General features: G+C 35.3%; 4 protein-coding genes and 2 long non-coding RNA genes across 9 annotated transcripts; 3 read left to right on the forward strand and 3 right to left on the reverse strand.

Moving 5' to 3' along the window:
- The first annotated feature begins 30,867 nt into the window (after positions 1-30,867).
- LOC127957726 (zinc finger and BTB domain-containing protein 43) lies at positions 30,868-36,077 on the forward strand. The gene is made up of 2 exons (XM_052556372.1): positions 30,868-30,971; positions 32,242-36,077. The coding sequence occupies exon 2, from the start codon at positions 32,264-32,266 to the stop codon at positions 33,515-33,517; it is 1,254 nt and encodes a 417-aa protein (XP_052412332.1). The 5' UTR covers positions 30,868-30,971; positions 32,242-32,263; the 3' UTR covers positions 33,518-36,077.
- Positions 36,078-36,836: 759 nt separating this feature from the next.
- LOC127957723 (ras-specific guanine nucleotide-releasing factor RalGPS1) lies at positions 36,837-164,956 on the forward strand. Of its 4 annotated transcripts, XM_052556369.1 has the most exons (21): positions 36,837-37,106; positions 51,280-51,407; positions 51,995-52,065; positions 56,240-56,344; positions 57,970-58,020; positions 66,117-66,200; positions 73,029-73,118; positions 75,099-75,191; positions 88,493-88,619; positions 128,692-128,829; positions 128,930-129,023; positions 136,438-136,505; positions 151,449-151,575; positions 152,522-152,673; positions 154,751-154,799; positions 155,692-155,772; positions 157,183-157,288; positions 158,236-158,328; positions 158,484-158,589; positions 158,712-158,803; positions 162,813-164,956. In XM_052556369.1, exons 3-21 carry the CDS (start codon positions 52,042-52,044, stop codon positions 162,840-162,842), a joined length of 1,710 nt encoding a protein of 569 aa, XP_052412329.1. In that variant the 5' UTR covers positions 36,837-37,106; positions 51,280-51,407; positions 51,995-52,041; the 3' UTR covers positions 162,843-164,956. The 4 variants fall into 4 exon arrangements, with proteins under 4 accessions (XP_052412329.1, XP_052412327.1, XP_052412330.1 ...); XM_052556367.1 differs by lacking the exon at positions 51,995-52,065; XM_052556368.1 differs by lacking the exon at positions 36,837-37,106 and having other exon boundaries at positions 51,992-52,065.
- LOC127957725 (angiopoietin-related protein 2-like) lies at positions 91,627-105,465 on the reverse strand. The gene is made up of 5 exons (XM_052556371.1): positions 105,079-105,465; positions 101,394-102,378; positions 96,832-97,025; positions 93,779-94,049; positions 91,627-92,888 (listed from the first exon to the last, which is right to left on the reverse strand). Exons 2-5 carry the CDS (start codon positions 102,352-102,354, stop codon positions 92,689-92,691), a joined length of 1,626 nt encoding a protein of 541 aa, XP_052412331.1. The 5' UTR covers positions 102,355-102,378; positions 105,079-105,465; the 3' UTR covers positions 91,627-92,688.
- Positions 164,957-171,612: 6,656 nt separating the features above from the next.
- On the forward strand, positions 171,613-172,922 carry LOC127957728 (cystatin-B-like). Its single transcript, XM_052556375.1, has 3 exons — positions 171,613-171,980; positions 172,345-172,452; positions 172,690-172,922. Exons 1-3 carry the CDS (start codon positions 171,912-171,914, stop codon positions 172,825-172,827), a joined length of 315 nt encoding a protein of 104 aa, XP_052412335.1. The 5' UTR covers positions 171,613-171,911; the 3' UTR covers positions 172,828-172,922.
- Positions 172,923-214,353: 41,431 nt separating this feature from the next.
- On the reverse strand, positions 214,354-224,777 carry LOC127957729 (uncharacterized). Its single transcript, XR_008153833.1, has 2 exons — positions 224,257-224,777; positions 214,354-214,731 (listed from the first exon to the last, which is right to left on the reverse strand). It is a non-coding gene; the product is annotated as an uncharacterized LOC127957729 (long non-coding RNA).
- Positions 224,778-235,590: 10,813 nt separating this feature from the next.
- Positions 235,591-246,301, reverse strand: LOC127957731 (uncharacterized). Its single transcript, XR_008153834.1, has 2 exons — positions 245,966-246,301; positions 235,591-236,169 (listed from the first exon to the last, which is right to left on the reverse strand). It is a non-coding gene; the product is annotated as an uncharacterized LOC127957731 (long non-coding RNA).
- Between the last annotated feature and the right edge of the window lie 42,057 nt (positions 246,302-288,358).

The following is a 288,358-nucleotide window of genomic DNA, read 5'->3' on the forward strand; positions in this document are numbered from 1 at the left end:
TTGCACGTACATGATTCACTCTGGCCTCAAAATATGCTTTTAATTTCACATTTGAGATATTTGAACTAAATTAAAACTGAACAAAAGCTAATGTAAATTTAAAATAGTTTCAATCTTCATTCAAAATGATATTTGTATTAAAAATATTTTAAGTTGTAATCTTTTCTTTTAAAATATAGTCCATTTCACATATATATGGTTCATTTTAATAAAAATAAATTCACATTTTACATTGATATATCTGAAATTAAAAATAAAATAAGAATAATGTGAATATAGCTTCAGTATGAGGAGATGTCTGTATTTAAAAAAAAAATATTTTAAAATATTGTCTATTTAACACATAAAGTTCATTTTGGCCTCAAAACATGCTTTTATTTTACATTTGAGAATAATGTGAATTGAAAATAGTTTTAGTAAGAGATGTGTGTAGATGCTCTGTATTCTGATTATGATTATTCCGTGCATAAACCAGTCTCTGTTATTCTGAACTTCAGCAGGTTTCCATGTCTCATGAGATCCACATTACAAAGAAACTTTATTGAACACAATGTTGAACTTTTATTATTTTTAAATTTGTACATTTTTGTTTATTTTAACATGTTATTTTCTGAAATTAAACAAATTATATTTATTTTTATATTTTTGAAAATGCCATACACACACACAAAAAGAAAAGACTAAAAGTAAACAAAACTGTATTGTACTGCAGGGTCAACAATTTATTATAAATATTGATAAATATTTGATTAAGAATGATTTTAGAATACACTTTAATTTTGTCTAACAAATTTGGTTATTTCCTGTTCATGTTGCTGACATCATAACCATATTTGCATAAATAATTATCCATTTTGTTCCTAATGTTTTGTAAGCTGCCAAAACGATCTTCCTAAAATCCTGGAAATTATTTAAAAAACTGCAAACTATTACAGTTTAAAGTTGACCCAGTTTTAATAGAAAATATCAGAGCTGTTTTCTTAAAATGTTAAAAAACCAAGCACTGTTAGGGAAAAAGACATTTAAATTCATATAAAATACACATAGGGTGATAATGATTCAAACATTATTCTAGATTTTAAATCTATCAAAAGTATTTAATCTTGACCTAAAACATAAAAGTTTGCATTTATTTTATAGCATGAGACAATTGCTCATAATTGCTGGTATAACAAGCTGTTTCCGTGGAGTTTATTGAGCAAATTGAATATGACACACAACTGTGATTTTTTTTTTGTGTGTGTGTAACTATTGCAAATTATATAAGGTAATATTTACCCTTCACCGAGCCAATATCTTCCTGAGTTTTTGTGTCTCAGCGTGATAGGAATAACCTAATTTGTCACGCTTGGTTTAAGGCAAACAAGCACTGAGTAATGAACTATCATTTGCAGACTGCGTTAAACAAAAAGTGCATACATCCACGCCGAGCTTTACGTGCATTCAGCTGGAAGTTACAGTACAAGACAGATGTCAACGTGTTTCTGCTTCACAGAACACAGCAAATCTACACAGGTCATACGGATCAGATTGAGATTCATGAATGGCAGACTCTTGATTTTGACAGTGTTCCAGCATCATATATAGTTTTATCATTGCGTTTTTTTAAATTTGTATTATTATTATTTCTTGAAGCAAAAACATTTAATTTATTAAGGTCTTTGCACACTGCATCCAATATTTTTAATGCATTTTTTTTTTCATATTCATCACCGTAACACACAGAAACCTGTCCCACTGCGTCCAAACTGCTTGCGACAAATGCAGAAAATCAAACCTGATCCAAATTTTTCTATGACGGATGATGAATATTTCTGATTCAGTTTGCTAAGACCTTTAATCTTATTGTTTTTGTTGCTGTGCCTTTAAGACTTCTTCTGTACATAAACACACTTTTAAAGTTATAACCAGCATCATGTCTTTATGGTGGTGGATTTGCTCTGCTTAGTAGCCGTTTAATAGTTTTTAACTTAATAAAGTTATTCATAAATCAATCCATGCTTAAATATGTTCCTGTTGAAGTTGAGGAGAAACTATCAGTTGTTGATTTTGCTGTCTGTGTTATAAAGAAGAAGGCTCTTTTTAGAGAGCATTTGATTGGACGAAACACTTGTTAGTTCTAGATGATGTCATCAATATAGCAGTCTATTTCTCTGGAAGGTTAAGAGAGTCAAATTGAAATGCGTATGTGCTACAAGTTAACTAGAGGAGCATATACACGTAGATGACCTCAAAGCTGCAGAAATGGACTTAAAAACGTTGTTTACAATAACAAAATAAAGGAGTGTCTATTTACACCAAGTGCAAATAGCCCGACCTGTTTTGGCAGAGGCTATTGACACAAACTCCGGCCACCAACGTATGATAGGGTCAACACTGCAAAAAAAAAAACGCCCATTAAACACCAGCTTTAGTTGCAGAGGTAGAAAAGCACAGAGTATTTATTGTATTTGATGCAACTGACCTGAGTTCAAATCTGAAATCGGATTAGATAATGCCTCATTCGCATATTTTAATGTACCAATCAAAGAAAGTACGGAATACAAAATATAATGTCCAAAAGTTAGTATGGTGATATACTGTATATTCATCTCATTAACAGTTAACGTGGCAATAAATGTGCAAAACACAACACCATGTCAGTAAATAACACACCTGTGCACAAAAATACCATCTATTGTGTATTTTTTTTTTAAAACATTTTTGCATTATGTCATTCTGTTGCACTGTGGAAGCTTCTGTCACAAAAACATATTCCTTTCCTGGCAATAAAGCTCTTTCTGATTGTGATTAGTTATAAAGTTTACCCTCGTACGCTGTGGTGGAAGAGTAAAACAGATACGTCAGCATTCATGCCGTGTGGCAGCATTTGCAAGTGTGGGAAAATGAATCTATTTTGTTTCTTTCAGAGACAGACGAGCGCTCCGGGCTGAAGGGGAATGAACCCGGCGCTCAGCGACTGACCCGGTCATGCTAAGTGCATGGGAGGGTTTTTAGTCTACTTCACTGAAGTGTTTTTAACTCTTATCGCTGTAGTTATCTGATTTCACAGGTGCGAAGACGTGCGGCCGTCCATCATGGAGCCATCGCTGTGGCATGAGACCCCTGAGGGCGACTCTGCTGATGTCACTTCAGAACGGCCGCATCTGATTGGCTGAGCAACGCTTGTCAGTCCTTACTCAACAAACCCTCTTAGCTGTTAGATGTCTAGAGGAATAACTGCCATACTTCTCCACACCTGCTGAACTACGGGAGGAGTCCGGGCGAGAAAATAAAGTGACAGTGAACAAAAACAAACTTGAACTTTTGACCTCTTGAGACCTCGAGTGTTGAAACTGATGCTGAAGGCCCGAAAACACTGGCGGCTTTAACTTTACACTCACTTACAGAAATGTCACAGTGTTAATATGATAGCATTTTCCATATTGATTTTTTGTGTTTTAGGGTCGAGGATATTCTGTCGGGACATTTTCCATTTCTTTACAGATTTTTTCTGACAGTGTATCTCGCAATGCACTGCAAAAACAAGTGTTAGGGAAAAAAATAAAAATAATTTAGTTTATGAGGTTTATGCTTTGGACAAGTGAAACGATCTGTCAGTGCAACACGGCAGAATACACTTATGTAATCTTATAAGTCTTTTACAATTACAATTGCACGTTAATTTCAGAAACAATTAAAAAGAAAGAGCAAGTAGTACAGCACACTGAACTAAACCAATACATAAATAAATAAATGAATAAATAAATAAATAAACTTTTTTGGTGCGTCTTAAAATAAGTTATTCTGGAAATAAATATGCTGTATTTTTCAAAATGTATGAACAATACAGCTGTAAATAATAATAAACATTTTAATGTCTTAATATATTTGTTCAATTATTATCATTTCCACATTAAATTGAACACAGGTGTATTTCTCTGCTATTTTTTTTTTGTTTTTTTTTTTGTCCTGGTGCTGCACTCACTTTTAACTCCAAATTCTGGCAATTAATTTAGAAATATTCCAGGTAAATTTTTTTATTTTATTCCAAAATTATTTAAACGAGTTTTATTGGGACCATTGTGTTAATTGATAATCAATCAATTAAAAGTTTTAAGCATCACATTTCATTTTGCAGGATACTTTAACTCACCAGCTCCTGTTGGTGGCATCATCTTCCAGGAAGTGACATCATTTTGGAGGGAAAACTATAGCACAGACAACAGGAAGTGTCAGAAATGGATCAAATGAACTGTGGTCTTTTGTGGTGTTTGTTGGTTTGTTTGTTTTGAATCACTCCGAAACATTCATTTCTGTTTGATAAAGTTATACACATCTGCCCCTCATGAGGATGAGGATGAGGACGGTTTGAGGAACAGGATGTTTCAGCCGTGTTTGGTCAGCTAACTGTAGCGACTACCGTTTACAGGCCTGAGGGCAAGTGACATGCTAATGGTGAGAGTCTCGACCTTTGACCTCAAACAGTCTTTCATCAGGTTAGACCAACGACACCCGCTGCTTTAATCAAATACGCCCAGAGCTGCCCTTCCCAAGAGCCCAGAACACAAAGAGCTGATGTTAGCTATGTTTCATAACTCTGTGATGTTTACGTTTGAATTATTTTTATCTTGTCATCCGAACAAATTCATTTGATTTCTGATAAACAGCTATTAGCATATTAACATTAATGACAAAAAAATGGAACAGCAAACTTATTTCCATCTGTTCATGTGACTAAAAGACGATTAAGATGAATCTTGCAAAATCTGAAAATTAAAAAAAACATACATATTTTACATAAAGAAAATGAAGTCTGTTTTAGGACTGTTTTGCATTGTGACATTAATTCAGTTTTATGAGAAAATATTCTTCACATCTTCATATCAGGATTTCCTCAATATTATAAAAGTCTCATTATTTTGATGTTTCTCATTAGATTCTCACAGAAATACCATTATACAATTATTTTTAATTCAAATTAAAATCAGCAATCAAATATAGTTAATACTGTAACTTTCTTACTTTCTTCCTTTATTCTTTATTGCATTACAGTAATGATAATGCAAGTTATTTCATTTTGTGCTCAGAAATGTGTTTAACTTTCATAAAAATAATATCACATTGCAAGAAGAATAAAATCGTAATAGTCCTAAAAACATTTATTTTCTTTAGGGCGAAACATAATTTCTTTCTTTCTTTCGAATTATAACAATAAATACTAGAAGGTATCAATACTGATGCAATATTGGCATATTATTTTTAGATTGACACTCCGCTCAATGAACTAGCTTCATGAACTGTTTGTTTCATTTTATAAAAACATTTCAGATTTTTTGGCCGGACGGTGCTCAATGCGTTTTCCCCCGAAGTTCATCTTTTAATTAAGATTGGAATGAGAAAGAGAACCAAAGTGTGAAAAGTTAAACCTGTCTGCCTGGGAAATGCTAACAGAGTGACAGCAGAGTCTTTGTATGAGAGAGATTACTGGTTATTTGGAGAGGATAGTATCCTCAGCCGCCTGAAATGATGCTTCTGCTCATGTAATCGTATGCTAGATTGTTAACTGAACACCTTTACTGTGTTTTTGTGCAGCCTATATAATCTAAAGAGTTTTATCTGGTGCCTTAGGTATTTGTAGGTCATTTTATTACAGTATAGAAGGCCTGAAGCATGAATTATCTTATGGTCCTGTTTCTCTTTCAGGACAACTATTGTCAAGGTAGAGCAATAGTTTAAAGGGAATCTTCAGTAAAAGTGAGTTAAACAGTCAATATGTTCATAGCCGAATCCATAATCTGGTTTAAGAGCTCAGATATTTGTCCTGTCAAGTTACACATTTTAGTGTATAAGTAAATAGTTGCATTGAGGCCTTACCCTGACTATATAGAATTAATCAAATTAACACGTGTTCAGAAACTTGCTTTGAAAACTTGCACTTATAGAATCACAAAGATCCTTAAAGACTCTGATAGACTACTGATCAAAAGTTTGAGGTTGGTTAAAATGTTCATTTGTATCATGCATTTAACTGATGAAAAAATACAGTGTAAAGTATATTGTGAAATATTATTACAATTTAAAATGACATGTGAATATATATTCAAATGTAATTTATTTCTGTGATCATGATACATTTTAATTTTCTTTCATAAATAGAAATGTATATATTAAATTGATTTGAAATAGAAATATTGAATAACATTTTTGATATTTTTTAATCAATATAATGCATCCTTGCTGAATAAAATTATTATTTTTTATTATTAATTAAAATAAATAAATAAAGTTGGAATTTATATATTCTTTTTATTTCTTGTATTTTTTTTATATTTTTTTTATATTGTGTGCAAAGAGAGAATAAAAAATTGGAATATAGGTCTATCCATATTGATCGTCGTTAATAGAATAACATAATATATTAATATTTCAATTTGCAACATTGTAAATATTCTTACTGTTAATTTTGATTAATTTAATGCAATGTTAGTGAAAAAAACAATAATAATAATAATTTCTTCCAAAAAAAACTTTGGATGGTACTTCATATGATAAAATGTGACTGAATTGAAATGAAAGTGCACTTAAAATATTGAAATATAGAAGGTGATTCAGATTCAGATTCCGATTCGTTTTATTTCATACATGCAACAAACATATCAACTTGCCAACATATCAACCTGAAGAATAGCTAAATAATGAAATAAAGAATAATTAATTTAAGGCCATATTGCACACAAAGAGAAAGAAAAAAATAGGTGAGTACAGTTAATGGCTATTACCATAAAAATGTTTACATCCACTACAAATGTTTTTTCCTCCTTCTAATGAACAAGAGACGAGATATCAAATAGGCTAATTGATCGTATTATCATCAGTTGCTGGATGTTGATATTTGGTCTCATCAGTCTGTGGAATGCTGGGAAGGGTTAAAGAGGCGCCTCAGGCCTTGCTGATGACCCCGTCCTGGCCTAACCTCGCTCCTCTCCCAGGAGCAGAAGAGGCGTCCCATCAGTGACCTGAGAAGCTACGAGAGCCTGATGTCTTTCTGTCTCAGTATCTCTTCTGCATCTTTATCATTATACCATATTACTTCTTGAAGCTCTCTTTAGGCTGTTTTATTCTTTTAGCTTAAGGGTTAGATTCAAAGATAGCTGTTTCCTCAAGAATTGAGATTTATGAGCGTTTTACCACCCCTGTCATAAATACTGGTATCTTTGGAGCATTTGCTGTATTTCACTACAAATTGCTCTGCCACGTTCAGTTCCACCCGCTCTGGTACAATACATGCTCTTAAATAATAAACTACTCATTCATTTGTGTTTGTTTAACATGTGCTGATTTGCTGCTTAGGAAAAAGGCCTTAATATTATTATCATCAATGTTAAAAACAGTTGTGCTGCTTTATATTTTGGTAGAAGCCAAGATACCCCTTTATTTTCATGATTCTCTGATGAATATAAAGGGAAAAAAATTAATCAGCAATTATTTGATTTTTTTTAATACATGTATTTTCAGTCACTTTTGATAAATTGTATACACCCTTGCTAAAAACTAAATTAAATAAATAATCACTGTTATATATACTGTACACATAACTGTTACATGTAGGTATCATTGTGAAAAAAATACAATTGAATTCATTAAATAAATTTAAAACATAATAAATTCTATAATCTAGTATACAAATATTATAAATAAATATGCATATTAATTACATACATGCATATGTATATGAATGAAAAAACAAAAAAATAAATAAAACTGTAAACAACATCGATATGTTACTCTTATTTAGAAGAAATGGGTCATAGATTTGATTTCCAGCTGCATGAATGCAATGCAAGTTGCATTAGCTAAGAGCATCTCCCGAATGCATGAATGTAAATGTACATCTTTATTTGTCCTCCCTCATTTCTTTAATTTTGCAATTGACAGAGACATTCAGTAAGTTATATCTCATCTCCATCAGATTCAGCCACGTGTGAAGTAATCGTGTTTCACACTGAGCAAAGTGTGTAGGCCTACTCTCTGTAGTTTACATAGCTTCAGCGCAGATCTGTAAACTGTGTTGTGAGAGATCTGTCTGATTATTTGCTCACTTGTTATGAAACTCCGGTTGGAAAGACCGATCCTCCGTCCATAAAGCTATACAGGAGATAACACGCACAGAGCTTGTTGGGTTTTCCCCTGCGAGCTGTTTGCTTTAGCACAATATGGAGCTATCATATCTTTAACAACATGCCTTATATGTGATTTTTAATTTCTCATATCAGCCAGATCTACAGAACACACAGAGAATGGTTTACACAATGTCCTCATCCTTAATCGCGTGTGTGAGAGACTCTGATTGTTTTTGTATACGTAGGTGAATCAAATTGCAGATTTAATTAAAGGCACACATTATAATAATCTAGAATTTTAGACTCGAGCTAAAACTAAGGTGTATTTACTGACATTCTGGGGATCTGCTCTCTGCCAAGCAATGATATTAGCAATGCCCGCCACTAATAAGACTTTTTAAAATAGAAATTATGTGAAATTATATTTGATATATTTGATAAATTACCGCATTTCCATTGCTTGATTCTTAGCAAATAGTACAAAATACACTCCTGAAATTTAATTAAGATTTCTTAATATTTTTAATAGTCTTTAATAATCTTAATAGTGTCTCATGCTCACTGCATGTATGTGATAAAAATATGGTAAAAAAATATGAAATATTATTGCAATGAAAAATAAGTGTTTTCTGTTTTAATATATGTTAAAATGTAATTGATTCCTCTCATGCAAAGCTGAATTTTCAGCATCATTACTCCAGTCTCCAGTGTCACATGATCTTCAGAAATCATTCTTAAATGCTAATAAGGGACTTCTTTAAAAAAATAAAATAAAAAACTTCCAAACTTTTTACCAGTAGTGCAAATGCAATGCAAGTCAATTAAGCATTTATCAAATGGATAAATGTAAAATAAACTTTTTTAAATCATATTTTTACTGTGAAAAATGTTTTAGAAAAAAAAATAGAGAAGTAATTAAAAATTTAAAAAATAATTATTTTATTTATTATTATTTATTTATTTTTACTTCTCTGGAGAACACACAAAATCTGTTTTCAAATCATGCTGGTTTCAGAAACCGCAGAAGTCACTCTCTCTCACCGAGATCAAGCCCATTAGGATATTATTGTCTCACCCTAATGGCATTTTTCACATTTGAAGTGAAAGCTGTGGTGATGGCAGAGTTTCCCTGAGGGCGTTGAGAGCGAGAGTGAGCGCTGGGCTAAAACATCAAGTGGAGGTTAAGGTTAGGCCGTGGGTTTAAGGGCAAACTTTGATCAGTTTGACAGAGGCAAGCATCACTATTGCTGTTGCTCATGCATTAAACCTAAAACTTATGCTGCACTGTTTTTCTAAACTATTTTGAATACCAGAGCCATATTTACAGACCAGAAATGACTTGAGGATCCTGAGAACGGACCACTTTAAAACTACCCAGAGCATCAACCACACTATAGTATTGCTGCATTGAGTTTTACACAAATGACTCACCGTTGTGCTTGAAATGACAATAACAGAAAAACAACTGGCTTATTAGTGTGTTTTTCAGCTCAGTTCGTCGGAACAGATGCATGTCATTAGCTCTGAAACCTTCACCCCTGTATTTTGTCATGTAGCATGACTGAGCTTAAATAGAAATTTCTTTGTCGCTTTTCATGTGTGATAATTGCATTTCCACCCATTCTAAAAAAAGCTGTAGCATGCGATTTGGACGTAATGTTTGTGGTTACTGGGGAATTGTTTTTCTCAAGGCTATCATAAGACTGCTCTGGAACCATCATTTCTTCTCCAGCCCAGTGAAAACAGTCAAACGCTCAGTGCTTCTAATGCTTGGAATACACGACATGACTTTCCCAAGATTTTTGCCCTGGTTTACAGTCTGCACAAGTTGATACTAGTGCTTAAAATGGTTCGTTCACCAAAATATATATATAAATTATATTACTCACCCTCATGTCCTTCTGAACCTGTAAGACCTTCCACGTTCATCTGTGGAACACAAATTAAGATATTTTTAAAGAAATCCGAGAGCTTTCTGCCCTCCATAGACAGCAAGGGTACTTCGATCAACGCACAGAAACTTAGTAAGGATGTTGTTAAAACAGTGCACAAAGAAAACAAAAATAACAACTTTATTCCATGATTTCTTCTCTTCGGGGAGAGTCCTTCACCATTAAATCTGTTCAGACTGTAAATGTAGGCGATTGCAGCCTTTAATTAATCTGAAGGCTACAGTACCTCAGACCTCACAAACAATAATGCTGGATGTGGTTTATAACTATCTGATTTTAAAGTTTTTCAAAAAGAATAACAATATAAAAAAAATTGATTTAAATGGTAATATACTATGCCTATGTAGAAAAAAATACAATGGAACAAGAACAAGTTGTCGTATAATTTACAGTAAAAAAACTGTAATCAACTTGCAGAACACATAAGAGATTGTTTTTTTTTATCAGTTATGTACATCAGGGCTGTCTGTTGTTAAATTAATGTTTATTGCATTATTGCATTTTGGGTCGTGGGTTTGTTTTATTTACTTAAAATTATAACATTACTATTATATAGTTAATCAAGTATAACTTTTTTCAGGTTAGATAAAACGTAAAATGTTGCTACTGTATTTTTTTTAAACAGAGAAACAAAGTCATGCATATTTAACTGCTTTCCTTTATAGTTTTTTTTTAATGCATTTCTCCATATAAATCAGGCATATATTGTGTGGGATGTTTTGTGCACTATGTATGTGATTCAAAGGCAATATCAGGGTGTATGTTGGTGCTGTGGCTTTATGAAGCAGACTCAGACATTATTGTTGAGAAAAGCCAGATCTGTCTTACATCTGTCCTCTTAAACACTTGTGTAAAAGTGGTTTAATGTGTCCGCTGGCAGAGGCCTGGTGTGACCAGTGTGCCGCCCGTCTGATATTCTCACATGTGGTCAGTGTGATTTAATGAAGGTGGCCCTCTTTAGCTCACAACATGACCGTTTCCTCCAGTAAAAGGAAATGTCACAGTAACCTTTGATTCGGTGGTGTTCCCACAATAACTCACTTTGCATGCAATATCTTTTTCTTTCCTCAAGACATTAACACTGGCCGTTTTTACAATGTGTTGTTATGTTGAGATATCACATCTTGGCGCTGCATCTCTGGTTTTTCTCTATTGAAAGCAAATTAAATCTTAGTTTGCACCTTGATTGTCCGTATCACTTACTGTCAAGTTTCAATTATTACTGTAGGATCCTATATAGACCACTGAGAATGAACCTTATAAGGGATATTAGTGTAAACTACTGTAAAACTAACACCATAAAGAGACATGTTCATTACTTGAAAAAATAACAGAAATAAAATAAAATCTAAAAACTTGAACCTATTTCATTCCAGCTAACTGCCAAAGCAACATATCTCGTCTGACTTAAAGGATACAATAAAAAAAAAATTATTCAAAATTTTAATAAAAACTGTTATGGTAAATCGAATTGGGATACTTTTAATAATGCTGCGGACTGTTTTATTCCCCTGTGGGCTAAAACTTTGACTTATTGTATAAATTGTATTTGACTGAAATGCTTGTATTGAAATATTTTATGAGATGTTTTGTAAGAGAAGGGCACTGGTAGGGAGACTGTGAGATTCTTTATGAAAACATACTTTGTGTATAATTACTATACAGTCATTTTAATGTTGGAATTGTGTATAATGCTGCATAACAGTGACTGTAAAATATGTATTTTAGGTATGGAAGTGGCATATTTCACATTTTAATATCTGTGATAGGGTCAAAGTTTTGGACTATTTTGATTGGGAGGTCAAAAATGTATGCACATATGAAATGTTCACATCTATAATATGCATTTAGAAAATAGAGGGTGATTTTTATTTTATTTTTTTATGTGTGTGTGCCATGTGAAAATTCTTCTAAATGTCTCCTTTTGTGTTCTACAAAAAAAAAAAAAAAAAAAAAAAAAAAAAACAGACAAGTTTTGAAATATCACAAGGGTGAATGAATGACAGGAAAATGTATATTTAGTTTTGACCCACACATTCGGACTGAAAACAATAAAAACAATTTCCAACTGATTCTGTGTTATTAGAATCCTATACTGTTTTAGGTTTTTAGATTTCTTGATTGCTATCTGAACAAGTTATTTCAGACTGTTTCCATCTCCGGCCGCAGACGAACATCTCTCTCACTCAGTAATGTGTTGAGGACAGGTGGCACACATGCTGAAGGTTCAGCCTCAGGAATGATGTCATTCCAGCTTTAACCTCATGAATGTGGGGTTGAGTTTCAGAGCCAGCCTCACGTTCACACTAAGCCCGTCTGCATTTTAAAACAATAAACTAATCAACAAGAAAAACAAAAGAGCAAATGGCAGCTGAGAGTCAAACAGAAGTTATGGAAACTTTGTGACGACAAGAATTTTGTGACGATATTCTGGACTTAACCCTTTCCTATAGCTCGTACATTTGCTTTTCTTTCTTTCCTGTGGGTGTAATATTTCACTACAATAAAAAATGTGGATATTAAATGCCAAATCCACAAACTACCACTAATTGAGAATGTAAAAAAAAAAAAAAATGTAATGGCAGGAGAAACATCTTTGAAGTCTGGAAAAGGTTCTCTCAAAGTTATGGACAAAATTTCTTCCAGTAATGTTAACAGAATGTTTGTTCAGAATGTTCAACGAACATTCAAAAGTAACATTCCCAAAATGTTTACAAAATTATAAAATGGAATGTTTCCTTGATGTTTGTGTAACCATAAAACTAGACGTTTGGAATTTTCAGAGAACATTCTGAAATGCTCGCCAAAGCATTAATTTGATTTAAAAAAGTACAGAAAAAGACAGTAATATTGTGAAATATTAAAGTTTTTTCTTTGAATATATTTTGAAATGTAATTTATTCCTGTGATCAAAATTGAATTGCTTCAGACTTCAGCATCACATGATCTTCAGAAATCCTTCTAATATGCTGATTCACTGCTAAAGAAACATACCCTGTTATTATCAATGTTGAAAACACTTGGGCTGCTTCATATTTGTGTGGAAACATGTTGTTGTTGTTGTTGTTGTTTTGTGCAGGATTCACTTGAAAGAACAACTTTTATTTGAAATAAAAATCTTTTCTAACATTATAAATTAAGCGTATAGGGTTGGTTCTGGCAGGTCACATGAGTGTTAGTGGATCAGGAATACAACACCTATCACAGAATTCCTATATAAGCTCTTTTCCGTGTTATTCAGCAGCTTTTTCACTTGCTCAGGAGCAAATTACCCTCCTCCATCCCAAACTCCTCCTTTCGCCCCAGTCAAGACTTGACTTTCTGACATTCCTCATTGAATCGGACTGTTTTAATCTTGAATAATGTGCTACACTTAAATGTAATTAAGTACATTAATGATATCTGCTTTGTTCTGTTCTGTTCTGTTTATACCCTTGGAAGTTATTATTGCTGCTCTCTCTTCATCAGTTTAATGCATCCTTGCTGCATTTATTATTATTTTTTTTTTTATATAAAAATAAAACCTGCCCCCAAACTTTTGAATGGTAGCATACATAGTTTTATACATTATGAACAAATTTTCTGCACCACTTTTTCTTTTAGTAAATTCACGATTTCTGTCAATTTCCAGTTCAACTTCCTGTGCGTTCTGGCCAGTTGAATTTAAATGGACACTCATGAATTGAAAGGGAGCCTGTTTCTGACCTCATTCAGTTGGGCACAAGCTCTTCTGATTGACATGATCCTAGTTTGTAAAATTAGCTTGGATCACGGCATCGTCTGCATATGTCCGTTTGATTTAACCAGTCTTACTTAGGAACGGCGAGGTCAGGGTGAGAAGCACATCTATCCCAGAATGCTTGTGGGTCTAATTCAGATGCGCGGCTCTGATTTCAGGCGGAGGATTACGTCTGTCTGCCCGGTTGAACCACACCTCGCTCTCTCATAACATTTAAACACTTTCCCGGCTGGACCCACAGTATCCGACAATCCCATTGTCTGTTCCTGCTCTGTCAGCGTCATAGCCCAAAGACTTGTGGGATAGACGGTTGATCTTGTTTGCCAGTATTGGAAGTATTCCCTGCAGGTTTTACGTGTTTGTGCAATTAAATCAAATTAAATACAGTCACACATCTTGACCGCCAGATTCCCTCACAGCTGCTTATTATTTGTCGTGGAAAAAATGAGGTCTGAATTTAGCAGACCTAGACTTTCTTTTAAGCGGTCACTGAGTCAGAAAGCATGTCACATAATTGTTTTGAATGTGCACTTGTAGTAATACTAATACTTGTAGGAATGGTTCACCAAAAATAAAAATTTGCTGAAAATGTCCTCACCCTCAGGTCATCCAAGATGAGTTTGTTTTTTCATCAGAACTGTTTTGGTGTAATTTAATATTCCATCACTTGCTCACCAATGGATGCTCTGCAGTGAATGGGTGCCGTCAGAATGAGAGTCCAAAAAGCTGATAAAAACATCACACTAATCCACAAGTAATCCACAGCACTCCAGTCCATCAGTTAACATCTTGTCTGATTCCAAAATGTGTGTGTTTGTAAGAAACAAATCTATCATAAAGACATTTTCAAACCATAGCTTTTGGCCAAAATACAAGTTCATAATCCATAATACACCCTCCTGTTATCCTTACATCAAAATCCAGCCACATATTTGTTCAGAGTTGTTTTGGCTTGTAAACGGAGCTTGATCTGTGCAGATTTCTCTCCTGGTTCAGACCAGGCAAATTTTGCCTTAATTTGTTTACTGGAGGAAGCAATACTATGGATATAGGAATCATATTTTAGCAACAGTTAGAGGTTAAAAAAGTTGATTGCTTGTGGATTATTGTGATGTTTTATCAACTGTTTGGACTCTCGTTCTGACGGCACCCATTCACTACAGGGCATCCATTGGTGAGCAAATGATGTAAAGCTATTTCTCTAAATCTGTTCCAATGCTCATCTACATCTTGAATTCTCTGATGGTGAGAACATATGCAGCAAAATTTCATTTTTGGGTGAACTATTTCTTTAAGTATTTTCTTTCAAAGTAGGAAGTGAAGTTCTTTTTCATTGGTGTTTGAGCAGAGATTGATGAAAAGCAGGAGGGCGGGCACCAGCAGCTGTGGGGCGACACCAGAGGGTCTCCGTGTCCCACCCCATAAAAGAAGAAAAGCGAGGGGCTGGATGAACCGATTCATGGTTAATCAGAGAGACGTCTGCCAGAGTCTCGGTCTGAATGAGGGCCGCTGGTCCTGAACACACCCAGATACATGAATATGGACAGACTCACCCAGAGAGAAACGAGTTTGCACTTTCATACCTCAGGAGATTTAATGAATATTAACTTAAGTTTCTGCTGAAATGAGTAGTTATTGTACAGTAAGAGTATTTAAAATGAAGCTTCAATCACTTGAATGAGTAGAATCGGTAGAATATGATGAGGAAATATAAAGTTCATTTTCTGATCTCTGACTTTTGATTTAAGATGTTTCTGAGACTAAGATGGTGATAATGATAGATTAAGTTTTACCAGTTATATGCTTTTGTTATTTTTATTATTGTGCATTTAGCTTCAGTTTATTTGAATTTTTATTTCACTTTTGGTTGTATTTTAATGTTAGATTAAGTTTTAGTAATTCTCATGTGCTTTTTCTCATTCAAAAAAATAATATATTATTTTTTAATTTGGTTTTATTTTAGTTTCAGTCATTTTAATTTAGTGATAATACTTGGGTCTCATTCTTAGGAGAAAAATCTGAACAGTGTATTATTACTCTTATTATTACTAGTGTTATTATTTTGAATTAGCTTTTATTTTATATCTCCAGTTTTTGTTATAATATTAGATTAAGTTTTAGTAATTTTGTGCTTTTGTCATTTTTATTATTTTTTATATTTATATTTAGCTTAAATTTGTTTCTATTTCACTTTTAATTTTACCAATATTAATGTAGTGATATTAAAGGGGGCTTACTCTCACGAATCATCTGAACAATGTTGTCTTAATATTATTTATATGGTATTTATGTGTTTGTTAATGTTTTGACTGAGATTTATATGTTTGCATATTTTCTATATTTAATTTATTTTTAAGTTTTAATTTTAGTAATTGTAAGACTTCAGTTTGCTATCTAAGAGAATCAACTGAGATTCATATATTTGAGATTTACCCTATATAAAGTACAATAGAACAAGTCTTGAACCCAATGCAACTGGTTCTTGAGAAGAGAAGCTAAAACCATAAAATTATGTTTTTTGTTTAATAATGAATACGTCATTTGCAGAAAACCAAATCTGTATAATCATATGCAAAAGATGTCATTTTTTCCCCCTAAATATTTTAGTTCAGCCTCCTCTAATGATTATTTTGAGACGGGCCGCTGGTTTGCCGGACGCTGATGAATGTGCAGCTTTTCATCTGCCGCTCATGCATCATTGTGCATCAGTCTACAGCTTTACAGTGAAACTCTTTGGCTGTCCAGTGGGACTTGGTGAGGACAGAAATGCATACACACACGTTCATCCACAAAACACACAAGCCTTTGACTAAACACAGTGCTGAAAAGCACCAGACACCTGACGCTGCTGCGCTCTCGCTGCCATTGAGTGTGCTGCTGTTGTTATGGCTCTCAGACGCGGATAGAGACGTGTCCAAAGAGTCAAGAGCAACATTAGACACACAGTTTACATGTTTACAGCCATAGATGATTCGGAGAGTTCATGCACTTGATTCGTGCTTTCGGCAGTGGGACTGTGAAAGAGGAGATGCTCTGTTTATGTTCTCATGATGCAATCTAATGGAGCGACTGCATACTTTCAGATTGAAGATTTTAGCTTTAGCCTAATGTGTGTTTAAGGAAAAGCATATGCTTTAATATTTTTCACAATGTTTGACGTCATACTGAGACATCATTGGGATCTTTTCTGAAACTCCCACACAGTGATAAGGCGAATGGAGCAGAATCTGTTCCTCTGTATTATTAGCTGAGAGTAAACTAGAGGCTGCAGCAGCTGCTGTGAGTCATTAGACGTCAGATGAAGCTCATCTGTTCAGATGTGATGATGATGATGATGATGATGATGGCAGATCTTTGTCCTCTTTTCTCTTTCTCTCCTGAATCACAATAAGTGGGTCACTGTGTGAATAAACTGCAGCCTGAGGCACCACATCACGCCACAATAACACACCTGCCAAAGACACACACAATAAATGTGCAAAATATCTGCAAACACAAGAAACATGCAACCACAGCCTGCCTCGATCCACACACACATAACACACACATGCATGTGTCTAATTGTCTGATCTACACAGACAGAGAAATGTGTTCACAAAAGAATTGTTTATATAGTGTGTGCACACACATACAATTATTTCTTTGTGTTGAACATACACCAACACAAATGATGTAAACATACAAAGGTTTTTTTTTTTTTGTTGTTGTTTTTTTTGAAGAAGTAAATCTTGTGACCACTTTACATGTTATAATGATTATTTGTAAATCAGAAGGGCCAAGTATTGCTGCTGTATATTTTATCATATTAAAACAGCTTTTTTCTTAACGTATAGCTACTATAGATGTATATCATTTTAAAGCTTTTTTATTTTAAACACTTTTGTATTCATTTTTGTTGTTCATTCATATATAAATTATTTATTTATTTATTTATTTATCCTGAAGCCATAAATCTTATGTGACCACTTTACATTTCATAATGCTCAATTGTAACTCTGCAGTGCCAAATATTGCTTATATTACAGTACATTTAAGCAGAAATCATCCGATTTATTTTTTCACTTGTAGCTAGATGTACAGTATACATTTTCAGAACGTTTTTAAACTTACATTTATTAATTTGTGCTATACACATATAAAATCTCTAAATGTAAATATGTAAAGTATTTGTTTTTACTTTGCAAATGTACACATCTTTTGTGACCACTTTACACTTTTGTAAATCAGTAGGTGAAATATTTATGTTTTCTAAAATATATTGATCTTATCAATTTCCATTTTTTTTTCTTATTGTCATATTTCATTAAATATTAAGCTTCCTTCACAGATAAGAATGTAAATTGCTGTAATGTACTGTGTGCTGTGTAATCAGATCAGAGTTAATGTAAAGATGTAAGAGTCAGAGAATGGCAGTGGGTGACATGAGCTAATTAATATTCATGAGGTCATCCTTCATTCAGTTCAGTCATCACTCCTTTCGCTGTTTAACAGCGCCATCTGCAATCTTGTGTTCCATTCACCTCCTCATACACATTATAGTGAAGTTTGTCTTAGAAATGTTCTTGATGCAGAATATTAAAGTATTTTAATTTAATATAAATTGTTAATCTGGCAAACATGATAATGAATAATCAAAAACTGCTTTAGATGATCTGTAGTTATTCACGGCAGCATGCAATCTGTTTTTCTAGTCCCCTGTCAATCTGTAGTCAACTTTAACAGAGACACTCGTCAACAGCACTTGTGTCCTATCATCACATGACATCAGTTTAAAGCACATTTGTTAATGGAGCTTGTCATCAGATGGTCTTTTGCTGAGAGATATGGCTGCTCTTTTGACTGGACATTATTTAGCACATAGATAGCAGGCTGATTTTACTCGACAAGCACTCAGAAACAAACGTGATTTATGGGTGGATCCTATTTCATGAGTTATGGAAGTTGTAAAGTTTAGTTTCACTTATAGCCTTTGCTTTTTGCAACCCAGGAAGGAAGGAAGGATCTCAGAGTTTATTTAATCACCTGTTTATTTATATATAAAAACTGTTTCTTTAAAAACATCCATAGGGACAGGAAAGCTCCCTTTAAAAATCACCTAATTTATTTTAATCACTTTTTTTTCTGTAAAAACATCCAAATGTATATAAAAGGTCCCTTAAGATTCACATAATGCATTATATATATAATTTATTTTGCTTTTGCTTTCTTTCTTTTTTTTTCCTTTAAAAACATCTTAATTTATTTAATCACTTTTTTAAATTCATTTTTCTTTTCTTTTCTTTTCTTTTCTTTTGGTAAAAACATACAAAGGGATATAAAAGGTCCCTTAAAGATTCACATAATATATATATATATATATATATATATATATATATATATATATATATATATATATATATATATAAATATTAAATTCTTTCTTTCTTTCTTTCTTTCTTTCTTTAAAAACATCCAAGGGGACAGAAAAGCTCCCTTAAAGAATCACTTTACTTTGATTTTTCATATGAACACATAAATCCTCAAAATCAAGAAGAGAAAAAGTATGTATATTCATAGTTCTGGCAGATGCTTTTTCATGAGATATTATTGTGTGTCAACCCACTAGTTAAAGTTAAAGTTTAAATGTGTTTTAACCACTACAGAAACGCTTGAGTGTTGCCAGCGGACTCAGACAGGCTCGGATAGTTCCTCATAAGAAGGACTTCCTTTCTAGCTGTGAGCTTGATCAGATTCCCATCAGGAATTCCAGGCATTTTTCTGCAGCGTTCCTGGAGTTCCTCGCGACAGAAGCTTGTGGATAGTCCGCGGGCGGCGTGTAAGCGGCTCCACACCACAGACCCCCTCCGTTCCTCCTCGGCCTCACTGTCTCGCTCTCATGCTCATTCCCATCCCGGGTTGCCAGGGCACTGGCCAGAAATCCCTGCTCTCTGTAATGAGTCTGTGAGCGCCGGGATCAGCTGGGAACTCCAAGGGCCTTCTTGGGTTCATTTAGGGGGCAAAGGTGAGGCGTAAAACTCACTTTTGGCTTTAAAGGGTTTGATTGTCCTCAAGTGTCCCATTATTCAAGATTATTTATAATTTCATTTATATTATATACATAAAACTCCATTTTGGCTTTAAAGTCTGTCCCATTTGCAGCAGGATTCAGGAGAGAGCATTTTGGCACAGTGATTGAAAATCCACTGACCTGTTTGTAATCAATTCAACTCAATAAAATAAAATTACGTTTTTGTATTAATTTAATTAAATTGCTCTTTTAATATCTTTATTTATCACATATTTATAGAATTTTAAATATTTGTTTTCATGTATTTTATTTTTATTTATTTACATTTACATTACATTTAGTCATTTAGCAGATGCTTTTATCAAAGGGATTTACAGATGAAGACAGTAGAAGCAATCAAAAACAACAAAAAGAGCAATGATATAGAAGTGCTATAACAGTCTCAGTTAGCTTAAATGCAGAACACGTAACAAGGGCTTTTAAATAATATAATTAATAAAAAGAAAACAGATAGAATAAAAAAAGAATATAATATATATATATATATATATATATATATATATATATATATATATATATATATATATATATATATATAAATTTATTTTATATTATTGTATAGAAGCTGCATTTATTTATTTATGTATGCATTTATTTATTGGTACTAGAAGATTTGTTATTTTAGTTTACTGAGAGGTTTTGTTTATATAATTTAGTTGATTTCTATTAAAGTTTATATACATATATATATATATATATATATATATATATATATATATATATATATATATATATATATATATATATATATATATATATATATATATATATATATATACGCACACATGCACACACGCACACGCATGCATACATTTTTATTTTATTTATATTTACTGGACAAAATAAGAAAATCAAAAGGTAAACTTACTTAAGGTAAAGTTTTGCAGAATGTTGCTCACCAAATATTGATGCTGAAGCTTATGAACCGAAGAAGTGATACAGTAATAGTCAAATGCATGAAAAATACTAAAATGTTTGTGTATTGGCCTCTTGAGGACGAGATGTTATGCTTTAATTCTTTCCACTTCTACAGACTTGAGTAACTTTCATGAGTTACTTTGGTTTGACTGACGGAGAAATTGAACAGTGGAATCGATAAGGGTTCACAGGCCACAGGATGACATTATGGGAAAGCAAGCGTTCTGCCGATGATAACGCAGGGAAGAGAGCAGAGCGTCTAACTGTGTGAGCTTCATTAATTCCCTCAGTCCAGAAGCAGAATATCAATAGCCATTTGAGAGGTGCGGAAAGATCTGCCAAAAGCATATTAACAACGATTTGTGGAGGAAAAACTGTTGTGAATTCTTATGAAATCGGCCAACCTTTCTCAAATCCGCACAAAGGCCACGCCGCAATACCAAACTAATTTTTCACTTAAGGCACTTGTGAATCAAGCCGGCAAAGGTCGGCTCCCAAGGCAGCGCAGAAGAATGAAGACATTAAATGTGCTCTATGTATTGATTGGTTTGTTATTAGTTGGGGAGAGAGGAGGAGAATCAAGGCAGAGTAGTTGTGTGATGAACACCTGAGGTCTAAAGAGCATTCGACAATAAAAGCAGGATTTTGGATCTACAAACAACTGTTGACTGTTGATACTGAACTCATCATGGAGGCTTCCAGCTTGAAGTCCTTGAGTAAGATGTCTACAAAGAGACGATCACTGATAAAAGTGCTTTCTGAACAGCTGTGTGATTCTCTACTAGAGATTTCTATTATATTTCTATATATTTCAGATAAACGGTCTCTAAGCGGAAAGCAAAAGCCAATGGTCTCCTGTCTGAAGGAGCTGATTTGGTCAGAATAAGCTGCAAGGTGGAAAAGATCATGTTCGGGGCAGATATGGGACATTATTAATGCTAGACCTAAGCAAATTAAATGAGAGTTTTGCTTAGTCAAGTACCATTCATATACCTGTAACAAGGAGTCAGAGGCGTTCGGATCCAAGTGCAGAATTTTATTAAGAGAATGGTCATACAGGCAGAAATCAGGAATGGTGTCAGGTGTGTTAGGGATATCCAGAATCATGAACGGTAACAAACGGAGGTCGGGGCAGGCAGCAGAGAATCAGAGTGGGTAACACAATCCAAGATCAGACACGGGAAAAACAAACACAAGGGAAACTGCTCAGAAATGCTAGACAGGCTAAACAAGACTTTGCAGTGAGTGAGAGTGATTGTGCTGCTTTTATGTGTGTCTAAATAAGGTGCAGGTGTGGCAAGGAAATTGGCTGATGAATGAGGTGCAGGTGTGGCAAGGTGATTGTGATGCAGTGACTCATGGGGAATGTAGTTCGGGTGTGGTGCAACAGTATGAGAGGTGCTAGTGTCCAAGTGACATCTGGTGGTTGATGGGTGGAATGGTCCTGAGTGGAGCGCCCTCTACTGAAGTTCATGGGCACTCCATCTAATGATCGTAACAATACCTCTATACAATTTGTTTGCATGTACTGTATAATAATTGTACAAGAACTGTATTCATTTATTTATTGTTTACTTTTAAAAAAAAAAAAAAAAAAAAAGGTTTTTAATGATTTTTATTAAGCTTTTTTATTTGACCTGTTACTGACCTGTTAGTAAATAAAGTTAAACTGATTCAAAATGAGAAATGTGTCTTTGGTGAATAGCAGAAATAAAAAGTTTATTTAATAATATATATTTTTAATGACCTGTTCATTTGATTGCATCTATTGTGATCATTTGTACGTCGCTTTAAATAAACGACTATGCTAAATGATTAAATGTAAATGACATTGTTAATATTTTATTTCAAGCAATGTATTTTTTCTAGTTTTTTAAGATTCTGTTTTAGCTTTCATTGACAATATATCCTGAAAGAAGTCAATAAAATGATAAATAATACATAAAAAATTAATAATAATAATTTGTTAAAAACATTATTAAGCAGCATTTGTTTGATTACAAATACAGTAAATGCAGCAATATTGTGAATACTATTTTTATACTATTATAATATATTATTATAAAATACATAATTTTATATTGCATTATAAATTATTATAATATTGCAAAAATATTATATTATGCGATTATAAAATATCAATTTTAACTTTATTTTACAATAATAATATAATTATATTAAAAATTAAAATATCATTTATACATGTGATGGAAAACACACACTGTTTTGTAGACCAATTCTAGTCATTTGTATTTATTTATTTATTTTATTTAGGTTAAAGTTATTTTTTTACTTAAACAAAAAAAAAAAAAAAATGGAAAAGAAATAAAGAGATCCAAATGAAAGATTGATCTGATTCCAGGTGAGCTAGGAACGCTGTTATTGAGAGAATGGGAGACAGAAAGCCTGTGGTCTTGCGGTATCAGCATCCACATGGTTTGCATTTCTCCAGATCCCACCAAGAATCTCCTCAGACAGAACAGGTCGACACGGAAATCCACATCAAGATACTGCAGGGGACAGAGTGGATTCCCAACTCTTATTAAAACATGCATTATATGCTGCTGGGATTACTGCAAGCTCGGATGAAGGAAACATTCTTCTGTTTGAGGAAAAGCAATGCAGATAAAAGATAATGATGGAGTCAGATTTATGACTGATAACACAAGCATGGTCGCTGCCTTTTTAAACAACATCACTACAGAAGAGACTAAAACATTATATGTCTGAATCATGATGAGCTGAAGTCTCTTCTCATCCTCCACTGAAGCTTCTGCTTAATTCAGTTCAACTCTTAACTGCGTGGAGAGTCTGGGTAAATATTATCCTAAACTTCTCCACCTTCCTACAGCGCCAGACATCACCATGTTCACATGAAATGCTCTCGTGGTGTTCACCAAATAATGTGCAGTGTTCAGTTCATGTCACGCTGAACAACCAACACCTGTCATTTGTAGATGTGTGGAGGAAATAGAAAAGAGTCTTGTTTTTTAATAGTTAATGCATTGACTAACATGAACTAAAGATGGACAATATGTTTTGCAGCATTTATTTATCAATGTTAATTAATGGAAACGTTAATTGTCATGTTAGTTCACAGTAATTTAACCAATGTTAACAGATTAAAAAATATATTTTAATAATGTTTTAGTAAATGCTGAACTTAACGTTAACTTGTGTGTGTGTGTAAATACATCAAACATTATAAATATATATATATATATAGAGAGAGAGAGAGGGAGAGAGAGAGAGAGAGAGAGAGAGATTTTGTTACATTATATTGCTGCCTGTTTTTTAGTTTGTATAATTTTTTATTATTATTTTAATTTATTAATCTATTAAAAAAGTATAAATAGGTATATTTTCACTTGCAAACGCCAGATTTCTTTTAGTAAATACTTTATTAATTAACCTCTTGATAATTTCTTGACTTCAGGCTAATTTTATTTATTTATTTTTTATTATTATTATTATTTTTTTTTTTTAGGTTTATGTAACTTTTAAATATGTGACCCTGGACCACAAAAAAATAAAAAAAAAATATTGATGTGTGGTTTGTAAGGAGGACAATATTTTGCTGAGATACATCTATTTCAAAATCTGGAATCTGAGGGAGCAAAAATATCTAATTATTGAGAAAATTGCCTTTTAATTTGTCCAAATTAAGTTCTTAACAATTCAAATTACTAATCAAAAACTAATTTTTGACATATTTACAGTAGGACATTTACAAAATATCTTCACGGAACATAATCTTTACTTAATATCCTATTAGTTGGCATAAAAGAAAAATGTAAACAATGTTTTTTTGGCTATTGCTACAAATATACCCCAGTTACTTAAGACTAGTTTTGTGCTCCAGGCTCACATACTGTATATTATACAAATGTGTGCATTTTAATAAGGTGGTCATGATACAGACATGTTGTTATATGTATATACAGCTTCAGCTGTGTTTGCTCCTCTGTTTTCAGGAAGATGCAGTATGATGTATGTCCCGTTGTTCTGCTGGTTTAATGAAAGGTGAGTTCTTCAGGCCCGAGTCATGTTTGCCTCCCGCCGCCGCTGCGCTGGGGGCACAGACAACAATCCCAGGATTCTGTGTGCTTTTGTCCGGAAATAACAGACACAAACCGGGGGTCAGACGCTGAGCTCTGGAATTTAGATGAAAGACGTGGTCTGCTGCGGCAGGTGGGGATGCTTAGCTTTAATCAAAAGATGATTGCTTTTGTTTGACTTCTTGTCTTTCAGTCTTGTGCTTCAGGTCAGACGTTCCACAGGTGAACCTGCGATCAAATTGAATTTCTTTTCCCAATGTACACTGTACAAAATGTTTGTGATTTTAAAAAATGCAACAGTAAAACACATGGTAAATATCTTGATATAACAAGACAATACACTAAATTATATGGTAAAATATTAAAATAGATTTTAATGTGAATGTTTTAATGTTTTGTGATGAAATTGATGTACAGTGTACCTAACCAACCAACATTTTTTTAAATGTTTTTGAAGGAAGTCTCTTTTGCTCAACCCGGCTTGATTTATGTGATCACAAATACAGTAAAAACTGTAATATTATGAAATATTATTATTAGTATTTAAAATAACTCTTTTCTTTTAAAACATAATTTAATTATGTCATGCTCAGCTGTATTTTCAGCATCATTTCTCCAGTCTTCAGTGTCACATGATTCTTCAGAAATCATTCTAATATAATGATTTGTTACATTTGTTTGAAACTGTTACATTTTTTTTTTCAGGATTCTTTGATGAATAGAATGTTCAGAAGAGCAGCATTTATTTGAAACAGAAATCTTTTGTAACATAAATGTCTTTTCTTTCACTTTTGAATTGAATGCATCATTGCTGAATAAAAGTATTTAGTCCTTTAAAAAAATGTAATGATGAGTGCAGCTTTTGTGCTTGCATTATCATACTCTAGTCCAAACTGGGCAAGACATGGTTTTTATCACACCCTTGAGATGTGCTGCTTGTAATTGCTGTTGTAATCTGTTATAAATCTGTTATATCTGCATGCACATATAGCACTTGTATGTCTTGAGTTCCCAGGTGAATGCGTGTTTCTTTCCCATGATCCCAGATCTGATCTAAGGGCTCTATATCCCTGACTGAACATCCAGTGAGGCCTCTCTAGATCCCTGCAGATGTTCCTCTCTCTATCCTCTTCATCCAGGGCTCTCAGGTCTAAAAGTCTTGGCTATAGATCTGCTTCAGTTGAACAATGGACTATATTTTTACCACAAAAAAAAAAAAAAAAAAAAAAAAAATGCATCTATACAGACAATTCACTGCAAGTTCCAGCTGAAATGAACACTATAGCAGTAAAATGGCAACAACTTTTATTCTTTACACACAAATTATTATTATGGTGGCAGACTGCTAGTTAATAAATACTTAATTAATTTGCACAATACTAAATCATGACCTCAAAATGCTTTATTTTCACATTTCTGCATTTGCATCAAAGCTCCATCTCTGATTTATTGGCAAAAAAAAAAAAAAAATAAATAAAGGTTTCATAAGGAAATTTTCCATTGCACAAAATCTTCTTTATAGAAAGAAAAAATTTTTTTTTTTTTTTTGATTATTTAAATGTTCTACACTCTTAAAAATAAATGTTCTTTATCGGCATTGATGGTTCCATGGAGAACCTTTAACATCCATGGAATGTTTCCATTGCACAAAAGGTTCTTTAGATTATAAAAATTTCGAGAATTCGTTCCCTGGAAGGTTCTTTGGGCAAGAAAACTTTTTTTCCTATTAAACTGCTGTGAAAACCCTGTATTTGAACCTTTATTTTTAAGAGTGTTCATACTTGTTGCCATACGTCGTTTTGCAGAAAATGTGAGCAAAGGCACATATTTCCAATGATAATGTGTTGGGATTCCTCTAACCGGCCTCACCGAAGCTTCTGTAGAATACAGAAAGAAGAACAGAATTGCCCAGAGGTCAGTAGCGTTTGTGAAGCTCCAACCTGAACTCTGTGAAGCTTTTGCCAAGGTAGTAGGTTTCAATCCAAGTTTTCTCTGTGCCAAAAGCCCCAGAGTTCCTTCATTTCAGAGCTTCCCGAGTTCCTGACCCCAAGCCCATCTCCACCTTGAGCTCACGTGAGACAAGGCCCCGGTCTTATCAAACAGGCTTTTGTTGTCCATGGCTTGGCTTGGTCTCTGAGGATGAGAGATGCAGTTAATACCCAGGGAAGTGGCCCTAATCGCCCGGCGCTATTACTGCGGCCAATATCAGACGAGATGACAGACTTATTGATTCCAGCGCTGCAGGTGGACACAGGTGACTTCCCCCCTCCATGGTCTCAGGTTTGATCTCCGCTCGGCTGGGCAGGAACAGCTCCGTCTCACCTGCGCCGTGGCACGCTGAGTCCATCTCTGACCATTAGCTCCACAACTGAACTTAAGCCCTCAAGTGGTCTGATGACTCCTGAGTGTACAGCTGACTGAGACGCTGCTGCAGTCTGGGCATTCAGATTCTTCTGAACGTCAGGATTGAAAGGTGCACACTGCAATTTTGTGCTAATAATAATAATAATAAAAAAAAAACATGTTACAAAACATTACACTAAACAGCACAGAAATTAACGAGTAAACATGAAACATAAAAAACATGATAAAAAAAACATGGTCATCAACAATAATCCTCATTTTTGTAATTCTGATATTTAAAAAGGGATAAGAAGACTAGTAAAAAAAATATAAAGTAGTTAATCTGTTTATTATGTTAGTTAAATTAAAGTGATTTTTTTTAGAAAAATAATTTTAATTATAAAATTTAGTATATTAAAAACATGTAGTGATATGTCAAGGTAATGCATTATATATCACTGTAAAAAAAAAAAAGAAAAAAAAATATATGTGTGTGTGTGTGTGTGTGTGTGCGTGCATGCATGCGTGTGTGTGTGTGTGTGTGTGTGTGTTTGTGTGTTATGATGGTGAAAATGATGAAAGACAATGTGGCGACCAGACAAGTGATAAATAAAATACCTATGCAAGTAACCATTCCCAAAAGAAAAAAAAAAAAAAAATTTATAAATAATGAGTTGTGAATAAATGATGAAAATAGACTTTAGAATAAGTTTTTATTTATTTTGGGGGTTTAAAAAAGTGTAAAAATTATTCAGTAAAAACCTGTTAATATGATAACTGTAAGTGATCTTACCATATACAGAGTGGTAAAAAAAAAAGTTGTTTGCATATAAATTGAGAAAATTTTGACAGATTGTATTTCTATTGTTTTATGCTGAAACCAATGAATGTGCAGTGAAAGCAATGGATTCAATGTTTGCATGTAATTATGGGATTTGTGTGATGTCTGCCAGCTTATGTTATTGCTTTCCTCAAAAAAATGCAATACAAATAAGAAGAAAAAAAAACAATGAAGAAATATATATATATAAATTTACTGTGTGAAGCAACAGTTAGTAAGCAAACATCATGCTGACAGTTGTAATTACAGGGTCATATTGGGATGGCAATAGGCCATAATAGTCAAAAGTTGGCTCTTTTTTTAGATTTAACATTAAAATAAAGTCATCGAAATATGAAGCATCAAAGAAAAATGGTGACATTCATCAACCAACTTTATGAACTTTTACAATATTACTATCTTCACAAGTGTTTTACTTGTTTGTTTGCATAGAAATTCATACACAGGCACAATAACATCCACAAAACTAATTTAAGTTTAGACATTTAAGTGAAAGCGTTTAGATCATCATGATAGACATGCATTCAGTCAAGTTTCTCCATAGCTGAGTTAGTTTAATGCATCTTGCATCACTTCGCTTTAACCTACAGTAACACAAGAAATAAAAGAATAAAGAGAATACATTCAGTAGTCTCCTTCTACACTAAAGTAGATGCCAGCTTCACGAGGCACATGTGTTTCTGATCAAATCACTGTGTAATAGTGCCATATTAGTTCTCCAGAAGAGGTGTTAGTGACCTGCGGATCAGTAGGATCTAGCGTGAGCAGTCTGGGCGAGCGTGCACGCTAAGTGTTGGCAAGGTCTCTCTTGAGCTATGCCAGGTTTTGTGCTTCACTCGCTGTCTGTCAGTAAGGGTGAGATTGCCGGTAGGAATATAATCATACACCATTGTGCTTCCCTGAGATCTATAATGGAAGCCCATTGAGTTTTCTGTCACCGCTGGCCTTGATAGTGTGTCCATCAAAATATTGATTCAGTGGGATATGTAATGGCACATTGATTTTCTGCTGAAGGTGAGGAGTGATGGACAGAAGCCTTTTCGTTTCTGCCGCACGACTCAGTCAAACCTCTGGACGCTCATTCTTTGAGTTGAGGGAAGGGATTTTTATTGTTTTATGGCTATTGAGCTTCAGAAAAGGTTATAGTTGGTGTTATATTAATCTTTAAACCAACTTTGAGAATGGAGAGACAGAATCTGACTTCCCCAGAGAAGAAGATATTGCTCATCAGGAGGATTCACAATCAAGTTTGTCTGAGATGTTTCTCCTAAAATTCCTTAGTAGAAATAAAAACACAAGGAAACAGTTGATGTGCAGAAAAAGTGTACTTATGAAATAAACGTGGATTGCAGCTCAGATCATTAAGTTCAGAAATGTTTGAGTACAAAGGGGATCGGGGTAAAACTCAAATGTTGAAAAATTAAATTTAAATAGTATATTTCATTTCAGTTTTATATAATTAAAATATATTTTAGCAACGTTTCCTACTAAAATCTAATTAAAATGATTAAAGCTCAAACAACTATTAAAATAATAAATAAAAAACTAATTAATAAAATGAATATAATGTTAAAAATTACAACAACAACAAAGAAAGAGCAGTTTGTATGGGGTAATTATTATTTTTTTTAATCACAAAGTTTAATAGCAGCAGTTGAAAATATATGTGTTGACCATATATAAAAATAATAAATAGTCACCTTTGTCCTAGTTCCAGAAATTTTCAATATAGTGAGTGAGTGAGTAATATCAAAGTCCTTTTATATTGTCTCTGGTAATATGCGGGGCTTCTGATTCATAATCAGCATTATCAGCTGACTTAATCGTTCTATATTTGAAAACTAAATGAGTTCAGTTACACTCTGACAGCTGACGATTTTATTAGACATAAAGCTATATTTCATAACAACTGCAGTGATGTTAAAAGTCAAAGTCAACATGGACAGCGTTGTTTATATTAGTATCGCCATATTATATTTATTTTGCTTATGTTAGTTTCTCCATGAACGAAGAATAGCATAAATAAATAATGCTTTTTTAAAAATCTGTTTAAATTTTTTAGCTGTTGAATTTTTTTTTTTTTTTTTTTTTTTTTTTTTTTTTACTGATTAAATTAATTTAAACTGATCACACATTCAAACTGGCTGTTGCTGTACTGATGCGCTTATCCTTTAGCGCCACCTGCTGAGCATTTTTTTAAATACATAAATTCATAATTTTTTATTAAGACCACAGCAACCTACAAAACCTGAAGGACCAGTCTGAACATGTTCAAACATTATTTAAATAGCACCATAAGGCTTGCTGTGGTTGATATCTCAAGAGAATATCCTTACTGAAGGCCTTTAGGAGTATAGCCCACCTGAAGGTTTTCTACTTGTTATAGCAGATTAATACTAACATTTAAGAAGTAATTTTAAAATAAAAGTTATAATAATAATAGCAACAATAACGAGTATTTTGTTGTTGTTGTTGTTTTATTGATACTTTGACAAAATTACGTCTACAACAATGACCACAAACACTATGCATAGCCTAGCTTTTATTTCTTTTTAGTATTATTATTCTTTTTTTCATTTTATTTTATGTTTTGCATCTCATTGGTGTTTATAAATTTAAATGAATATAAATTATTTTAAGTTCAGCCTTTTTGTAGTTTATTTCTCGCTCCTCTTTTGTGTTCTTTCCTTTTATTTTATTTTCTTTTTAATATTTTTTTGTAAATGTATTTGATCACACCTCCGTGTCACTGTTTTTGTTGTCTACAGTACAGCTGCACTGAAAAAAACGTCAATCTGGCACTCAGCGGAAAAGTAGGCGTGTTTGTTTACATTTCTTCCTGCACCACGCGACTGTGCGTGATGACGTTAGCTGCACGCAGCGCTCGGGCTTTCGGAAGAGAGAAGGCAAGTTAGCTTTCAGAAAACCGGACTAAAATCATGCAAAAAACGGTGAGACGGAACTTTTTATTATATTGCGAGTGAGGCAGAACACTGTACTAATATTTACGCGTCTCCTTCACGAACAACAAGGTCTCTGTCGCCTGTTAACATCCATAAAGTCTCTTGATACGCTAGCTAGCAGTATAGCAGGTTAGCCTGATCTCTGACACACTGAACTGTGAATTTTGACAGTTAACTAGTTTCAAAGACAACGTTAGCTTATTTCCAAAATGCGCTTAAAAACAAACTTTGAGAACCGTGAACTGGATAAGCTCAATAACTTAATGAAATAACATAGGCTGAATAGAAATATTTACATAACATTATTGCATAAACAGCAGCAGCCTTATGATTTTCCTACTTAACACGTAGATAACACTGGGATAAATATTAAAATACATTTTATATTCATATTTTCTACTACAGATATTTGCTAGAACAGTATGAGTTTGAGCAGACTATCCTGACGGCACAATTATACAATCATTAGCAAACAAAAATTTTATAAAAGTTTTAAATAAATGTTAATAAAATCAAACACTGAAAATAATACTGAATAATAATGCCATACAATTACATGGAATTGAACAGAAATATTTACATAACATAAATGCACAAATAACAACAGACGTGATTATTCTGTTAAACAAATAGATAACATTGGGATAAATATTATATGTGACCCTGGAGCACAAAAGCAGTCTTAAATAGCACAGGTATATCTGTAGCAATAGCCAAAAATACACTGCATGAGACAAAGTGATAGATTTTTCTTTAAGCCAAAAATCATTAGGATATTAAGTAAAGATTATGTTCCATGAAGTTATTTAGTACATTTTCTACTGTAAATATATCAAAACTTAATTTTTGAGTAGTAATATACATTTCAAAGGACTTCATTTGGACAACTTTAAAGGCGATTTTCTCAGTATTTAGATTTTTTTGAAATGCTCATATTCCAGATTTTCAAATAGTCGTATCTCGGCCAAAAACCATACATCAATGGAAAGCTTATTTATTCAGCTTTAATATGATGTATAAATCTCAAAAACTGACCCGTAGGACTAGTTTTGTGGTCCAGGGACACATATTAATGTTTGTTATATTGCAAAGTGATGTATTAGCACTGAGTTTGACCAGACAGTGAAGCTTATTTATGTGGCTTTCCAATTATGAAATCATTTGCATTTTGTAATTTGCATGTAGCATAGTTTTTTTTTTTACAGTATAGATGATTTTGACTCGTAAGCTGATCAACCCTGCCTTTCTCACATCTCAGAGTGTTTAGATTCTGCATAACCATGGAGACTGATGCACACTCCTTCCATGTGGAGTTCCCGGATTTTTCCTGCTCGCTCCTGAAGAAGCTGAACCAGCAGCGGCAGAGAGGGCAGCTGTGTGACCTCATCGTGTCCATCGGCGGGCATCAGTTTCGCGCCCACCGTGCGGTTCTGGCCGCCAGCTCTCCGTACTTCTGCGATCAGGTGCTGCTGAAGAACAGCGCCCGCGTTGTGCTGCCAGACGTCATGCATCCGTGCGTTTTCGAGCAGCTCCTGTTGTCGTGCTACACGGGAGGGCTTTCAGTGCCGGCCGAAGATGTGGTTTCCTTCTTAACAGCTGCGAGCTTCCTGCAGATGTGGCACGTGGTAGACAAATGCACTGAGCTTCTGGAAGTAGGGAAGAAAAACCGGATCGACCATGGATCGTCTCCAAAAGGTGATGGTTATGCCACTGATAGTGAGGACGCTGGTCAGACTGCAGGTCAGGGAGAAGATCTAGCCGATCTAGATCCTGCTTCAGGTCCAGGGGCTTTAGAAAGCACTGGCTGTTCGTCTCCAGATGATCCGAGCAGTGAGAATGGATCAGATGCAATGGAAAACCAGTGCTCTAGACCAGCCTACGTGCCGCAGAGCATAATGGGACACAGAAAGAAGGTGCATATAAAATCAGAAAGGCAGAATCGAGATGCTTGCGGCAGCTTGTTAGGCGCCGAACACGGCGTAAACGATCCAGACGATCCGAACATGGCAGAGGATTGTTTTGACGAGAAACTAGTGGAGTGCTTGGATCGAGACTGCTCTTATGAAGAGCCGTTAGACTTCTATGGGACCTCCATGGAGAGCTTTTCGCAAGCCTCGGATGAGTTTTCCAACCCGACGTCCAGGGAGAAACTCCAGCTCGAAGGAGGTGCTGATGTTTCTAAAGAGGAGACGCCGGATGACGGCGGCTTAAAGGAGCAGACCTCTCACTCAGGCTTCGCTTCGGTGGTTTACAAGCTCTATCCGTGCCAGTGCGGCAAAAGTTTCACGCACAAGAGCCAGAGGGACCGGCACATGAGCATGCATCTGGGTCTGAGGCCGTTCGGTTGCGCCGTTTGCGGCAAAAGCTTCAAGATGAAGCATCACCTGGTGGGCCACATGAAGATCCACACAGGCATCAAACCCTACGAGTGCAGCCTGTGCTCCAAACGCTTCATGTGGAGAGACAGCTTCAACCGACATACCTCCACGTGTGCACGGGCCCATCAGACCCGACGGGCGTCTCAGATCTGCTAGAGGAACCTCAGCATGCAAGCATCCTTTACCTGAATGCCAAACTAGCCACTGTACACTGCAGAGTTATTTTAAACAAGCACCTCAGTTTTGAACAGAGGCCTTCTGTTCAGTTCATTTGTTCAGGTGTAAAGTATCGGACAAAAGTTGGGAAAAACTGCATTTTAGGTAATGTTTTTAGAAGATACTCATGTTCACCAAGGCTGCATTTAGGAATCAAAACAAATACAGGAAAAGCAGTACATTTGTGAAATATTATTACATTATTTTATTATTTAATATGTTTTAAAATGTCATTTATTCCTGTGATGCAGAGCTGTATTTTCAGCATCATTCCTCCAGTCTTCAGCGTCACATGATCTTCAGAAATCATTCTGATATGCTGATTTGTTGCTTGAGAAACATTTCTGATTATTATCAATCGTGAAAACAGTTTTTTATATTTTTGTGGAAAACGTTATAAATAACCATTCAGATTTTTTTTATTATTATTGAAATTAACAAGCATGCATTCCAGTATATTGATTAAAAGTAAAGACATTAAGTAGATTAAGATTTTTATTTCAAATAAATGCTTTGAACTTTTGTTCAATACAGAAATTCTGAAAAAATGCAATGTTTTCCACAAAAATCATAACTGTTTACAACACTGATAATACTATTATTAATAACTGAGCAGCAAATCATCATATTATTCTGATTTCTGAAGATCATGTGACACTGAAGACTGAGTAATGATGCTGAAAATACACCTCTGCATCATAAGAATAATAATTAAAAAGTATGCATTACAATAGAAAACAGTTGTTAAACAGTTGTTTTACTGTATTTTTAATGAAATAATGCAGCCTCGGTGAGCAGAAGAGACTTCTTTAAGACAACATGAATTATTTCAGACTTTTGACCGATCGATATTAAGTCAACAGATCTTCTTAATGGAGGTTGTTGTAGTAAAATTTCGTGTTGACTTCAATGTCATTCTAAAGTCTCCACATTCTACACTAGTCACAAGTCACCAGTCGTAATATTCAGGGTTTAAGACTCACGAAGCGCTTTGGAGTTTAAACAAGGTTTATCTTCTGTAAATAGAACTGTTCCCCGATGCAGCATTATGCTGGATATCATTTGCTTGATTTGAGCTGGATTCAGTGTTTGGCATCAACTCTATTGTGGCCAGAGTGTTTCCAATAGGATTTCACAGAGACCAGCGCTGGTTTCAGATGCTAAATCTGTTCTAATCCATTTCAGGCTCTAAAAGTCAACAGATTTATTAGGAGGATTTTGAAGGGAAAAAGTCAAATCAATTCTTACATAATGCTGCATTAATGGCATTGACATTTTCATCTCCTTCTGCAAACACTGTTTATGTATGTGATTTTCATTTTGTCAAATGTTTTATAATGTGCCATAATTGTAAAATATTATTAATGTCATCTCTATATGGGTGAATCTTGTTAAAACATGTCCAGGTCATATCACACACACACACACACACAATATTTTGCATAAAGATATTGAACCTTATACAGCACTTATATTATTGTAATTTGTTTCACCGTTTCATTTGTTTGTAATTCTCAGTATTTTAAATGGGGATTCTCATTATAGTCTTATTACTGTAATACAGTAATGGAGATTAATCCTTTTTAGTCGCAATTTTTTAATATCTTATGATCGTTTTGCTAGTAAAAAAGGCTTTTTCTGTATGCAAATTATGACTATATATTGCCATCAGTTAATTTTTGTTTTTGTTTTGGTGGGGGGGGGGAGGTGAAATATGACCTTGAATATGATCTTGATGTGTTTTTAAAATGAATCTGTATAGTATTGAAGTAAAGTGTATTTAAGAGAGAGATCTCAAAGCACAGCCACCTGTAAATAACAAATGTTAGTGAAATGAACAAGAAAACATCTTTATTGTTTTACTTCACAAAGCCATTTCATGCAAATGTCAAAAAAGAGCACAAGAAACAACCTATAAAAAGTGAAAGGGCTGTAAAACTCGTGTTCAGGAGGGTTGGGTGTCTGGCTTCGTTCAGTAGTCTGGTATTAACTGCAAACCTCTGTCACAACGATAACCTCGGATGCTGTGGTATTCAGTAGTTTGAGATGGTGCATGGAATTCAGTCAGTGCTTAATTAGAACAAAATGTAAGCTAATTATATTATAGTTTTAGATCGAATTTAAATAGGGGTTTTCTTAGAATATTGAATTCTACCTGAAAGTGTTGTAAGCTAGTAGAACACTCTAAAGAGCATTTCAAACATGTTGTTTCGGCAGTTCCCAAGTATTTGTGAATTGTACTATAGAAATAATGTTTGGATTATGTTTTGTTAAATTTTTATTATGAATGTGCAAATTTCTATATGCCTCAAACAGAACAAACAAGTGACAATCATGGAAGCAGAAACAGAATATTTAACAGTTAAGTAAGCAGTACGGTTAAAAATCACCTCTCAGTAGTCAAAGTCAATCAGACTGAATATTAATGGAAAATAAAATCAGCCATGTATTAAATTCTTTGTCAGTTTTTTTTTTCTCAATACAATTTTAAATAATTTAATACATGGTATATGTGTATGTATCTTATACTATAATGTGGTAAAATATATGTGATTATTATTATTATTATTTAATTAGAAATGGTTATATAAAACTATATATTCTCAAGTGACCAAATTTTCTTAATTGAAAAAGTTTTAGGACGACGGATCACTACCTCAACAGGACTGTCATGATTTCTGGTGGCACCATTTCTGTTGTGGTCTCTTCTTATAGAAGAACTTTGTGAAACTTTGTGAGATTTGTACAAAAATGTGTTTAGCAATAAATGTTCTATTTGTACTGGACATCCTGTTTTGTTGCACGAAAAACATTTAATTTTGTGTTTGAGTTGCAAGTCAGACACTAGATGGCAATCTCAACTGACTTTTTATATTGTAAACGTAAAAACATTTGAGGTACTTTGATGTTATACACACACAAACACACACATCACGTAAACACCGAAAATATTTAGCTTTTATTTTAAAGAGTATCTGGCGTTAACGTACTGCTTATAAAGTTGACTAAAAAAGCATCACAAAAATTGATTATTTATTAAATTATGTAATTTAGTTAAAACTATAATAGGATTGGTTAAATGTTAAAAAGTGTTAAATTACAGAGGAAGACATCACTGTTGCTCAGATGCACCTGCGCGTCCTCTTCAAATTCACATAGACCCCCTATGCTTCAGCGCGATTGGCTAGCGCTCCGTGGTGGGCGGGGTTTAGTGTCGGTATAACGCGTGTGATTGGGTAGTTGACCTGCCCATCAGATCAAAGGCACGCACCTGACACTTCCTGCCCATGAATGTTTCTCTTGTTTTGACAGTGTGATGATGTCTGTGTATCTCTGCCATGTTTGTGTTCATCTCGCGCAAATGTCTTTGCATTTATAAACATAGAACACAGCTCTGACGCTCTGGAATAATAACCTGACGTGCTGTATTGGATTATATGCGCAGTTGAGCTCGTTTAACGGATGACTGGAGGCAAAACGTGATTGTTTCTTCTCATTGATCCAGGATCACACAGTGCGCAGATATAAGGTAGGCGAACCAGATTTGATTTGATTGATTTTATGGATGAGTCGAAGGAGTATTGATTAGGAACAGTCTGTGCACGTCATTCATTAAGAAGGGTTAGTAAAGGTGAAAGGTCACAGCCCTGTGCGCGTGACCGTGATACATGTTGCGCGTGTGATCAGACAGCAACAGCTCGCTTATTTAAATATATTTTTTACATGCTTTTATAAGAATTTTGTTTATTACTTTCTATAATTATAATACTAATATATATATATATATATATATATATATATATATATATATATATATATATATATATATATATATATATATATTAGTGTAGTACTAACATTATTTAAAATAAAAATATTTATGTATTTATATGAAATGTAGTAAAAATATAATACAATTTCTAAAGTAATGTCATTAAAATAAATTTCTATATTTTTATAGGAAATATATCTAGTTACTTTAAATTTATAATGAATTACTGTTCTTATATCATTTCATAGTTTACACATTTTTTTCTTATTAGATTTATTATATTATACCAAACACTTCTGATATTGTGTTGTGGGAGCACAAAAACAGTCCTAAGTAGCACAGGTATATTTATAGCAATGATCAAAAATACATAGTCAAAATTATAGATTTTTCTTTTATGTCTGAAAAATCTAGTGACGATCATGATTCATAAAGATATTTTATAAATTTCCCACCCTAAATATATCAGAACTTAATTTTTGATTAATAATATGCATTGCAAAGTTGAAATTCATTCGGACAACTTTAAAGGTGATTTTCTCAATATTTTGATTGTGGTTTATTTTTATTTATTTATTTTTTGCACCCTCTGATTCCAGATTTTCAAATAGTTGTGCCTCATCCAAATATTGTCCTATCATAAGAAACCATACTTCAATGGAAAGCATATTTATACAGCTCAATCTCTTTTTATTATTAATAGTTGATGCAGATGCGATATAAACAGCACATCTCTGGTTGGTCTGTTCCAGTGTTCCATTGTAAAAAAAAATTAGGCCATTTCAGTATCAAAGCATCTTTTTGTTGTTGAGAAAGCCATTGTTTCCTCAGATGCTGATGTCTGTTATACTTGCTCCTGCGATGCAGGCGATGTGAGATGTGTGTAATTGACCAGGATGAAACTTAGAGAAAGTGAGGGGGAGTTCAGAAGCCCTGCTCAGTCCAGGTGCTCATTCCTGATGGCAGAGAGCCAGAGCATTCCTCAGCTCAGGAGCCGGTGTAGTATTCGTGTGTTGTGGCGTCTGCTAATGTGGCTTTAGTTGACCGGGACACCCGTGAATAGCCTTGTCCTGAGCAGATGTCATGAATCTGAGTGTTTCATCTAGAAAGATTCAGAGTAGTAGCTACACCTACAAAGGCAGATTGTGTCATCATTTACAAACTCTCGCGTCGGCTCATAACCTGTTCTTCCATTGAACGCAAACAAAGATATTTTTCAGGAGTACTTTCATAACTGAAACTAAGCTCCAAAAAACACCATAAAAGTCATCCAAATAATGTGTGCACTTTTAAGTGTTATCAAAATCATTGTATATATATATTGTAAGCAGTATGCACCTGTTTTTTTTTGTTTGTGTGTGTGTGTATGTATGTATATAAAGTACATATGCTTGTGAAAGTGAAACTAGATAAATCAATGGCATTGAATAAACAATAGTGTATTGAAGGAATGAAAAATTGCTGAAAATGTCCTCACCCTCAAGTCCATTCAAGATGTAGATGAGTTTGTTTCTTCATCAGATTTGGAGAAATTTAGAATTTGCATTACACAACAGTTGATGCTCTGCAGTGGATGGGTGCCGTCAGATTGAGAGTCCCAACAACTGAAAAAAACATCACAATAATCCAATATTGAAGCTTTTTGCACCATATACATGCAGCTTTTATCTTCAAAAGATGTGAACTGATGGACTGGCGTGGTGTGGATTATTGTGATTTTTTTAGACTCTCTTATTCTGATGGCACCCATTCACTGCAGAGCATCAACTGTTGTGTAATGCAATTGCTACATTTCTCCAAATCTGAACTCATCTACATCTTCTATGGCCTGAGAGTACGATTTCAACAAATGTTCATTTTTGGGTTATTTTTATTTTTTTAACTGTGTAATGAAAACCCGCTTGCCCGTGCGTTCCAGCATAAACACAGTTGTTTCTCACTGCTTCAGGAAGGAAGAGTACATGCTCATGTGTGTGCAGTTATGTCAGTCTGTAGAGTTGCAGTCGAGCAGTGGGGGGTAGATGAGGGCGTCCCGGACCCCTGCAGCTGTCTGAACGTCTGACATTACACCAGCATTGATCAGGAAACTTCTGCCAGCTGCCCATGTTCACAAGACTGTATTAATATCTCTCACACACGCTCCTCACGTAGCACCCACTGTCATTTACTGAACTTTAACATCTGCATTCACTCCAGTGAGCGTCATTGACAGATATACTTTAAGGCCTGCTTGTTGTTTGCTTGTGCTGAACTTGCATGGTTTTTAATAGTGCATATCCCAAAAAATGATGGTAATGTTATTGTACATGTCTTTTATCCATGTTGTGTTTACTCCGCCATTCATAGGTATGACAGCAAGATATTAAAGGGGTCATTAAGATATTTTATATACGTTTTATGTAATATGCATCACTTTATTATTCCACAGTGATGCATTTAATTGATCCAAAGTGACAGTAAAGACATTTATAATGCATGAAATATTTCTATTTTAAATAAATGCTGTTCTTTTGAAACATAAAATGCATGACAAAACTATGAAGCTGTTTTCAACATTGATAATAATCAGAAATGTTTCTTGAGCAGCAAATCAGTATATTAGGAAATTATTTCTGAAGATCATGTGACACTGGAGTATTGATGCTAATAATACAGCTTTAATATTTATTATAAATTGTTATAACATTAGAGATTTTACTGCACTTTTAATGGAATAAATGCAGCCTCTGTGAACATAAGAGACTATTTTATTTAAAATCTTACAGACCCCATAATGTATGACCCCAAACACACTTTAAACAAGAGTTTTGGTCACACTTTATATTAATGTCCAAATCTTGCTTTTAACAAACCGTTTTTGCTTCAATAAACTCCTAATTTGCTGCTAATGGTTAGTATGGTAGTTGTTAGGGATGTAGAATATAGTCATGCACAATATGTGCTTTATAAGTACTAATAAACAGCCAATATCTTTATTATTAAAGTTATTAAGTGAGATTGGTCCCTGTACTAAAGTGTAAGAGATTTATTTTTCACACAAACATGCTTTTTAAAGAGTACGAATAATTGAAAGCTGCACTTTTGAGTAAGCGTGCATCAGTAAAACAGCCTGGAACTGAACCAGGAAATGTACGTGTGTTGTTGATCTTTCCAGTTTGTACAGTAAGTCTCTAAAATCCAGTCTGACCATCTTTTGCTTACAGTACATACCACAAACGGTCTACATAAACAGTCATTCAGTGTTATGGCTTTCTCTGATGAGGGTATATGATAGTATTAGCATAACTGTGTTGAAGAATCATGACTCGTTCGTTATTTTAATCGAACAAACTCTGGCCCTTTCAGCGCTGATAATTATATAGTGCCATAATAATAGGCCTAATGTTACATAAGACTCCTCCAGCCTGGATCAGCTTGAGCCCAGAAACTGCCAGCTACACTGTTAACAGATGCTGTCTAATTAATGCTTTTAGAGAAACACAACTCTGACGTGCATGATATGAACAAGGCTTCAGAGATCAGTGATCAAGAGCTGCGTTATCTTACAGCTTCCTGTTGAAGGCGTCGAGTTCTGCTGACATTGAATCAGTGGCGCTCGTTTCACAGAACTTGATTAATTACAGATAATGTACTTGAAGCGCTTGCCTAAAGATCTCTTGTTGCATGTGTACAGGGAGAAATTCGGAGCAGTTGTCATCTTTATACTGTAGATCGATCTCAGTCAGGGAGATCCTAAATGAATGGTGCAAACTCTGTTTTCAAATGTGTTTGGAGTTAAATTTGTTCATGTAGTAATTGGCAGTATTTTGTAATTGTAATAGAAATAAATAATAATATGTTACCTCTAAATATTGGCCATTTAAAAACACACATCAGCGGAGCAGTAGGTCCAGCTATTTGCAACCTGAATTGATATTTGTCCAAGTTTTTTTTTTTTTACTCTTTGGCCTGCTGTGCTGCTATTTTTAGGTGTTGAGCCGTCAGTTCAAAGGCGAGCTCGTACAGATGAAGTTCTCGCCCTCAGAGCCACACAGCATTAAAAATGCACAGAATATGTTGTCAAAGTGTGTGAAATATTAGATTCTGACCCAATTATTTCTTTCCATGTCTGGATTTGTGAAGCAGCGAGCATGTGTGAGACATTTGAGATGTGAGCACCTGCTCCGTTCCATTCTGGTGATAATAGCAGCCCTGTTGCTGCCTGACATAAATGTGACTGTTTTATCACGCTACGAGTTATTTTATCTTTGCAATACAGTTATTTGTTGTTATTATTATCATTATTTTTATTTTGTGGAATTGAAAAGCAAAGAAAAAAGATTTGCAATAACACACTTTGCAAATACAAATGAAAAGTGAAAATATGTATGTGGAATTTGACAGGAACAAAAAACTCTGTTTGTTTTATCTACACCAGTTAAAAAATAAGAGCCAAAACCGTAAAAAATTTTTTTATGTTTATGTATTTACACTAACATTCAAAAGTTTTTGAAAGCCTCTTATGTTCACAAAGGCTGCATTTCTATCGGTTGTTGTCAAAAATACAATACAAACAATAACTATAGCAAATACAGTAAAACCAGCAATATTGTGAAATATCAACAACTGTTTTCTGCTGTCAGATATTATGTCATTTATTCCTATGATGAAAAGCTTAAATTTTTTCAGTATCATTCCTCCAGTCTTCAGTGTCACATGATCTTCAGAAATTATTCTAATATGCTGATTTGCTGCTCAAGAAACATTTCTGATTATTAGCGCAGTGTTGAAAACAGAAAAGTGCTGTTTCAGATTTTTGTAGAAACCATCAGGTTTTTACAGTTCTTTGAATAGAAAGCATTTATTTAAAATAAAAAATATTCTTAAGATTCTTACAGTAAGTGTCTTTCTTGTCACTTTTTTTTTATTCATTTAATCAATCCTTGCTAAACTTAAGTTTCTTAAAAAAAAAAAAAATCTTATTGACCCTAAACTTAAATTCATAGTTCGGACTCTAAAGTCTGATTGTGTGAATACATTTTAAAGCTTTTGAAAACTAGACACGTTAATTGTCTAGTTTTCTAATAGAAAAACATCAGGCGTTAATTGAATTCTATATTATTGTGGAGTTAAACAATTAAACTTGTCGTTGACTGTAAGAACAGTTCTTCCTCACCGTAGCTTGTTTGGAAAATGTCCTGCTCTGTATTTTCATATTAACCCGTCACTCTCAGAAAAAAAAGGTTAAAAAGCTGTCACTCGGATGATAATTTTTCAAAAGCATCACCTTTGCACCTTATTTAACCCTTTAAGGATGCATTTGATTAATATTAGTAAACGATAGTATTTCTTGACCGCCTGCCCACTGAGTGTCACAGTCACCTCCCTGCTCTTCTGTCTTCCTCTCTTACTCCCCTGACGATGACACTGGATCCATTAGAAACAGCTGCACTGATCTCAGATCAGATCAGATCAGATCATCTCTGCGGTGCATCTGAGGACGCGTCCATCAGTGCTCCAGTCATCTGAGAAGCTCTGGGAAGTTCTCTTCTTCTTTTATCTGCACGGCTTCACAGCTGGGCCTTCGTTTTGGAAGAGGTTATGATGAGCACAGTGCTTATCCTTACCATCTGATGCTGACATACAGCATGCATTCTTAGTATTATTTATATACAATTAAAATATTTTTTACAGATATTGAATTGTTTTAATTATGTGCTTTTTGTATTTTTTTTTCTATATATTTTTTTTATTTAGCTTAATTTTTATTTCAGTTAATAACATCACTTTCTTTTATTTTAGCACTTTCCATTTTAGTAATTTTAGCACTTAAATTTATTTCAGTTAGTAGTTTTAATTTTATTTTTAGTAATTTTATTAAACATTTATTTTCAGTTAGCATTTCTAATGTTTATTTATTTTTAACTTTTCTGTTTTAGTCGTTTTAGCACTTAAATTTATTTCAGTTACTTGCCAAGGCTTTTTTATTTCTGCTTCAGTCATTTTAAAACCTAAACTTATTTATTTCAGTTAGTTGCCAAGGCAAAATTGTATTTTTTATTTATTTTTTGTTCTACTTTAGTATTTGTAGCATTTAAACATATTTATGTAGTTAGTTTCCAAAAAACATTTATAATTTTCATTTTCGGTTTAAGATTTCGGTCTAATATTTGTATTTTACTTTATTGGAGCTAACAAATCATTTTGAATAACTTTTGTAAGTTCACTATGTTTAAATAGATTTAACAGTAACCCGATTAAATCTACAATTCATTTACAGTCAAATTATGCAGTTTTATCTTATATATTGTATAATGACTGCTAAACGTGGGTGTGTGTGTGTATATGCATGTATGTATATATGTGTGTGTATATAATTTATACTTTTTTTTTTTTTTTTCATTTGTTATATAACTGATAAGTTGAATAATGTACAGTCAGGCAGTCATTATCACAAATGAAGCACAGCTCTGAAGCAGTATGATTCAGAACAACACATATTCTTTCAGGGAGTCTCAGATAAAACTTTCTCCATGACATCCCGGGTGAAGTATCCCTGCTGCGCTCAGGGTTCGGTTTCCATTCAGAAGCTCACAACCGCAGCCAGCCGGCCCGCATTCCAAGTGGTTTGCTGTTGCCATGGTGATGGTCTCCTGCAGCCGAGGATTGTGGGAGGGGTGAGAAAAAAGCACTTTGTTGCCAAGTATGATCCCTGGGATAAAAAATGCACACATCGTTTCTGCTGTAAATATCTCCATTGAGGGTGGATGCCTTCTACTAGTCAAAACGCGTTTTCATCTTATGTGTCATGCCATCATCCATCTGGTTATCAGTGCTCAATCTGCCAGTGTGTACTTGGTTCTGGTAAATGTTTAGGGATTTATTTAGTATTTTTTTCCTCCGGTTCGGTCCAGCTAATATGCATGAGTGTTCTAGAGCTGAACTTGACCTGTGAAGTTAAGAGTTCATTCTCACGGATGACTAGCGAGAAATACTGCAGATGAGTGCGTGAGTTTCTGCTCTGATCAGACTGAAACTCACATGCGTGACGCAGGAAGTAGATGTAGAGCGGTGATATTAAAGCAGCACTGCACTTACAGAAGCTGCCAAGGCAACATTTAGAATTTTCAGTCAAATTTTAGAATGATTAAACGCCAGCTTTGCCCGTTTTCAAATATTTCGTATTGTTAAATTGCTATCTGGGGTTTTTCCTCTGCATTTTTGTAACCCAGTGCATTCAGGTTTTCCTAAGACAATGATACCACAGCCAATTTTTCTCTTAATTCAGTTAACAAAATCACTTTTTTACTGCATAGACAAGTTTGATTTAAAAGCCCATCTTGTCAGTGGTGAAATACCCTTTCAGTTAATTTTGTAATTAAATGTTATATACCGTTGAGGTCAAAACTTTACAAACACCTTACAGAATCTGCATAATGTTCATGATTTTAACAAAATAAGAGGGGTCGTGCGAAGTGTATGTTATTTTTAGTACTGTCTTGAATTTGGTATTTAAAGATGCATAGTCCACAAGATAAAATAATAGCTGAATTTATTAAAAAAATTACCATGTTCAAAAGTTTATATACGCTTGATTCTTAATACTGTGGTAGGCCTTTTTTTTCTTTTTTTTCTGATAGTTGTTCGAGCCTCTTTGTTTGTCCTGAACAATTAAACTGGACACCATTTAAAAAAATAAATAAAATAAACCTGCAGTTCCTGCATATTCTTTCCTTTTGTAAACATTTCTTATTTTGTTTAAAAATAAATATTTGTTTCATTTAGTACCATTCTTCAGAGTTTACTTTCCCAGAAGACCAAATTTACCCTGATCCTTAATTTCACTTAGTTTTCATCCCCTGGCTCTTAATTTCATAATACATTTTTATCCTTTTCTTATACTCTATCCACCATCTTAGACTAAACTTTTCACTGTTCTCTTCAGGACATTCTAAGATTACATTATCCATAAAAATATAAGTTTGATGCTGTCCATAGACTTCTATCAAAAATGGTGCTTAAAAGACCAATTAATATTTGGGTTTTCCTGTTTCCAGTTCTCATTAACAAGCTCTGAATAATACAGAAAATGTGCTGTCTCTCTACCTGATGAACTGGTTCTTGTAGAATTACTGTTAGAGTAACTTAAGCCTGTTTTGTGTGATTATAGTTATTTGAATGTGCAGTTTCTTTTAAAGGGATAGTTCACTTTCAAATTAAATTTGGTATGTTTTCGCTAACCTCAAGGACATCCAGGATGTAGGTGTCTTTGTTTCCACAGTATTTCCCATTTTGATATTTTTAGGTCAAACCGTTCTTGTCCGTGACTCATATAATGCAGGTCTATGGTCACCACCTCAAAGAGCATGCACAGAGAAGTCCAAATTAAACAATTCCCCATCGTAAGTACACATTGATGACCTTAGACACGAAACAAGCTGTTGCATCCTTAGCATACAGTCTTGATTGAGTCTGTATTGGGATCAGTCATGTCTAGAAACATTTCGATATCAAATGAGTCATGAGAGACTTTGTATGCATTATGCATGCTGCACCAACGTCTGTATTGCTTAATGCGTGCTTTAGTGTGTGTGTGGAGGACCGATCCTGGAGTGAGCTTAATAGCACTTCAGACCGAGCGTATAATTACAGCACCTCACAGCTGCTTTAATGGACATGACCGAGAGATGAGGGATAATTAAAGAGATCCAGCGTTTATTTGCGCAGCTTGTCAGTTAACAACGGCTCCGTGTAGTAACAGCTGCTCTATGTGAAATCACACACCTGATGGACTTTACCGCTGATTAGAGAACCGGCTTTAGTGACGAGATGCGCATTAATTATCGGACGATATTTATCGCGCACCCCTAGTGTGATTGAAGACAAAGGGGATGACTAATACACAGCGGAGGGAACACGAATATATAAATATAGCTGTTAACAGAACTCTCTAACACCTGACCAGGATCCTAAATTAAGTAACCTGTGTGTGTGTGTTTTAACCTTGCTTAAGTCTGAACACTGAATATGTGTCATTGATGTGCATGTTTCTGCTTGACACAATAAAGTTGTGAAAGTTCGTTTGTTCTTTGCAGTTGAGTTTGAAGAAATCTTTGGACTGGGCAGAAAGTTTTGCACTGCTGAAAAGCAAGCTTTTTAATTACCAATACATACACCATCAAAATAAATTTCAAGGTTACTGAAAATTCAAGTTAGCAAATAAGTCAAAATAACAAAATATACCATACAGTATTTAAAAATGAAGAAAAACAAAATGATTGTAAATGCATGGTGAAAATATACTATGAGAAGAACGCTATCCATTGAAACCGCTACAGCTGTGGAAAGATGCATGGGTATTAATTTGCATTATGTTAACATTATTTAGTTTTTACCTAAAGTAACCTACCCTGTAAAGACGGTAACATTCAAATACAGTCATGTCCTCATTCAAGCATTTTTATACAATCAGCTTGGTCTTTTACAGTTTCTTTAGTTAACAAATAACTTAAAGTATGACATCCATTAACAACAAATTCTTACTTTTTCGCCACATTTTGATTTCACAGATGAAGACTCACTCTGAATGAATCATTGAATCAGTGAGCTGTTGACTCAAGAACAGCTATAATCAAATCAGTTCAGTTCGGGAATGAATCATTCAGTGTGATTTGTGAACTGATTCAGCAGGTTCATTATTAAATCAGTCGTCTCGTAACCAATCAGACAGTGTTGTTGCTGGGAGTGGGTGGCAATTTCTTCAGCTCAAAATAAGAAGGAATGATATGATTTTGTGAGATGTAAACGTATGGAAATAATACTCTGAAGTACAGATACTTGAAAAATGTATAACCACTGGAACGGAGTAATCTTTTAATATTTCTAAAATGTTTGTTGTGTTGGATGTGATATGTAAACGTTGATTCAAATATTGTTTATTTAAATATTTAAATTACCATACTTTCTTAAATGTCAATTTGAAAAGCAGCTGAATAAAATAAGTCTTCGTTAAAATATTAAGTTAAAGTTTATCTGTAAATAACCACAGTTTACAATACCATTTTAAATCTTCATAAAATGAGAAGAATATAGAATATAGTTGTTTAGTTTTTAACCAAAATTTAAAAAAGCAAATAAACTCTTATTCCTGGACTATACTGTACTATACTATATTATGTGACCCTTTACCACAAAACCAGTCTTAAATCGCTGGGGTATATTTTTTGCAGTAGCAAAAAAACATTGTGTAGGTCAAAATTATAGATTTTTCTTTTATGCCAAAAATCATTAGGATATTAAGTAAATATCATGTTCCATGAAGAGACTTTGTAAATTTCCTATTGTAAATATATCTAAACTTAATTTTTGATTAGTAATATGCATTGCTAAGAACTTCATTTGGACAACTTTAAAGGTGAATATTTGTAATTTTTTTTTTTTGCACCATCAGATTCCAGATTTTCAAATAGTTAAATTAAAATAGCCAAATATGGTCAGATCCTAATAAATCATAAATCTATCAAAAGCTTATTTATTCAGCTTTCAGATGATGTATAAATCTCAGTTTTCGAAAGATGTATATTTTTAAGACTGATTTTGTGGTCCAGGATCACATATTATAATATCTTTTATAACCGTATGCTATAATATGCATACCATGCTATACTACACTGTATATCACTAGTATATACGCTATGCTATGCTATACTATGCTGTGCCTTGCTTGACTTTACTATACTATACTATTGTGTATCACTGTATGATATTCTATGCATACTATACCATGCTACACTGTTAGAGTAGTATAGTATATTACTATATGCTATGCGATACTACGCTGTGCTATACTATACTGTACTTTACTATGCTATTCTATACTATACTTAGGTATATAACCATATGCTATACTACTCATATTATACTATACCATGCTATACTACACTGTACTGTAGTATAGTATACTATACTTTAGAATAGTGTATCACTATATGCTTTGCTATAGTATACTACTATACTATACTATAACATAACTTGGTATATCTCTGTATGCTATACTACGCATACTAAACTATACCATGCTATTCTACACAGTTCTGCTTTACGATACTATACTCCACCACTATACTGTAGTATAGTATATGCTATATGCTAAGCTATACTATGCTATGCTGTACTATACTATACCATGCTGTACTACGCTGTACTGTAAGCTGTGCAGCTTGTCAGTGACCAGCGGCTCTGTGAAAGCCGTGTGAAAGCACACAGGTGATGGAGATTAACCGCTGATTACAGAACCAGCTTCACTGACAAGATGAGCATTAAATATTGCATGAAATGTATCCCGCAGCCCTAAAACTACACAGTATTATAAGAAATAATTTGCTATGCTACACTATACTACAATAGGTGTTCTGTATTTGCTGAACACTTTGGTTTAAGGATTGAGCAGGTGTTCATGCTCAATTTAAACCCTTCAAGTGAAGTTCATTCTTCAAGCCTGTATTGTGAAAAACAATAATAATCGAGGCTCCCACTCAATTGAAGTGGACCAAGAGAAAGCGGGAGATGAACTAATGTGCGTCTCCTTGGAAACACTTAATAGCTTTCACACCCGCTCTCAGTCCAGGTGGCGTCTCAAGCGGGTGATGACTGCTGCGCTGGTGATCCGCTGTAATACTGATGTGTGAGCGAGTATTATCACTGACTCATGGGGGATTACAGTGGCTGATATTATCAGAAACGCTTTCAGATTATAATCAGACAGCTCTGGTGTGAGAGAGATGGAGGGGTCTGGGGTGTGGTTTTGAACGGGTTAGAAGTTGCAGCGGAGAGAAATTTGAGCCATCTCCAATTCAGCTGAATCGAGAAGACTTTGTGCTTCACCCTGATTGTGTGCCGCCCAGGGTCACACTGGAAAACTGAGATTATTTAAATCTATACCGTTTTCACTCATATTGTTATGTTTGTGGTTATTTTAAATTAGAAAAAGCATGCAAAAGGACCTCTCAGATTCACACAACACGTGTTAATATTATTGAAATATACAGTAGATAAATATCATTTTCCATCTTACATGGGGATGAGTTGAATATTGATGTGAATTGTGTGATTTAACATTTAAATGGATGTTTGAAACAAAGCTCTTACTGTACTGTAGTACAGAGTCATCTGTAGTTGTGCGCTGCCATCTTGTGGTGTGACTGAGTGTTATTGTTTGCATCTACTGTATATATTAAGTATATTGTTTCTATTTTTTGTTAGTAGTTTATTTTTAGTATGTTATTTAGTATGCAACTTGAAAGGCACATAACAGCAATCACTATCAAGACACTTTTTTTAACAAATTAAAGTTTGGTTTTTAAATCATCAAATTTTTTTTATTTTTATAATGCTGATCAGTCAACAGATTTGATCATGCATTAAATACACTACCATTCAAAAATATGTGGTTAGAACTAGTGTTTTGTTTTTGAAAAATAAATGATTTTATTCATTAATAAAGATGAATTAAATTGATCAAAAAAGTAAAAACATAAAACAATCCTGAAAAGAAAATGCATCATGGTTTCCAAAAAAATGTAAAAGCAGTACAACTGTTCTCAAAATTGATCATAATCAGAAATGTTTCTTATGCAGCAAATAATCATATTAGAATGATTTCTGAAGATTGTGTGACACTGAACACAGGAGGAATAAAGGAATAAATTACAATATACAGTATTCTACTAGAAAACAATGATTTTAAATTAAAAAAAAAAAAAAAAAATATATATATATATATATATATATAATTAATTTGTCATCCCCAAACTTTTCACTGTTTTGTGGGCTTTCCATAAAGGATTTTATGGATTTTAAAAAGGTATGCTGTGCAGTCAGATGAGTATATTGATAATGAACCAATAATGTGTGGATTTCACATTGAAAAACTTTCATAAACTATTATAAGAAACTCATATGACCACTAGAGGTCATCACAGCTCCTCTGAGTGCTTTGACTTCGGCAACAGGTCAAATCAGGCCTTAGTCTTATAATGCAAGAGGCCATAATATGCACTTTCATAGTGGTTTATATTTACAATATCAGTCAAGCATTCTTGCATCAAAAACAGTATTTGATAGCGTAACAAACACAATGAACTAGATTTTCTTTCAAATTTTGTGAAGTGAAATGTTCATAAGGCTGAAGATGTTGAGATGTTAATGAGCACCTAAGCATGATTTCTGACAAACATGACAGTTGATTTGCTATAGATTTTCTGGTTGACCAGACTTGTTTTCTTCAGAAAGGATGCAACTGACGCTGCTGCTGATCCTTCACACTCATATCTGTTTGTTGATGCACGTCGTGTTGTGAAATGTTTGCATACAATTAGTCAGAACATAGCAACAGCTCTGTAGTTCAGATAGTGTTATAGTGCTATACTTGATAAAAAAATCACACCGTTGGAGCGGAGAATAAAAAAAAGCTTTCATTTACAGCAACATGGTTTTCATTGTAAATGCAATTTCCCGATTCTTAAACCGAAGTGGGGTTGTATTGCTATTTGCTAATGGATTGACTGTTTCAGATCTCCAGCTGAGTGTGGAGAACTTTCCCAAAACCCATTAAGTGTTTTGATCACTGTGTGCATGATCTGAGAGGATTTCCATTGTAAAAGTCACATTCTTTCCTACTTGCTGTGCTCTTTCCCAGCCTGGGCGGTTCATCGGTCAGTCAGGTATGCTGGGGCTTCCTCTGGCCATCTGGGAAAGAGACCAAACCAAGTCCCTGTGGAGCTCCTTAGACGATTAGCTTCAGTTTTTCTTATGAGCACACACACATAAACCACCAGTCAAACGATTGAATCCACTTCATCTGTAACCACAAACTCCCTTGAAGCATCCGAGTCAGATATTCTATACAATGTATGTATCTTAATATTTTTAATGTTTCTCTGTCTGTCTTCAGGTATGGAAGATTTGTCATATGTGGGGTCTGGCTGAGGGCCGTCTCTCCACCCCATTGGCTGATTCTCCAGCATGTACCGTAGAAACGGCCTATCAGATGGCACCAGCATTAGCTCCGCCTCCTCTGAGGTAACCGCTCCCCCTTTCTTAACAATTCAAAATCAAATATAATAATATTTTGAAATTAACTGATGAATAAAGATTTACTCATCATTGGGAATAAAATGTACTTATTTCAGCAGTATGACAGGGTAGGATTTATTTGTAGTGTTTAGTTATAACTGTATGGTTCTTTAGTGACTCGTGCACAAGGTTATTACAGCTAACTAAAACCATAAAAAAAAAAAAAACACTAACTGAAATAAAATATTTTAAAAAATGATTTTATTTCAGATAGTTGGCAAAGCAGTGTGTCTCATTTTCATTGTTATTTATGTACTAAAATATCTACAACTAAAATAAAAATGAATAAAAGTGATTAGACATTTTCATTTAAAACAAAAAAATCTATAACTTATAAAAATGACAAACACACAGCAAAAATTACAAAAAAATGTAATATTAAAATACACTAGTAGCTCGCTGCTTATGTACACAGGATTTTTTAGCACATACAATGAATTAAAAAAACCCTTAACTTGCTAAAATAATTGAACACAAATAAGTGTTGATGTACACAAAATTGCATCATTAACATACATTGCATCACACAGTAGATGATCTTGGGAGTCAGGAGAAGGATTTTACACTCTGAGCTTTAACAATGGCTCAAGCACCTGTAACCCTGGTAGGCAAAACATTTTTATATTTTATACATCTGTTAATAATATAATCTATTACAATCTGTCTCTAACACTAGTGTTCTCTGTTCTTTTTCTATAGTATCTACTTGTTTTCTATTTTCTTTAATATTAAAAAATAACACACTGATATGAATACTGTGTTAGACTAACTGGGACTTATATATCATTGCTCTTTTGTTGGTTTGATTGCTTCTATTGTCCTCATTTGTAAGTCACTTTGGATAAAATCATCCACTAAATTTCTAAATGTAAATATAAATAATGTACAATACTTAATTTTTAAAAACATAACAATTCCAGCCTTTTGGTTGCTCGTGAGACGTTTCTATTTACAATATGTGTTGAGCATTGTAGCCAATCTCAAACATGTTTGTGAAGCACCTCAATGCAATGGCCAGAGGCTTTTAAGTCATAACCGCTAAATAAATTTGTTTAGGAAGACCTCAGTATAGCGAAGTAGCTATAAAAGTGCAAAGATTACATTGTGCTTTTTTTTTTTTTTGCCACGTTGAAAAAAAGCGTTCATTTTGATTTTGCTGGGATGAGGAAGAGTCAGCTTTAAGGACTCACGGAAACCGCTTAATATCAAGAATATGATATTTATTAACAGACTGAACAGGAACAACTTTTTATCTTAACATCAGCTCACACACCCAATCGACATTCCTTTTGGGGGGGGGCACTGTAGCTCCCTTATTTAACGCTTTTTTTTTTAATACACTACAAATATATGTGGGATTATTAGCAGAAATCATACCATGTGTCATACTCGCGGGGACAGTATGCTTGGAAATAAAATTTCATATCTTCCATTGCATTCACTATTTGTAGTGCGGCATCCACCCAAAAGCAATAAGATTCATGCTTTTAATAGACCTACCTTTAATGTCTCAGCTTTCAAAATCTTTTTTTATAGCGAAACACTAATAATGTGTCTTACAAAGTTTTTTTCAAGTTCTTTAATGATCAGATCGCTGTATTTATGTGAAACATTTCATTAAATTAAACTGTTTTCTTTGAGAAAATTCCAAATATGTGAAAATTTAGGGTTAGGGTTATTCTCTAATTATTTCAACTTTATTCTTGTAGTATTACGACTTTATTCTCTAAACATTTTGACTTTATTTTCTTATTACGACTTTATTCTTGTAGTATTACGACTTTATTCTCAAAACATTTTGACTTTATTCTCGTAGTATAACGACTTTATTCTCTAAACATTTTGACTTTATTCTTGTAGTATTACGACTTAATTCTCATGTATTTCAACTTTATTCTCGTAGTATTACGACTTTATTCTTTTAGTATTACAACTTTATTCTCTAAACATTTTGACTTTATTCTTGTAGTATTACGACTTTATTCTCTAAACATTTTGACTTTATTTTCTTAGTATTACGACTTTATTCTTGTAGTATTACGACTTTATTCTTTTAGTATTACAACTTTATTCTCGTAGTATTACGACTTTATTCTTTTAGTATTACAACTTTATTCTCTAAACATTTTGACTTTATTCTTGTAGTATTACGACTTTATTCTCTAAACATTTTGACTTTATTCTTGTAGTATTACGACTTTATTCTCTAAACATTTCGACTTTATTCTCATATTACGACTTTATTCTCAAAACATTTTGACTTTATTCTCATAGTATTACGACTTTATTCTCAAAATATTTCAACTTTATTCTGGTAGTATTATGACTTTATTCTCTAAACATTTTGACTTTATTCTTGTAGTATTACGACTTTATTCTCTAAACATTTCGACTTTATTCTCATATTACGACTTTATTCTCAAAACATTTTGACTTTATTCTCATAGTATTACGACTTTATTCTCAAAATATTTCAACTTTATTCTGGTAGTATTATGACTTTATTCTCTAAACATTTAGACTTTATTCTCAAAACATTTTGACTTTATTCTCGTAGTATTACGACTTTATTCTCTAAACATTTTGACTTTATTCTTGTAGTATTACGACTTTATTCTCTAAACATTTTGACTTTATTCTTGTAGTATTACTTCATTCTCAAAACATTTTGACTTTATTCTCGTAGTATTACGACTTCATTCTCAAAACATTTTGACTTTATTCTCGTAGTATTACGACTTTATTCTCTAAACATTTTGACTTTATTCTTGTAGTATTACTTCATTCTCTAAACATTTTGACTTTATTCTCGTAGTATTACGACTTTATTCTCTAAACATTTCGACTATTCTCATATTACGACTTTATTCTCGTAGTATTATGACTTTATTCTCTAAACATTTTGACTTTATTCTCGTGGTATTACGACTTTATTCTCAAAATATTTCAACTTTATTCTGGTAGTATTATGACTTTATTCTCTAAACATTTAGACTTTATTCTCAAAACATTTTTACTTTATTCTCGTAGTATTACGACTTCATTCTCTAAACATTTTGACTTTATTCTCGTAGTATTACGACTTTATTCTCTAAACATTTCGACTTTATTCTCATATTACGACTTTATTCTCGTAGTATTATGACTTTATTCTCGTAGTATTATGACTTTATTCTCAAAACATTTTGACTTTATTCTCGTGGTATTACGACTTTATTCTCGTAGGATTACGACTTTATTCTCAAAACATTTTGACTTTATTCTCGAAACATTTCGACTTTATTCTCGTGGTATTACGACTTTATTCTCGAAACATTTAGACTTTATTCTCGTAGTATTACGACTTTATTCTCTAAACATTTTGACTATTCTCGTAGTATTACGACTTTATTCTCTAAACATTTTGACTTTATTCTCGTAGTATTACAACTTTATTGTCGAAACATTTTGACTTTATTCTCATAGTATTACGACTTTATTCTTGAAATATTTCGACTTTATTTTCATAGTATTATGACTTTATTCTCTAAACATTTAGACTTTATTCTCGTAGGATTACGACTTTATTCTCGTAGTATTACGACTTTATGCTCTAAACATTTTGACTTTATTCTCGTAGTATTATGACTTTATTCTCGAAACATTTTGACTTTATTCTCGTAGTATTACAACTTTATTCTCTAAACATTTTGACTTTATTCTCATAGTATTACGACTTTATTCTTGAAATATTTCGACTTTATTTTCATAGTATTATGACTTTATTCTCTAAACATTTAGACTTTATTCTCGTAGTATTACGATTTTATTCTCAAAACATTTTGACTTTATTCTCGTAGTATTACGACTTTATTCTTGAAATATTTCGACTTTATTTTCATAGTATTATGACTTTATTCTCTAAACATTTAGACTTTATTCTCGTAGTATTACGATTTTATTCTCAAAACATTTTGACTTTATTCTCGTAGTATTACGACTTTATTCTTTTAGTATTACGACTTTATTCTTGTAACTTTTTGACTTTATTCTCGTAGTATTACGACTTTAATCTCGTCATCTTAATTTTTTTTTTTTTTCAGTGTGGCACTAAAACGCTGTCATATTTTTTGTCATTCATTGATTGACTGAAAAGATTCTGTAACTAATTTTAAAGACTAATAAAATCCATGTTCGTGGCCAAACCTCGGTTTTCCATTGTGCAGTTTTATGGTAATACCACAGTACTCAGGCCCAGGTCTTTTTTAGTTTATTTTTGGACATTTACACATCCAATGCATAAAAGACATACGCCCATACACTCACAGACATGTCCTCATGCAGATACTGTTATCATCAGATCAAAGATTGTTTCAATCGAGATCCAGGAATGTTTTCATGTTTTTTCCATCACTGGCAGTCATCCCCGTGAGAAACATATACCATGTCTGCCATCCAAAACCTCACGCTAACCCGACAACTTTGCTTTCCAATGGAAAGAACTGAGCTGACATTTTTAAATGATTGGTTCAGCTGTGGCTGATGTTCAATAAATGAGAGCCACACCAAAATAAATTAAAGATAATATAAACTCATTTTCACAAATTGAACCCCAGCCACCACAGTAAGAGCAGGAACATTTAGGAGGACAGTAAATGTGGTCAATTTTGATTCTTTAATTAGATCATTGTTCGCACCCCTCCCTCTTTTCTCTCTAATTGTTCTTGCATTTATGAGCATGTGTAATATTTCATGCTTGACATGTTGGTATATTCATATCGCTGCTTTCTCATATTCAGGGAAGTGACAGCTCTGTGTCTGTGGACGGCCCGAGCGCTGACTATGCGAAGAGCTACGATGCTGTCGTTTTTGATGTGCTCAAAGTGACGCCAGAGGAGTTCGCAGTGAGTAAAACTGTCAGCGTCAAAATTGATGCGTTCTCTGATGGAAAACAGAGATGGCCTTTGATTTTTATGTCGTTTGTCTTGTCCTGTAATGATGCGGTCTTATTTAGAGCAGTCCTGGTCATTCGGGAGTTTTCCGTTTGGAAACAATTGCTCCGGTCCAAACCGAGCGATCAGCATCCTGACTGACAAGCTCTGGATAGTGAGCGCCTCCTCACACAACATCCCTGTGGCGGCAGTGAAAGGGAAAATACTTGTGGAACAAAGGCTGTTGAACATGTCATCACTCACTGTTGTGCTCTATGGAGTTTGATGCTGCTAAGGGAACATGTATTAACCAGTCTTAGCTGATCTTTTCAGGGTTTAGGGCAGTTGGTCAAAACAAGCAAAGACAAGTTTAACGCCAATGAACCAGTTTAGATGGGCTAGGGTTTTCTTTATACATTTTTCTTTACTCTTTTTATTTTCTTTTTATATTTTCCTTTTTTTTTTGTATGAAGCAGAGACAAATTAACCTGTTAGGAACCTGTTTTTTTTTATTTAATTTTTTTTTTAAGCAGGAGCAGCAGAAATATTATACAATTATTTTATTATTATTTCATATAATAATAATAATTAATAATAATAATAGTAATAATAATAATAATAATAAATAAAATGTATATATTCCTCTCTTTTCTTATTTTTAATACATTTTAATATTTTAATCTTGTATATATTATATGTTGTCTATATTTATATACTGTATATTTTTTTTCAGCTGAAGAATCAGAAACCACACACACACACACACACACACACACACACACACACACACACACACACACGTATGTATGTATGTATGTATGTATGTATGTATATATATATATACATGTGTATATATATATATGTATATATATATATGTGTATATGTATATATATATATGTATATATATATATATGTATATATATATATGTATATATGTATATATATATATATATATATGTTTATATGTATGTTTGTATATGTTTGACTATATTTTGGTTGAAAAAAATCTTTTTTTTTTAATTGTTATATATAATTAAAATCAATACTTTTCCTTATATTGCACTTTAAAGTGTGCTATATAAATACATTTGTAATATTTAAATCAACAAAAGACGCATGATGATGCCTCAAATAGAGATGTCCATTCCATAATGTTCCTACTTTTCGGAACAGTCTATGCATCTGGATTGGCCTAATGACGCCTTATAATGCTGTCTAGGTAGGCAGCTCACTAGGATTTGGAACAGAGCTGATGATTTATGATGCTTAATAACGTCTGAGAATAATTTACCGAATGCTGGTGGTGATTTAAAATAGGACTGTTTCCTGTGAGTTGGCCTGATCGTGGGATTCGAGAGAGTCTGTTACCCATAATTCACTTGCATCAAGGTCTTATTTAGACATCTAAGGAACTTTGAAGCACCCTGTGGAACCGAGTTGCCTCCTTGTGGTGATTTTTATGATGAATTGTTTTCATTCATTTTGTCCATTCCCATAATGTACCTCGTAACTCAGTGCTGGAAAATGAGCTCATGGCTGTGATTGCTGACTCTCTTTGTGACGAAAATGTGATTTTATTTTTGTCTGTGTTCCTCAGAGCCAAATAACCCTGATGGACGCCCCTGTGTTTAAAGCCATACAGCCAGAGGTAAGACAGAGGTCATTTTTAAAACCAGATACCATGCAGACTAGAGAAAACACTTCATATCATTACACTGTTGCATTTAAAGCTTTTTTTATTTAATTTGATTAATTTAGTTCCGGATGATGATTGGTCACATTAACACATTAACAGATTAACACATCATGCTAAAATGCTTTACATTGTAATACTACATTTAATTTTATTTAATTTTTAGTCACGTGTGATGATAATTTGTCACATTTTGTAAATTTTTAAATGTTAATTAATAAAAAAAGGGGTTATGTATTTATTTATTTATTTATTTTGGTCTCTAAGAATATTATTTATTTACTTTAAACAATTTATTTCACAAGTTGGTATTTATTTATTTATAGTTTAGTTTGGTTTAGTTTTGGTTTCAGTCCTGGATGACGATTGGTCACATTTCCAGAAACACTAAATTACAGTACATTGCATTATTGTAATATTTATAGCTTCTTTATACTTTATAATCGCACTTTTATCCATTTAAGAGGAACATTGTAATGCAGACGACATAAACATTGTATGCACATGATTACCTCACTGTCCCAAATGAGAGGAGCATGCCTTTGCTGAAAATGTTGCATTTCCCACCGTGTTAATAATGTAATGCATGTGTACACCTACTGTACTTCTTTATTTATGGAACTATCTTGATCCCAGGGTTAATATCTAACAGCCATTGTTTTGATTGAGGAACAGCGGCCGGTAAAATACACACCCGAGCGTGTGTTTAGACCGTCGTTTGCACCGCAGTGGACGCGCACACTTTGCCAGACTGTTAGAATATTCTTTTAATTTAGCAGTTTTTCATTGGTGATGTTTATAAACTGTTTGGGGAAGAGAATAACATTTCGGTATCAGTTGATTATCTTTGCCGCCGTAATGAAAAACTGTTGGAAAACATGCCGCTGGCTTACAGCGCTTGATGGATGAGACCACCTGTGACCCGTTTCTATTAGTTTGACCAGCTCCCCTTTCACTAACGCTCAATTCAGGCTAGTTATGAAGCACTGCTGTACATGTAATGCTTTTAACTGTTTAGTGTTGTCTGTACAATCCTAGACATACAGCAGGCTTTATAGGGTTAAGCTGAATCATTTGATATGCAAATTTCTACTGCTTCTAAATGATAAACCTGATCAAAACCAGCTGGAAATCCAACTTTTCACAATCTACTACATCCCTTCTGTCCTCAGATTGATCGCTTATACATTTTAGCAAATAAAAGGGCTTTTAGTAGAAGCTTGTGCTTCATGTGTATTTTTATTTTCAAATCTTTACTGATTTTATAAAGTAAACATGAGAATACTGTAGCTTTGATATTGTTAGTAATATTTTCAAGATGATATTTCAGTGGTTACTGGACTGAAGCAAGGTTTACTTGATTGTCCATACATCATCTTTTAGAAAAGTCACGTTCAAATATGATCATCAGTCTTTTGAGGAATCTCTCAATCATCATTTTATTGCTGTGATCATTGCTTTGATCATAAACTATGCATTTAAATGTTGAATTACTAAGACACATTATTAAGGGATATGGAGCGAAAACTGATATTTCTATGCATTTTATAAAAGCAGTCTGCTGTAGTATTATAAATATCTCATTGATTAACTTTAATAGATTTCAACTTATTTTTGTGCCATATCAGTATTAGCATTTGCCCCAAATTGCATATGTTTGCTCATTTTCAGTTCAGTAATATTCAAAACAATGATGATTTGATTGAGAGATTAACCTTTTTTTTAGTTTTTTTTTTTTTCTAAAAGCATTGTTAGCTAACTAAGTTCCGTCATTACCAACAAAGTTCAATGCATCTGTTTCTCGAAATCATAGTTTGTGCGAACATTGCAAAAACATTACAGGGAACAAAAAAAAAGTAAATGAGTCATGAGGTGCCACGTTCAGTACAGCAGCATCTTAGAGATCCCGAATCAGTTTAATAGTAGAAGTTTTCCACTGTGTGTGATGTCATTAACAGCAGCCTTATATTGTTGTACTAGCGTGGTTCAAATGATAGCGACGTGACCAATCGTGTTCGGGAAGCAGTCATGACTAGTTACATCATTGTACCAGATGATGATTGGTCACATTTCCAGTCACACTAAAGTGCACTCTATTGCCATATGATTTCTTTGAATCATGTGTTCTCCATTTAACGTAATATAACATTTTACTGTTTTTTTTATATATATATATATATGGAAGCCTGTTTCTGCCACTGAATAAAAACAAGGTAATAGTGTTTTTTTATCACTCAACTGGGAGTTCATATCTTGCAATGCTGACATTATTTTTTTTTTTACTTTTTTTTTTTTTTTTTTTTTTTTTGAATTTAGAAAAAAGTCCGAATTTTGAGATGAAAAAGTCACAATTACCTTGTTTCATTTTTAATTTAGTGGCGGAAACGGGCTTCCATAGTTTGTCAGGCTTTACATGGTTAAATTATTGCTTTATTGCATAAATACTGCACTTCTCTAGACGCCGAGGGAACACACAGGATGACGTGACGCATCAGAAGATCTCGCACATGTAAAATCTTTTTTTCTTTTTGGAAAGAGATGCTGTAATGTCTGCTTCTCTCTGTGTGTTTGTGTATGTTCAGGCTTTTGGGTGTTTGAAAGTGTGCAAGAGAAATTGTTTTTCTTTACGGCATTGTACAGGCTGTAATATGTGACGTGCATGTGTATACAGTATATGTGTCGAAAATAGAGTATAATAGATGCGAGTGAGCTATAGTTGTGGATTTGACTGGATGTGTTTGCTGAGGTCAATCATCTACATCTGGAGTCAAACTAATGAACTGAGGCTGATTACCTCAGCGCTGTGTTTATAGCTAAACATAAACGCGCTTCGTCATTTCTCTCTTGAATAGCGGAGAATTATGAAGCCTAGCAGAGAGTTTGTAAACCGACTCGCTCCAGCTTTCATCTGTCTGTCAGTGGCCACAGATTCAAGCTTTCATTAGTTTCGTTCAGCGATTGTGTGTTTAATGCATTCAGGCTTTAAAGTGAATAGAATGTTCTGGATTATGATGTGTAACTCAGTTTGTAAAATCAATACAATGTGTTGACTGAAATGAAAGTCTATGGGGGAATCATTTGCGCAACGGTGATTCATTGTTCGCTCATAATGCCCTTGTTGAAAAATCTTAAACCAGCCTTAGACCCTTTGCTGGTTTTGAAGCAATACTTCTTAGATGAAATGAAAAAAAAAACATTTAACTTTTTTTTTTATGCAATATATATATATATATATATATATATATATATATATATATATATATATATATATATATATATATATATATATATATATATATATATATATATATATATACTTTCCATAAATTGGTGTTTGGTATTTGTCAAAAGTTTCACAAACATTTTAAGGAAATACTAAAATTATTATTTTTATTTAAGATTGCAAATTATTAAAGATTGGAAATGTAAAAATAATGTAAATAATGTTATTAAAAATATTTAAAAATAAGCCATCATAGAATATATATATATATATATTTTTTTAGAAATGTTTTAATCTTTCTTAAAAAAAAAACTTTAAGTTAAACTAAATTAAACTAAGAAATGTTGCTCTGGCAACTGGCTATATATTATTATTATTATTATTATTATTATTATTATTATTATTATTATTATTATTATTATTATTATTATTATTATTATAGTATATTAAGTAAAGGAAATGTTTTTTTTTTTTTTTTTTTTTTTTTGGTTGTAGTTAACTTTAATAACCCAGGAACCTATTTAACTAACTATTTTACTATAAAAGTGTGAACTCTCTTTGTCCAAAAAAAGCACTAGATTGTCATTTCCATTCTTAATTCTACAAGAACCTCTTGATTACTGCATTTTTTGTGGTCTATTAGCTGTCATTAGAGTTCATTAATCTGTTTAATGGAAGCTAGATTTAGAAAGCACTGGAAAAACACCCAAACAGCAGTTTTGGCAGGAAGGAGGAGTTGCGTAAAATGAAGTAACTTTCCGTCATGTCTGAAACCACTGGATGTATGTTATTCTCCGTCGCTGTGAATCATCATGTTTATCTAGATTCTGCTGTGGTGGGTTAGTTAGTAGCGCATTAATTCACTCTCGTTACGTTACTCAATGTTATCATGTTCGTTTTGACTATTGTTCAGAATTCGGCCGCCGGGTTAGCTGCCTGAAATGGCCCATAATTCCTTTCCTGACACTTTTACTCCGTCCCTCAGAGGAGCGTGACCTCTGACCCTCCCGAAAGCAGACTGCCCGCTGATGCACAGGAAATGAGGTAACCACCTCCAGCTGGGTCTGGTTTTGCCATCTCTGCCTCCTCGTTTACTCGTGTGAAGTCTTGGCTGAAGTGTGTAATCTGTAGGTGTTTGTGGCTGACTCTAAATGAACTTCCACTAATAATGCTCCTGCTGTAAAGGAAGTTGAAGTAAGGTCTGACCGTCTCGCAACCTTTAACCGTCGCCACTTTCCATCTGAGATAATGAATTTGTCTTAGTAAACTAGCCATTAGTGACAAAAAATTGTAGTTTCAACAAAACTTTTTTTTTCTTTTATTTGATATCTGAACTGTTATCAGTAGTGATACCCCATTTTCACCTACACATTTCTCAAATGCAAATTTAAGCTATTATTATAAAATGTGAAGAGAGGGATTTGCATTTTATTACAGTTTTATAATAAATAATGAAATTAAATGTTCTCCTATAAGTAAATAAAAATCTATGTTTTCCAAAAAGAGAAATATTTTGCTAATATATATATATATATATATATACACACACAATTACACTAACCCGATTCCAAAATAAAGTTGGGACCCGTAGCAATAAGAGGCCGGAAAAGTTAAATGTACATATAAGGAACAGCTGGGGGACCAATTTGCAATGCATTTATCAATTGGCAACATGATTGGGTATAAAAAGAGCCTCTCAGAGTGACAGTGTCTCTCAGAAGTCAAGATGGGCAGAGGATCACCAATTCCCCCAATGCTGCGGCGAAAAATTGTGGAGCAATATCAGAAAGGAGTTTCTCTGAGAAAAATTGAAAAGAGTTTGAAGTTACCATCATCTACAGAACATGATATCATCCAAAGACTGAGGCAAAGTGGAAAACTGTTCTGTGGTCAGATGAATCCAAATTTGAAGTTCTTTTTGGAAAACTGGGATGCCATGTCATCCGGACTAAAGAGGACAAGGACAACCCAAGTTGTTATCAGCGCTCAGTTCAGAAGCCTGCATCTCTGATGGTATGGGGTTACATGAGTCTGTACACATCTGGAAAGATGAGCACCATCAATGCTGAAAGGTAAATCCAAGTTCTAGAACAACATATGCTCCATCCAGACATCGTCTCTTTCAGGGAAGACCTTGTATTTTCCAACATGACAATCCCAGACCACATACTGCATCAATTACAACATCATGGCTGTGTAGAAGAAGGATCCGGATACTGAAATGGCCTGCAGTCCAGATCTTTCACCCATAGAAAACATTTGACACAACATAAAGAGGAAGATGCGACAAAGAAGACCTAAGACACTGAGCAACTAGAAGCCTGTATTAGACAAGAATGGGACAACATTCCTATTCCTAAACTTGATCAACTTGTCTCCTCAGTCCCCAGATGTTTGCAGACTGTTATAAAAAGAAGAGGGGATGCCACACAGTGGTAAACATGGCCTTGTCCCAACTTTTTTGAGATGTGTTGATGCTGTGAAATGCTGTGAAAGTCATCTTATTTTTCCCTTAAAATTATGCATTTTCTCAGTTTAAACATTTGATATGTCATCTCTGTTTTATTCTGAATAAAATATTGCAATTTGTAACTTCCACATCATATCATTTTGTTTTTATTCACAATTTGTACAGTGCCCCAACTTTTTTGGAAATCGGGTTTGTGTGTGTGTGTGTATATGTATGTATGTATGTATGTGTATATATATATATATATATATATATATATATATATATATATATATATATATAATTACATTTATTACAGTAATGAGAATAAAATGTAATTAAAATGTAATTACAGCGATTAATATGTATTATTATCATACTTTAATGATAGAATACAAACATATACAATAATGTAATAATAGAATTAGAGTTACTGTAATATGACTATATGATCATGAAAATTGGGTGTATTATGTTATATAATAAAATTATATACTTTTTCATTACTGTAATTAAAAATAAAGTTTCGTATTTTTTTCTTTCATTTTTAAAAATATAGCGTATGTATTATATTAATAATTTGATTTTATACAATTTATGCAAATTATCTTATATAAATAAATGCATTTATATAATTTTATAAATTTAATATTTAGAATTTTGTTTGATGATTCTCATTAAGTAAATAACCTATTTAGGGCAAAAAATGGCATGTTTAAGTCTGGTTCATAGTATTGTTCAACAAAAAATGATTTAATTGTAGAACTGGATTATAACTGCTTGTGCCTCGTCTAGTGAGCTGTAAATGACACTGAAATGTCCTCGAGCGCACTGATGTGGGGACAGGAGAGACTACTGTGGCCTTTCAGAATACCCACAGTGCCGTGCGTCCACTTTAGTGCCAGGCATTCTGGGAATGAAAGTGAAAACACGAACTTTTGACCTCTCACATGTCGTCTTTTTGATTGGTTGGGTGTTCTTCAAGTGTTCACTGTGAGCTCATATGGCCACCTGCAGAGCCCAGGGCTCCTTCACTTCATCACACCCTTTTGTGTTTGTTTTTGTCTCTCTTCATCTCAGACTTAACCATATTTACTCTGGCCAAACCCCCCCCCCCCCCCCCCCCCCCCAAGCAGTTATGAAACGTTTTATTGAGTATTAGGAAATTGCATGAAGATTTTATTAATGTAACATTTTCAGCAAAGCCTCAGTATGAGAGGATCTGGTTTGATTGTACATATTTCATATTGCGCATGTGTCTCTGGTTAGACAGCTTACGTTTGGCTCCAAATGTTTATTTATTTCATTCAGCGCAGGCTTAAGTCTTTACATCAAGTCCTGCGTGGAACATCTTTTGTTTGTACTGAAATATAAAATCTGGTCACTGGAAAACAGAACTGTGACTCCACACGGTTTTAATTATTAATCCAAATCTACATATTAGTTTATTAACCCTAGTGTCTTACTTAAATAATGGCTTATTGTCATTGAAATTATTAATGTGATGATAATAAGGACAAAAATGACCTTAAATTATATTATTTGTGTGGGTGTATTTTCTAATTGACTTGTTTTTATTTTCCATTTTATTTATTAAAAAAAATTATTATTTACTCTTTATTTATTTATTATGTAATTCATGTAATTTTTAAAACTTGTTTTCTTATATTATTTTTTTTATTTTATTTTTTACATGTATTTACTTAATTTATGTTGGAAGTACAGATTGCTTGAGTATAGTTATGTGTGTGAATACCTAGTAACCTAATAACCCTAGTGTCGAATAAAAATATTCCTTTTCCCCAAAAATGTAATTTCTTTTAAATGGACTAAATAAGTGACCATTGTCATGAGTTTCAACCCTGACTAAAAACTAGAAGACCTTTTTAGAGACATCTGGAAAATGACAGATGATCGTTCTCTAATTGTCTTTTTTGCAGTGTCAGTAATCATTTGTGACAGTGTATAAATAGAGGATAATTGCGAACAGATTAGTTTAGCTGAACTCGTGGGTAAGCTGCAAATGAAGTAAACTCACAGAAAGTCTGTCACATCCAGTTCACTTGGGGGGTGTGAGTGTTGAAAAAATAATCTGCATAATTCTAGATTGACCCAGGAAACTTGAGATCTTCCACAAAGCTGGAAGAACATGAAATCATCACTGAAACAGGGTTCAGTTACACTTGGTTTAAATAACGGGGCTCCACAGTGAGATTATTCTGCTTCCTCTAAAGCCTGCTGTCAGTCAAAGGCTCTGAATGCTACAGCTTCTCATTCCCAAGAGAAATAAAAAACACCTTCATACGTTAACATTGAAATTAAGTCTGTTGACTGTATTTACTGTCTTAATTGTGATTGTTTGTGTCTGTTGTGTTGTAGGAGCTTGCTAGCTGTGGCTGGAACAAAAAGGAGAAACACATTTTGGCTCCTAATGTTGTTGCCTTCACACGGAGATTTAACCAGGTAAGATGATTGGCTTTTTTTTTCTTTCTTTTTTTCATTGGTAAGGGTTTTTATTTATTTATTAAATTATAATTAAATATATTTTTATTTTATTGCACTATTTTTTTTTATTAATTTGCATTTATTTTGTGTTAAGTTCTGTATCTTTATTTTATTTATTCAATTATTTATTCTAATATTGCCACTAGTGGTGCACAAATAAAAATAACAAAATTCTGACCACAACATAAAAAAATATTTAAAAAAAATCCTATTATATTATATTATATTATATTAGATTAGATTCCAATCTAGTATTGCATATGCTTCAAAATCAAATTGTGTTTTTATAGATGTATAAATGTGTAGCCCTATTAAATCATTAAAGCAAATCAATTAAATCAGCTTGTAATTGTGACACAGTATCAGACTGAAGCAGATCATTTAATTAACACTGATCTTGAGTAGGGTTGCAAAGGGGTGGAAAATGTCTGGTAAATTTCCAGAAACTTTCCCAAAATCCCTGGAATATAAAAAAAAACCTGGAAAGTTTCCAGAATGTCTAGAATAGATCTGAAATTTACTGGAAATGTTCCACCCTTTCTGCAACCCTAATCTTGACTGATACTGATATGATGGAGGTATGGTTCATCCGAGCTGTCATCTCAGTGAAATGCCGCACTTAATCATTTATAAATTAATTTAGTTTTCCAGACGTGAAGTGGATATACAGTGTGTTTTTGGCTGGGATGTAGCTGATATAATGCCAGCAGACTGCGAAGTGTGCCACAAAACCATTATCAACCTGATGACCCGCAGCTTTGGGACTTAATAGGTGCTGGAAATACTGTTAACAGCTCTCACACGGGCAGATGTCCCACTTTTCCACCTCTTTATCCTGTTTAAGGGAAAATAGGGATGCATTGTTGGCCAAGCGTTGCTGTGCTGTTACATTAAGTCAACATTCATCTTGTTGTTCCGTATGTTCTTTGTCATGATTCTTACATTTTCGCTTTAACAAATCATTTACCACCCTGAACAACCGCGAAATCACATTGCACTTATAAGAATAGTTCACCCAAAATGAAAATTTGCTTAAAATGTACTCACCCTCAGGCCATCCAAGATGTAGATGAGTTTGCTTCTTCATCAAATTTGAAGAAATGTAGCATTATATCACTTGCTCACCAAAAGATGCTCTGCAGTGAATGGGTGCCGTCAGAATGAGCGTCTAAACAGCTGATGAAAACCTCACAATAATCTGCAAGTAATCCACAGCACTCCAGTCCATCAGTTAATGTCAGACAATCCATCTCCTGTTGTCTCTCACATATAAAATCCACCCACATATTTCTTTAGAGCAGTTTTGGCTTGATCGGTGCTGATTTCTCTCCTGATTCAGACAAGACATCTTTTGCACTGGAGAAAACAATATTATGGATAGAGGACTCCTATTTTAGCTGGAAGCAATTATTTAAAGTTAAAAACATATTAATTGTGATTTGTTTCTCATAAGCATTCAACTTTTCACTACACAAGATGTTAACTGATGGACTGGAGAGGTGTGGTGTGGATTATTGTGATGATTTTATCAGCTGTTTAGACTCTCATTCTGACGGCACCCATTCACTGCAGAGCATCCATTGATGAGAAAGTCATGTAATGCTATATTTCTCAGAATTTGACGAAGAATGGACTGAGGGAGAGGACATTTTAAACAAATTTTCATTTTTGGGTGAACTATTCCTTTAATAATTATTAATTTAAATGTATTGTTTTGAAATGCATCAAGTAAATGAATGCACTGTGATATTTTCGATTTTACCTTATAGCTTGGGGTGACAAATCAACTTCACTTCCATGTTTTCTTACAGTTTTTTTTTCCAATGGGCTCTTTTTTTGTGTGTGTTTATGTGCAATTGTCTGTTTTTTGTTCTCCAAAAACTGTCTCCAAGTTCCCCAGCCTTCAGCTCCAGTAGTAAAACTCAACTCTCACGCCTCATAGGAATCCGTTTTGTTCATGGAATTAATTTTGACATTTAAAATGATGTTTGATATTCAAACTCGGTCATGCTGTTGGTTTAGAACACTTAAGAAGCTATTAATTATAAAACCAAAAGGAAGTTTGGTCTTCAAGATAATTTAGAAGCATTTGGCTATAAATTAATTTGAACTAAATTTGCGGTTTCAATGTACTGCTTACATTTCTGCTTATTTATGAAGTTTCAGCCTGGAATTAATTTGATTTAAATCAGAAAACTTATTAGATGTTGTGTACCAACTTTTCATAATCACAGTTTTGTGAAAGTACTATAAAAGTGCAAAGACATTAACATTTCCCACTTGACACCGTTTTAGCTTTATGGCACACATTTAATGAGAAGATTTGTGTGTGGAAATTACATAAAAGCATCAAGTTCCCTGCTGCACATTTTCCGTTTGAAACGGTCTTCGCGTGTGCAACTCACCTCAGTCAGTCTCACAGAATTTCTTCTGTCTTGGCTGTTGACGGCGTTGGGTTCATGACATCATTAAGCCAAACATGATGAGCTGGCTTCCAGACCTTCGGAAAGATGGAGCGGCTTTGAGACTCATTTCTTGGCCACCCAAGAGTGCGTCTCGCTTTAAACAATGTCTGTCGTTTGATGTGCTGTAACCAGCAACCCCAAACCCTATAGTTCCTGTAAAGACTAGAGAGTGTCCCGTTTCAGTGATGAGTCAAGTATCACCATTACTGTTGCTCATATTAGGTTTAGATTTGAACAAATCCCTAACTCTGTCATTAGTATAAGATATTAGTGACAGCATGATGAGTTTTGCCTGCTAAAGCATGGATGCACAATTAATAGAAATAAATTTGGATTGCAAAAAAAAACAGCAAGCCCGGATTTATTATGATTATTATTATTATTATGATTATTATATTTTATTGTATTGCATTATATTTCTTTAATATTTTTTTTATTTTACAGTGAAATATTACAATAGTAATTTATCTTAGTTTTTTAGTAATTCTTTTTATTTTGTATATATTGTTTTTGAATGGCATTTTAAATCACAATCTCATTTTATGTTATGTAATGTAAAAATGTTAAATCAAATTATTGTTTTATAATATACAATAGTAATTTATTTAGTTGTAAAAAATAACAACAACAACAATTATTATTATTATTATTATCATTATCATTATCATTATTATTATTATTACTATTATTATTATTATTATTATAATAACTATATTATTATATATTATTTTTATTATTATTTAATTTGGGGCAAATTTTGCAGCCCTGAAAACAAGCATACTTTTTTTAATGGCATTTTAAATCACAATCTTATTTTATGTTATGTAATGTAAAAATGTTAAATCAAATTATTATATTATATTATATTATATTATATTATATTATATTATATTATATTATATTATATTATATTTTTTATTTTGTTTTTAATTTTGTTTCATAGTAACAATAATAATAACAACAACCATTGTTGTTGTTGTTATTATTATTATTGTTATTGTTATTGTTATTATTATTGTTATTATTATTATTATATTATTATTGTTATTATTTAATTTTGGCCAAATTGTGCAGCCTTGCAAATTTTTTTTTTTTTAAGTGATCTTTTAAACTGACGTCACATTTTGAACAGAAAGTCCTGCATCCCTTCTCAAGACCCCTGCTAAAAGTCCGCTCTATATTTTTAGTGAAATCAGGTGAGCAGGAACTGTACATGGAAACATTGTGCTCCGTTGTCATGGCAACTGAGCAGAAACTCCGGCACTAAAAACATTGTAGCACTCAGTTCATCATTTATAGAGCAGGAACAGATGCTTCTAAAGGCATTTTGAAGGCATTATGGGTAGAAATGAACCAGATGAGCTCACCCTCTTTCATGACGGGGGTCGCAGCTTTACGCTTTGGTAAAACCCACTTTACAGCCACTTTAGACAAAGAGCCGTGATCTCTGAGCCAGTTTCTCCACAGGTTTCTATTCCAACCAGAGCTCTTATAATGTGTAAATGATTTGATAATGAGCTATAGACTATGACATCATTGCACACGGTCTAGCTAGCGAAGCGGTGTTCGTATATATGAAGCTAATATGATATGCCTGTGAAGTTCCCTGGAAAACTTGACTTTTTGGCCTACATTTTTGAAGCTCATTTTCTTTAGATCGTAACTCATTGACTATGACTCGAGCGTTGCATGTTTATCCTAATAAAGATGACACTGAAGAGTCTGTTAACATTTAGAAAATGAAGGAGCAGGAGTTTGGAAATTATTTCAGGATTTGCACAATGTTTTCTCAGGATAACCAGTGCGATTTATTCTTTTTAAAATGTTGACATGAGGGGGATGACATTAAATAATCCAATGAAATAAGCATTTTTCCCCCTCACACTAAAGGTTTTTTTTTTTTTTGGAGCCACATTGAGATCCTAATATAGATCCTCTGGAACTGAACCATGTATGGTCTTAAATTGAGATACCTAAAGAAAAGTTTAAGAACCAATTCTGAAAGATATTAATAAACATTTAAAGGCATGTCAACTTAAAAAAAAAAAAGAAAAGAAAAAAAGAAGATTTTTAAGGTTTAACTAACAGCCCCACCAATGTCTGTGTAAAAAATTATGCTATCATTTTTCTAAAGTCATTATTTTACGGCCCATGTTTGCCTCCAAATCTCAGAAAGAAAAAAATAAATTTTAACTCTTCTCTGCAAAATACTTTATGTACTTTAATACTTTGGCTTTTCATCAGTATCTATGTGTCATTCTTGAGATTAAATGTTATCAAAATCAGAGAATTTTAGACAGAAAGTTTCTTAAATTTGGTTGATTTGCCACAGAATGACAAAAGTCACTCAGTTTCACTACAAATATTGAAGTTTGCAATTTAATACTTTCTAATGTAATTACATTAAGATTCAGATATCTGCAATTGGACCATGTGTGGATTTAAAAATAGCAAAAGAAAGAACCAGAATCCAAAGGGTATTAGGAAATATGTAACACGTCTTGTATTACAGACATGCCAACATTTGGGGGGAAAAGGTGCTTTTATTTTTCCTGTATTTGAACTGTCACCAGTGGCATATAAAGCATCAAGGATGGCTTAAGTCAACATATTTTGCTAATAGACCTGCCAATATCTGTCAAAATATCAGTGATGCTGCCATATTCTTATTCGGCTCCAAATTGCATGTTAATTGTCACTTTGACCCCCCCAAACCACCTTATAAAATAGCATCTTTAAATATTCAAATATTTTGGCCTTTGTCACTATTTACGTTTGTCTGTCTTTATAAATTTTTTTTTTTACATTTGGATGATTCGACACAGAATGACCCTATATAGTAGTAACTACAAATATTTAAGTAATTGAAACCCGTCTTTAATTAATTTATTTCCATCGTCAGACAGCATGGGCTCCAGGCATTAACCTTGCTGTACTCGCTAGCTTTAATGTGTTCTTTGAAGGATGAAAGTCAGGGGTTAAATCATGTGCCCTTTTTCTCCATCATGTTGTGGAAGCTTTGACTTCCTGAGCGTCGATGGAAAAGACATCACTTGCTTGGACGGTTCAGTCCATATATTCTTTTAGTACAGATATTTTTACTGTTCCTCGGGGAGTTCTGCACCCGTTTGCTGGTTGTGAACAAATTGAATGGTTTTAGCGTATTATTTTTCCTCTGATAAAGCAGCAAAAGACAAGAGAACTTGACTTGAAAGTAGACTTAATCTTAGATGTCTCTGCAGTTTTTATTTAATTGCATTTTTTAATTGTGTCTAAGGAGATTCCAATCCTGATGCAGTCAGTACACATTTTAGTTTATTTAGGATTTACAAAAATGTTACAAAAACACCTATTTCACTCACTATTTTCGCTAGTAAACTTCACAAATAAATAAATACAAAGAAACTGTACTTTGAATTTTTTTACTTGAAATACTTTTTTTCTTGTCAAATGTTTTCCAATAACCTTTTACATTTTAAAACTTGCAATATCTGTATAGTGTACCTGCAATGACCTGCTTTGTTCAACAGTGCCAGATTCTTTCAAAATATTTGTCAGACATGAAGTAGTTTCTCGAGTTTGATTCCCCTTGCGTGAAATATAACCGAGGCAGCTTTTGAGGAAATTGTTAACTGACTCCCGTTATGTTGCAATAGTTCCCTGAGGTCGAAATCTTAAACTATTTACTATGGTCCGAATCACTCAGGCTTCATCTGCTTTCTACTTGAGTTATTTTCTTTTTTTCTTTGGCATCCGCTTGCATTGGCGTGAAGTCTGTGCACTCTGCGTTCTGTGTTTGCCGTACAATTATAATCAGAGCGGAGTGTCTCATATTTCAGTCATTACATAACAAGACTTTTCCTCCATCTCATTTCCAGCATTTTTGTTTTTGTCTGTCAGAAATGGTTTTTCCACAAGATATGGTTTGCCTCCAGTTGAGTTTAAACCGCAGATGAAAACTTGACTTATTGCTGTCCTGTGACGTGACCTCGGCTGACCTCTGCTTTTCTCTTGCATTCTTTTTGAGTCTGCTTCTCTTTTGATCATTCATTTATTTATAAATATTTAATATTTATTTATTTCCCTTAAATTATTTATTTATTCACTTCAAATTTCTGTTTATTTATGTGCCATTATTTGGGAAGATCACGTTTCTATCATAAAATGCATTTGAAAACTTCTGAAGCCCAGCATTTTAATGCACGTAGGCATCATAGTGGTGCATTTTATCGAATGACATGCTCATTGTTTCCAGCTGTTTATTAAAAGTATTTATGAGTCGTCTTTTGCACAAGTTTTGAAACTTTTCTCATCTCTTCAGGTGAGCTTCTGGCTGGTACGGGAAATCCTGACCGCTCAAACACTGAAGATCCGTGCCGAGATCCTGAGCCACTTCATCAAGATTGCAAAGGTACATTAATGAACAGCTGTTTGTTTACACAATCATAATCTTATTGCATAAATAAAAAACTTAAAAGATTGCTAATCAACCAAATTCTGTTTCAAGTACATCATATACAGTATGGTGGTCATAATAAACGCCACAATGTCAAAGATACCAAAAGAATATTATTTGAAACTCTTCAGTCATTTGTGCAGCAACTACATTTCCCATCATGCAGTGCGACCTTAAAATTTGTTCATAACTAGGTGTCTTTGAAGACAGCCTTTCTATGTAGGCAGATCTCCATGATTTGGAACAGATCTGAAGAGCAATCAAAGCTTTTACAGTGAATTTGCTTTAGACTAATGATGTTTAATGTTCTAGAATAAAGCTGGATGTGTGTTAGTCTGTCCAGCTTTGACGGTTCACCTCATTAGTGTGCACTAGAGAGGGATCTGCTTTGAAATTAGGACAGTTGGCACACTAAACAGTTAACATCAAAACATCGCTTCCAGTTAAAACACAAGTCCTCTATCTGTAATACTGCTTTCTCCAGTGGAAAGGTCATCTGGTCTGAATCAGGAGCGAAATCTGCACAGATCAAACACTGTTTACTTACCAAAACCGCTCCAGACAAATAAGAGGGTTGATTTTGATTTGAGAGACAACGGAAGATGGACTTTTTTACAGGAGGAAGTGTTATTGTGGACCTGTATTTTGTCCAGAAGTGATGGTTTAAAGTTAAAACCGTCTTCGTGATGTTTTTGTTTCTTTCAAACATGCGGCTTTGCACTTGACAAGACATTAATTGATGGAGTAGTGTGGATTACTTGTAGATGATAAAAATAAAAACCTATCAATTATGTGTGAACTATTCCTGCAAAGGTGACGTGCAATTTTCTCAAAGGAATTTATTTTTAGCAGTTTGATATGCAGATACTAAAACATTGTTATTATTTTTGGAAACATGCAAGTGGCATAGAAATCGGACGCTTCACTTTTAATGCAGTTGAACACAGTGTGAAGAGTTTGGTTTAGTTTTTATCTTAAACTTGATAAGTACTCTGACAAATGTTTGCCCGTCTCTCATCTGGATGAAGACTGCGGTCGAAGAGCCCTTCGCTGTTTGTCTTCATCTCAGTAAACTCATCAAAACAAGCCACGTCAGTGCAGCGGCTGGAATATCATCCTTCAGAAATCCCAGAGGAACACTTTTGACAGAACAAAAGCTGAAAAGCCCCTCAGATTGTAGTCATCATGAGTCGATCTGGGTGTGCCAGGTTTACTGAAGGGAGCACAAAGCAGTTTTCCATCATTCTAGAGTTTGTTGGGTCTTCATTGTGGGAGTAATGATGAAAGCAGGTCCGAATCTTCCTGAAGGTCAATGTCTTTTAGTGGACGACGTCCAATAGGAGAGCAGTAATGGGAGTTTTGAGTGTGGGCGGTAGCTGTGACATCATCTAACCTAACAAACAGACAGTAGTACATGTCTGCTTCGCTAAAAGTGCATTTTTCAGCATTTTCACAAATTGCAAACTAATTTAACCTTTAAGAAGAAATTTTGGTTACATAGGTTAATGGCAAAACATGATGAAATGCAACCAGTAAAATCGAAGCAGTTGCATATGAATGCAAACAATTATTTTCTTCTTCTGTATTTTTGTGTTGCTTTGCTATACAAGCATCTAATCATTCTTAAGTTACAGTTACTTCAGAAACAAACTGACATAACGGGTCAAGCCCACTTTGTTTCTATTGCGGGAATGTTGTGTCACAGTAAAAAAAAAAAAATAACTTTACTTCTCAAATAAATGTTTCTTTAAGTGATTTATGATGATTTAGGAAGGTTTAGATATTTGTTCTGGAAAACCAGATGAAATACTAAGGAAGAAATATTTTTTTGCAGTGAGTGTTGACTCTCTCCTGTGCTTTAAAAGCCCTTAGTGGTTTGTGCATTGAGTTTTCTGAACTCTATATCAATTCATCACTTGCTTTCTATGTCTGCAGAAACTTCTAGAGCTGAATAACCTTCATTCTATGGTGTCTGTGGTGTCGGGATTGCAAAGCGCTCCCATCTTTAGACTCAGCAAGACCTGGGCGGTAAGAAACACACTCAACATTTATTGGCAAGCTGTCTGAATGACAAAATCCAAACCTGCACCCTAAGAGACACTGTTTTTTTGTTTACTTGATTTAATGAATCAGACTGTCCTCAAGAAACAGTTCTCTGTTCACTTTCGGCTCACTCTTGGGAATGGCTTTCTCCCCAGAGTAAAGCGAAATAAAGCCAGACTCGTCACAGACCTCAACCCTTTGGCTGTTTAATCATAATGTCTGAATTATACAAATGTGTTGCTCATACATCACCATAATTACACTTTCCCCACTTTGCCCACTTAGTCCTGCAATTATTTTTCCCTGCTCACTTTGAAACTGATGGTTTTTAACACAAGCGTCTGTCATCTAAAATGGAAAGTTGCTTTTTAAAATCTTAACGTTGCGGAAAGAAACATGGCATCCAAAAATAACACTTTTCTCATCCTACTGTACACTGTATGGCTTTCAATAAGTGTACATTGCAGAAAACATTAATCCTAATTAGTGATGATCCCAAAAGAAAATTTTGGATGAAATCAAAGTTATGTAGAAACTGGGATGAAATCTGAAAACAATCTCAAACCACTGTTTGAAATGCACTATACTTCAAAAGTTTGGGGTTGGTATGAATTTTTGATGTTTTTGAAAGTCTTTTCTTCTCACCAAAGCTGCATTGATTTGGTAAAATAAAAATACAGTAAAATCAGCAAAACTGTGAAATATTATTACAATTAAAAAGAGCTACTTTCTACCTTAATATATTCACACATGTAATTTATTTCTGTGATCCAAGCTGGATTTTCTGCATCATTACTCTAGTCTTCAGTGTCGCATGATCCTTCAAAAGAAACAGTTTTAAACAGAGTTTAAAAGATAAGCATTTATTTGAAATTGAACATTTGTGCAAACATTTTTAAATTATTCACTTATGATCAATTCAGTGCATCCTTGCTGAATAAAAGTAAAAATTACTTTTGAACAATAGTGTAAACTACATCAGTTTGATACAAAAGCTCAGTAACATATCACACAAAAGAAGGATGGACTGAGACAGTTTGACTGTACATTAGTATTTCTTGGATTTTATCCTCTTGCATCAGATTAAAACCGGGATTTCAGACCATCATTTCTGCACAGTATTGCTGTAAATCATTTTGGGTCACAGTCAAAACGTCCCATTTTGGTGTCTGCATCAAATAAATTTTACGAAAGTGATTTTATACACATTAAATTAAAATAATGTGTCTACTTGAATATTTAAAATAGCTTCCAATCAAAATAAAATGTCAAAATATTTGTAAGTCAATGTTAATCCGCATACACCATTTATGTAAAAATGAAACAACATACTTATTATGACCTGTACTTTCTAAAATGTATAAAATAAAAGTGGTCATGTTACATGTAACTATATTTTAAATGATTAAGAACTTAGTGACAAAGATTGGTAAAGATTTAAAATGTCTTTTAACCTGTGTTTTTGAATATAAAGTCATGCATTATGTTGCAGTTTCCAGCTGGTCAGTAAAAAACTTGCCGAAACCAGTTTATTTCTCACATGTTGTGCTTAGTGAGTCTCTGGTTTGGAAATCTGACTTCTTGATAATGACAAGTTTAGTGACGGACGTCTGATCATGCCGTTCTTTCTGCCAGTATTGATCAGGATGATCATGAAAACAGAAGGGTGTCACCATTTAACTTTTTACTCTGGAAAACATTGAAAATGATTTTTGCCACTGCTTCAAGAAATGAGTGTTTAAAGCCGGATTGCTGGGTCACGCCAGCGACATCCAGTGCTTTTCTTTGAGTCTGGAAGTATGGAGGAGCTTGTGAGCTTGAGGACTGAACGTCTGGGTGTGTGTTTTTTTGCCATTGGATCCTCTTACTCTTCACGTCTGATTCCAGATGACCACTTCCCTTAACAATTAACAGATGTTTGTAATATGGAAAGAAATGATGCTCTTAGGATGTGTTCATCATTAAAGCAGCAGATGAATAATTTCCTGCACTTTCATCCAATGGACAGTATGACCTAGAACTAGAAATGTATTTTCCACTTGATTTTGGTCTCTGCTTGAGGCTGTGTTTTAAAACCTCACTGAATACTGTCTATACTGCCTTTAATAGCAGCGTCCCAACTGAACTGGAATTAAAGCCTTTTTAAGTGGCCCTCAGGTTTGTGCGCCATTCAGAACTGAATTTAGAATTCCATTTCTGTTTCTGATTTTGAATTTGAGCTAACAGGAAGCAGAATTCAAAATTTGCAATTGAATTTAAGGAAGTGCAGTTAAAATCAATAAAAAAAATAAAAAAAAAACTTTTTACTAAAAGCATGTTTTGATTAAAATTTTGAAAAAAATAAAAGTTTAAAAAGCTTTAGAAATCTTTGTCTTTAAGAACAGAATTCAGTTGTTTAAGGCTCATTTGAGATTTTTAAGTTTCTCTTTTTTTGATCATTTATTTCTTAATAAAATTGAAAACCAGTAATATTGTGAATTATTACAATCCAAAATAATAGTTTTATATGTAAATATATTTTAAAATCTAATTTGTTCCTATGTTGCAAAGCTGAATTTTCAGCAGCTATTACTCCAGTACATAATAATAAATGAAATAAGGATTATTGAAGTATGATTATTAAAGTAATATAAAAAAGGTGAATTTTACTAGCGATTTTTATTTATTTATTTAAAGGGGGGGTGAAATGCTCGTTTTCACTCAATATCCTGTTAATCTTGAGTACATATAGAGTAGTACTGCATCCTTCATAACTCCAAAAAGTCTTTAGTTTTATTATATTCATAAGAGAAAGATAGTCTGTACCGATTTTTCCCGGAAAAACACGACCGGCTGGAGGCGTGACGTGTGGGCGGAGCTAAAGAATCACGAGCGCGAATAGGCTTTTGCGTTGAGAGCGTTTGGAAGCTGTGACATTACCATGAGGGAAAACCCATCATCCAAAACAAACCATGGCTAACAGTCAGATTCAGCCGTTTATTTATGATCCAGAATCAGATCCAGAGGCTGAAACTGAACGAGAGCAGCAGCAGCAATGACTCGCTCCGAGCGGGGCTCGAACCCGGGTCTCCGATGGGAGGCGGACGCACTAACAAGGAGGCAGAGAAATTTGAAGCAGTTTTACTCACCGCCTGCGGTTCCAACACACGATCGTGGCCCTTTTTCCTTGGGACTGCATTATCCTTAAGAAATAAACGATACGCAAATCCGGCGTCAAACTGGGCTTTGTGAACAAGCATCTTCGAAATGCAGGGAACAAACACAAACACTTGCACAACTCCGGTGATGCTCTGTAAAAATAAACTCCATCCACTGGTCCCTTAATGCTGTTTTTTTTTTTTTGGTAATCTGTGCAGGGTTGTCTTGCCCTGGCAACCAAAAACACACTTCTTTTGTGACATTTCGCGACGCTCTCGCTCTGATCAGTGAAGTCTGTTGTGCTCTCAGTGCTCTGCTATACGGGAGCGCTTCTCTTCCGGGAGAAGTGCGTCAGGACCCATATAAGGAAATTCCGCTCCATCTAACGTCACACAGAGCCATACTCGAAAAAAACTTTCCGAAACTTGTGACAAACCGGAAGGAGTATTTTCGGAACAAAAATACTCCTTTAAACGTACAACTTAATTTTTGAAACTTTGTCCATGTTTAGCATGGGAATCCAACTCTTTAACAGTGTAAAAAAACTCAGTATGCATGAAATAGCATTTCACCCCCCCCCCTTAATTGCATAGTATATTTATAATCATGTACATATAATTATAATATACTTATAATCAACATTTCTTTCACTCCATATGCCTTCTTTTATTTTTTATATTGTTTGTTTTATGATTGCTTTACTTTTTATGATGTGATATTTTACAGAAGTTTTCTAGATATTATGGAAGCTTGTTTCTGCAACTGTGTAAAACCGTTATTTCAGTTCAGTTTTTTTCCCCCTCACAATTTAAGCTTTTTATATTTTCTGAATTGCAAGATATAAACTTGGTATTGCAAGAATTCTAAGTTTATATCTTGCAGTTCAGACTTTTTTTTTCTCATATAAAAAGTCGCAGTTATACAGTATGTTATTGCCATAAAATTTAGCCAAAAGATATGACGTTACACTACCTGTGTTTTTAAAAGAACCCTCTGCTCACTGGGTTTTGGACCAATTTGGACGCATTGGTCTGATCAATAATGCGTCTTAAACTCAGTGACTCTTCAGAATGCAGTGTTTTTGCTTTTCCGTTAATGATTTTTTTAGCTGCAGATTTAGTTCTCTGTGTTGGCTGTGGATGATGCCAAGATCAACTATGCAGGCAGGTTTATGGCCCTGTCCGTCCACCCTTAGAGGAGCACCAGGGACACTCTGTCCTTTAAAAGCCGTTCCACAGCCGTCGAGAAGGTCCGTGGCGCCGGAGGTTTGGCTTCGGTCGAGGTGACGTGGGTGGGAGGGATTCGTTTATGTACAGCTTAAGAAATACGAACGTATCTGTTATAATATGAAGCCCATATTTATATATAATATGCAAGGGATTGCACATAAAATTTGATGTCAAGGGAACAGCAACAGAAAATGACTTTTTGAATTATTGTGATTCCATATACAGTAAATAATATTATACTGAAGCTGTTATCAGTATGTGCGAAGGCTTGCTTCACTGAAGTTGCTGCTCGTGCCTGCACTATGAGCTCACTATAGGTGTGATGCAACAGGCTTCCAAGGAAAAGTAATTAATCTGTCCACATTTGCAGGGAAATTCCACCCAGGAATGAAAATGATCATTTACTTGTGTTTGGTTAATATTACAGCTCATGTAGAGTGGCCCTAAAGTAAATCAGAAGACTATAGAACAAACAACCAACATGCATGTTTCAGCAATTCAGGACAGAATTTGACTTTACATCAGGATTTATCATATGCAATTCATGAAGTGCACCACTGTTCAAAAGTTTAATTTTTTCGAGAATTAATTTAATTTATTCTGCAAGGATGCATAAAGTTGATCAAATATGACATTTAAGTAATTTATAATGTAACAAAATAGTTTCTATTTCAAATAAATGTTGTTTGTTTGAACTTTAGATTCATCAAAGAATCTGAAAAATACAATGTAACGCAGTTTCCACAAAAATATAAAGAACCATTTTTTTTGTGCATCAAATCAGCACATTGTGCAGTTAATACCAGTTCCATTTGTTATTTTAGTATTTTGTGTATACTATTGTAGTTTTAATTAATATTTTGGATAACCTTTATTTTTTTATTTCAATTTTAGTAAAAATTTTTGTCAATCATATTTCAATGTGCTCTGGTAAAAAAAAAAAATATATATAGTTTTAATAGATATTATACATGTTTATTAAACATTAGTATTTAGATTAAATGTATTGCTATTTCAGTTCAGTTTAAGTAATGATTTAGGTTTTTTTTGTTTCAGTTTTATTTCAGTTTATTTCATATTTTTATAATGGTTTTAGAAATAATTAACAATAATAACCCTGACTGTTAGCCTTACTTTAGCTTTTTAGCTCAATATCACGTCTTGATTTGAACACTAACGGCTCGTATTAAACTGGCTTGTAACTCGTCACACACCATGTGTGCTACATGAATGATACCTCAGCCATACACAATGGTGAATGGTGAATCTTGGCAAGCATTACTGAAGAAAACAGGAAAGTATTACATGGTTAGCTAACACACTTTACGGCCCATCTGCAGGTATGAGCTGGATGTGATTTGACTGTTCTGTATTGAAAGCAGTCCATGTCTAATTAGTCTTGAGGGACCAGTAGCACTTGTTTTATCCCCTAGTTTCCAGTAACCGATGCGTCTTTCCTTGCACCTGCTCTCTCAGCCAGAGACCTCCAGATGCTTTTGCCAGGTCCTGCACACATTTTCCTGCTCTTTATAGCACCGAACACAAGCTTTTTCAGCGGCTATGTTGCAAAAGGGTTATTTCAGTCCCTTCTGTTGTTTAAAAAAGTAATGTCAAACGCAGAAGAAATATTACCCAGTGTTCCCCGGTAGGATTAGCCTTTCGTTCGAGAGCTTTTCAGCAGCTGGCACTGAGAAAATTGACATGAATCATAGATATTCGATGTTAGGCATGGTGAAACCAGCTGAAACATTGTATATATATCTGCTTTCAACAGCTTAAAGCCCAGAACCACCGCTAACAAGAATGTTTTCCAAAACTCTGATTTCAGTGAGCTCTGACTTTTACCGAAAGAAACTCTGTTAGCTGCTTTACTGGCTTCATTGATGGGGAAAGTCAGAGTTCTGAGGACACGTGTTTTATTCATTTATTTTTGCATGCAAGAAAATCTCACTTGCAGATACAAACGGTCCCATGACTGTAGTTGATTTGTCTTGGGTTTTGATCAATGTATGCTTCATCCCATATTCTCCACTGATTAAGTACAAAAACCAGACGAATCCCTTTAAATATATCATCTGATCAATGTCTTGAGGTGTGGTATAATATAATAGTATAATCGGAATAATTGACTCTGGGCCATTGAAACATTACAAAAATAATGCAATGGCCACTCCGCATGCATTATTTTTCTAATAATTCAATGGCCCGGAATAAATTGTTCCTTATATATTCCTTATATATAATTATGTTTTCTTCTTATGGAAGTCTGTATCAGATAGATCGATATATAGGTAATTGAACTGTAATTTAAAAAGCTTTCTCAATTCAGTTCTGAATGGAAACACATGCAAAGAGAAACAGACGGATGATTTAAGAGCAATGTCATCATGATGATGTCAGTCTCTCTCATCTGGACACATCTGTGAGAATGCGGTTTGTTTGTGGACAAGGGCTCAGTATTCAGCTCCATAGTTTGACACACAACTCCCTGAGCAGCTGGACTCTGGACTTCCTGTCAGGCAGATGTCAGGTGGTCAGACTTCTGGACACTGACCGTCCACTCGTAATCTTTCTACGACCACACAAAGGCCACATTCTCCAACCGAATTGAGTGCTGAAAAATTCAGGTAGCGACAACTGCGTCTACAGAAATTCTATGTAGTGTAGCCGGACTGGAGTCGAACTGAACAATCAGTTGTGTCTTTTCTGTATGTGCACTGAAGAAATCACATGGTACATTTGGACTCATTAGTGCTGCCAAATCTTGCTAGAAAATACATCATAAGAGCAATCCCATAATAAACTCAAATCCAAATTCGTTATTTTGGAAATAAGCTGTGTTACCACAACTTGCCTATAATGTTATTTGATTTAGGAGCCGAGCACAAACAACAAACCCAAAGACACGTACTAAGCATCACTTAAAATAAGTGGACATGGCAACCCTTCAAGAGTGGCTCTGTGGACGGTGGTTTAGTTAAAATCTCCAAACATATTTAGTCTTTGGTTGCTGTAAAAAACAGCAGGTGCTAAAAGTGCAAGAGTTCAGGTCTTTAAATAAATTTTTTGTATGAAATTTTTGCATGTTAAAAAAATTAATATGATTGGACGTAGTCAACACACTGCCTTAGAAACTTTCTCAACTCATAAAAAAAAAATCTACTCAGGTTTGATTTTTCAGCTTTTTCCGCATCCGTAGCAAGCATTTTGATAGGAAAGGATGACAAATATGGAAAGAAAAAGCATATTTTTTACTCTGTGCGTAAGGATCTTTAGATTGAAGTTCCAACAGTTAGTTCTGTTAAATTCACACTTGAAGTGATAATAAAAGGGATTCTCTGAAGTATTTAAATGCTGTTGGAACTTTCGAGTGTGTACTGTAACATCAGCATCAGATTGAAACATTCCATTCCTTTAAATTCCACTTCCCATTATTCTAATTTCAATTTCAAATCCGGTCCTGAATGTTGTAACCAGATCAATTCACATCCACACTGTACGGGAATTGTAGTGGAACTAATTCTTCAGCTCTGAACTTTGCACAAGCCTGGTTTTCGAGCAGAAAGCTGGGACCTGATCTTCTAATTGGAGCGATGTTTTCTTGGACCTGAAAGCACTCTGGCTTTTTAATTGACAGACGATCAAAGCTTGATTTGAGAAGCCTGGTTTGTAGCATTGAGACGTTACACTGGCTGTTAATCCATCTGACAGTGTTTCCACTGATCGTCTCGCTGGCGTGTCCACTTTCATGTGTGATGGTGGAATAAAGGCCTTTCTGCCAGGATTCTTTGTGTCAGTTCTTCTCTGCGTTAAACGTTAATGATTACGGTGGTAGCAGGCGTCAGTGAGGCATGTAATGACATAAACCATTTGTTCTAGACCGTTAAATAAAAACGCATGCAAATTTTTATAAGTCATTGCTTTTAATATCCTGATATTTGGACAATGTCAAAGAATGTGGCTAAATCTCACGAAGCCTGTCAAAAAATGTTCCAGTTATATTTCAGCCTAAAAAAAACATGAAAAAGAAAATTGCAGAAGAAATACACTTTTTTTTTTTTTTTTTTAAGTTTATCATGCAGAGATTAGATCATCTCTGAATGTGCTGTGAATTTAATGCACACTTGGGAATACTTTATGCGCTTCGTTTACTTTATTTACACATTCGTATGAATTCCAACATACTGTATTTATGAACAGAAGTTTATAGTATTTCACCTCTTCTGCCAAAATAAAATCCTGAAACTTAATTGTTAAAAGCTGGAGGGTTTGAACGTTTGATGGTGAAGGAGACAAATTACTTTTATAACTTGTAAAATAAAATAAAAAAATGTATAATATTATCACAATGCATTAATTTAATTTTTTTACACTATAATTGCAATTATATTAACTGCATATATAATGATGCTGAAAATGTCATACATATATTAGGGCTGGGCAAGTTAACACGATGATTAAGGCTCTGGACTCTGAGCATAACTAGTTTTTCTGTAACAAACTATAAAATATATGCATTGATAAATGGCTTATTTTATATTTAATTTAATTACATTAATGTTATAAGGTGAGATTTAAGCTACAATAATTATATTAAACTGCTAATATGTAAAAGGAACACTGCTGTAAAAAGCACATTATTTATTTAAAGTGTTTGCAAACCAAATGCTATTACACATTTGTTCATATAGCAGTAGGCCTATGTTTTTATAAAAAAAGTGCACAATACTCTACTTTTGAATGCATTATTATTTTTTTCCATAACGGTGCGATTAATTGCGATTAAACGATAGAGATAAAGCGATTATTGCGCCCCATTCCACCCCCTTTTTGCAGCGCTTCGCTTTCGTTCCTCCATAAAAGCCCAATTTCCCGTGCAAATCAGTAAAATCATGTTACATGACATTTGCATAGTGGGACATGCTTTATTTCTAAAAGTATATTTATTCATGATATTAAAAGCGTGAAGGAGAACTTTCGCTGCTCCTCAGAAGGAGATATGCGCTTCGAGACAGAACAGAACACGGACATGTAAAGTCATCTTTTAGCTCAAGGTGCGCGCCTGAATGCTCAGACACATGCAAAAATGTATGCTGCGCTTAGTGATTATTCATGTATACCTTCATCGATCATGTAATAAATTAATATAAAGAGTTGAGAATGAAAATGCATGTGTTACGGTAATTTGGATCCATGCAGCTCTTAAAGTGACAGCGGGCTATTTTCCTCCTGCTATGACTGTGTGCTTATTAATCAAACATCAAAAGACAAATCTTTAATCACACACTGCTCTCGAGTGAAGGACTTCTGTAGCTTTAAGAAACAAAAAAAAGTTTAATTCTTACAGTGAAGACTGCGGTTTTATTTTACATGTATTCATTTCTGTAGTAGGCTACCTGAGACTTGCATAAAATAAACATTAAAGCACGGTTTGTTTCATTTGTATCGTTTTATTCTATTGTATTTATCCTTGGCTTTTTATTACTGACAGTTTAATTATTTTCAATAATTTTCAATAATTTTGTGGTCTTTTTGTTTGTTTGAAATTCGTCTGGTCTCTACAATGTAGATGTCATAGCAACCTTATTTACAGAAAAAACATATTTGATATGTATCACTTTTTTTAAATAAATCACTCACATAAAGTTTTGGTCAAATGGCCCCTCATAATCGTGTTAAATATTCGCGATTACAATATTGACCGAGATAATCGTGATTATGATTTTTGTCATAATCCAGCAGCCCTGGTATACATATAATAATAGCTCAATATTTTAAGTCATATTGTTTATTGTATTGCATTGTTTTTGCTGTAACTGCAGCTGTCATAGTGCATCACGCTGTTTCAAATTCCAAATCAGAAATTAAATCATTTGTCATCATTTCTGTTCTTTTCGTTTGTGGTTACATGTGTTAAAATCATTTGGGTCTCTTTTTTCAGTAAGATCGCAGTTCATGTAAGCATATCTGATGATTCCAAGCAGCGAGGCCTAGTGTGTGTGTGTGTGTGTGTGTGTGCTTGTGTTTCCTATACCGTGCTTCCTCTTTCATTGCAATCCATCTGTATTCTCAGAGGAAATCACACACCATCTTTTCCCCGCCTCATTCATCCATCACATTTTCCATCTCAATCAAACCTGCTCACCACAAACATGAAACATGACACGGTGTCTTCCGAAACTTCTTATCCCACTGCCAACTATAACACCAAGATGCTGACTTTCCCGATTTCACATCCCATTCCTCGTATCCCATTCCATATTCCATTTTATCGGCTCACTCTTAAGTTTCCATGCTGGGTGAGTTGAGTTAGTGTATGTCTTTATAGCATCCGTCCTCAGTTTTCTTTTAGCTTTCTGACGTCCATCTAGCTTAGTCTGAAATCCCATCATAAAACTGTTCCTATGCAGCCACTGAAAGGATATTTGTCTGCTTGCTTGTTGGGAAGGGTCATGTCATTGTAGAGTGATATATTAGCAGGCTGTCTGCGCTGTCTGAACATGAACTGAAGGAAATTTCCTCTTGTGCAGTGTTTTTTTTTTTTTTTTTTTTTTTCAATCCCGCAGTGCGCCTTTTACAGAATACCCATGTAATCGACATTTCCACCTACCAAGTGAAGACTTTATTTTATTACACTTAGTTGCATTTGGACAATCATATCTATTCCTATTGTTCATACTAAAGGTTAGTAATTAGAACAAACATATTAATGGTTTCTTCTGAAAATGAGGTGCGTTCCTGTAGCTAATCATAGCATTAGAATCGCAGAGGTCATGGGTTCGATTCCTAGAGAATGCATGAACTGTAAATGAATGCAGTTTAATCCAGTTTAGATAAAAGTATCTGCTTAATGCATAAGTTCGAAGTAATTGTCTAGTATGATGTAAAATCTAAAATAATTGTTCCTCTGATCAGCCGTAACTATTTAATCTGCATGTATCAATCATTATCAGTAATATTCAATTAAAATAAGATTCAGTCACTGAAATGTATTCTTCTAGAAGATATTTTTGATACACTTTTTTCTATGTTTGTGAACTAGCTAAATAACTAAATTAAATAAACAAATAAACAGCAAAAAAGGTAGGATTTATTCATTTGTGTTATAGCAAGAATGCATTTAAATTAATCAAAAGTGACAGTACAGACATTTGTCACAAAAGATTTCGGTTTCAAATAAACGCTGTTCTTTTTATCTTTAAGTTTTATTTCATCATTCTTTAAGTTCATCAAAGAATCCTGAAATCCACACAAACTTCCACAACTGTTGTCAACATTACTAATAATCAGAAATGTTTCTTCATATTAGGATGATTTCTGAAGATCATGTGATACTGAAGTAATAATGCTGAAAATACAGCATCATTAAATCTTGCTGAGCATATGAGACTTCTTTCAAAAACTACTTTTGAACTGTATTTTATACTTAAATTGTATACCTTTTGCCAATAACATGTATGTTAGCATTTTTTTAATCAAACCTATATATTTGTTCAGCGGTTTGAGTGCCTTGACTTGTGTCTTGATGTTTCCTTGTCAGTGTCTTGAGCCCAAGTGCTCCACAGCTCTGTGGTTTGCCCACAGTTTTCTGTAGTAGTCAGTGGAATTTCAAATGTGTCTATTTCTTCCCATCATGAGGTATTTACCACTGCAAATCTACAAGCCTTTAGCATTGTCCCCTTGAGCCTCGTAAACCAATGAGATCGCAGCTTCCATGATCTCATGGCGTGACCAGCCGGAGTCATTCTTAATGAGGCACATGTATGGAGGCGCGAGCGTCTCCTGAGTTTTGCACCATGTGGCTTTGGAGTTGTTGGTTGTATTTTGAAACAAGCTGGGTGGCCAGAGGTACAGTATAAACTAATAAACCTATCGGGAAAAGCAAGCCCAAATGTTTAGTTTTTTGCAATAGTTGCACAGTGGAGATTTTTTTTTTTTTTTTCTGTCATTTAATTTGTCATCACCAAACAGTCCAAAAGAGACATGTTTGCGTTCACATGCCTGCATGGAGTTCAGTTCTGAACCAAGACGGTTCCCAAATATTAGCTTTATCTTCAGGACAGTTTGACCCAGATTTAGCGTACAAATGATTGACTACAGTATGTTACAGATCTTAAGGGCTTTAACCTCCAGAAATGATATGCATGTGTGTTTTCGGAGTGTTTAACGTAGGTCAAACTCTGGGCATGACTGCTAACAGCTAACAATTGGTCTGATGGTTTCCCTCCGCAGGCTGTTCATTCACCCGGGACGGGCTGCTAGAAACCGTTTGTTTGCATTTACTCATCGTGTTGAGAAAGTCCCTCTTTATGATCCACCAGCTGTGCATTGAAACGCTGTTTTAACCGTTTATTTCTTCTTGAGTTTTGTGACTTTCTTATTAAGGGTCATGAATGTGCGTGCAATGTTTTTGGAAATGCTGTCCGAATTTTGCTTACATCGATTGTGTTAGGGGTCAAATTGGAACTCAGTAGGTTTCCAAGCAATTTGCCAAAAATCAAGGCCTTGAAAAACAGAGAAGAGTCTGGTAAAAATCAAAAAACCTTTTATTGTAGCTTGCCAAACATAAAATATGAATTGCATGAGAGCTTATGAAACCTAAAACTCAAAGCTTACTTGAAACTGAAGACTTGTCTTCTGAATCATCCAAAGAGAATTGAATGCTTCTTCATCTGTTTGAGTTTCACTGTCAGAAATCTGTGAGAGGATGGTTTGTTGGATCTTATTCAATTGTGTGTCATAGGACTGAAAAGTGTGAGAAACCCATTGTGTCGGGTGTCGGATTTACTTTTCTATTTCCACTCAGAAATTGCTATTAAATTGAACAGATAATTAAACTGAAATTGCAAGTAAATAAACATGTAAACTTCAAGTAAAGCAGCTTCTGATCAGTGCCGCATCTTTCCTGTTTTCTTTCAGCTGATCAGCCGGAAGGACAAGGCCACGTTTGAGAAGCTGGACTATCTGATCTCTAAAGAGGAGAACTGTGCCAGGATGAGAGAGTACATCCGCTCCCTCAAGATGGTGCCCTGCATCCCTTACCTGGGTGAGTCTTCACCTGTCAGCTCTCTCTCAGTCTGGAAGAATGATCTCTTTAACATCTGCTGGAGCGAGGGATCAGGGTTTGTCTGGTTACTGCCGTCCGGTTTGCATCTGCTGGTAGATTCTGTAAATACATCATATCCGCCTACAAATCTTTCTACAAGTATTTCTAGCTGAATACAAATATACATTTCTTTAAAAAATCATATATATGCACACAACCGTTCAAAAGTTTTGTGAGTGTTTTTTCAATGTATTATGGTAGGTTTTATTCTTTTTTTAAAGATTCATAAAAGTTTGAAATTGACTTATGTCTATACAATGTATCTCATCTGGACATTTGAACATACTGAGATATTGAGTCATCATTTCATAAACACATTGAACTTAAATCTGATGCGAAATGTCACATTCAATTCAATGCAGCAGTTTGCGTAAGAATATAGAAATTAGTTCTGTTCATGTTTCGTGCGACCAGATGTTTGTACTTAATTCTGTTGTTTCATGAAATGTGTGGAAAGCTACAAGTGTACACTCTTTTCTCAGCCTTTAGATTTCTGATTCTGTCTTTGAGCTCTTGATTATAAAAAAATATATAATGGCAATTTTGGTCATTTTACAGAGTTTCTAAAACATAATGATAACATGCATAATGCATGCTTTATCAATATGATATCTTCCTTGGAACAAATATTATGTTTAAATATGAAACATGCAATTCAGGTTAGTTTTTTGTGTTGTTTTTATTTCAGGCATTTGTCAGTGTTTCCCATGTTCTCTCGCTCTAATGCACACTGAACTCCATTGTTTGTGCTTTGAACTCTATCTCTGTCCATCTCAGAGAGATCACAGACGTACGGTTCTCATTACCTCACAGATTCTCAGTTAGTCTGGAGACTCGACAATAAATTGATTCCAAACCCTCTGTTACAGGGATATCAGTAATCAGGGAAGACAATGGAAACTATGTCTCATATTCCTCAGCTTAGTCATTTACAGCTGCTCTTCTGATTTAACTCAAATTGGGTGAAGATGGAGGCAAGCGCTTATTAAAAGCTCATATCAGGTACTCTGGCTTTGATTTCTAGGCGCTGTTATTTTAGGGTTGTCTAAGCATTTCTTGGAGAGAATGTTCTCATGTTCTTGCAGTTCTTGGACATGGACAGGTGCATCTCAATAAATTAGACTGAAATTGTTCACAGACTGAACTAGTTTAGTCTTTGGTTCTTTTAATTGTGATGATTTTGGCTCACATTTAACAAAAACCCACTTCATTTCACGACATTCAAATTTATTGAGATGCACCTGTAGTTGGTAGATTTGTGCACCAAAATGCAATTTTCATTTTAAGGTGGCTAAGGTGGTTTGCACAATGTTATGCTCTAAACATAAACTTACTAATATACCTTCATGCGTTGATGTGACCCAGCACGTGGTGTTCAGAGTATGACCCTGAAATGACCCGTCGTGCTGAACAATCATCGTGTTGTTCTCTCTTTTATGCCCATTACTTGCAGTCGTGGGCATCTGCTTACAGTAAACATAGACAGAAAGCCACAGAAGCTCTCATTATCTGTTGGACACTTCTATATTATCTTAAATCCTCTTTATTAAGTTCATCTCAAAATGAAAATGTGCTGAAATTTGTAGGTGTGTGCGTTTCTTCATTGGAACAAAGTTAGCATTCCTTCACTGTTCACCAGTGGATCCTCTACAGTAAATGGGTGCCGTCAGAAGGATGAATTAAGCCAAACAGTACACATGTTTTGTAATGTTTTCACATTTAAATGGTAATGTGCGTATTTATCCCCTGATTGAGATGAGACCATGTTTTCATTGAAGAAAAATATAATTCTGACGGCACCCATTCACTGTAGAGGATTCGCTGGTGAGCAAGTGATGAAATGCTAAATTTGTCTTAATCTGATGAAAAACAAACTCATCTACATTCTGGAAGTAATTTAAATTGAGTACATTTTCTATTAAATTATGTTCCTGATCTTGATTCAACAGTGCATGTGATTGTAAGGACTTTCCCCTCTGATCACCAGTACTTTTTACAATTCAGTTTATATCTGATTAATAAAATCACTTTCACTGTTCTGTTTTTCCTCAAATTTCAGATTGGAAATGCTTTACATTTCAGAAATAAAAACGGCTTGCAAATGCCAATTTCATCTCATGCTTGACTTTAATATATTTTCCAGTCATTTACAAGGCTTTCCTCGATTGGAAACTAATGTTAATGACACCGTTTTCATTTATAATGATTGATGTTTGAGCAGCAAAGGTTTGGGTCTGTTCTCTCGCGCTCAGAGTTTCCCGTAAGACCCTTTAGAGCCTTGAGTTGCTTGTACAAGTGAAAACATAGAGGTTCGAGCTCAGTCTTTATGTAAGTGATGGGTCGTTCTTGAACAATCATTTTGAACAAATCTTTACTGTGACTCGGGAAGAACGAGTCGTCTTGGAGTGATGGAGTACTGGAATTAGTCAAGTAGTCAGTCAATGCAGTCTGAGCCAGAAAGAGACTCAATAATAATAATAATAATAATAATAACCAACTCTTTATTACCTTTGTTGCAAGATTCAGTGTATGGAAAATAGCCATCATGACAGAAATTCACACATTTATAAACTATAAGAAGTTAAAAGCTACAATTTGAGACCAGAAACACAGTAACTTTAAGAGTAAATCATTCTAATAATGGTGATGATGATAATAATAACTCAATAATAACGTGTGATCAACGTTTGCGTAAGTAGGCTACTAGTAGACATGATAGGGAAGTAACACATAAGATTTTAATTATATTTGATAAAATGAACGAAATTACTCCGAAAAAAGATTTGTTCATTTTGCTGAACGAGATTTCAGAAGATTTCCAAGTCAGTAAAATGATCCGAACTTCCCATCACTATCGGTCTTTTGTCTTTATAATGTATTGTAGTCTATAGGGCAACACTTGTGTGTTTTTTGCAGCTGAAACAAAAGAAATCTTCTTTACTTTGTCGTAGCTGTACATAATTTATTGGAACATTCTGTAAGTACACAACACTTTGCATAAAAACACTCAATAACAGTTTCTATATACAAATTGTTTCAAAACGGCACTCAGTCTAAAGGACCAGAGTGAAATCATTCATGGACATATGAATGCAGAGCACATTGTTGCACTAAAACAATAATATACCAGACAGACATGCTTTGCATTTGTGATTTTTGCAGAGGCTTTGCTTTTGTGGTTTAAATGTGTTCATTGAACCCAATCAGGCATTTTCAATTACAAATGAGTAAGAAAATAGATGCATACACACTGACTAGGCTAGATTTACCTCTGAATGGCAACAGGAATGTATTTTTTTGCATGAAAAATCCTATGTAGTCCACTTCAAGGCACAATTGCAATGTACTGTACCAATTCAAGTCTCCTAAGCTACATATATCTAGTAAATAGGTGCATAGACAATGACTAGGCTACATTAACCTCTAAATTATGACAGAAGGAAAAAAGTTTTAGATGTCCATAAATCCTGGGCACAATTGTAGCGTATCCTGTATTGGAAGTCAATAGAAAGGGGTAAAATGCCTCAGTTAGTACATAACAGGTCATGTTCTTTAGCACTAATGTAAACTTAAAATTACAGTTCTTCAAGGTTAGACTTCTTACAGTGAGAACAAGTTGACTGGATGCCTGTTAAGATCAGGTCGTATAAACATACAGACCATTGGAAGTACACTTGTAAGGATGCACATGATGTTGTTCAGATTACAAATCATGTGGAACCTGAGTTGCCAGGTTTGTAGACTGAGGTTTTTCTGATATTTTCACTTGATCTTCAGTGTCCACAGAACTGGGACACCATTGGGAAGATTCCCAAGACGACGTGAGTTGTGTGTCTCCTTCATGAAGTCATTGCACTTTCTTATTTCTGGATTTGTATATGTTTGACTGCATATTATGAATTTGTAACAAAGTAAACAATCAATAATTAACAACAAAAAAAAAAAACATTAACATTGCACTTTTTACAGTTATGATGCATTAGACTTGCGTTTTTCTTCACGTGGTATTCTAATGGAAAGTGTTGGGATTCGGTCGGATCATCATAGTGACCTTCTTCAAGGAATACGATCCTCCGCGGAACTCGGCCCAGTAAACTCCATCCTGGTATCGGCTGCGGTAATGGCCTCCGCGGTACCACACGCCGTTCAGGTTGGAGTGGGCGCAAGCGTTGTACCACCAGCCACCCTTCTGATAGTGGGCACAGTTTCCTGTATGAGAGGAAATTAGGTTTTTGAGTAAGTGAACTTTAGTTGCATTTCAAATGGCTCAAGTGTGCTCAACCGCGTAGTGTAGTCTGATAGCCCCGCCCCCTCCACTATATAATTAAATCTGCAACTTTTGAGTGCATAAAGCATCCAACATTCCACACTTCATTTTTTCGGTTAATTAACTGCATCATCAGGGTATTTTAAGTGCACTTTTTCTTTTTGGAACTTTCAGTGTGAACTCTCTACTTGCACTATTTTTCACTGGCTTTTGGAATAAGGCAGAAAATAATAAATAAAAGTTTGATAATCGTTACAAATGAACCCACCATGAATATTGAAGCCTAAAGTTAATAAAATCGCCAAAAGTGTATAGCTGAACGTAGGCTATTAAACAAACTACATCATGTTCACATGTCTTCAATGTCACCATTGGTAAGTTTCCGACAACACTGTCAATCTTTATTTAAAATTGTAAAGTTTGATTTGCAATTATTTTCAACAATGCGACTAAAATATTGTTGCATTAAAACTTAAACATTAAATTGTACTAAGTGACAACTTGGACATTTGAGTTGACTTTTTTTTATTTTAAAGCAACACAAACACTTAAAGATTATTTTTTTTTTTTAAAACAGTGCATAATAACTCTGTTACTGATGTATTTTATGTTGTAGAATAAAATGTGAAAATTGTGTTAACCACAGACATTATTTAACCCAAACACTTAAAAACAAAAAAAAAATCCTTTGATTTTGGGATGATGGAACCGATAATGGAACCGATAATGCAATAATAATGCGAGCTCAACAATGCAATTTTAAATCCCCTATTGGACAGTAAGCCTGTGTAAAGCAATCGGTTGTGGTGCTCGATCAGTGCTTGTTTGATACCTGTGTATACGTCGTGATCTCTGTCCAGCGTCGTGAACTGTTTCCCATTGTGCCAGGTGAGTGAATCCCCGGCGTTTCCATGGTAACGGCCCACCCGCAGCCTGTAGAAATCCGCCTCCGTCTCCAGTCGGAAACTGGCGTATTCTGCAAACGTCTTCCTCCCTGACCAGTCCTCCAGCGTCACCAGCAGCTTATAGTTGCCCTGATTGGTCAGCCAGTAGATGTTCTCCAAACCAAGCCAGTATTCACCATCAATGTTCCCAAATCCTTGCTAAGAAAAGACAAAAAGAGATTGTTAATCAAACACTTCCAGCTCAAAATAATACTATATATATATATATATATATATTGTACAATTATTTAACCATCTGATGCATGATTTCCACTGCAGTGAAAAGCTTTAAGATTGTAGGATATAATGTTACCTCCTTAAACATAATTCTAAATCACTGTTGTCTTGTTTTTATATATATTTATAAAATATGAGATATTTTTAGTCCTGTCAAATGATTAATTGCGATTAATCGCATACGAAAAAGTTGCAGGTATTTAGATGCCTATATTTATATTGCTATAATTTATTTTATAAATATATTTAATATATAAATATAACATTTTTATTAAATATATACATGCATGTGTGTGTATTTAAATGCACAATAAATACAATAAAAACAAAACACACACACACATACTTGTAAACAATTTTTTTTTATTTTGGATGCGATTAATCACGATTATTCCTTTGACTGCACTAATTTATTTACAACACAAAATATAGCTGAAGAAATTTGTGATGCATGTATTACCTCTGACATATTTCCTGTATTTTTTTTTTCTATTGTTATGTGTAGCTCTCTCAAAATACATTTATTTTAGCGAGTTTTTTTTCTTAAATGGTCATGCTCGTTCTTGTTTTATACACTCTTTGTCATATCTTGAATCCTGCCAGAACTCCAGTAATATCGTACACACGTGTTTGTATTTAGCCGTCTCAGCATTAGGAGTCATTATTCATTCAGAGGAAGCAGGTCTGACCGCAGCATCTAAAACACCTGAGAACATACTGCATGTAACTAGCTGATGGCAGACAGAAATGACACGTTATGTCAGAGACAAGCCAGCTGAACACCTAGTGTATCGTGAGGAGACGTGAACACAGCTTACTAATGCATGTGATAAATCACCAGCTAAGACTTTCACTCCAGATGGCTGTTGTGTTGCTCATTGTTTAAACAAATAGTTCAACCAGACAATACAATTCTGTCATTATTTCCTCCCAGCCACAAGTCATTTCAAACCTAAATGTGGTTAGTTTTTTCCATGCAACACAATGAAGTAATTTTAAAGAATCTTTATGCAACATTTAATTTTGCATTCAAATTCAAAAGTGGCATGGCATGTTGAGATCATTAATGTCAAAGGAATTTTATTCTTTTAACAGATGTTCATTACAACCTTTATAGAATTTATATTATTTTATATTATTTTTTATATATATATTATTTTTTTATTTGATGGAATTTAAATGAAATGCATTTCAAAATTGTAATTTATGTGCTTTCCGGATTTATAATGTCATTGGGACATTTCCCTTCACATTGGCTCTTCTGGTCCTGATTTCAGTTCTGGGCACCGATGACGTCAACGGTGTTTCCATCAGACAGTGTTTTTGTGGAAAACCCTGGCCCTTGTTTGAAAACCTTACCCATCTTGCATAACCAAATTTCTTTGACGTTTGAAAGTGACGTTCTGGATGATTTCAGAAAATACTAAAAGCTGCAGTTTGCTGTGAGGCTGACTGGTTAAGACATTTTGTCATGGAAGTCTCTGAATGCACGCATGGCATGGTTTCAGGACAATGTGTCTCTCATTACTTTTAACTAACTGTGACTAAGGGAAGTTCGAGGGGAGTTCCTGCTGTTATCCAATGATTGAGATCTGAAGCGTTGCATAGAGTTTTATCAGTGCTAAGTGGTGACGTACTTTTACATGATAACAGCATCTTCATTTGCAGGATACATTCCCTCATAGACCTACACTAGGGGCGTGATGATACACTTAGCTCAAGAGACAAAACCACTGGGTTCACAAGAACAAGAGGAGATTTTACACTTTAAAAAAAAAAAAATTACAAACTGCAAAACAATGCAGTTGCATTTTGAAATGTTTCGACATCATCTTGAAATGAATGTCACTTCAGTTCTTCGTTCAGATCTGCAGATTGGTTTCGTAAAGTGAATTGTTCGGAGATGCACAGCAGTTCGATTTGGAGCTATTTCGTTTGCGAAATGTACTAAAATGACTCAAATTTAACCAAATAGTAACTTCGCGATTAATGGACTATTTTATCAAATCACCATACATATTTTCAGTATTCAAGAAATATTGTCACGTTTTAATATTGTGAGATCTTGTCACACCCCTGTTTATAACACTGTAAAAATGTGTTTTGTTTTGTTTTTTTGAAGTTGTAAAAAAGATTATTACAGTATGTTTTACAAAAATACTACTTCAGGTTATCAGCTTTAAAAATTATTATTTCCGTTTTCAAATTTCCAAATTTTTTTCTAGACCTTTTTTTTCTCGTCATTTGGTTGTTGTTAATGCTAAGGGATATTTTGACATTATTTTGTATGGAAATCAACAAAATGTTAGAATTGAATCAACACCGAAATTAATCGAGCTGTAGAGCTTCTTTATAGTTGAATGACTGTAAACTTGCTTCATAAGAACTAAGTTAAGTTCTCAAGAACTAAAGAAGTTATGCAAACTTTGCACTTTGCTTAACTGAGTCAACATTGAACTATAAACTGAGCTGAATAATTGCAGCTATTGTTTTTCGAACTGCTTTACAGCTAAAGATCGTTTATAATTGAAGAACTTTGCAACATTAACCCTCTTGTTTTCCAGTTTAATCATCTGAAACTGCTTTGAAACAATCTGTATCATATAAAGCATTATGTAAATACATGTGACTTGACTTGGAGCTTAATTTGTGCTGAACCAAGAAAACATGTTACACTGGATCTGAATATAAACTTCTTTCTGACCTTATACGTCTCCCAGTTTCTGAAGAAGTTGACCGATCCGTCCATGCGTCGCTGTATGACGGTCCAGCCGCCGGGGTCGTGTCTCTGGTCACACCAGACCTGCATCAGTTTGTTGGTGTTTTCCGGCTTCACCAGAAACATGCCGCTGTTGGCGTGTCCTTCCTCTAGAGCCTGTAAACAGTCTTTGAACGGCCCTGTTTTGGAAAGCAAACACATGCGATATTTAAGTCATGGTTTTCTCTACAGCATCTCTTGAATTTAATGTCAAAAGCAGCCTAGATGTGGTTTATAACCGCTTTAGATTATTCTGTATAGGAGCATCGCTAGCCATGAATCCAGCTGTTTTTTAGGACCGATGATTAGGTTTGCTTTTCTAAGAAAACAGAATTGCGAAAGAGAGTCACTTATTGATGATCAATGCCTGGTCAGGACCTCCAAGAGCTCCATTGAATTTGATGCGTCCCAACTGTGTCATGACTATCGGATTGTAGTGTTTCATAGGTCAAATTAACTCAACATATTGAGCCTGTAAAATAAGTTTGTCATGCAGTTTTTGTCCTCACTGACCTCATACGGTTATGCCATGCACTTATGCAACCATTGTAGCGGAGATGTTGTTTTCTCATTTGGACTCAGTAGTTTCCAGCAGAACATTTGAGGCAATGCTGTTTTCATTATGGCTGCATGTTCTCCACACCTTTTTGGGCAACATACCGACTGCCCTAAGGAGATGGAAAATCATCTAGAAAATGATGACGCTGGCTCTGCTACTGACTGAACCCATCCTGCCTCCAGCATCCCTGTAAAGGAGACTAATGAGTTTGCAAACAAGCTTCGGTCTTGGAGCCAAATCACACCTCTGTTCTCAGACGGGATCCTTCAGGTTATTGTTTCCATGTTGTCTGGCCTCTCCGGGGGCTTTCTGTCAGAAGTCGGAATGTTAAACACTTTTTTTTTTGTTTGTTTCCGTTTGAAAGCTAATGAATTTGGTGGAAGATGTTTGGATGAGGGCATCTGTTGAAGTAAGACCGCAACATTTGGTACCTCTTACAAAACAGACACCGATTGCATTCAGATTTACACGAAAGAGGCTTGTTTTGTCTGCCATGGATGCATTGCAGGACATCTGATAGTGAGTGAGCTGCATTGCCAGGATGATTTATACAAAAACAAGCAGCTGTGAAAAACCTGTTGAACTGGATTAAAGGAATAGTTCATCCAAATGTGTTCAAGAAGTAGATGAGTTTGTTTCATCCGATTTGGAGTAATGTAGCATTGCATCACTTACTCAGCAGTGCATTCTTTGCAGTGAATGGGTGCCGTCAGAATGAGTCCAAACAGCTGATAAAGACATCACAATAATCCACAAGAAATCTACACCACTCCAGTCCATCAGTTAACATCGTGTAAAGCCAAAAGCTGTGTGTTAGTTAGAAATAAATGTAAACATTTGAACTTTAACATGTCGCTTTAAAAAATATGAGTCCATAATTCATAATAATTCTACCTCCAGTATAAAAGTCCCTCCCCCTGTTGTCTTTCACATCAGAATCCACAAACACATATTTGTTTAGAGCTTTTTTGACTTGTAAACTGTGCTTGCTCTGTGCAGATTTCTCTCCTGATTCAGACGCAGCAGTATTATAGATAGAGGACTCATATTTTAGCTGGCAGCGATGATTTAAAGTTCTGTGTCTTAATGATGGGTTTATTTCTCACTAACATGCAGCTTTTGGCTTCACAATACATTAACTGATGGATTATAATGGAGAGTGCTTGTGGATTATTGTGATTTTTTTATCTGATGTTTGGCCTCTCTGATGGCACCCATTCACTGCAGAGGATCCATTGGTGAGCGAGTGATGTAATGCTAAATTTCTCCAAATCTGATGAAGAAACAAACTCCTCAGCAGATTATAGTGAGACGTTCATGCATAAATCAGCCGCTTTCAGAGAACGTTGATTGAAGTTTCACCTTTTGTCATGCTTGTTGATTCTCCCTCAAAATTTAATAGAAAAATACAATGGAATTTCTTCAGTCGAATTTGATTCATTACAGTTTTTGTTCTCATTAGTCTCGGCCTTTTCAGTGACTGCTGTTTTTGACATTTCAATTCAGATTAGCTTTTTCTTTGCTCTCTGCTGCTGAATAATCAAGCATTAGGATCTCCTAAGGGTACGACTGGAATCAGTCTGCTTGTGACCAGATCATTTTCCAGACTATTAATGAGCAAGAGCCGTCTCATCTCATGAGTAAGAGCTACTCACAGTCTCTTCTGAAATCTGATTCTCTTTCTGAGAGCGCCTTCTGTGTTCTGTAAAAGGTTTTAGATGATTGTTCATCATCTCTATGCTGCAGCATCTGATAAATGACAAATGTTTTACATATGTATTTAGCTCCTGTTTTTTTTCCAAAGCGACTAAAAAAAAAAAAGGAACAAAGGTATTTTGTAATGTATATTTTGCGTATCATTATATAAAATATTTGTTTGCATTTGTAAATGGCATAATTCATCTGTTGCATGTAGAAACTAAGACTTAATGTGCTGTGCATATGATAAAGTAGCAAGTAGTAAGTTGTGTTACTGATGCAGTGTGGGATGTTTATTAGAACTGTGTCGTCAGCTGATGCATTATACTTGTTTAAACAGAGCATTTTAGCAAGCTGCAAGTGTTTGTAGTGGGCAAAAATCTTGCTAATAACTTGCAGAGGCGTGATTTAAGGGCATGTTATAAAGACAACAGGGAGACCAGATGGATTTACAGAGGACTGCAGTGGATATAGTAGAGAATCTCAATAGTTTTTGACTTTTTTTCTTAGAATTGTGAATCACTTTTTTATCCCATGTTTTAACTCTAACCTGCTTTAATAATATACGATGCATGTGTGTTTTGGTGATATTATGAGGGAGATTTCAGGAAAGTGAGAATTGATCTCAACCATGTACCGTCAACCTGTCATTACTGCATTTCATATACAGCCGCATTTAAAGCAATCACCAGTTATCACAAAGAAATGTCCATATAGCAGAATAGTAAACAACACTTAAACAACACCCTTCCGTCAAACCACAGATTCTCTGCTGAATGGTGTCTGGAATCCCCCGTTTAAGGACTTCAAAGTGCTTCATGTGTTTGAGGGTTTTCCTCCCGAGATTAATGTGCACTCTTGGTTCAGAGGATGTGTTGCCAAATTGTTTTGTTGTAATGGGACGCAGGCCAAGCTCCGAGTGATCAACAGCAGGGAAATCCACGTGTGGCCTGCGTGGCTGAACTTTTAGGCTGTTTTCTTTGGAAGCACTGATGTAACCAAACCATTTAGGCGTATCCATACTTATTTATCATACTCTGTGTGCAAAAGACAATTAACCTTGTAAATCTGCTGAAACACTGGAAGAAAAGGAAGATCGCTGGCTGTGCCGTGTTTAAATGTTTCTCGTTACTCACCCTGATCCTGTTGCGTGTACATAATGTTTTGCAGAAGGTGCGTGGTGTACTTTTGACGGGCGCTTGTATATGCATCATCAAACGATACCACTGTTTTGAAATTGCAATGGATGCAACTCAATGTGTATCTTCATACTTTGTCTTTATATAAACCAGTCAGTGATGACGCTGATTTAGAGGGATGGGTTCATCTAAAAATTAATATTCTGTCATCATTTTTGTGCCCTTTGTGTCATTTCTGAAGATATTTCAATAAAAATATTTTTTGTCCATATAATGAAATCCAGTCCAAAACTGCATTGAACCTCACTGGACAAAAATATATATATATATATATAAATATATTTTTTATGTTCCACATAAGAAAGAAATTCATATGGTTTTGTTTTATTACATGATTTTAAAAGGATAGTTCACTGAAAAATGAACATTTTCATCATTTACCACCGTCATGTCATTCCAAACCCATAAGATTTTGGATAATCTTCAAAACACAGAGATAATCACTTTATATGATGAAGAGTTTTTAATTTAGTTTTATTTGGGCACGCCTGTTTAGGTTTCCATGTTTACCATATGGGATGCTCTCTGCATATGTGTGTTTATATAAAACCTTCAAGTAAATCTTTTCATCATATGAAGCGATCGTATCTCGTCACAAGTCTTGGATTACACATCTCTGATTTGTTTTATGATGCCTTAAAGTTTTGGATGTCTGGATCTTCAGTCAAGTGAAAGAAAAGCTATTAGGTTTCATTAACCCTTGTGCATTCTTAGGGACTTTTTGTTTTGATCATCATGTCTGCGCTAATGCAAAATAATTATTTTTGTGTATTTTTACTGTAGTTTTAATATTTCACTCTTGGGGGCCTTAAGGAAAAAAAATAGATGGATAGATATATATGTTCAGAACTGATGTTCGTAAAAAAATTGATATTTTTGAATATTTTATCACTGTTTTATAACATAGACATTTTTGTCCTCTAAGGACTATTTTCAACCATGATGATGCACAATGGTTGTTAATATTTTAATATATCTGATGTTTGGAAGACTATGCAAAGTCGTAATGGTTTGGGACAACATGAGGGTGAGTAAACGGTGAAGAGACTCACCTGAGGGTTTATCTGTCGAGGAGCTGTGTGTTTCTGGAGGCACCGTCGGTAAAGCCGGTGGCATTGCTTTGACGTTCTGGTCGCTCTGGATTTCATTGGTGATCTGGTTGTTGTTTCGGGTGTAGGTCGGCGGGTGGAAAGGCCTGACGGGGGTATGGTGCACCGGAGGCGGAGGTGGCTGGCGATGTTGTGGAGGCTGTGGGAGGATTGCAGGTGGCTGGTAAGGTTGTGTTTGGCGTACAACACCACCTCCTCCTCCACCAGCACCAAGACCAACACCAGCACCACGTCCACCAACACCAACAAAGCCTCCTCTCCTGCATTGCTCTTCTAGCTGCACTATGATTGTGCTTTGATTGCTGGCAAGCGATGCAAGGTGCTGATATTTGTGCTCCAGATCCCGATAGCGTGCGGTTAACTGCTGCATCTCTGACGTGTGATTCAGCACGCGGTTCTCCAGCTGAGAAACCTCCAGCGCATTGTCTCTCTTGCGGATGATCTCGTGCAGCAGCTGCATGTAGAGCTGCGTGACCCGGGCGTTCATGTTGCGCGACTCCTTGCGAAGCAGCTTGACCTCGTTGACCACGCCGCCGTCCACCTCCACCAGCTGCTGCAGCGTCTCGATCTGCCGCCGCTGCTTGTGCAGCTCTCCGTTCAGCAGCTCCAGCTCCTGCTTGTTCACGCGGTTCTCCAGCAGGGCTTCCGGCTCTTTGGAGTTCACGCAGATGGCGCCCGTGTTCTTGCGCTGAGGCACGATGAAGGTGTAGGAGCATTTGTCAGGGTCCGAGGCGCTGGAAGGGGCGGCAGAGCGCTTGGGACGACTGGCATACATGAACTCGCTTTCGAGAACATCATCTCTGCTTTCAAACTCCTCTGCGAACCCAAGCGAAGCAGAGTCAGGTCTGGACAGGGTGATGGTCAGCAGGGCCAGAAGAAAGCGCTTCAGATTGAGGACACTCATGGCTCTCTGAGATGTGTCTTTGTGCTGGAACATGAAGAGATAAAAGGATTTGTACTATAGGAATATTTATTTAGAGAAAAATGTATTGGTTTCCACCAAAAATATGAAGCAGCACAACTGCTTTGAACTTTTATAATAAGAAAAGTTTCTGGAGCTGCAAATTTGAATGATTATTGGAGGATCATTTGACACTGAAGACTGGAGTAATGATGCTAAAAAATACAGCTTTGCATCACAGGAATAAATTGCACTTTAAAACATAATCAAATAGAAAGCTGTTATTTTATATCATAATAATATCTCACTTTTTTTACTGTACTTTAGATCGAATAAATGCATTTTTGGTGAGCATAAATTAAATGTTATAGAAATATTATAAATTGATATGACTTTTAACAAGGGTATAAAAATATTTAATTAAATATAAAAGACCAGCATTTATTGGAAATATTAATGTTTTGAAACATTAATGTACTTGAAACACCCTAAAGTTGCACAAAATGCATAAAATAAAATGCTATTTTTTTTTACACTACAGTTAAAAAAATGTAAGGGTCAGTAAGATTTTTTTTTTTTTTTTTTTTTTTTTTTGCTTAATAATCATTTAAAAAAAATCTTACTGACCTTTACATTTTTTAACTGTAGTGTTAAAAAATAGCATTTTATTTTATGCATTTGGTGCAATTTTAGGGTCAACTGGGCTTTTAGTTTTTTCTATTTTCTCTGGTCATTGAATGACTGCGTCACAGATTTACACCCCAGTACAGGAATGCTCTAATTCCCAGCTGGGAGAATCGGTCGCATGCAGTGCCTGGTTTGGTGTGTTGTGTGTACAGACCGTCTCCAACAGCAACAGACTCAGCGCTCCATGTTTCTCATTGTGTTCATTAGTAAGGAAGAGCTCCTTCCCACTCATGTCAGGGATTGTTTCCGAAGTAAGCATTGGACAGAGAGCTCTAAAACAATAGTACTGCCGCAGGGAGGAGATATAGTTGAGACAGTATTGTTTAACACTTTTTGCTATATTATTTAATGCTAATTTTTTATTAACTTATTTTTAATGTCTGAATCATGTGTCTTGTGTTTGGACTGGATGCACAAACAAACATTCATACCCTTGAGTCATCAAAGAAAAATTTCAATCAAGCAGAACATAAACAAGATTGCACAAGACCCTCAGCAAAGGTCCGTAACCTAATGCTGCAAACATGCATGATGAATAATATATTCCTAAAAAATTACATAACCGTGTTAAACTTTTATTTTAGAGCGTTTGTTTTTTGTGCAATTGTCTTGGCATTGCTTCAGGAAACCTGTTCACTGTCTGTTGGGAATAAGGATTTTTCCAACCCTGTTTTACAGTTCTGCACTGTGTTCACAGTTGTTGATTTTGTATAAACTTTTAACACATTTAACACATTAACGTTTAAAAATCTCTATTTGTGCATCATGATTAACTCTTGCGTCATGTAAAAATGACCATATTTATGATCCCAACTAGGAAAAAAAACATTGCATCAAAGTAACAACAATGTTATTTACAGTTCTAATACACATTTTAGAACTTGGACTTTTTGCTCTCTTTTTTTCTTCAGTTTTGTGATCTAGTCACAGATCAGTGTTCTAGACAGTGTTTTGGTGTCATCACCAATAAAACAGCACATGGGTCTGTTTTGCTGTATTGGGCACTGCCAGAATCACTTCCATAGTGTCATGCATGAAAATGCATTCAAAATCTGACTTAGATTTCATGGATTTAAAATCCGATTAGAATTTGAACCCGGCTGTGATGATGTCATATTGGACTGCCTGCTTGAGCCGCTGATGTCATCAGGGTCTCCGCTTCTCTCCAGCTCTGATTTCTCTGGCTTTCTTGGATCGTTTTCAGTATTCAATAACTGTACCTTTCTTTTTCTGTCCTGTGAGTGCTGGTATTCACTTAGAAAATGCAAATATAGTATTTACTTTCAGACCGAAAGCATGTCTTTTGGCACACATCCTCCTCACGGGATTGCTGTGATGATGTGCGATGAATTGATTTTCATTTCAGTTTGATGTTCTATAACACTATAAAGATTCAAAAGTGGGGGTTTGCGGTGATGCCATGAACCTTTTATGGAATGGGAATGTTCTCTGGAGATTAAACGTTCTTCATGGGACGGTCAAAAAACATTTTAAGAGTGAATGACAAACAAGTACCAAAGACAATAGATCTTTTAATCAGTAGTGAATAATTTGTAGATGCAACAAATGCAAAAAATATTCTGGACTGATTTCATGGGTGATTAACATAAAAGGGAATGTCATAAGCTCTTGAAAATAAAAAGTACCATCCTGTGTCTAAAGTCTAATTTTGTTGTAGTTATTTAAGGTCTAAAAGGTTTACTTAAAACGTAAAAATGTCATTGCTTGCTAAATAAGTAAATGCAATTGCCCTTTAAATATCAGGGCTTTCCCAATTTTGGAGAACCTGGAATCAGGCATTAAAAAAAAAAATGGAAGTAACAAAATATCATGCAAAATCATGCACATTTCAATAAAGCTATTCTGCAAATCCTGTAAATATAGAATCTGTGTTTTGAAATCTTTTCATTGCATGATTTGTGTGACAGTCTATTAATTTGTGGAGTATTTTTGTTCGTGGAATGACAATATGAAGGTGAAAGCCAGAGAACATGATTCATTTGACTTCATCGTGTTTCTAATCAAACAAACAGCTCCTACCAGGATAGTGTGCTGATGTTCCCCACTCTTTCTTTCTTTGCTTTATCCTTCCAGTCTCTCTCCAGGCAGGTTGGAAGTGAAAGTCATCACAGATCCACCACTGTCCTTTCTGTCCTTATTCTGTCCCTCTGTCCTGTTGTCCGTCCCCGGCGTGTTTCTTGTCATAGGACGATGGGTGACAGTCTCATTTTGTGTCCTGGTGTAAAATGTTCTTTAAGTGTGGTTTAAGTTCCCTCGGTGTGTCCCAGCATGTGTCTGCATGTCCTGCTGGAGTCTCTGTCCAAATGATCCTGCTGCTGCTTGCTGTTAAATGTTCACTTTGAGTGACACATTCATTTAGAGAGAGACGTCCTTAACCTCCACTCATCACTACTAAACACAGGGAACACTCTGCTGTCTCTCTCTCTCTCTCTCTCTCTCTCTCTCTCTCGCTCTAGTTTGTGGTAATGGTGTTGTTCTTGTTTGGCCCCGCCCCTTTCCCCTCCCCCGGTACAGAAATTATGGTCATCACTATTGATACATTGTAACAAATCACGTGATTGGCGTTGATTGTTCCGTAAAGGACCTTTTAAGATCCATGGGTATTTTCCATGACAAAAGGTTCTGTACAGTGGGGAACGATTGTTTAGATTGTTAAAATGTTAAAAGTAAAAATGGTTATTTTAAGAACTGTTCACTGATAGGTTCTTTGTGAAAACAAAGATGGCTCTTCTGTGGCTTTGATGGGGGGGAAAACGTTATTTTTGGATTTTGTCTATTCATATATGATTCCCACCCTCTTGAGACTGTAAAAAGGCACCTTTAAAACATAAATCATATTTTTAATGTTGTCAGCTAAAGGCATATCATTTGTTCTTGCTCATACTTGGTCAAAACTGTATAAAGATAAAACAAATATTATGAAATGTGTTTAAAGTTCAAATATTTCTAAAATGACAGCTGTGGATAATGTTTTGGCTCTTTTGAGCTCATTGTGTTCTCAGAGATGCAGTGCATCAGTTTTTAATGTAATGAGAACCTCCTGGTTTTTTACTTGAATGGGTCAAACTGATGGAAATTATAAATTACAAACTGGTTAATTACAACCCAACCATTTAAATGTCATAACTTTCTTGCACATCTAAAACTGAATGAACTTGAAATGACCTTAAACTTGAAATAATTCTGCTTTTAGCTTTTTAAGCAATTAAGTTAAAACCACCGCTGTGGACTTGACCATCAAGTCTGAAGAATAATAAATATGTATTTTCATGCAGTGTTAATTTCGTTGACTAAATATTTTCGTCATTATTTTCGTCACGAATATATTTTTGCGGACGAAAACGAAACGAAAACTAAAAAAGAAGGCACTGATGGAGACTAAAACTATGACTAAATTGACTGACATTATCGTCAACGAATAAAGGACGAGACGAAAATAGACTGTGACGAAAATCAAATCAGCAGACGGGAGAGATGCGAGGAATGAGCAAAAGAAGGTTTTCAGTTTTTAAATGAGCTCCCGGGAAGTCGGCATTCGAAGAGGTGATGTCTAAAAGAGCGACAAAATGTCCACAGCTCACTTCACGTTTGACGACGAACAAAACAAAACAAAGTGTAAAGCACACGGAGCGCTCATTCGTGCCAAGAACACAACCAATTTGAAAAGACATTTACAGACGAGCCACCCGGACATTTTCTCAAATGTTATTTCACAACGATGTTCTTTTGTTTATTGAGCTAAGCAAAATTGGAAGACTGCAGTGCGTAGATGTTGTAGCATTAAATATTACGAACTGAAAAGTAGTGTAAAATAGCCCCTTCTTCAAGTTAGATGAGAGCACAATACTAATACGTAATATTATGATACATACATTTGATTAATACTAATGTTTAGTATATTTTATAATGTTCTACTTGTTGACAATATCACAAATATTTCTATATTAGTCATGTGAAACGTGAATGTTCACATCCTATCATTATACATACTAATCTAGCAATATTGTAGTATTTAAAACATACAATATTGCTAGACAAATGAATACCTAATAAAATCTTGTTACTTTTTTTTATCCACCCAACTTATTAAATATTTACTTTAAATGTATGCACTTATTGTTCAGCTCAGCTGTAAGCTTTAAGGTCCTGGACCTAACGTTATTTTTCTTTTATTGATGGTCAATTGGCAGCTAGTTATTGTTTACATTATCATGACAGTGTTTGTTGCTGCATAAAAGCTTTTGAATCGAAATAAAGACACAGTTGTGTTGAAATAAAGTTGAATTTGTGTTTTATATATTTTGGTTAAGTTTGTTTCCTATACCAGCTGAAAAAAATTGTCTAGTAAATCTGTTATTTTTCTATCTATTTTAGTCTTATTTTAGTGGACTAAAATACCAAGCAATTTTAGTCGACTAAAATACCAAGCAATTTTAGTCGACTAAAATACCAAGCAATTTTAGTCGACTAAAATAAGACTAAAATTAAAACAAATCAGATGACTAAAACTTGACTAAAACTAAAAAGAATTATAGTCAAAAGACTAAGACTAAAACTAAATTAAAATTCCGTGTCAAAATTAACACTTTTTTCATGCTTATGTAACAAGTTTTTACAAGTAGTTTTTATTAGTTGATGTAAAAAAAAAAATAGTGAACTATGAATTTGTGAATAGATTTGATATAGAACTGTTTTGAAAATCTGGCCGTGTTTGTGGGCAAACATCACTTGTCTTTGGAAACTTGTAAATTTGCACCTGGTTAGTACAATACCTGCAAATCTGTCACTTTTTATACACTTAAATATGCGGTTCTTACATTGAAATAGACCATTCATGTTGTTTTTGCATGTTTTTCAACTTATATCCATATTATACATAATATAGCACTGCTTTACTGCATTTCTGCTTTTCCATAAGCACCACCTACTGTTAGAGAGTTAATTAGCATTTTTAGCCTGTTTGCTATCTATCTATCTATATATATATATATATATATATATATATATATAACTGTAAAGTTGTTTAAATAATTGCCTTTATAGTCATTTTACAGTAAAATGAAGTACAGGAAGATGTAATCACTGCAGCTGACTAAAGGTCTTTGTTGGATTTTTATATGGTGCATGTGGTTGTAAATTATCTTCTTATTATTTGCTGATCCCCATTAGATGTTTTTGTTCATGAATACAAGATGTTTCATTTCTCGTCACTTTTTGGCTGCACACATTTAGCTGATCTGTACGCTTGTAGAGTCCGGTATGTAAAACACCCTGTGAAGGTTTCTGGTTGTGATCGAACACCTGCCTGTGCACATATTACCTTTTCAGTGTTTGGTTGAGACATGATCTCACCCCGTCCTGTCTGACAGAGACCCTGATTGATGGGACACACAGGTGAGCCAAATAAAAGAGGAGGAAGTCGAGAGCTGATGTACTCTACTGAACTTGAAAAGCTCCTCCAGGAGGAGAGTGTTGTGTCTGTGGCGGCTTGCGATGTGGTCTTCATTATGTCCATCTTAAAGCCAAATCTTGTGACCGGCTGTGCCTGCATCAGCACATTGTTCCTCGCTGCTTGGGATTCCTGGGAAGTGATCAGCAGGAATGCCCACTTTGCTCATATGTTCATGTGTCTGCAGTCGCATTGCAACTGTACTAAAGTCATTTGGCATTTCAACACCATTTCTTCATTTGAAGCTTATAGGTATTAAGTTATTCATGTATTTCAATTTTTTGATTTGATTTGATTTAAAGCTTATGATGCATTGTATTAGATTATTTAACAAATCCTTTCTGGTGTTGATCATGTTTTTTAATGCATTATACTCTTTAAAGGTATATCAAAAGATAGTGGAGTGTTTATTTGAATTATTAATGTATTATTAAATATACTTTAAATATAATAATTAATTAATTATTAAATATAATTTGTTGTTACTCTGGTTACAGTTCACAATAAAACATTTTTTAAAAATTCAGTTGTATAAAGCATTATACATGCATTTAAAATTCTATTATTTTATGAAATGGATAGTTGAGTCTAAATTTGAATTAAATTAGACTGTATTATTATTACATTATTGTTGCAGTTAATTATATTGAACAACTAACAAGTTGATAATTAAAATAACATTAATAATACTTATCATAGGCAGTTAATTCATTAAGAACACTCCTTTTTTATTGGTGAAATCACATTAATATGTGCTTTAATACTGTATATACAGGCTTCATAGAGAGTGTTACTGTATAAATTGTATGTTTAGAGTGTTTGCAATGGGTTTATGAGCTGATTTGAATAGGAAGACCTGGGATTTGAGTTCAGATGGTTTGAGCTGATGGTCGGTATTTTGGGGTGAAGTGTGTCCAACTGTTTCAACACCCCCTGCGAACAAAAATAAGAGACCACCAATAGAGACACATGCCCACACACATTCACACGCTCTTTCTGCTCACCTGTCAGAACAAAGACCTCTCTCTGTAACAAAGAGGCCATTCAGTGAAGTATCTGAACGCTTGTGTTTACCATCTCTTCATTATACTTTATTACTGTTTCTCATAAATAAAGACGTGAACCGGCAAGAGCCTACATAGAAAACAACCAAGAAACTTCATAGAAACAGCCTGGCTGATTTTGCATGGGGCATGCATTTTGTTCAGAGTTTTGTTTTACAGAAATTGGTCATCATTCTGATTCTCATTCTGTCTCTATTCATGACAAGATTACTGAAGGAAAGGCTCTGTTCCTGCTGACTCATTGGTTTGTGCTGCTGTGTGGTCTCACACACTTTCAGGTGTCTGTCACTGTAACAATAGCATTTTAATCATCAAAAGGGGAGTTTGATGAGGGATGTGATGAAGGACAGTTCATGATATTTTTCAGTATGAGAAGATTTATGTTGAAATTCCACGTCTGAGCTGAACTCCTGGGAGTCACTTGGTTTGCAGCATGTCCTCACTTTGTTCGGTGTAAATCTGTTGGGGAAGACAGCAGGGCACTGCATGTCTACAGTAAATCTGCTTCATGTTGTTTTGGGTCAAACAAAAGCAAAGTGACTATTAAAGAAATAGTTCAGCTTAAAAATTAGAATTTTCTGAAAATGTGCTTACTCTCAGGCCATCCGAGATTAGTTTGTTTCTTCATCAGAATTGGAGAAATAAAGCGTTCCACCACTTGCCCATCAATAGATGCTCTGGAGTGAATGGGTGCCGTCAGAATGAGAGTCCAAACGGCTGATAAAAACATCACAATAATCCACAAGTAATCCACATCACTCCAGTCTATCAGTTAACATCTGGAGAATATAAAAGCTGCAACTTTGTAAGAAGCTAATCCATCCAGCCTTGCTTTACAGAAACTCGCTGATCAGATCACAGAGACAGAACAACAACACCCGGACTCTGTTTTAATCATTCTCGGGGACTTTAATAAATCAAATCTCTCCTGTGAACTGCCAAAATACAGACCGCACATCACATGTCCCACAAGAGACAGTATTATATTGGATCACTGTTACACCACAATAAAGGATGCATATCACTCTGTTCCACGAGCAGCTTTAGGACGTTCTGATCACTGTCTGGATCATCTTATCTACAGACAGAAGCTAAAATCAGCTAAACCTCTATTAAGGACTGTAAAAACATGGAATTATGAAGCAGAGCAGGATTTACAAGCTTGTTTTGACCTCACTGACTGGAGTATTTTTGAAGCTACTGCCATCGATCTGGATGAACTCACAGAGACCGTAACATCATATATCAGTTTCTGTGAGGATATATGCATTCCTACAAAGACTCAACTAACTTACAACAATGACAAACCGTGGTTCACTGCAAAGCTCAGACAGATCCGTCAGGTCAAAGAAGATGCTTACGTGAAGGGGGACAATGTCTTGTATAAACAGGCTAAATACACACTGGAAAAGGAGATCAAAGTGGCAAAGAGGAATTATTCTGGAAAAATAAGGACTCCGTTCACTTCCAACGACTCTGCATAAGTGTGGAAAAGTCTGAAAGAGATTACCAACTACAAGACACCGTCCCCAGTACTGTGGAGAATCGACGACTGGCAGACGATCTGAACGAGTTTTACTGCAGGTTTGAAAGAAGAAAACCCATCACCTCCTCTGAACGCCTCCCCACACAACCATTCACACCCTTCACAACTCCTGCATTCCCCCACTCCCCACACCTGCAATACAGACAAGCGAGGATGCGGTGCGCCAGGTCTTCTGGAAGCAGAAAAGGAAAAAAGTACCAGGCCCAAGATTGTGTTACAACAGCCTGTCTGAAATCCTGTGCTGACCAGCTGGCCCCCATCTTCACAAAGATCTTCAACAGATCGCTGGAACTGTGCGAAGTTCCTTCATGCTTAAAACACTCCTCCATCATCCCCATCCCAAAAAAATCCCAAATTACAGGACTAAATGACTACAGGCCTGTGGCTCTAACGTCTGTAGTCATGAAGTAATTTGAAAAACTGGTGCTGGCCCACCTGAAGGACATCACTGGGCCCTTGCTGGATCCTCTTCAGTTTGCCTACAGAGCAAACAGGTCTGTGGACGATGCAGTAAACTTTGGACTGCATTATGTTCTGCAACACCTAGACAGACCGGGGACTTATGTGAGGATCCTGTTTGTGGACTTCAGCTCGGCCTTTAACACGATCATCCCAAACCTCCTCCTGCCCAAACTAACTCAGCTCTCCGTACCCATTTCCATCTGTCAGTGGATCAACAGCTTTCTGACAGACAGACAGCAGCTAGTGAGGCTTGGAAAATACACATCCAGCACCCGTACAATCAGCACCGGAGCTCCCCAGGGCTGTGTCCTCTCCCCACTGCTCTTCTCCCTGTACACTAATGATTGCATGTCTAAGGACCCCTCTGTCAAGCTCCTGAAGTTTGCAGACGACACCACACTCATCGGCCTCATCCAGGACTGTGACGAGTCTGCTTACAGACAGGAGGTTAAAGAGCTGGCTGTCTGGTGCAGTCTCAACAACCTGGAGCTGAACACGCTCAAAACAGTGGAGATGATCGTGGAAAACCGTTCTACTCCACCATCATCGAATCCATCCTCTGCACTTCAGTAACTGTCTGGTTCAGCTCAGCTTCTAAATCTGATCTCAGAAGACTACAGAGGGTAGTCCGGACTGCTGAGCGAATCATCTATTCAAGAACTGTACTTATCCAGAGTGAGGAAAAGGGCTGTCAAAATCACTCTGGACCCCTCACATCCATCACACTCCCTTTTTAAACTGTTTCCATCTGGTCGACGCTACAGAGCACTGAGCACTAGAACGACCAGACACAGGACCAGTTTCTTCCCTCAGGCAATACATCTAATGAGCACTTGATTAATAACTGTGGAACACACAACACTATCTATATTTATATACACATACACTTATTTATCTAACACACATACTTAGTGTGCACTTAAATTTTTGCACAAAATATACCTGTACATACATAACTGCCTATTGTAATATACCTGCACATACAATTGCCATCTGTATATTGTCATTCCTTACCTACTTATTTGTATTTTTTATTCTTTTATTATATGTTTTATGTTCTGTCTCTGTCATTCTGTTGTACTGCGGAGCTGAAAACAAATTCCTCGCATGTGTGAACATACCTGGCAATAAAGCTCATTCTGATTCTGATCATTGAGATGTTTTTAACATCAAACCCTTGCTTCTGGCCAAATTTTGAGTTCATAAACAATAATAACACTTCCCCCAGTGAAAGTCCATCTCCTGTTGTCTCTCACATCAAGATCCAGCTACATATTTGTTTACGACCTTTTTTGGCTTGTAAATGATGCTTGATCTGTACATATTTATCTCCTGATTCACACCAGATTTTAACTGGAGAGTAGATGGAGAACATATTTTAGCCAGAAGCGACCATTATAATGTCTTGATGGATTTGTTGCTTACAAACACGCAGCTTTTGGCTTCACAAGACATTAACTGATGGACTGAAGTGGTGTGGATTACTTGAGGATTACTGTAATGTTTTTATCTGCTCTCATTCTGACGGCAGCCATTCACTGCAGAGGATCCATTGGTGAGAAAGTGATGCAATGTTACATTTCTCCAAATCTGATGAAGAAACAATGTCAGCTATATCTTGGATCGACAGAAAGCTAATATTCAGCAACTGTTTATTTTAGGTTAAATTTTTACTATCATTTCTGTATAAGGATATTAGAAAGTTGGAAAGTTAGGAGTTCTTTATTTACTGTAAAGAGTTAGATGTACTGGGACTCGAACCCACAACCTTCTCTGTACAAGTCAGACTTTCTAACCATTAGGCCACAACTGGGATATTTTAAATGGTATATAAAATAAACAGGAGTTAAACTGATCCGTCTTGGATTGCTAAAGAGCAAAGTTGTTTCAGAGGCAGAGCGAATTAGAGGCCTTTGTTGAATGACTGTGAAGAATTCTTTTTGCACTGAGTCATTCAGAGTAAGACCAGAAACTTGTATTATATATTTGATGTTGCATGCAAAGGGATAAGAAGTTTTGCCTTTGCCAAAACACTGCATTTGTCCATATGTTTTCCTCTTCTCCGTTCCTGTCTCTAATAAATAAGGTTGAAGTCAAAGGCAGAAGCTCAGGACGTGCTTGTAGCTCAGGCGGTGTTGTGAAGCTCCAAGTGTTGGATTGCGCAGCTTTTCCTTCGTTGTTCTGTGGATGGGATCATAATTTGGCAGCAGATGCTGTTGTTAGCCTCAGCTGTAAACCAGGATGAGGTAAGAGCTCAGACTTACAGTAAATCTAAAAACATTTAGGAAATTAGACAGAGAAATGGACGTTGTCATAAAGCAGGATTATTTTCTTTTTCCTTTTAATGTTGTGGGCCAGTTTTTTGGAGTCTGTTTCAGAGAGGTGTCGTTTAGCCCCTCACCTAACGGGACGTGGCTAATGTTGGTGGTCCATCCGGGACCACAGGGGTAAAAGGAGAACTGGTTAATATCCTCTTAAAAAGCCTCACCTCATCCCATCATTATTATAAATTATCCAACATGTGTGCCTGTATCATCCGGTGTTATTTTAGCATCATTTATATGCTGTTATAAATATAGCTGTTATTTTGATATTTTCAGTTTAAATTTTTATTTCTTGCTTTTTCTTTTTTTTCTCAACCACAATTTAAGATTTTCATTTGTATATTTATCATGTGCTTTTGATGTAATATGTATTAAATACATGTAGTATATAATGTATTATTATTATTATTATTATTATTATTATTATAACAATTGTATTATTATTTAAATTTTAAAAAGTTTGTTATATTTTAATTAATAATTATAGTAGGTCTATTTCAGATTAAACTTCGAATTAATTTTAGTTTCAACAGTTATTTGCCAAAGCAACATTTTGTTCCTAAGTTTTTTAATATTTATATTTTGTTTCGGGTTTATTAAATGCTTTGTGAAATTACCAAATAATAAAAAAGACTAAGTTTAAAATAAATACTTTTATTCATCAGTGATGCATTAAATTGTTCAAATGTGACCATTAAGGCTTTAATAATGTTACAAAAGAGTTCTGTTTCAAATAAATGCTTTTTTATGTTCTATTCATCAAAGAGTTTTATTTCAACAAAAATAAAAAAGCAACAACTGTTTTCAGCATTGATAAGAAGACATTTTTTTCTTAAGCAGCAAGTCATCATATTAGAATGATTTCTGAAGGATCAAAAACAATTCCTGATTTCAGGAAAAAATTTCATTTTAAAATGTATTCACATACAAAACTAAAACAAATTTTTTTGATCAAATGCCTTTAAATGCAGCCTTAATAAGCAGAAGAGACTTGTTTCAACCAACCCCAATTTTTTTTTATTAGCTCTACAAGTTTGTAGTTTAAGTGACCCCATAAGCCATCATTTGTGACGTCCTTCTTTATAAACTGAAACACAGAAGAGGAATGTTAGACCTAAAGGAAACTTGCCAGGGCCTTTATGTTTACAGGGCGACCCTTTCCCTGTGACCTCTGATCAAAGACGCTTGTAAAACAGCAGTGTACACACATCCTAATGAGCTGCTTTCTGTGTCCTCCTCCTCTTTCTCGCGCTCTTTATGTAGAAGTTCAGTTTCAATACACTCAGGACAGTTATGGTAGTGGTGGCCTTCAACTGCTTATTTCATACCGAAACTCTAAATTAGCTCAGTTTGGCTTTGTATGGATGAAGTGGTTGACCAAAATTTACCAGTAATCTCTATTTTGTCCTTTTTGTCTATTTATTCCTGCATTTTCCACCAAATTGTTGACTTGCAGTGAAAGTTTTTTTTTATATACCAGTCAAGAGTGAGATCTTGAAAGGGCACTCTTAAATTACAGAGTTTCTCTGCTTGCTTACAAACATCCAAGAAAATCAGAAAAGATCATGTGTGTCCAGGGAAACATTATAATTAAATTAAAAAAATAAAAAATGTAGACTTTGCAACTGTCCCATTGAGGACACAAACATTTGTGTTCATTTATCTTTTCCCAAGTCAGTCTATTTTAACATCACAATTTTTTTTATATATTCTACATTTTATTTTATTTTAAATTAATATTTAGGTTTTATTTTAATATTAGGAATTTTGTTTTGTCTGTGTGTTTCCATTTTTATTTATATATTTTTTTACGTCTATATAATTCAGTGTTTAGTTTTGGTTATTTTAACAACGTAAAGAAATGAGAAATGTTGCCTTGGGAACTAGATTATATAAAATAAATTTTATATCAGTTTGTTTTATTTTTTTCCAAGTAATGAAAATGTTTTAGGGAATTTCATGGAATCATTTCATGTGACATAACTAAACCAACTACGTATTTAATCTAGAAATATTCATTTATCTGTTCTGTTCAGAGAACTGCGAAATTAAATTGTTGAAATATTAGGCCTACCTTAAAGTCTTGGATACGTCAATTAAATATTTTACATCTAAAGAGGTTCAGCTGACAAAAAAGTTTGGGAAGCCCTGGTTTAAACAGCAAGCGATTGTCTTGACTAAACATTTTGAATGATTAACATAATAAGCTTCCAGTGTGATCCAAGAACATAAAGCAACGTTCATAAACATACTCTCTGCACATTAGACACGCCATATATATCCTTCCTCAGCAATTAAACGCCCAGTGCTGTGTTTATGTTTTGACTGTTAGCTTGGCTACTATTTCACCTAAATATATGTATATGTTTTTTATAGTGAACACTCAGGCGTGTTGAGGATTGGTTTATGAGTAGAGTCTCCTCTGGTTTCTGAGGACCGTCTTCCCTAAAATCCTCTCAATGTGCTGAGACCATCATACTTCGCTTTATTTTTATTGCCTCTCAACCGGAGTCCCAGTCGTCTACTGGTGCTCGTGGTGCGAAAAGCACAGTAAAACCCTTACCATGTAGACTTAGAGCAACAATCAGATCTCCATCTGCTATCCAGTGTGAAAATCAAGGTTTAACCACCTGAAATTACCTTTGGCTCTTTATTTAGCGAGCACTACTGTGCCTGCTTGTTTCTTAATGGCGAGAAAACCATCCAAGCATGATGTCAGCTCATTAGTCGAGCATGAGCCCAAACAAACCTGTGATTATATCCATCTTCATCGAACAGCGCTGTCCTTCATGCTGGAAACACTCGAGAGAACAAGCCATGTCCATTACGCCTTCAAATGGGGATAAAATTGCCCCTTGGCTCATTTGGCTCCACATGCCAGGCTAATTCGTTGCATGTGGGGTTTTTTTCTAGGTTAATTTGTTTTCGTATCTTGTGCGACAGGCAGAAAATCTGCGACTTATCACAAGCGCTTGGGCACAAATGGTTGTGCAGAGTCAACATTTGTGCCGTTGACCATTTCAAAGCAGTTTTGTACCCTTGACCCTCCTAAAACGCACTCAATCACTTGACAGCTCAGACGTATTACCCCAAACATCTCGCACCCCTGTAGAGTCGTAACACTTGTCATCTTGCTAATCGACACAGTTACACTGCTTCGCTCAAACGCACACACCTGTACCAATAGATGTTGTTGTGGAATAAGCTTTGATTAGGCTACACACAGGGCCAGATTGAATGTGAAATCTTTATGACTGACTGCTATTGGGCAAGTGATGAAATCATGACATCATGCTTGGATGGTTTTCGCACCGTTAACAAACAAGAAGGCACGGTAGTGCTTGCTAAATAAAGAGCCAAAGGTAATTTCAGGTTGTTAACCTTTGATTTTCACATTGGATTAAAGACAGGGATCAGATTGTTGGTCTTTAAAGACCTTTAAACTAAATTTTCTAAAGAGTCTTAAAAGGAATGAATTTCAGTAAAGACGTTGCAAAATGTAAAAAAAGTTGTTTTCTGTGTGGAAAGAACTTTCTCTGCTCGTCTTTTGTTGTCATTTCTAGTTTAAGGCATATGAGACAACACAAGCGTCAGAAACTTTTACTCATTCATGTGCATTTGAAATCACTCAAACTTGTTTCATAGCAAATTATATGCACAATTTAGAGAGAAGATTGATTAATTTTGTTGTATAGTCAAATTTTAAACGGCACCGATTTCTATGACATAGATCAGATACTGCGACTTTTTAGTCATGCAAAAAAGAGTTTGTCTCACAATTCTGATTTCTTGTATTTAACTCGCAATTGTGTGGGGAAAAAAGTCAGGCTTATTTCCACATCAGAATTATAACAATAAAAATGTTAATTGCTACTTTTTTAATCTCACAGTTAATAATTGTGAGATATGAATTCAAAATCGCAACTCAGATTTGTGAAAGAGAAAATAAATTCTGAATTGCGAAATGTTATGTTCGATTTTCTGGGAAAAAAAATGTAGTATGGCAAGAAAAGTCTAAATTGCACAGAAAAAAAATGGAGAATTGCGACATATAAATTAAAAATTGCAATGAAAGAATTTCAAGTTAATATTATAATGTTTATTTTTATTTCCCTGAAATGCAAATTTATGTCAGAATTGTGAGAAGAAATCTGAATTATGAAAAAGTCAAAATTAGCTTTTTTTAAGCTTAGATTTCAAGCAACATACAAGGATTGAGTTTAAAAGATTTTAGACAGTTCTTTCCCTGACAAATTGTTTAGACTACCAAAAAACTAAATGTATTTGAATCCAGTATCCCAAATTGATTCCTCTTGTTTTCTGCCAGCGTCTTGCAGTACACCGGCTAATTGATAGTATAAATGCATTGCATGTGAGTAGTTTAGGTTTTGCTCTGGGTATATCTTTTAGTTTTTCTGATTGTCATGATGAATTAAGTGTGATGAGCTGCATTCTTACAGGCCCAAAGCTGCCGGCCACAAATCCCAACAGCTGTCAGCTGATTTACGCAATTCCCACCACAGTCCCTTCAGACTAACTGCTATAAAGTCACATCTACCTTATCCGCCGCATGTGGGACGTCCAGCTGGAAGCACTGAGTGCTGATCTGTGTATGGTTATAAAAATCAGGCACAAATGTACAACAATTAGAAGCCGATCTTTGGAACGGCCTGCAGAGCTGTGTTTACGTGGCATGTCATTAACACGCTTTTTCCCAGCGGAGGAATGACTGCATGCAACATTATATGGATTAGCATTAATGAAATTTGTATGTTGTGGACATGATGATGTTTCGCTGCGGTGTAGCTGTTGTATTTAGACTAAATAGTTTTGGGATGATCACGCTCACAGCTGCGTGGCTAAACTGTAAGATTACTGAGAATTACGCCAGTTCTTGAGATGCATAAAGTAGTTGGCGTGGTGTTTTTGGTTTTAAGTTTCAAATTATTGTTATTATTATTTTATTTTTTTCAATTAAGTGTTAATGCAAGTTTTCCCTTTAGTTACAGCATTAATCCGCCTCCTTTTACTGTCCCAGTAATTCATTTTTTAAAGCAGTTTCAGCACTGATGAAGTTCTTTCTCAAGAGTTTGACTTCCTTTCGTTTCTTCAGAGGATTCAAAGTTTATTTGATGATTGACAGGTGCTTCTAGTAACCTCTATGACTGAGAGAAAACAAGCTAAGAAAAAGTTAAAATCCAAGATTTGGGGGTAATATAGCATAACACGACATTTACGAGCCATTTTTTGGAGGCCTGACATTTTTGACCAGGAACACCATAAGTAGGTTTAAGTACTGTGTGATAAAAGTATCAAGCAATTTTGGAGGGAAAATCATCTCCAGATCTTAATAACCAAGACAAAATATTCAGCTTGAAATTATTTAGTTGATAATGTGACTTTATTTATTCATCAGGGTTCGGTTAGATAAAAAAAAGCATGCAATAAAGGCCATGGATGTGGGTGAAAAGCATATTAATGTACAGTAACAACAAAATACTATAAAAAATAATATTCATGATTTTCCACTACATTAATGTAATTTATTCTTTATCAATTTACTGGAGCAGCACTGAATAACACTTGTTTTTTTTATGTATATTTAATAAGAATGTAATTTTCTTTCTGAACTGGCAGATTTTAGTTCACTTGTTTTTACATATTAAGATTAAATATAAGTTTTGAAAAATCAAAATAAACTTTCTTCTTTTTGCATTCGCAACCAATGAGCTCGCTGCTCACTATTCAAATACTCGGCTAGTACTTCCTGTAGCAGTTTCAGCACATTTCAGAAACACTTCCTCTTCCCCAGCTCCACCTATATAGATCTATGGGGTAATTTCATATGTTATGTGTGCAGCAGCAGTGTTTCTTACATGCAGCATGTCTGTGGATGTATTGGCAGAAGAAAGTAGCAATCTTAGTAATGTATGACACATAAACTGTTTGTTTATGTGGATCCCATTAGCTTCCATAAAAGTTTGGGGTCCACAAATTGGCTGAATATCCCTTTAAAGATTTGAAATGGACTAGATATACACGTGACTCTGTCCATTGTCTGTTTTACTCATCACCTTCTGTTTTCTCTCGCTTTTTTTCATTTTCACTTTCTCGTCAATCAGTTTTCCTCTGACTGCTGACCATTGTGTCAGGTATATGTTGTGGTCTGGAATGGACGTTTGGCAGAGCTCAGTCCTCTTGGATCAGAGCTTGTGTCCATTTATCTGCAGCAGGGGAGCTGTGTCCGGTCCTGGGCCGGCACATTTATTGGATTGATTTATGATTATAGGCCAGGGGCTTGCCAAGCCGAGCTGCCCCTGCTTGGAAAGTTTGTTTATTTATTATGTTTTAGTGGTGATGTGAAAACCAGCGGCGGCGTAATGAGCTACTTCAGAGGTCACTCAGATGCTTTAGTGTGGAGAAACTGCCTCGTCGTTTCGATCTGGTGTGGTTTCGAGTGATGGTTTTAGATGTATGATGCCACATGAGAAGGTCATTATCTGTGGGTAAGATCACTGGTGGTGTCAAGTATCTTAAAGTAACTTTCAGGAAATCTTAAAGATAATTCCTGCATTTAAACACAGATAATTGATCAAAACTTGATCGTCTGGATTAGTGATTTCTGTCAAAATCTGGCATTGCACTTAAAGCTGTTCTAAAAATGTTTTATGTTTTTAATGTTTTAAATGCCTTTTTTATATAAATATTTTAACAGGCAGTATATACATGATACTTTACTTGCAATTTTGCCATCATAAAAGGACAACAACAACAAAAACTAATTGGTGGCTGCTTTTAGCATTCAAACGTTTTAGATCTGTTATGATCTTTTTGAAAGAAAACTGTTTTGCTCGATAAGGCTTCATTTATTTGATCTATTATTTGAGCAAAATCCCCAGAGATAAATCAACTCTCCTCGGTGTACATATTGTCCCAATCTACAGAGTGTTAAAGTACAGTAACAATGAAGCAGAGTTCAAGTTTATGGGATAATTAAGCAATTAATCATTTGAAGAGTGAGCATTAGTAAAGAAAACCTGTTGTTAACAATGTTGAAGATGAACAACCACTGTTCAGGCTTTTAGACATAAAATGCATCACATAATCCTCAACAGAGGAAACTTTGTGTCAGTGTTACTTTAACACTCTGTAGATTGGGATAATATGTACCCTGAGCAGAGTTGGGGATTTTGGGGATTTTGCTGTATAAAATATAGCAAAATCAGTAATACTGTGAAATATTATTACCATTTTTAAATAAGTGTTTCCTATGTGAATATATAGCAAAACTGAAATGTATGTATTGTAATCCTTTGAAAACCTCTCCCTAGGCAAAGGGTTTAATGCCAAATCTTTCTTTCTTCCATCCTTTCTGAGAAACCAGTGAAAGCACTCTAAACTGCCTAGCAACAACATAGCAACATTCTAAGAACTCTCTAAACACCTTAGCAACTAATCCGTAAATGCAAAAAAAGGTGTGTTATGGATGCTTGAATCAAATTAAAGACTCATGTCATTAAATAGACTGTCTGAGAAAAATAACTTTAACTAGAACAATATGGTTCTTCTCGATCCATTTGGTGTGAGAAATGTGTTTGTGACTCATCTGATAAGATTGTGAGTGTTTACATGGAGATGTAACCACTACATCATATCCTCTTCAGTCCAAACATGTCTCTTCATCGCTCTCTCTCTCTCTCTGTCCTCATCGGGATGTTCGCAGGGACTCTGTCTTGGCATGTGATGCGAGATGAGCCGATAATTACACATGAAGATGATAATGCGTTCTGAAAGGAGCTCATGCTTTAAAATCATCCATAAAATTGGCTCACTTAAGATAATTGGCCAGAGAATAACATGATGTCCCTTCTGTCCGCTTTTGCTTAGATTGCAGTGGAGCGTTTGTCCAATTCACCATCCCAGAATCCACCGGCACAGTTGGGATTTATATGCATTTATGAAGCAATCGAATGCAGGACTTCTTCATATGTGCTGTAGTCTCCTCTAAAGTTGTGTGTGTTTCATAGTTTTACTTCCAAAACAGGGTTCAAAATGAACAAATTGTTCCTTTTTTGTAGGTTTGCCCTCAATAGAAAAACCCTTAAAGGTGTGCCTTAATACCTTAATGTAATAAAATGTGCCCTTTATTGGTAGAGAAGGTACGAAGGTGTACACTACCACATTTGTATTTATTTTCAAACAATATTCACACAGAAATTGTTAGTAGATTGCACTAATAATTATAAAGAAACAGCAAGTAAAATAGAGTTTTCTTGTACGCTCTACTGCCATAATGTTTTAATTACAACTTCACAAGCTTTTTTGTCAAGTACCTCTTTTACTAGTAAATTTAAACTTTTAGTAAATTATAATTATTTATTTTAATTTGACGTGTTATATAATTCATTAATTATTAGCATTAGTTTGCAATACCTGCCCTATATATTTCACATTTTTGTAATTTAGGCAGTATTTATCTGACACAGTACAATGAGGATTATTATATATATATATTTGTTCTATTTTACAACAACTGTGTAAAAGCGGTATTCCCAATTCCCATTTTTGTCAGCTAAATCTCTTTTACATAAAATATTTATTTAAAGTCCCCTTAAAGGGATAGTTCACCCAAAAATTAAACTTTGATGTTTATCTGCTTACCCTCAGGGCATCCAAGATGTAGGTGACTTTGTTTCTTCTGTAGAACACAACCCAAGATTTTTAACTCAAACCGTTGCAGTCTGTCAGTTTATAATGGATGTGAATGGGAATCGCTGCTAAAACATACAATAAAACAAAACAAAAAACATATACAAACAAATCCAAATTAAACCCTGCGGCTCGCGACAATACATTGATGTGTAAATACACAAAATCTTCTTCTTGCTTTACGGTGGATTGCTGACTTATAAGTGCATTACTGCCACCTATTCCAAATTGCGTTTTGCCCAACTCTTCCACACTACATTTCCTGTGCTAATGTTCATGTTTTAAGATGCTTCAGAGCTTATGAATTATCAAAACTTTCTATCGGTGGTTTATGTATTTTAGTGTTAGATTGCTTCATGCATGTGGTTAGAACTGCCAGTTTTTACTGATGATTAATTTGTATGCAAATAATTACGATTAACAATTTGAGCATTTCAGTTTGTGACTATTTAGATGTCACATGCATGCATGAGAAAGCATAATAAGATTGTCCCAAGTATATTATGAGGCTTAGAGTAAAGATGAACAATCCAGAGAGAGCCTGGATTGCAAGCCAGACTTGAAGTACATCATTTTTCAAAGATAGTAACTTGTGCAGACATGTAGCTATAAAACACTTCAGACAAAAGGCCGTTTCTCACAGCTGAGAAACAACACTGGATGAACAAAACCAGAGCTCGTCGCATGTGCTTGTGTTGAACGATCAGCCTTGGAAGCGAATCACAACTTTGTGAACTTTGCTTCAGCACGTTTTCACAGTCTCTTTGGGCACACGTCTCTGATTGTGTAATAGGAACAGCACATAATGCAGAGCTGTGCTGTCCAAGGTGAATGTTGCAATAGAAGAAAAAGGAACGATGATGTTCTCTTCGATCCGTCAGGTTTTCACCATGTGCTTTGAGACACTGTTATGTAAGATGCCACACTGCTGCCTTTTAAGGGCACCAGAGAGCTTCACCCTGATACTGTTCGGTCTGAACACCTTCATCAAGTTTTTACTGGACAAGCAAAAGATGACCTTAAACTAAACACACACCCCATGCAGAAGACAAGCAGTAAACTTTTGTTCAATGTTTTTTAGTTGCTTGTGCAGCTAACATTGCCTGTACCTTCCCACAACCTTCATCAGGTGCTGTCAAGCTGAGTTTCCGTCTTTATATTTAGCTCAAGCGTTTTAGTGAATCTCACGAAACCTGCTGATAACACCCTGAAACAGAAAATAATGTGTTGCAAGAGTTTCATGACTGTGTGCATGGATACAGGCAGACTTTGGTAATCCAATGGCAGAGATGCTGATTGTCGTGTTGAGCACTGATGTCATTGTGTGGATGAAGCCATGGAGTGACTCAGATTTCGTCAAGGCTGGTCGTCCAGCAGTGTGTGTGACTGAACTGGAGATGTGTTCACAACTGATCTACTTCAGTCATGTTTCTGGAGTTTTATTGCTATATTTGGACAAAAGCGAAGCAGTTAGGTTCATATATATTTAGTTACAGGCACTATTTTTATTAGCTGCTGACCAAACCATATTCAAGTTACAATTGTGCAATGAATATAGGCTTATATGTACACCCCACCCCCACTTTCAAGGGACCGTAAGTAATTGGACAGTTGACTCAAAAGCTGTTTCATGGACATGCGTGGGCTATTATTTTGTTATTTCTGCTTCAGTTAAACAGGTAAAAGGTCTGGAGTTGATTCTAAACGTGCTATTTGCATTTGGAAGCTGTTGCTGTGAACCCACTTCATGTAATCTGGATCTCTCCATGCACGTGAAACAGACTATTGTTAGGCTTCAAAATCAAAACAAATCCACCAGAGAGATAGCAGGGACATCAGTCGTGGCCGAATTAACAGTTTGGTACATTCTGAGAAAAAAGAACGCACTGGTGAGCTCAGCAACATAAAAACACCTGGACGTCAACGGTAGTGGATGATCGGAGGATCCTCTCCATGGTAAAGAAAAACCCTTTCACAACATCCAGGCAAGAGAAGAACACTCTCCAGGAGGTAAACGTCTCTGTCAAAGTCTACAATCAAGAGAAGGCTTCACCAGAGCAAATACCACAAACAAGGGTAGATTAGACTTTGCCAAAAAAACATCTAAAAAAGCCAGAGCACTTCTGGAAATGCATTCTTTGGATGGCTGAGATTAAGCTGAACTAGAATGACGGGAAGAAAAAAGTATGGAGAAGGTTTTGAACAGCCCATGATCCGAAGCACACAACATCATCTGAGAAACATTGAGCAGTGTGACGCATGAGTGTGCATGGCTTCCAGTGGCACTTGGTTACTGGTGTTTAGTGATGATGAGTGAATTCTGAAGAGTAAAGAGATATACTCTATGCCCAGATTCAGTCAAAAGTTAATTGGCCGGTGCATCATAGTACAAATGGACGATGACCCAAAACATACAGCAAAATCAATCCAGGAGTTTTTAAAGGTAATAAAGTGGATTATTCTCTTATAAGTCAATCTCCTGATCTCAACCTGTTTGAGCTGTATTTCACTCGCTGAAGACAAAACTAAAATAGAAAGAGCCACAAACAAATAACAACTAAAGTCAGCTGCAGCAAAAGCCTAGCAAAGCATCAGCCCAACTCAATGCTTTATTATCACCTTTCTACTGTCCTATCACATTAAAAAACATTAAAACGCCCATTTAAAAAAAAAAAAGTATGTCTTTACTCTGGCTATTGTTGCTTATGTCTGTGATTATCATTTTATTCATGGTAACACATCACCTCTTGTGGTCTCTGGCTGAAATGAACTCAGGGTTTAATATAATCTTTCATGCAGTGCTACTGCTATGGTCCATTTATTTAAATCTGTGTTTTGTTTACAGCACAGAAACACATGATTCTTTAGATGAACATCTCCATCTGTTTTGCTGAGGACCAGCAGCCTGCAGCAGTTTATCCAGAGCACCATAAATAGGCTGATGTATTAAACTACCTTTTTGGTCATTTGCTCAAATAATGCTCTTCTAATCACTAGCAGGGCACCACTATTTGACTGTATAGTTACGAGCAGGATTTTTGCCTTGCTTTATATATTAGTCTGATTTATGCTTTTATTAGATTGTGAGGACTTCCTTTCTCAGTTTAAATCCAGCCATGTGGTTTTCATTAAAACATTTATTTGCTAAAGTACCAGCCACTTTTTCCTTCTGCATGAATCAGTAGAGAAAATAAACTTTCCTTTTGTTTAATCTCATCTAAGAATGTCCAAAGAAAACTGTTTTACTCTTCCTAGACATTATATTTACACAAAGGCTATTTACAAATGCAGGTCCAAAAATAAGCTTGCAACATTTGATAGCTGAGAAAATTAGTCCCCTTCTATATATGTAATTAGATATATTGCTATATATTTAGATGGGTAGGTAAGTAGGTTGGTTGGTTGGTTCATTTGTTGGTTGATTCTTTGGTTTGTTGGAACTTCGTTCTTTTGTTGGTTGTTTGGTTTGTTGGTTGTCAGTTGGTTGGATTGTTCATTGATTGGTTGGTTTGTTGGTTAATCGACGGCCCATCATTTTATTCATTTGTTGGTTCATTCATTGGTTGGTTGGTTTGTAGGTTAATCCGTTGGTTCTTTAGTTGGTAGGTTGGTTGATTGATTTTTTTTTTATTTATTTTTTTGGTTGACTGGTTGATTCATTGGTTTGTTTGTTGGTTGGTTCGTTGGTTTATTTGTTGGTTGGTTCATTGGTTTGTTTGTTGGTTCGTTGGTTTGTTGGTTGGTTGGTTGGTTGGTTCATTGGTTGGTTTGTTGGTTGGTTGGTTGGTTTGTTGGTTGGTTGGTTTGTTTGTTGGTTGGTTCATTGGTTTGTTTGTTGGTTGGTTCATTGGTTTGTTTGTTGGTTGGTTCATTGGTTGGTTGGTTGGTTGGTTGGTTTGTTGGTTGGTTCGTTGGTTTGTTTGTTTGTTGGTTGGTTCATTGGTTTGTTTGTTGGTTGGTTCATTGGTTTGTTTGTTGGTTGGTTCATTGGTTGATTCATTGATTGTTTCACTCGGTTGGTTGGTTGGTTGGTTGGTTGATTTATTTGTTGGTTGCTTGTTTCATTGGTTGGTACCAAGCAATTTGCTGGAACAAACCAATGAACCCAACCAATGCGGTGTTCAATGCAATAATTTATAAATTAAATTTATTTTTTATTTATTTATTATCGTTTAATTAATTTGTTTATTTTGTTGTATTTGTTTATGAATTTATTTATTTTATAGAGCCAAGCTACTTTTTATCTGAACAATAGGTGTATGCTGGCATACTATAAGAGACAGCACTGTGTCGTGGGGGTCCCAGCCCTGTGCGGGTGTATATTACTGAAAACCATCTGATAGTTTGCAGGAGGCCATGACATCTCCTCCACAGTGATGCCACATGCTTTATGTTGCCTCACACATCTGCTCTGACTCTCCAGAGACCTCAGCTGTTCTGGTGGAAACCGCTTTTCATTTTTTCCACAGCTGAACTGCTGCAGTCACTCCAGTGGTTCTGAAAGAGGATCACTGAACACGTCTGAAGGCCTTTCAATCTCAATTAGTCTTTCATTTGTCTCAGCTTGTCTTTGGAGTTTAATTCAGATTATGGATTGTATTTGGCTGCATGTGTTTTAGTTCATAATGGAAGTTAAACTAATTAAAGTTTTATAAAGAGTTATTTACTCAAATGTATAATTTTTCATAATATGCTCACCTGCGTGTTATCACGGTCCTGTGCTATTTTCCTTCCTCTATGAAATGTAAAACTAGATGTAAGATTTATGCCACATAAAAAACATGTTTTTGTGAATCATAGTTATGGAAAATTCATAGAGGAAAAAGTCTTTATTGTGAGATAAAAAAAATTATGTGATACTAAGTCATAATTGTGAGTTAAACACAAAATTATAAAATAATAAATTGAAATTAAGAGATTTAGAAAATCATGATTATAACATGAAAATTGTGATAAAACATGAATTTGTGATAAAACTATTTATCATAAGACAAAATTCCAATATTATGAGATACTAAATCCTAATTTTGAATAATAAATCAAAATTAACAGATTTTCATTATTATGACATAAAACTAAAATATGAGAAGAAAAGCTAATTATGAGATATGAGAGTCATAGTTACCAGATATAACATTGAAATTAAAGATAAAAAGTCATAAATATGAGATAAAAAAGATTAGATACACAGTCCTAATTATGCAATACTTAGTCGAAAATCTAGAGATTAAAAGTCATTGTAACAAAGTATTTAATTATGAGACAAAAGTTGAACAGTCAAAATGATAAATAAGTAATAAAACTAAAACTAAATTCTAAAACTAATTTCTATAATTTTGATTTTCTCTATGACTATAATTATCTTTCATGCAAATAGATGGTGGATGATTCATAGTGTTAGATTAATTTTACTGTACTTTTTGGACTTTGGCTATCCAGCTCAGGCTTTTTGTCTAACTTCCCGTTTTGTGTTCCACACGAGAAAGAAAATCAAATATAGATTTGGAGCAATATGAAGGATCTGTACACTTTTTTTGGTTTGGATTGATTGATGAAGAGATTGTTCAGTGTGTACTGAGTTCTGCAGTGTACTTTAGTAATATGCCATTATCACAAACACACCCCGATGTTAAAGATACACATGGGAAATGTTAATTACCCAAGCAGGACTGCCTCAGATCTTCTTGTCTCATCAGATACTTATGTAGAAATCAAATAGAAGATTAGAAAGATCTAATTGCGAATGCTGTGCAGATGTGTAATTTCTGCCTCGCCTCTAAATCAAGATGCATTCTGGGATAAATTAAGGCCAATAGTGTCCACTTGTTCCTGCAGTACATGCCTGGTTCTTGTTAGTCAGTATTTATAATGTGTATCACAGCTTGACTGAGGTAATAAACTCTAACGGTGCATGGAGGTGCTTTATCTCTTTCTGAGACGAAATACAGCTTTACATGTTGATACATCACCCCGTGTCATTATATTATTGCTATCATATCAGCCTAAATTTCCATATCAATAAATCCATAAATAGCATGCATACTTCTAGTCCATCTCACTTCCATTTCTCACACACAGGGATCTATCTGCTGGACATGATTTACATCGACTCGGCCTATCCTGCATCTGACAGCATCATTGAAACCCAGCAGAGAACCAATCAGATGAACAACATCCTGCGGGTGATCTCTGACCTCCAGATGTCCTGCACATACGGTCAGTGCGAAGGACATTTAGTCGTGAAATCTGTAGGGAGATTTCGGATCCACGTGAATATATACATGCACTCATCTGACTCTCGACATCCTCCTCACAGATCACCTCGTGACTCTCCCACATGTGCAGAAGTACTTGATGTCTGTTCACTACATCGAGGAGCTTCAGAAGTTTGTGGAAGATGACAATTTCAAGTAAGTAGGTCTCAATGGTAAAATGCAAAGGGACTGTATTTACAGCAGAGCTCCTTCTTCAAACGGCATGATGACTTTAGCAGGACGCGTGGCACCGCCAGCAGAACCAAAGCGAGGGTGACCCATTGGCTGAATGATTTAAGATTTGGCAAACAGGAAAGATTGCATTTGTGTTTTTCTGGTTGCGACATGACAGCTGATATCCCTAGGCATTTGACACTGGGAATTCACCGGTCGCTGTTTTAATAGGGAAACAGTGAGCAGCAAAGTCAGTGTTTTGTTTTACAGTTGTGTTTTACACAAATGAAATGTGCTTTTGAGCAACATTGCTTAAGCTCAGCAGGGCTGAGTCCAAACACATGGTGGAACCAACAGTGAGGTGAGAAATAAATCCTTATACACAGTTGTTCCAAACCATTAATAATAATAATAATTTGAGGTGAAAGTGGTGAAATGTAAAACGTGTATTATTTGCAAAACAGTATTGTTGTCTAAATTCCAGTAATTGCATATTTTTTTTAGCAGAATGTGATGTTTTTAATTCTGTTATTGGTTATTATCAGATATTTCACAGAACCTTGCAGTCTGAGTCAGAATAATGCCCTGGTTTGAAGGTAGTTGCAACTTTTTCATAATCCAGATTTTTTTTCTTCTTCACATTCTGAATTTATATCTCACCATTTGAACTTTTTTCACAATTATAAGATATAAATTTGCTAATAAGTTACCTTTTTTATTCTATGACAGAAAACAAGTAGATGCAAACTTGGAATTCTACCAAAAAAAGTCATTATTATGACACGTGAACTTAGAATAGAGAGAGAAAAATCGGAATTCTGTGATGTAAACTTAGAATTTCTGATATAAAATAATTAGAATTATGAGATGTAAACTTTGAATACTGAGAAAAAAAGAAAGAATTCTGAGATGTAAACTTAAAATCTGAGACAAATAATCACAAAATAGAATTAAAAATGTCAGAATTCTTACATGCAAACGTAGAATAGAATTCTGAGGGGGAAAAAGTTAAAATTCCAAGATTTAAATTTAGAATTCTGGGGGGGGAGGTGATATGTATCATTTTGTGATGAATTGTGATATGTAAATTTTGTGTGATGTGATTTTTCTTCTGTGCAAAAAGTCACAATTACCTTTTTTATTACTTTTTTCCCCTTTTGTATACAATGGGCCTTCCATAGACCATGATAGAGGGATATTTCAAATGAAAAATGTCTTTTTTGCTTCAGCAAACACCAAAAAAATATAATTTGAAAAATACATGTGCTTTTTTGTGACCATTCAATGATATTTAAATCTTTTTGCTGTGCAATTAAAGTCAATGCAGTCTGAAACCACGAAAACAACTGAAACATACTTCAAAATATCTTCTTTTGTGTTTTGCAGAAGAAATGAAATCAAACAGTTTTGGAACGACATGAGGTTGAGTTAATGATGACTGGATTTTCATTTCTTGTTGAACTGTCTCTTCCAGTAGAGGAGTATGTCTTAAACATTGAATCATACTAGATCTTCAGCCAGAAGCTGCGAAGAATGCAGCAGATCTCTTTTTGCTTTAACGTGAACCCCTAAAGTTCTCTTCTCCCCGTCATACCATCATGCTGTGAAGTGAATTTGTGAATTAGCAATTCATCAGAGCCTGTTAAAAGAGCCTATATTTAAATGTTTATTCCACTGGATGAGTGAATATCTGTGGGACTCTCATCTCAGTGCAGTGAAGAGCCTGTTATTACTGGCACACACTGTATCAGAAATACATTCCCCATATTGATGTCTTAACTGCTGAAAAGCGTTCATCAACTGGTAAGAAGTCAACTTTAACAGAGTGTTGTTTAACATGTTTCACGGCTCTTTTCGTAGCTGTCTGAGAAGCCAGTCTTTTTGCTCTGCTTCCTGTGGCCGACCATCCGTGACGAGCATCAGTCTTTCATTCAGCTCGTCTGAGATGATTGTTTTCTTGGATTCACTCATAATTTGGAGTCATCAGGAAAATGTATTTTTAATTAGTCCTTCAGTCTGAAGTATGCAGTCCGAGTGAATACATCCTTTGCACATCACATGTCAGGTTTTGGAGAAACACAGATATAAAATCTCTTAAAATGTTGGTACGTAACCAAATACAAAAAAAGGAAGGAAGAAGAAAAGAAAAGAAACTCACTTTTTTCTGATGACCTGCTCATTTGTACTTGCCTTAAGCCTTGTTCACACTAAGAACGATAAGCATAAAGATAATGATATTAGCATCCACACCAGTGAAAGATATCATCTGTTTATTCTAAGCTCACGCTCGCCTGCCGCTTTAAATTCTCAAGCTCATGACAGCAAGATTGATTCTGATTGGCTGTCAATATTTTTTATTGTTCATCAGGTGGAAAGACTCTGAAAGTGATTCCAATGATATTGTTTCTCTGTGCCTTTATCATTATAGCTGTGGTATGGAATGATATTTAAAACTATATCTTTATTGTTATCTTTATAGTTGCTGTTCTTGGTGTGAATGGGGCTTTACAAACATTAGATTTTTCAATAAAAATAAATACGTTTATATTTTTATAAAAGTTTATATTTGTCATTAATTTTTTTGTAATTTTGCATAGTGTAAAATATATATATTCTATAATATGTAAATATTATTATAAAATATATAAAAGTATATATTTTTTATTTTAAGTACTGTTTTGCATATTTTAAATAGTAAAAAAAAATTCATAAAAAAAATGCAAATATATGTATAGTATTTTTATATACATTTTTTTTTTTTTTACTTTTTTCGTGCAAGTTTATATTCATCATTTAAAGTTAGGTTTTATATTTATGGGAAAATATCAAAAGTTAGGATTTTACACATTTTACATATGTTGAAAATATCTGTATTGGTAAGTTTATTTTTGCCCCATACAGTTACATTTTGTTTAATGAGAAAACAGTAATGTATTTTTGTTACTGCAAGCGATGCTGCATGCAGTGTGAAATAGTACAGACCTTTTCTGTAATTTTCAACCTATTTTAACATCCGTCTCAAGCCATTCTTGTAAATTCCAAAAAAACAAAAAAAAATTCAGTAGGACAACGTTACCTTTATGACTTAATTAATATGAACAACTGGCCACAACAATGTTACAATAAAAATGCATTGTAGAAATCTAAATATTTTATGGCTAATTGTGTGCTGTTTTGTGTTTAGGCATAAAACAACATGTACACTACACATGTAACCGTATTCTGTTAAAGTCATTAAAAAGCCTACAATAACCAGATTGCAGTTACGTTTAGTAAAAGTCACAGTCAGAGTTCAGTCAGGGGTTCATTGTGTCATTTTGTAGATAAATACATTTAGCTCTTCCATCTTTGTTTTTACAACAGAGGGGCTCTGAGCATCTGTCATGGTGTTATTTGTGTTTTGCCGTATCTCAAATCTCCAGGGTGTTTTTTGCACAGCTCGGCTCTGTTTTATAGCGGCTGAGATGGGCTCAGCTCGAAATTTAGATGATTGGCGATGGTTCTCATGTGGTCTCCATGGTGACGTTTCGTCTGTGACCCCTTCATGACCTCACGTGGCCCCAAACGCACTGAAACCATAGAGTGTGCTGTTGAAGTTCATCCAGAGCTGACATCATGCTGCTGGCTGTATCCGGCGTCCGTCGTCAGAGGTGGCCGTCACACTTTCTGATCCGCGGCCAGCACTCTGGATGGGTGGTGAACATGAGAGACGAGGGCAGCTCAAGGACTTTTGCATTGCAGGTCCACAGGTCTGGAAACACTACACAGGCACCAGAGTGGAAAATGAACTTCACCCACCAGACACAGAGACTACTGAAGGATAACTACCAGTTGATTTATAGGAATTTGAATCTTTTTCTCTGAAGTTTACATTTTGCAATTTTGACTTTCCTCAGAATTATAAGTTTACATCACAATATTACCTTTTTTACTCTCAATTCTGAGTTTAAAGCTGCGGTAGGGAACTTTTGACACTCTAGCGGTTAATAAACAGAACTGCTTGCGTCTTGCGGAAGAACATCGTAGATGAATTTCTGCAAATGGCAATAGGAGCACTGGGAGGAGCCAGAGGAGCTTGATTTTTTTTCACAGATTATCTGTCTCATATTCTACTGTCAGGACATAATGACAGGTTTAATAAATATGTAAAAAATATATTTTTACAAAAGTTCCCTACAGCACCTTTAAATAAATTTTTTTATTTTTTTTACTTTTTCCCCTGAATTCTGAGTTTACATTTCATAATGTTTCCCCTCTAAATTGAGTTTAAATCTCAAATTCTTTTCATTTTTCCTCAATATTACAAGTTTACATTTTACATGTACAAGTTTACATTCTGAGTTTACGTCTCACTATTTTGACACTATTTTTTCTCTGAATTTTAAGATAAAATTTTGTAATTTTGACTTTTTTCCTTGAATTCTGAGTTTACATCTCTCAATTTGACTTTCCTTAGAATTCAGTTTTAAATTTTCATTTTTTTTTTTTTTTTTACTTTTTCATCTGTTGTAAGTTAAGAATTTGTCATTTAACTTTTTCCTCTGAATTCTGAGTTTACATCTGAGTTTACATCTCGCAGGTTTGTCTTTTTTCCACTGAATTCTGAGTTTAAATCCCTTTTATTTTTTTACTTTTTGCTCTGTATTCTAAGTTCGGAATTCTAAGCTTATATCTCACAATTCGGGTGTTTTTCTTCATATTGCAAGAAAAAGGTCTGAATAATGAGAACTCATAATAGGAAAAAAAATCAGAGTTGAGAAATAAGTTGCTTTAAAAAAAAGTGTATTTTTTTTTATTCCGTGATATAAATTGGTGAAAAAATCCCTTTTTTTAAATTAGATGTGTGGTTAGTTTGTTGTAGTGCAACTCTGTAGTGCTCACAGAAATGTACAAAAGCTTGTTACAGTGCATTCTGGGATTGGTTTATCTGTGGATGCATGTGGTGGTTCAGTTTTATAATTTGTCTAGGACACGTCATTTTGCTGCCTACCATTTGGAAACAGCCGTTGCATCTTGAGCTCGTCTTTGAGACCTTAAAATGTTAAAATGTCTTGTTATGGTTTGGAATAGTTTGAAATTGTCTGGTTTCTGAACTCTCAACCCTTTAAGTCACTCCAATCTCATCGGTGAACATTTTTGTTTTCCTGACTGAGAACTGCTGTTATGCACAAAATAGCAGTGAATGATTGATTGCTGTGATTAGCGCTTCTCCAGGGATTTCTCCACACCCATATTTCACCTTCCTTAAAAACAGTGTGATGTTCTGAAGGAATCTGATCTTTTCTTTCACAAATCCCCTGAACGCTGGTTTAGGTTGTTCAGTTGCTGTTTTTGGCGATTTCATTTTGTTCTTTGGCTGTTAGTACATGCAATCTGTCTTGTGTTATTTAGTGAGGACTTTTTCTTCAGTGTGCCCATAGTGTTCAGCACCAGTTCATATGTCCAGGAGGTTTAAGATGTCATTTCTGCATATGTGTTATAATGATTTGAAAATATTCAATGAATTGATTATTACAGACACTGAGTCATTGATCGTTTGTTCAGTCATAAAGGTAAAAAATGTCCAAATAGCTGCATTTAAGTAAACTGACTGTACCGCATCGGATTTGTTTGTTAAAGGGATAGTTAACTTTGAAACTAAATGTTGGAATGTTCTAGCTTACCTCAAGGGCATCTAAGATGTAGGTGTCTTTGTTTCCGCAGTAGTTTCAATTTTGATATTTTTAGGTCAAACTGTTCTTGTCTGTGACTCATATAATGCAGGTATATGGTCACCACCTCAAAGAGCATGCATAGAGAAGTCCAAATTAAACAAATGAGTGACGTACACGCGCAAGAGATCACTTCCAGTGCTTGCACAGACTAAGCCAGAGCACACGTCACACATCAGGAAGCACGTGCGCCCTCAGATCAGTTGGACCTGGTTGTGTATAAGAGGTATAAACAATATAAATACTGTTTGTTTTCTTACACAAACCACTTGTTTCGTGTCTTAGACCATCAATGTGTACTTACGATGGGGAATTGTTTAATTTGGACTCCTCTGTGCATGCTCTTTGAGGCATTAAACTCAGTTCACCCATAAATGAAAATTTGCTGAAATCTTACTCGCCACTGGGATAAAAGATGAGTAGATGTAGATGAGTTTGTTTCTTCATGGGAACGGATTTGTAGAAATTGAGTATTACACGAATATTACATATTTTGCTCAGCAGTGAATGGGTGCCATCAGAACAAACAACTGATAAAAACAGGACGGTGATCCACAGCACTCCAGTCCATCAGTTAAAGCCTTGTGAAGCCAGATACTGTTTGTAAGAAACAGATCCAGCATTAGATTTTAACTTCAATCCATTGTTTTCAGCTAAAATATGAGTCCTCTGTCCATAATATTGCTTCCTCCAGTGCAAAAGTTATCTTGTCTGACTCAAGAGAGAAATCTGCACAGATCATGTTTTCACTCCAAACAGTCCAGAACCACTCTAAACAAAGTCTTGGGTGGGTTTTGATGAGTGAGGACAGCAGGAGATGGACTTTTTCACTGGAGGTGAAGTGTTATTGTAGATTATGATGTTTTGGCCAGAAACAACAGTTTGAAGTTAAAAGCATTTCTAACACAAACACACAGCTTTCCACGATGTTAATTGTGGACTGGACTGGTATGGATGACTTGTGATGTTTTAATCAGCTGTTTGGACTCTCATTCTGACGGCACCCATTCACTGCAGAGCATCCATTAGTGAGTGAAGTGAAGTGAAGTGACATTCAGCCAAGTATGGTGACCCATACTCAGAATTTGTGCTCTGCATTTAACCCATCCGAAATGCACACACACAGAGCAGTGAACACACACACAGAGCAGTGAACACACACACAGAGCAGTGAACACACACACAGAGCAGTGAACACACACACACACACTGTGAGCACACACCCGGAGCAGTAGGCAGCCATTTATGCTGCTGCGCCCGGGGAGCATTGGGGGTTTGATGCCTTGCTCAAGGGCACCTAAGTCGTGGTATTGAAGGTGGAGAGAGAACTGTACATGCACTCCCCCAATTCCAATAAAAATTTCTGAGCAAATTATACCAAGATAAAGAAAAAATCCTGTGTTCCATGATTTAATTTTTTTTAATGAAAAGTGACATCTCTTACAGTAAAATAAATTTTGAGTGTTTAACGTGGCACTTTTGGTTGAGACTAAAATTATGTGATGATTTCACTAACATGTCTTATTTGGGGTTTATGGCAAATCCGATTCAACTAAATTCATCCTCAAAGCCTGTGCATTCAGGATAACAGTAGTTGGATTTGAAATATTAAATGCACCACCCTGAAACTTCATGGAACTTGTGGGGTGTTCTTAGTGAAACTTCTGCATGTCTTTCTATTACAGACTGTCTCTGAAAATTGAACCAGGGAACAGCTCACCGCGCATGGCCACATCCAAAGAAGATCTAGCAGGTAAGACAGCCTTAATGTCATTATTTCTACAGTTTACTTCTAATATTGTAGATATGCATGTAGTTGCCAAAAGGGGTTTTGATGTATTATTTATTTATTGGCCATGAGGTCCATCTTGTGCAAAGCTTTTTCAATGTTTTTGAAAAAAAGAAAATATTTATATGGTAAAAAATAAATATAGTAATGGTGAAATCATTCTAACATGCTGATTTGCTGCTCAAGAAAAAAAAAAAACGATAATTCTCAGTGTTGAGTTGTACTGCTTCATATTTTTGGGGAAAACTCTGCTACATTTATTATTTTCAAGAATCTTTAATCAAAAGAAAGTTAAAAAGAACAGCGTTTATAAAAAATAAAATAAAAATCACTTTATAAATGTACTCACTGTCACTTTTAATCAATTTAAAGCATCCTTGCTAAATAAAAGTATTGATTTATTTTTTATTTTTTATTTTAAATCCCCTGACCCCAAACTTTAGAAAAGTAGTAACTTACAGAAGACATTGTAATCACCCCCAGTTAATTTCTCAATCAATGTGGTGAAAGCGACTTGGCAACTGGGACTCCAACGTTCTCCAAAAGGCTGATTTGGACTTTGGTATTGAACGTTGGATGGCTTGGTTCTGGACTTCCGTGCAGGTAAATACCCACGGGTAAGGTCATTCAGAGGTTTGGAAATGGCGGAATACTCTTTAATGAACCGGCGGTAGTAACCCGGAAATCCTAGAAAAGAGCGTAGTTCCTTTAGGTTGTTGGACTGTTCATCACATAATCATTAACTCTTTGGTTTATTCACTGCCAAAAACAGTTATGAGGTTATTAATGCACAGATATCTGAAAGTTTAAATGGTCTGATCTAATTTGTGAATGTTAGTCATGTAGATGTGGATTTCTAGTCCTCTAGACTCTTTGAACTGCTCAAAGTTGTTCATTGTAAATGCTGTACATTACATGTTTGTGTTGTAAAACGCTTGCTGGCTGATGCTCGTGAGGTTTAGTCACGCGACATGACGAGTCTAGTGTAGTTTGTAAGCTTTTCTTCAGAGCTGTGTAATCAAGTCTATAGGTTTCCATGTTCATAAAAGTTATTGTTTGTGGGATTTCTTTGGCAACTTCTCTCTGCATTTAATAACATCTATTCTTATTCCAAGGCCAGAAGTGAACATCTAGACCATTTTGATTGTTAAATAAAGACGTCATTATTTTTCCTCTATAAAGCATCATGCCCATCTGAATATCAGCACCAGATGATCTGACCGAGTGTAATGTAACACAGCGGTCTGGGATACTGGGACCATTTGGGTTTTGATGTGTCATTCTTTCCTTTTCATTTTATTCTTGAATGCCAGCATGTGACTTGTGACTTGAAGAAATGTTTGGTGTATGTATATTCAGTAATGTTCTCTTATTGAATGAGATGCCTGTGGCCACATCTGAACCGCATGGTTACATCACAGCGAGCAGGGCCAGACGAGGTCTTTCCTAGAGTTTCGGGGTGACTGGCTGTTATATAACCCCATAGATGTATTTGTGAAGACGTCCAGCCGAGGAAATGAGATCTTGCCACGAAACTCAGGCCAGAAAACAGAGCAAAACATGGAACAGCCGTTCAGACACACCTACTCTCTCTTTATTATGACTGCTTTCCACATTCAGGAATCATAGGATAGTCATCGAAAGTATGAAATAATAACACAAACTGAAGTCTGATGTAGTGAGCAAAGCACGTTCAAGAGATCGAAACACATTTCCCACTCGTCTAGATTTCAGCTCCGCTCGTTCTGTGTATTCATGGGATGTTTTTGAACGCTTTTGAATTGAGAATGTTCATAATTATTAGATAATTTTATTAGATTAAATTATTTATTTGGCCAGAGAAATTCACACGCTACATATATGGATGGATGGAAGGATAAACTAAGGAAAGAAAATGTAACCCAGGGTAAATATAAATAGAGAATAATAGTAAAATTAATTAATAAAATTAAAGTAAAATATAAATAGTAAAATTATATGGTTCTATTTTCCCAGTCACCTGAACACACCCTTCATTTATATCATCATGCAGGAGTCACATGGTAGGTTCAGTGAATGCTTTCAACCAATCATAGCATGCAAGCATGTTTTTACAAGCTGCGGTGAGTTTCCCCAATCAGTAGTGTGAGGGGGAAGCCACCGGAGCAGTTGCACTCGTGTCCACCACCGTCGTCTTTAGAAGCCGACTAGTGCCGCGGTGTGTCGAATATCTGTAGGAATTGGCCAGGTGCGGCCAGTTGCGGGCCGGTTGATGGCGAGCTATCATTACCTGGAACAGAACCTGCCTCAACAACATCATCGCCACCTGTGGGTTCGGTAGGAGGTTGTGCAGCTTTGCTCACCCCCTCACTCTCATATATACACGCACACAGCCATTCACTAGGTTCTGGCTCATGGACTAATTGCATATCACGGACCATTCACATAATTTGGACATGGTGTTCATCTTTTATGAGCAAAGAATATAGTCCTATACTGTGTAGTGAATTGTCTTTAAATTGAGTACTCTCCAGTTTTCTGAGTTACAAGTTGTTGTTTACACTTTGTGAACTACTGAACTTCTCTGCAGATTTGAAATATTTTGGGTATTGTTGTTATTGTTTGTCTTTTGTTTTCACTTAATACATGGTACCAACACAAAATCTAAATTATCTGTCTCTGTGTTATTATTTGCTTTTTCAACACCTCCCTCAGAAGAACTTTATCTTTTGTAATCCAATTATTAATTAACTATCTATAGCTAGATTTAACACACATACCCTGTGTATATGCTACATAATTGTGGCGAGCCAGCCTAGGAGTTCTTGAAAGGGTATTTAATATACACATTTTTGAACATTCAGTCTCACCAATATTAATTCGACCATGAATTTTTTTGAAACACTTGACATTAAAATACCAAATGCAGTATTGGTCACAGAGTCCAAGGTTGCTGCTGAAGTAGAAGGGTTTCTCGAGCAGTATGGTAGGATAAATCGGGCTCTTACTGTTGATTCGCCCGAGTCCGAGTTTCACGATATGCTCATTGTTGAATTTGAGTCTGGTCTACCTTTGACTCTATTGAATCCACTTCTACCATATACGCAAACTTCTGAGACTGGTATTGTCTATAATATTAAGAATTTATCTCAAGTATATACTGCAAATGTGGGAAGTTCTAAAACTCAGACATATTTAGCTGACTTAAAAGAAGTTGCTAAACTGACTGGACAAAACTATGCTGAAGTGCTGAATGAGATGATGGGCCAGATCAGTAAATCAATCTCAGCGCTGCGCCCAGATGTGGAAGCCGGTATTGATGTTAAGGCAGAACAGTCTTCAGTGAATACAACTCAGTCACCATATAAAATGGCTGTTCCATCTTCACTGCTTGCCACTGCTCCCATAGTTCAGCCGCAGGAGCGACGTGCCACTGTCAGTTTCAATGCTTCCGACCTCAACCCCCCTGAGTTACAGAGGTATGTGGTAGAACATATTGACAAGTCTGAGGATACTGCTGTGCATTTGCGCTCTTCCCACAGACTCTGTGTGTTTTCTGGAAAGGTGCCACGACCACAACATGAAGTGGACTATGACACCTGGCGGTCTAGTGTGGATCTGGTTCTCAGTGATTCTGCCATATCTGAAATCCAACGATCGCGACAAATCCTCGATAGTCTCCTGCCACCAGCTGCTGACATGGTGAAACATCTAAGTCCTGACATGTCTGTTAACATCTATATCCAACAGCTTGATTCCGCCTATGGGACAGTGCAGGACGTGGAGGAGTTGTATGTAAAATTTATGGATACTCTTCAAAACGCTGGTGAAAAACCTTCGACTTACCTGCAGCGATTACAAGTTGTTTTAAATCTTGCAGTAAAGAGGGGAGGTGCACTAAAAGCTGAAGTTAATAAACATCTTCTTAATCAGTTCTGCAGAGGATGCTGGGACAATGTCCTGATATCTGAACTGCAGCTTAAACAGAAAAAAGAGAAACCACCGTCTTTCGCTGAATTACTGCTGCTGTTAAGAACTGAAGAGGATCGTGAGGCTGTAAAGACACAAAGAATGAAACAGCATCTGGGAGGAGGCGGAGGCCGACAGAAAGTAACGTCACAAGCCCAAATGGCATATGGAGAAGAGGAAAGTAAATTATGCGAGACATTGACTGTTATTACCAAACAACTTACTGAACAGATGGCTGCAATACAGCGTCAACTGGCTATTTTGACTGCAAACCAGTCTCAGGGCCGACTGCCTTACATTCCAAGACCCAATCCAGTTCTAAAGTCACGTGGGAAACAGAACATGGCAGCTGCTGTGAGTGATTCCTCTGCGAGCCCAAAGCCTGGGTTCTGTTTCTGCTGTGGAGAAGATGGACACATCAGGCCGCAATGTGACAACCGGCCGAACCCAGAACTCGTTAGTGCTAAGAAAAGACAGTTCAGTGAAAAGAAACCAAAGTGGCAGAAGCAGAATCAATCAGTACGCGAACCTTTAAACTAGACTCAGTTCTTGTTGGGGGACAAACAAGAACTGAGGTGAACTCACACTGTCCCGCAAAGTTGGAAAAGTCTGTTCAGTGCACATACCTCCAGCAGTCCAACCGGGAGGCTATAGCCCATCTCCCCAAAGGCCTGGTGAGGTCAAAATGCACCGCTGAAGTTGCTGTTTTTGGTCACACCTGTCAGTGTCTGCTTGATACTGGTTCGCAAGTGACCACAGTATCTGCCTCTTTTTACAATGAACATTTGCAAGATCAACAAATTAATCCTTTACATAATCTATTATACGTCGAAGGTGCTGCTGGGCAGTCAGTTCCTTACCTTGGTTATGTGGAGATGGTGGTTGAATTTCCGAAGGACTTTATGGGTAAGGAGTGCGATGTCTCAACCTTGGCTTTAGTTGTCCCTGATGTCTATCCTGAAGCCTCGTCCACTGTTCTGATTGGTATGAATATGCTTGAACCCCTATATGAGAAATACCTGCAGAGCAACTTGCCCACATTTCAACCTAGTTCGCAAGGTTATAGAGCCATGTTAAAGACCCTCCAGTTGTCACACCAGCAGAGAGACAGTGACCGTGTTGGAGTAGTGAGGCTCCTCAGCAAAGTCCCAGTGCGTGTTCCGGCCGGCCGCACATTCATCATCGAGGGCTCTGCTAACGTTACCTCTCCCAGATTCAGCAAGTCTGTTTTTGTCCAGCATCCTGCATCCATCCTGCCTGGTGGTCTATGTGTTAGCAACTGCCTTCTTATTCTTCCAGATCATGCGCCCTACAAGGTTCCAGTGGTCATAACAAATGAGTCAGAACAGGACCTCTATATTCCCCCATTGAGTGTCATTGCAGAGCTTGGAACGTACCACTGTGTTCTGTCACCGCATCAGGTGAAAGGCTATCTGTCAGAACCTGCACTCACAGTTCTCAATTTTGATTTTGGTGACTCTCCCATACCATCGGAGTGGAAAGAGCGAATTACAAGGAGATTAAGCGACATGTCAGAGGTTTTCTCCCATCATGACCTCGACTTTGGATGCACGAGCAAGGTAAAACATCACATCACGCTTCATGATGGAACTCCGTTCAAACATCGGGCTAGACCAATCCATCCTAATGACATAGAAGCCGTTCGTAGGCATCTGAGTGAGCTTTTGGAGGCCGGTGTCATCCGTGAATCCACATCACCCTTCTCTTCTCCTATTGTTGTGGTACGGAAGAAGAATGGGGATATTCGATTGTGTATCGACTATAGGAAGCTTAATCTCCAGACCATCAAGGATGCCTATGCTCTTCCAAAGTTAGAAGAATCATTCATGGCGCTAACCGGCTCAAAATGGTTTTCAGTCTTGGACTTGAAGTCAGGCTATTACCAGATTGAAAAGCACGAAGCAGATAAGCCCAAGACTGCTTTTATGACACCCCTGGGCTTCTGGGAATTTAACCGGATGCCCCAGGGGGTCACTAATGCCCCCAGTACGTTCCAGCGGTTGATGGAGCGATGCATGGGTGATCTTCATCTTCGTGAAGTGTTGGTGTTTTTGGATGATTTAATAATCTTCTCCAAATCCCTGGAAGAACACGAGAAGAGATTAATTCGAGAGTTGGATCGGTTGAGAGAGTATGGCTTAAAATTATCACCAGAGAAGTGTAAGTTTTTCCAAACATCTGTCCGCTACTTGGGTCATATTGTGTCAGAGGAAGGAGTAGAAACGGATCCAGAAAAGATAACCACCATCAAATCCTGGCCAATTCCCAACAACCTAAAGGAACTACGCTCTTTTCTAGGATTTTTCGGGTTACTACCGCCGGTTCATTAAAGAGTATTCCGCCATTTCCAAACCTCTGAATGACCTTACCCGTGGGTATTTACCTGCACGGAAGTCCAGAACCAAGCCATCCAACGTTCAATACCAAAGTCCAAATCAGCCTTTTGGAGAACGTTGGAGTCCCAGTTGCCAAGTCGCTTTCACCACATTGATTGAGAAATTAACCACAGCTCCAGTCCTTGGGTTTGCAGATCCATCCCAACCGTACATACTTCATACAGATGCCAGTACAACAGGACTAGGAGCTGCACTTTATCAGGAACAGGAGGGGAAGCTGAGAGTGATTGCTTATGCAAGTAGAGGCCCGTCTAAGAGCGAAAGCCGTTACCCAGCCCACAAACTGGAATTTTTGGCATTAAAATGGAGTGTCACTGAAAAGTTCCAGGATTACATGTATGGAGCCACATTTACCGTTGTGACGGATAGCAATCCCTTGACTTACATACTCACTTCCACCAAGCTGGATGCTACTGGTCTCGTTCAAACTCCTGTACCGGGCTGGGAATCAGAATATAGATGCAGACGCACTTTCCCGACGTCCTCATCAGTGTCTTGACGAAGCACCTAAAGATCATGAGCTCATAGAACAGTTCCTGGAAAATCGTCTTGCCGATTCAACCTTGATTTCTTTAGAAATTGTTGATGCCATCTGTCAAGGTTGTCTCGTCCGAGCTGCTCGGCCTATTAGTCCTGGTTTTGAGGGCATTACGCTGGTTGAGTCCCTCTCCATCACGGAGAAGGCAGTCCCCGATAGTTATACCATTGAAGAGGATCAGCTACCTTCAGCCCTGTCTCATTTAAGCATCAAGGAGGAACAGAGGGCTGATGTCACCATTCAAGAGCTGATTCATCAGATGGAGACTGGAGAAATGATCCCTTCAATGGCAAGAGCAGAGTTGCCCGAGTTACCTCTCTTGTTGAGAGAGTGGGCAAGGTTTGAGCTGATTGATGGAGTCCTCTACAGGAAACGGCAAGACCATGAAGATATTTCTTATCAACTTGTTCTTCCAGAGTGTCTTCGTCCAGCTGTGCTAAAGAGTCTACATGATGAAATGGGCCACATGGGAATTGAGCGAACTTTAGATCTAGTTCGCACCAGATTTTTCTGGCCAAAGATGGCTAAGGATGTTGAGCACAAGATCGAAACGTGCGGTCGCTGTGTGCGACGGAAAACTCTTCCTGAACGAGCTGCTCCATTGCTTAGGATCAAAACATCTCGTCCTCTTGAATTAATCTGCATGGATTTCCTGAGTCTTGAACCCGACACAAGCAACACCCGTGACATCCTCGTTTTGACCGATCATTTCACCAAGTTTGCTGTGGCTATTCCAACGCCAAATCAAAAAGCAAGGACTGTAGCAAAATGTCTATGGGATAACTTCATTGTTTATTATGGAATCCCTGAACGGTTGCATACGGATCAAGGTCAAGATTTTGAGTCCAAACTGATCAAAGAATTGTGTGAAGTTGCTGGTATCCAAAAGTGTCGGACGACGCCATACCACCCAAGAGGAAATCCGGTGGAAAGATTTAATCGGACATTTCTGGGGATGCTGGGTACTCTGGAAGACAAGCAAAAATCAAAATGGAAGGACTTTGTGAAGCCATTAGTTCATGCATATAACTGCACAAGAAATGATGTAACCGGTTTCACCCCATACGAACTAATGTTTGGTAGAACCCCACGTCTTCCTGTCGACCTGGCTTTTGGCTTACCTCTGCGTGAACCACAACACAAAACTCATTCTCAGTACGTGCAAGGGCTTAAATTTCACTTGGAAGAAAGTTTCTATATTGCTTCCAAAAATGCTTTAAAAACAGCCGAGCGGAATAAAATACGGTTTGACAAGAGAGTCATTCCGTCAGTGTTGGAAGTGGGAGACAGAGTGCTTGTAAGGAATGTACGTCTCCGTGGAAAGCACAAGCTCTCAGATAAGTGGGAACGGGACATCTATGTTGTGGTCAGAAGGGCTGGTGAACTCCCGGTTTACACTATAAAGCCAGAGGATAGAGATCGACCACTGCGTACAGTACATAGAGATCTCCTCCTGCCATGTAGCTTTTTACCGGTAGCTGAGAATGTTCCATCGCTGGAGCGTGCCCATGTTGCCAAGTCGCGAACTCGCCAGCAAAACCAGAAATCAGACAACTTGATTGATTTTCCTGCTAGTGATGATCACATTGAAGATGTGGAGCCACTTACCTTTGACCCCTCCGTATCTCGATTTTCTGTGGAAAGATACTGCAGAGTTCCAACCGCCGTTCTTCCCAGTGATACTGCTGGTTGTAGTTCTTCTATTCCACCTTCTGTCAGTCCTCCAGCCCCAGTTGTGCCATCTGTGTTGGAATTCAGCAGCGAGTCCTGTGAGGAAGAGGAAGTTGTGGGAGAGGAACATGTTGTAGAAACTATAATTGAGACTTTACCTGAACCTGAAGAGACATTTACCGAAATACAGTTGAATGAAGATCCTCCTGTAGAATCCAGTCCATTGTCTGCTGTTCCTGTTGAGCCTTCAGTTGACAATGATATAGTTGACAGTAACTTGACTTTCAGACGTTCGACACGACACCGAGTACCGCCTGAGCGACTTCAATACTCGATTTTAGGTAATCCCCTAATCTCAGTAGTTCAGTCTCTGCTCCAAAGCCTGTCGGATGCTTTAAGTATTCCATCTGCGTCTGACAGTTTCAGCGGTTAGTGTCGTCTAGTGCTCTGACATGCGACGGGGACGTGCATGAGTTTAAAGGGGGGAGGATGTAACCCAGGGTAAATATAAATAGAAAATAATAGTAAAATTAATTAATAAAATTAAAGTAAAATATAAATAGTAAAATTATATGGTTCTATTTTCCCAGTCACCTGAACACACCCTTCATTTATATCATCATGCAGGAGTCACATGGTAGGTTCAGTGAATGCTTTCAACCAATCATAGCATGCAAGCATGTTTTTACAAGCTGCGGTGAGTTTCCCCAATCAGTAGTGTGAGGGGGAAGCCACCGGAGCAGTTGCACTCGTGTCCACCACCGTCGTCTTTAGAAGCCGACTAGTGCCGCGGTGTGTCGAATATCTGTAGGAATTGGCCAGGTGCGGCCAGTTGCGGGCCAGTTGATGGCGAGCTATCATTACCTGGAACAGAACCTGCCTCAACAACATCATCGCCACCTGTGGGTTCGGTAGGAGGTTGTGCAGCTTTGCTCACCCCCTCACTCTCATATATACACGCACACAGCCATTCACTAGGTTCTGGCTCATGGACTAATTGCATATCACGGACCATTCACATAATTTGGACATGGTGTTCATCTTTTATGAGCAAAGAAATATAGTCCTATACTGTGTAGTGAATTGTCTTTAAATTGAGTACTCTCCAGTTTTCTGAGTTACAAGTTGTTGTTTACACTTTGTGAACTACTGAACTTCTCTGCAGATTTGAAATATTTTGGGTATTGTTGTTATTGTTTGTCTTTTGTTTTCACTTAATACATGGTACCAACACAAAATCTAAATTATCTGTCTCTGTGTTATTATTTGCTTTTTCAACACCTCCCTCAGACGAACTTTATCTTTTGTAATCCAATTATTAATTAACTATCTATAGCTAGATTTAACACACATACCCTGTGTATATGCTACAAAAAGTCGATGGATGGAGAGAATGATGAATGAATGGGAGAATATAATGATGGATGAATGGAACAATTAAACGATGGATGGATGATAGAATGATAGATGAACATAATTGAATGATGGATAATGGAACAATGGGTGAATAGAGCGATGGAAGGATGGATGATAGAATGATAGATGGAAGGATGGATGATAGAATGGTAGATGGAAGGATGGATAAGTGGATGGATGATAGAATGATAGATGAAAGGATAGATGATAGAATGATAGATGGAAGGATGGATGATATAATGGTAGATGGAAGGATGGATAAGTGGATGGATGATAGAATGATAGATGAAAGGATGGATGATAGAATGATAGATGGAAGGATGGATGATAGAATGATAGATGAAAGAATGGATGGATGATAGAATGATAGATGGACGGATGGATGATAGAATTGTAGATGGAAGGATGGATGATAGAATGGTAGATGGAAGGATGGATGATAGAATGATAGATGGAAGGATGGATGATAGAATGATAGATGGATGGATGGATGATAGATGGAAGGATGGATAGGTGGATGGATGATAGAATGATAGATGAAAGAATGGATGGATGATAGAATGGTAGATGGACGGATGGATAAGTGGATGGGTGATAGCGTGATAGATGGAAGGATGGATGATAGAATGATAGATGGAAGGATGGATGATAGAATGATAGATGGAAGGATGGATGATACAATGATAGATGAAAGGATGAATGGATGATAGAATGATAGATGGAAGGATGGATAGATGGATGGATGATAGAATGATAGATGAATAAAATGGATGGATGGATGATAGAACAATAAATGAATAGAACAATGGAAGGATGGATAGATGGTTTTCTGCATATTCTCATGATTTCTGAAGATCATGTGACTCTGAAGACTGGAGTAAAGCTGAGTTTTAAAACATATTACAACAGAATTCAGTTATTTTGAATGGTAATAATATTTCACAATCGTTCAGATTTTACCTTATTTTTGATCAAATAAATGCAGCCTTGGTGATCTGAAGAGTTCTATGGGGCTCTAAAGTCACCTAAATCTCCCATTTAGAAACACATGCTGCTACATGACTTACATTTGACACACAAGCCACTCTGACCCCCACACATCAACATATGTGGCTAAACACATGGATCAGCGTGTACAGACTGAGCCAGACCGATCGCTAACATGTACTGCTGAACTCAAAGCACGGGTCTGCCATATAATTCACTTTTAATAGGGAAGAAAAGAGAGATTTGGAGTCAGCAGATACATATAAAAATCCAGACAAACACATTCAGAAACCCTTCTCCTCCTAGCAACTTTTGAAATATTTTAGTGCTAAATGTTTGAGTAACTTGAGTACTTTAATGTTGACCGTTAAAGCATGTTAAAATATGTTTAATGCTTTTGGAGCAATCCTGTTCAAAAACAAGACAGGTTTTCCTCTCAGAGTGATGGAGAGGTCAAATGTAATTGCCTCCAGTGCCAGCTGTGTTTCAAATATTAGGTAATTTAATTATAAGTTGGTTACTAAAGGGTCAAAATGAATGAAAATGTATGTCTTAGTGGAACCTGCATAATCTCTCCACAAACCAGCCAGTAATTGCAGTTATGAGTTCTGGAAGTGATGCAGTCGTTCTGTAGTTTCACGCCAGCTTTCCCTCTAGTGCTTAAAAAATCATATTCTTTTGCCACATTTTATTTCAAAACGGCAAATTACGAATGATAGATGAAATCAGCACATGATTCAAGTTAGGTTTGATCCCGAGTTTCCCAAACGCCACCGCAGCTCAATGTCTGGAGCATGTTTTCTACTGTAACTGCAAGGTTATATGGAGTTTGTTTTTCTAGTAGTCGAACGATGTATCACCAAAACTGATATGTCAACCAATATTGGTCTATTTTTGTTTCTTTCTTTTTAGGTGTTTGTTGTTTGATTGTGTCATGAGAGAAACTTTTAGTGCTGGGAGCCCCACAAACAAAAATTGGCTGTCTAAAGTCTAAATCTGTCTTTTATTTTACAGATACTTTCTATCAAGTTCAATTTTTGTTTTTAAAATTGATACCTTTTCAAATAGTTTATTTTAAATTATTTTAGTAAATATAGTGGAAGACAATTAGAAATAATTGCTGTATTTATGCTTAAAAAAACTAGTTGAGATCAATAATTTTATACATTTTATTTGTGCAATTCGAAATCATTTAAAAAATATTGCTCTCAAACAAAGTAGGTTTATTGCATAAAACACAAAAGTAGCTCCATACCACAGAGAACATGTCTACATTTAATTACATTTGACATACATTAAAGATCCATGTTCTCATTCCATGAAGCTCCAGAAACACCTGCGTTAAATCAGATCTCTCCCCATCATCCCATTTTCATCGTCGGATGGAATATCCTCTCCGAATGGGGTGTTTATTTCATGATCTGGTAGTCAGACTCAATAATGAAGCTTTTAACAAGAACCAGGTGAAGATCGTTTCCTAAACGTCCCACTATGGCATTCAGGTTTTTATATAATATGAGAAACACAAAACCATCGTCTGACCCAGATTGGAAGAGAACGATCACAGTTTAGGCTCCAGTCGCTCTATTAAAGGTGTCTTCTGGTGTGTAAGTGTCTCAGCATGCTGTCCTGCATTGTTCTCCCTTTCCCATGATGCCTGAAGGTGTTTTTGAACACCGTGGAAAACCCTGAGACTCTCTGATTCGCCTGTTTTGAAGGCTGCATGTGATGAGATAATGAAGTTTAGAGGGATAGTTCACCCAAACATGTGCTCACCCTACGTGCCTTCAAACTATGACTTATAACTGAAGATATTTTGGAAGAAAATCATTGTTTGGAACAGTATGAGTGTGAGAAATCATGGCAGAATTTCCATTTTTGGATGAACTATTGCTTTAAGTAATCCATGGGAACATGTGAATTGTTCAGACTTTTAATAGTTATACTCCATTTTCTCTTTGGATAAAAGCATCTGCTGTAAATGTGCTAAACTGCATCTGCAGTATTAGTTACATGTCAAAGTAATCTACTGCTAATTATGAGCAACTGGAAGAGAAATTGTCCTCAGTCTTTGCATTGCTAATGACTGTTTCCAAACTGTTTCCTAAAGAAAACTACTCCAATTAGTTTCCGGTCATTGCAATAAAACTGAAGTAAATTAAAAATATATTATACGTTCATTTTATTTTAAACTTAAAATAATAAAATGGAAAAAAAAAAAAAACATTAAAATGAATAAAGCTTAAACTAATATTAAATTGAAAACTGAATATATAAAAATAAAAAATAGTATATAAACGGTGCTAAAAGAACCCTGGTTGCACGTTAATGTAAAACGGAAATAAAAAATAAATAAATGAAAGCTAAAATATTTTAAAATGATAAAGTGATTGACAACATTTCTAAAACTTCAAGTAAAATGAAAAATAAACATTTAAAAATTATAGCTAATTCAAAATGTTAATAAATACTATATTAATAATATAATGTAATTAAAAAATATAATATTAAAATAGCCTTGTTCTCATTTAAATGTAAAATGTAAATAAAAAAAATAAAATCTAAATAGAAATATTTCAAAATGGATAACAATTACAAAAAAAAAACAAATAATAGTAATACAATAACAGATAATATTATATTAAAATATAAAATCAGATCTAAAATATTAAAAACATGAAATCTTAATAGAAATATTAATATACCAAATAAAAATATTTTTTTATTAATAAAAATAAAACTAATTGCTACAACTAAAATAAAACCTGAAAAAAAAAAAAAAAAATCTAATTAAAAATAAGAAATCAATCATTAAATCAATAATACTAAATACACCAGTGTCTTGTAAGTCTGGAATTGAAATAATAAAATAAATTAAATAAAAGCTACACAGAAATGTAAAAATATATGTATATTTTAAAAAGCACATAAAGTAAACTAATTAAAATACAAACAAAAAAATAATTCTAAATATGAATCAATAACATAATTTTATAGACGGTTTCAACGGCATCAACATAAACAAACGTTAATGCGCGTGAGCGCTTTTGTGGACCTAACTTAACTTCCGGTAGACTCCAAATAGAATCAATAACAACAGTCAAGTCCCTCTAGAGTAGATATTTTTTGATAACAAACAAAATATGTTTGCTGCGTGGATCAGGCGGACTTAATGAAAATGCAATTCATTATTTGCCAGCAGGTGATGTTTTAAAGCATAGACATAAAGCGCGAGAAATAGAGGTTTTCCCAGTAACAGCTGTAAACGAAGCAGAGCTGGTATGCTCACACGCTGCTATCAGGCATATAACAGCAAGCCCTCCTTCAGAAATACAGCGATATAAAAACAACTGTGCCTCGTTTTGATATTTAAACATAAATGTAAGGAATTATTATTATTATTAAACGTGCAGTACGTTACGTAATGTTACGTTACTCGTGTTTATTTAACGAAGCCTTTTTGAAAATCGATCAGTTTTAAAATTGTGGCGATCTCTCCAAAAATAAATAAATGTATGGGAAACACATCCCGCAGCACAACCACCTGAGCCCAACTTCAGTTTACTCATCACCTTGGCTTTAACAGCCAGACCGATATAACACAGACCGGAAGTTAACTTAGGTCTATAACAATACAAAAATACTTTTTTACTAATGCCTTCATGGTGCAGCAGTAGAAAAGCCTCCCTGACGGGAACATGTGCATGCTCTCTCAGGAGTGAATGATCATTGCTGTGTTGAATCTGTCTCCCTCCAGAGGACTAGAGGATGTTAACATTTGTGATCGCTAAAGCAGAGGCTGCGCTGACAGAGTCTCCACCTGTTTTCTTTCATTATGTTTCATTGAGTGTGACACTGAGAACAATCAGGCATGTTCAAGGAAAACTCATGCTGCTTTTCTCTCTTTCTCTCTTTGTCTGTTTCATTCAGGTCCGTCTGAGTTGTGTTTGTCGGTCCGGTATAATCGACGGCCCACCTGTCCGGACGCCACTGTGGGGCTTCACATCCCCACCCCGCCGCCCTCGCGCCACAGGAAGAGCCACAGCCTCGGAAACGCGTCCGTTTTGTCTCTTCATACACACACACACACTTACATGCTGTATTTAGATCAAACTTTTAGGGTCAGTATGATTTTTGGAAAGAAATTAATACTTTTATTCAGTAAGGATGCATTAAATTGATAAAGGTTTTTTTTTTGGTTCTTGTTGTTTTACAAAAGATTTCTATTTTTAAATAAATGCTGTTTTCTTAACCTGATATTCATCAAATCATAATGAATAAATAAATATGATGTATTTAAAATCATGCACTCAGGAGTACAGAGGCACAGCTTTCTGAAATATTTAAAAGCATAAATGTAAAGGATTATTATTATTATTGCACTTTTTGTTTAAAAAAGTTATATTATTATATATAACCTCTATAGTTTTTTTAGCCCCTATAGACCTCTATAAACCAGTTTTAGTTAATTTCAGGAGTTATTTTAGTAAATCAAGTTAATCTTTACTATGATAAATGTTACCTTGTCTACTAGTTGACATTAACAAAGAAAGTTTTATGTATTTATGTTTTATTTAATTCTACTCAAGATTTAATTTGTTAATAATCAGAAATGTTTCTTGAGCTGCAAATCATCATATAAGAATGATTTCTGAAGGTCATGTGACACTGAGGACTGGAGGAATGATGCTGAAAATACAGCTGTGCATCACAGGAATAAATTACATTTTAACATATGTTCAAATAGAAAACAGTGGTTTTAAATTGTAATCATATTTGACCATATTAGTATTTTACTGCATTTTTAAATTTATTAAACAAATGCAACCTTGGTACGCAGAAGAGATGTCTTTGAAAAGCAGAACAAAAACCTTACCATCGTTAACTGTGCTACTGCATACTAAACATTAAAGCTTTTAGTTTGTCAAACGTACTTCTCCCTGGAAACGTTCTGTGTCACACAATCTCATGCCTCATGATGGTTTTCTGACTGTCTCTCGCAGTATGATGTGGCACTTCGGTGTGGTGGAGAGTAAAAGTGCGACGTTCCCCACAGAGAAACCACGTCACCTGCTGGACGACAGCTTCCTGGAGTCCCAGAGTCCAGCGAGGAACAACCCTCACAGCTCATCCGTGTCCAACGGCGTCTCTATAGGTATCTGCACAAGCCTGCACGTAATATTTGAGGAATGTGCCAGCTTTAATGCATCTTCTGACATAATGTTAATTTCCACAGAAAATCATTTTAAATCAGACCTCAATTTAAAATGGAAAAAAATGCATAAAAATGTGGTTCAATAATGCACTTGGAAGGAAACAAATCTAGCATTCTTGATTATTAAAAAATATATTATTTGAAGCTTTATTATTATTGTTAAAGCAGCGGCATGAATTAGACAAGTCAAATTTTAACTTGAATAGTTATATTTACAATACACATTGTTTCAAAGCAACTTTGCAGAAAATCAAGTTATATATTCAACTCAATATATAGAGCTGTAAGATGCAGTTTAAAGTCACACAGACAACATTTGCCATATAGTGTCAAATATATTGCTTAACATGAATTTACAGCATATAAAGTCAGTAATTTTTATATAAAGAGGATTCAGTAAAACCATCCTTGGAATTTCATCTGTAAAGTATCTTAATACTCATATTTGTGGTGGGACTACTGTACTAGTGTAGATGAGCTGGTTATCGACTTCTGATGAAGCAGATTTCTGATATCAATGCATGCATTGTGCAGAAGGAACAGAACACCATTATATCACCATGGCAACAGAGTTGAAAGACTAAATATAACTGTACAAAGAGAGAATCTACCACACAGATCCCATGCAAACTCATGCAAGTCTTGTGGTTTCAGTTTCTCGATGCCTGACACAGTGTGCTTCCATAGTGTAAGTGCAGGATTGTATCTGCAGGAAGTCAAAACTTTGTGTTGTTAATATTATTCAGAATATATTTTCTAATCCTGCATGCTGATTGGTCAGTAAAATGAATGTCATTTCACGGCAGCTATATATGTAGATTATTGCATATGTAGATTATATATTACAGTTTGTAGCCCCAGTGGTCTTAAAGGTCCCGTTTTACGCGCTTTTTTGAAGCTTTGATTGTGTTTACAATGTGCGATATAACGTGTTCATGTTTCGCGTGTAAAAAAACACAGTATTTTCACACAGTTCACCTATCTGTATACTGCTGTTTTCACTGTCACAAAAACGGGCTGATGACTTCCTTGTTCTATGAAGCCTCTCCTTCAGAAATACGTAACGAGTTCTGATTGGGCCAGCGGTTCCTGTGCTGTGATTCGATAGCAGCTGAGCGCGCACTGCCCTCCTGCTAACGTGATTGGGCTAGAAAGCACGTGCTGGAGATGTACTTATAATCACAGGAGTGTTTTTACTGACGAGATGCGCTTGAAAACTGCATTAGTTTTTTTTGCACAGCCCTAACATCTAGTTAACAAAGCTAAACAGCGTTGCCCTTTGTGTAATAAGTTACAGAAACTGTTAAACGCACCAACTTAAATAATAAAATACACTTACCAGTTGTGGTCCATAAACAACGCCTTCTCCAGACAAAGAGGGAACTGCTCCATCTTTCAAGAATAATCTTTGTGCGAATCTGACATTAAACTGATTGAGATTGAGAAAGTTGTCCTTAGTAAGCTGTCCTCAGCAAAATGAGCTGCACATAGTTTTACAATGTGCATTATAATTTTCGGGAACCGAGCTAAACATAAATTGTAACCATTAATCTCAAAGTACAGCGTTCCTGGGAAGCCCAAACAAAGAGGATTGGACTCAGAGATAAAAAAAAACAGCGTTTCAACAACATGGCGACAAAAACAAACAGCTCTTCCTTCTTCTCCGTCGGAGCACAACAAGACCACGCCCCCCTGTTTGTGAATTCATGTGGGCAGTGGTTAGTCAAAAAACTGTTTTAGTGACGTTATTACTGCAGGAACTAGAGGGATGTAGTCCAAACGGGTCGTTTTTTGTAGGCGAATTCTGTTAAATCAAATATCTTGCTTGGCATTGAACTTTGAGCTTTAGAATTTTACAGATATTATTTATACTCTAACAACAACATTACACACTAACTAAAGTTTAAAACATGGAATCAAGAAGAAGGGGACCTTTAATGTTTCAGTGATGAGAAAACATTGGATGTGTGTTCAGATGGAAACTGTTGTGAGGTTTGTTTGGCTTGTGTTTTCTCAGGCAGCAGTCAGAGTTCGTTCTGTGAAGATCTTTCTCCGGGGGTCGAGAGGTGAGTCTTTTTTTTTTTTTTTTTTTTTTTTTTTTTTGAGTAAACATCATCAAGCTCATTTTTTATTTCATTATCTGATGGGTTTTTATCACATTAGGGTCACATTAGTTCACGTCAAGCAATGCATTAACTAACTTAAATGAGCATTACATTGTTAAAGTACTTATGAATACTTGATAACATTAGATGATGAAAATACAACAGTTCATTGTCAGTTCTGGCCCATTGAATAACTGTAATAAAAACTTTCGATTTTTAATACTGTATTAGTAAATGTTGATATTAGCATTAACTAAGATGCATGCTTTAGAAGTATTTGTTTGTTCGTGTGAACTGAAATGAACTGTACTGTAAACTGTTACCGTACAACCTTATGCAACTCTTTCATACCGGAAGTTTAAAATGGGATTTATAAAATCAGATGAATAACTTTTATTTAATTTTTCCTATCTCAACAGTACTGATTGTTTTAGTTGTTGTTTCTGGTTATAAATGTATATAAATGTTTAACATCTATATATGTCCATTCCACAGGAAGCGTGGCGCTTTGATATACATACAGTAAAAAAAGCAAAACACACTAACACATCTACTGAAACAAAAACTGGTCTAATAAACATTTAAATACATTTTCAGTTAAATATTTTATTCAGTTTTCATTTAATTCTGTCAGAGAGAGTCCGTGTGTATTCTCAAAAATATATATTTAGGTCTGAATTTAAGATTTATGTATTTGAATTGGTATTTTTGGTCAGAAACCCCTGAGCATCTGGGACCACGGAGATTGTAGTTGTAGAGAATAGCCACACGTGTGTATCAGTAGATTTGAAGTCACAGACAAAAGTTGCAATCTTGTAGATCAGTGATGTCATTGTGGCGACTGTGCAAACAGGGGCCGCATGTACGCGACTCTGGGCCCTAACTGGAGGGTTCCTCTCCGCAGCTCCCCCAGAGGCCGCAGCCATGGCCACAGGTACAAACCCCTGCCTGGGTCAAAGGTCACCTCCTCCATTCCTCTGGGGCATCGGGTTCACCTGTCTTGGCATGCAGCGTCTCCTCTTCAACATTCCAGTTTCCTCTCTTTTCTGGTTTAGTCTGAAGACTGTCACGTCTGTCACCTGCTCTCTCTTTGTCCAGCTGTCAGATTGTCATCATCTCAGGATGCTTATAGAACTGTATTTATCCATCTTTTTGTTCAATGGGGAAGTAGGCCGTTTTCTGTGACTCTGTGTGGCTTCCGGCTCATTAGCCACTTTAGGGAAATATGAGAAGAATAACAATGTGCAGTAAATGGTATGCACTACAAACCAGTGTGTTCAGAATTAAGATAATATAATATGGTAAGTCAGCAAAACGAGCTGTATGGGAATGACACTGGAAGCCAGAAACATTACATTTACAAATGTGAATAGAAGTGAAAAGCTCTGGTCCAAAACCTAACCTGTGGGCTTGCGGTCCACTGTCCTGTCCTGTCATGTCTACCTAGACGACTTCCTTCTGATGCTGCATCCTAACTAGTGTGACACTGTACATGTTCAGCACTCAAATAGAGCTCCTCACATTTACATTCACATTCAGTCATTTAGTAGACTGGGGTCTGCAGCAAAGTTGAATGAAAAACAGCATAAACATTTTTTTTTAATAATTAAATAAAGAAACTACTTAAAATAAATAGTAAACAAATAAAAATGATTAGATAATAGAATAATTAGATTCAAAAGATTTAAACTAACTAGTGGATTTGAATAAATAAATTATTGAATAAAAAGTTGGGTGAAAATAAACAACAGAGATTAGATTAAAATATATGAATTAAAGTAAATAATAATAATTAAGTAATTAAATAATAAAGTTAGTTTTAGTCATTATGTATTATGAAAGGATTTTTTTGAATGAATTATGAATTACTTTTATTTTGGAGTCGTGATTAATTTGCCCAGCACTAATCCATATTGATGCAAATATATCAGTTTGAGAGTGTAGGGAGAAGGGTAGTGCAAGATATTAACTGATATTTTCAATTACATTTTTTTAAATCAAATATTGTGTAGAATAGACAATTTTCTCCCTTTTATGTGTTTTAATTAAAATTTGAGAATTGAGAATTTGCCTTTTAAATCAATCTTCACATCGAGAGTGTGTGTGTGTAAAGCTCACTAGGTTTTGAAACAGAGCTGCTATCTTGTGAGTGGGTGAAGGGGACTCTTTCTATCTTGCATCAGCGCTCTCTTTACTCTCTCAAACTCACATTTCACTTCAGCCTGAGATCTCCAGCAGCTCCATCACATCCTCACATCAGATGTGAGCTGGAACGCCTGCAGCAGTACACACACACACACACACACGGTGAAGGTGTTGGGCTAATGTGATTCCCTCTGTGCAGTTCGTCAGTAGCAGAGTCCAGTCTGGCTCATGTAGAGTCGGGTGGAGTCACGATGGAGGGGCCGCTGAAGAGGAAGACCCTGCTGAAGGAAGGCAGGAAACCCAAGGTGAACAGGAAGGGAACAAAAATGAGTTAAAAATCTATGGTTAAATATTTTTCAGCATTGCCAACATTCAGTAGAAAAGATATTTATGAATTTGCTTTGAAATTGTGCATGCATGATATTTATGAATCCAGAATTTATATATATATATATATATATATATATATATATATATATGTGTGTGTGTGTGTGTGTGTGTGTGTGTGTGTGTGTATATAATATATACACATTTTATTATTCTTTTTATTAGTGCCGTCAAGCGATAAATCGCATTAAAAATAAACGTTTTTGTTTACATATGTAAATAATGTAATAATAATGTATGTGCTGTGTATATTTATTATGTATACATAAATACATAAACATGCATATATTTCAGAAAAATAAGTTCTAGATTTATAGTTTAAATTATATGAATATAAATATAGACACTTTTTTAAATATACATAATAGATATACAAGGATCATATTTTAAGATTAGCAATTTATCATGCTCCTGTTTTTAGGTTCAGTCATTTCAGTTAAATTGCAATGAATATGTTAAAATATATTTGGTAAAAGGTTTATGACAGTATTCTAGAAACCTTCACACTGACCAGAAAGTGCATCACTGTGGCGTTGAATTAACTGAATCTTTGACTCAAGCACTCCATCTAGTGATCAACACGTACAAAAACTAGACATCGGAAAATAATTCTACATTCATCTGTGTATCTAAAAATAAAATCCTAAAAGATATCCCTGCATTACCATGAATGTGTTTGCCAGATGCTTGCATTGCATTGCAGGTGAACATTAGATCGCTAGGAATTAAACACTGATTTTCTGTCGTTCTCTTCTTTGAGCTACAGGAACTTAGATATCACATAGATTTAGAGAGCACTGCCCAGCTCTGTTTAGTTGAATTTGCATCATTATTCATATGTTTTGTTTGGTTGTTTTTTATTCAGCTTGCCTCGTGGACGCGGTATTGGATCACACTTTGTGGTTCCACTCTCATATTCTACGGATCCAAAGCCCTGCGAGCCACAGAACGGAAACATGTGAGTGATGCAAAGATTTATATATATTTAAATAAATAATGCATTATTAGAATAATACATTTTATTTATTTTTAAATAAATGAAAAATGAAGAAATAAAGTATCATTTTATATAAAAATAACATTTTATGGAATCTCACTCTGTGTAACACATAGTACAAGTCTTCGCCGTGTAAGAAAGTGTGTGTTGTGGGCTGGATGGTGGTGCTGCCAGATGATCCGGCTCAACCCAACATCTTTCAGCTCAACCATCCTGACAAAGGTCAGTCTGCTATTTAATAGTGCTTTTATAATGACAGTCTTCACCAAATTACTAATTTAGTCATTGTTAATGATGAATTATGTTTTATTATATAACTCAAGCAGAATGTCTGTGTTTCTCAGGGAATGTTTACAAGTTTCAGACAAGCGATCGGTTCACTGCGATCATGTGGCACAGACACCTGGAGGAGGCGAGTCGGAGAAGAAGACCTCAGGTATCAACAGGCACTGGTTCATTAGGACTGTATAACAGCTCAGTGTCAGGAAAAAAAGGTAGAAAAGCTGTCACTGGACCCCAGTACCTGTTCAAAAGATACTTTTAGATACTGATATTTGCACTCTAGATACAAATATGTATCTTTTAGGGGTAAATAATGTACAAATGTTTACCTTTTGAAAGGGTACCATCCTGGTGAAAGCTTTTGTACCTTTTTTTCTGAGCGTGTATATAGAAAAATAATTTCCCTATCTGTCGGTCACTAGGAGTTATGTCAAATGACATATGGGGTCTCACTTGGCTAGTTGATTTTACATACCTGAATAGGCCTCAGGTGCATCCACTCTTTTTGCTATCGGAGCCGAGTGGTTGTATGAAAAGCTGTTAAACTCCACAAAGCCATTCATCTGCTGTGTGTCGGGAAGCTGTTCTGGTTGGTGATACAGCGAGAACAGTGGTGTCCCTTTCAGCAATTCCCCCGGGTGCCTCAACTAAAAGATCAGATTTCATAAAAGAGCAAATCACGGACGATTTGCGTCATTTTAAAGACGCTGTTTTGTCCGTGTCCTTCTGGATGCGGTCGTTTCTTGTCCTCTGATAATGATAATGTCTTCCATGTCTGGGCATTCAGCCGCTCGTTTCCTTCCTCCATCCTCACTACCCTCAATGGTGGGGCAGCTAGGGGGTGCGTCGTGATTCCCCAGAAGGAGAGTCCGATTGCGGTGCACCTGTGCCCACAAAATGGCGCCTTTGGGAGGAATAGTCTACATCTCCTGTCCAAATCCTGTATGCTACCTAAGATTGCAGTGATGTGGGCCAAGCTGACTCTGCCCTGCATGGCATGGCAATCCTGCAAATTCAACAAGCCAAGGCTAACCTGAGGTTGATGCAGGAGCTGTGCACAGTGACTGACCTCACCCTTCCGGGCGAGGGAAGTCACGACAGAGTCCCTCGGAAAGGCGATGTCCATTCTGGTGGTCCAGTAGTGCCATCTCTAATTCAGCCTGGTCAAGATGAGAGACATTGACAAAGTGCACTTTCTTGATGCTCCCATCTCCCAGGCTAGCCTGTGTGACGAAGCTGTCGAGGGCTGTGCAGAGCAGTTCCCAGCAGTACAAAAGCAGACTGAGGCCATACAGCGCATCTTGCCCCGACATGATCCTCTGGCTGCCACCGTTCCATCGTGGGCTGTGCCTCAGCCTGCTCATCTCCTTAGGCGCCCTCCTGCGTCTTTCACATTGGTTCCGCCCCATGATGAGAGTTCTTCAACTACGAAGCGGCCCTGACACAGGGAACTCGGAGATGTGGCAAACTGCTTTTCAGGAGGTGATGGAGACAGTGCCACTCCTTCCCCCAGAGGAGGGCCATGTGGAGAATCTTCAGTTTTTTCTTTCTGTTCCATCGCTGGTCCGGTATTCACATTTTCAATAAAAGAGCAATTTCCCTTTCCTCTGAGTTGCAAGGCTTGTGGGTTGACAATGAGCGACACACTGCCTCCTCATTCTCACCCACGGTGCCCCCTTTCACCAGTGGCCAAGAGGTTGCGCGGGGACCTCCCAAGTTCACTGGCATTCTCGAGACTTTGGTGACAGTTCGGTTCTCCCTGTCCCCCCATGTTTTCAAGAAGATCGTGGAGGGCGACCTTGCCCCACTCTGGAAAGTGGGAGTCGGGATCCTCAACTATCTCAATAAACTGGCTGATCATGTCCCAGCCCCGAGAGGGACCTGCAATCACAGGGACCTGGTACTTCGGCACCTTAGTCAGTTGGGGCTTCAGGTCAACAGAGAGAAGAGCAAGCTGTCCTCTCTGCAGAGAATCTCTTATCTCGGTATGGAGCTAGACTCTGAGTATGACAGCACGTCTCACCAGCGAGCGTGCCCAGCCAGGAGGACGAGAAGCAGGCCCTGTTGGTTGCACCTGTTGGTTTTTGGAGATCATGCTCCTCACGACAGCCCCTCCCTGGTGCATCCCCCTGAGGAGAGACCTTCTCTCATCGGGGGCTGGGCACCATATGGCACCCACGTCCAGATCTTTGAAACCTCCACACAAAAGTGGGATAGTGCCCTATCACTCAGGCTAGAGCCCCCTTCACGAGGCAGGCCTATGCTTTGAAGTGGAGTCTATTCACTAATTGCTGTTCTTCTCATCGAGAAGAGCCCCGGAGATGCTCGTTCAGAGTCATGCTTTCTTTCTTGCAAGAAAGTCTGGAGCGTAGGCTGTCACCCTCCACCTTGAAAGTGTATGTGGCTGCCATTGCAGCCCATCACAATGCAGTGGACAGCTAGTCTCTGGGGAGGCATGACTTGATGATTAGATTCCTTAGGGGTGCCAGGAGGTTAAATTCTCCTAGGACACCCCTGATATCCTCCTGAGACCTCTCTATTGTTCTGGCTGAGGGGTCCCTTTGAGCCGCTGGATTCAGTCAAGCTCAAGTTCCTGTCTCTCAAGACAGTGCTCCTGATCATGCTCACTTCCATCAAGAGGGTCGGGGACCTCCAAGCATTTTCGGTAAGTGAAGAGTGCCTTCTATTCAACCAGATGGTGAACCTGCAAGCACTGCCCCTGGAGGAGGCGGATCCAGCTTTGACATTGCTCTGTCCTGTAAGAGCACTTCACATATACGTGGACCACACCCAGAGCTTCAGAAGCTCTGAGCAGCTCCTGGTCTGCTTTGGAGGTCAGCAGAAAGGGCCCTACCCTGGTTGAGCAACCTCCAGCACCCTCGGCGGTCAGACTTGGTGGCACAGTCTGGCGCCAGGCCAAGTACTGGTGATAGCAAGCCCATGAAAGTACGCGTCCTTCAGGTTGATCGCTAAACCAATCCTGGATGCATTTGATAATACATTTTTGCGTCAACATCTTGAATGTGTAGTCACGGTCAGCCCCTGTACTGGGCTAGGTGTCCATATTGCTTGATTCTCTATGGGTAATCCCGTATGTGTATTCTTCCATGGTAAGGTTTCCCTCTTGGTAAACCTGTGTCTTCCCTTGACAGACCTGCTCTGTCAGTCTCTGCTTGCAGTTGTTCCATCCCTACTCTAAGGTAGGACCTGCCTTGTAGGATGTGGTCTCCGTAGCGACCTTTTCCCTAAGGCTTGCTTCCCCATCGTTCTGCCAAGCTGAAAGAACAAACAGGAAAGATTTGAAGCAAAATTTCACTGAAGGTTGAATCCCTTCCAAAAACTTGGATGGAACAGCAGCATGGCCTTCTCCAGCAGTGATGTACTCACCCTCTTGGTCCCCTTCGGAACCAAGGTCAGTGGAATTGCACTGGGGCTTTGGGAAGTTTACAACCTTTAGCGTAGCTTTTGTGACACACCGTGGCTTGTCAACAATTGCAGCGCCACAGGGTTGTGATGGTGTTCAGGTTGTGGCGTTTTCCATAGGACCCTGTATGTTGTCATAACTCGTAGTGAGCGACAGATAGGGAACGTCTCGGTTACGTATGTAACTCTCTTTCCCTGATGGAGGGAACCGAGACATTATGTCCCCATGCCACAATCTTGAACCATTCACTGTTGCCGGGACACGTTCTCGACTCCTCAGCGTAAAACTTGAAGAGTGGATGAAGAAAAACTTATCACAGTTTCTACAAAAATATGAACAGTTCTCAACATTGATAATAATCAGACATGATTCTTGAGCAGCAAATCAGCATATTAGAATGATTTCTGAAGATCATGGGACAATGAAGACTGGAGTAATGAAAGAAAGAAAGAGTATTTTACATTTCAGGTATTTTAAATTGCAATTAATATTTCACAATATTACGGATTTTACTGTAGTTTTAATTAACATTACAGTAGTTTTAATACAAAAATTATATTAAAATGCAGCCTCAGCCAGCAGAAGAGTCAATGGTAGTGTATTTATATTAATTCATATGTATTTGTAAAATTCTGGTTAAATGTGTTCTATAGTAATTCAGCAAGTTGTCATATACTCCAGCTGCTCTGAACAGATAAACTATAATTGCATAACGCTGTGATCACTCTTTTCACTCTAGATACCAGCGAATCTCATGTCGTTTGAGTAAACGTTTGAGACTTGTTCAACTCCTGCCTGAAGACTTTTATAAGGCCTACACAGATGGAGAAGGATGTGTTTGGTTCAGCAAAAGGATGAAAAAAAGCAAAAATCCACAGAGCGGACTTGCTCTGATCCAGTGGCCCTCCACGAGCCGCCGGACACATCTAACATCAAGATATCTTTTACAGAGCCGGACGAGGAGGTTTGAGCACTAGTGTGTGGTACTGTAGGAACGGAGGGGAATTTGGTCATTCCAGCTCCATCGGGTCTTTTCTATGGAGACTTCCGGATATCAAGGTGTTTTGTGGCTTCAGTGAAGTACATTGTGAGAATGAAATGAAACAGAAGCTTGAGATGGGCATTTTCATGGTGAGACAAGTTTTAGAGATAAATAGAAAACATGCCGCCTGTAGCAGAAGAATAAAAAGCCAAACTAATTAGCTCCTACAAAGTAAACCACAGCCGGATCGGGAGAAATGTGAAAAAAGACTTAAAACAGCTAATGATACTCACTGGTTAAGAGCGGTTCAGTCACAGACTAATCACAGCACCAGTGATTTTTATTTCTTGTTTATGAAATGATGCTGGTTGAAGGAGGTTTGTGAGTGTGAATAGTTTACATCAGAAATTCTGAATCCACTTTCTGTTTAGTCATTTTATACTCATGGAAGCTTGTTTTGGGCTTTAAGTATTAACTAATTATTACTCCTTAACTGTCAAATGAAGGTTTTGCTCACCAGCTGAAATGTGTTGTATAAAAGAAAGAAGTGTGTGTTTCCTACATCTGATAGGGTTCCTTGTACATTAACTGGAGAATACAGTTTTTATTACACGTAACACAACCACTATTAAAACAAGAGTTTCTTTTTCATTTAGCCCATCTCTTACTGGGCAACTCTCACAAAACTTGTCAAAAAATTGCCCACTTCATACCTTACCCTGAAGGTGAATCGAAAGAAAAAAAACAAGAATATTTTGCTTAAAGAAAGTTAAGCCTATTTTTTAAAGGGATTTAAAGCATAATTTGTATTTTGACATTATTTTCATGACAATTAAGCACATTTAACCCTTAAAATATCATCATTGTAATACAAATAAAAACACATAATTTATAATATTAATTGCACTTTTTATATTTTAATACAATTAAACTGTGCTTAAAATGTACTTGAAAATAAAGTCACAAGCTTTAAATTATTTTTTTTTAAGCTTTAAATATTTCCTCCTCCTTGTGTTGTTTGAACCAGTTTAAAGATTTATTTTCAGAGGAACACAAAATTAAACACTTGAAAGTATTGCTGTGTAACTTTTTCCATAAAAACAGCAGTTAAACGCCAATCAATTCAAAATTAATTTAAAAACAATAAAAGTACTGTCATCCAAATCATGACTCCAGAATACAGTCTTGCATATACTTGTACTAATATTAATTGTGATTAATTGCATAAAAAATAAAAAAATAAATTGTTTACATGATGTGTGAATATTTATTATCTATGTATAAACACAGAGTATTTACATGTATATATTTATATTCATATCATTTATGTTATAAATATATAAACATATTTTACTGAAATGTATACATGCATGTGTGTATTTATACATACATAATAAATATACACAGTACACATATGTAAAAATATATATATATATTTTAGATGTAATTAATCACAATCTAATGTAAAAATAAAATGTAAATGTTTGAAACAACATGAAGGTGAGTAAATAATGATAAAATCTTTATTTTGGGACAGTGATTTGTCAGGTTTCTCCTCTAGTTTAATCATTGTGAACTGACTCCTGATAGTGATCACTAGTTCTGTGTTGAGAGTATTATTTATCTGGCATCAGTTTGCTTTTCTGTATGAATTCAGCCATGTTTTTGACAAAGAGAAGCGTTTTCTTTCACATGAGGATGTCAGAGCGAAACACACACATGTACAGCTGCACTGCACGGATGTTATGTTTGTTTCTGCTGGAACTGTGAATGAACTCTTGTTGTGTTTCCATGTAAATATGTTGCTAAATTATTTCTTGTTTGCCATCATTGTACATTGCGGTTTATCAGCTTAAAGGCTGATTCTTCTGTACAAACATTAAATGCCAGTGAACACACAATTGTCTTGTGTATGATGTTTTCACATTTCATTTGATTTTATGTGGTTGGGATAGGATATTATTTTATTTTATCAGAGGACATTATTAGTAGTTCAGGAGGATGAGGATGGGATTCTGGTCTGGAGAACACTGATGGTATGTTGTGTGTGTGTGAGAATGAGAGAGAGAGAGATTTTAGCTACATTTTAATATATTTAACCTTATTTAATCTTATTTTTCTGTCACTCTTTCATGCATTTTGTATTCTCTCTTCCAACTTTTGTGATTTGCTCTGGTCATGAACCTCAGGTAAGTATCAGTTTTGTTTAACCAATGACCTGGTATTATTATTATTATGTTTTTCAGAAACTAGTTGTCAAAATGCTTTATGCTGGAGTGGACAAATAAAGTTGTTTGCTTGCTTAAAGCTGAAAATGTTTCAAGAATATCTCAAAGGCTATTCGTGATGTAAGAAATCATTACTTTTCAATGGGGCGACAAGTTTGCTCAATTTCATCCATTGAAGGAATGTTTAACATAATGCGATATTTATACTATGATGCATTTACACTTTCTGCATGTTGCATGCAGAAAGATAAAACATTTAATTTTGTGCACAAAACTGTAAACATTTAAGGGTTGCAGAAAACATCTCCCTGGACAAAATGCACCCAACATGTCACACATGAAGTTCCCTCTCGAGGCGGTAACTCAACATTATGTCAGCTAAGACGTATATGGGAACTCTTCCCTTCTCCACTTTCACTGAAATCTTATTGGCTAACGCCAGCTGGGGACAGCTAGCTAATTGACGCAAAGCATGCAAATACTGACAGGTCAGCGGGCAGTATAAAATGCATGGGCGCGAAAATTACGTCAGAATCACGACTGAACGCTAGAAGTCTTATCTAAGTCATCGTGGAAGATGCAATAGAGGACTACTCACCCTGTTTTTCCTCTCCGCATCCGATGGCTGCTAATGCTAGATTCGGACCTTCACCAGTTCTGTGTGACCTGCCTGGGTTTCTCACACGGACCACATGTGCGCCCACTGTGCCGAGCTGCTAGTGTGCGCCCTCAGAGCCAGAGTGGCTCGGAAAACAGCAGGAATGAGGCCCACTGCCGCCAGCGAGCCGCTGGTGGGCCCTCCCCCGCCCGAAGGCGTGGTGGACGATAGCTTCCGCCCCACGAACTTCGTCCTCTTCGGAGCTGGCGAGGAAACGACTCCATGTCGCTTTCGACGTAGGAAAAGGTTTGGGAAAAAGACTGCCCCGACAAAGAGGGCCCTGCAGACCTCCAGGAGGAGCTCACCAGGGTCTTTGGAAAGGCCGTCACGGAGCTGGGTCTCACTTACAATGCACCTGACGAGCCTGTGAAGGGTAACTGGACTCGTGGCTCCTCCAGTCGAGCTGCTACCAGACGGCATTGAGGCATGCAAGAGCTCGTGGTGATGTCGTGGGCTGCACCCCAATCGGCGCGCACCCACTCTGCTACGCAGGCCATGTTCACGCATGAGGACGGGGCGGAAACCCTCCCCTCATCGAGGAGACCATTACTGCACACCTGTGCCTTCCAAGCCATGCAGTTCACGGCCCTTAGACGAACAAAGCCTATACTTCTGAGGGAAGGCAGGTTCTGTTCTTCATGCCAGAGCAATACTCAAGGTGTTTCAGGCAGACGGCGGCACAGTAGCGCTGACGTCATCAGGGATCTGCGCGCGGCAACTGATCTCGCGCTGATGGCTACTAGCACTCTGCTCAGCCGTTTCATGGGGCTCATGGTCGTCCTTACAGGCACCTATGGTTTACCCTAGCTGTCCTGGAAGACGCAGACCATAGAACGCTCCTAAATGTTCCAGTTGCTCCCTCCGGCCTCTTTGATGACGTCATGGAGCTTTTCCCAGAGACGCAGAAAGCACGCCAAGGCGATGAGCCACGTGATGCCCCATCGCTCACTCCAGCCTTCATCTGCGAGGTTCTGCTCTTATGCACCTCGGCAGGCTCTAAGACTAGCTAAATAGTCCGCCGTGGCACCCTGCTTTGAACCGGATGCTCGTTTCGGCCGAAACCAGCAGTGGTAAGAGCCTGAGAGGAAACGTCAGGGTCAGTTGAGGACCCCGCGCCGCGAGAGAGCCACCGCACCATCGAGCCGTCTCCCTGACGGTGAAAGAGTGAGTGCGCGGGAGGCCCCGCCCCCAAGTGCCATGTTCAAATACATCATGTCCCCATTTCCTTCGGGCGACGATTGCTATGTGTGTTTAAAAGCTGTTTGTGTGAGTTCCACAATAGAAGCAATTGCCATATTTGTTTAAATGTTTGTGAGTAAAAATTTTATTATAGAAGCATCTATCCAAATTTTTGCACCCAACATTGTGTCACTCACCCTGTCTCAGACAGCACAGAGCCACGAGCCATGATCATAATGGCCTCTCGATGGCACAAAACTGTCACACGCAGACCTCCCCACTTCAATGGCGTGGTCCCTTCACTGACTTTGCCCCAAAACCATCCTGTTCTGCGACAGGAAGTTCTCAATCTGCTCGAGAGGGAGCGATAGAGCGAAATTTCCCCTCAGATCGAGCGGAATGCGCATGTTGAATTATCTGCACGATTGGCTGTTTTTAGCCCACTAAAGAGATGTGCTATCAGTCACGTGGAAACAATGCTTCACAGTTAGGATACGCTTGGACTGCGTGTGAATATGCAGAAGGGTGTGTTTTTACGAGTCGGACTGTAACATATCTGGGAATATGTTTGGACTCGATTGAGATGCGAGCCCATCTCTCTCTAGAGCATTTCAATCGTCTCTGCTGTTTCAGACCGGGCAGGTCATTTTCACTGAGGGAATTTCAGAGGCTTCTGGGACTGATGGCGGCGGCTTCTTCAGTGTGCCATCTGGGTCTGCTACATTGTGGCCGCTACAGGCACATACGGTCATTCACAGTTGCGTCAGCACTCTGAGACCGTGGAACAGCCCGGATATGTTCAGCCCAGGAGTTCTTTTCTCTACGAACGCATCTACTTCAGCCTGGGGAGCAGTGCGTCTGGGTGTATCTGCCTCAGGAGAGAGCGTCAGTTATACTCGTGGCCCCAAACTGGCCGAATCAGCCCTGGTTGGCGGACCTGAGAGAGTTAGTGATGGCTCCCCCATGGCGAATCCCCCTCAGGCAGGACCTGCTGTCTCAGGCGATCGGCACAATATAACACGCCAGCCTCGAGCTGTGGAACCTTCATGTGTGGCCACTGCGGGGACCCTAAAAAGCAGGACGCTCTGCACTCATGAGTGCTAAACACACTTACAGAGACGCGAGCGCCATCAAACATTCGCTGCTACGCGCAGAAGTGGGGAGTTTTCACAAAATGGTGCGAGGACATTTATATTGACCCAGGGACCTGTTCCGTGTCGCATGTTTTGTGCTTTCTACACCACAGTATGGATAGCGGGAGTTTAAAACCATCCACGCTGAAGGTGTATGTGACCGCTATTGCCGCTTTCGTTCCCCGGTTGACGGGCAAACGATCGGTAAGCACGCTCTGGTAATCAGTTTTCTCAGGGGAGCAAGGAGACCGTGTACTTCATGGCCGCCCTCCGTGCCGCCGTGGGATTTAGCTCTAGTTTTGAGGGCTCACTGTCCACGTTCTCACTGGATCGCGGACGCTATCGAATGCCAGGGGAAGGATTATCCCCTCAACATCAGAGCTCATTCTGCGAGGTCAATATAAATGCTTCCTGATGGGCCTGGTCTAGAGGTATGTCTGTCCAGTATTTGTTTTGCTGCTGGCTGGCCTTCCCAGAACACAATCGCCATTTTTTACAAGCTGGATGTACCCTCTGTAGCGTCACATGTACTTTCGGTGAGTTAAGTTTTATTCATTCTGTTATAACCAGCTATACAGTAGTTACCATGGCTGCTAACTCTGTGTAATGGATTATATGGTTTATGCAGTAGTCACCGCTAACACCGTCAACTCTATTTAACTCTCATGCTTGAGTGCTTATTGCGTTGTGTCTGCCCTGGTTAGTGCAGATGGCGATTTATTGCTTGAAATTATGCCTTTTTTTTTTTGGCTCGGAGCAGATGTCTCATTGGTCTAGTTCCGCCTATCAGATGCAAGCACTCTTAGCGACACGGCCATTGGCTAGAACTGTCCTGCTTATGTGTGGGGGTGATTGACTCCATTCAGCGCTTATCTTCACTGCTCTCACGGCGGGATTTTATACAGTTCCCATATACGTCTTAGCTGACATAATGTTGAGTTACTGCCTCGAGAGGTAACGTCTCCGGTTACTATCGTAACCTCGGTTCCCTGAGAGGCGGGAACGAGACATTACGTTAGCCGCCGTGGTCGCTGTTTGATCAGCTTTGCTAGCGTTCAGTCGTGATTCTGATGTAATTTTCGCGCCCATGCATTTTATACTGCCCAATCCCATAGTATAAATATCGCTGATTTACCTCTATCCATTGACGGTTAATCAGCATCCCTCCTCCACCCCATCTCCTCACTTTTGAGTTCACTTTATTAATAGACGGGGAACTCTAGGTACTCTAGGTACAGGCCATTCCCGAACTCGGTGCCCTTCCCCGGACAGCATGCCAAAAGCAAGAAAAATGTGTTTTGGAAGAACTTTTTTTTTGTGTGTGTGTAATATAGTTTAATAATTATAAACATATTAACAAAAAGAGTATGCAACTCTATAACAAGTATTTCTCCTACTCCTCCCATCACAGTCTTGTTACTAAAAAGATGTTCATTAAATTCATTACTTTTTCTCTCTCACACGGATACTACACTCAATATTATCTCTTTTACAGCTTGTGTGTGAGAAAGTTCTAGATCTTTTCTATTATTATTATTATTATTATTATTATTATTATTATTATTATTATTATTATTATTATTATACAATCATCTATGTATATTATACTTGGACCTCTTTTTTCATTTCTCATTTATGCTAGCATTACGGTTTATTTGTTTGTTTGTTTATTTATTTATTTAGAGCCTCTGCTCCCTTCTATTATTGTGTTCTTATTTCTCATAACTTATCTGTCTAGCTGTTTGTATCTTGTCTACTTCATGCTCTTGGTGACATTTTTATCCTTCTTTACGATTCTTCAATCTATCTTTCTGTGTTCTATAGCCTGTTTCCTAGAGGGTGGAACCATCAGAAAGTATCTTTGAGACTTGACTTGAGCAAAACGAACGATTACCATGCTAGTATTTATAGTGCTGAGGATTCCTTTTTCAATTGGTAGAACAGCAAAATGATTGAGTCTCTTCTGGCCCATTGTTCGCCTAAGTCATGTAAGTAGACGACACAATTCATTAAATTCCGCTCACAGCTGGAACTGCTGACAGGTATTGTAAGCGCTGTTTGAAAAACCAAGCTCAGGGTAGGAAACATGTCAGGATCCAGAAATTTGTAAGCAGTGGCCATGTCAGAGACAGCACCCTCTTTGTTCTTTTTTGCCAGGAACTGTTCGACTGTTTCGCTACCAGACTTTCCTCTTTACAAAGTTAGATTTTGTAATGTGTTGCAATGAGGTTCAGAGATTCCTCACTAAGAAAGTCATCAGCTGCTGGATTGCAGCTTTACCCGAACACCAGAAAATCTGTTTCTCAGCTCATCTATCATGCTGTCAAGACATAGAGACAAAAGATGATGTTCAAGTTGGTTGCCAGTATCACACAGATCTGTGGTGCCCAAAGTGGTATCCACTGTGTAATCATCCATCCTCCTCTGCTTACAGCAGGGACCAGACAGGATCTCTGAGATGTTGTTGGATTTGCAAATAAGTTTTGTCTCTTTGTAGAGCTGTTCTACTGTCTCTTCACTGCTTCGCATTAAGGTCAACCTGGAGAGTTTTGACAGCAGCCCAATAGCTATGGGTCTAGCAACTTTTTTCAGACTTCTTTTGTGTGTGTGTGTGTCACGAAAAGCTTTATGACTGACCATTGATGCACTAATGAAGGAATACACATATTGTAGGAGAAGAGGAGAACTGGCCCCCCATCTGAGCCTGGTTTCTCCCAAGGTTTTTTCTCCATTCTGTCACTGATGGAGTTTCGGTTCCTTGCCGCTGTCACCTCTGACTTGCTTAGTTGGAAACACTACTTAATTTACAGTGATATCGTTGACTTGATTGCAAATGATTGCACACATACTATTTAAACTGAACTGAGCTGATGACATCCCTGAATTCAATGATGAACTGTCTTTAAATGTCATTTTGCATTATTGACAAACTGTTTTCCTAATTAATGTTGTTCAGTTGCTTTGACACAATCTTTTTTTTATTTAAAGCGCTATATAAATAAAGGTGACTTGACTTGACTTGGTGGTCAGTTCACACTGATAGAAATCAATATTTTCCAAGAAGTTTAAACTGATTTTTACATTTTATGGGCATTTTTACCTTTATATATTTTACCATTCACTTAACAGTTGGCTGAGAATTATGTTAGGAGCTACAAAAAAAAAAAAAAAAAAGTCCAGTGTTAATCAAATTTCACAGAATGTTGGAAAGTGCTTAATTCCCATTAAGTCCCTTAAATAAGTCAGTCAGATTATTAGTGTGATTTTTGATTAGAACAAAACAAATGTGTGTTAGCCAGAGCCATAACTAGAAAAGCTATGGTGTGAGTAATAGACTTTTCAGAGTACTTCAGAATTCAAAATACTTTTTGAGAATTGCTTACTCTTAATATGAACAAAATTGACCAACAGTATCTTAATTGGTCAATACCAGCTAACTAGAAGAAGAAAAAAACCTACATTCAAACCTCGTAATAAAGGAATACTGAAAACACACCTTTGAAACCATGTATATTGTGTTCTACATGTGTGACAACACCTCCCACAGTTCTTCAGGTCATGTGATCTTAACTTTAAAAGTGCAACACTGTTGTTCTGGGAGTCAGACTGACTGATTATCTCTCCTCTTCTCTTCTCTGATCATCAGCACACTGCAGTAATGTCAATGTGTGGAGGCTGGAGTCCAGTGAAACCGGTCACTCTAGAGGTGATAAAGATTTGCCTTGAGGTATGAGACACAAAATCACTCCTAGACTAACTAGTGAGCTGTAATATTGTTTGTACTAAATTAATTATTTGTTTTTGGGTTGTTTAGTTTTCAAATATTTTTTATATCCATGTTGCATTGTATGAATGATATATATGTAACTGCCTTTTGCAATAAATTCAGCTTTAATAACATATAGATTAGTAATCATTCTGGATTAATCCTTTATTGAAAACTCTGAAATCATTAAAACTGATGTACAATATTCAAAGCATTTCTAAATATATAGATTAACTTGTTTACTAATGTGGTTCACTACATTAAGTGTAAAGAAATGTCCCTTATTGTAATGTGTTACTATAATAATGTTTATCCTTTTATTCAGATGAGGAAACCGATTGAGGACAGAGTTGAGGATGGAAATGATTCGAAGGTTTACATTCCTTCGGTCTATTCTTCTCAGATTGTGAATGGAACAAACTATGTGGTCAAGGTAAGTGAGTGTTTTTGTTTTTTAGTATTGTTTTATGGATTTTGAGCTTGTGAATTCATCACTGAAAGCATTTCAGCTCGCCATCTGTGTTCCTGCATTTGCATTAGATTTTCTTAATTTTGAGAACTTTTTACTAAATTATTCTCCACTTTGTAGCATTGCTGGACATGCCTAAATGTAGTCGACCACTGTCACTGAGCTTGTAAAGTGTTGATTTCTCTCACTTTTCTCTGTCAGGTGTTTCTTGGTGGAAGGGATGATGGAGTGTGTGTTCATGCGAAGATACATCAGGCTCTTCCCTGTAATGATGGAAAACTGACACTGTCTCGATTCCAGTTTCCTAAAACCTTCGATGAACCTCTGGAACCCTTCTGAACACATCTAACCAAATACAGAAACAGACTTGTCAAATTCAACGAGCTGTAGAGGAACTGTTGAAATTCTTCAGTATTAAACTCTGTATTCAAACACTCAAGTGTCAGTGTGTTTACTGAATAATATCATACTCACTTCACAAATGTTTTACACTGAAATAAATTAACATAAATATTCCTCATTATTACAAATCTTTAAATCTAAACATTTTTTTAAAGCAAAATTTAAATTTTTAAAATCGAATTATCCGATTTTATCGACTTCAAAGACTGAAATGAAATGTCATACAAAAGTAAGAGGATTGTGTTTGTCAATTTTTTTTTTCTTCTTGAGCGTTGCTTGTACATCAATAGGTCAATTTTTATAACACAATCTCTCTACAAACACAAGAGGATAACACACTTCTGTTTAGTCCATGTCACAAACACGAGGATGGCTTCTTTTGAATTGTGAGATGATGTACATTATTGTTAATATCCCAAACTCTCAAGATATCCATGTCATATCTTATGACAAGATGAATAGAAATAAATTGTTTTATATTTATATAAAGGTTTTATATTTATCAAAACACTTTTGCTGCTATTGAGGTTGAATACAGTTAAGGTTAATGTCAGGTTCGGTGATATGGGTAGCTTTAAGCGGAAAGATTAGAGTCAACAGTGTAATTGTAAAAAAAAATGTATATAAATTAATGTAAAATCACAATTAGCGCATTGTAACAAATTATATAGTTAAAGACAGAAAGAAGGTCCCCCGTTTAAAAAAAAAAATGACTCTTATACAAATAAAATAAATATATATTTATTGACTTATACATCATTTTCATATTTATTGTAGGCTGTTAAATTATACTTCTTGATTTTTTTATGCAAATTGAATCATTACACATTTTTATACTTTAATGCAATTAAACTATAATAATAATAATAATGCAGTAATGCATTTTATTTATGGGTACCTTATACGTGACACTCAAGGACACCTTACATCCAAATAAAATGCATAAAACTATTAACCAACAACAAGATTCAAAGGCCACATTCATAGCTTTACAACCAGGAAATAGATAAATATCACCAGTATGCCTATTTAAAACGATGTGTCTTCAAACTAGATTTGAAAATTGGAAGAAACTGTTTTTACATCAACCATAACCTGCACATAATGGATCAGACGATGACCATAAGACAAATATCTGATCAGTCTCATTTATGGTGACGTCAACACAATTCTTCTAATGAAACCCAACTGAAGTTAAACATAAATCAGACAAATAAAACATATTTTTGATACACCGCTTAATAGTTTATAAATAATTTGCATAACAGAAAAATAAAATAATGTTGAAGTTTAAGTTGTTGATACTTTTTTGGGGCAAAATGCTTTTTTTTTGTTTGTTTTTTTTTGTTGCTAATTTCCATAATAGCCATAAACCAATATGAGCATTTGGGAAAACAGCTTATAATAATGATAATGACTGTCCCGTTAGGGGGAACCCTAGTTGTTTAATATTTTTAATAACTGTAAACTATTCATGACTCTAACATTTGTAATACATTTAATATAGAGAGGAAGTTAAACGTGTCTGGGCATATGGTACAATACCAAATTGGAAATTTAAGAATAATAATTAAACATTTAAGACTCCTAAACATTAGGAAAACAAATGTCTAAATAAAATAGAATAAGTAATTCATTCTGTGCAGGACTGATGATTGTAATGCAGTTTGAGGATCTAGTGTGTCATACTGGACACACAATCCACATCCAACATCTCATCCACTCAAATCATCTTTAAAAATCGGACACTTTACAGAATTAGAGGAATAATTCACTGCAGAAAGAAATTTCTGTCATTATTTCCTTCCTCTCATGTCCGTGGGACACAATGGGAAAAATATGAAAGAATTTCCATGGAACCTTTTTCAAACATATAGATTTAGAATGACATGAAAGTGAGTAAATATAGACAATATGTTCATTTAGGAATGAAATGCCCATTTGCAGTGAATTGTTGGGAGATGTTTGACTGTTGCCTATTTTTGCATGTTCTTTTAGCTCAATTTAAATGTATTTGATCTTATTCAATCTTATTTTCTGTCTTTCATGCAGACTTTATTTATTCTCTCTTCCAGCTTCTGTGATTTACTTTGGAAATGAAGTTCAGGTAAAAATCAGTCTTATGCAACCTGGTTAATGACAATCAACTTCCCAGTCTTGTCCACTTTGCAGCTTATTTCAAACAAATGAAAATCTAGATCACTAAAGGACAAGACAGCATCATTTTACATTTAAATTTTTTACATGTAGTCATTTAGCAGACACTTTTATCCAAAGCGGCTTACAAAAGAGGAATGAGCAATGGCATACAAGTGCTATAACAGTGCAAATAGCAAGGGCTTTTTAAATACTATAATAAATAAAAAAACAGATAGAATAGAAAAAGAATAAAGGTCTTTTTTGGTTTTGTTAATTGTATAACTAATAAAAAGAAAACAAATAGAGTACAAAAAGATAGAGTAGAAAAGCTAGTGTTAGTTTTTTATGAAAAGAATTAGAATAGAGAGTGCTAGAGGTAGATGATCAAATAAAGATGGAAGAGATCTGTTTTTATGTGTTTTAGTCGATTCTTGAGGATGGCTAAGAACTCAGCTGCTCAGATTGAGTCGGGCAGGTCATTTGTTTGTAGTTAGGGCCCGAGCACCGAGGTGCGAGGACCCTCTTGTATCTGCTTTGTTTTTTATTAGGGCCCGAGCACTGAGGACCCTCTTGTATCTGATTTGTTTATTATTATTAGGGCTCAAGCCTGGAGGGCGAGAGCCCTATTGTTTTCCTTAGGATTATTTTTTATTATTATTATTATTAGGGCTCAAGCCTGGAGGGCGAGAGCCCTATTGTTTTCCTTAGGATTATTTTTTATTATTATTATTATTAGGGCTCAAGCCTGGAGGGCGAGAGCCCTATTGTTTTCCTTAGGATTATTTTTTATTATTATTATTATTAGGGCTCAAGCCTGGAGGGCGAGAGCCCTATTGTTTTCCTTAGGATTATTTTTTATTATTATTATTATTAGGGCTCAAGCCTGGAGGGCGAGAGCCCTATTGTTTTCCTTAGGATTATTAGGGCCCGAGCACCGATGGTGTGAGGACCCTCTTGGAATTGCTCCGTTTATTATTATTATTATTATTAGGGCCCGAGCACCGATGGTGTGAGGACCCTCTTGCAATTGCTCCGTTTATTATTATTATTACGGCCCGAGCACCGATGGTGTGAGGACCCTATTGGAATTGCTCCGTTTATTAGGGCCCGAGCACCGAGGTGCGAGGACCCTCTTGTATCTGCTTTGTTTTTTATTAGGGCCCGAGCACCGATGGTGTGAGGACCCTCTTGGAATTGCTCCATTTATTATTAGGGCCCGAGCACCGATGGTGTGAGGACCCTATTGTATCTGCTCTGTTTATTATTAGGGCCCGAGCACCGATGGTGTGAGGACCCTCTTGGAATTGCTCCGTTTATTATTATTATTATTATTATTATTAGGGCCCGAGCACCGAGGTGCGAGGACCCTCTTGTATCTGCTTTGTTTATTAGGGCCCGAGCACCGAGGTGCGAGGACCCTCTTGTATCTGCTTTGTTTTTTATTAGGGCCCGAGCACCGATGGTGTGAGGACCCTCTTGGAATTGCTCCGTTTATTATTATTAGGGCCCGAGCACCGATGGTGTGAGGACCCTCTTGGAATTGCTCCGTTTATTATTATTATTATTAGGGCCCGAGCACCGAGGTGCGAGGTTTTGTTTTTTATTAGTAGGGCTCAAGCCCGAAGGGGCGAAGAGCCCTATTGTTCTTCTAAGGATTATTAGGGCTCAAGCCCGAAGGGGCGAAGAGCCCTATTGTTCTTCTAAGGATTATTAGGGCTCAAGCCTGGAGGGCGAGAGCCCTATTGTTTTCCTTAGGATTATTAGGGCTCAAGCCTGGAGGGCGAGAGCCCTATTGTTTTCCTTAGGATTATTTGTTATTATTATTATTAGGGCTCAAGCCTGGAGGGCGAGAGCCCTATTGTTTTCCTTAGGATTATTTGTTATTATTATTAGGGCTCAAGCCTGGAGGGCGAGAGCCCTATTGTTTTCCTTAGGATTATTTTTTATTATTATTATTATTATTAGGGCTCAAGCCTGGAGGGCGAGAGCCCTATTGTTTTCCTTAGGATTATTAGGGCTCAAGCCCAAAGGGCGAGAGGCCTATTGTTTTCCTTAGGATTATTTTTTATTATTATTATTATTATTATTTTTTTTTTCCAACGTCTCGGGGGCTTTTGGGGCCCTTAACGTGCTTAAAAAGTCTTGAAAATTGGCACACAGATTGGAACCTGCGGCCATTAGGGCCGGGCAGAGACTGATACACGGGCGTGGCACAGGGGCTCTACAGCGCCCCCTGGAATATGGAGGGCCATATATCATACATTCTTGCTCGTAGACGTATGAAACTCGGTACACATATAAATCTCATCAATCCAAACAACTTTTGTATTGCATATCATAGGCTCCGCCCAACAGGAAGTTGGCTATTTAGGGTTTAGTATTCAAATTTTTCGTCAAAGTTGTGGGGGCTTTTGGGGTCCTTAACATACTCAAAAACTCTTGAAAATTTGCGCACACTTTGGAATCTGTGGCCTTTAGGAGCCTGCAGAGGCTGGGACCCGGGCGTGGCACAGGGGCTCTACGGCGCCCCCTGGAACACAGTCAGAAATGTTGATGTATAGCTCACACATACTTGCACATATTCATATGAAACTCAGTACACATATAGATCTCATCGTGCCAAACAACTTTCGTATTGCATGTCATAGGCTCCGCCCATCAGGAAGTCAGCTATTTAGAGTTATGTAAAAAGCGCATGCTCTGGAATTTGAAATACTTGTCATAGGTTTTTTTCTCGATTGCCGCCAAACTCGGTCAACATGATCTCAAGACACTGGGGATGAAAAATTGCCAGGGGATTTTTGATATCTCGAACGGTTTGCTCGTGGCGAGGCGTTGAAATTATGGCGAGAAATGAGAAACAGGAAGTGTCTAATACCGTCCACATACATTTCCTGATTTTAATCAAACTTCATCAGATTATTCGTTGTATGATGTCGATCGCATATATGTGACTATTAGGAGTCAAAGTTATAGCGCCACCAACTGGCAGAAGGAAGTGTGTCATTTTCAAAATGATTTGAATTCAGCATCTTATTATTACTCGATTTGCTTCAAACTTCATCAGAATAATGTTAAAACACAGCCGATATAAATCTGCAAGGGGGATATTGATATCTAAAAAATTGTTGGCGTGGCAACATGTCAAACTGGAATACTTCTCAGGTGATTTTGAGGCAAATAACATACTTAGAATTTCACAAAACTCTGAACACACATCAGTATTTCTGATAGGAACTTAAATTGTGAATGGATTTTGGATAGCTTGAATGGTTTTGCCGTGGTGATTTTTTTAAATGACCTTACAAAGGGAATCATTATTGTATTTTTAAATTGCAGCTTCCAAACACGTCAAAGAATTTTTTCATACAGATGAAAAAGTCATTCTGAGGAAATATGCATAGTTTCACGACTTTACAACACTGTATGGATAACAGAAAATTAAAAAACTGTCAGACATCTCATCTCACTCTGTCCCTCTGTTTTAGTAAATGTGCTTCAGACTTCCATTGTCTGAGAGAAATAGCGCCCCTACAGGTTCAATTCCCGAACTTTTACTTTCACTTTTAAATCGGTTAAAAATACAAATAAATACTTAGATTTAATTCACACTGACAAGCTAAACCAACATATCTGATTATTACCGGTTCAGGGCTCATGGATAAATTATTTCTGGCCAGAGATACGTGAGAAATAGGAGAGATGAATCACCGCTGTGATCACGAGCGTCTGGAGTAAAGAGCTCAGAGAAAACGAATTTATTCCTGTTTTAAAGCTTTTAAAAATAAATTATTACAGCGATATCACACAATCAACCAATTAGAACACACCAAGAGCTAAATTCAAAAGTTTTTGAACTGTTTGTGTGAAAATGAAATATTTGTGGCTGCCTATCTGAAATCACGCCTCCGATCAGCGCGTACAGTGTCGAGCTCAAAACAAACGAATTTATTCTTGTTTAAGAGCTTTTTTAAATAAAATATTACCACAAATGCACACAATAAACCCATTGTAACACTACAAGAGCTAAATGCAGGTGTTTGTGACATGTTTAAGTGTGCAAGACTATTTGAAAGCGCGACTGGCAGAATAACATATCTCTCGAGCTGCAGGATTCTGTCTTTCGTCGTACGAACGAACACATCACGGACAAGATTATTTCAAAATACATAATAGCTTGGCGAATATAAACGAAAACAGCCACGTGAACATAAACTGGATCTACTGGATTTGAATATTAAAGTGACCACATTTACCACTTGCTTCTGTCTTCAATTTTAATCTATATAAAAAAGGAAACTCATTCGACTTGGCTGCTTTTTTAATGTGTGCGTATTTATTTATTTACCTTTTTATACATTTTGTATAATTTCATAGTTTGTGTATTACAATTATGAAAACAAAAATAAATTTAGCCACTCACATAGAAATAGCTTAGGCCTTAACCTTTTTCTGTCAGTTTTAGGGATTTTTAAAAATCCTAAAAAAAACTTATTTGTGCTGCAAATAATAATTTCAAACTCATTTGATACTGACCTATGACATCCTGTGACATTATATTTATTTGAATTTACATAATCTCATAGATGTAACAGTAAATCTGTTCAGCTCACAGATCAATACTAAGCTGTAATGCAAGCAGAACTTTCACAAATGCTTATGAGTCATTTAAGGATTTGATAACACTGTAAAATAATGTCTAATTTGTTAACATTAGCAAATTCATTGATAACACTTTATAATAACTGCACTCATTAGTAAATAGTCAGTTCATGCTTTATAAAGCCTTGTCCCAATATTAATAGTCAGTAGTAAGCAGTTTATAAATACAGCTATAAATAGCTTGTCCTTGGTTTATAAGCACATTTATTAAAAAGGAGAGTAAAGGGTCAGTTATCTTCCTATGAAAAATAAAAGATAAAAATAAACAAACAACAACACAGATTGATACAGAACTCAGAAATGTTATTGTGGATTTATGATAAAATCAGCCTGTAAATGAATTCATACTCCTCCTCATACTACTCCATACTCCTTTTTCAACATGATGCCAATATACTGAGATGTTAAATTGTGAATGGGTTTAGGATAGCTTAAATGGTGTTGCCATAGAGATTTATTAAAGGAACATAAAAAATACAATAGTTATTTTACTATATCTTTAAAATTTTTCATTCTAACTCTTCATAATTTTTTATATAAGTAGAAGTCCTCATTTGAAGGAAGCACAGTAAGTTTCATAGCTTTATCATTTTCAAGAGCCAGCATAAAATTAAAACTATCATAACATATAAATCAAGCTTGCAATTCTTAGTACCTATAATGGCCACCAGAGGGAGCTATAGGATTACTTTTAAATAATTATTGGAGAAACGAGTATGATTTAAATAATTTATAGAAATCTTTCAAATAAAATAATATGTATTTTAGGAATTTTACTGATAAAATGACCCTCACTTAATTAGAATAACAAGCTGAAGTATTGTGAACTGTATATTAAGAATAATTCTTTATAGACTTTATGGACAGATACGTTTTAAGTGACTCTTGAAGGTTCAGCACCACATCCTCTTTTACCACTGTTTAAAGAATTAATCTTACAGAACAGGTGTGAATGAATTTTGGATAGCTTGAATGGTTTTGTCGTGGTGATTTTTTGAAATAATAGTAAAAAAGGAACCAGTAAAAAAAAGTGCAGCTTCTAAACACTTCAAAAAAATGTACACATAGAAGACAAGTCATTCTGAGGAAATATGCATAGTTTCATGACTATACAACATTATATGGATGACAGAAAATTAAAAAACATACATCTGATGTCACTCTGTCCCTCTGTCACTGTGTGTGTGTGTTTGTGTGTGTTTTAAGTGAATTAGGTGTGAAACTATCAGTGAGCATTTAGTCTCCAGCGCCAACATTTTACAGAACTGCCACTTTCCTGGAGTCTCAGAATTACAATGTGTCAGGTTCTGAGAGATCTAAGATTCCAAAAAATTATTTAATTAGAATACCATGAAGTATTGTGCAATACTATATATTAAGTCTTTATATATAGGCTTTCTGAACATATTAGAGAGACTCGTGAAGGACCAGCACCACCTCCTCTTGTTCGATGGTTTGAGGAATATATCTTCCAGAATCTGGGATTAAGATTTAGGAGCTCATTTTTATTCCACCTCCTTTCCTGAAAGTCTGTCTTGCAGAATTGACTAAAAATTAATCTTCACATTAATTCCTAATTCTTTTGCAATTCTTTTGTCAGTTCTTCTTGACCTGTTTTTCTCTTCCAGCTTTCCTGGACTATTGTATAGCACTCATAAATGATTAAATAAAAAATAATGGTAGTTATTAAGATTGATATGGTTTGGAATTGGTAAAATGTGCTTGGAAAAAAATCACAATAAAACAATGTTTTAATGTTTAAGTTTGGAATATTAACTGACATGAATGAATGCTATATAAATATTGTTCATGTTAACATAATGTTTATAAATGAAATCTTATTGTAAAGTGTTACTAAAGTTATATATATATATATATATATTGTTCTGTGAATGTGATTTTAAAGTCTAGATGATTCGGATTAACCCTTTAACTGCCATATCAAGTTCAAGTTCTAGTTCAAGTTCAATTTATTTGTATAGCGCATTTACAACAGCCTCCTGGCTGACCAAAGTGCTTTAACATAAGAGCAAGAATATTACACATACATAAAAATAGACCAGACAAAAAATTTAAAACCACCCATTTCAAAATGTAGCATAACACAGTAGTCAGTACACTAAGGAAAATAAAAAAGTTTTTAGCAAAGATTTAAAAATAGACAAGGAAGGGGCCAGTCTGATCTCTAAAGGCAGGGTATTCCAGAGTCGTGGCCCAGCCACTGCAAATGCACGCTCCCCTCTACGCTCCCCTCTATCCTTTAAAACCTCACTGCCAGAGGGATATTGTGAATGCATGTGCCCGCTGGGCACAGTTTACCTGATGCCACCGGGGTGGTGATGGCATTGGTGGCTTGAGCCCGCCATCGCTGCTTGCAGCTATATTTAGGGCTCAAGCCTGGAGGGCGAGAGCCCTATTGTTTTCCTTAGGATTATTTGTTATTATTATTATTATTATTATTTTTCTTCAAGGTTTCGGGGGCTTTTGGGGCCCTTAACATGCTCAAAAACTCTTGAAAATTGGCACACACCTTGGAACCTGCGGCCATTAGGGCCGGGCAGAGTCTGATACACGGGCGTGGCACAGGGGCTCTACAGCGCCCCCTGTAGTACTGAGGGCCATATATCATGCATACTTGAACGTATACATATGAAACTTGGTACATATATATAACTCATCAATCCAAACAACTTTCACACTGCATGTCATAAGCTCCGCCCAACAGGAAGTTGACTATTTAGGGTTTTATGAAAAACACATGCTCTGGAATTTGATATACTCCTCTGAGGAACTCCACCCGTTCACCACCAAACTCGGTGAACACGATCTCAAGACATTGGGGATGCTAAATTGCGAAGAGATTTTTGATATCTCGAATGGTTTGCCCGTGGCGAGGCGTTGAAATTATGGCGAGAAAGGGGAAACAGGAAATGTATAATAACATCCACATACATTTCCTGAATTTGATCAAACTTAATTGGTTTGTTCATTGTATGATACCGATCATATATATGTGACTATTAGGAGTCAAAGTTATAGCGCCACCAACTGGCAGCAGGAAGTGAATCATTTTCAAAACGCTTTGAATTCAGCATCTTATTTTTACTTGATTTGCTTCAAACTTCATCAGAATAATGACAAAACACGGCCGAAGAAAATCTGTTGTGGGGATATTTATATCTAATATAGTGTTGCCATGGCAACGTGTCAAACTTGAATGTTCTGTTCTGGTGATTTTTAGGCAGATAACTAGCTCAGATTTACATGAAACTCGAAACAGATATCAGTATTAAAGATAGCTAGACCATGGCAAAAGCTTTTAAAAGGGCGTGAAGGAGGCACTCTATAGCGCCACCTTTTGTCAAAAGTGGGGGGATTAGTTTTAGCTACAGACACCAAACTTGGTACATAAATTGTTCTTATCAAGACGGACAACTTTCTAATTCACAGTCATCAGCTACGACCAACAGGAAGTCGGCTATTTTGATTTGAATATTTAAATTGAGCTCTGATTTAATGCATACTCCTCACAGGAAATGTTCACTATACTCACCAAACTTTGTCTACATGTTGAAAAAACATTGAGGAACTTAAATTGCGAACGGATTTTGGTTAGCTTGAACGGTTTTGTCGTGGTGATTTTTTGAAATGACAGTAAAAAGGGAATCATTATTTGTCTTGTATTTTTAAATTGCAGCTTCCAAACACTTAAAAAAAAATTCATACAGAGATCAAATCATTCTGAGGACATATGCATAGTTTCATGACTTTACAACACTGTATGATTAAAAGAAAATTAAAAAACTGTCAGACATCTCAACTCACTCTGTCCCTCTGTTTGAGGAATGTATGTGTGCTGACTGAGTGCATGTGTGTGTGTGAGTGTGTGTGTGTGAGTGGGGGATGGGCATGAGCTGAGTGGCAGACACAATGAGAGAGAGAAAGAGAGAGAGAGAGAAAGAGAGAGAGAGAGACTTAATCATCTCTTTAATCACCAGAAAAAAAATGTATTTTAAATTGTTATTTTTTGTTGCTGTTGCTAACATTGCTGTTTTCATTACAGCTTAAGAAATCTCTCAGGCCTTATCCTTTTCTGACAGTTTCAGGAATTAAAAACAAAATTCTAAAAATACTTATTTGTGCTGCAAATAATAATTTCAAACTCATTTGATACTGACCTATTCCATCCTGTGACATGACATTTATCTTAATTTACAAAATCTCATGGATGTAACATTAAAACTGTTCAGCTCACAGATGAAGACTAAGCTGTAATGCAAGCAGAACTTTCACAAATGCTTATAAGTCATTAAAGGATTTTATAACACTGTAAAATAATGTCTAATTTGTTAACATTAGTAAATGCATTGGTAACACTTTATAATAACTGCACTCATTAGTAAATAGTCAGTTCATGCTTTATAAAGTCTTGTCCCAACTTAAATAGTCATTAATAAGCAGCTTATAAATACAGCTATAAATAGCTTGATCTTGGTTTATAAGCACATTTATTAAAAAGGAGAGTAAAGGGTAAGTTATCTACCTATGAAAAATAAAAAAAATAAAAATAAACAAACAACAACACAGATTGATACAGAACTCAGAAATGTTATTGTAGATTTATGATAAAATCAGCCTGTAAATGAATTCATACTCCAAGAAGACACAAGTAGTTCACACCAAACTTTTTCAACATGATGCCAATATACTGAAGATGTTAAATTGCGAATGGGTTTAGGATACCTTAAATGGTGTGGCCATAGCGATATATGAAAGTAACATAAAAAAAATACAATAGTTATTTTACTATATCTTTAACATTCTTCATTCCAACTCTTCATATTTTTTTTATATATGTAGAAGTCATCATTTGAAACAAGCACAGTAAGTTTCATAGCTTTATCATGTCCAGGAGCCAGCATAAAATTAAAACTATCATAACTTATAAATCAAGCTTGCAATTCTTAGTACCAATAATGGCCACCAGATGGAGCTATAGGATTACTTTTAAATAATTATTGTAGAAATGAGAATGATTTAAATTATTTATAGAAATCTTTCAAAGAAAAATAATATGTATTTTACTGATAAAATGACCCTCACTTAATTAGAATAACATGCTGAAGTATTGTGAAATACTGTGTATTAAGAATAATTCTTAATAGGCTTTATGGACAGACACGTTTTGAGTGACTCTTGAAGTTTCAGCACCACATCCTCTTTTACCACTGTTTAAAGATTTTATCTTACAGAAAAGTTGCGAATGAATTTTGGATAGCTTGAATGGTTTTGTCATGGTGATTTTTTGAAATAACAGTAAAAAAGGAACCAGTAAATGTCTTTTATTTTTTTAAGTGCAGCTTCTAAACACTTACACTTACACATAGAAGACAAGTCATGCTGATGAAAATATGCATAGTTTCATGACTATACAACACTATATGGATGATAGAAAATTAAAAAACTATCATACATCTGATGTCACTGTCCCTCTGTCACTGTGTGTGTGTGTGTGTGTGTGTGTGTGTGTGTTTGTGTGTTAAGTGTGTGTGCTGAGTTTGTGTGAATGTGTGGGAGAGGGGATGGGCTATGTGTCAGAGAGAGAGAGAGAGAGAGAGAGAGAGATAGGGAGGGAGACTGAATCATCTCTTTAATCACCAGAATTATAGGTCAATAAAATCATTACAAAACACTAATAAATTATTGAGAGAGAGAGAGAGAGAGAGAAACATCTTAGAGTTAACATCTCTTTAATCACCAGCAGAAAAAAATAAGTAATTTTGTGTTGTTGTTGTTGTTTTTTCATCATTACTGTAAATATCTTAGGCCTCAACATCAACAGTTGCTGCTTTATATAGCCTTCTCCTAAAATTAATAGTCATTAGTAAACATTTTATAAATACAGCTATAATTAAATTGTTCATGGTTTATATGCACATATATTTTGAGGAGATTAAAGGCTGTAATCTTCCTAAAAAAAAAAAAAAAATTAATAAATTAATAAATAAAAAAAAAAAAAAAAATAAACAAACAAACACAGAACTCAGAAACAATTATTTCAAGATGCAATGAAAGAAAACTTTACACTATATATATATATATATATATATATATATATATATATATATATATATATATATATATATATATATATATATATAAAATTGCAAAAGTTTATATTAAATTTTGTTATCAAGTGTACAGCTAATAATAATAATAATAATAATAATAATAATAATAATAATAATAATAATAATGCATTTTATTTGAGGCGCCTTTCAAACCACTCAAGGTCACCGTACAGCAAGTAACAACAGTAACAATATTAAAACAAAAAATAACGGCAAATAACAATGTCAATAAAAAACACAATAATATTAGAATAGCACAACATATTGTGGAATACTATATTAAGACTTTATATATAGGCTTTATGAACAGATAGGTTTTGAGAGATTCTTGAAGTACTAGCATCACCTCTTGTACGACGGTTTGAGGAATATATCTTCCAGATAGTACCGCCACTCCCTATATGCAGAGTACGCAGTCTTCATAGGGCACCAACTCCCAGAGGGGTCACCATCCCAGTTGCTCATAAAAAAAAAAAAAAAAAAAAAAAACGCGCCATTCTCCCATCCGCGCTCGCGACCGCTCGGACATTTGCGGATGAATGTTCGTAATTGATGGATGGACATCTATGCCCGGGTAAAGGACATCAGCAATCCGGCACAGAAAAAAGAAAAAGAAAGTAAAAAACAAAACAAAAACAGGCATAAAGTTGGCTTGACATTGGACATTCGAGAGTCTCAAATTTAGGGACCGTCTCTAAAGTTACATGTGATATTGTTATACATTTTTCTAACGTCAGTAGCATTTGAAGAGAATGACTTACAGTCATAAAAACAACTGTAATTGTTCATCTAGGTGACAGCTATAATGCACAATTAAATTGAATGTTTGATATTTATTAAAACAAACTGTAAGTCATATGTAAATTATGCTACTTTTTCAAATGGGCTCAAACGCAAATTTGAAGCTCAATAGCATTTGAGGAAAAAGACTTGCAGTCATAAACAATTGTAATGTGTTCATTTAGGCTTCAGCTACGACTTATAATTTTTTTATATATATTAAAATAAAGTGTTACTAAAGTTATATATATTGTTCTGTATATGTGATTTCAAAGTCTAGATGGGTCGGATTAACCCTTTAACTGCCATATCCCTTAAAATTTGATTGCCAGAGGGTAACTGTAAATGCTTATGCCCGCTGGGCACAGTTTTCCCGATGCCACCGGGGTGGCGTTGCACTGACGGCTTGAGCCCGCCATCGCTGCTTGCAGCTATATTTAGGGCTCAAGCCTGGAGGGCGAGAGCCCTATTGTTTTCCTTAGGATTATTAGGGCTCAAGCCTGGAGGGCGAGAGCCCTATTGTTTTCCTTAGGATTATTTGTTATTATTAGGGCTCAAGCCCAAAGGGCGAGAGGCCTATTGTTTTCCTTAGGATTATTTTTTATTATTATTATTATTATTATTATTATTATTATTATTATTATTATTATTATTTTTTTTTTCCAACGTCTCGGGGGCTTTTGGGGCCCTTAACGTGCTTAAAAAGTCTTGAAAATTGGCACACAGATTGGAACCTGCGGCCATTAGGGCCGGGCAGAGACTGATACACGGGCGTGGCACAGGGGCTCTACAGCGCCCCCTGGAATATGGAGGGCCATATATCATACATTCTTGCTCGTAGACGTATGAAACTCGGTACACATATAAATCTCATCAATCCAAACAACTTTTGTATTGCATATCATAGGCTCCGCCCAACAGGAAGTTGGCTATTTAGGGTTTAGTATTCAAATTTTTCGTCAAAGTTGTGGGGGCTTTTGGGGTCCTTAACATACTCAAAAACTCTTGAAAATTTGCGCACACTTTGGAATCTGTGGCCTTTAGGAGCCTGCAGAGGCTGGGACCCGGGCGTGGCACAGGGGCTCTACGGCGCCCCCTGGAACACAGTCAGAAATGTTGATGTATAGCTCACACATACTTGCACATATTCATATGAAACTCAGTACACATATAGATCTCATCGTGCCAAACAACTTTCGTATTGCATGTCATAGGCTCCGCCCATCAGGAAGTCAGCTATTTAGAGTTATGTAAAAAGCGCATGCTCTGGAATTTGAAATACTTGTCATAGGTTTTTTTCTCGATTGCCGCCAAACTCGGTCAACATGATCTCAAGACACTGGGGATGAAAAATTGCCAGGGGATTTTTGATATCTCGAACGGTTTGCTCGTGGCGAGGCGTTGAAATTATGGCGAGAAATGAGAAACAGGAAGTGTCTAATACCGTCCACATACATTTCCTGATTTTAATCAAACTTCATCAGATTATTCGTTGTATGATGTCGATCGCATATATGTGACTATTAGGAGTCAAAGTTATAGCGCCACCAACTGGCAGAAGGAAGTGTGTCATTTTCAAAATGATTTGAATTCAGCATCTTATTATTACTCGATTTGCTTCAAACTTCATCAGAATAATGTTAAAACACAGCCGATATAAATCTGCAAGGGGGATATTGATATCTAAAAAATTGTTGGCGTGGCAACATGTCAAACTGGAATACTTCTCAGGTGATTTTGAGGCAAATAACATACTTAGAATTTCACAAAACTCTGAACACACATCAGTATTTCTGATAGGAACTTAAATTGTGAATGGATTTTGGATAGCTTGAATGGTTTTGCCGTGGTGATTTTTTTAAATTACCTTACAAAGGGAATCATTATTGTATTTTTAAATTGCAGCTTCCAAACACGTCAAATAATTTTTTCATACAGATGAAAAAGTCATTCTGAGGAAATATGCATAGTTTCACGACTTTACAACACTGTATGGATAACAGAAAATTAAAAAACTGTCAGACATCTCATCTCACTCTGTCCCTCTGTTTGAGTGTGTGTGCTTCAGACTTCCATTGTCTGAGAGAAATTGCGCCCCTACAGGTTCAATTCCCGAACTTTTACTTTCACTTTTAAATCGGTTAAAAATACAAACAAATACTTAGATTTAATTCACACTGACAAGCTAAACCAACATATCTGATTATTACCGGTTCAGGGCTCATGGATAAATTATTTCTGGCCAGAGATACGTGAGAAATAGGAGAGATGAATCACCGCTGTGATCACGAGCGTCTGGAGTAAAGAGCTCAGAAAAAACGAATTTATTCCTGTTTTAAAGCTTTTAAAAATAAATTATTACAGCGATATCACACAATCAACCAATTAGAACACACCAAGAGCTAAATTAAGATGTTTTTGAACTGTTTGTGTGAAAATGAAATATTTGTGGCTGCCTATCTGAAATCACGCCTCCGATCAGCGCGTACAGTGTCCAGCTCAAAACAAACGAATTTATTCTTGTTTAAGAGCTTTTTTAAATAAAATATTACCACAAATGCACACAATAAACCCATTGTAACACATCAAGAGCTAAATGCAGGTGTTTGTGACCTGTTTAAGTGTGCAAGACTATTTGAAAGCGCGACTGGCAGAATAACATATCTCTTGAGCTGCAGGTTTCTGTCTTTCGTCGTACGAACGAACACATAACGGACAAGATTGTTTCAAAATACATAATAGCTTGGCGAATATAAACGAAAACAGCCACGTGAACATAAACTGGATCTACTGGATTTGAATATTAAAGTGACCACATTTACCACTTGTTTCTGTCTTCAATTTTAATCTATATAAAAAAGGAAACTCATTCGACTTGGCTGCTTTTTTAATGTGTGCGTATTTATTTATTTATCTTTTTATACATTTTGTATAATTTCATAGTTGGTGTATTACAATTATAAAAACAAAAATAAAATTAGCCACTCACATAGAAATAGCTTAGGCCTTAACCTTTTTCTGACAGTTTTAGGGATTTTTAAAAATCCTAAAAAAACCTTATTTGTGCTGCAAATAATAATTTCAAACTCATTTGATACTGACCTATGACATCCTGTGACATTATATTTATTTGAATTTACATAATCTCATGGATGTAACAGTAAATCTGTTCAGCTCACAGATCAATACTAAGCTGTAATGCAAGCAGAACTTTCACAAATGCTTATGAGTCATTTAAGGATTTGATAACACTGTAAAATAATGTCTAATTTGTTAACATTAGCAATTGATAACACTTTATAATAACTGCACTCATTAGTAAATAGTCAGTTCATGCTTTATAAAGCCTTGTCCCAATATCAATAGTCAGTAGTAAGCAGTTTATAAATACAGCTATAAATAGCTTGTCCTTGGTTTATAAGCACATTTATTAAAAATGAGAGTAAGTTATCTTCCTATGAAAAATAAAAGATAAAAATAAACAAACAACAACACAGATTGATACAGAACTCAGAAATTTTATTGTGGATTTATGATAAAGCCTGCAAATGAATTCATACTCCTACTCATACTACTCCATACTCCTTTTTCAACATTATGCCTATATACTGAGATGTTAAATTTCGAATGGGTTTAGGATAGCTTAAATGGTGTTGCCATAGAGATTTATTAAAGTAACATAAAAAAATACAATCGTTATTTTACTATATCTTTCAAATTTTTCATTCTAACTCTTCATAATTTTTTATATAAGTAGAAGTCCTCATTTGAAGGAAGCACAGTAAGTTTCATAGCTTTATCATTTTCAAGAGCCAGCATAAAATTAAAACTATCATAACTTATAAATCAAGCTTGCAATTCTTAGTACCTATAATGGTCACCAGAGGGAGCTATAGGATTACTTTTAAATAATTATTGTAGAAACGAGTATGATTTAAATCATTTATAGAAATCTTTCCAAAAAAAATGAATTGTATATATTTTACTGATAAAATGACCCTCACTTAATTAGAATAACAAGCTGAAGTATTTTGAACTGTATATTAAGAATAATTCTTTATAGGCTTTATGGACAGATAACGTTTTGAGTGACTCTTGAAGGATCAGCACCACATCCTCTTTTACCACTGTTTAAAGAATTAATCTTACAGAATAGGTGTGAATGAATTTTGGATAAATTGAATGGTTTTGCCGTGATGATTTTTTGAAATAATAGTAAAAAAGGAACCAGTAAATGTCTTTTTATTTTTTTAAAGTGCAGCTTCTAAACACTTAAAAAAAAAAAATGTACACATAGAAGACCAGTCATTCTGAGGCATATTTCCTCAGAATGACTGGTCTCATGACCATAGTTTCATGACTATACAACACTGTATGGATGATAGAAAATTAAAAAAAACTATCATACATCTGATGTCACTCAGTCCCACTGTCACTGTGGGTAATGTGTGTGTGTGTGTGTGTTAAGTGAATTAGGTGTGAAACTATCAGGGTGCATTTAGTCTCCAGCGCCAACATTTTACAGAACTGCCACTTTCCTGGAGTCTCCAGAATTACTCGGTGTCAGGCTCTGAGAGACTTAAGATTCCAAAAAATGATTTAATTAGAATACCATGAAGTATTGTGAAATACTATATATTAAGTCTTTATATATAGGCTTTATGAACAGATTAGAGTGACTCGTGAAGGACCAGCACCACCTCCTCTTGTCCGATAGTTTGAGGAATATATCTTCCAGAATCCAGGATTAAGATTTAGGAGCTCATTTTTATTCCACCTCCTTTCCTGAAAAGTCTGTCTTGCAGAATTGACTAAAAATTAATCTTCACATTAATTCCTAATTATTTTGCAATTCTTTTTGTCAGTTCTTCTTGACCTGCTTTTTTCTTCTTCTTTTCTGACCTCATGACCCAGTCAGTATTTTTTGTACAATGGTCAAGTCTTAACTTATCCATTTCTGTATTGCATTTGTGTTTGATATTTCTCATGGGTATTTCATGATTTTCGACCTTACAGTTTGAGTTAAAAGTCTATTTTAGCGCATTTCATCTGTAAAAGAAAACATGCCTAATAATTCTGCACACATGAATATAAGGAGTTTTTCTCTTCCAGCTTTCCTGGACTATTGTATAACACTCATAAATGATTAAATAAAAAATAATGGTAGTTATTAAGATTTATATGGTTAGGAATTGGTAAAATGTGCTTGGAAAAAAATCACAATAAAACAATGTTTTAATGTTTAAGTTTGGAATATTAACTGACGTGAATGAATGCTATATAAATATTGTTCATGTTAACATAATGTTTATGAATGGAATCTTATTGTAAAGTGTTACTAAAGTTATACATATATATTGTTCTGTGAATGTGATTTTAAAGTCTAGATGATTAGGATTAACCCTTTAACTGCCATATCCTTTAAAACCTCACTGCCAGAGGGATATTGTGAATGCATGTGCCCGCTGGGCACAGTTTACCTGATGGCACTGGTGGCTTGAGCCCGCCATCGCTGCTTGCAGCTATATTTATTATTATTATTATTATTATTTATTATTATTATTTTTCTTCAAGGTTTCGGGGGCTTTTGGGGCCCTTAACATGCTTAAAAAGTCTTGAAAATTGGCACACACATTGGAACCTGCGGCCATTAGGGCCGGGCAGAGACTGATACACGGGCGTGGCACAGGGGCTTTACAGCGCCCCCTGGAATATGGAGGGCCATATATCATACATACTTGCACATAGACATACGAAACTCGGTACACATATAGAACTCATCAATACAAACAACTTTCGTATTGCATATCATAGGCTCCGCCCAACAGGAAGTTGGCTATTTGGGGTTTATTATTCATATTTGTCGTCAAAGTTGTGGGGGCTTTTGGGGTCCTTAACATACTCAAAAACTCTTGAAAATTTGCGCACACTTTGGAATCTGTGGCCTGAAGGAGCCTGCAGAGGCTGAGACCTGGGCGTGGCACAGGGGCTCTACGGCGCCCCCTGGATAACAGTTATAAATGTTGATGTATAGCTCACACATACTTGCACGTATTAATATGAAACTCAGTACACATATAGATCTCATCGTGCCGAACAACTTTCGTATTGCATATCATAGGCTCCGCCCAACAGGAAGTCAGCTATTTAGAGTTATGTAAAAAGCGCATGCTCTGGAATTTGAAATACTTGTCATAGGTTTTTTACTCGATTGCCGCCAAACTCGGTCAACATGATCTCAAGACATTGGGGATGAAAAATTGCCAGGGGATTTTTGATATCTCAAACGGTTTGCTCGTGGCGAGGCTTTGAAATTATGGCGAGAAATGAGAAACAGGAAGTGTCTAATACCATCCACATACATTTCCTAATTTTAATCAAACTTCATCAGATTATTCATTGTATGATGTCGATCGCATATATGTGACTATTAGGAGTCAAAGTTATAGCGCCACCAAGTGGCAGCAGGAAGTGTGTCATTTTCAAAATGCTTTGAATTTAGCATCTTATTTTTACTCGATTTGCTTCAAACTTCATCAGAATAATGTTAAAACACAGCCGATATAAATCTGCTGGGGGGATATTGATATCTAAAAATATTGTTGCCGTGGCAACATGTCAAACTGGAATACTTCTCAGGTGATTTTGAGGCATATAACATGCTTAGAATTTCATCAAACTCAGAACACATATCAGTATTAGTGACAGCTAGACACTGGCAAAATTTCATAAGAGGGCGTGGAAGAGGCACTCTATAGCGCCACCTTTTGTCAAAAGTGGGGGGGTTAGTTTTAGCTACAGACACCAAATTCAGTACAAAAATTGTTCTTATCAAGACGGACAACTTTCTAATTCACAGTCATCAGCTACGACCAACAGGAAGTCGGCTATTTTGATTTGAATGTGGATTGTTTTTTACATTTAGCTGTGAATTAATGCATACTGCTCAGAGGAGAGTAACACTATACACACCAAACTTGGTGTACATGTTGAAAAAACATTGAGGAACTTAAATTGTGAATGGGTTTTGGATAGCTTGGATGGTTTTGTCGTGGGGATTTTTTTAAATGACAATAAAGATGGAATTATTAATTTTCCTGCATTTTTAAATTCCAAACACTTCAAAACCTTTTTTCATAAAGAAAAAAAGTTATTCTGAGTAAATATGCATAGTTTCATGACTTTACAACACTGTATGGATAACAGAAAATTAAAAAACTGTCAGACATCTCATATCACTCTGTCCCTCTGTTTGAGTGTGTGTGCTTAGACTTCCATTGTCTGAGAGAAATAGCGCCCCTACAGGTGTAGTTACCGGAATAAAAAAGGGAGGAGACTGTCTTTTGGTTTCGATTTTAAATCGGTTAAAATACAAATAAATACTTGGATTTAATTCACACTGACAAGCTAAACCAACATATATGATTATTATAAGGTCAGGGCTCATTAATAATTGATGTGTGGTCAGTGATACGTGAGAAACACGAGAGATGAATCACCGCTCTGAGCAGGAGCGTGTGGAATGATGAGCTCAGAAAAAAACGAGTTTATTCTTGTTTTATAGCTATTAAAAATAAAGTATTGCAGCGATATCACACAATTCACCAATTAGAGCACACCAAGAGCTAAATTAAGATGTTTTTGAACTGTTTGTGTGAAAATGAAATATTCGCGGCTGCCTATATGAAATCACTGCCTCCGATCAGCGCGCACAGTGTCACAAGTTCAAAACAAACGAATTTATTCTTGTTTAAGAGCTTTTCAAAATAAATTATTGCCATAAATGCACACAATACATCCATTATAACACTACACGAGCTAAATGCAGGTGTTTGTGACCCGTTTAAGTGTGCAAGACTATTTGAAAGCGCGACTGGCAGAATAACATTTATCTCTCGAGCTGCAGGATTCTGCCTTTTGTCGTAAGAACGAACACATCACGGACAAGATTATTTCAAAATACATAATAGCTTGGCTAATATAAACGAAAACAGCCACGTGAACATAAACTGTTGAGAAATAAATCTGAAGTGGATCTACTGGATTTTAATATTAAGTGACCGCATATACCAGCTGCTTCTGTCTTCAATTTTAATCTATATAAAAAATTAAACTCATTCATCTTGGCTGCTTTTTTAATGTGTGTACGTATTTATTTATTATTTTGCTCTAACAAGACTTAATCTATATTTAATTAAATCAATTACATTTGATTTTACATTTGATTTGTCCATTTCTGCATCTAAACGCCTAAAAACCTAAAACATGCTCTATTATACTATTGTTAGCAATTTCTTTATCGTCCAATTTATCTGGTGTACACACTTTATTTTCATAATAAACTCGTTTGTTAGATTATACACAGTTATAGTGGTCTATAATAAATATTGACAGGTTTTATTCAAGCTGTTTAGAATGATTGCAGTAGGCTAATTTTTAAAAATGTAAATCCCAAAAAAAAAAAAAAAATGTAAATAAATAAAAAACATTGGAAAAGAATAACTTGTACTTTTTTATACATTTTGTATAGTTTCATAGTTTATGCATTATAGTTATAAAAACAAACAAATTTAGCCACTCACATAGAAATCTTAGGCCTTATCCTTTTCTGACAGTTTTAGGGATTTTTAAAAATCCTAAAAAAACCTTATTTGTGCTGCAAATAATAATTTCAAACTAATTTGATACTGACCTCTGACATCCTGTGACATGATATTTATTTGAATTTACATAATGTCATGGATGTAACAGTAAATCTGTTCAGCTCACAGATCAAGACTAAGCTGTAATGTAAGCAGAACTTTCACAAATGCTTTTAGGTCAATAAAATCATTACAAAACACTTACAAATCATTTAAGGGATTTGATAACACTGTAAAATAATGTCTAATTTGTTAACATTAGCAAATGCATTGATAACACTTTATAATAACTGCACTCATTAGTAAATAGTCAGTTCATGCTTCATAAAGCCTTGTCCCAATATTAATAGTCAGTAGTAAGCAGTTTATAAATACAGCTATAAATAGCTCATTTATTAAAAAGGAGAGTAAAGGGTCAGTTATCTTCCTATGAAAAATAAAAAAATAAAAATAAACAAACAACAACACTGATTGATACAGAACTCAGAAATGTTATTGTGGATTTATGATAAACTCAGCCTGTAAATTAATTCATTCTCCTCCAAGAAGACACAAGTAGTTCACACCAAACTTTTTTAACATGAAGCCATATACTGAAGATGTTAAATTGCGAATGGGTTTAGGATACCTTAAATGGTGTGGCCATAGAGATTTATTAAAGTAACATAAAAAAATACCATAGTTATTTTACTATATCTTTAAAATTTTTAATTCCAACTCTTCATAATTTTTTATATACCTAGAAGTCATCATTTGAAGGAAGCACAGTAAGTTTCATAGCTTTATCATTTTCAAGAGCCAGCATAAAATTAAAACTATCATAACATATAAATCAAGCTGGCAATTCTTAGTACCAATAATGGCCACCAGATGGAGCTATAGGATCACTTTTAAATAATTATTGTAGAAACAAGTATGATTTAAATCATTTATAGAAATCTTTCAAAGAAAAATAATATGAATTTTATGTATTTTACTGATAAAATGACCCTCACTTAATTAGAACAACATGCTGAAGTATTGTGAACTGTATATTAAGAATAATTCTTTATAGGCTTTATGGACAGATAAGTTTTGAGTGACTCTTGAAGGATCAGCACCACATCCTCTTTTACCACTGTTTAAAGAATTTATCTTACAGAACAGGTGTGGATGAATTTTGGATAGCTTGAATGGTTTTGTCGTGGTGATTTTTTGAAATAACAGTAAAAAAGTAACCAGTAAATGTCTTTTATTTTTTTAAGTGCAGCTTCTAAACACTTCAAAAAAATGTACACATAGAAGACAAGTCATTCTGAGGAAATATGCATAGTTTCATGACTATACAACACTATATGGATGATAGAAAATTAAAAAACTATCATACATCTGATGTCACTCTGTCCCTCTGTCACTGTGGGTAATGTGTGTGTGTGTGTGTGTGTGTGTGTGTATGTGTGTGTGTGTGTGTGTGTTAAGTGAATTAGGTGTGAAACTATCAGGGAGCATTTAGTCTCCAGCGCCAACATTTTACAGAACTGCCACTTTCCTGGAGTCTCAGAATTACTCGGTGTCAGGTTCTGAGAGATCTAAGATTCCAAAAAATGATTTGATTAGAATACCATGAAGTATTGTGAAATACTATATATTAAGACTTTATATATAGGCTTTATGAACAGATTAGAGTGACTCATGAAGGACCAGCACCACCTCCTCTTGTCCGATGGTTTGAGGAATATATCTTCCAGAATCCGGGATTAAGATTTAGGAGCTCATTTTTATTCCACCTCCTTTCCTGAAAGTCTGTCTTGCAGAATTGACTAAAAATTAATCTTCACATTAATTCCTAATTATTTTGCAATTATTTTTGTCAGTTCTTCTTGACCTGTTTTTTTTTTTCTTCTTCTTTTCTAACCTCATGACCCAGTCAGCATTTTTGTACAATGGTCAAGTCTTAACTTATCCATTTCTGTATTGCATTTGTGTTTGATATTTCTCATGGGTATTTCATAATTTTCGACTTTGAGTTAAAACAGTTTGAGTTAAAACTCTTTTTTAGCGCATTTCATCTGTAAAAGAAAACAGCCTAATAATTCTGCACATGAATATAAGGAGTTTTTCTCTTACAGCTTTCCTGGACTATTGTATAGCACTCATAAATGATTAAATAAAAAATAATGGTAGTTATTAAGATTGATATGGTTTGGAATTGGTAAAATGTGCTTGGAAAAAAATCACAATAAAACAATGTTTTAATGTTTAAGTTTGGAATATTAACTGACATAAATTAATGCTATATAAATATTGTTCATGTTAACATAATGTTTATAAATGAAATCTTATTGTAAAGTGTTACTAAATATATATATATATATATGTTTGGGGAATATATATATATATTGTTCTGTGAATGTGATTTTAAAGTCTAGATGATTCGGATTAACCCTTTAACCGCCATATCCTTTAAAACGTCACTGCCAGAGGGATATTGTGAATGCATGTGCCCGCTGGGCACAGTTTACCTGATGCCACCGGGGTGGCGATGGCATTGGTGGCTTGAGCCCGCCATCGCTGCTTGCAGCTATATTTTGTTATTATTATTATTAGGGCTCAAGCCTGGAGGGCGAGAGCCCTATTGTTTTCCTTAGGATTATTTGTTATTATTATTATTATTATTATTATTTATTATTATTATTTTTCTTCAAGGTTTCGGGGGCTTTTGGGGCCCTTAACATGCTTAAAAAGTCTTGAAAATTGGCACACACATTGGAACCTGCGGCCATTAGGGCCGGGCAGAGACTGATACACGGGCGTGGCACAGGGGCTCTACAGCGCCCCCTGGAATATGGAGGGCCATATATCATACATACTTGCACATAGACATACGAAACTCGGTACACATATAGAACTCATCAATACAAACAACTTTCGTATTGCATATCATAGGCTCCGCCCAACAGGAAGTTGGCTATTTGGGGTTTATTATTCATATTTGTCGTCAAAGTTGTGGGGGCTTTTGGGGTCCTTAACATACTCAAAAACTCTTGAAAATTTGCGCACACTTTGGAATCTGTGGCCTGAAGGAGCCTGCAGAGGCTGAGACCTGGGCGTGGCACAGGGGCTCTACGGCGCCCCCTGGATCACAGTTATAAATGTTGATGTATAGCTCACACATACTTGCACGTATTAATATGAAACTCAGTACACATATAGATCTCATCGTGCCGAACAACTTTCGTATTGCATATCATAGGCTCCGCCCAACAGGAAGTCAGCTATTTAGAGTTATGTAAAAAGCGCATGCTCTGGAATTTGAAATACTTGTCATAGGTTTTTTACTCGATTGCCGCCAAACTCGGTCAACATGATCTCAAGACATTGGGGATGAAAAATTGCCAGGGGATTTTTGATATCTCAAACGGTTTGCTCGTGGCGAGGCTTTGAAATTATGGCGAGAAATGAGAAACAGGAAGTATCTAATACCATCCACATACATTTCCTAATTTTAATCAAACTTCATCAGATTATTCATTGTATGATGTCGATCGCATATATGTGACTATTAGGAGTCAAAGTTATAGCGCCACCAAGTGGCAGCAGGAAGTGTGTCATTTTCAAAATGCTTTGAATTCAGCATCTTATTTTTACTCGATTTGCTTCAAACTTCATCAGAATAATGTTAAAACACAGCCGATATAAATCTGCTGGGGGGATATTGATATCTAAAAATATTGTTGCCGTGGCAACATGTCAAACTGGAATACTTCTCAGGTGATTTTGAGGCATATAACATGCTTAGAATTTCATCAAACTCAGAACACATATCAGTATTAGTGACAGCTAGACACTGGCAAAAGTTCATAAGAGGGCGTGGAAGAGGCACTCTATAGCGCCACCTTTTGTCAAAAGTGGGGGGGTTAGTTTTAGCTACAGACACCAAACTCAGTACAAAAATTGTTCTTATCAAGACGGACAACTTTCTAATTCACAGTCATCAGCTACGACCAACAGGAAGTCGGCTATTTTGATTTGAATGTGGATTGTTTTTTACATTTAGCTGTGAATTAATGCATACTGCTCAGAGGAGAGTAACACTATACACACCAAACTTGGTGTACATGTTGAAAAAACATTGAGGAACTTAAATTGTGAATGGGTTTTGGATAGCTTGGATGGTTTTGTCGTGGGGATTTTTTAAAATGACAATAAAGATGGAATTATTAATTTTCCTGCATTTTTAAATTCCAAACACTTCAAAACCTTTTTTCATACAGAAAAAAAGTTATTCTGAGTAAATATGCATAGTTTCATGACTTTACAACACTGTATGGATAACAGAAAATTAAAAAACTGTCAGACATCTCATATCACTCTGTCCCTCTGTTTGAGTGTGTGTGCTTAGACTTCCATTGTCTGAGAGAAATAGCGCCCCTACAGGTGCAGTTACCGGAATAAAAAAGGGAGGAGACTGTCTTTTGGTTTCGATTTTAAATCGGTTAAAATACAAATAAATACTTGGATTTAATTCACACTGACAAGCTAAACCAACATATATGATTATTATAAGGTCAGGACTCATTAATAATTGATGTGTGGTCAGTGATACGTGAGAAACACGAGAGATGAATCACCGCTCTGAGCAGGAGCGTGTGGAATGATGAGCTCAGAAAAAAACGAGTTTATTCTTGTTTTATAGCTATTAAAAATAAAGTATTGCAGCGATATCACACAATTCACCAATTAGAGCACACCAAGAGCTAAATTAAGATGTTTTTGAACTGTTTGTGTGAAAATGAAATATTCGCGGCTGCCTGTCTGAAATCACCGCCTCCGATCAGCGCGCACAGTGTCACAAGTTCAAAACAAACGAATTTATTCTTGTTTAAGAGCTTTTCAAAATAAATTATTTCCATAAATGCACACAATACATCCATTATAACACAACACGAGCTAAATGCAGGTGTTTGTGACCCGTTTAAGTGCGCAAGACTATTTGAAAGCGCGACTGGCAGAATAACATTTCTCTCTCGAGCTGCAGGATTCTGCCTTTCGTCCTAAGAACGAACACATCACGGACAAGATTATTTCAAAATACATAATAGCTTGGCTAATATAAACGAAAACAGCCACGTGAACATAAACTGTTGAGAAATAAATCTGAAGTGGATCTACTGGATTTTAATATTAAGTGACCGCATATACCAGCTGCTTCTGTCTTCAATTTTAATCTATATAAAAAATTAAACTCATTAATCTTGGCTGCTTTTTTAATGTGTGTACGTATTTATTTATTATTTTGCTCTAACAAGACTTAATCTATATTTAATTAAATCAATTACATTTGATTTTACATTTGATTTGTCCATTTCTGCATCTAAACGCCTAAAAACCTAAAACATGCTCTATTATACTATTGTTAGCAATTTCTTTATCGTCCAATTTATCTGGTGTACACACTTTATTTTCATAATAAACTCGTTTGTTAGATTATACACAGTTACAGTGGTCTATAATAAAGATTAACTGGTTTTATTCAAGCTGTTTAGAATGATTGCCGTAGGCTAATTTTGTAAAATGTAAATCCAAAAAAATAAAAAAATAAAAATAAATTAAATAAAAAACATTGGAAAAGAATAACTTGTACTTTTTTATACATTTTGTATAGTTTCATAGTTTATGCATTATAGTTATAAAAACAAACAAATTTAGCCACTCACAAAGAAATCTTGGGCCTTATCCTTTTCTGACAGTTTTAGGGATTTTTAAAAATCCTAAAAAACCTTATTTGTGCTGCAAATAATAATTTCAAACTAATTTGATACTGACCTCTGACATCCTGTGACATGATATTTATTTGAATTTACATAATCTAATGGATGTAACAGTAAATCTGTTCAGCTCACAGATCAAGACTAAGCTGTAATGCAAGCAGAACTTTCACAAATGCTTGTAGGCAAATAAAATCATTACAAAACACTTACAAATCATTTAAGGGATTTGATAACACTGTAAAATAATATTTAATTTGTTAACATTAGCAAATGCATTGATAACACTTTATAATAACTTCACTCATTTGCAAATAGTCAGTTCATGCTTCATAAAGCCTTGTCCCAATATTAATAGTCAGTAGTAGTTTATAAATACAGCTATAAATAGCTTGTTCTTGGTTTATAAGCACATTTATTAAAAAGGAGAGTAAAGGGTCAGTTATCTTCCTATGAAAAATACAAAAAATGAAAATAAACAAACAACAACAGATTGATACAGAACTCAGAAATGTTATTGTGGATTTATGATAAACTCAGCCTGTAAATGAATCCATTCTCCTCCAAGAAGACACAAGTAGTTCACACCAAACTTTTTTAACATGAAGCCAATATACTGAAGATATTAAATTGCGAATGGGTTTAGGATACCTTAAATGGTGTGGCCATAGCGATTTATTAAAGTAACATAAAAAATACAATAGTTATTTTACTATATCTTTAAAATTTTTAATTCCAACTCTTCATAATTTTTTATATACGTAGAAGTCATCATTTGAAGGAAGCACAGTAAGTTTCATAGCTTTATCATTTTCAAGAGCCAGCATAAAATTAAAACTATCATAACATATAAATCAAGCTTGCAATTCTTAGTACCAATAATGGCCACCAGCTGGAGCTATAGGATTACTTTTAAATAATTATTGTAGAAACTAGTATGATTTAAATCATTTATAGAAATCTTTCAAAGAAAAATAATATGAATTTTATGTATTTTACTGATAAAATGACCCTCACTTAATTAGAATAACAAGCTGAAGTATTGTGAACTGTATATTAAGAATAATTCTTTATAGGCTTTATGGACAGATACGTTTTGAGTGACTCTTGAAGGTTCAGCACCACATCCTCTTTTACCACTGTTTAAAGAATGTATCTAACAGTACAGGTGGGGATGAATTTTGAATGGCTTGAATGGTTTTGTCATGGTGATTTTTTGAAATAACAGTAAAAAAGTAACCAGTAAATGTCTTTTATTTTTTTAAGTGCAGCTTCTAAACGCTTCAAAAAAATGTACACATAGAAGACAAGTCATTCTGAGGAAATATGCATGGTTTCATGACTATACAACACTATATGGATGATAGAAAATTAAAAAACTATCATACATCTGATGTCACTCTGTCCCTCTGTCACTGTGGGTAATGTGTGTTTGTGTGTGTGTTAAGTGAATTAGGTGTGAAACTATCAGGGAGCATTTAGTCTCCAGTGCCAACATTTTACAGAACTGCCACTTTCCTGGAGTCTCAGAATTACAATGTGTCAGGTTCTGAGAAATCAAAGATTCCAAAAAATGATTTAATTAGAATACCATGAAGTATTGTGAAATACTATATATTAAGACTTTATATATAGGCTTTATGAACAGATTGGAGTGACTCGTGAAGGACCAGCACCACCTCCTCTTGTCCGATGGTTTGAGGAATATATCTTCCAGAATCCGGGATTAAGATTTAGGAGCTCATTTTTATTCCACCTCCGTTCCTGAAAGTCTGTCTTGCAGAATTGACTAAAAATTAATCTTCACATTAATTCCTAATTATTTTGCAATTATTTTTCTCAGTTCTTCTTGACCTGTTTTTTTTTCTTCTTCTTTTCTGACCTCATGACCCAGTCAGCATTTTTGTACAATGGTCACGTCTTAACTTATCTATTTCTGTATTGCATTTGTGTTTGATATTTCTCATGGGTATTTCATAATTTTCGACTTTGAGTTAAAACAGTTTGAGTTAAAACTCTTTTTTAGCGCATTTCATCTGTAAAAGAAAACATGCCTAATAATTCTGCACATGAATATAAGGAGTTTTTCTCTTCCAGCTTTCCTGGAATATTGTATAGCACTCATAAATGATTAAATAAAAAATAATGGTAGTTATTAAGATTGATATGGCTTGGAATTGGTAAAATGTGCTTGGAAAAAAAATCACAATAAAACAATGTTTTAATGTTTAAGTTTGGAATATTAACTGACATGAATGAATGCTATATAAATATTGTTCATGTTAACATAATGTTTATAAATGAAATCTTATTGTAAAGTGTTACTATATATATATATATATATATATATATATATATATATATATATATATATATATATATATATATATATTGTTCTGTGAATGTGATTTTAAAGTCTAGATGATTCGGATTAACCCTTTAACCGCCATATCCTTTAAAACCTCACTGCCAGAGGGATATTGTGAATGCATGTGCCCGCTGGGCACAGTTTACCTGATGCCACCGGGGTGGCGATGGCATTGTTGGCTTGAGCCCGCCATCGCTGCTTGCAGCTATATTTAGGGCTCAAGCCCGAAGGGGCGAAGAGCCCTATTGTTCTTCTAAGGATTATTCTTGTTATTAGGGCTCAAGCCTGGAGGGCGAGAGCCCTATTGTTTTCCTTAGGATTATTTTTTTTTTTTTTTTTCTTTATTCTTCTAATTTTTTTCCAAGGTTTCGGGGGCTTTTGGGGTCCTTAACATACTCAAAAACTCTTGAAAATTGGCACACACCTTGGAACCTGCGGCCATTAGGGCCGGGCAGAGTCTGATACACGGGCGTGGCACAGGGGCTCTACAGCGCCCCCTGTAGTACTGAGGGCCATATATCATGCATACTTGCACGTATACATATGAAACTTGGTACATATATATAACTCATCAAACCAAACAACTTTCACACTGCATGTCATAAGCTCCGCCCAACAGGAAGTTGGCTATTTAGGGTTTTATGAAAAACACATGCTCTGGAATTTGATATACTCCTCTGAGGAACTCCACCCGTTCACCACAAAACTCGGTGAACACGATCTCAAGACATTGGGGATGCTAAATTGCGAAGAGATTTTTGATATCTCGAACGGTTTGCCCGTGGCGAGGCGTTGAAATTATGGCGAGAAATGAGAAACAGGAAATGTCTAATAACAACCACATACATTTCCTGAATTTGATCAAACTTAATTTGTTTGTTCGTTGTATGATACCGATCGTATATATGTGACTATTAGGAGTCAAAGTTATAGCGCCACCAACTGGCAGCAGGAAGTGAATCATTTTCAAAACTCTTTGAATTCAGCATCTTATTTTTACTCGATTTGCTTCAAACTTCATCAGAATAATGACAAAACACGGCCGAAGAAAATCTGTTGTGGGGATATTGATATCTAATATAGTGTTGCCATGGCAACGTGTCAAACTTGAATGTTCTGTTCTGATGATTTTTAGGCAGACAACAAGCTCAGATTTACATGAAACTCGAAACAGATATCAGTATTAAAGATAGCTAAACCATGGCAAAAGCTTTGAAAAGGGCGTGGAAGAGGCACTCTATAGCGCCACCTTTTGTCAAAAGTGGGGGGGTTAGTTTTAGCTACAGACACCAAACTTGGTACATAAATTGTTCTTATCAAGACGGACAACTTTCTAATTCACAGTCATAAGCTACGATCAACAGGAAATCGGCTATTTTGATTTGAATGTGTATTTTTGAGATTTTACAGTTGTAAAATTAATGAATACTCCTCACAGGGGAAGTACACTATACACACAAAACTTTGTCTACATGAAGAAAAAACATCGAGGAACTTAAATTGCGAACAGATTTTGGTTAGCTTGAACGGTTTTGTCGTGGTGATTTTTTGAAATGACAGTAAAAAGTGAAACATTAATCGTCTTCTATTTTTAAATTGCAGCTTCCAAACCTTTAAAAAACATTTTTCATTTAGAAAACCAGTGATTCTGAGGAAATATGCATAGTTTCATGACTTTACAGCGCTGTATGATTAAAAGAAAATTAAAAAACTGTCAGACATCTGATCTCACTCTGTCACTCTGTTTGAGGAATGTATGAGTGCTGACTGTGTGTGTGTGTGAGTGTGAGTGGGGGAGGGGTGTGAGCTGAGTGGCAGACAGACAGAGAGAGAGAGAGAGAGAGAGAGAGAGAGAGACTTAAACATCTCTTTAATCACCAGAAAAAAAAAACTGTTTTTTAAATTGTTATTTTTTTGTTGTTGTTGCTAATTGTGCTGTTTTCATTACAGCTTAAGAAATATCTTAGGCCTTATCCTTTTCTGACAGTTTCAGGGATTAAAAAAAATCCTAAAAAACCTTATTTGTGCTGCAAATAATAATTTCAAACTCATTTGATACTGACCTCTGACACCCTGTGACATGACATTTATTTGAATTTACATAATCTCAAGGATGTAACAGTAAAACTGTTCAGCTCACAGATGAAGACTAAGCTGTAATGCAAGCAGAACTATTTCACAAATGCTTATAGGTTAATGAAATCATAACAAAACACTTTTAAATTATTTAAGGATTTGGTAACACTTTAAAATAATGTCTATTTTAAATAATTAGTAAATGCATTGGTAACACTTCATAATAGCTGAAATTCTTAGCTAAGCATTAGTAAATAGTCAGTTCATGCTTTATATAGCCTTCTCCCAAAATTAATATTTTAGTAAGCATTTTATAAATACAGCTATAATTTAATTGTTCATGGTTTATATGCACATTTATTTTGAGGAGATTAAAGGCTGTAATCTTCCTAAAAAAATGTAAAATAAAAAATAAAATAAATAAAATAAACAAACACAGAACTCATAAATATTTATTTCAAGATGCAATAAAAGAAAACTGTACACTTGAATTTTTATATATATATATATATATATATATATATATATATATATATATATATATATATATACACACACACACACACACAATTGCATAAGTTTATATTGAACATTTTTTATCAAGTGTACAGCTAATAATAGTAATAATAATAATGCATTTTATTTAGTTTTAGCTACAGACACCAAACTTGGTACATAAATTGTTCTTATCAAGACGGACAACTTTCTAATTCACAGTCATAAGCTACAACCAACAGGAAGTCCACTATTTTGATTTGAATATGGATTTTTGGGAAGATTATTTTGTGAATTAATGAATGCTCCTCACAGGGGAAGTACACTATACACACCAAACTTTTTCTACATGAAGAAAAAACATTGAGGAACTTAAATTGCGAACAGATTTTGGTTAGCTTGAACTGTTTTGTCGTGGTGATTTTTTGAAATGACAGTAAAAAGGGAAACATTAATTGTCTTGTATGTTTAAATTGCAGCTTCCAAACACTTCAAAGCATTTGTTCATACAGAGATCAAATCATTCTGAGGAAATATGCATAGTTTCACGACTTTACAACACTGTATGGATAAAAGAAAATGTGAAAACTGTCAGACTTCTCAACTGACATGATCTCACTCTGGCCACTCTGTCTGTGTGAGTAAAGGGAGGGGGAGAGGGAGGGGGAGAGGGAGGGGGAGTGTGAGGGGGTTGGTGACTGTGAATTTTTGGTGATTGACAGTGTATGTGGACTGTAGGGAGGGGCTGTCTGGCAGAGAGAGAGAGAGAGAGAGAGAGAGAGAGAGACCTAATCATCCCTTTAATAATCAGGAAAAAAAATCTGTATTTTAAATTGTTATTGTTTTTGTTGTTGCTAATGGTGGCGTTTTTTTCCTTTCATTACAGGTTAAGAAATCTCTTTTTTTTACATTTAGCTGTGAATTAATGCATACTGCTCAGAGGAGAGTAACACTATACACACCAAACTTTGTCTACATGATGCCAAAACATTTTAAACAACTTAAATTGCCAAAGGATTTTGGATAGCTTGAACGGTTTTGTCATGGTGATTTTTTTAAATGACAGTAAAAATGAAATTATTAATTGTCCTGCATTTTTAAATTCCAAACACTTCAAAACCTTTTTTCATACAGAAAAAAGTCATTCTGAATAAATATGGATAGTTTCACGACTTTACAACACTGTATGGATAACAGAAAATTAAAAAACTGTCAGACATCTCATCTCACTCTGTCCATCTGTTTGAGTATTATGTGCTGAGACTTACATTGTCTGAGAGAAAATGCGCCCCTACAGGTGCAATTCCTGAAAGGGAAATTCGACTGAAAGGGAGGAGACTCTCTTTTAGTTTCATTTTTAAATCGGTTAAAATACAAATAAATACTTAGATTTAATTCACACTGACAAGCTAAACCAACATATATGATTATTACCGGGTCAGGGCTCATTAATAATTGATGTGTGGTCAGTGATACGTGAGAAACAGGAGAGATGAATCACGCTCTGAGCAAGAGCGTGTGGAATGATGAGCTCAGAAAAAAAACGAGTTTATTCTTGTTTTATAGCTTTTAAAATTAAAATATTAAAGCGATATTACACAATTCACCAATTAGAACACACCAGGAGCTAAATTCAGATGTTTTTGAACTGTTTGTGTGAAAATGAAATATTCGCGGCTGCCTATCTGAAATCACTGCCTCCGATCAGCGCGCACAGTGTCACAAGTTCAAAACTAACGAATTTATTCTTGTTTAAGAGCTTTTTCAAATAAAATATTGTCATAAATGCACACAATACACCCATTATAACACAACACGAGCTAAATGCAGGTGTTTGTGACCCGTTTAAGTGTGCAAGACTATTTGAAAGCGCGACTGGCAGAATAACATATCTCTCGAGCTGCAGGATTCTGCCTTTCGTCGTAAGAACGAACACATCACGGACAAGATTATTTCAAAATACATAATAGCTTGGCGAATATAAACGAAAACAGCCACGTAGACATAAACTGTTGAGTATTAAATCTGAAGTGGATCTACTGGATTTGAATATTAAGTGACCGCATATACCAGCTGCTTCTGTCTTCAATTTTAATCTACATATAAAAAAGGAAACTCATTCATCTTGGCGGCTTTTTTAATGTGTGTACGTATTTATTTATTATTTTGCTCTAACAAGAATTAATCTATATTTAATTAAATCAATTACATTTTATTTTACATTTGATTTGTCCATTTCTGCATCTAAACGCCTAAAAACCTAAAACATGCTCTATTATACTATTGTTAGCAATTTCTTTATCGTCCAATTTATCTGGTGTACACACTTTTATTTTCATAATAAACTTGTTTCTTAGATTATACACAGTTACAGTGGTCTATAATAAATATTAACAGGTTTTATTCAAGCTGTTTAGAATGATTGCAGTAGGCTAATTTGTTTTTATGTAAATCCCAAAAAATAAATTAAATAAATAAAAAACATTGGAAAACAATAACTGTTGTACTTTTTTATACATTTTGTATAATTTCATAGTTTATGCATTATAGTTATAAAAACAAATAAATTTAGCCACTCACATAGAAATCTTAGGCCTTATCCTTTTCTGACAGTTTTAGGTTTTTTTTAAAAATCCTAAAAAACCTTATTTGTGCTGCAAATAATAATTTCAAACTCATTTGATACTGACCTCTGACATCCTGTGACATGATATTTATTTGAATTTACATAATCTCATGGATGTAACAGTAAATCTGTTCAGCTCACAGATCAAGACTAAGCTGTAATGCAAGCAGAACTTTCACAAATGCTTGTAGGTCAATAAAATCATTACAAAACACTTACAAATCATTTAAGGATTTGATAACACTGTAAAATAATGTCTATTTTTTTAAGATTAGCAAATGCATTAATAACACTTTATAATAACTGCACTCATTAGTAAATAGTCAGTTCATGCTTTATAAAGCCTTGTCCCAATATTAATAGTCATTAGTAAGCAGTTTATAAATACAGCTATAAATAGCTTGTTCTTGGTTTTATAAGCACATTTATTAAAAAGGAGAGTAAAGGGTCAGTTATCTTCCTATGAAAAATAAAAAAATTAAAATAAACAAACAACAACACAGATTGATACAGAACTCAGAAATGTTATTGTGGATTTATGATAAACTCAGCCTGTAAATGAATTCATTCTCCTCCAAGAAGACACAAGTAGTTCACACCAAACTTTTTTTAACATGAAGCCAATATACTGAAGATGTTAAATTGCGAATGGGTTTAGGATACCTTAAATGGTGTGGCCATAGCGATTTATTAAAGTAACATAAAAAAATACAATAGTTATTTTACTATATCTTTAAAATTTTTAATTACAACTCTTCATAATTTTTTATATACGTAGAAGTCATCATTTGAAGGAAGCACAGTAAGTTTCATAGCTTTATCATTTTCAAGAGCCAGCATAAAATTAAAACTATCATAACATATAAATCAAGCTTGCAATTCTTAGTACCAATAATGGCCACCAGATGGTGTTATAGGATTACTTTTAAATAATTATTGTAGAAACAAGTATGATTTAAATCATTTATAGAAATCTTTCAAAGAAAAATAATATGTATTTTATGTATTTTACTGATAAAATAACCCTCACATAATTAGAATAACAAGCTGAAGTATTGTGAACTGTATATTAAGAATAATTCTTTATAGGCTTTATGGACAGATACGTTTTGAGTGACTCTTGAAGGATCAGCACCACATCCTCTTTTACCACTGTTTAAAGAATTTATCTTACAGAACAGGTGCGAATTAATTTTGAATAGCTTGAATGGTTTTGTCATGGTGATTTTTTGAAATAACAGTGAAAAAGTAACCAGTAAATGTCTTTTATTTTTTTTAAGTGCAGCTTCTAAACACTTCAAAAAATATACACATAGAAGACAAGTCATTCTGAGGAAATATGCATGGTTTCATGACTATACAACACTATATGGATGATAGAAAATTAAAAAAACTATCATACATCTGATGTCACTCTGTCCCTCTGTCACTGTGGGTAATGTGTGTGTGTGTGTGTGTGTGTATGTGTGTGTGTGTGTGTGTGTGTGTGTGTGTGTGTGTGTGTGTGTGTGTGTGTGTGTGTGTTAAGTGAATTAGGTGTGAAACTATCAGGGAGCATTTAGTCTCCAGTGCCAACATTTTACAGAACTGCCACTTTCCTGGAGTCTCAGAATTACAATGTGTCAGGTTCTGAGAGATCTAAGATTCCAAAAAATGATTTAATTAGAATACCATGAAGTATTGTGAAATACTATATATTAAGACTTTATATATAGGCTTTATGAACAGATTAGAGTGACTCGTGAAGGACCAGCACCACCTCCTCTTGTCCGATGGTTTGAGGAATATATTTTCCTGAATCCGGAATTAAGATTTAGGAGCTCATTTTTATTCCACCTCCTTTCCTGAAAGTCTGTCTTGCAAAATTGACTAAAAATTAATCTTCACATTAATTCCTAATTATTTTGCAATTCTTTTTGTCAGTTCTTCTTGACCTGTTTTTTTCTTCTTCTTTTCTGACCTCATGACCCTGTCAGCATTTTTGTACAATGGTCAAGTCTTAATTTATCCATTTCTGTATTGCATTTGTGTTTGATATTTCTCATGGGTATTTCATAATTTTCGACTTTGAGTTAAAACAGTTTGAGTTAAAACTCTTTTTTAGCGCATTTCATCTGTAAAAGAAAACATGCCTAATAATTCTGCACACATGAATATAAGGAGTTTTTCTCTTCCAGCTTTCCTGGACTATTGTATAGCACTCATAAATGATTAAATAAAAAATAATGGTAGTTATTAAGATTGATATGGTTTGGAATTGGTAAAATGTGCTTGGAAAAAAATCACAATAAAACAATGTTTTAATGTTTAAGTTTGGAATATTAACTGACATGAATGAATGCTATATAAATATTATTCATGTTAACATAATGTTTATAAATGAAATCTTATTGTAAAGTGTTACTAAAGTTATATATATAGTTCTGTGAATGTGATTTTAAAGTCTACATGATTCGGATTAACCCTTTAACTGCCATATCCCTTAAAACTTCACTGCCAGAGGGATATTGTGAATGCATGTGCCCGCTGGGCACAGTTTACCTGATGCCACCGGGGGTGGCGATGGCATTGGTGGCTTGAGCCCGCCATCGCTGCTTGCAGCTATATTTATTATTATTTTTATTTTTTATTAAACCTTCCGGGCATTTTTGGGGGCCTTAACATGCTCAAAAACTCTTGAAAATTGGCACACACATTGGAATCTGCGGCCATCAGGACGCCACAGAGACTGGGACCCGGGCGTGGCACAGGGGCTCTACAGCGCCCCCTGGAACACCGTCAGAAATCTTGAACCATAGCTCACACACGCTTGCATGTATTTATATGAAACTCACTACACTTATAGATCTCATTGAGCTGAACAACTTTCGCGCTCTATGTCATAGGCTCCGCCCAACAGGAAGTCAGCTATTCAGGGCTGTTTAAAAAAAGCATGCTCTGGAATTTGAAATACTCCTCTGAGGTTTTCAACCCGTTCGCCACGAAACTCGGTGAACATGATCTCAAGACATTGGGGATGAAAAATTGCGAGGGGATTTTTGATATCTCGAACGGTTTGCTCATGGCGAGGCGTTGAAATTATGGCGAGAAATGAGAAACAGGAAATGTCTAATAACATCCACATACATTTCCTGAATTTAATCAAACTTCATTGGTTTGTTCGTTGTATGATACTGATCGTATATATGTGACTATTAAGAGTCAACATTATAGCGCCACCAACTGGCAGCAGGAAGTGTGTCATTTTCCAAATGCTTTGAATTCAGCATCTTATTTTTACTCTATTTACTTAAAACTTCATCAGAATAATGACAAAACACGGCCGATGTAAATCTGTTGTGGGGATATTGATATCTGATATAGTGTTGCCATGGCAACGTGTCAAACTTGAATGTTCTGTTATGGTGAGTTTGAGGCAGACAACAAGCTCAGATTTACATGAAACTCAAAACACATATCAGTATTAGTGATAGCTAGACAATGGCAAAAGCTTTTAAAAGGGCGTGAAGGAGGCACTCTATAGCGCCACCTTTTGTCAAAAGTGGGGGGGTTAGTTTTAGCTACAGACACCAAACTTGGTACATAAATTGTTCTTTTCAAGACGGACAACTTTCTAATTCACAGTCATCAGCTACAACCAACAGGAAGTCGGCTATTTTGATTTGAATATTTAAATTGAGCTCTGATTTAATGCATACTCCTCACAGGAAATGTTCACTATACTCACCAAACTTTGTCTACATGTTGAAAAAACATTGAGGAACTTAAATTGCGAGCGGATTTTGGTTAGCTTGAACGGTTTTGTCGTGGTGATTTTTTGAAATGACAGTAAAAAGGGAATCATTAATTGTCTTGTATTTTTAAATTGCAGCTTCCAAACACTTAAAAAAAATTTCATACAGAGATCAAATCATTCTGAGGACATATGCATAGTTTCATGACTTTACAACACTGTATGATTAAAAGAAAATTAAAAAACTGTCAGACATCCCAACTCACTCTGTCCCTCTGTTTGAGGAATGTATGTGTGCTGACTGAGAGTGTGTGTGTGTGTGTGTGTCTGTGAGTGGGGGATGGGCATGAGCTGAGTGGCAGACACAATGAGAGAGAGAAAGAGACTTAATCATCTCTTTAATCACCAGAAAAAAAATGTATTTTAAATTGTTATTTTTTGTTGCTTTTGCTAATATTGCTGTTTTCATTACAGCTTAAGAAATCTCTTAGGCCTTATCCTTTTCTGACAGTTTCAGGAATTAAAAACAAAATTCTAAAAATACTAATTTGTGCTGCAAATAATAATTTCAATCTCATTTGATACTGACCTATTCCATCCTGTGACATGACATTTATCTTAATTTACATAATCTCATGGATGTAACAGTAAAACTGTTCAGCTCACAGATGAAGACTAAGCTGTAATGCAAGCAGAACTTTCACAAATGTTTATAAGTCATTAAAGGATTTTATAACACTGTAAAATAATGTCTAATTTGTTAACATTAGTAAATGCATTGGTAACACTTTTCATAATAACTGCACTCATTAGTAAATAGTCAGTTCATGCTTTATAAAGTCTTGTCCCAACTTAAATAGTCATTAATAAGCAGCTTATAAATACAGCTATAAATAGCTTGATCTTGGTTTATAAGCACATTTATTAAAAAGGAGAGTAAAGGGTCAGTTATCTTCCTATGAAAAATAAAAAAATGAAAATAAACAAACAACAACACAGATTGATACAGAACTCAGAAATGTTATTGTGGATTTATGATCAAATCAGCCTGTAAATGAATCATACTCCTCCAAGAAGACACAAGTAGTTCACACCAAACTTTTTCAACATGATGCCAATATACTGAAGATGTTAAATTGCGAATGGGTTTAGGATACCTTAAATGGTGTGGCCATACTGATTTATTAAAGTAACATAAAAAAATACAATAGTTATTTTACTATATCTTTAACATTCTTTATTTCAAACTCTTCATAATTTTTTATATACGTAGAAGAATAATTTTTTATATACGTAGAAGAATAATTCTTTATAGGCTTTATGGACAGATAAGTTTGGAGTGACTCTTGAAGGATCAGCACCACATCCTCTTTTACCACTGTTTAAAGAATTTATCTTACAGAACAGGTGCGAATGAATTTTGGATAGCTTGAATGGTTTTGTCATGGTGATTTTTTGAAATAACAGTAAAAAAGGAACCAGTAAATGTCTTTTATTTTTTTAAGTGCAGCTTCTAAACACTTCAACAAAATGTACACATAGAAGTCATGCTGAGGAAATATGCATAGTTTCATGACTATACAACACTATATGGATGATAGAAAATTAAAAACTACCATACATCTGATGTCACTCTGTCCCTCTGTCACTGTGGGTAATGTGTGTGTGTGTGTGTGTGTGTGTTTGTGTGTTAAGTGTGTGTGTGTTAAGTGTGTGTGCTGAGTTTGTGTGAATGTGTGGGAGAGGGGATGGGCTTGGTGTCAGAGAGAGAGAGAGAGAGAGAGAGGGAGGGAGACTTAATCATCTCTTTAATCACCAGCAGAAAAAAAGCAATTTTGTGTTGTTGTTGTTTTTTCATCATTACAGCTTAAGAAATATCTTAGGCCTCAACATCAACTGTTGCTGCTTTATATAGCCATCTCCCAAAATTAATAGTCATTAGTAAGCATTTTATAAATACAGCTATAATTAAATTGTTCATGGTTTATATGCACATTTATTTTGAGGAGATTAAAGGCTGTAATCTTCCTAAAAAAAATAAAAAAATAAAAATAAACAAACACAGAACTCAGAAACATTTATTTCAAGATGCAATAAAAGAAAACTGTACACTATATATACATATATATACAATTGCATAAGTTTATATTTAATTTTTTTTATCAAGTGTACAGCTAATAATAATAATAATAATAATAATAATAATAATAATAATAATAATGCATTTTATTTAAGGCGCCTTTCAAACCACTCAAGGTCACCGTACAACAAGTAACAACAGTAACAATATTAAAACAAAAAATAACAGCAAATAACAATGTCAATAAAAAACCACAATAATATTAGAATAGCACAACATATTGTGGAATACTATATTAAGACTTTATATATAGGCTTTATGAACAGATAGGTTTTGAGAGATGCTTGAAGTACTAGCATCACCTCCTCTTGTACGACGGTTTGAGGAATATATCTTCCAGATAGTACCGCCGCTCCCTATATGCAGAATACGCAGTCTTCGTAGGGCACCAACTCCCAGAGGAGGCACCATCCCAGTAAAATAAAACATGCGCCATTCTCCCATCCGCGCTCGCGACCGCTCGGACATTTGCGGATGAATGTTCGTAATTGATGGATGGACATCTATGCCCGGATAAAAGTCATCAGCAATCCGTCACAGAGAAAAGAAAAATAAAGTAAAAAACAAAACAAAAACAGGCATAAAGTTGGCTTGACATTGGACATTCGAGAGTCTCAAATTTAGGGACCGTCTCTTAAGTTACATGTGATATTGTTATACAATTTTCTAACGTCAGTAGCATTTGAAGAGAATGACTTACAGTCATAAAAACAACTGTAATTGTTCATCTAGGTGACAGCTATAATGCACCATTAAATTGAATGTTTGATATTTATTAAAACAAACTGTAAGTCATATGTAAATTATGCTACTTTTTCACATGGGCTCAAAAGCAAATTTGAAGCTCAATAGCATTTGAGGAGAAAGACTTGCAGTCATAAACCAATTGTAATGTGTTCATTTAGGTGTCAGCTACGATGCACAACTTATAAATTTTTTATATATATTAAAATAAAGTGTTACTAAAGTTATATATATTGTTCTGTGTATGTGATTTCAAAGTCTAGACGGGTCGGATTAACCCTTTAACTGCCATATCCCTTAAAATTTGATTGCCAGAGGGTTACTGTAAATGCTTATGCCCGCTGGGCACAGTTTTCCCGATGCCACCGGGGGTGGCGTTGCACTGACGGCTTGAGCCCGCCATCGCTGCTTGCAGCTATATTTAGGGCTCAAGCCCGAAGGGGCGAAGAGCCCTATTGTTCTTCTAAGGATTATTCTTCTTCTTATTATTATTTTTTTTATTTTTTATTAAACCTTCCGGGGGTTTTTGGAGGCCTTAACATGCTCAAAAACTCTTGAAAATTGGCACACACATTGGAATCTGCGGCCATCAGGACGCCACAGAGACTGGGACCCGGGCGTGGCACAGGGGTTCTACAGCGCCCCCTGGAACACAGTCAGAAATCTTGAACCATAGCTCACACACACTTTCATGTATTTATATGAAACTCAGTACACTTATAGATCTCATTGAGCCGAACAACTTTCGCACTCTATGTCATAGGCTCTGCCCAACAGGAAGTCAGCTATTTAGGGCTGTTTATAAAAAGCATGCTCTGGAATTTGATATACTTGTCATAGGTCTTTTACTTGATTGCCACCATACTCGGTCAACATGATCTCAAGACATTGGGGATGGAAAATTGCGAGGGGATTTTTGATATCTCGAACGGTTTGCCCGTGGCGAGGCGTTGAAATTATGGCGAGAAATGAGAAACAGGAAATGTCTAATAACATCCACATACATTTCCTGAATTTGATCAAACTTCATTGGTTTGTTCGTTGTATGATACTGATCGTATATATGTGACTATTAAGAGTCAACATTATAGCGCCACCAACTGGCAGCAGGAAGTGTGTCATTTTCCAAATGCTTTGAATTCAGCATCTTATTTTTACTCTATTTACTTAAAACTTCATCAGAATAATGACAAAACACGGCCGATGTAAATCTGTTGTGGGGATATTGATATCTGATATAGTGTTGCCATGGCAACATGTCAAACTTGAATGTTCTGTTATGGTGAGTTTGAGGCAGACAACAAGCTCAGATTTACATGAAACTCAAAACACATATCAGTATTAGTGATAGCTAGACAATGGCAAAAGCTTTTAAAAGGGCGTGAAGGAGGCACTCTATAGCGCCACCTTTTGTCAAAAGTGGGGGGGTTAGTTTTAGCTACAGACACCAAACTTGGTACATAAATTGTTCTTTTCAAGACGGACAACTTTCTAATTCACAGTCATCAGCTACGACCAACAGGAAGTCGGCTATTTTGATTTGAATATTTAAATTGAGCCCTGATTTAATGCATACTCCTCACAGGAAATGTTCACTATACTCACCAAACTTTGTCTACATGTTGAAAAAACATTGAGGAACTTAAATTGCGAACGGATTTTGGTTAGCTTGAACGGTTTTGCCGTGGTGATTTTTTGAAATGACAGTAAAAAGGGAATCATTAATTGTCTTGTATTTTTAAATTGCAGCTTCCAAACACTTAAAAAAAAAAATCATACAGAGATCAAATCATTCTGAGGACATATGCATAGTTTCATGACTTTACAACACTGTATGATTAAAAGAAAATTAAAAAACTGTCAGACATCTCAACTCACTCTGTCCCTCTGTTTGAGGAATGTATGTGTGCTGACTGAGTGTGTGTGTGTGTGTGTGTGTGTGTGTGTCTGTGTGTGTGTGTCTGTGAGTGGGGGATGGGCATGAGCTGAGTGGCAGACACAATGAGACAGAGAAAGAGAGAGAGAAAGAGAGAGAGAGAGAGACTTAATCATCTCTTTAATCACCAAAAAAAAACATGTATTTTAAATTGTTATTTTTTGTTGCTTTTGCTAACATTGCTGTTTTCATTACAGCTTAAGAAATCTCTTAGGCCTTATCCTTTTCTGACAGTTTCAGGAATTAAAAACAAAATTCTAAAAATACTTATTTGTGCTGCAAATAATAATTTCAATCTCATTTGATACTGACCTATTCCATCCTGTGACTTGACATTTATCTTAATTTACATAATCTCATGGATGTAACAGTAAAACTGTTCAGCTCACAGATGAAGACTAAGCTGTAATGCAAGCAGAACTTTCACAAATGCTTATAAGTCATTAAAGGATTTTATAACACTGTAAAATAATGTCTAATTTGTTAACATTAGTAAATGCATTGGTAACACTTTATTATAACTGCACTCCTTAGTAAATAGTCAGTTCATGCTTTATAAAGTTTTGTCCCAACTTAAATAGTCATTAATAAGCAGCTTATAAATACAGCTATAAATAGCTTGATCTTGGTTTATAAGCACATTTATTAAAAAGGAGAGTAAAGGGTCAGTTATCTTCCTATGAAAAATAAAAAAATGAAAATAAACAAACAACAACACAGATTGATACAGAACTCAGAAATTCTATTGTGGATTTATGATCAAATCAGCCTGTAAATGAATCATACTCCTCCAAGAAGACACAAGTAGTTCACACCAAACTTTTTCAACATGATGCCAATATACTGAAGATGTTAAATTGCGAATGGGTTTAGGATACCTTAAATGGTGTGGCCATACCGATTTATTAAAGTAACATAAAAAAATACAATAGTTATTTTACTATATCTTTAACATTCTTCATTCCAACTCTTCATAATTTTTTATATACGTAGAAGTCATCATTTGAAAGAAGCACAGCAAGTTTCATAGCTTTATCATTTTCAAGAGCCAGCTTAAAATTAAAACTATCATAACATATAAATCAAGCTTGCAATTCTTAGTACCAATAATGGCCTTTTTTTAATCTTTCAAAGAAAAATAATATGTATTTTACTGATAAAATGACCCTCACTTAATTAGAATAATATGCTGAAGTATTGTGAAATACTGTGTATTAAGAATAATTCTTTATAGGCTTTATGGACAGATAAGTTTGGAGTGACTCTTGAAGGATCAGCACCACATCCTCTTTTACCACTGTTTAAAGAATTTATCTTACAGAACAGGTGCAAATTAATTTTGGATAGCTTGAATGGTTTTGTCATGGTGATTTTTTGAAATAACAGTAAAAAAGGAACCAGTAAATGTCTTTTATTTTTTTTAAGTGCAGCTTCTAAACACTTCAACAAAATGTACACATAGAAGACAAGTCATGCTGAGGAAATATGCATAGTTTCATGACTATACAACACTATATGGATGATAGAAAATTAAAAAAACTACCATACATCTGATGTCACTCTGTCCCTCTGGGTAATGTGTGTGTGTGTGTGTGTGTGTGTGTGTCTGTGTGTGTGTGTGTGTGTGTGTGTGTGTGTGTTTGTGTGTTAAGTGTGTGTGCTGAGTTTGTGTGAATGTGTGGGAGAGGGGATGGGCTTGGTGTCAGAGAGAGAGAGAGAGAGAGAGAGAGAGAGAGAGAGAGAGGGAGGGAGACTTAATCATCTCTTTAAACACCAGCAGAAAAAAAAGCAATTTTGTGTTGTTGTTGTTTTTTCATCATTACAGCTTAAGAAATATCTTAGGCCTCAACATCAACTGTTGCTAGCCTACTCCCAAAATTAATAGTCATTAGTAAGCATTTTATAAATACAGCTATAATTAAATTGTTCATGGTTTATATGCCCATTTATTTTGAGGAGATTAAAGGCTGTAATCTTCCAAAAAAAAAATAAAAATAAAAAAAATAAACAAACACAGAACTCAGAAACATTTATTTCAAGATGCAATAAAAGAAAACTGTACACTATATATATATATATATATATATATATATATATATATATATATATATACAATTGCATAAGTTTATATATATATTTTTTTTATCAAGTGTACAGCTAATAATAATAATAATAATAATAATAATAATAATGCATTTTATTTAAGGCGCCTTTTAAACCACTCAAGGTCACCGTACAACAAGTAACAACAGTAACAATATTAAAACAAAAAATAACAGCAAATAACAATGTCAGTAAAAAACCACAATAATATTAGAATAGCACAACATATTGTGGAATACTATATTAAGACTTTATATATAGGCTTTATGAACAGATAGGTTTTGAGAGATTCTTGAAGTACTAGCATCACCTCCTCTTGTACGACGGTTTGAGGAATATATTTTCCAGATAGTATCGCCGCTCCCTATATGCAGAATACGCAGTCTTCGTAGGGCACCAACTCCCAGAGGGGGCACCATCCCAGTAGCTCAAAAAAAATAAAACATGCGCCATTTTCCCATCCGCGCTCGCGACCGCTCGGACATTTGCGGATAAATGTTCGTAATTGATGGATGGACATCTATGCCCGGGTAAAAGACATCAGCAATCCGGCACAGAGAAAAGAAAAATAAAGTAAAAAACAAAACAAAAACAGGCATAAAGTTGGCTTGGCATTGGACATTCGAGAGTCTCAAATTTAGGGGCCGTCTCTAAAGTTACATGTAATATTGTTATACACTTTTCTAACGTCAGTAGCATTTGAAGAGAATGACTTACAGTCATAAAAACAACTGTAATTGTTCATCTAGGTGACAGCTATAATGCACAATTAATTTGAATGTTTGATATTTATTAAAACAAACTGTAAGTCATATGTAAATTATGCTACTTTTTCACATGGGCTCAAATGCAAATTTGAAGCTCAATAGCATTTGAGAAGAAAGACTTGCAGTCACAAAACAATTGTAATGTGTTCATATAGGTGTCAGCTACAATGCACACCTTATACATTTTTTATAAATATAAAAATAAAGTGTTAATAAAGTTATATATATATTGTTCTGTGTATGTGATTTCAAAGTCTAGATTGGTCGGATTAACCCTTTAACTGCCGCATCCCTTAAAACTTGATTGTCAGAGGGTTACTGTAAATGCTTATGCCCGCTGGGCACAGTTTTCCTGATGCCACCGGGGTGGCGTTGCACTGATGGCTTGAGCCCAACATCGCTGCTTGCAGCTATATTTATTATTATTTTTTTTATTTTTTTTTAAACCTTCCGGGCATTTTTGGGGGGCTTAACATGCTCAAAAACTCTTGAAAATTGGCACACTCATTGGAATCTGCGGCCATCAGGACGCCACAGAGACTGGGACCCGGGCGTGGCACAGGGGCTCTACAGCGCCCCCTGGAACACCGTCAGAAATCTTGAACCATAGCTCACACATGCTTGCATGTATTTATATGAAACTCACTACACTTATAGATCTCATTGAGCTGAACAACTTTCATGCTCTATGTCATAGGCTCAGCCCAACAGGAAGTCAGCTATTCAGGGCTGTTTAAAAAAAGCATGCTCTGGAATTTGAAATACTCCTCTGAGGTTTTCAACCCGTTCGCCACGAAACTCGGTCAACATGATCTCAAGACATTGGGGATGAAAAATTGCGAGGGGATTTTTGATATCTCGAACGGTTTGCTCGTGGCGAGGCGTTGAAATTATGGCGAGAAATGAGAAACAGGAAATGTCTAATAACATCCACATACATTTCCTGAATTTGATCAAACTTCATTGGTTTGTTCGTTGTATGATACTGATCGTATATATGTGACTATTAAGAGTCAACATTATAGCGCCACCAACTGGCAGCAGGAAGTGTGTCATTTTCCAAATGCTTTGAATTCAGCATCTTATTTTTACTCTATTTACTTAAAACTTCATCAGAATAATGACAAAACACGGCCGATGTAAATCTGTTGTGGGGATATTGATATCTGATATAGTGTTGCCATGGCAACGTGTCAAACTTGAATGTTCTGTTATGGTGAGTTTGAGGCAGACAACAAGCTCAGATTTACATGAAACTCAAAACACATATCAGTATTAGTGATAGCTAGACAATGGCAAAAGCTTTTAAAAGGGCGTGAAGGAGGCACTCTATAGCGCCACCTTTTGTCAAAAGTGGGGGGGTTAGTTTTAGCTACAGACACCAAACTTGGTACATAAATTGTTCTTTTCAAGACGGACAACTTTCTAATTCACAGTCATCAGCTACGACCAACAGGAAGTCGGCTATTTTGATTTGAATATTTAAATTGAGCTCTGATTTAATGCATACTCCTCACAGGAAATGTTCACTATACTCACCAAACTTTGTCTACATGTTGAAAAAACATTGAGGAACTTAAATTGCGAGCGGATTTTGGTTAGCTTGAACGGTTTTGTCGTGGTGATTTTTTGAAATGACAGTAAAAAGGGAATCATTAATTGTCTTGTATTTTTAAATTGCAGCTTCCAAACACTTAAAAAAAAAAATTCATACAGAGATCAAATCATTCTGAGGACATATGCATAGTTTCATGACTTTACAACACTGTATGATTAAAAGAAAATTAAAAAACTGTCAGACATCTCAACTCACTCTGTCCCTCTGTTTGAGGAATGTATGTGTGCTGACTGAGAGTGTGTGTGTGTGTGTGTGTGTGTGTGTGTCTGTGAGTGGGGGATGGGCATGAGCTAAATGGCAGACACAATGAGAGAGAGAAAGAGACTTAATCATCTCTTTAATCACCAGAAAAAAAATGTAATTTAAATTGTTATTTTTTGTTGCTTTTGCTAACATTGCTGTTTTCATTACAGCTTAAGAAATCTCTTAGGCCTTATCCTTTTCTGACAGTTTCAGGAATTAAAAACAAAATTCTAAAAATACTTATTTGTGCTGCAAATAATAATTTCAATCTCATTTGATACTGACCTATTCCATCCTGTGACATGACATTTATCTTAATTTACATAATCTCATGGATGTAACAGTAAAACTGTTCAGCTCACAGATGAAGACTAAGCTGTAATGCAAGCAGAACTTTCACAAATGCTTATAAGTCATTAAAGGATTTTATAACACTGTAAAATAATGTCTAATTTGTTAACATTAGTAAATGCATTGGTAACACTTTATAATAACTGCACTCATTAGTAAATAGTCAGTTCATGCTTTATAAAGTCTTGTCCCAACTTAAATAGTCATTAATAAGCAGCTTATAAATACAGCTATAAATAGCTTGATCTTGGTTTATAAGCACATTTATTAAAAAGGAGAGTAAAGGGTAAGTTATCTTCCTATGAAAAAAAAAAATGAAAATAAACAAACAACAACACAGATTGATACAGAACTCAGAAATTTTATTGTGGATTTATGATCAAATCAGCCTGTAAATGAATCATACTCCTCCAAGAAGACACAAGTAGTTCACACCAAACTTTTTCAACATGATGCCAATATACTGAAGATGTTAAATTGCGAATGGGTTTAGGATACCTTAAATGGTGTGGCCATACCGATTTATTAAAGTAACATAAAAAAATACAATAGTTATTTTACTATATCTTTAACATTCTTTATTCCAACTCTTCATAATTTTTTATATACGTAGAAGTCATCATTTGAAAGAAGCACAGTAAGTTTCATAGCTTTATCATTTTCAAGAGCCAGCTTAAAATTAAAACTATCATAACATATAAATCAAGCTTGCAATTCTTAGTACCAATAATGGCCACCAGATGGCGCTATATGATTACTTTTAAATAATTATTGTAGAAACAAGTATGATTTAAATCATTTATAGAAATCTTTCAAAGAAAAATAATATGTATTTTACTGATAAAATGACCCTCACTTAATTAGAATAATATGCTGAAGTATTGTGAAATACTGTGTATTAAGAATAATTCTTTATAGGCTTTATGGACAGATAAGTTTGGAGTGACTCTTGAAGGATCAGCACCACATCCTCTTTTACCACTGTTTAAAGAATTTATCTTACAGAACAGGTGCGAATAAATTTTGGATAGCTTGAATGGTTTTGTCATGGTGATTTTTTGAAATAACAGTAAAAAAGGAACCAGTAAATGTCTTTTATTTTTTTAAGTGCAGCTTCTAAACACTTCAACAAAATGTACACATAGAAGTCATGCTGAGGAAATATGCATAGTTTCATGACTATACAACACTATATGGATGATAGAAAATTAAAAAACTACCATACATCTGATGTCACTCTGTCCCTCTGTCACTGTGGGTAATGTGTGTGTGTGTGTGTGTGTGTGTGTTTGTGTGTTAAGTGTGTGTGTGTTAAGTGTGTGCTGAGTTTGTGTGAATGTGTGGGAGAGGGGATGGGCTTGGTGTCAGAGAGAGAGAGAGAGAGAGAGAGAGAGAGAGAGGGAGGGAGACTTAATCATCTCTTTAATCACCAGCAGAAAAAAAAGCAATTTTGTGTTGTTGTTGTTTTTTCATCATTACAGCTTAAGAAATATCTTAGGCCTCAACATCAACTGTTGCTGCTTTATATAGCCTTCTCCCAAAATTAATAGTCATTAGTAAGCATTTTATAAATACAGCTATAATTAAATTGTTCATGGTTTATATGCACATTTATTTTGAGGAGATTAAAGGCTGTAATCTTCCTAAAAAAATAAAAAAATAAAAATAAAAAAAATAAACAAACACAGAACTCAGAAACATTTATTTCAAGATGCAATAAAAGAAAACTGTACACTATATATACATATATGTACAATTGCATAAGTTTATATTTAATTTTTTTTATCAAGTGTACAGCTAATAATAATAATAATAATAATAATAATAATAATAATAATAATAATGCATTTTATTTAAGGCGCCTTTCAAACCACTCAAGGTCACCGTACAACAAGTAACAACAGTAACAATATTAAAACAAAAAATAACAGCAAATAACAATGTCAATAAAAAACCACAATAATATTAGAATAGCACAACATATTGTGGAATACTATATTAAGACTTTATATATAGGCTTTATGAACAGATAGGTTTTGAGAGATGTTTGAAGTACTAGCATCACCTCCTCTTGTACGACGGTTTGAGGAATATATCTTCCAGATAGTACCGCCGCTCCCTATATGCAGAATACGCAGTCTTCGTAGGGCACCAACTCCCAGAGGGGGCACCATCCCAGTAGCTCAAAAAAAATAAAACATGCGCCATTCTCCCATCCGCGCTCGCGACCGCTCGGACATTTGCGGATGAATGTTCGTAATTGATGGATGGACATCTATGCCCGGGTAAAAGACATCAGCAATCCAGCACAGAGAAAAGAAAAATAAAGTAAAAAACAAAACAAAAACAGGCATAAAGTTGGCTTGACATTGGACATTCGAGAGTCTCAAATTTAGGGACCGTCTCTAAAGTTACATGTGATATTGTTATACACTTTTCTAACGTCAGTAGCATTTGAAGAGAATGACTTACAGTCATAAAAACAACTGTAATTGTTCATCTAGGTGACAGCTATAATGCACCATTAAATTGAATGTTTGATATTTATTAAAACAAACTGTAAGTCATATGTAAATTATGCTACTTTTTCACATGGGCTCAAAAGCAAATTTGAAGCTCAATAGCATTTGAGGAGAAAGACTTGCAGTCATAAACCAATTGTAATGTGTTCATTTAGGTGTCAGCTACGATGCACAACTTATAAATTTTTTATATATATTAAAATAAAGTGTTACTAAAGTTATATATATTGTTCTGTGTATGTGATTTCGAAGTCTAGACGGGTCGGATTAACCCTTTAACTGCCATATCCCTTAAAATATGATTGCCAGAGGGTTACTGTAAATGCTTATGCCCGCTGGGCACAGTTTTCCCGATGCCACCGGGGTGGCGTTGCACTGACGGCTTGAGCCCGCCATCGCTGCTTGCAGCTATATTTATTATTATTCTTCTTCTCCAAAATGAATCGCATTTTTGAGGGCCTAAACATGCTCGAAAAGTCATGAAACTTTGCACACACCTCAGAACTGGCGAAAATTTACGTCTGATATGGGTTTCAGAAGTGGGTGTGGCAAAATGGCTCAACAGCGCCACCTATACATGTTCAACGGTGTGCGCCTCGAGCTACGTTTCATGTACATGTATGAAAATCGGAATACACATGTAACTCTCCAATACCTACAAAAAAGTCTCTTGGAGCAAAATCCGAAATCCAACAGGAAGTCGGTTATTTCTAATATTATGAGCAAATTTTGTGTCATTTTTGTCATTTCCATGCGTTGTATTCTAACGAACTCCTCCTAGAGATTATTTCAGATCAACACCAAATTTGGTATGCCTAATCTGAAGGCCTTTGCGATGTTAAATTGCGAAGCTTTTGAGTTTTCGTTAATGGGCATGTCCGTGGCGGCCTGGCGAATTTTGATGATTCGCCATGAAACAGGAAGTTGCTATAACTCAGACATACAATGACCAATCTGCCCCAAACTTCACATGTTTGATGAGACTCCTGACCTGAACAGATTGACATGCCAATATTCAGTTATAGTCATAGCGCCACCTATTGGCAACAGGAAGTGACATATTTTACACTGCGATGAACTACTCCTAGAAATTTTATGACATCAATGTATTTTTTGTGGTCAGTCTAATCTAAAGGCCTGTGCGATGTTAAGTTGTGAAGATCTTGAGTTTTCGTTAAAAGGCGTGTCCATGGCGCCGCCACGAAGTTCGATGTCTCGCCATGGGAATAAAAGATGTTATAACTCAGGTATAAAATGTCCGATCTTCCCCAAACTTCACATGTGTGATAAGAGTCCTGGCCTGAACAGATCTGCAGGCCAATATTCCACACGGGTGTGGCAGAATGGCTCTATAGCGCCACCTATACACATTCGACGGAGTGCGCCTCGAGCTATGTTTCACGTACATGTACAAAAATTGGTACACACATGTAACACTCCAATACCTACAAAAAAGTCTCTTGGTACGAAATCCGAATCCCAACAGGAAGTCGGATATTTAGAATTTTCTCTGCAAAATTGGCGTTGTTTTTGCCATTTTCAGGGGTTGTACTTTAACGAACTCCTCCTAGAGATTTATTCAGATCAACACCAAACCTGGTCAGTGTAATCTTAAGCCCTTTGCGATGTTAAATTGCGAAGATCTTTAGATTTCGTTAAAGGGCGTGTCCATGGCGGCCTGACAAATTTCGATGTTTCGCCATGAAAAAGGAAGTTGCTGTAACTCAGACATACAATGTCCAATCTGCCCCAAACTTCACATGTTAGATAAGACTTCTGCCCTTAACAGATCTACATTCCCACATTCAGTTATAGTCATAGCACCACCTATTGGCAACAGGAAGTGACATGTTTTACGCTGCGACAAACTACTCCTATAATTTTTTTTAGATTAACATATATTTTGTGGTCAGTCTAATCTAAAGGCCTGTGCAATGTTAACTTTTGGAGATCTTGAGTTTTTGTTAAAGGGCGTTTCCATGGCGCCATGACAAATTTTGATGTCTTGCCACAGCAAGAGAAGTTGTTGTAACTCAAGCATAAAATGTTCAATCTTCCCCTAACTTCACATGTTTGATAAGAGTCCTGGCCTTAACACATCTGAAGGCCAATATTCCATTATAATGATAGCGCCACCTGCTGGCAACGGTAAGATTGGCACATATATGGGATATACTTTGATATATTCCACTTATATTTAGGACATTAAATGCATATTTCTCAACGTTCACCTTTTTACTAAAGCCACACGATGGCGGTGAGCCCGGGTGCGAGGGCCCGTTCATCGCTGCTTGCAGCTTTAATTAGGGCTCAAGCCTGGAGGGCGAGAGCCCTATTGTTTTCCTTAGGATTATTATTTTTTTTTTTTTTCTTTATTCTTCTAATTTTTTTCTAAGGTTTTGGGGGCTTTTGGGGTCCTTAACATGCTCAAAAACTCTTGAAAATTGGCACACACCTTGGAACCTGCGGCCATTAGGGCCGGGCAGAGTCTGATACATGGGCGTGGCACAGGGGCTCTACAGCGCCCCCTGTAGTACCGAGGGCCATATATCATGCATACTTGCACGCATAGATATGAAACTTGGTACATATATATAACTCATCAAACCAAACAACTTTCACACTGCATGTCATAAGCTCCGCCCAACAGGAAGTTGGCTATTTAGGGTTTTATGAAAAACACATCCTCTGGAATTTGATATACTCCTCTGAGGAACTCCACCCGTTCACCACAAAACTCGGTGAACACGATCTCAAGACATTGGGGATGCTAAATTGCGAAGAGATTTTTGATATCTCGAACGGTTTGCCCGTGGCGAGGCGTTGAAATTATGGCGAGAAATGAGAAACAGGAAATGTATAATAACATCCACATACATTTCCTGATTTTGATCAAACTTAATTGGTTTGTTCGTTGTATGATACCGATCGTATATATGTGACTATTAGGAGTCAAAGTTATAGCGCCACCAACTGGCAGCAGGAAGTGAATCATTTTCAGAACGCTTTGAATTCAGCATCTTATTTTTACTTGATTTGCTTCAAACTTCATCAGAATAATGACAAAACACGGCCGAAGAAAATCTGTCGTGGGGATATTTATATCTAATATAGTGTTGCCATGGCAACGTGTCAAACTTGAATGTTCTGTTCTGGTGATTTTTAGGCAGATAACTAGCTCAGATTTACATGAAACTCGAAACAGATATCAGTATTAAAGATAGCTAGACCATGGCAAAAGCTTTTAAAAGTGCGTGGAAGAGGCACTCTATAGCGCCACCTTTTGTCAAAAGTGGGGGGGTTAGTTTTAGCTACAGACACCAAACTTGGTACATAAATTGTTCTTATCAAGACGGACAACTTTCTAATTCGCAGTCATAAGCTACGACCAACAGGAAGTTGGCTATTTTGACTTGAATATGGATTTTTGGGAATTTTCTTTTGTGAATTAATGCATACTCCTCCCAGGGGAAGTACACTATACACACCAAACCTTGTCTACATTAAGAAAAAACATTAAGGAACTTAAATTGCGAATGAATTTTGGATAGCTTGAACGGTTTTGTCGTGGTGATTTTTTGAAATAACAGTAAAAAGTGAAACATTAATCGTCTTGTATTTTTAAATTGCAGTTTCCAAACCTTTAAAATACATTTTTCATTTAGAAAACCAGTGATTCTGAGGAAATATGCATAGTTTCATGACTTTACAGCACTGTATGATTAACAGAAAATTAAAAAACTGTCAGACATCTGATCTCACTCTGTCACTCTGTGTGAGTAATGTATGTGTGCTGACTGTGTGTGTGTGTGTGTGTGTGTGTGTGTGTGTGTGTGTGTGTGTGTGTGTGTGAGTGTGAGTGGGGGAGAGGTGTGAGGTGTGAGGTGAGTGGCAGACAAGACAGGGAGAGAGAGAGGGACTTAAACATCTCTTTAATCACCAGAAAAAAAATATTATTTTAAATTGTTATTTTTTTTGTTGTTGTTGCTAATTGTGCTGTTTTCATTACAGCTTAAGAAATATCTTAGGCCTTATCCTTTTCTGACAGTTTCAGGGATTAAAAAAAGTCTAAAAATACTTATTTTAGCTGCAAATAATAATTTCAAACTCATTTGATACTGACCTCTGACACCCTGTGACATGACATTTATTTGAATTTACATAATCTCAACGATGTAACAGTAAAACTGTTCAGCTCACAGATGAAGACTAAGCTGTGATGCAAGCAGAACTATTTCACAAATGCTTAAAGGTTAATGAAATCATAACAAAACACTTTTAAATTATTTAAGGATTTGGTAACACTTTAAAATAATGTCTCAATTGTTAACATTAGTAAATGCATTGGTAACACTTCATAATAGCTGCACTCCTAGCTAAGCATTAGTAAATAGCCAGTTCATGCTTTATATATCCTTCTCCGAAAATTAATATTTTAGTAAGCATTTTATAAATACAGCTATAATTAAATTGTTCATAGTTTATATGCACATTTATTTTGAGGAGATTAAAGGCTGTTATCTTCCAAAATAAAAAATAAATAAAAAAATAAAAATAAACAAACACAGAACTAAAAAGGGAATCATTAATTGGCTTGTATTTTTAAATTGCAGCTTCCAAACATTTCAAAGCATTTTTTCATACAGAAAAAAAGTTATTCTGAGGAAATATGCATAGTTTCACGACTTTACAACACTGTATGGACAACAGAAGATTTAAAAACTGTCAGACTTCTTAACTGACATGATCTCACTCTGGCCACTGTCTGTGTGAGGGAAGGGAGGGGAAGAGGGAGGGGGAGTGTGAGGGGGTTGGTGACTGACTGCATTTTTGGTGACTGACAGTGTGTGTGGATTGTAGGAAGGGGAGGTGCTATCTGGCAGAGAGAGAGACAGAGAGAGAGAGAGATACCTAATCATCTCTTTAATCATCAGGGGGGAAAAAAATCAGTATTTTCAATGTTTATTGTTTTTGTTGTTGCTAATGGTGGTGTTTTTTCCTTTCATTACGGGTTAAGAAATCTCTTAGGCCTTATCCTTTTCTGACAGTTTTAGGGATTTAAAAACATCCTAAGAATCCTTATTTGTGCTGCAAATAATAATTTCAAACTCATTTGATACTGACCTATGACAACCTGTGACGTGACATGACATTTATTAATCTCATGGATGTAACAGTAAAACTATTCAACTGACAGATAAAGCTGCAATGCAAGCAAAACTATTTCACAAATGCTTATAGGTCATTAAAATCATTACAAAACACTAATAAATTATTTAAGGATTTGATAACACTGTAAAATAATGTCTAATTTGTTAACATTAGTAAATGCATTGGTAACACTTTATAATAACTGCACTCATTAGCTAAGCATTAGTAAATAGTTCATGATTATAAAGCCTTTTGCCTTAATAATAGTCATTATTAAGCAGTAATACATCTATAAATAAATTGTTCTTGGTTTAAAAGCACATATATTACAAAATAGATTAAAGTCTCGGTTGTCTTATAAAATAAATGAATAAACACAACCCAGTTTGATTCAGAATTCAGAAATATTTATTTCAAGATGCAATAAAAGGTAACTGTACACTTGAATAGCTTTTGAGCGATTATTGAAGGATTAGCATCACCTCCTCTTTTACGATGGTTTGAGTAATATATCTTCCAGATAGTACTGCCGCTCCCTATATGCAGAGTATGCAGTCTTCGTAGGGCACCAACTCCCAGAGGGGGCACCATCCCAGTTGCTCAAAAAAAAAAAAAAAAAAAAAAACATGCGCCATTCTCCCATCTGTGCTCGCGACCGCTCACACCTCATGTTTGCGGCTGAATGTTCGTAATTGATGGATGGACATCTATGCCTGGGTATAGGACATCAGCAATCCGGCACAGAGAAAAGAAAACTAAAGAAAAAAAAAAAACAGGCATAAAGTTGTCTTGACATTGGACATTCGAGAGTCTCAAATTTAGGGCCGGTCTCTAAAGTTACATGTGATATTGTTATACACTTTTCTAACATCAGTAGCATTTGAAGAGAATGACTTACAGTCATAAAAACAACTGTAATTGTTCATCTAGGTGACAGCTATAATGCACAATTAAATTTAATGTTTGATATTTATTACAACAAACTGTAAGTCATATGTAAATTATGCTACTTTTTCACATGGGCTCAAATGCAAATTTGAAGCTCAATAGCATTTGTGTAAATGCATTGGTAACACTTTATAATAACTGCACTCATTAGCTAAGCATTAGTAAATAGTTCATGATTATAAAGCCTTTTCCCTTAATAATAGTCATTTTTAAGCAGTAATACATCTATAAATAAATATAAAAATAAAGTGTTACTAAAGTTATATATATTGTTCTGTGTATGTGATTTCAAAGTCTAGATTGGTCGGATTAACCCTTTAACTGCCGCATCCCTTTAAACTTGATTGTCAGAGGGTTACTGTAAATGCTTATGCCCGGTGGGCACAGTTTTCCCGATGCCACCGGGGTGGCGTTGCACTGACGGCTTGAGCCCGACATCGCTGCTTGCAGCTATATTTATTATTTATTCTTCTAATTTTTTTCCAAGGTTTCGGGGGCTTTTGGGGTCCTTAACATGCTCAAAAAGTCTTGAAAATTGGCACACACATTGGAACCTGCGGCCATTAGGGCCGGGCAGAGACTGATACACGGGCGTGGCACAGGGGCTCTACAGCGCCCCCTGGAATACTGAGGGCCATATATCATACATACTTGCACGTAGACACACGAAACTCGGTACACATGTAGATCTCATCAAACCAAACAACTTTCGTACTGCATGTCATAGGCTCCGCCCAACAGGAAGTTGGCTATTTTGGGTTTAGTAGTCATATTTTTCGTCAAAGTTGTGGGGGCTTTTGGGGTCCTTAACATACTCAAAAACTCTTGAAAATTTGCACACACTTTGGAATCTGTGGCCTTTAGGAGCCTGCAGAAGCTGGGACCCGGGCGTGGCACAGGGGCTCTACGGCGCCCCCTGGATCACAGTCAGAAATGTTGATGTATAGCTCACACATACTTGCCAATATTCATATGAAACTCAGTACACATATAGATCTTATTGTGCCGAACAACTTTCGTATTGAATATCATAGGCTCCGCCCAACAGGAAGTCAGCTATTTAGAGTAATGTAAAAAGCGCATGCTCTGGAATTTGAAATACTTGTCATAGGTTTTTTACTCGATTGCCGCCAAACTCGGTCAACATGATCTCAAGACGTTGGGGATGAAAAATTGCCAGGGGATTTTTGATATCTCAAACGGTTTGCTCGTGGCGAGGCTTTGAAATTATGGCGAGAAATGAGAAACAGGAAGTGTCTAATACCATCCACATACATTTCCTAATTTTAATCAAACTTCATCAGATTATTCATTGTATGATGTCGATCGCATATATGTGACTATTAGGAGTCAAAGTTATAGCGCCACCAAGTGGCAGCAGGAAGTGTGTCATTTTCAAAATGCTTTGAATTCAGCATCTTATTTTTACTCGATTTGCTTCAAACTTCATCAGAATAATGTTAAAACACAGCCGATATAAATCTGCTGGGGGGATATTGATATCTAAAAATATTGTTGCCGTGGCAACATGTCAAACTGGAATACTTCTCAGGTGATTTTGAGGCATATAACATGCTTAGAATTTCATCAAACTCAGAACACATATCAGTATTAGTGACAGCTAGACACTGGCAAAATTTCATAAGAGGGCGTGGAAGAGGCACTCTATAGCGCCACCTTTTGTCAAAAGTGGGGGGGTTAGTTTTAGCTACAGACACCAAACTCAGTACAAAAATTGTTCTTATCAAGACGGACAACTTTCTAATTCACAGTCATCAGCTACGACCAACAGGAAGTCGGCTATTTTGATTTGAATGTGGATTGTTTTTTACATTTAGCTGTGAATTAATGCATACTGCTCAGAGGAGAGTAACACTATACACACCAAACTTGGTGTACATGTTGAAAAAACATTGAGGAACTTAAATTGTGAATGGGTTTTGGATAGCTTGGATGGTTTTGTCGTGGGGATTTTTTTAAATGACAATAAAGATGGAATTATTAATTTTCCTGCATTTTTAAATTCCAAATACTTCAAAACCTTTTTTCATACAGAAAAAAAGTAATTCTGAGTAAATATGCATAGTTTCATGACTTTACAACACTGTATAGATAACAGAAAATTAAAAAACTGTCAGACATCTCATATCACTCTGTCCCTCTGTTTGAGTGTGTGTGGTTAGACTTCCATTGTCTGAGAGAAATAGCGCCCCTACAGGTGCAGTTACCGGACTAAAAAAGGGAGGAGACTGTCTTTTGGTTTCACTTTTAAATTGGTTAAAATACAAATAAATACTTGGATTTAATTCACACTGACAAGCTAAACCAACATATATGATTATTATCAGGTCAGGGCTCATTAATAATTGATGTGTGGTCAGTGATACGTGAGAAACACGAGAGATGAATCACCGCTCTGAGCAGGAGCGTGTGGAATGATGAGCTCAGAAAAAAACGTGTTTTTTTCTTGTTTTATAGCTATTTAAAATAAAGTATTGCAGCGATATCACACAATTCACCAATTAGAGCACACCAAGAGCTAAATTTAGATGTTTTTGAACTGTTTGTGTGAAAATGAAATATTCGCGGCTGCCTATCTGAAATCACTGCCTCCGATCAGCGCGCACAGTGTCACAAGTTCAAAACTAACAAATTTATTCTTGTTTAAGAGCTTTTTAAAATAAATTATTGCCATAAATGCACATAATACATCCATTATAACACAACACGAGCTAAATGCAGGTGTTTGTGACCCGTTTATGTGTGCAAGACTATTTGAAAGCGCGACTGGCAGAATAACATATATCTCTCGAGCTGCAGGATTCTGCCTTTCGTCGTAAGAACGAACACATCACGGACAAGATTATTTCAAAATACATAATAGCTTGGCGAATATAAACGAAAACAGCCACGTGAACATAAACTGTTGAGTATTAAATCTGAAGTGGATCTACTGGATTTTAATATTAAGTGACCGCATATAGGCCTACCAGCTGCTTCTGTCTTCAATTTTAATCTATATAAAAAATTAAACTCATTCATCTTGGCTGCTTTTTTAATGTGTGTACGTATTTATTTATTATTTTGCTCTAACAAGACTTAATCTATATTTAATTAAATCAATTACATTTGATTTTACATTTGATTTTTCCATTTCTGCATCTAAACGCCTAAAAACCTAAAACATGCTCTATTATACTATTGTTAGCAATTTCTTTATCGTCCAATTTATCTGGTGTACACGCTTTTATTTTCATAATAAACTCGTTTGTTAGATTATACACAGTTATAGTGGTCTATAATAAATATTCACAGGTTTTATTCAAGCTGTTTAGAATGATTGCCATAGGCAAATTTTTAAAAATGTAAATCCCAAAAAAAAAAAAAAAATTGTAAATAAATAAAAAACATTGGAAAAGAATAACTTGTACTTTTTTATACATTTTGTATAGTTTCATAGTTTATGCATTATAGTTATAAAAACAAACAAATTTAGCCACTCACATAGAAATCTTAGGCCTTATCCTTTTCTGACAGTTTTAGGGATTTTTAAAAATCCTAAAAAACCTTATTTGTGCTGCAAATAATAATTTCAAACTAATTTGATACTGACCTCTGACATCCTGTGACATGATATTTATTTGAATTTACATAATCTCATGGATGTAACAGTAAATCTGTTCAGCTCACAGATCAAGACTAAGCTGTAATGCAAGCAGAACTTTCACAAAAGCTTGTAGGTCAATAAAATCATTACAAAACACTTACAAATCATTTAAGGGATTTGATAACACTGTAAAATAATGTCTAATTTGTTAACATTAGCAAATGCATTGATAACACTTTATAATAACTGCACTCATTAGTAAATAGGCAGTTCATGCTTCATAAAGCCTTGTCCCAATATTAATAGTCAGTAGTAAGCAGTTTATAAATACAGCTATAAATAGCTCATTTATTAAAAAGGAGAGTAAAGGGTCAGTTATCTTCCTATGAAAAATAAAAAAAATAAAAATAAACAAACAACAACACTGATTGATACAGAACTCAGAAATGTTATTGTGGATTTATGATAAACTCAGCCTGTAAATGAATTCATTCTCCTCCAAGAAGACACAAGTAGTTCACACCAAACTTTTTTAACATGAAGCCATATACTGAAGATGTTAAATTGCGAATGGGTTTAGGATACCTTAAATGGTGTGGCCATAGAGATTTATTAAAGTAACATAAAAAAATACCATAGTTATTTTACTATATCTTTAAAATTTTTAATTCCAACTCTTCATAATTTTTTATATACCTAGAAGTCATCATTTGAAGGAAGCACAGTAAGTTTCATAGCTTTATCATTTTCAAGAGCCAGCATAAAATTAAAACTATCATAACATATAAATCAAGCTTGCAATTCTTAGTACCAATAATGGCCACCAGATGGAGCTATAGGATCACTTTTAAATAATTATTGTAGAAACAAGTATGATTAAAATAATTTATAGAAATCTTTCAAAGAAAAATAATATGAATTTTATATATTTTACTGATAAAATGACCCTCACTTTATTAGAATAACAAGCTGAAGTATTGTGAACTGTATTTTTTAAGAATAATTCTTTATAGGCTTTATGGACAGATAAGTTTTGAGTGACTCTTGAAGGATCAGCACCACATCCTCTTTTACCAGTTTAAAGAATGTATCTTACAGTACAGGTGCAGATGAATTTTGAATAGCTTGAATGGTTTTGTCGTGGTGATTTTTTGAAATAACAGTAAAAAAGTAACCAGTAAATGTCTTTTATTTTTTTAAGTGCAGCTTCTAAACACTTCAAAAAAATGTACACATAGAAGACAAGTCATTCTGAGGAAATATGCATAGTTTCATGACTATACAACACTATATGGATGATAGAAAATTAAAAAACTATCATACATCTGATGTCACTCTGTCCCTCTGTCACTGTGGGTAATGTGTGTGTGTGTGTGTGTGTGTGTGTGTGTGTGTTTGTGTGTGTGTGTGTGTGTGTGTGTGTGTGTGTGTGTGTGTTAAGTGAATTAGGTGTGAAACTATCAGGGAGCATTTAGTCTCCAGTGCCAACATTTTACAGAACTGCCACTTTCCTGGAGTCTCAGAATTACAATGTGTCAGGTTCTGAGAAATCAAAGATTCCAAAAAAATGATTTAATTAGAATACCATGAAGTATTGTGAAATACTATATATTAAGACTTTATATATATGCTTTATGAACAGATTAGAGTGACTCGTGAAGGACCAGCACCACCTCCTCTTGTCCGATGGTTTGAGGAATATATCTTACAGAATCCGGGATTAAGATTTAGGAGCTCATTTTTATTCCACCTCCTTTCCTGAAAGTCTGTCTTGCAGAATTGACTAAAAATTAATCTTCACATTAATTCCTAATTATTTTGCAATTATTTTTGTCAGTTCTTCTTGACCTGTTTTTTTTTTTCTTCTTCTTTTCTGACCTCATGACCCAGTCAGCATTTTTGTACAATGGTCAAGTCTTAACTTATCCATTTCTGTATTGCATTTGTGTTTGATATTTCTCATGGGTATTTCATAATTTTCGACTTTGAGTTAAAACTCTTTTTTAGCGCATTTCATCTGTAAAAGAAAACATGCCTAATGATTCTGCACACATGAATATAAGGAGATTTTCTCTTCCAGCTTTCCTGGACTATTGTATAGCACTTATAAATGATTGAATAAAAAATAATGGTAGTTATTAAGATTGATATGGTTTGGAATTGGTAAAATGTGCTTGGAAAAAAATCACAATAAAACAATGTTTTAATGTTTAAGTTTGGAATATTAACTGACATAAATTAATGCTATATAAATATTGTTCATGTTAACATAATGTTTATAAATGAAATCTTATTGTAAAGTGTTACTAAATATATATATATATGTTTGGGGAATATATATGTATATTGTCCTGTGAATGTGATTTTAAAGTCTAGATGATTCGGATTAACCCTTTAACCGCCATATTCTTTAAAACCTCACTGCCAGAGGGATATTGTGAATGCATGTGCCCGCTGGACACAGTTTACCTGATGCCACCGGGGTGGTGATGGCATTGGTGGCTTGAGCCCGCCATCGCTGCTTGCAGCTATATTTAGGGCTCAAGCCCGAAGGGGCGAAGAGCCCTATTGTTCTTCTAAGGATTATTCTTCTTCTTATTATTATTTTTTTTATTTTTTATTAAACCTTCCGGGGGTTTTTGGAGGCCTTAACATGCTCAAAAACTCTTGAACATTGGCACACACATTGGAATCTGCGGCCATCGGGACGCCACAGAGACTGGGACCCGGGCGTGGCACAGGGGCTCTACAGCGCCCCCTGGAACACCTTCAGAAATCTTGAACCATAGCTCACACACGCTTGCATGTATTTATATGAAACTTGGTACACTTATAGATCTCATTGAGCCGAACAACTTTCACACTTTATGTCATAGGCTCCGCCCAACAGGAAGTCAGCTATTCAGGGCTGTTTAAAAAAAGCATGCTCTGGAATTTGAAATACTCCTCTGAGGTTTTCAACCCGTTCGCCACGAAACTCGGTGAACATGATCTCAAGACATTGGGGATGAAAAATTGCGAGAGGATTTTTGATATCTCGAACGGTTTGCCCGTAGCGAGGCGTGGAAATTATGGCGAGAAATGAGAAACAGGAAATGTCTAATAACATCCACATACATTTCCTGAATTTGATCAAACTTCATTGGTTTGTTCGTTGTATGATACCGATCGTATATATGTGACTATTAAGAGTCAACGTTATAGCGCCACCAACTGGCAGCAGGAAGTGAGTTATTTTCAAAATGTTTTGAATTCAGCATCTTATTTTTACTCGATTTACTTAAAACTTCATCAGAATAATGACAAAACACGGCCGATGTAAATCTGTTGTGGGGATATTAATATCTAATATGGCGTTGCCATGGCAACGTGTCAAACTTGAATGTTCTGTTATGATGAGTTTGAGGCAGACAACAACCTCAGATTTACATGAAACTCAAAACACATATCAGTATTAGTGATAGCTAGAAAATGGCAAAAGCTTTTAAAAGGGCGTGAAGGAGGCACGCTATAGCGCCACCTTTTGTCAAAAGTGGGGGGTTTAGTTTTAGCTACAGACACCAAACTTGGTACATAAATTGTTCTTATCAAGACGGACAACTTTCTAATTCACAGTCATCAGCTACAACCAACAGGAAGTCGGCTATTTTGATTTGAATATTTAAATTGAGCTCTGATTTAATGCATTCTCCTCAGAGGAAATGTTCACTATACTCACCAAACTTTGTCTACATGTTGAAAAAACAATGAGGAACTTAAATTGCGAACGGATTTTGGTTAGCTTGAACCGTTTTGTCGTGGTGATTTTTTGAAATGACAGTAAAAAGGGAATCATTAATTGTCTTGTATTTTTAAATTGCAGCTTCCAAACACTTAAAAAAAATTTCATACAGAGATCAAATCATTCTGAGGACATATGCATAGTTTCATGACTTTACAACACTGTATGATTAAAAGAAAATTAAAAAACTGTCAGACATCTCAACTCACTCTGTCCCTCTGTTTGAGCAATGTATGTGTGCTGACTGAGTGCATGTGTGTGTGTGAGTGTGTGTGTGTGAGTGGGGGATGGGCATGAGCTGAGTGGCAGACACAATGAGAGAGAGAAAGAGAGAGAGAGAGACTTAATCATCTCTTTAATCACCAGTAAAAAAATGTATTTTAAATTGTTATTTTTTGTTGCTGTTGCTAACATTGCTGTTTTCATTACAGCTTAAGAAATCTCTTAGGCTTTATCCTTTTCTGACAGTTTCAGGAATTAAAAACAAAATTCTAAAAATACTTATTTGTGCTGCAAATAATAATTTCAACTCATTTGATACTGACCTATTCCATCCTGTGACATGACATGTATCTACATTTTTAAAATCTCATGGATGTAACAGTAAAACTGTTCAGTTCACAGATCAAGACTAAGCTTCTTTCACAAATGCTTATAAGTCATTAAAGGATTTAATAACACTGTAAAATAATGTCTAATTTGTTAACATAAGTAAATGCATTGGTAACACTTTATAATAACTGCACTCATTAGTAAATAGTCAGTTTATGCTTTATAAAGCCTTGTCCCAATATTAATAGTCAGTAGTAAGCAGTTTATAAATACAGCTATAAATAGCTTGTTCTTGGTTTATAAGCACATTTATTAAAAAGGAGAGTAAAGGGTCAGTTATCTTCCTATGAAAAAAAAAAAAAAAAAAAATAAACAAACAACAACACAGATTGATAAAGAACTCAGAAATGTTATTGTGGATTTATGATAAAATCAGCATGTAAAAATGAATTCATACTCCTCCGAGAAGACATAAGTAGTTCACACCAAACTTTTTCAACATGATGCCAATATACTGAAGATGTTAAATTGCGAATGGGTTTAGGATACCTTAAATGGTGTGGCCATACCGATTTATTAAAGTAACATAAAAAAATACAATAGTTACTTTACTATATCTTTAACATTCTTCATTCCAACTCTTCATAATTTTTTATATACGTAGAATTCATCATTTGAAAGAAGCACAGTAAGTTTCATAGCTTTATCATTTTCAAGAGCCAGCATAAAATTAAAACTATCATAACATATAAATCAAGCTTGCAATTCTTAGTACCAATAATGGCCACCAGATGGCGCTATAGGATTACTTTTAAATAATTATTGTAGAAACAAGTATGATTTAAATCATTTATAGAAATCTTTCAAAGAAAAAGAATATGTATTTTACTGATAAAATGACCCTCACTTAATTAGAATAATATGCTGAAGTATTGTGAAATACTGTGTATTAAGAATAATTATTTATAGGCTTTATGGACAGATAAGTTTGGAGTGACTCTTGAAGGATCAGCACCACATCCTCTTTTACCACTGTTTAAAGAATTTATCTTACAGAACAGGTGCGAATGAATTTTGGATACCTTGAATGGTTTTGTCGTGGTGATTTTTTGAAATAACAGTAAAAAAGGAACCAGTAAATGTCTTTTATTTTTTTAAGTGCAGCTTCTAAACACTTCAACAAAATGTACACATAGAAGACAAGTCATGCTGAGGAAATATGCATAGTTTCATGACTATACAACACTATTACAACACTATACAACACTAGAAAATTAAAAAACTACCATACATCTGATGTCACTGTCCCTCTGGGTAATGTGTGTGTGTGTGTGTGTGTGTGTGTGTTTGTGTGTTAAGTGTGTGTGTGTTAAGTGTGTGTGCTGAGTTTGTGTGAATGTGTGGGAGAGGGGATGGGCTTGGTGTCAGAGAGAGAGAGAGAGAGAGAGAGAGAGAGGGAGGGAGACTTAATCATCTCTTTAATCACCAGCAGAAAAAAAAAGCAATTTGGTGTTGTTGTTGTTTTTTCATCATTACAGCTTAAGAAATATCTTAGGCCTCAACATCAACTGTTGCTAGCCTACTCCCAAAATTAATAGTCATTAGTAAGCATTTTATAAATACAGCTATAATTAAATTGTTCATGGTTTATATGCACATTTATTTTGAGGAGATTAAAGGCTGTAATCTTCCTAAAAAAAAAAAAAAATAAAAAAAATAAAAATAAACAAACACAGAACTCAGAAACATTTATTTCAAGATGCAATAAAAGAAAACTGTACACTATATATATATATATATATATATATATATATATATATATATATATATATATATATATATACAATTGCATAAGTTTATATAAAAAATTTTTTATCAAGTGTAAAGGTTAATAATAATAATAATAATAATAATAATAATAATAATGCATTTTATTTAAGGCGCCTTTCAAACCACTCAAGGTCACCGTACAACAAGTAACAACAGTAACAATATTAAAACAAAAAATAACAGCAAATAACAATGTCAATAAAAAAACACAATAATATTAGAATAGCACAACATATTGTGGAATACTATATTAAGACTTTATATATAGGCTTTATGAACAGATAGGTTTTGAGAGATTCTTGAAGTACTAGCATCACCTCCTCTTGTACAACGGTTTGAGGAATATATCTTCCAGATAGTACCGCCGCTCCCTATATGCAGAATACGCAGTCTTCGTAGGGCACCAACTCCCAGAGGGGGCACCATCCCAGTAGCTCAAAAAAAATAAAACATGCGCCATTCTCCCATCCGCGCTTGCGACCGCTCGGACATTTGCGGATGAATGTTCGTAATTGATGGATGGACATCTATGCCAGGGTAAAAGACATCAGCAATCCGGCACAGAGAAAAGAAAAATAAAGTAAAAAACAAAACAAAAACAGGCATAAAGTTGGCTTGACATTGGACATTCGAGAGTCTCAAATTTAGGGACCGTCTCTAAAGTTACATGTGATATTGTTATACACTTTTCTAACGTCAGTAGCATTTGAAGAGAATGACTTACAGTCATAAAAACAACTGTAATTGTTCATCTAGGTGACAGCTATAATGCACCATTAAATTGAATGTTTCATATTTATTAAAACAAACTGTAAGTCATATGTACATTATGCTACTTTTTCACATGGGCTCAAAAGCAAATTTGAAGCTCAATAGCATTTGAGGAAAAAGACTTGCAGTCATAAACCAATTGTAATGTGTTCATTTAGGTGTCAGCTACGATGCACAACTTATACATTTTTTATATATATTAAAATAAAGTGTTACTAAAGTTATATATATTGTTCGGTGTATGTGATTTCAAAGTCTAGACGGGTCGGATTAACCCTTTAACTGCCATATCCCTTAAAATTTGATTGCCAGAGGGTTACTGTAAATGCTTATGCCCGCTGGGCACAGTTTTCCCGATGCCACCGGGGTGGTGTTGCACTGACGGCTTGAGCCCGCCATCGCTGCTTGCAGCTATATTTTTTAGGGCTCAAGCCCAAAGGGCGAGAGGCCTATTGTTTTCCTTAGGATTATTTTTTATTATTATTATTATTATTATTATTATTATTATTATTATTATTATTATTTTTTTCCAACGTCTCGGGGGCTTTTGGGGCCCTTAACGTGCTTAAAAAGTCTTGAAAATTGGCACACAGATTGGAACCTGCGGCCATTAGGGCCGGGCAGAGACTGATACACGGGCGTGGCACAGGGGCTCTACAGCGCCCCCTGGAATATGGAGGGCCATATATCATACATTCTTGCTCGTAGACGTATGAAACTCGGTACACATATAAATCTCATCAATCCAAACAACTTTTGTATTGCATATCATAGGCTCCGCCCAACAGGAAGTTGGCTATTTAGGGTTTAGTATTCAAATTTTTCGTCAAAGTTGTGGGGGCTTTTGGGGTCCTTAACATACTCAAAAACTCTTGAAAATTTGCGCACACTTTGGAATCTGTGGCCTTTAGGAGCCTGCAGAGGCTGGGACCCGGGCGTGGCACAGGGGCTCTACGGCGCCCCCTGGAACACAGTCAGAAATGTTGATGTATAGCTCACACATACTTGCACATATTCATATGAAACTCAGTACACATATAGATCTCATCGTGCCGAACAACTTTCGTATTGCATGTCATAGGCTCCGCCCATCAGGAAGTCAGCTATTTAGAGTTATGTAAAAAGCGCATGCTCTGGAATTTGAAATACTTGTCATAGGTTTTTTTCTCGATTGCCGCCAAACTCGGTCAACGTGATCTCAAGACACTGGGGATGAAAAATTGCCAGGGGATTTTTGATATCTCGAACGGTTTGCTCGTGGCGAGGCGTTGAAATTATGGCGAGAAATGAGAAACAGGAAGTGTCTAATACCGTCCACATACATTTCCTGATTTTAATCAAACTTCATCAGATTATTCGTTGTATGATGTCGATCGCATATATGTGACTATTAGGAGTCAAAGTTATAGCGCCACCAACTGGCAGAAGGAAGTGTGTCATTTTCAAAATGATTTGAATTCAGCATCTTATTATTACTCGATTTGCTTCAAACTTCATCAGAATAATGTTAAAACACAGCCGATATAAATCTGCAAGGGGGATATTGATATCTAAAAAATTGTTGGCGTGGCAACATGTCAAACTGGAATACTTCTCAGGTGATTTTGAGGCAAATAACATACTTAGAATTTCACAAAACTCTGAACACACATCAGTATTTCTGATAGGAACTTAAATTGTGAATGGATTTTGGATAGCTTGAATGGTTTTGCCGTGGTGATTTTTTTAAATGACCTTACAAAGGGAATCATTATTGTATTTTTAAATTGCAGCTTCCAAACACGTCAAAGAATTTTTTCATACAGATGAAAAAGTCATTCTGAGGAAATATGCATAGTTTCACGACTTTACAACACTGTATGGATAACAGAAAATTAAAAAACTGTCAGACATCTCATCTCACTTTGTCCCTCTGTTTGAGTATATGTGCTTCAGACTTCCATTGTCTGAGAGAAATAGCGCCCCTACAGGTTCAATTCCCGAACTTTTACTTTCACTTTTAAATCGGTTAAAAATACAAACAAATACTTAGATTTAATTCACACTGACAAGCTAAACCAACATATCTGATTATTACCGGTTCAGGGCTCATGGATAAATTATTTCTGGCCAGAGATACGTGAGAAATATGAGAGATGAATCACCGCTGTGATCACGAGCGTCTGGAGTAAAGAGCTCAGAAAAAACTAATTTATTCCTGTTTTATAGCTTTTAAAAATAAATTATTACAGCGATATCACACAATCAACCAATTAGAACACACCAAGAGCTAAATTCAGATGTTTTTGAACTGTTTGTGTGAAAATGAAATATTTGTGGCTGCCTATCTGAAATCACCGCTCCGATCAGCGCGTACAGTGTCCAGCTCAAAACAAACGAATTTATTCTTGTTTAAGAGCTTTTTTAAATAAAATATTACCACAAATGCACACAATAAACCCATTGTAACACTACAAGAGCTAAATGCAGGTGTTTGTGACCAGTTTAAGAGTGCAAGACTATTTGAAAGCGCGACTGGCAGAATAACATATCTCTCGAGCTGCAGGATTCTGCCTTTCGTCGTACGAACGAACACATCACGGACAAGATTATTTCAAAATACATAATAGCTTGGCGAATATAAACGAAAACAGCCACGTGAACATAAACTGGATCTACTGGATTTGAATATTAAAGTGACCACATTTACCACTTGCTTCTGTCTTCAATTTTAATCTATATAAAAAAGGAAACTCATTCGACTTGGCTGCTTTTTTAATGTGTGCGTATTTATTTATTTACCTTTTTATACATTTTGTATAATTTCATAGTTTGTGTATTACAATTATAAAAACAAAAATAAATTTAGCCACTCACATAGAAATAGCTTAGGCCTTAACCTTTTTCTGACAGTTTTAGGGATTTTTAAAAATCCTAAAAAAAACTTATTTGTGCTGCAAATAATAATTTCAAACTCATTTGATACTGACCTATGACATCCTGTGACATTATATTTATTTGAATTTACATAATCTCATAGATGTAACAGTAAATCTGTTCAGCTCACAGATCAATACTAAGCTGTAATGCAAGCAGAACTTTCACAAATGCTTATGAGTCATTTAAGGATTTGATAACACTGTAAAATAATGTCTAATTTGTTAACATTAGCAAATTCATTGATAACACTTTATAATAACTGCACTCATTAGTAAATAGTCAGTTCATGCTTTATAAAGCCTTGTCCCAATATTAATAGTCAGTAGTAAGCAGTTTATAAATACAGCTATAAATAGCTTGTCCTTGGTTTATAAGCACATTTATTAAAAAGGAGAGTAAAGGGTCAGTTATCTTCCTATGAAAAATAAAAGATAAAAATAAACAAACAACAACAACACAGATTGATACAGAACTCAGAAATTTTATTGTGGATTTATGATAAAATCAGCCTGTAAATGAATTCATACTCCTCCTCATACTACTCCATACTCCTTTTTCAACATGATGCCAATATACTGAGATGTTAAATTGTGAATGGGTTTAGGATAGCTTAAATGTGTTGCCATAGAGATTTATTAAAGTAACATAAAAAATACAATAGTTATTTTACTATATCTTTAAAATTTTTCATTCTAACTCTTCATAATTTTTTATATAAGTAGAAGTCCTCATTTGAAGGAAGCACAGTAAGTTTCATAGCTTTATCATTTTCAAGAGCCAGCATAAAATTAAAACTATCATAACTTATAAATCAAGCTTGCAATTCTTAGTACCTATAATGGCCACCAGAGGGAGCTATAGGATTACTTTTAAATAATTATTGGAGAAACGAGTATGATTTAAATAATTTATAGAAATCTTTCAAATAAAATAATATGTATTTTAGGAATTTTACTGATAAAATGACCCTCACTTAATTAGAATAACAAGCTGAAGTATTGTGAACTGTATATTAAGAATAATTCTTAATAGGCTTTATGGACAGATACGTTTTAAGTGACTCTTGAAGGTTCAGCACCACATCCTCTTTTACCACTGTTTAAAGAATTAATCTTACAGAACAGGTGTGAATGAATTTTGGATAGCTTGAATGGTTTTGTCGTGGTGATTTTTTGAAATAATAGTAAAAAAGGAACCAGTAAAAAAAAGTGCAGCTTCTAAACACTTCAAAAAAATGTACACATAGAAGACAAGTCATTTTGAGGAAATATGCATAGTTTCATGACTATACAACATTATATGGATGACAGAAAATTAAAAAACATACATCTGATGTCACTCTGTCCCTCTGTCACTGTGTGTGTGTGTTTGTGTGTGTGTTAAGTGAATTAGGTGTGAAACTATCAGTGAGCATTTAGTCTCCAGCGCCAACATTTTACAGAACTGCCACTTTCCTGGAGTCTCCAGAATTACTCGGTGTCAGGCTCTGAGAGACTTAAGATTCCAAAAAATGATTTAATTAGAATACCATGAAGTATTGTGAAATACTATATATTAAGGCTTTATATATAGGCTTTATGAACTGATTAGAGTGACTCGTGAAGGACCAGCACCACCTCCTCTTGTTCGATGGTTTGAGGAATATATCTTCCAGAATCCGGGATTAGGATTTAGGAGCTCATTTTTATTCCACCTCCTTTCCTGAAAGTCTGTCTTGCAGAATTGACTAAAAATTAATCTTCACATTATTTCCTAATTATTTTGCAATTCTTTTTGTCAGTTCTTCTTGACCTGTTTTTCTCTTCCAGCTTTCCTGGACTATTGTATAGCACTCATAAATGATTAAATAAAAAATAATGGTAGTTATTAAGATTGATATGGTTTGGAATTGGTAAAATGTGCTTGGAAAAAAATCACAATAAAACAATGTTTTCATTTTTAAGTTTGGAATATTAACTGACATGAATGAATGCTATATAAATATTGTTCATGTTAACATAATGTTTATGAATGGAATCTTATTGTAAAGTGTTACTAAAGTTATATATATATATATATATATATTGTTCTGTGAATGTGATTTTAAAGTCTAGATGATTCGGATTAACCCTTTAACTGCCATATCAAGTTCAAGTTCAAGTTAAATTTATTTGTATAGCGCATTTACAACAGCCTCCTGGCTGACCAAAGTGCTTTAACATAAGAGCAAGAATATTACACATACATAAAAATAGACCAGACAAAAAATTTAAAACCACCCATTTCAAAATGTAGCATAACACAGTAGTCAGTACACAAAGGAAAATAAAAAAGTTTTTAGCAAAGATTTAAAAATAGACAAGGAAGGGGCCAGTCTGATCTCTAAAGGCAGGGTATTCCAGAGTCGTGGCCCAGCCACTGCAAATGCACGCTCCCCTCTACGCTCCCCTCTATCCTTTAAAACCTCACTGCCAGAGGGAAATTGTGAATGCATGTGCCCGCTGGGCACAGTTTACCTGATGCCACCGGGGTGGTGATGGCATTGGTGGCTTGAGCCCGCCATCGCTGCTTGCAGCTATATTTTATTATTATTATTATTTTTTTCCAACGTTACGGGGGCTTTTGGGGTCCTTAACATGCTCGAAAACTCTTGAAAATTGGCACACACCTTGGAACCTGCGGCCATTAGGGCTGGGCAGAGACCGATACATGGGCGTGGCACAGGGGCTCTACAGCGCCCCCTGGAATACTGAGGGCCATATATCATACATACTTGCACGTAGACACACGAAACTCGGTACACATGTAGATCTCATCAAACCAAACAACTTTCGTACTGCATGTCATAGGCTCCGCCCAACAGGAAGTTGGTTATTTAGGGTTTAGTATTCATATTTTTCGTCAAAGTTGTGGGGGCTTTTGGGGTCCTTAACATACTCAAAAACTCTTGAAAATTTGCGCACAGTTTGGAATCTGTGGCCTTTAGGAGCCTGCAGAGGCTGGGACCCGGGCGTGGCACAGGGGCTCTACGGCGCCACCTGGATCACAGTCAGAAATGTTGATGTATAGCTCACACATACTCACACATATGCATATGAAACTCAGTACACATACAGATCTCATCGTGCCGAACAACTTTCGTATTGCATGTCATAGGCTCCGCCCAACAGGAAGTCAGCTATTTAGAGTTATGTAAAAAGCGCATGCTCTGGAATTTGAAATACTTGTCATAGGTTTTTTTGCCGAATGCCACCAACTTCGGTCAACATGATCTCAAGACATTGGGGATGAAAAATTGCCAGGGGATTTTTGATATTTCGAACGGTTTGCTCGTGGCGAGGTGTTGAAATTATGGCGAGAAATGAGAAACAGGAAGTGTCTAATACCATCCACATACATTTCCTGATTTTAATCAAACTTCATCAGATTATTCTTTGTATGATGTCGATCGCATATATGTGACTATTAGGAGTCAAAGTTATAGCGCCACCAAGTGGCAGCAGGAAGTGTGTCATTTTCAAAATGCTTTGAATTCAGCATCTTATTATTACTCGATTTGCTTCAAACTTCATCAGAATAATGTTAAAACACAGCCGATATAAATCTGCAAGGGGGATATTGATATCTAAAAAATTGTTGGCGTGGCAACATGTCAAACTGGAATACTTCTCAGGTGATTTTGAGGCAAATAACATACTTAGAATTTCACAAAACTCTGAACACACATCAGTATTTCTGATAGGAACTTAAATTGTGAATGGATTTTGGATAGCTTGAATGGTTTTGCCGTGGTGATTTTTTTAAATGACCTTACAAAGGGAATCATTATTGTATTTTTAAATTGCAGCTTCCAAACACGTCAAATAATTTTTTCATACAGATGAAAAAGTCATTCTGAGGAAATATGCATAGTTTCACGACTTTACAACACTGTATGGATAACAGAAAATTAAAAAACTGTCAGACATCTCATCTCACTCTGTCCCTCTGTTTGAGTATATGTGCTTCAGACTTCCATTGTCTGAGAGAAATAGCGCCCCTACAGGTTCAATTCCCGGACTTTTACTTTCACTTTTAAATCGGTTAAAAATACAAACAAATACTTAGATTTAATTCACACTGACAAGCTAAACCAACATATCTGATTATTACCGGTTCAGGGCTCATGGATAAATTATTTCTGGCCAGAGATACGTGAGAAATAGGAGAGATGAATCACCGCTGTGACCACGAGCGTCTGGAGTAAAGAGCTCAGAGAAAACGAATTTATTCCTGTTTTAAAGCTTTTAAAAATAAATTATTACAGCGATATCACACAATCAACCAATTAGAACACACCAAGAGCTAAATTAAGATGTTTTTGAACTGTTTGTGTGAAAATGAAATATTTGTGGCTGCCTATCTGAATTCACCGCATCCGATCAGCGCGTACAGTGTCCAGCTCAAAACAAACGAATTTATTCTTGTTTAAGAGCTTTTTTAAATAAAATATTACCACAAATGCACACAATAAACCCATTGTAACACAACAAGAGCTAAATGCAGGTGTTTGTGACCTGTTTAAGTGTGCAAGACTATTTGAAAGCGCGACTGGCAGAATAACATGTATCTCTGGAGCTGCAGGATTCTGCCTTTCGTCGTACGAACGAACACATAACGGACAATAGAGGTGGGCAGATCGATACTAATATCGATAATATCGATACCAACGTTGGTATCGGTATTGATCGATACCAACGGGAAAATATCGATACTTAAGTTTCAGTTTCTCTCGTTTTGCGACCTGGCCGTGTTTGTCAAAATGCTGCTACTGTCACAGAGCAGAGCAAGCTCTCAAGAGTGCTCCTCGTGCTCGACACTGCTCTCCTCCCCCTCTCCTGTGTTGTACCGTCACGTGACTCACCACTAGCGCTACTTTCTTTTACTGTCTATGGCTACCACCAGCAGTCAGGCGCGCGCACCGCTCAGCCGCGCATTTCTAACAGCAGTCAGTCAGAGGCGGAGAGAAAGAGGAGCGTTGTACGGCTGTATTTTCAGGCCGATCTACCCTTTTTGTGTTAGCTGTGAAAGTGATACTAGTTTCTATATTTAAACTACACATAGATGTGCACCAGACTTAATTATTTTTATTATTTATTATTTTATCAATAGCTGATTCTCCAAGAGCAGTGGATATTACAAGGCGCCTATCAGAAATGATTGTGAAGGACCTGCAGCCTCTTTCCATAGTGGAAGATGTCGGCTTCAGGAATTTTGTACAAGGAGAATTTGTTTTACATTGTGAAGTAAAACTTTGTGACTTTGTTTTAGAAAAAAAAAATCCTGAAAAGAAGTGCACTAAAGAGGAGAAACATTTTTTTTATTAACATGCTACTTGAAAAGAGAATTTGTTTTTACATTTTTTTTTTATATTTGTGAAGTAATAATTTTGTAACTTTGTTTATTTAAATAAAACAGAAGTAACCAAAAGTTGTTTCTGAACAAAAGCTTATGTAGTACTGATTAATAACCCAAAATGCAAATCACAAAAACAATTAAAAGTCATGAAAATTCATTTAGATTTAGGTTGAAGACGCATCCACCTTAATTATTAAAAAGTATTGGTATTGGTATCGGTATCGGCGATACTGGCCCTGTATTTACTTGGTATCGGATCGATACCAAATCTAGCGGTATCGCACACCTCTAACGGACAAGATTATTTCAAAACACATAATAGCTTGGCGACTATAAACGAAAACAGCCACGTGAACATAAACTGGATCTACTGGATTTGAATATTAAAGTGACCACATTTACCACTTGCTTCTGTCTTCAATTTTAATCTATATAAAAAAGGAAACTCATTCGACTTGGCTGCTTTTTTAATGTGTGCGTATTTATTTATTTATCTTTTTATACATTTTGTATAATTTCATAGTTTGTGTATTACAATTATAAAAACAAAAATAAAATTAGCCACTCACATAGAAATAGCTTAGGCCTTAACCTTTTTCTGACAGTTTTAGGGATTTTTAAAAATCCTAAAAAAACCTTATTTGTGCTGCAAATAATAATTTCAAACTCATTTGATACTGACCTATGACATCCTGTGACATTATATTTATTTTAATTTACATAATCTCATGGATGTAACAGTAAATCTGTTCAGCTCACAGATCAATACTAAGCTGTAATGCAAGCAGAACTTTCACAAATGCTTATGAGTCATTTAAGGATTTGATAACACTGTAAAATAATGTCTAATGTGTTAACATTAGCAAATTCATTGATAACACTTTATAATAACTGCACTCATTATTAAATAGTCAGTTCATGCTTTATAAAGCCTTGTCCCAATATTAATAGTCAGTAATAAGCAGTTTATAAATACAGCTATAAATAGCTTGTCCTTGGTTTATAAGCACATTTATTAAAAATGAGAGTAAGTTATCTTCCTATGAAAAATAAAAGATAAAAATAAACAAACAACAACACAGATTGATACAGAACTCAGAAATTTTATTGTGGATTTATGATAAAGCCTGCAAATGAATTCATACTCCTACTCATACTACTCCATACTCCTTTTTCAACATTATGCCTATATACTGAGATGTTAAATTGTGAATGGGTTTAGGATAGCTTAAATGGTGTTGCCATAGAGATTTATTAAAGTAACATAAAAAAATACAATAGTTATTTTACTATATCTTTACAATTTTTCATTCTAAATCTTCATAATTTTTTATATAAGTAGAAGTCCTCATTTGAAGGAAGCACAGTAAGTTTCATAGCTTTATCACTTTCAAGAGCCAGCATAAAATTTAAACTATCATAACTTATAAATCAAGCTTGCAATTCTTAGTACCTATAATGGCCACTAGAGGGAGCTATAGGATTACTTTTAAATAATTATTGTAGAAACGAGTATGATTTAAATCATTTATAGAAATCTTTAAAAAAAAAATGAATTGTATATATTTTACTGATAAAATGACCCTCACTTAATTAGAATAACAAGCTGAAGTATTTTGAACTGTATATTAAGAATAATTCTTTATAGGCTTTATGGACAGATAACGTTTTGAGTGACTCTTGAAGGTTCAGCACCACATCTTCTTTTACCACTGTTTAAAGAATTAATCTTACAGAATAGGTGTGAATGAATTTTGGATAGCTTGAATGGTTTTGCCGTGATGATTTTTTGAAATAATAGTAAAAAAGGAACCAGTAAATGTCTTTTTATTTTTTTAAAGTGCAGCTTCTAAACACTTAAAAAAAAAAAAAATGTACACATAGAAGACCAGTCATTCTGAGGCATATTTCCTCAGAATGACTGGTCTCATGACCATAGTTTCATGACTATACAACACTATATGGATAATAGAAAATTAAAAAAAACTATCATACATCTGATGTCACTCAGTCCCACTGTCACTGTGGGTAATGTGTGTGTGTGTGTGTGTGTGTGTGTTAAGTGAATTAGGTGTGAAACTATCAGGGTGCATTTAGTCTCCAGCGCCAACATTTTACAGAACTGCCACTTTCCTGGAGTCTCCAGAATTACTCGGTGTCGGACTCTGAGAGACTTAAGATTCCAAAAAATGATTTAATTAGAATACCATGAAGTATTGTGAAATACTATATATTAAGTCTTTATATATAGGCTTTATGCACAGATTAGAGTGACTCGTGAAGGACCAGCACCACCTCCTCTTGTTCGATGGTTTGAGGAATATATCTTCCAGAATCCAGGATTAAGATTTAGGAGCTCATTTTTATTCCACCTCCTTTCCTGAAAAGTCTGTCTTGCAGAATTGACTAAAAATTAATCTTCACATTAATTACTAATTATTTTGCAATTCTTTTTGTCAGTTCTTCTTGACCTGCTTTTTTCTTCTTCTTTTCTGACCTCATGACCCAGTCAGTATTTTTTGTACAATGGTCAAGTCTTAACTTATCCATTTCTGTATTGCATTTGTGTTTGTTATTTCTCATGGGTATTTCATAATTTTCGACCTTACAGTTTGAGTTAAAAGTCTATTTTAGCGCATTTCATCTGTAAAAGAAAACATGCCTAATAATTCTGCACACATGAATATAAGGAGTTTTTCTCTTCCAGCTTTCCTGGACTATTGTATAGCACTCATAAATGATTAAATAAAAAATAATGGTAGTTATTAAGATTTATATGGTTTGGAATTGGTAAAATGTACTTGGAAAAAAATCACAATAAAACAATGTTTTCATGTTTAAGTTTGGAATATTAACTGACATGAATGAATGCTATATAAATATTGTTCATGTTAACATAATGTTTATTAATGAAATCTTATTGTACAGTGTTACTAATATATATATTGTTCTGTGAATGTGATTTTAAAGTCTAGATGATTCGGATTAACCCTTTAACTGCCGTATCCTTTAAAACCTCACTGCCAGAGGGATATTGTGAATGCATGTGCCCGCTGGGCACAGTTTACCTGATGCCACCGGGGTGGCGATGGCATTGGTGGCTTGAGCCCGCCATCGCTGCTTGCAGCTATATTTATTATTATTTTTTTTTTTTTTTCTAACGTTACGGGGGCTTTTGGGGCCCTTAACATGCTTAAAAAGTCTTGAAAATTGGCACACACATTGGAACCTGCGGCCATTAGGGCCGGGCAGAGACTGATACACGGGCGTGGCACAGGGGCTCTACAGCGCCCCCTGGAATATGGAGGGCCATATATCATACATACTTGTACGTAGACATACGAAACTCGGTACACATATAAAACTCATCAATACAAACAACTTTCGTATTGCATATCATAGGCTCCGCCCAACAGGAAGTTGGCTATTTAGGGTTTATTATTCATATTTGTCGTCAAAGTCCTTAACATACTCAAAAACTCTTGAAAATTTGCACACACCTTTGGATCTGTGGCCTTTAGGAGCCTGCAGAGGCTGGGACCCAGGCGTGGCACAGGGGCTCTACGGCGCCCCCTGGAACACAGTCATAAATATTGATGTATAGCTCACACATACTTGCACGTATTAGTATGAAACTCAGTACACATATAGATCTCATCATGCCGAACAACTTGCGTATTGCATGTCATAGGCTCCGCCCAACAGGAAGTCAGCTATTTAGAGTTATGTAAAAAGCGCATGCTCTGGAATTTGATATACTTGTCATAGGTTTTTTACTCGATTGCCACCAAACTCGGTCAACATGATCTCAAGACATTGGGGATGAAAAATTGCCAGGAGATTTTTGATATCTCGAACGGTTTGCTCGTAGCGAGGCATTGAATTTATGGCGAGAATTGAGAAACAGGAAGTGTCTAATACCATCCACATACATTTCCTAATTTTAATCAAACTTCATCAGATTATTCATTGTATGATGTCGATCGCATATATGTGACTATTAGGAGTCAAAGTTATAGCGCCACCAACTGGCAGCAGGAAGTGTGTCATTTTCAAAATGCTTTGAATTCAGCATCTTATTTTTACTCGATTTACTTCAAACTTCATCAGAATAATGTTAAAACACAGCCGATATTAATCTGCTGGGGGGATATTGATATCTAAAAATATTGTTGCCGTGGCAACATGTCAAACTGGAATACTTCTCAGGTGATTTTGAGGCATATAACATGCTTAGAATTTCATCAAACTCAGAACACATATCAGTATTAGTGACAGCTAGACACTGGCAAAAGTTCATAAGAGGGCGTGGAAGAGGCACTCTATAGCGCCACCTTTTGTCAAAAGTGAGGGGGTTAGTTTTAGCTACAGACACCAAACTCAGTACAAAAATTGTTCTTATCAAGACGGACAACTTTCTAATTCACAGTCATCAGCTACGACCAACAGGAAGTCGGCTATTTTGATTTGAATGTGGATTGTTTTTTACATTTAGCTGTGAATTAATGCATACTGCTCTGAGGAGAGTAACACTATACACACCAAACTTGGTGTACATGTTGAAAAAACATTGAGGAACTTAAATTGTGAATGGGTTTTGGATAACTTGGATGGTTTTGTCGTGGTGATTTTTTAAATGACAATAAAGATGGAATTATTAATTTTCCTGCATTTTTAAATTCCAAACACTTCAAAGCCTTTTTTCATACAGAAAAAAAGTTATTCTGAGTAAATATGCATAGTTTCATGACTTTACAACACTGTATGGATAACAGAAAATTAAAAAACTGTCAGACATCTCATATCACTCTGTCCATCTGTTTGAGTGTGTGTGCTTAGACTTCCACAGTCTGAGAGAAATAGCGCCCCTACAGGTGCAGTTACCGGACTAAAAAAGGGAGGAGACTGTCTTTTTGTTTCACTTTTAAATCGGTTAAAATACAAATAAATACTTGGATTTAATTCACGCTGACAAACTAAACCAACATATATGATTATTATCAGGTCAGGGCTCAGTAATAATGGATGTGTATTCAGTGATATGTGAGAAACACGAGAGATGAATCACCACTCTGTGCAGGAGCGTGTGGAATGACGAGCTCAGAAAAAAACGAGTTTATTCTTGTTTTATAGCTATTAAAAATAAAGTATTGCAGCGATATCACACAATTCACCAATTAGAGCACACCAAGAGCTAAATTAAGATGTTTTTGAACTGTTTGTGTGAAAATGAAATATTCGCGGCTGCCTATCTGAAATCACTGCCTCCGATCAGCGCGCACAGTGTCACAAGTTCAAAACTAACGAATTTATTCTTGTTTAAGAGCTTTTTAAAATAAATTATTGCCATAAATGCACACAATACATCCATTATAACACAACACGAGCTAAATATAGGTGTTTGTGACCCGTTTAAGTGTGCAAGACTATTTGAAAACGCGACTGGCAGAATAACATGTATCTCTGGAGCTGCAGGATTCTGCCTTTCGTCGTAAGAACGAACACATCACGGACAAGATTATTTCAAAATACATAATAGCTTGGCTAATATAAACGAAAACAGCCACGTGAACATAAACTGTTGAGTATTAAATCTGAAGTGGATCTACTGGATTTTAATATTAAGTGACCGCATATACCTGCTTCTGTCTTCAATTTTAATCTATATAAAAAATTAAACTCATTCATCTTGGCTGCTTTTTTAATGTGTGTACGTATTTATTTATTATTTTGCTCTAACAAGACTTAATCTATATTTAATTAAATCAATTACATTTTATTTTACATTTGATTTGTCCATTTCTGCATCTAAACGCCTAAAAACCTAAAACATGCTCTATTAAACTATTGTTAGCAATTTCTTTATCGTCCAATTTATCTGGTGTACAAGCTTTTATTTTCATAATAAACTCGTTTGTTAGATTATACACAGTTACAGTGGTCTATAATAAATATTGAAAGGTTTTATTCAAGCTGTTTAGAATGATTTCCGAAGGCTAATTTTTTAAAATGTAAATCCAAAAAATAAAATAAAAAAATAAATAAAATTTTAATAAATAAAAAACATTGGAAAATAATGACTTGTACTTTTTTATACATTTTGTATAGTATCATAGTTTATGCATTATAGTTATAAAAACAAATAAATTTAGCCAGTCACATAGAAACCTTGGGCCTTATCCTTTTCTGACAGTTTTAGGGATTTTTAAAAATCCTAAAAAACCTTATTAGTGCTGCAAATAATAATTTCAAACTAATTTGATACTGACCTCTGACATCCTGTGACATGATATTTATTTGAATTTACATAATCTCATGGATGTAACAGTAAAACTGTTCAGCTCACAGATCAAGACTAAGCTGTAATGCAAGCAGAACTTTCACAAATGCTTGTAGGTCAATAAAATCATTACAAAACACTTACAAATCATTTAAGGGATTTGATAACACTGTAAAATAATGTCTAATTTGTTAACATTAGCAAATGCATTGATAACACTTTATAATAACTGCACTCATTAGTAAATAGTCAGTTCATGCTTCATAAAGCCTTGTCCCAATATTAATAGTCAGTAGTAAGCAGTTTATAAATACAGCTATAAATAGCTCATTTATTAAAAAGGAGAGTAAAGGGTCAGTTATCTTCCTATGAAAAATAAACAAATAAAAATAAACAAACAACAACACAGATTGATACAGAACTCAGAAATGTTATTGTGGATTTATGATAAAATCAGCCTGTAAATGAATTCATACTCCTCCAAGAAGACACAAGTAGTTCACACCAAATTTTTTTAACATGAAGCCATATACTGAAGATGTTAAATTGTGAATGGGTTTAGGATACCTTAAATGGTGTGGCCATAGAGATTTATTAAAGTAACATAAAAAAGATACAATAGTTATTTTACTATATCTTTAAAATTTTTAATTCCAACTCTTCATAATTTTTTATATACGTAGAAGTCATCATTTGAAGGAAGCACAGTAAGTTTCATAGCTTTATCATTTTCAAGAGCCAGCATAAAATTAAAACTATCATAACATATAAATCAAGCTTGCAATTCTTAGTACCAATAATGGCCACCAGATGGAGCTATAGTATCACTTTTAAATAATTATTGTAGAAACAACTATGATTTAAATCATTTATAGAAATCTTTCAAAGAAAAATAATATGAATTTTATGTATTTTACTGATGACCCTCACTTTATTAGAATAACAAGCTGAAGAATTGTGAACTGTATATTAAGAATAATTTCTTTATAGGCTTTATGGACAGATAAGTTTTGAGTGACTCTTGAAGGATCAGCACCACATCCTCTTTTACCAGTTTAAAGAATGTATCTTACAGAACAGGTGCGGATGAATTTTGAATGGCTTGAATGGTTTTGTCGTGGTGATTTTTTGAAATAACAGTAAAATTAACCAGTAAATGTCTTTTATTTTTTTAAGTGCAGCTTCTAAACACTTCAAAAAAATGTACACATAGAAGACAAGTCATTCTGAGGAAATATGCATAGTTTCATGACTATACAACACTATATGGATGATAGAAAATTAAAAAACTATCATACATCTGATGTCACTCTGTCCCTCTGTCACTGTGGGTAATGTGTGTGTGTGTTAAGTGAATTAGGTGTGAAACTATCAGGGAGCATTTAGTCTCCAGTGCCAACATTTTACAGAACTGCCACTTCCCTGGAGTCTCAGAATTACAATGTGTCAGGTTCTGAGAAATCAAAGATTCCAAAAAATGATTTAATTAGAATACCATGAAGTATTGTGAAATACTATATATTAAGACTTTATATATAGGCTTTATGAACAGATTATAGTGACTTGTGAAGGACCAGCACCACCTCCTCTTGTCTGATGGTTTGAGGAATATATCTTCCAGAATCCGGGATTAAGATTTAGGAGCTCATTTTTATTCCACCTCCTTTCCTGAAAGTCTGTCTTGCAGAATTGACTAAAAATTAATCTTCACATTAATTCCTAATTATTTTGCAATTATTTTTGTAAGTTCTTCTTGACCTGTTTTTTTTTCTTCTTCTTCTTTTCTGACCTCATGACCCAGTCAGCATTTTTGTACAATGGTCAAGTCTTAACTTATCCATTTCTGTATTGCATTTGTGTTTGATATTTCTCTTGGGTATTACATAATTTTCGACTTTGAGTTAAAACAGTTTGAGTTAAAACTCTTTTTTAGCGCATTTCATCTGTAAAAGAAAACATGCCTAATAATTCTGCACATGAATATAAGGAGTTTTTCTCTTCCAGCTTTCCTGGACTATTGTATAACACTCATAAATTATTAAATAAAAAATAATGGTAGTTATTAAGATTGATATGGTTTGGAATTGGTAAAATGTGCTTGGAAAAAAATCACAATAAAACAATGTTTTAATGTTTAAGTTTGGAATATTAACTGACATGAATGAATGCTATATAAATATTGTTCATGTTAACATAATGTTTATAAATGAAATCTTATTGTAAAGTGTTACTATATATATATATATATATATGTTAGGGCCGGGACTCGATTAAAAAAATTAATCTAATTAATTAGAGGCTTTGTAATTAATTAATCGAAATTAATCGCATTTTAATCGCATATAAATATTTGACCTGAGAACAGTGAGAAGTAATTTTTTTTTCACATGGATTTATAATATACCATTGAATAATGACTGAATACATAAGCTTAAGCAACAAAATATTGTTTATTTTTGTTCAACCAAGTGTAGCAGACCAGTGCAATTTTTGCCATGAAGTGTAGCAATAGCATATTTAGAAACAATTTAGAAATAGTACATTTCAGAAATTCAGGAAGCTTATAGGTGCTGGAACCTTCTGTAAAGAGTTTTTTAAGTAAAACACAATACTGTCAATTACATTCAGAACATTGGAAACACTGACTATTAGAAAACATCTCTCTGTTGCTTCAGAGGCCATAACATACTAAGTTTAACTCTCAATAACCTTGGCCAAAACAATAACGAGTTCAACATAAACTGTTGCACCAACAAAATAATATATAGTTCAACATAAAGTGTAAAGTCCACGCTAGCTGCTATATGTTTTGCGTTGAGGTGATACTTGAGGCTCGATGTGCTGCAGTGATATCATAGACAGTAGTGATATGCGAAGCGAACGCCAGTTGGTGCTTCAGTATAATCGGTCCGCCGAAACAAATCCAGTGAGAAACGTTCTGCGGTGCAAAAATAAGTTATTAAAAATGCGGGAATTTATTTTTCTGTAATTAATTAATCTTAGTTAACGCGTTATTTTTTGTGTAATTAATTAATCTCAATTAACGCGTTAAAGTCCCGGCCCTAATATATATATATATATATATATATATATATATATATATATATATTGTTCTGTGAATGTGATTTTAAAGTCTAGATGATTCGGATTAACCCTTTAACCGCCATATCCTTTAAAACCTCACTGCCAGAGGGATATTGTGAATGCATGTGCCCGCTGGGCACAGTTTACCTGATGCCACCGGGGTGGCGATGGCATTGGTGGCTTGAGCCCGCCATCGCTGCTTGCAGCTATATTTAGGGCTCAAGCCTGGAGGGCGAGAGCCCTATTGTTTTCCTTAGGATTATTTGTTATTATTATTAGGGCTCAAGCCTGGAGGGCGAGAGCCCTATTGTTTTCCTTAGGATTATTTGTTATTATTATTATTATTATTTATTATTATTATTTTTCTTCAAGGTTTCGGGGGCTTTTGGGGCCCTTAACATGCTTAAAAAGTCTTGAAAATTGGCACACACATTGGAACCTGCGGCCATTAGGGCCGGGCAGAGACTGATACACGGGCGTGGCACAGGGGCTCTACAGCGCCCCCTGGAATATGGAGGGCCATATATCATACATACTTGCACGTAGACGCACGAAACTCGGTACACATATAGAACTCATCAATACAAACAACTTTCGTATTGCATATCATAGGCTCCGCCCAACAGGAAGTTGGCTATTTAGGGTTTATTATTCATATTTGTCGTCAAAGTTGTGGGGGCTTTTGGGGTCCTTAACATACTCAAAAACTCTTGAAAGTTTGCGCACACTTTGGAATCTGTGGCCTTAAGGAGCCTGCAGAGGCTGGGACCTGGGCGTGGCACAGGGGCTCTACAGCGCCCCCTGGAACACAGTCATAAATGTTGATGTATAGCTCACACATACTTGCACGTATTTATATGAAACTCAGTACACATATAGATCTCATCGTGCCGAACAACTTGCGTATTGCATGTTATAGGCTCCGCCCAACAGGAAGTCAGCTATTTAGAGTTATGTAAAAAGCGTATGCTCTGGAATTTGAAATACTTGTCATAGGTTTTTTACTCGATTGCCGCCAAACTCGGTCAACATGATCTCAAGACACTGGGGATGAAAAATTGCCAGGGGATTTTTGATATCTCAAACGGTTTGCTCGTGGCGAGGCGTTGAAATTATGGCGAGAAATGAGAAACAGGAAGTGTCTAATACCATCCACATACATTTCCTGATTTTAATCAAACTTCATCAGATTATTCTTTGTATGATGTCGATCACATATATGTGACTATTAGGAGTCAAAGTTATAGCGCCACCAACTGGCAGAAGGAAGTGTATCATTTTCAAAATGCTTTGTATTCAGCATCTTATTTTTACTCGATTAACTTCAAACTTCATCAGAATAATGTTAAAACACAGCCGATATTAATCTGCTAGGGGGATATTGATATCTAAAAATATTGTTGCCGTGGCAACATGTCAAACTTGAATACTTCTCAGGTGATTTTAAGGCATATAACATACTTAGAATTTCATGAAATTCAGAACACATATCAGTATTTATGATAACTAGACACTGGCAAAAGTTCATAAGAGGGCGTGGAAGAGGCACTCTATAGCGCCACCTTTTGTCAAAAGTGGGGGGGTTAGTTTTAGCTACAGACACCAAACTCGGTACAAAAATTGTTCTTATCAAGACGGACAACTTTCTAATTCACAGTCATCAGCTACGATCAACAGGAAGTCAGCTATTTTGATTTGAATGTGGATTTTTTTTACATTTAGCTGTGAATTAATGCATACTGCTCAGATGAGAGTAACACTATACACACCAAACTTCGTCTACATGTTGCCAAAACATTTTATAAAACTTAAATTGCCAAAGGATTTTGGATAGCTTGAACGGTTTTGTCGTGGTGATTTTTTTAAATGACAGTAAAAATGGAATTATTAATTGTCCTGCATTTTTAAATTCCAAACACTTCAAAACCTTTTTTCATACAAAAAAAAAGTCATTCTGAGTAAATATGGATAGTTTCACGACTTTACAACACTGTATGGATAACAGAAAATGTAAAAACTGTCAGACATCTCATCTCACTCTGTCCCTCTGTTTGAGTATTATGTGCTGAGACTTACATTGTCTGAGAGAAAATGCGCCCCTACAGGTTCAATTCCTGAAAGGGAAATTCGACTGAAAGGGAGGAGACTCTCTTTTAGTTTCATTTTTAAATCGGTTAAAATACAAATAAATACTTAGATTTAATTCACACTGACAAGCTAAACCAACATATATGATTATTACTGGGTCAGGGCTCATTAATAATTGATGTGTGGTCAGTGATACGTGAGAAACACGAGAGATGAATCACCGCTCTGAGCATGAGCGTGTGGAATGACCAGCTCAGAAAAAACGAGTTTATTCTTGTTTTATAGCTTTAACAAATAAAATATTAAAGCGATATCACACAATTCACCAATTAGAACACACCAAGAGCTAAATTCAGATGTTTTTGAACTGTTTGTGTGAAAATGAAATATTCGCGGCTGCCTATCTGAAATCACCGCCTCCGATCAGCGCGTACAGTGTCACAAGTTCAAAACAAACGAATTTATTCTTGTGTAAGAGCTTTTTCAAATAAAATATTGCCATAAATGCACACAATACATCCATTATAACACAACACGAGCTAAATGCAGGTGTTTGTGACCCGTTTAAGTGTGCAAGACTATTTGAAAGCGCGACTGGCAGAATAACATATATCTCTCGAGCTGCAGGATTCTGCCTTTCGTCGTACGAACGAACACATCAAGGACAAGATTATTTCAAAATACATAACAGCTTGGCGAATATAAACGAAAACAGCCACGTGGACATAAACTGTTGAGAAATAAATCTGAAGTGGATCTACTGGATTTGAATATTAAGTGACCGCATATACCAGCTGCTTCTGTCTTCAATTTTAATCTATATAAAAAATTAAACTCATTCATCTTGGCTGCTTTATTTAATATGTGTACGTATTTATTTATTATTTTGCTCTAACAAGACTTAATCTATATTTAATTAAATCAATTACATTTTATTTTACATTTGTTTGTCCATTTCTGCATCTAAACGCCTAAAAACCTAAAACATGCTCTATTATACTATTGTTAGCCATTTCTTTATCGTCCAATTTATCTGGTGTACACTTTTATTTTCATAATAAACTTGTCTGTTAGATTATACACAGTTACAGTGGTCTATAATAAATATTAACAGGTTTTATTCAAGCTGTTTAGAATGAATGCAGTAGGCTAATTTTTTTAAATGTAAATCCAAAAAAAAAAAAAAAAAAAAAAATTAAATAAATAAAAAACATTGGAAAAGAATAACTGTTGTACTTTTTTATACATTTTGTATAATTTCATAGTTTATGCATTATAGTTATAAAAACAAATAAATTTAGCCACTCACATAGAAATCTTGGGCCTTATCCTTTTCTGACAGTTTTAGGGATTTTTAAAAATCCTAAAAAACCTTATTTGTGCTGCAAATAATAATTTCAAATTAATTTGATACTGACTTCTGACATCCTGTGACATGATATTTATTTGAATTTACATAATCTCATGGATGTAACAGTAAATCTGTTCAGCTCACAGATCAAGACTAAGCTGTAATGCAAGCAGAACTTTCACAAATGCTTGTAGGTCAATAAAATCATTACAAAACACTTACAAATCATTTAAGGGATTTGATAACACTGTAAAATAATGTCTAATTTGTTAACATTAGCAAATGCATTGATAACACTTTATAATAACTGCACTCATTAGTAAATAGTCAGTTCATGCTTTATAAAGCCTTGTCCCAATATTAATAGTCAGTAGTAAGCAGTTTATAAATACAGCTATAAATAGCTTGTTCTTGGTTTATAAGCACATTTATTAAAAAGGAGAGTAAAGGGTCAGTTATCTTCCTATGAAACATAAAACAATAAAAATAAACAAACAACAACACAGATTGGTACAGAACTCAGAAATGTTATTGTGGATTTATGATAAACTCAGCCTGTAAATGAATTCATTCTCCTCCAAGAAGACACAAGTAGTTCACACCAAACTGTTTTAACATGAAGCCATATACTGAAGATGTTAAATTTCGAATGGGTTTAGGATACCTTAAATGGTGTGGCCATAGCGATTTATTAAGTGAACATGAAATAATACAATAGTTATTTTACTATATCTTTAAAATTTTTAATTCCAACTCTTCATAATTTTTTATATACGTAGAAATCATCATTTGAAGGAAGCACAGTAAGTTTCATAGCTTTATCATTTTCAAGAGCCAGCATAAAATTAAAACTATCATAACATATAAATCAAGCTTGCAATTCTTAGTACCAATAATGGCCACCAGATGGAGCTATAGGATTACTTTTAAATAATTATTGTAGAAACAAGTATGATTTAAATCATTTATAGAAATCTTTCAAAGAAAAATAATATGTATTTTATGTATTTCCTGATAAAATGACCCTCCCTTAATTAGAATAACAAGCTGAAGTATTGTGAACCGTATATTAAGAATAATTCTTTATAGGCTTTATGGACAGATACGTTTTGAGTGACTCTTGAAGGATCAGCACCACATCATCTTTTACCACTGTTTAAAGAATTTATCTTACAGTACAGGTGCGGATGAATTTTGAATGGCTTGAATGGTTTTGTCGTGATGATTTTTTGAAATAACAGTAAAAAGTAACCAGTAAATGTCTTTTATTTTTTTTAAGTGCAGCTTCTAAACACTTCAAAAAAATGTACACATAGAAGACAAGTCATTCTGAGGAAATATGCATAGTTTCATGACTATACAACACTATATGGATGATAGAAAATTAAAAAACTATCATACATCTGATGTCACTCTGTCTCTCTGTCACTGTGGGTAATGTGTGTGTGTGTGTGTATGTGTGTGTGTGTGTGTGTGTGTGTGTGTGTGTGTGTGTGTGTGTGTGTGTGTGTGTGTGTGTGTGTGTGTGTGTGTGCGTGTGTGTGTTAAGTGAATTAGGTGTGAAACTATCAGGGAGAATTTAGTCTCCAGCACCAACATTTTACAAAACTGCCACTTTCCTGGAGTCTCAGAATTACAATGTGTTAGGTTCTGAGAGATCTAAGATTCCAAAAAATGATTTAATTAGAATACCATGAAGTATTGTGAAATACTATATATTAAGACTTTATATATATGCTTTATGAATAGATTAGAGTGACACGTGAAGGACCAGCACCACCTCCTCTTGTCTGATGGTTTGAGGAATATATCTTCCAGAATCCTGGATTAAGATTTAGGAGCTCATTTTTATTCCACCTCCTTTCCTGAAAGTCTGTCTTGCAGAATTGACTAAAAATTAATCTTCACATTAATTCCTAATTATTTTGCAATTATTTTTGTCAGTTCTTCTTGACCTGTTTTTTTTTCTTCTTCTTTTCTGACCTCATGACCCAGTCAGCATTTTTGTACAATGGTCAAGTCTTAACTTATCTATTTCTGTATTGCATTTGTGTTTGATATTTCTCATGGGTATTTCATAATTTTCGACTTTGAGTTAAAACAGTTTGAGTTAAAACTCTTTTTTAGCGCATTTCATCTGTAAAAGAAAACATGCCTAATAATTCTGCACATGAATATAAGGAGTTTTTCTCTTCCAGCTTTCCTGGACTATTGTATAACACTCATAAATGATTAAATAAAAAATAATGGTAGTTATTAAGATTGATATGGTTTGGAATTGGTAAAATGTGCTTGGAAAAAAATCACAATAAAACTATGTTTTAATGTTTAAGTTTGGAATATTAACTGACATGAATGAATGCTATATAAATATTGTTCATGTTAACATAATGTTTATAAATGAAATCTTATTGTAAAGTGTTACTAAATATATATACATATATATATATATATATATATATATATATATATATATATATATTGTTCTGTGAATGTGATTTTAAAGTCTAGATGATTCGGATTAACCCTTTAACTGCTGTAACCTTTAAAACTTCACTGCCAGAGGGATATTGTGAATGCATGTGCCCGCTGGGTACAGTTTACCTGATGCCACCGGGGTGGCGATGGCATTGGTGGCTTGAGCCCGCCATCGCTGCTTGCAGCTATATTTATTATTATTATTATTATTATTATTATTATTATTATTATTATTTATTATTATTATTTTTCTTCAAGGTTTCGGGGGCTTTTGGGGCCCTTAACATGCTTAAAAAGTCTTGAAAATTGGCACACACATTGGAACCTGCGGCCATTAGGGCCGGGCAGAGACTGATACACGGGCGTGGCACAGGGGCTCTACAGCGCCCCCTGGAATATGGAGGGCCATATATCATACATACTTGCACGTAGACGTACGAAACTCGGTACACATATAGAACTCATCAATACAAACAACTTTCGTATTGCATATCATAGGCTCCGCCCAACAGGAAGTTGGCTATTTGGGGTTTATTATTCAAATTTGTCGTCAAAGTTGTGGGGGCTTTTGGGGTCCTTAACATACTCAAAAACTCTTGAAAGTTTGCGCACAATTTGGAATCTGTGGCCTTTAGGAGCCTGCAGAGGCTGGGACACGGGCGTGGCACAGGGGCTCTACAGCGCCCCCTGGAACACAGTCATAAATGTTGATGTATAGCTCACACATACTTGCACGTATTAATATGAAACTCAGTAAACATATAGATCTCATCGTGCCGAACAACTTGCGTATTGCATGTCATAGGCTCCGCCCAACAGGAAGTCAGCTATTTAGAGTTATGTAAAAAGCGCATGCTCTGGAATTTGAAATACTTGTCATAGGTTTTTTACTCGATTGCCGCCAAACTCGGTCAACATGATCTCAAGACACTGGGGATGAAAAATTGCCAGGGGATTTTTGATATCTCAAACGGTTTGCTCGTGGCGAGGCGTTGAAATTATGGCGAGAAATGAGAAACAGGAAGTGTCTAATACCATCCACATACATTTCCTGATTTTAATCAAACTTCATCAGATTATTCTTTGTATGATGTCGATCGCATATATGTGACTATTAGGAGTCAAAGTTATAGCACCACCAACTGGCAGCAGGAAGTGTGTCATTTTCAAAATGCTTTGTATTCAGCATCTTATTTTTACTCGATTTGCTTCAAACTTCATCAGAATAATGTTAAAACACAGCCTATATTAATCTGCTAGGGGGATATTGATATCTAAAAATATTGTTGCCGTGGCAACATGTCAAACTTGAATACTTCTCAGGTGATTTTAAGGCATATAACATACTTAGAATTTCATGAAATTCAGAACACATATCAGTATTTATGATAACTAGACACTGGCAAAAGTTCATAAGAGGGCGTGGAAGAGGCACTCTATAGCGCCACCTTTTGTCAAAAGTGGGGGGGTTAGTTTTAGCTACAGATACCAAACTCGGTACAAAAATTGTTCTTATCAAGACGGACAACTTTCTAATTCACAGTCATCAGCTACGATCAACAGGAAGTCAGCTATTTTGATTTGAATGTGGATTTTTTTTTACATTTAGCTGTGAATTAATGCATACTGCTCAGAGGAGAGTAACACTATACACACCAAACTTTGTCTACATGATGCCAAAACATTTTAAACAACTTAAATTGCCAAAGGATTTTGGATAGCTTGAACGGTTTTGTCGTGGAGATTTTTTTAAATGACAGTAAAAATTGAATTATTAATTGTCCTGCATTTTTAAATTCCAAACACTTCAAAACCTTTTTTCATACAGAAAAAAAGTCATTCTGAGTAAATATGGATAGTTTCACGACTTTACAACACTGTATGGATAACAGAAAATTAAAAAACTGTCAGACATCTCATCTCACTCTGTCCATCTGTTTGAGTATTATGTGCTGAGACTTACATTGTCTGAGAGAAAATGCGCCCCTACAGGTGCAATTCTTGAAAGGGAAATTCGACTGAAAGGGAGGAGACTCTCTTTTAGTTTCATTTTTAAATCGGTTAAAATACAAATAAATACTTAGATTTAATTCACACTGACAAGCTAAACCAACATATATGATTATTACCAGGTCAGGGCTCATTAATAATTGATGTGTGGTCAGTGATACGTGAGAAACACGAGAGATGAATCACGCTCTGAGCAGGAGCGTGTGGAATGATGAGCTCAGAAAAAAACGAGTTTATTCTTGTTTTATAGCTTTTAAAATTAAAATATTAAAGCGATATTACACAATTCACCAATTAGAACACACCAGGAGCTACATTCAGATGTTTTTGAACTGTTTGTGTGAAAATGAAATATTCGCGGCTGCCTATCTGAAATCACTGCCTCCGATCAGCGCGCACAGTGTCACAAGTTCAAAACAAACGAATTTATTCTTGTTTAAGAGCTTTTTCAAATAAAATATTGTCATAAATGCACACAATACACCCATTATAACACAACACGTCCTAAATGCAGGTGTTTGTGACCCGTTTAAGTGTGCAAGACTATTTGAAAGCGTGACTGGCAGAATAACATATATCTCTCGAGCTGCAGGATTCTGCCTTTCGTCGTAAGAACGAACACATCACGGACAAGATTATTTCAAAATACATAATAGCTTGGCGAATATAAACGAAAACAGCCACGTAGACATAAACTGTTGAGAAATAAATCTGAAGTGGATCTACTGGATTTGAATATTAAGTGACCGCATATACCAGCTGCTTCTGTCTTCAATTTTAATCTACATATAAAAAATTAAACTCATTAATCTTTGCTGCTTTTTTAATGTGTGTACGTATTTATTTATTATTTTGCTCTAACAAGAATTAATCTATATTTAATTAAATCAATTACATTTTATTTTACATTTGATTTGTCCATTTCTGCATCTAAACGCCTAAAAACCTAAAACATGCTCTATTATACTATTGTTAGCAATTTCTTTATGGTCCAATTTATCTGGTGTACACACTTTTATTTTCATAATAAACTTGTTTCTTAGATTATACACAGTTACAGTGGTCTATAATAAATATTAACAGGTTTTATTCAAGCTGTTTAGAATGTTTGCAGTAGGCTAATTTGTTTTTATGTAAATCCCAAAAAATAAATTAAATAAATAAAAAACATTGGAAAACAATAACTGTTGTACTTTTTTTTACATTTTGTATAATTTCATAGTTTATGCATTATAGTTATAAAAACAAATAAATTTAGCCACTCACATAGAAATCTTAGGCCTTATCCTTTTCTGACAGTTTTAGGTTTTTTTTTAAAAATCCTAAAAAACCTTATTTGTGCTGCAGATAATAATTTCAAACTCATTTGATACTGATCTCTGACATCCTGTGACATGATATTTATTTGAATTTACATAATCTCATGGATGTAACAGTAAATCTGTTCAGCTCACAGATCAAGACTAAGCTGTAATGCAAGCAGAACTTTCACAAATGCTTGTAGGTCAATAAAATCATTACAAAACACTTACAAATCATTTAAGGATTTGATAACACTGTAAAATAATGTCTAATTTGTTAAGATTAGCAAATGCATTGATAACACTTTATAATAACTGCACTCATTAGTAAATAGTCAGTTCATGCTTTATAAAGCCTTGTCCCAATATTAATAGTCATTAGTAAGCAGTTTATAAATACAGCTATAAATAGCTTGTTCTTGGTTTTATAAGCACATTTATTAAAAAGGAGAGTAAAGGGTCAGTTATCTTCCTATGAAAAATAAAAAAATTAAAATAAACAAACAACAACACAGATTGATACAGAACTCAGAAATGTTATTGTGGATTTATGATAAACTCAGCCTGTAAATGAATTCATTCTCCTCCAAGAAGACACAAGTAGTTCACACCAAACTGTTTTAACATGAAGCCATATACTGAAGATGTTAAATTGCGAATGGGTTTAGGATACCTTAAATGGTGTGGCCATAGCGATTTATTAAAGTAACATAAAAAAATACAATAGTTATTTTACTATATCTTTAAAATTTTTAATTACAACTCTTCATAATTTTTTATATACGTAGAAGTCATCATTTGAAGGAAGCACAGTAAGTTTCATAGCTTTATCATTTTCAAGAGCCAGCATAAAACTAAAACTATCATAACATATAAATCAAGCTTGCAATTCTTAGTACCAATAATGGCCACCAGATGGTGCTATAGGATTACTTTTAAATAATTATTGTAGAAACAAGTATGATTTAAATCATTTATAGAAATCTTTCAAAGAAAAATAATATGTATTTTATGTATTTTACTGATAAAATAACCCTCACATAATTAGAATAACAAGCTGAAGTATTGTGAACTGTATATTAAGAATAATTCTTTATAGGCTTTATGGACAGATACGTTTTGAGTGACTCTTGAAGGATCATCACCACATCCTCTTTTACCACTGTTTAAAGAATTTATCTTACAGAACAGGTGCGAATTAATTTTGAATAGCTTGAATGGTTTTGTCATGGTGATTTTTTGAAATAACAGTAAAAAAGTAACCAGTAAATGTCTTTTATTTTTTTTAAGTGCAGCTTCTAAACACTTAAAAAAAATGTACACATAGAAGACAAGTCATTCTGAGGAAATATGCATAGTTTCATGACTATACAACACTATATGGATGATAGAAAATTAAAAAAACTATCATACATCTGATGTCACTCTGTCCCTCTGTCACTGTGGGTAATGTGTGTGTGTGTGTGTGTTTGTGTGTGTGTGTGTGTGTGTGTGTGTGTGTGTGTTAAGTGAATTAGGTGTGAAACTATCAGGGAGCATTTAGTCTCCAGCGCCAACATTTTACAGAACTGCCACTTTCCTGGAGTCTCCAGAATTACTCGGTGTCAGGCTCTCAGAGACTTAAGATTCCAAAAAATGATTTAATTCGAATACCATGAAGTATTGTGAAATACTATATATTAAGACTTTATATATAGGCTTTATGAACAGATTAGAGTGACTCGTGAAGGACCAGCACCACCTCCTCTTGTCCGATGGTTTGAGGAATATATTTTCCTGAATCCGGAATTAAGATTTAGGAGCTCATTTTTATTCCACCTCCTTTCCTGAAAGTCTGTCTTGCAAAATTGACTAAAAATTAATCTTCACATTAATTCCTATTTATTTTGCAATTCTTTTTGTCAGTTCTTCTTAACCTGTTTTTTCTTCTTCTTTTCTGACCTCATGACCCTGTCAGCATTTTTGTACAATGGTCAAGTCTTAATTTATCCATTTCTGTATTGCATTTGTGTTTGATATTTCTCATGGGTATTTCATAATTTTCGACTTTGAGTTAAAACAGTTTGAGTTAAAACTCTTTTTTAGCGCATTTCATCTGTAAAAGAAAACATGCCTAATAATTCTGCACACATGAATATAAGGAGTTTTTCTCTTCCAGCTTTCCTGGACTATTGTATAGCACTCATAAATGATTAAATAAAAAATAATGGTAGTTATTAAGATTGATATGGTTTGGAATTGGTAAAATGTGCTTGGAAAAAAATCACAATAAAACAATGTTTTAATGTTTAAGTTTGGAATATTAACTGACATGAATTAATTCTATATAAATATTATTCATGTTAACATAATGTTTATAAATGAAATCTTATTGTAAAGTGTTACTAAAGTTATATATATATATATATATATTAGTGCTGTCAAAATTAGCGCGTTAACGCATTCGATTAATTTGAAATATTTAACGCGTAAAAAAAAAATAACGCAATTAACGCGGTTGCAGTTTTTTTTATTTCCAGTTGTGGCCTATGTGTGTTCAACGTGCAAAGAAATATGGATAAGACCAAGGAAGGACTTTTAGACGGAAAGTTTCAGTATAAAACTCTGCCGGATTACTCAGTCTGCCACAAGAAACATTACTCTTCATTTAGTCTGCCACAAGAAACAGCAACATTAAAATCATGAACTCAAATGTCATTGTTTAAAAAAAAAAAAAAAAAAATGACTGTAACAGTGCGTAAATCAGACCTTTCTGTAACGCTAACGTTAATAAGCTTAAACGAAAATAACAAAATAATTGTGTAGCGGAGTATTTTTTGTACACAGTGCCGCGAACTGTCAATCACTCCTGTACGCGTGCATCACTGTCCTCCTCGCAGCTGCAGCAACTTGCGCTCTCTCTCTTCATCAAGCTTTAAAACAAAAAGGGGACAAAAAGATCATATTGTCTTTGTCATATTGTCTTAGGCTATAGATTAATTAGATAAATGAATATCTAAATTTGTGCCTTGCCGTCTACGGTATTTTTTTTAGAACTTAGAAAAAAGATGCTGCAGCCAATGAGCAGCCAGCGGGGGCTGCAGGACGACTCAACCTCCGCAGACAGTTTTTAATGTTTATCAGACAATAAATACTCAAGATTTTGCTGTTTTTGTATAACTCACAACGAGTTTCACACACCTTCTCCGGCCACGTTGAGTTGTTGACACTTAACAGTGGGAAAGCGACACATGCGCTATTCACTTGTATAACTTAAGGGTGAATGGGTAATGTAGTTTCTGCTCTGGGTGGGATGAATTAGGAAGCTTGCATTGTGAAGGGCGCTCTGAAAATCGGCAGTGCAGGTAAAAGATTAAAACCTCTATTAAAACAGATGTCCAAATGAGCGTACCGGTACGCTACAAGCACGTTCTGGGCGCACTGGGAAATTCAAATGATACTTACATGTCTGTGTTTTTATTTCTGTAATAAATATGGCTTTCAAGCCAACAGTTAATTTGGAGGATATTGATGGTTTATTGCAGGTATGTTGTTTACATGAGAAAATCTGTGTTACAAGTTAAACAAAAATTCCAATAAACAATCATATTTTGAATTTAAATAGTTTCTTTGTCTTAAGTTTACATTAATTATTTACTTTTAACATTTACATATCCAAAAAGTTTCAGTCTTTTAATTGCGATTAATCGCGATTAATCGCGATTAATTTTAAAAAATTGTGCGATTAATTAGTTAATTTTTTTTTAATCGATTGACAGCACTAATATATATATATATATATATATATATATATATATATATATATATATATATATATATATATATATATATATATATATATATATATATAGTTCTGTGAATGTGATTTTAAAGTCTAGATGATTCGGATTAACCCTTTAACTGCCATATCCCTTAAAACTTCACTGCCAGAGGGATATTGTGAATGCATGTGCCCGCTGGGCACAGTTTACCTGATGCCACCGGGGGTGGCGATGGCATTGGTGGCTTGAGCCCGCCATCGCTGCTTGCAGCTATATTTATTATTATTATTTATTAGGGCTCAAGCCTGGAGGGCGAGAGCCCTATTGTTTTCCTTAGGATTATTTGTTATTATTATTATTAGGGCTCAAGCCTGGAGGGCGAGAGCCCTATTGTTTTCCTTAGGATTATTTGTTATTATTATTATTTTTCTTCAAGGTTTCGGGGGCTTTTGGGGCCCTTAACATGCTTAAAAAGTCTTGAAAATTGGCACACACATTGGAACCTGCGGCCATTAGGGCCGGGCAGAGACTGATACACGGGCGTGGCACAGGGGCTCTACAGCGCCCCCTGGAATACTGAGGGCCATATATCATACATACTTGCACGTAGACACACGAAACTCGGTACACATGTAGATCTCATCAAACCAAACAACTTTTGTACTGCATGTCATAGGCTCCGCCCAACAGGAAGTTGGATATTTAGGGTTTAGTATTCATATTTTTCGTCAAAGTTGTGGGGGCTTTTGGGGTCCTTAACATACTCAAAAACTCTTGAAAATTTGCGCACACTTTGGAATCTGTGGCCTTTAGGAGCCTGCAGAGGCTGGGACCCGGGCGTGGCACAGGGGCTCTATGGCGCCCCCTGGAACACAGTCATAAATGTTGATGTATAGCTCAAACATACTTGCTCGTATTAATATGAAACTCAGTACACATATAGATCTCATCGTGCTGAACAACTTTCGTACTGCATGTCATTCGGCTCCGCCCAACAGGAAGTCAGCTATTTAGAGTTATGTAAAAAGCGCATGCTCTGGAATTTGAAATACTTGTCATAGGTTTTTTTGCAGATTGCCACCAAATTCGGTCAACATGATCTCAAGACATTGGGGATGAAAAATTGCCAGGGGATTTTTGATATCTCGAACGGTTTGCTCGTGGCGAGGTGTTGAAATTATGGCGAGAAATGAGAAACAGGAAGTGTCTAATACCATCCACATACATTTCCTGATTTTAATCAAACTGCATCAGATTGTTCGTTGTATGATGTCGATCGCATATATGTGACTATTAGGAGTCAAAGTTATAGCGCCACCAACTGGCAGCAGGAAGTGTGTCATTTTCAAAATGATTTGAATTCAGCATCTTATTTTTACTCGATTTGCTTCAAACTTCATCAGAATAATGTTAAAACACAGCCGATATAAATCTGCTGGGGGGATATTGATATCTAAAAATATTGTTGCCGTGGCAACATGTTAAACTGGAATACTTCTCAGGTGATTTTGAGGCATATAACATGCTTAGAATTTCATCAAACTCAGAACACATATCAGTATTTATGATAACTAGACACTGGCAAAAGTTCATAAGAGGGCGTGGAAGAGGCACTCTATAGCGCCACCTTTTGTCAAAAGTGAGGGGGTTAGTTTTAGCTACAGACACCAAACTCAGTACAAAAATTGTTCTTATCAAGACGGACAACTTTCTAATTCACAGTCATCAGCTACGACCAACAGGAAGTCGGCTATTTTGATTTGAATGTGGATTGTTTTTTACATTTAGCTGTGAATTAATGCATACTGCTCTGAGGAGAGTAACACTATACACACCAAACTTGGTGTACATGTTGAAAAAACATTGAGGAACTTAAATTGTGAATGGGTTTTGGATAGCTTGGATGGTTTTGTCGTGGTGATTTTTTAAATGACAATAAAGATGGAATTATTAATTTTCCTGCATTTTTAAATTCCAAACACTTCAAAGCCTTTTTTCATACAGAAAAAAAGTTATTCTGAGTAAATATGCATAGTTTCATGACTTTACAACACTGTATGGATAACAGAAAATTAAAAAACTGTCAGACATCTCATATCACTCTGTCCATCTGTTTGAGTGTGTGTGCTTAGACTTCCACAGTCTGAGAGAAATAGCGCCCCTACAGGTGCAGTTACCGGACTAAAAAAGGGAGGAGACTGTCTTTTTGTTTCACTTTTAAATAGGTTAAAATACAAATAAATACTTGGATTTAATTCACGCTGACAAACTAAACCAACATATATGATTATTATCAGGTCAGGGCTCAGTAATAATGGATGTGTATTCAGTGATATGTGAGAAACACGAGAGATGAATCACCACTCTGTGCAGGAGCGTGTGGAATGACGAGCTCAGAAAAAAACGAGTTTATTCTTGTTTTATAGCTATTAAAAATAAAGTATTGCAGCGATATCACACAATTCACCAATTAGAGCACACCAAGAGCTAAATTAAGATGTTTTTGAACTGTTTGTGTGAAAATGAAATATTCGCGGCTGCCTATCTGAAATCACTGCCTCCGATCAGCGCGCACAGTGTCACAAGTTCAAAACTAACGAATTTATTCTTGTTTAAGAGCTTTTTAAAATAAATTATTGCCATAAATGCACACAATACATCCATTATAACACAACACGAGCTAAATATAGGTGTTTGTGACCCGTTTAAGTGTGCAAGACTATTTGAAAACGCGACTGGCAGAATAACATGTATCTCTGGAGCTGCAGGATTCTGCCTTTCGTCGTAAGAACGAACACATCACGGACAAGATTATTTCAAAATACATAATAGCTTGGCTAATATAAACGAAAACAGCCACGTGAACATAAACTGTTGAGTATTAAATCTGAAGTGGATCTACTGGATTTTAATATTAAGTGACCGCATATACCTGCTTCTGTCTTCAATTTTAATCTATATAAAAAATTAAACTCATTCATCTTGGCTGCTTTTTTAATGTGTGTACGTATTTATTTATTATTTTGCTCTAACAAGACTTAATCTATATTTAATTAAATCAATTACATTTTATTTTACATTTGATTTGTCCATTTCTGCATCTAAACACCTAAAAACCTAAAACATGCTCTATTATACTATTGTTAGCAATTTCTTTATCGTCCAATTTATCTGGTGTACACTTTTATTTTCATAATAAACTTGTTTGTTAGATTATACACAGTTACAGTGGTCTATAATAAATATTGACAGGTTTTATTCAAGCTGTTTAGAATGATTGCAGTAGGCAAATGTTTTGAAATGTAAATAAAATAAAAAAAAAATTAAATAAATAAATAAATAAAAAACATTGGAAAAGAATAACTGTTGTACATTTTTATACATTTTGTATAATTTCATAGTTTATGCATTATAGTTATAAAAACAAATAAATGTAGCCACTCACATAGAAATAGGCCTTATCCTTTTCTGACAGTTTTAGGGATTTTTAAAAATCCTAAAAAACCTTATTTGTGCTGCAAATAATAATTTCAAACTCAAACAGTAAATATTCAGTTCATGCTTTATAAAGCCTTGTCCCAATATTAATAGTCAGTAGTAAGCAGTTTATAAATACAGTTATAAAAAGCTTGTTCTTGGGTTATAAGCACATTTATTAAAAAGGAGAGTAAAGGGTCAGTTATCTTCCTATGAAAAAAAAAAAAAAAAAAAAAAAAAAAAAAACAACAACACAGATTGATACAGAACTCAGAAATTTTATTGTGGATTTATGATAAAATCAGCCTGTAAATGAATTCATACTCCTCCAAGAAGACACAAGTTCACAGCAAACTTTTTAACATGAAGCTAATATACTGAAGATGTTAAATTGCGAATGGGTTTAGGATAGCTTAAATGGTGTGGCCATAGCGATTTATTAAAGTAACATAAAAAAATACAATCGTTATTTTACTATATCTTTAAAATTTTTCATTCCAACTCTTCATAATTTTTTATATACGTAGAAGTCATCTTTTGAAGGAAGCACAGTAAGTTTCATAGCTTTATCATTTTCAAGAGCCAGCATAAAATTAAAACTATCATAACTTATAAATCAAGCTTGCAATTCTTAGTTCCAATAATGACCACCAGATGGAGCTATAGGATTACTTTTAAATAATTATTGTAGAAACGAGTATGATTTAAATCATTTATAGAAATCTTTCAAATAAAATAATATGTATTTTAGGAATTTTACTGATAAAAATGACCCTCACTTAATTAGAATAACAAGCTGAAGTATTGTGAACTGTATATTAAGAATAATTCTTTATAGGCTTTATGGACAGATACGTTTTGAGTGACTCTTGAAGGTTCAGCACCACATCCTCTTTTACCACTGTTTAAATAATTTATCTTACAGAACAGGTGCGAATGAATTTTGGATAGCTTGAATGGTTTTGTCGTGGTGATTTTTTGAAATAATAGTAAAAAAGGAACCAGTAAATGTCTTTTTATTTTTTTAAAGTGCAGCTTCTAAACACTTAAAAAAAAAAAAATGTACACATAGAAGACCAGTCATTCTGAGGCATATTTCCTCAGAATGACAGGTCTCATGACAATAGTTTCATGACTATACAACACTATATGGATGATAGAAAATTAAAAAACTATCATACATCTGATGTCACTCAGTCCCACTGTCACTGTGGGTAATGTGTGTGTGTGTGTGTATGTGTGTGTGTTAAGTGAATTAGGTGTGAAACTATCAGGGAGCATTTAGTCTCCAGCGCCAACATTTTACAGAACTGCCACTTTCCTGGAGTCTCCAGAATTACTCGGTGTCAGGCTCTCAGAGACTTAAGATTCCAAAAAATGATTTAATTCGAATACCATGAAGTATTGTGAAATACTATATATTAAGGCTTTATATATAGGCTTTATGAACAGATTAGAGTGACTCGTGAAGGACCAGCACCACCTCCTCTTGTCCGATAGTTTGAGGAATATATCTTCCAGAATCCAGGATTAAGATTTAGGAGCTCATTTTTATTCCACCTCCTTTCCTGAAAGTCTGTCTTGCAGAATTGACTAAAAATTTATCTTCACATTAATTCCTAATTATTTTGCAATTCTTTTTGTCAGTTCTTCTTGACCTGTTTTTCTCTTCCAGCTTTCCTGGACTATTGTATAGCACTCATAAATGGTTAAATAAAAAATAATGGTAGTTATTAAGATTGATATGGTTTGGAATTGGTAAAATGTGCTTGGAAAAAAATCACAATAAAACAATGTTTTAATGTTTAAGTTTGGAATATTAACTGACATGAATGAATGCTATATAAATATTGTTCATGTTAACATAATGTTTATAAATGGAATCTTATTGTAAAGTGTTACTAAAGTTATATATATATATATATATATATATATATTGTTCTGTGAATGTGATTTTAAAGTCTAGATGATTCGGATTAACCCTTTAACTGCCATATCCTTTAAAACCTCACTGCCAGAGGGATATTGTGAATGCATGTGCCCGCTGGGCACAGTTTACCTGATGCCACCGGGGTGGCGATGGCATTGGTGGCTTGAGCCCGCCATCGCTGCTTGCAGCTATATTTATTATTAGGGCTCAAGCCCAAAGGGCGAGAGGCCTATTGTTTTCCTTAGGATTATTTTTTTTTATTATTATTATTATTATTAGGGCTCAAGCCTGGAGGGCGAGAGCCCTATTGTTTTCCTTAGGATTATTTGTTATTATTATTATTATTATTTATTATTATTATTTTTCTTCAAGGTTTCGGGGGCTTTTGGGGCCCTTAACATGCTTAAAAAGTCTTGAAAATTGGCACACACATTGGAACCTGCGGCCATTAGGGCCGGGCAGAGACTGATACACGGGCGTGGCACAGGGGCTCTACAGCGCCCCCTGGAATATGGAGGGCCATATATCATACATACTTGCACGTAGACGTACGAAACTCGGTACACATATAGAACTCATAAATACAAACAACTTTCGTATTGCATATCATAGGCTCCGCCCAACAGGAAGTTGGCTATTTGGGGTTTATTATTCATATTTGTCGTCAAAGTTGTGGGGGCTTTTGGGGTCCTTAACATACTCAAAAACTCTTGAAAGTTTGCGCACAATTTGGAATCTGTGGCCTTTAGGAGCCTGCAGAGGCTGGGACACGGGCGTGCCACAGGGGCTCTACAGCGCCCCCTGGAACACAGTCATAAATGTTGATGTATAGCTCACACATACTTGCACGTATTAATATGAAACTCAGTACACATATAGATCTCATCATGCCGAACAACTTGCGTATTGCATGTCATAGGCTCCGCCCAACAGGAAGTCAGCTATTTAGAGTTATGTAAAAAGCGCATGCTCTGGAATTTGAAATACTTGTCATAGGTTTTTTACTCGATTGCCACCAAACTCGGTCAACATGATCTCAAGAGACTGGGGATGAAAAATTGCCAGGGGATTTTTGATATCTCAAACGGTTTGCTCGTGGCGAGGCGTTGAAATTATGGCGAGAAATGAGAAACAGGAAGTGTCTAATACCATCCACATACATTTCCTGATTTTAATCAAACTTCATCAGATTATTCTTTGTATGATGTCGATCGCATATATGTGACTATTAGGAGTCAAAGTTATAGCGCCACCAACTGGCAGCAGGAAGTGTGTCATTTTCAAAATGCTTTGTATTCAGCATCTTATTTTTACTCGATTTGCTTCAAACTTCATCAGAATAATGTTAAAACACAGCCTATATTAATCTGCTAGGGGGATATTGATATCTAAAAATATTGTTGCCGTGGCAACATGTCAAACTTGAATACTTCTCAGGTGATTTTAAGGCATATAACATGCTTAGAATTTCATCAAACTCAGAACACATATCAGTATTTATGATAACTAGACACTGGCAAAAGTTCATAAGAGGGCGTGGAAGAGGCACTCTATAGCGCCACCTTTTGTCAAAAGTGGGGGGGTTAGTTTTAGCTACAGACACCAAACTCGGTACAAAAATTGTTCTTATCAAGACGGACAACTTTCTAATTCACAGTCATCAGCTACGATCAACAGGAAGTCAGCTATTTTGATTTGAATGTGGATTTTTTTTTACATTTAGCTGTGAATTAATGCATACTGCTCAGAGGAGAGTAACACTATACACACCAAACTTTGTCTACATGATGCCAAAACATTTTAAACAACTTAAATTGCCAAAGGATTTTGGATAGCTTGAACGGTTTTGTCATGGTGATTTTTTTAAATGACAGTAAAAATGGAATTATTAATTGTCCTGCATTTTTAAATTCCAAACACTTCAAAACCTTTTTTCATACAGAAAAAAAGTCATTCTGAGTAAATATGGATAGTTTCACGACTTTACAACACTGTATGGATAACAGAAAATTAAAAAACTGTCAGACATCTCATCTCACTCTGTCCATCTGTTTGAGTATTATGTGCTGAGACTTACATTGTCTGAGAGAAAATGCGCCCCTACAGGTGCAATTCCTGAAAGGGAAATTCGACTGAAAGGGAGGAGACTCTCTTTTAGTTTCATTTTTAAATCGGTTAAAATACAAATAAATACTTAGATTTAATTCACACTGACAAGCTAAACCAACATATATGATTATTATCAGGTCAGGGCTCATTAATAATTGATGTGTGGTCAGTGATACGTGAGAAACACGAGAGATGAATCACCGCTCTGAGCAGGAGCGTGTGGAATGATGAGCTCAGAAAAAACGAGTTTATTCTTGTTTTATAGCTTTTAAAATTAAAATATTAAAGCGATATTACACAATTCACCAATTAGAACACACCAGGAGCTAAATTCAGATGTTTTTGAACTGTTTGTGTGAAAATGAAATATTCGCGGCTGCCTATCTGAAATCACTGCCTCCGATCAGCGCGCACAGTGTCACAAGTTCAAAACTAACGAATTTATTCTTGTTTAAGAGCTTTTTCAAATAAAATATTGTCATAAATGCACACAATACACCCATTATAACACAACACGAGCTAAATGCAGGTGTTTGTGACCCGTTTAAGTGTGCAAGACTATTTGAAAGCGCGACTGGCAGAATACATATATCTCTCGAGCTGCAGGATTCTGCCTTTCGTCGTAAGAACGAACACATCACGGACAAGATTATTTCAAAATACATAATAGCTTGGCGAATATAAACGAAAACAGCCACGTAGACATAAACTGTTGAGAAATAAATCTGAAGTGGATCTACTGGATTTGAATATTAAGTGACCGCATATACCAGCTGCTTCTGTCTTCAATTTTAATCTACATATAAAAAAGGAAACTCATTCATCTTGGCGGCTTTTTTAATGTGTGTACGTATTTATTTATTATTTTGCTCTAACAAGAATTAATCTATATTTAATTAAATCAATTACATTTTATTTTACATTTGATTTGTCCATTTCTGCATCTAAACGCCTAAAAACCTAAAACATGCTCTATTATACTATTGTTAGCAATTTCTTTATCGTCCAATTTATCTGGTGTACACACTTTTATTTTCATAATAAACTTGTTTCTTAGATTATACACAGTTACAGTGGTCTATAATAAATATTAACAGGTTTTATTCAAGCTGTTTAGAATGATTGCAGTAGGCTAATTTGTTTTTATGTAAATCCCAAAAAATAAATTAAATAAATAAAAAACATTGGAAAACAATAACTGTTGTACTTTTTTATACATTTTGTATAATTTCATAGTTTATGCATTATAGTTATAAAAACAAACAAATTTAGCCACTCACATAGAAATCTTAGGCCTTATCCTTTTCTGACAGTTTTAGGTTTTTTTTAAGAAATCCTAAAAAACCTTATTTGTGCTGCAAATAATAATTTCAAACTAATTTGATACTGACCTCTGACATCCTGTGACATGATATTTATTTGAATTTACATAATCTAATGGATGTAACAGTAAATCTGTTCAGCTCACAGATCAAGACTAAGCTGTAATGCAAGCAGAACTTTCACAAATGCTTGTAGGCAAATAAAATCATTACAAAACACTTACAAATCATTTAAGGGATTTGATAACACTGTAAAATAATATTTAATTTGTTAACATTAGCAAATGCATTGATAACACTTTATAATAACTTCACTCATTTGTAAATAGTCAGTTCATGCTTCATAAAGCCTTGTCCCAATATTAATAGTCAGTAGTAGTTTATAAATACAGCTATAAATAGCTTGTTCTTGGTTTATAAGCACATTTATTAAAAAGGAGAGTAAAGGGTCAGTTATCTTCCTATGAAAAATAAAAAAAATGAAAATAAACAAACAACAACAGATTGATACAGAACTCAGAAATGTTATTGTGGATTTATGATAAACTCAGCCTGTAAATTAATTCATTCTCCTCCAAGAAGACACAAGTAGTTCACACCAAACTTTTTTAACATGAAGCCAATATACTGAAGATATTAAATTGCGAATGGGTTTAGGATACCTTAAATGGTGTGGCCATAGCGATTTATTAAAGTAACATAAAAAATACAATAGTTATTTTACTATATCTTTAAAATTTTTAATTCCAACTCTTCATAATTTTTTATATACGTAGAAGTCATCATTTGAAGGAAGCACAGTAAGTTTCATAGCTTTATCATTTTCAAGAGCCAGCATAAAATTAAAACTATCATAACATATAAATCAAGCTTGCAATTCTTAGTACCAATAATGGCCACCAGATGGAGCTATAGGATTACTTTTAAATAATTATTGTAGAAACAAGTATGATTTAAATCATTTATAGAAATCTTTCAAAGAAAAATAATATGAATTTTATGTATTTTACTGATAAAATGACCCTCACTTAATTAGAATAACAAGCTGAAGTATTGTGAACTGTATATTAAGAATAATTCTTTATAGGCTTTATGGACAGATACGTTTTGAGTGACTCTTGAAGGTTCAGCACCACATCCTCTTTTACCACTGTTTAAAGAATGTATCTTACAGAACAGGTGCGGATGAATTTTGAATGGCTTGAATGGTTTTGTCGTGGTGATTTTTTGAAATAACAGTAAAAAAGTAACCAGTAAATGTCTTTTATTTTTTTAAGTGCAGCTTCTAAACGCTTCAAAAAAATGTACACATAGAAGACAAGTCATTCTGAGGAAATATGCATGGTTTCATGACTATACAACACTATATGGATGATAGAAAATTAAAAAACTATCATACATCTGATGTCACTCTGTCCCTCTGTCACTGTGGGTAATGTGTGTTTGTGTGTGTGTTAAGTGAATTAGGTGTGAAACTATCAGGGAGCATTTAGTCTCCAGTGCCAACATTTTACAGAACTGCCACTTTCCTGGAGTCTCAGAATTACAATGTGTCAGGTTCTGAGAAATCAAAGATTCCAAAAAATGATTTAATTAGAATACCATGAAGTATTGTGAAATACTATATATTAAGACTTTATATATAGGCTTTATGAACAGATTGGAGTGACTCGTGAAGGACCAGCACCACCTCCTCTTGTCCGATGGTTTGAGGAATATATCTTCCAGAATCCGGGATTAAGATTTAGGAGCTCATTTTTATTCCACCTCCTTTCCTGAAAGTCTGTCTTGCAGAATTGACTAAAAATTAATCTTCACATTAATTCCTAATTATTTTGCAATTATTTTTGTCAGTTCTTCTTGACCTGTTTTTTTTTCTTCTTCTTTTCTGACCTCATGACCCAGTCAGCATTTTTGTACAATGGTCACGTCTTAACTTATCTATTTCTGTATTGCATTTGTGTTTGATATTTCTCATGGGTATTTCATAATTTTCGACTTTGAGTTAAAACAGTTTGAGTTAAAACTCTTTTTTAGCGCATTTCATCTGTAAAAGAAAACATGCCTAATAATTCTGCACATGAATATAAGGAGTTTTTCTCTTCCAGCTTTCCTGGAATATTGTATAGCACTCATAAATGATTAAATAAAAAATAATGGTAGTTATTAAGATTGATATGGCTTGGAATTGGTAAAATGTGCTTGGAAAAAAAATCACAATAAAACAATGTTTTAATGTTTAAGTTTGGAATATTAACTGACATGAATGAATGCTATATAAATATTGTTCATGTTAACATAATGTTTATAAATGAAATCTTATTGTAAAGTGTTACTAAATATATATATATATATATATATTAGGGGTGTAACGGTTCACAAAATTCACGGTTCGGTTCGATACGATACACTGATGTCACGGTTCGGTTCGGTTCGGTTCGATACGTTTTAGATACAGCAAAATGTAAAAACATCTCAACTTTTCAGAATGCCGCAAGCGCACCGCGGGTCATGTGACAAGAACTAACCAATCAGCTTCATCCTTTCCCGTAACAACGTTGAGAGCTCAGCCAAGATGAAGGATCAGCTGATCATAGTTGTATATGGATTGCAATTTTGAAATAAATTTAGTAGCAGAGCTACTGCAAGCGATTTTTAGAGCTGCAAATCCATTTATCCTTCGCTGAAATTTCCGCGTCTCATGGAGAGAGCACGTCATTGTTGCTTAGCAAAGACAGACGCCTCATGAGCGCTTCTGCCCAAGCGCTTTGGAAAGGAGGAGAAAGACGCGCTTAGCGTTTTCCATGCGTTTTTAGGCACGATATGTGAACGGCCCCTAAGGCGCTCGCTCACTCAGCACGCGCTGAAGGCTCGTTGCAAAATGTCGAATGCCTTTAACAGACCAGAAATATAAGATCCTAAAATAACCAACAGGTCTGGTGTTTGGGTTGGATTCCCTGTAAGCTATAGTTTCTAAATGCTGCAGGGATAGTTTGCTGCGTGCATGTTTCTCCTTTTTTTCGTCTTTTCCCAGATAGTACTGACGCATATATCCCAGATATTCCCGCTGGTGTTTTTTTTTTTTTTTTTTTTATTCCCGCTGGTGTACCCTGTCATGTTGCAGATGCGACATACCGTTGTTTTTTTATCCACCACTCTCTTGCCATCACCATTATAGCTTAAAGGGAATCCAAAGTGCACCCAAACACCAGACCTGTTGGTTATTGGAGGATCTTCTCATTTCTAGTCTGTTCAACGCATTGGCTATTTTGCAACGAGCCTTCAGCGCGTACTGAGTGAGCGAGCGCCTGCTGAGTAGCCTAACATAAACATATAAGATGGTGTTTTTTTCTTCTTCGGGAGTGTCATGGGCGTTGCCTGTTACGTTGTTTGGGTTATTGGGCTACCTTGTTGAACGCATATCATTATATTTCTCTCTCTCTCTTTTTTTTTTTTTTTCAAATATAATTAATTACTCCAACGAACCGTTCGGTATACATAATGCGTACCGCGTACCGAACCGAAAGCGTCGTACCGAACGGTTCAATACGAATACGCGTATCGTTACACCCCTAATATATATATATATATATATATATATATATATATATATATATATATATATATATATATATATATATATATATTGTTCTGTGAATGTGATTTTAAAGTCTAGATGATTCGGATTAACCCTTTAACCGCCATATCCTTTAAAACCTCACTGCCAGAGGGATATTGTGAATGCATGTGCCCGCTGGGCACAGTTTACCTGATGCCACCGGTGTGGCGATGGCATTGGTGGCTTGAGCCCGCCATCGCTGCTTGCAGCTATATTTATTATTATTATTATTATTATTTTTTTTTTTTTCCAACGTCTCGGGGGCTTTTGGGGCCCTTAACGTGCTTAAAAAGTCTTGAAAATTGGCACACAGATTGGAACCTGCGGCCATTAGGGCCGGGCAGAGACTGATACACGGGCGTGGCACAGGGGCTCTACAGCGCCCCCTGGAATATGGAGGGCCATATATCATACATTCTTGCTCGTAGACGTATGAAACTCGGTACACATATAAATCTCATCAATCCAAACAACTTTTGTATTGCATATCATAGGCTCCGCCCAACAGGAAGTTGGCTATTTAGGGTTTAGTATTCAAATTTTTCGTCAAAGTTGTGGGGGCTTTTGGGGTCCTTAACATACTCAAAAACTCTTGAAAATTTGCGCACACTTTGGAATCTGTGGCCTTTAGGAGCCTGCAGAGGCTGGGACCCGGGCGTGGCACAGGGGCTCTACGGCGCCCCCTGGAACACAGTCAGAAATGTTGATGTATAGCTCACACATACTTGCACATATTCATATGAAACTCAGTACTCATATAGATCTCATCGTGCCGAACAACTTTCGTATTGCATGTCATAGGCTCCGCCCATCAGGAAGTCAGCTATTTAGAGTTATGTAAAAAGCGCATGCTCTGGAATTTGAAATACTTGTCATAGGTTTTTTTCTCGATTGCCGCCAAACTCGGTCAACGTGATCTCAAGACACTGGGGATGAAAAATTGCCAGGGGATTTTTGATATCTCGAACGGTTTGCTCGTGGCGAGGCGTTTAAATTATGGCGAGAAATGAGAAACAGGAAGTGTCTAATACCGTCCACATACATTTCCTGATTTTAATCAAACTTCATCAGATTATTCGTTGTATGATGTCGATCGCATATATGTGACTATTAGGAGTCAAAGTTACAGCGCCACCAACTGGCAGAAGGAAGTGTGTCATTTTCAAAATGATTTGAATTCAGCATCTTATTATTACTCGATTTGCTTCAAACTTCATCAGAATAATGTTAAAACACAGCCGATATAAATCTGCAAGGGGGATATTGATATCTAAAAAATTGTTGGCGTGGCAACATGTCAAACTGGAATACTTCTCAGGTGATTTTGAGGCAAATAACATACTTAGAATTTCACAAAACTCTGAACACACATCAGTATTTCTGATAGGAACTTAAATTGTGAATGGATTTTGGATAGCTTGAATGGTTTTGCCGTGGTGATTTTTTTAAATGACCTTACAAAGGGAATCATTATTGTATTTTTAAATTGCAGCTTCCAGACACGTCAAATAATTTTTTCATACAGATGAAAAAGTCATTCTGAGGAAATATGCATAGTTTCACGACTTTACAACACTGTATGGATAACAGAAAATTAAAAAACTGTCAGACATCTCATCTCACTCTGTCCCTCTGTTTGAGTGTATGTGCTTCAGACTTCCATTGTCTGAGAGAAATAGCGCCCCTACAGGTTCAATTCCCGGACTTTTACTTTCACTTTTAAATCGGTTAAAAATACAAACAAATACTTAGATTTAATTCACACTGACAAGCTAAACCAACATATCTGATTATTACCGGTTCAGGGCTCATGGATAAATTATTTCTGGCCAGAGATACGTGAGAAATAGGAGAGATGAATCACCGCTGTGACCACGAGCGTCTGGAGTGAAGAGCTCAGAGAAAACGAATTTATTCCTGTTTTAAAGCTTTTAAAAATAAATTATTACAGCGATATCACACAATCAACCAATTAGAACACACCAAGAGCTAAATTCAGATGTTTTTGAACTGTTTGTGTGAAAATGAAATATTTGTGGCTGCCTATCTGAAATCACGCCTCCGATCAGCGCGTACAGTGTCCAGCTCAAAACAAACGAATTTATTCTTGTTTAAGAGCTTTTTTAAATAAAATATTACCACAAATGCACACAATAAACCCATTGTAACACTACAAGAGCTAAATGCAGGTGTTTGTGACCCGTTTAAGTGTGCAAGACTATTTGAAAGCGCGACTGGCAGAATAACATATCTCTTGAGCTGCAGGTTTCTGTCTTTCGTCGTACGAACGAACACATCACGGACAAGATTATTTCAAAATACATAATAGCTTGGCGAATATAAACGAAAACAGCCACGTGAACATAAACTGGATCTACTGGATTTGAATATTAAAGTGACCACATTTACCACTTGCTTCTGTCTTCAATTTTAATCTATATAAAAAAGGAAACTCATTCGACTTGGCTGCTTTTTTAATGTGTGCGTATTTATTTATTTACCTTTTTATACATTTTGTATAATTTCATAGTTTGTGTATTACAATTATAAAAACAAAAATAAATTTAGCCACTCACATAGAAATAGCTTAGGCCTTAACCTTTTTCTGACAGTTTTAGGGATTTTTAAAAATCCTAAAAAAAACTTATTTGTGCTGCAAATAATAATTTCAAACTCATTTGATACTGACCTATGACATCCTGTGACATTATATTTATTTGAATTTAAATAATCACATAGATGTAACAGTAAATCTGTTCAGCTCACAGATCAATACTAAGCTGTAATGCAAGCAGAACTTTCACAAATGCTTATGAGTCATTTAAGGATTTGATAACACTGTAAAATAATGTCTAATTTGTTAACATTAGCAAATGCATTGATAACACTTTATAATAACTGCACTCATTAGTAAATAGTCAGTTCATTCTTTATAAAGCCTTGTCCCAATATTAATAGTCAGTAGTAAGCAGTTTATAAATACAGCTATAAATAGCTTGTTCTTGGTTTATAAGCACATTTATTAAAAAGGAGAGTAAAGGGTCAGTTATCTTCCTATGAAAAATAAATAAAATAAAAATAAACAAACAACAACACAGATTGATACAGAACTCAGAAATGTTATTGTGGATTTATGATAAACTCAGCCTGTAAATGAATTAATTCTCCTCCAAGAAGACACAAGTAGTTCACACCAAACTGTTTTAACATGAAGCCATATACTGAAGATGTTAAATTGCGAATGGGTTTAGGATACCTTAAATGGTGTGGCCATAGCGATTTATTAAAGTAACATAAAAAAATACAATAGTTATTTTACTATATCTTTAAAATGTTTAATTCCAACTATTCATAATTTTTTATATACGTAGAAGTCATCATTTGAAGGAAGCACAGTAAGTTTCATAGCTTTATCATTTTCAAGAGCCAGCATAAAATTAAAACTATCATAACTTATAAATCAAGCTGGCAATTCTTAGTACCAATAATGGCCACCAGAGGGAGCTATAGGATTACTTTTAAATAATTATTGTAGAAACAAGTATGATTTAAATCATTTATAGAAATCTTTCAAAGAAAAATAATATGAATTTTATGTATTTTACTGATAAAATGACCCTCACTTAATTAGAAAAACAAGCTGAAGTATTGTGAACCGTATATTAAGAATAATTCTTTATAGGCTTTATGGACAGATACGTTTTCAGAGACTCTTGAAGGATCAGCACCACATCCTCTTTTACCACTGTTTAAAGAATTTATCTTACAGAAGAGGTGCGAATGAATTTTGGATAGCTTGAATGGTTTTGTCGTGGTGATTTTTTTTTTAAATAACAGTAAAAAAGTAACCAGTAAATGTATTTTATTTTTTTAAAGTGCAGCTTATAAACACTTCAAAAA

This window comes from Carassius gibelio, chromosome B5 (assembly GCF_023724105.1).
Source record: "Carassius gibelio isolate Cgi1373 ecotype wild population from Czech Republic chromosome B5, carGib1.2-hapl.c, whole genome shotgun sequence".
Classification (NCBI taxonomy): Eukaryota; Metazoa; Chordata; class Actinopteri; order Cypriniformes; family Cyprinidae; genus Carassius; species Carassius gibelio.

Coding starts and splice junctions, on each gene's coding strand:
- LOC127957728 (XM_052556375.1), top strand. CDS start 171,912: ATGTCAATGTGTGGAGGCTGGAGTCCAGTGAAACCGGTCACTCTAGAG. Junction 171,981..172,344: donor TGATAAAGATTTGCCTTGAG/GTATGAGACACA, acceptor CCTTTTATTCAG/ATGAGGAAACCGATTGAGGA. Junction 172,453..172,689: donor GAACAAACTATGTGGTCAAG/GTAAGTGAGTGT, acceptor TTTCTCTGTCAG/GTGTTTCTTGGTGGAAGGGA.
- LOC127957725 (XM_052556371.1), bottom strand. CDS start 102,354: ATGAGTGTCCTCAATCTGAAGCGCTTTCTTCTGGCCCTGCTGACCATC. Junction 97,026..101,393: donor CTCGACAGATAAACCCTCAG/GTGAGTCTCTTC, acceptor TTTCCAAAACAG/GGCCGTTCAAAGACTGTTTA. Junction 92,889..93,778: donor AGATCACGACGTATACACAG/GTATCAAACAAG, acceptor CCTCTCATACAG/GAAACTGTGCCCACTATCAG.
- LOC127957723 (XM_052556367.1), top strand. CDS start 51,351: ATGTACCGTAGAAACGGCCTATCAGATGGCACCAGCATTAGCTCCGCC. Junction 136,506..151,448: donor ATCCAAAGAAGATCTAGCAG/GTAAGACAGCCT, acceptor TGTTTCATTCAG/GTCCGTCTGAGTTGTGTTTG. Junction 158,804..162,812: donor GTCGGAGAAGAAGACCTCAG/GTATCAACAGGC, acceptor TTTTCACTCTAG/ATACCAGCGAATCTCATGTC.
- LOC127957726 (XM_052556372.1), top strand. CDS start 32,264: ATGGAGACTGATGCACACTCCTTCCATGTGGAGTTCCCGGATTTTTCC.